The sequence below is a fragment of the Felis catus genome, chromosome B2 (assembly GCF_018350175.1).
Source record: "Felis catus isolate Fca126 chromosome B2, F.catus_Fca126_mat1.0, whole genome shotgun sequence".
In the NCBI taxonomy this organism is placed as follows: Eukaryota; Metazoa; Chordata; class Mammalia; order Carnivora; family Felidae; genus Felis; species Felis catus.
The window spans coordinates 61,478,564-61,766,921 of NC_058372.1; the positions used below are offsets into that span (position 1 = coordinate 61,478,564).

Sequence of the window (288,358 nt, forward strand, 5' to 3'; positions counted from 1 at the left end):
TCCTCTGTGACATCCCTCACCTCTATGTGTGCATTCAAGGCTAGCCTCTTCAGCTTACATTTGCATGCTACTAGCTCGACATAGTCAGTGTTCTCCAATGAAGTGTGCAAACTCGGGAGGCAGTGAGCACTTTGTCAGCCAGGGCCACCAAAGTTCTTGTGGGTCTGGGTCAGGCCATTTTACAGCTGCGGGGCCAAGGCCCAACCCCCATCACCAGGCTTCATGGCTGTGTCACCCCTCCTGGGGAGATGGTGCAGCCACAAACAAGCACACCAACAACCAGGGACCACACAGAAGCCAGTGAGCCAATAGCCCTAGCCCTTGCTGCTTATTCTGGCCCTAACCACTAAAGTGTGTCTGTCTGCAATTGACCCCGACCACTAATAAGCACCTGCAGCTGGCCCCTGTAATCAAGTCTGTGCACACCACTGGGTCCAGACACTACCGCTGCCTGTCTTGGTCCCATGTTACTAGACCTGGAAGTGCTGCTAAGGACCCCAACAGCCTTTGAAGCCACTTCAGACACCTGCAGAACTCACCAAGAACCACAGGTTATTTGGTACTGTGGACTGCAGTAGTCTGAGCCAGGGACGTCATGTTTTCCTGAACCTGTTTCTGCCACACGCCTCCACACTTGGTGCCCTGTACCAGGGTCACAGTATGCTCTGGCAAGCCCCAACCTTCAAATTAAGATTTCCCTTGCTAAAAACAGTACACAAAGTCTGCAAGAGGTCTGTTGCTTGAAATGTACAAACATCTATGCAAGGCTACAGATATGAAGAATCAGAGAAAAGTTACTCCAACAAAGGAATACTATTAACTTCCGGTAACTATTCCTATAGAAATGGAAATCCAAATATTGTCTTAAAAGACTTGAAAATAATTGTACTGAAGATGTTCAGAGGGCCATATAAGAATACAAATAAACAATTTAGCCATATAAAAGAACAGTACAGGAACGGAAGGAGAAGTTCAATGCAGAAAAGGAAACCAAACAAGAACCAAACAAAAGCTTTGGAGCAGATGTACATGATGCCTGAATTGAAGAAAACAGTAGAAAGCTTCAAAGGCAGACTTGACCATGATTAAGAAAGAATAAATTAGGAGACCTTTCAACTGCAATTAATGAGAAGAACAAAGAGAAAAATAATGAAAAACAAATCAATAAAGCCTGCATGACTTATGAAGCACCATTAAGAAAAACAATGTATGTGGGGCGCCTGGGTGGCTCAGTCGGTTAAGCATCCGACTTTGGCTCAGGTCATGATCTCACCGTCTGTGAGTTCGAGCCCCGCGTCAGGCTCTGTGCTGACCGCTCAGAGTCTGGAGCCTGTTTCAGATTCTGTGTCTCCCTCTCTCTCTCTGCCCCTCCCCTGTTCATGCTCTGTCTCTCTCTGTCTCAAAAATAAATAATAAAAAACGTTAAAGAAATTTAAAAAAAATAAAAAAAAAAAATAAATAAATAAATAAAAAGAAAAACAATGTATGTAATGTTGGTGTCCCAGAAGGGAAAGAGAGGGAGAATGTTTAGAGTGCTTATTTAAAAGAAAGAATAGCTGAAAACTTTCAAATATGGGGAGAGACTTGGACATCCAAGTTCATGGAGCTAATACATGACAACAAACTTTTAATCCAAAAAAATTCAACAATATTATAAATAAAAATGTTTAAAATCAAAGATAATTTTCAAAGCAGTAAGAGAAAATAAAATAATTTTCTCTTACTTAAGGAAGTCTCTCATAAGAAAATTAGCAAATTTTTCAGCAGAAATCTTGAAGAACAAGAGAAAGTGGGATGATATAATTGAGGTACTAAAAACAGACAAATAAAAAACCCAAAAACCCCGCCAACCGGTAAAGTTTTTTCTACAGAAATGGAGAGGTAAATACGTTCCCTAACAAACAAAACTCATCACCACTAAATCTGCCTTAAAGAAATAAATGCATACCTCAGAGATATTGTGGGTTCAGTTCCAGAGCACTGGGTAAAACATACATTTCGATAAAACAAGTTAATGAATATTTTAGTATTCCAGTACCTACAAAAGTACTCTTGTCACATACTGTATTTAATGTAACTGGCAATAAGGCATCAAAGGAAAGGGTCTATATCTGCAGGTAGCCTGACCTAGAATGAAGTAAAGCATTCCTAAGCTTACTCGTGTATGGAAAAGCAAAGGACTGTCCATAGGTGCTTTGAAGTGACAAAAAAAAAAAAAAAAAATACACTAGTGCCAGTTGTGGGCACCTTCCAACCTTCTGAAAAATCATAGATTTCTTCCAAACACCACCACCTGGGACTGAGTATCCAAGCATGGGAGACATCACCCACAATCTTGCAGCGAGAGAGCGAGACAGCGAGAGAACGAGAGAGAGGAGAACCATTAGCTTAGTTGTGATCATGAGATGTTCAGTGTCATGTACTACTCATATTGCAAGACATCACAATTTATCAAGTTAAAATTTATTAGCAGTGTTTTCTCATCTTGTATGCAGTCACAGAACAAGTTACTTGCCATCCAAGGTTTTACTGTACATTAAAATGATCATTCACTAAAATCAATTGGGTTTTATTCCTGATGTTCAAGGGTGGTTCAACATATGCAAATGAATAAATGCAATTTACCACATTAATAGAATGCAATAAAAATTATGTGATCTCAAGAGTTGCAGAAAAAGCAATTGACAAATACATTATTTCAGGTTTAAACCTTTAATAAAATGGATAGAGGAGGAACATATCTCAACAAAATAAAGATCATATATTAACAAAGCAGGTAACATTGTACTAAATCATGAAAAATTGAAAGGAACAAGACAAGGATGTCGAGTCCCACCACTCTTCTTTAACATACTATAAGAGGTCTGAGTTAGAGCAATTAGGCAAGATAAAAAAAATGCACCCAAATCAAAAAAGAGTTAAAATTGTTATTTTCACATGATTGATGTGATTTTATATATGAAAATGCTAACCTCAACCAAAAAGCTGTTGGAACTGATTCATGAAATTGATAAATTTCAGGATATAAAATCAATATATAGAAATTACTTGTGTTTGTATACAATAACAATAAAACATCTGAAAAAGTCCCAGTGTGAATAAAATAAAATAACATAAAATAAACCTCAGGAATAAATTTAATCAAGGAAATGATGTACAATAAAAAGTACAAGACTTTGATGAAACCGAAGAAAACTCAAGCAAATTGAAAGATATCCCATGTTCATGAATCAGAATAACTAATATTTTTGAATGTTCATACTACCTAAAGCCACCTATAAATTAAATATCAAAATTCTAATTGCATTCTTCACAGAAATGGCAAAAACAATCCTAAAATTCGTAGAGAATCACAAAAAAATTCTTAACAGCCAAAGCAAACATGAAAAAAAGCCAGAAGGATCATGGTTTCTGTTTCCAAACTATTTTACAAGCTATAGTGATTAAAATAATATGGTACTTCTACAGAAACAGAGACAAATAGAAGAGATTAGAGAGCCCAGAAATAATCCCCCACATTTGTGGACAAGTAATACTTGATAAGAGAGCCAAGAACTCTCAATGGGGAAAGGATAGCTTCTTCAACAAATGGTGTTGGGAAAATTGGAAAACTACCAAAAAAAAAAAAAAAAAAGAAATTGGACCTCTATCTTCAATCATGCACAAAAATTAACTCAAAATGGATTAAAAACCTTACACATAAGATATGATACTGTAGAACTCCTAGGGGAAAAAATAGGAAAAAAGTTCCTTGACACTGGTTTTGGGCATGATGTTTTTAACATATGATACCAAAAGCTCAAATAACAGAAGCAAAATCAATACATGGGACTACATTAAACCAAAAAGCTTCTGCACAGAAAAAGAAACCATTTACAAAAATGAAAATGGAACCTATGTGATGGGAAAAATATTTGAAAACCACATATGAGATAAGTAATATTCAAAATGCATAAAGAATTTAATAACATAATAATAAATACGACTAAAAAATTAGAACTAAATAGACATTTTCCCAAAGACATTTATATGACCAATGGGTACCTGAAAAGATAACATAATCATCAGGAAAATGCAAATACAAACCACAATGAGATATTGCCTCATATCTGTTAGAATAGTTATCATCTAGAAGACAGGAGAAAACATACATTGGCAAGGAAGTGGAGGAAATGGAACCATTGTGCACTGTTGGCAGAAATGCAACAGTGGTTTAGGCACTATGGAAAGAGTTTAGAGGTTTCTCAAAAGAATTAAAAATAAAGCTACCATATGATTCATAATTACAGTCCTAGGTATATATATCCAAAGAAAATGAAAACACATCCAAGAAAATACAGGCACTTTCATGTTTATTGCAACATTATAATACCTAAGATATAGAAACAAAGTGTCAAGGCATGAAGGCATAAAGAAGACATCATGTGTGTATATATACCCAGTGAAATATTATTCAGCCATGAGAAAGAAGAAAATCCTGCTTTTTGTTACAATACAGAGGGATCTTGAAGGCATTATGATAAGTGAGATAAGTCAAAGAAAGACAATGTGGTATGATACCACTTGTATGTAACATGCTAAAAAAGCCAAACTCAATAAAAGAGAGTAGAACGGTAGTTGCCAAGGGCTGAGGTTTCAGGGAAATGCGGAGTTGTTTCAGAGTACAAATTGCAACCAGTAGGTAAATAAATAATGCAGAAGTCACGCACAGCATAGTGACCATAGAAAATAATATTGCATTATAGAGTTCAAACTTGCTGAAACTAAACATTCCCTCTTTATTCAAGCATAATTAACATGCAGTATTATGTTTCAGGTGTACACTTGATGCGCTTTAATTTACCTCTCTACCCACCCACCTCCTTTCTGGCAACCACCTAATTGTTCTCCGTATTTGAGTCTGTTTTTATGTTGTTATTGCTGTTGTTTCTTTCTTCCTTTGTTTATTTTGTTCCTAAATTCCACATGAGTAAAACCATATGGTTTTTGTCTTTCTCTGATTGATTTATTTCAGTTAGCATTATAACATGTAGGTCTTCCATGTTGCAAATGGCAAGGTCTCATCATTTTTTGTGGCTGAGTAGTATCCAATTGTATACACATACTACATCTTATTTATACATTTTATCTATGAACAGACATTGGGGTTACTTCCACATCTTGGCTATAGTAAATAATGCTACAAAAATATAAGGGTGCATATACCTTCTCAAACTTGTGTATTCATATTCCAGTTGTAAAATTTCTGGATCAAATACCCTTTAGGGAACTACTGTATCATAGTTCTATTTTTAATTTTTGAGGAAATTCCACACTGTTTTCCACAGTGGCTATACAAATTTGCATTCCCACAAGCAGTGCACAAGCATTCCTTTTTCTTCATATCCTCGGCAAAATTTATTATTTCTTGTCTTTTTGATTGTACTCATCCTGACCGGTGTAAAGTGATAGCTTAATGTGCTTTTTAATTGCATTTTCCTGATGGTTAGTGATATTGCCCAATCTTTCATGTGTCTGTTGGTCGTTAGTATGTTTTCCTTGGAAAACAATGTCTATTTGTTCCCCTGTCCATTTTTAGTTGGATTATTTTAGGGGCATTGAGTTATAGAAGACTATATATTTTATAAATTGGCCCCTTATTAAGTATATAATTTGCAAATATCTTCTTCCATTCAGTGTGTTTCCTTGTCATTTTATTGCTGGTTTCCTTCACTGTGCAAACGATTTTTTGTTTTGGTGTACTCCAAATAGTTTAATTGCATTTTTCTCTTCCTGGAGGAGAACTACTGAGAAAAATGTTTCTATGGCTAATGTCAAATAAATTATAATCTCTAGGAATTTGGGGATTTCTAGGAGTTTTATGGAATTAGATCTCACATAAATTTAGGTCTTTAATCTCTTTTGAGTTAATTTTTGCCTATGATGTTAGAAAGTAAATGGTCCAATTTCATTCTTTTGCATGAAGCTGCATAGTTTTCTCAGCACTATTTTTCTTTTCACTATTACTTTGCCTCCTTTTTCATACATTAATTGACCATATAAGTGTTATATTTCTGAGCTCTCTCTTCTTGTTCCAGTGATCTGTGTGTCTATTTTTGGCCAACACCATACTGTTTTGATTGCTATAGCCTGGTAGTATATTTTGAAATGTGGGGTTGTGATATCTCCTGCTTTGTTATTTTTCAAGATTTACTTGGCTCTTCAGGGTCTTTTGTGTTCCCATACAGCTTTTAGTATTGTTTGTTCTAGTTGTGTGTATAATGTTGTTAATATTTTTGTAGAGATTGAATTAAATATGTAGATTGGTTTGGGTAGTATGGACATTTTAACATTTGTTCTCCCAAGCCATGAGCATGGGATATCTTTCCATTTATTTGTGTCATCTTTAATTTCTTGCCTCAATGTTTAATAGTGTTCAGTGTAAGGGAATTCACCTCCTTGGTTGATTTCATTTTTAAAAATATATTTTGGAAAATATTTTTAATCAGCTGACATAAGAACCATGTATGATAAATAAGCATGTAAAATATGGAAAGGAAAGTTTATTATTGGGTCCCTCAAATTTGACTGTTACTGTGACTATCTCTAGAATATGTCCCACCTAAAATATTATAGTCTTTTTATAACTTCCTTATTTATGGAAATATTTTTTAACATTTGAAATTTTTATATTAATAGTGAAGTCATATCTATGAATGCATTGAAATTCTTGGAGAAAGGGACCATGTAAATGCAAAGTATCACTATTATTACTCTGCAATAAATTCTACTCCTGAAATCAAAAATACATTATATGTTAACTAAGTAGAATTTATATAAAAACCAGAAGAAATAGTAAAATTAAAAAAAGGGAACATGACAGATTTCTTTAAGAATTATTTATCTTTTGTACTTGATACAACTTTGAAGGTATTGAGCAAAAATAGCACCTTGCAAGGATAGTAAGATGGCAATTATTTTTAATTACTCCCCACCTCTCTCCCTCAGTTCTAGTAGTCTTTTGGTGGAGTCATCATGATTTTAGACATATAATAGCATGTCATCTGCAAATAGTGAAAGTTTTACTTCTTCCTTACCAATTTAGATGCCTTTTATTTCTTTCTGTTTTCTGATTGCTTCAGATAGGACTTCAGTACTAAGTTGAATAAAAGTGGAAAGAGTAGACACCTAGGTCTGTTTCTGACCTTAGAGGGAAAGCTGTTTTTCACCATTGAATATGATGTCAGCTGTGTGTTCTTCATATCTGGCATTTATTGTGTTGAGGTATGTTCCCTGTAAACATATTTTGTTGAGAGTTTTATAAAAGGATGTACTGTGTCAAATTCTGTTTTTTTAATGATCATACACTTTTTATACTTTCTCCCGTTAATGTGATGTATCATGTTGATTGATTTGTGAATATTAAACCATCCTTGTATCCCTGGAATATCTTACTTGATCGTGGTGAATTATTTTTTTTGAATGTATTATGAGATTTGCTTTGCTAAAATTTTATTGAGGCTTTTTGCATCTGTGTTCATCAAAGATAATGAAAAAATAAAACACATTGGCCTGTAACTAATTTTCTTTCTTTCTTTCTTTCTTTCTTTCTTTCTTTCTTTCTTTCTTTCTTTCTTTCTTTCTTTCTTTTCTTTTCTTTTCTTTTCTTTTCTTTTCTTTTCTTTTCTTTTCTTTCACAATGTCTCTATGTAGTTTTGTCATCGGGGTAATAATACTGGTCACAGCAAATGGATTTGGAAGCTTTCCTTCCTCTTCTATGTTTTGGAATAGTTTAAGAAGAATAGGTATTAACTCCTCTTTAACACTTCATAGAATTTTCCTGAGAAGGTATCTGTTCCTGGACTTTGTTTATTGGGGTTTTTGTTTGTCTGTTTGTTTTTGATTACTGGTTCAACTTCTTTGCTGGTAATTGGCCTATTCAAATTTTCTTTTCTTTTTTTTTAAATTTCTGTATATTTTTTGAGAGAGAGAGAGAGCACACGAGTGGAACAGGGACAGAGAGGGAAAGAGAGAATTCCAAGCAGGTTCTGCCCTCCACCCCCCCATGTGAGGATTGAACTCATGAAACATGGGATCATGACCTGAGCTGAAGTTGGACACTCAACCAACTGAGCCACCCGGGCACCCCTATTCAAATTTTCTGTATTTTCTTGATTCAATTTTAGAAGGTTGTATGTTTTTAGTAATGTATCCCTTTCTTCTAGGTTGTCCAATTTGTTGGTATATAATTTTTCACAGTATTCTCTTACAGTTTTTTACATTTCCAAGTTATCAGTTGTTATTTCTCCTTCACTCCAGATTTTATTCATTTGAATCCTCTCTCTTTTTTTTTTTCTGGATGAGACGGGATAAAGTTTGGATGATATCATTTTCATGTGTCTCCGTGTATTTTTTAATTTCCTCATTGATTTAGTGCTTAACAATTTATTGTTTGGTAATATTTATTTAGCCTCCATGTATCTTTCCAGATTTTTTCATGTGTTTGATTTCTATTTTTCTACCATTGTGGTAAGAAAGGAAGATACATGATATGATTTCAATCTTTTTGAAGATTGAGACATTTTTCTTCTTTAATATAAGTGGGGTGTTTAAGTCCCCTACTATTATTGCATTACCATCTGTTTCTCCTTTTAGTATATTAAAGAATTCTCCCATGTTAGGTATACAGATATTTACAATTGTTATAGCCTCTTGTTGGATCATTCCCTTTATCATTATGAAGTATCCTTTATTGCCACTTGTTACAGTCTTTGTTTTAATGTCTGTTTTTCCTGATATTGGTATTGCTATCCCAGCTTTATTTTCACTTCTGTTTGCATGGTAAATGTTTCTCCATCCCTTCATTTTCAATGTGCATATGTATTTAAGCCTGAAGTGAGTCTCTTGTAGGCATAATATACATGGGTCTAGCTTTTCTTTACCCATTCAGTCACCCTATGCCTTTTGGTTGGTGCATTTAGTCCATCTGCATTTAAAGTAGTTAGTGATGGCTATGTACTTACTGCCATTTTCTATCTTGTTCTATGGTTATTTTTGTAGTTCTTTTCTGCTTTCTTTTTCTCGTGCTCTTTTTCCTTGTAGTTTGATGCCTTTCTTAGAGTTATACCTGCGTTCTTTTCTCTTCATTTTCTGTATATCTATTACTGGTATTTGATTTGTGGTTACCATTAGGTTCATATAAAATATCTTATGAATATAGCAGTCTATATTAAATTGATGGTTGCTTAAGTTTGAACCCATTCTTAAAGCACTACATTTTTACACTCCCATGTTTTATATATGTGGTATAATACGTTTCATCCTTTTGTTTTATAAATGCTTTGATTTGTATAGACATAACTGATTTTTATTTTTTTAAATGTAACCTCTATACTGGTTTTGTAGATGATTAATCTACTTTTATTATGTTTTCATTTACCTGTGAAATATTTTTCCTTTCATAATTTTCTTACTCCTGATTAGGGCCTTTTATTTCTACTCAAAAAATTCCCTTTAATGTTTCTTATGAGGTTAGTTTATTCATGGTAAACCTTTGTTTGGGAAATTCTTTATCTCTTCTATTCTGAATGATAATCCTGCTGGGTAGAGTATTCCTGGTCCAGGTTTTATTTTCCTTTCAGTACTTTGAATATATCCTGTCATTCCCTTCTGGCCTGCACAGTTTCTGCTAAAAAATCAACTAATAGCTTTATAATGTTTCCCTTGAATATAACCATTTTCTTTTCTCTTGCTGCTAAAATTCTCTCTTTATCTCTACTTTTGCCATTTCAATTAATGCATCTTGGAGTGAATCTCTGTGGTTTAATTTGCTGGGGGGACGGACTGGGGGAAGCAGGGAATAACTGTGGTTTTCAAAGCCAAATGTTAATGGAGACTCCTCTTCCCAATGCAGGTTCCCTGTGTCTTTGGTTCCTGGGATGTTGTCTGCTCCTCTCTCTTCTCCATGCTTACGGTGGTCTTCTGGTTTATGGTTAGTCTTGCCAAGGGTTTGGTTCCCAATCATGTCTTTGCCTCTTCAACACTTTTGGATGTGGTCTCCTCTTTATGAGTCACTATGGAAAATGTCCTGTCAGTCTTCAGGTCATTTTCTAGTTAGTTGCACTGATGTGTCTGTTATCTCATTCTTTCAGTGGAACTAGGTGAGCTCCTACTCCACCAGTGTCCCAGAACTCTCAGTAATTGTTCCCAACAGAAAAAAGAAATGATACTTATGGGACCTGACATAGGTGGTAGCTAATGCTGCAGTGGTAACCACATTGTGATATATAAAAGTGTCCAATCAATAATTGTACACTTAAACTCATACAATATTGTATATAAATCATATCTCAATGAAAAATAAATTTTAAAAAATGAATAAAACAATATACAATGGATAATAAGATTTATGTTATCTTTATATGTGACTGTAAGAGCTTCTAAAGAAAAATTTTATAACACTTATTAATTGATAAACTATGGAAATTCCAATCATGTTAAAATTGTCTTCTAGTAGTTATTGTATGGATTTTATGCTGGATGTCAACTCAGAGAAACTAAAAAGTACACATTCTTTGGAAACAATGTAACACACACATTTAGTTTTGATAGTCTGAAAGGAAACTAATGTTTTCTAAAGTAAAGAAGAGAAAAAGATGTGTTTTAGAATTCTTTAAAGTGCTTAAGTTTTCTATTATTTCAAACTATGGCCTATAATTTTAGAACTAAAAACTTAATATGCTAACAAAGATTCCTTCAGTATAGTTAAGTAGGTCACATTGTACCTACTATAGTATCTATATTTTATGGTTGACATTTTAACATCATAATATCTATCTGTATCAAGGGACTTAACTGTAGTACCAAGACTCTAAGAGAGAAAGAAAATTTAATTTCCACTGGCATTGTATTCAATCCAGGTAAACTCATATCACAGAGAACAGGGAGTAATCAAGAAAACTTAGAAACTGGGGGTATTGGAGATTTCTTTAGCTATTTATATCCTAGTTTTGTTAAGCACTTTGTCATTTTTTTGAATCCAGGATTAGCAATATATTATAAATCAAAGAGAAAAAGTAAAGACTAATATATTTATTTTTTAAAATAGAGAATCAAAGAAGTATTATAAATACTTTTAGAAAATTAAATTAAAAATTATTACATCATAAATGTTTACTAATTATTATTTTTTATATTTGTGATTTGTACATGAATTTCATGTGCTATATGTAAATTTCTACATACAATCACATCAGTTTTCTTTGTTTTATTTAGATGAAAATACACTAATTTGAAATGGCATTACCTTTAAAGAAACATTCATATCAATGAAGAGTACTATTTTAATTATTTGATATTTATTTTAATCATCCCTCTATGTGATTCAGTGCCTCAAATTATACTTCCATTCTTCATTACGAAAACATATATTAAGAACTAACAAAATGCTACACACTGTGTTAGACAGTAAAGACACACCAGAAATATCATTCATGTCATTTTGCAAATTAGAATCAAGAATTTTACAAACTAATGAGAAATTTTTCATAGTGGTCATATTTACCATACCATAATATTTAGGCTCTGTCAAATGTCACCCTGGGAGTAACAGTGTAATAAATATTCAGAGAGCCTGTAAAAACTGACAGTGTTCTTAACTGCTATATCATAAATTAGGCATTGTGTAATTAACCATTACTAGCTTATGCAGAAAATCTATATAACATAAACATGAAAGCAATGGATCTGGGATGTAAGCCCCCAAACTAATACATAGTAAGTTAGACCACCTGTAGTTAGATGCTACACACAGGAAAATGTACCATTGTGATCTGACTTGAATGTGGTAGGAGGTAAAAATGGAGGACAACTAAAAAGGTTGCTAGTACTTTAGTGAGGAACTTAGGAGTCATATGCCTAATTTTCCAAAGAGTATTGAAACTTTTTTTGTTTGTTTCCATTGGAAAATATTAAATATCTTTTTACTCAGAAGTTTAATAAATTGACTAGACATTGAGCTACTTTGATATTGAGCTATTTCTTAAAATCATTCTTTCATAAATAAAGTAAGCATGTATAAATATATTTCTGTTTTGTAACCCTGGAGGCTCAGTTTTTGGGTAGTTTTATAATCACATAGAGTTTTAAAAATAAAATGTCAAACTACAAGTTTAATTGTATCTTTGTGAATTAAGAAGTTAAATAATGATTTCTGATGTCAAGGAAAATTACGATAAAGATTGATATTTAAAGTGGCTCTCAGTATTTCTGATAGTTCATGTAGTGTATTTAAAAATATATTTTAGGGGCGCCTGGGTGGCGCAGTCGGTTAAGCGTCCGACTTCAGCCAGGTCACGATCTCGCGGTCCGCGAGTTCGAGCCCCGCGTCGGGCTCTGGGCTGATGGCTCAGAGCCTGGAGCCTGCTTCCGATTCTGTGTTTCCCTCTCTCTCTGCCCCTCCCCCATTCATGCTGTGTCTCTCTCTGTCTCAAAAATAAATAAACGTTAAAAATTTTTTTTTAAAAATATATTTTAGATAAAGATATATAATCTTAAATTCCTCATTATAAAAAATTAGAATTTAAAGATCTAATTGTTATAGTTTCATTTTAGAGGAATAAAGCCTTGAGATAAACCTGTGTATAGTCATATGTGTAAAACAGAAAAGAAAATGGAGTTATACAATTTTTTTAATAAAATAGATATTTAGTTTATAAATTAAATTAAAACAGTAGAAACCAAGACAGTTTATCTCATAGAAGTTATCTTGATTCTTTCATTTAATAGGTGAGGATCACACTGAATTCTCACCATTTAAGTAAAAAGTTGTAGGTTGATTCTCAGTTGTTTAGAAAATTGTTAATTGCACAAGGTTATGGATCTAATCGTATGAAACAATTAGCTTTGCATGAAAAAAAAATCAACAGCAACAGCAACAAAGCTGTTCTACCAACACAAATCGCTCCATTAAGTGCGGTCAGCCATCCCAAGAAAGCAAGGCAATGGTCCCAAAGGGATGGGTGCAACATATTTGCTCCCCTGGAAAAACAATTAAATACACATTTCCAGCTGTTGGCAGTTCAGCAGTAGCATCTTAATTTAGGAAGACATCTTTGAAAGAATGGTAGCAAAAGGGGAATACACTGTGATGAAACAGCAGGCCTGGAAGCCAAATTGAACATGACAAAAAGGCAGAGTCATAACTATCCACTATTTACAGACCTCAAGCCATGTGGAAGTTCTGGACTTTCAGTCAATCCCAGAGTTTTATTGACTCTCAGAAGTGTTTTAGAATTCAGAAAGCATTGCATTAGTTTAGTCCTGCTGCTTATAGCAAGCAAACCAAGTAAGTATACCAAGAAATACCATTGTCTTTATTTGTAATTGTAGGTATACCAAGAATCTTGCAACAGGACATTTCACTAGTTGCCCAGTTCCCCTTTATGGTTATTTTTTATTTGCCCTTCCAGACCTATTATTTACATTTGCATTTACCTGAAAGGCTGACTATGAAATACAAAACTCAAGCTCCTTTCCAACTAGCTTCCTATTGAGTATGGCACATGGATATCAGAGGGGAGAAGGAGAGTCAGGTTTTGGAATTTCTGTTCTTCCCTCTGTGCTCTGAGCCATAAAATATGTATAAATAACATTCAAGTTTGCCACACTCTGGAGGCACTGCATTCCTTGTCCAGGTGGACCTCAGAGATCAGACCCAGAAGATGAGTGAAGTTGTTCCATGTCCTTTCTTCCATAATGCAATGTCTAATGTCATCTTCATTAGTCTCCTGTTCTTGCCTCCTGTTTAGAGATATATTCATTCATGTTCTTTTTTCTCCTGTTCTTGCCTCCTGTTTAGAGACATATTCATTCGTATTCTTTTTTCATTCTGGTATACTTACATAGTTATAAATTTAAAAATATATTTCAGCCATCTCTCAAAATAAATAAACTTTTAAAAAGCCAATAAAAATAAAAATATATTTCATTAAGCTTTACATTGAAGAAATTTGCATATATATAAAATTGCACAAATTAAATATTCAACCAGATGAATTTTCATAAAATAAACACATCCATGTAACTATTACCCAGAATGGAAACTAGAACATCCCCTAGCATCACAGAGGCCTCCATGTATCCCCACCATGTCATTATCCCCAAGGGTAAAGAGCATCCTGTTTTCAAATGCCAGATATGTGTTTTATTCTTATTGAATTTATATAAAAGGAATCATATAGTGTATATATATCCTTTTGTATCTGGCTTCTTGAACTCAATATTGTGTCTCTGACATTCATCATCTTCCCTCATCCTATTTCATTGCTTCCTTCCCTCTTGTAAAAAGAAAAAGATCACTAAAAATGTAGACATTTTTTTTATCCTCTTTCTGCTAAGTGGTCACAGCATAGAACACTCTTCCTTGTTGGATTTTATTAAAGTGACTTTTCCAAAATTTTCAGCCAGTTACTTGTAGACACATATACCCATTTTTCTTTCACTCTAAGCACTACCTCAAGACCACTTTCTCCGAGCGATGAATCTTATCTGAGTGACTTCATTATTATGGACTTTCTGTACTCTGTTCAATTCAGAGTTCAAAATTTTCCTCCCTGGCATGAGTTTTGTACCTCTATGCTTCACTCAGCTCCACTAAAAATCATGCCATTTTTTAAAAAAACTTAAGTATGGTTGACATACCATATTATATTAGTTTTAGGCATACAACATAGTGATTTGACATTTATATACCTTATGAGATGTTGACCAGAATAAGTCTAGTCACCACTACCAAATAAATTGCTACAATATTATTGACTGTATCCCCTTGACTGTACTTTACATCCATATGACTTATTCATTTTATAACTGGAAGTATATACATATTAATCCCATTCAACTGTTGCACCTATTCCCAAACCCACCTTCCTCTGGCAACCACCAGTTTTCTGCATTTATGACTCTGTTTTGTTTGTTCACTTGTTTTGTTTCTTCAGTTGTACACATAAGTGAATTATGATACTGTCTTTCTTTGTCTTACTTATTTCATTTAGCCTAATACCCTCTAGGTCCATGCATGTTTGACAAATGGCAAGCTTTCATTCTTTTTTTTTCTTTTAATTCAAGTTAGTTAACATACAGTGTAGTCTTGGCTTCTGAAGTAGAACCCAGTGATTCATCTCTTACATATGACACCCAGTGCTTATCTGGAAAAGTGTTATGGCTGAGTAATAGTCCACCGTGTGTGTGTGTGTGTGTGTGTGTGTGTGTGTGTGTGTGTATACATATACACCAATTGTATAGGTTACATGTATTGCATGGGATATAATATTTCACAGCGTGTATCTTCTTGATGTATTCATCTAACAACGGACACTTAGGTTGTTTCTGTATCTTGGCTATTGTAAATAATGCTATATTAAATACAAGAGTTCATTTATCGTTTTAAGTTAGTGTTTATGTTTTCTTCAGATAAATACCAAGAAGTGGAATTGCTGGAACAAATGGTATTTCTATTTTTAATTTTTTGAGGAACTTGTATACTGCTTTCCATAGTAGCTAAACCAATTTATACTCTCAACATCTGTGCACAGAGGTTTCCTTTTTTTCCACATCCTTGCTGATATGTTATTTCTCATCTTTTGATATTAACCATTTTGATAGATGTGAGGTGAAATCTCATTATGGTTTTGATTTGCATTCCTTTGATTATTATAGTGATGTTGAGCATCTTTTCATGTGTGTTGGTCATCTGTATATCTTCTTTAGAAAAATAGCAATGGATCCATCTGTATATTTTCAAATAATGTTTGTTTTTTGGTATTGAGTTATATGAATTCTTTACATATTTTTTATTTAACCCTGTATCAAAAACATTATTTGCAAATATCTTCTCCCATACATTAGAGTGCCCTTTTATTTTGTTGATGGTTTCCTTCACTGTGAAAAAGTTTTTTAGTTTGATGTAGTCCCATTTGCTTATTTATGTTTTTGTTGCCCTTGCCTAAAGAAACAGATCCAAAACAATTAATGGTAGGACAAACATCCAAGTGTTTACTGCCTATGTTTTCCTTTAGGAGTCTTATGGTTTCAGGTGTTACATTTAGATCTTTCATCCATTTTCATTTTATTTTCATGTATGGTTTAAGAAAGTAGTTTTAATCTTTTGCATGCTGCTGTCCAATATTACTAACACCATTTACTTAAGTGGCTCTCTTTTCCTTATTGTATATTTTACCTCATTTGTTGTAGATTGACCTTGTAAGGGTGGACTATTTCTGGGTACCTTATTCTGTCCCATTGATCTATGTGTCTGTTTCTATGCCAGTGCCATACTGCTTTGATTAATATAGCTTTGTAGTATATTTAGAAAGCAGGGAGCATGTTACCTCTAGCTTTGTTCTTTTTTTCTCAAGATTGCTTTGGATATTTGGGGTCTTTTGTGGTTTTCTGCAAATTTTAGGTTTATTTTTTCTTGTTATGTGAACAATTCCATTGGTATTTGATAGGGATTGCAATGAATCTGAAGATTCCTTGGGTAGTATGGACATTTTACCAATAGTAATTCTTCCAATCAGTGAGCATATTATGTCTTTCCATTTATTTGTGTCATCTTCAATTTCTTTCATTAATGTCATATAGTTTTCAGAAAACTGTTTTTTCACCTCCTTGGTTAAATTTTTTCCTAAGTGTTTTACTATTTTTGTTGCAATTTTAAATTGAATTATTTTTTTTTAATTTCTCTTTCTGATAGTTTGTTATCAGTATACAGAAAAGTAACAATTTTCTATATATTGATTGTGTTTATTTGATTGTTCTAATAGTTTTCTGGGGGGATTCTTTAGGATTTTCCATATATAGTATCATGCCATGTGCAGACAGTTACAGTTTTGTTTCTTCCTAAAATTTTGATGTCTTTATTTCTTTTCCTTTTTTTTAAGTTTAATTTTTTTTCAGAGGGGGGGGGAGAGAGAGAGAGAGAGAGGGCAAGTTGGGAAGGCAGAGAGAGGAAGAGAGAGAGAATCCCAAGCAAGCTCCCCACTGTCAGCACAGAGGCCAATGCAGGGCTCAAACTCACGAACTACTAGATCATGAACTGAGCCAAAATCAAGAGTCAGACACTGAACTGACTAAGCCACTCAGGCACCTCAATCTTTTTTTTTCTCTTATCAAATTGTTGCATTTGGGGTTTTTAGTACTGTGTTGAATAAAAGGAGAGCAAATGGGCATCCTTGTCTCTTTACTGATGTTAGAGAAAAAAATTTCAGGTTTTCACCAATGTGCATAATATGAACTGTGTGCTTATAATATGTGGCCTTTATAATGTTGGGCTGTTTTCCCTGCATTTATTTTTTGGGAAGTGTTTATCACAAATGGGTGTTGAATTTTATCAAATGCTTTTTCTGCATGTACTGAGATCATAAAATTTGTATCTTTCATTTCATTCATGTAATGTTATGTTAATTGATTTGCAGATATTGAACTATCTTTGAAATACCTGAAATAAGTTCCACTTTATCATGGTGTACAGGTTTTTTTTTTTTTTTAATGTATTGTTGAATTTGGTTTGCTAATGTTTTGTTGAGGAGTTTGCATCAATGTTCATCAGGGATGTTGCCTGTAATTCTTTTGTTGCTGTGTCTTTGTCTGGTTTTAGCGTTATGATAATGCTGGCCTTGTAGAATGAATTTGGAAGTGTTTATCCTTTTCAGGTTTTTTGGAATAGTTTTGAAGGATAAGAGGTATTGACTCTCCTTTACATGTTAGTTAGAATTCACCTGTGAAGCCATCTGGCCCTGGACTTTTGTTTTCTGGGGTTTTTTCATTACTAACTTAATTTTATTACTACTAATTAGTCTGTTCAGATTTTATATGTCTTCTAGATTCAGTCATAGAAGATTTTAAGTTTCTAGAAATGTATCCATTTCTTCTTGGTTGTCCAATTTGGTGATGTATCATTTTTAATAGTATTCTTTTAAATATTTTATATTTCTGTGGTATTGGTTATAATTATCCTTCATAATAGAGCTTATTTATATGAGTGCTCTCTCTTGATTGACGAGACTTGCTTAAAGGTAGCAGTTTTGTTTATATTTCAAAGAATCAACTCTTGGTTTAATGATCTTACCTAAATTTTTTTAGTCCTTTATTTATTTGAACTCTGATATTTTTTATCTCCTTTACTCTAAATTTGGGGTTTCTTTTTTCTTTTTCACATTTATTTTGGTGTAATAATAGATTTTTTATTTATATTTTCCTTGTTTGTTGAAGTAGCCCTATATCACTATAAACTGTCCTCTTAGAACTGCTTTTGCTGCATTCTATAGATTTTGGAACATTGTGTTTCCATTTTATTTGTCTCCATGTAAATTTTTATTTCATTTTTCATGTTTTTGTGACCCATTGTTCATCTATTAGTATGATTTTAGCTTTCATGTGTTCATGTTCTTTTTCTGATTTTTTTTCTCAGAATTGATTTCTGATTTCATATTGTTATGGTCAGAAATGCTTGGTATGTTTCAATCTTGTTAAATTTATTCAGGCATGTTATTTGGCCTAACATGTGTTGTCTCTTGGACAGTGTTTGTGCACTGATAAGCATGTGTATTCCTTATTTCTGGATGGAATGTTCTGTATATATCTATTAAGTCCATCTGGTCTAATGTGTCATTCAAATCCCTGGTTTTCTTATTTATTTTCTGTCTGGATGAACTATTCATTGATGTGTAAGTAGAATGTTAAAGTCCCCTAACATTATTGTATTCCTATCCTCTTGTTGGGTTGACTTTTTATCTTTATGTAATGTCCTTCTTTGTCTCTTGTTACACATTTTGTTTTAAAGTCTATTTGGTTGATATAAGTGCTGTTAGTCAAGCTTTCCTTTAATTTCTATTTGCATAGAATATGTTTTTCCATCACTTTACTTTCAATCTGTATTTGTCTTTGGTCTGAAATGAGTCATTTGTAGACAACATAGTGGTGGATCTTTTTAAAAATCTGTTCAACTACCCTATGTCTTTAATCAGAGTATTTAGTGAATTTACACAAAATATTGGTAGATAAATACTTATTGCCATTTCATTGTTGTTTCTTCTTTTGTGATTTGATTGTTTCCTTTGGTGTTATGTTTGGATTCTTTCTCTTTGTTTTTTGTGGATCTATTATAAGTTTTTGGTTTGTGATTACCATAAGCTTCATGTAATACACTGTATGTATGTAGCAGTCTATTTTAAGTTGATGGTTGCTTAAATTGAAACACATACTAAAGGTGTTATATTTTTATTTTCCCTTGCCACACACTATGTTTTTGATGTTATATTTTATATCCTTTTTAGTTTGTGTAATACTTAATAATCATTGTAGAAATAGTTTATTTTTGCTACTTTGGTCTTAACCTCCATACTAGCTTTACATGTGTTTTATCTACTGCCTTTACTATGTGTTTGATTTTACCAGTGAGATTTTTACTTTCATTATTTTCTTCTAAATATAGCCTCTTTTTTGTTGATTTAAGTCTCTTTAACTTTTCTTGTAAGGTGGGTTAGTGATGATGACTCATTCAAGTTTAATTTGTCTGGAAAATTATCTTTCTTTCAATTCTGAGAAATAAACCTACCAGTTAAGTATTTTTGGTTGTAGGATTTTTTTTTCCTTTTAGCTCTTTGAATACATACATGCCATCCCCTTCTGGCCAGCAGTTTCTGCTGAAAATTCATCTTCTAGTATTATAAGGATTACCTTGTATGTATCTAGCTCCTTTTCCCTTGTTGATTTTGGTAATATCTCTATCTTTAGCTTTTTACTTTTTAATTATTTTGTGAGTTGGTGTAAACCTCTTGGGTGCATCTTGTTTGTGATTTTTCTTCCTGGATGCATACGTTTGTTTCCTTGTCTAGGTTAGGGAATTTTTCAGCCTTTATTTCTTTAAATAATTTTTTTGCTCCTCTCTCTTTTTATACTCCTTCTGGGACCCCTTTAATGGAAATATTACTACATTTGATATTGTCATAGAGGTTTCTTAAACTATCCTCATTTAAAACGTTTCTTTTTTTTCTTTTTGCCATTCACTTTAGGTGATTTTTCCCACCCTGTTTTCCAAATTGCTGATCCATGTTTTAATATGCTATTGATTCTCTCGATGTGTTATTCATTTCAGTTATTGTATTCTTGAGCTCTGATTGATTCTTTATTTTCTCAATTCCTTAAGTTCTCTTTTCATCGATTCTTCTTTGAACATCTTTATGAGCATAACTTTGAACTCTTTGTTAGATTGCTTACCTCAATTTCATTTAATTTTTTATGCGAGGTTTTATGTTGTTTTTCATTTGGAACATACTCCTCTGTCTTCTTATTTTCTCTGACTCTCTGTGTTTGCTTTTATGTAGAGAAAAACTCAGCTATGTCTCCTGGTCTTGAAGGTAGTGGCTATATATAGAAAGTCTGCTGTGGGAACCAGAAACACAAACCTTCTTGGTCACTAGACCAAGGTGCTCCAGGGGTGTCCCCTATGTGAGCTACATGCACCCTCCTTTTGCAGCTAGACCATAAACTGGTGTGGGTGTGCTGGTGGGTCGGGCTGGTCTCCAGTGCAGCTGGCTGTGAGGCCAAACCACAACTGTTAGGGTAATGCTGGTGGATGGGTCTGCCCCTTGTGGGACAGGAGCCACTTTGGTGGAGTGCAGGTCCTATTTGGAGCCAACCCCCAGGTATGGCAGACTGTGAACCACTTTGGGGGTATGATCATCCTGGCAGGGCTACCCACTGGATTCACAGGTGAGTCTTTTGGATGACACTTGTCTCAGCTGGGGCTTCCCACTAGGTGTAGTGGAGCAGGGGCTGCTTTGGAGGTTTACCTGCCTGGGTAGGTGAACTGGGCATAGCAGGTTCACAGGAAATACTGGGGTGGGTGAAAAATGCTAGAAAGGTAGATGAAGAGTGTTAGGGTGATTGGCAGTGTCAGGCCCACCAGGTAGAGTAAAAAATTGGTGTCTGCCAGCACTTCTATTCCTGGAGACAATTCCTACACATCTCTGCCTGTCAAGCATATACCTTAAAATTAGCCAATAAGTTTCCTTCATGTATGGCAGGAGCTTTTCAAAATGCTGCCTCTCTGCTGGGTCTTGGAGTGAGTGAATTGGGGTGCAAGCCTGTCAAAAGTGGAGTCGTGGTTTCCTACTGCCTCCAGGATCCCCTGGAATTAAGTCCTACTGACTTTCAAAGCTAACATTATGGGGTCTTTTCTTCTTGTACAGATTCCCCATGCAGGGGTGTCTGATGTGAGGCTTGGACCCCTCTTTATCAAGGAGGACCTCTGAGTTTATGATATCCCTACCACTTGTGGGTTGATGTGACAGGGATGTTGGCTCTGACTACACTGCATCTTTTCCCCTCCGACATGATGTGTTTTATACATACATATATACATACATACATTTATTTATATATTTATATTTAATTGTGGAAGAGCTGTTCTGCTAGTCTCCTTTGCTCTCAGAAAGAGTTGTTCTAGGAGCACCTGGGTGGCTCAGTCAGCTAAGCTTCCAACTTCAGCTCAGTTCAGCCTCATATTTTGCAGTTGATGGATTTGAGCCCCGTGTCGGGCTCTGGGCTGACAGCTCAGAGCCTGGAGCCCGCTTTGGATTCTTTGTCTCCCTCTCTCTGCTCCTCTCCCACTCAGGCATGCTCGCTCTCTCTCTCTCTCTCTCTCTCTCTCTCTCTCTCTCTCTCTCAAAAATAAACAAACATAAAAAAATAAAAAAAAAGAGTTGTTCTTTATGTAGTAGTTTTGGTGTGTCTGAGGGAGGACGTAAGCCCAGGATCCTATTCTGTCATTGTGATCTCTCAAGATTATGGTGATGTTTTAATACCTTTTTGCATCCCACAGAACTTGAACTACTTTTTCTATTACTTACTACAGTTTCAATTCAGAGTCCCCATGTCATAATATGCCTGGGTCCTTCTACCATTTCAGTCATAATGAAAATCTTTACTCCCTTTTCAGAAACCATATAACTTTCTCTAAAAATCAACAGATTTTTTTAGTAAGCAAGTATGGCAGTCAAACTCCATTGATCCCTGTCTGGGTAACTACTACAAAAATTTGTGGTGATCAGCATAAAAAACCAACAGTAGAATATAGTCTGATTTCCTTATTGAACTACTCACTCTTGGACTTTACACTACCTAGAGGCTCTGATACTATCACAGTGTTAGCCATAACCTAATCTCTCTCCACCATTACCGCTCATGTGAGGTTAAGGCCCATTTCTCTCTACCAGTTTAAATACCACAGTGGTGCTTTCCTAGTTAAAACCAGTAAAATAGGCAGACACATGGAACTAGAACTAAAAATTCCCACACTGAATTCTCTACTCCTAATGCAATTCCTTAGTCTTGATTTCAAAGCCTGGGGAAGCATAAAAATATAGTTCCTTACAACAAAGTGAGACTTGCTATTATCAGATCAGGAATACATAAGGAGTATTATAATTACCCAAAACATTAATTAAAAAGTCAGTGTAAGGTCATTCAAAGCCCACATCAAACTAGTAATTGAATTTTCCTTTATTTTTCCAGTATCCCATCTTCTTTCTTCTTTTTATATTCCCATATAACCCCTGTACCCGTTCTTAACTTGATCATCCTTACCATAGCCCTAGATCTAATTTGGAGTTGTAATCTTTTCAGGTTCCATTTTCTTTCCAAGTTCCACCCATGAAAGAAATTATCAACTTTCAAACTTGAATGTTGAATAAGGCACCTTAGAATCTTCAGAGAGAAAGATGTAGAACCAAAAAAAAAATCATTTTGCAAACTTTGCTTCCCATGTCCTAACACTGTTGATTTATCATGATAACAGTTTATTTCTTTACTCATTTTAACCAAGAATTAAGAGAACAAATGTGTGAAAGAGACCTAAAGTAACATCCTGCTATATCTGTAAGCATAATGAAAGATGAAATGGTTTACAAATGTGACTTATTTAATAATCATAATGCCTTTTAAAATAAGTTTGAGAATGGAAATTTTAAGATCATTTTTGTACAATGCTTTTCCTATGCCAATTTGGAAGGCTAGTCTTGAAATAGCAGATGGTACAATTAGATGGATCACTTAAGAGTTGATATGAGGAGAATAAGTATACTTGGGTGAACTATTAAAAAATCATCAACAGTGAAAAAGAGATACAAACAACACGTTCTTTCTCGGGAGTATTGTCAATCACATATTTGCTCTGCTCCCACACAAAGTAAGTAACAGAATTAAGAATAGCACCATACAGGATAAGTAAAAATGTTATTCAAAAGGTTATTTAATGCATGTATTATGTAATTCATGAGGGAACTGTGTGGTCCAAACAAGAGTTGTGAAGAGCAGTTTATAGTTGAGTAGTGGGATGAATAAAAACTAGCACACAGTGTAAAGAAGGTGTAGATAAAATAACAACAACAGCAAAAAAAAAAACAGTGAAGTACATGGATATATTTGAAAAGGTGTTTGTTCATCTCAATGTTTCATGCCTAAAACATATGTAAAGATAAATAAACAATTTTGTAATAATGTGAACATGGATCTGATATATTTTTTACGACATTTGCTTCAAACACATAATTTTTTAAAGATAAAAATAACCCTGTGTATCATGAAGACATTCTTATGTGACTTATAAATCCACCTAATAAATGTTTGGACATACCTGAATGTATTCCTTTCTCTCTCAAGTAGGATTCTTTTATTCTTTTTAAAATCTATTTCCAAAATATACATTTTAGAACTTCAAAAGGTTATGCAAATACAGGTTGAAAATTATTCATGAAAACTCAAGGAGAAACGGTTGCCTTCTATTTGATTTTGAGATTTCTAAAAGAAACAAGGCAGTGTAAATTCCAAGAACATTTTTTAATCGACTTCAATAAGGTAGTTGGAAGATCTTCAGTGAGATAAAGAAATATATACAGGATACTTTTGTATTCATATGTAAAAAATTAAGGTATGACAACAGAGAATACATAGAATTATGAATGGTATTAAATTTTGTTAGCCAATATAATATTTCAATTGTCCAGAAACCATTATTTGAATTCCACTATTATCTTCAAGAGCATGTTCTTTATGCAACAGTGATATAAATATGTACATTACCCAAAATACTTTGGAAGAAAACACAAAAGTTCATCTCTTTTAACATACAAGGTACTGAACACTGAAAAAAACTCTTTTCAAAATCCAGTAAGACAGGAGGATAGGAAGATGGCGGCATAGGAGGACGCTGGGCTCACCGCATCCTGCTGATCACTTAGATTCCACCTACACCTGCCTAAATAACCCAGAAAACCACCAGAAGACTAGCAGAATGGAGTCTCCGGAGCCAAGCGCAGACGAGAGGCCCACGGAAGAGGGTAGGAAGGGCTGAGAGGCGGTGCGCACTGCACGGACTGGCGGAGGGAGCTGGGGTGGAGGGGTGGCCCACCAGCCAAGCAGAGCCCCCGAGTCTGGCTTGCAAAAGCGAAGAGGCCAGATGGAGTGTATTGCGACAGCAAGAGTGACTTAGCATCTGGGAGGTCATAAGTTAACAGCTCTGCTAGGAAAGCGGGAAGGCTGGAGGACAAAGGGAGGGAGAGTTGCTGAGCCCCAGGAAGACAGAGCTCAGTTTGGCAGGGAACAAAGGTGCTCGCCAGTGCCATCTCCCTCGCCCATCCCCCAGCCAAAATCCCAAAGGGAACCAGTTCCTGCCAGGGAACTTGCTTGCTCCCCGCACAACGCTGTGCTTCTGCTGAGCCACCCCTCCGGCATTGGGTCTGACTCCCTCCTGCTGCCACAGGGCCACTCCTGAAGAGGATCACCTAAGGAGAAGCGATCTAAGCCTGCCCCTCCTGCCCCCGTGCACCTTGCCTACCCACCCCAGCTAATACGCCAGATCCCCAGCATCACAAGCCTGGCAGTGTGTAAGTAGCCCAAACGGGCCACGCCACCCCACAGTGAATCCAGCCCCTAGGAGAGGGGAAGAGAAGGCACACACCAGTCTGACTGTGGCCCCAGCGGTGGGCTGGGGGCAGACATCAGGTCGGACTGCGGCCCCGCCCACCAACTCCAGTTATACACCACAGCACAGGGGAAGTGCCCTGCAGGTCTGCACCAAGCCAGGGACTATCCAAAATGACCAAACGGAAGAATTCCCCTCAAAAGAATCTCCAGGAAATAACAACAGCTAATGAGCTGATCAAAAAGGATTTAAATAATATAACAGAAAGTGAATTTAGGATAATAGTCATAAAATTAATCACTGGGCTTGAAAACAGTATAGAGGACAGCAGAGAATCTCTTGCTACAGAGATCAAGGGACTAAGGAACAGTCAGGAGGAGCTGAAAAACGCTTTAAACAAGATGCAAAATAAAATGGAAATGACCATGGCTCAGATTGAAGAGGCAGAGGAGAGAATAGGTGAACTAGAAGATGAAGTTATGGAAAAAGAGGAAGCTGAGAAAAAGAGAGATAAAAAAATCCAGGAGTATAAGGGGAAAATTAGAGAACTCAGTGATACACTAAAAAGAAATAATATATGCATAATTGGTATCCTAGAGGAGGAAAAGAGAGGGAAAGGTGCTGAAGGTGTACTTGAAGAAATAATAGCTGAGAACTTCCCTGAACTGGGGAAGGAAAAGGCATTGAAATCCAAGAGGCACAGAGAACTCCCTTCAGACGTAACTTGAATCGATCTTCTGCACAACATATCATAGTGAAACTGGCAAAATACAAGGATAAAGAGAAAATTCTGAAAGCAGCAAGGGGTAAACGTGCCCTCACATATAAAGGGAGACCTATAAGACTCATGACTGATCTCTCTTTTGAAACTTGGCAGGCCAGAAAGGATTGGCACAAGATCTTCAATGTGTTGAACAGAAAAAAATATGCAGCCGAGAATCCTTTATCCAGCAAGTCTGTCATTTAGAATAGAAGGAGAGATAAAGGTCTTCCCAAACAAACAAAAACTGAAGGAATTCGTCACCATTAAACCAACCCTACAAGAGATCCTAAGGGGGATCCTAGAGACAAAGACCAGAGACATCGCTACAAGCATAAAACATACAGACATCACAATGACTAAAACCCGTATCTTTCTATAATAACACTGAATGTAAATGGATTAAATGCGCCAACCAAAAGACATAGGGTATCAGAATGGATAAAAAAACAAGACCCATCTATTTGCTGTCTACAAGAGACTTATTTTAGACCTGAGGACACCTTCAGATTGAGAGTGAGGGGATGGAGAACTATTTATCATGCTACTGGAAGCCAAAAGAAAGCTGGAGTAGCCATACTTATATCAGACAAACTAGACTTTAAATTAAAGGCTGTAACAAGAGATGAAGAAGGGCATTATATAATAATTACAGGGTCTATCCATCAGGAAGAGCTAACAATTATAAATGTCTATGCGCCGAATATGGGAGCCCCCAAATATATAAAACAATTACTCATAAACATAAGCAACCTTATTGATAAGAATGTGGTAATTGCAGGGGACTTTAACACTCCACTTACAGAAATGGACAGATCATCTAGACACACGGTCAATAAAGAAACAAGGGCCCTGAATGAAACATTGGATCAGATGGACTTGACAGATATATTTAGAACTCTGCATCCCAAAGCAACAGAATATACTTTCTTCTCGAGTGCACATGGAACATTCTCCAAGATAGATCATATACTGGGTCACAAACAGCCCTTCATAAGTATACAAGAATTGAAATCATACTATGCATACTTTCAGACCACAATGCTATGAAGCTTGAAATCAACCACAGGAAAAAGTCTGGAAAACCTCCAAAAGCATGGAGGTTAAAGAACACCCTACTAAAGAATGAGTGGGTCAACCAGGCAATTAGAGAAGAAATTAAAAAATATATGGAAACAAACGAAAATGAAAACACAACAATCCAAACGCTTTGGGATGTAGCGAAGGCAGTCCTGAGTGGAAAATACATTCAATCGAGGCCTATCTCAAGAAACAAGAAAAATCCCAAATAAAAAATCTAACAGCACACCTAAAGGAACTAGAAGCAGAACAGCAAAGGCAGCCTAAACCCAGCAGAAGAAGAGAAATATAAAGATCGGAGCAGAAATAAACAATATAGAATCTAAAAAAAACTGTAGAGCAGACCAACAAAACCAAGAGTTGGTTTTTTGAAAAAATAAACAAAATTGACAAACCTCTAGCCAGGCTTCTCAAAAAGAAAAGGGAGATGACCCAAATAGATAAAATCATGAATGAAAATGGAATTATTACAACCAATCCCTCAGAGATACAAACAATTATCAGGGAATACTATGAAAAATTATATGCCAACAAACTGGACAACCTGGAAGAAATGGACAAATTCCTAAACACCCACACTCTTCCAAAACTCAATCAGGAGGAAATAGAAAGCTTGAACAGACCTATAACCAGGAAGAAATTGAATCGGTTATCAAAAATCTCCCAACAAATAAGAGTCCAGGACCAGATGGCTTCCCAGGGGAGTTCTACCAGACGTTTAAAGCAGAGATAATACCTATCCTTCTCAAGCTATTCCAAGAAATAGAAAGGGAAGGAAAACTTCCAGACTCATTCTATGAAGCCAGAATTACTTTGATTCCTAAACCAGACAGAGACCCAGTAAAAAAAGAGAACTACAGGCCAATATCCCTGATGAATATGGATGCAAAAATTCTCAATAAGATACTAGCCAATCGAATTCAACACCATAGAATAAGGATTATTCACCATGATCAAATGGGATTCATGCCTGGGATGCAGGGCTGGTTCAACATTCGCAAATCAATCAATGTGATACATCACATGAATAAAAGAAAGGATAAAACCATATGATCCTGTCAATCGATGCAGAAAAGGCCTTTGACAAAATCCAGCACCCTTTCTTAATAAAAACCCTTGAGAAAGTCGGGGTAGAAGGAACATACTTAAAGATCGTAAAAGCCATTTATGAAAAGCCCACAGCTAACATCATCCTCAATGGGGAAAAACTGAGAGCTTTTTCCCTGAGATCAGGAACACGACAGGGATGTCCACTCTCACCGCTGTTGTTTAACATAGTGTTGGAAGTTCTAGCATCAGCAATCAGACAACAAAAGGAAATCAAAGGCATCCAAATTGGCAAAGATGAAGTCAAGCTTTCACTTTTTGCAGATGACATACTATACATGGAAAATCCGATAGACTCCACCAAAAGTCTGCTAGAACTGATACATGAATTCAGCAAAGTTGCAGGATACAAAATCAATGTACAGAAATCAGTTGCATTCTTATACACTAACAATGAAGCAACAGAAAAAGAAACTGATCCCGTTCATAATTGCACCAAGAAGCATAAAATACCTAGGAATAAATCTAACCAAAGATGTAAAAGATCTGTATGCTGAAAACTATAGAAAGCTTATGAAGGTAATTGAAGAAGATATATAGAAATGGAAAGACATTCCCTGCTCATGGATTGGAAAAATAAATATTGTCAAAATGTCAATACTACCCAAAGCTATCTACACATTCAATGCAATCCCAATCAGAATTGCACCAGCATTCTTCTCGAAACTAGAACAAGCAATCCTAAAATTCATATGGAACCACAAAAGGCCCCGAATAGCCAAAGTAATTTTGAAGAAGAAGACCAAAGCAGGAGGCATCACAATCCCAGACTTTAGCCTCTACTACAAACCTGTAATCATCAAGACAGTATGGTATTGGCACAAAAACAGACACACAGACCAATGGAATAGAATAGACCCCAGAACTGGACCCACAAACGTATGGCCAAGTAATCTTTGACAAAGCAGGAAAGAACATCCAATGGAAAAAAGACATTCTCTTTAACAAATGATGCTGGGAGACCTGGACAGCAATATGCAGAAGGTTGAAACTAGACCACTTTCTCACACCAATCACAAAAATAAACTCAAAATGGATGAAGGGCCTGAATGTGAGACAGGAAACTATCAAAACCCTAGAGGAGAAAGCAGGAAAAGACCTCTCTGACCTCAGCCGTAGCAATCTCTTACTCGACACATCCCCAAAGTCAAGGGGATTAAAAGCAAAAATGAATTACTGGGACCTTATGAAGATAAAAAGCTTCTGCACAGCAAAGGAAACAGCCAACAAAACTAAAAGGCAACCAATGGAATGGGAAAAGATATTCGCAAATGACATATCGGACAAAGGGCTAGTATCCAAAATCTATAAAGAGCTCACCAAACTCCACACCCGAAAAACAAGTAACCCAGTGAAGAAATGGGCAGAAAACATGAATAGACACTTCTCTAAAGAAGACATCCGGATGGTCAACAGGCACATGAAAAGATGTTCAGCGTCGCTCCTTATCAGGGAAATACAAATCAAAACCACACTCAGATATCACCTCACGCCAGTCAGAGTGGCCAAAATGAACAAATCAGGAGACTCTAGATGCTGGAGAGGATGTGGAGAAACGGGAACCCTCTTGCACTGTTGGTGGGAATGCAAATTGGTGCAGCCGCTCTGGAAAGCAGTGTGGAGGTTCCTCAGAAAATTAAAAATAGACCTACCCTATGACCCAGCAATAGCACTGCTAGGAATTGACCCAAGGGATACAGGAGTACTGATGCATAGGGGCACTTGTACCCCAATGTTTATAGCAGCACAATAGCCAAATTATGGAAAGAGCCTAAATGTCCATCAACGGATGAATGGATAAAGAAATTGTGATTTATATACACAATGGAGTACTACATGGCAATGAGAAAGAACGAAATATGGCCCTTTGTAGCATCGTGGATGGAACTGGAGAGTGTGATGCTAAGTGAAATAAGCCATACAGAGAAAGACAGATACCATATGTTTTCACTCTTATGTGGATCCTGAGAAACTTAACAGAAACCCATGGGGGAGGGGAAGGAAAAAAAAAGAGGTTAGAGTGGGAGAGAGCCAAAGCATAAGAGACTCTTAAAAACTGAGAACAAACTGAGGGTTGATGGGGGGTGGGAGGGAGGGGAGGGTGGGTGATGGGTATTGAGGAGGGCACCTTTTGGGATGAGCACTGGGTGTTGTATGGAAACCGATTTGACAACAAATTTTATATATTGAAAAAAAAAATAAAGCAGTACTTGATTTACCTTCAAAAAAAAAAAACAAACAACAAAAAGAAAAAAACAAAATCCAGTAAGACAGAGATAATATTCAGAGCAAGTTAGTGCATTGCCAAGACTACAAACTCAGACTGTATATGTGTACAGTCAAGGAGGCAGAATCTTAGGCAGGCAATAGGAGTATCAGCTGTAATATTGTCATTTAGAAAATGGGGGTAAAAGGGTGCCTGGGTGGCTTAGTCAGTTTAGTGTCAAACTTCGGCTCAGGTCATGATCTCAGATTTCATGGGTTCGAGCCCCACATCAGGCTCTGTGCTGACAGCTCAGAGCCTGGAACCTGCTTCAGATCCTGTCTCTCCTTCTCTTTCTGTCACTCCCCTACTCATGCTTTGTCTCTCAAAAATAAATAAACGTTAAAAATTTTTTTTAAAATGGAGTAAGAATAGCTATCCCATCTGATACTAAAAATCAAATGTCTATGGCTATGGCCAAAATAAAATGCACATTTAAGTATCAGTCAGAGGCAGATTTTGCTTCACACAGATAACTAATGAATTTCAGTGGACATTTATGACTGGCCTTAAGGTATCTAAGGTGTTGCTTGGATTCTGTCAGTAATGATCAAAGATAGTGATCACAGGTTCAACCCAATTTTCAAGCAAGTGCCTATAATTTCTTTTTTGTACAAGGGAAGAAATAACCAACTCTCTTCAGAAACGTTTTTATTATATTCAGGTAATCCTGGCTCCTCTAAATCTTATAATCCTCATAATTCTGATCTGTTCAATTACTTTGTTTTATATTTCTACAAAAATAATTTCTCCAACCTTAATCTCAATAAATATAGCAATAGCAGAAAAAATTGTATTTTGTCAGTCCAAAGAAAAATCAACAATGAGCTCAGTTGTATTATGATTAAAAGTTCCATGTACATATATGTATTTTATGGCTACATAGTGCTTCCAAATGCTATATTCCATGTCCCCATATTTTAACTACTGCCAACATAAATATTTTTTTAAATACTGCTAAAGAAATATCATTATCAATCTTACAAAAATAAAAAAATTCTTATAAAGGAATGACATAAATATATGGCAACAAACTAGATAACTTACATGTAATGGACAGATTCCTATCAAGACACAAATATTACACCAAAACAAAAACAAGTCAAAATAGAAAATCTGAATAGACCTATAGCAAGTAAAGAAATTGTGTTCAGAGTTTTAAAAACTGCCAACAAAGAAAAGTTCAGGTAGATGGCCTGAACTAATGAATTATACCAAAAATTTAAAGAATTGATGCCAACTTTTCAGAAACTCCACCAAAAAATGGAAGAAAAGGAAATAAATTCCTATTCATTCTATAAGGTCAGTATTATAATACTAGAGCCAGAAAAACAAATCACAGGAAATTATAGGCTGATATTTCTTTTGAATATAGTCTCAAAAATCAATACAACACTAGCAAACTAAAAATATCAACATATAAAAGGGATTACCCACTCTGACCAAGTGGAATTTATCCCAGTCTTGTAAAGTTGGCTTAACATCCAAAAATGAGGAGCATCTGGGTGGTGCAGTCATTTGAGCACCTGACCCTTGATTTCAGATCAGGTCATGATCTCAGGATCATTGAATCAAGCCCATTGTATGGCTCTGTGCTGAGTGTGGAGCCTTCTTAAAATTCTCTCTTCTCTCAGGAAACAACAGATGTTGACAAGGATGCAGAGAAAAGGGAACCCTTTTGCACTGTTGGTGGGAATGCAAACTGGTGCAGCCATTCTAGAAAACAGTATGGAGATTCCTCAAAAAATTAAAAAGAGAACTACCCTATGACCCAGTAATTGCAATTTATCCAAAGGATACAAAATTCTTATTTGAGGGGGCACACGTACCCCAATATTTATAGCAGCACTATCAACAATAGCTAAATTATGGAAAGGGTCCAAATGTCCATCAACTGATGAATGGATAAAGAAGATGTGGTATATATATATGCAATGAAATAATACTCCGTGATGGAAAAGAATGAAATCTTGCCATTTGCAACAATGTGGATATAACAAGAGTGTATTATGCTAAGCGAAATAATTCAGTCAGAGAAAGACAAATATGATTTCACTCATATGTGGAATTTGAAAAGCACAACAGATGAACATAGGGTAAGGGAAAGAAAAATATAAACATAGAAGGATGCAAACCATAAGAGACTCTTAAATACAGAGAACAAACAGGGTTGATGGAGGAGAGGTGGGGAGGATGGTTAAATGGCTGATGGGCATTAAGGAGGTAATTTTTGGGGATGAGCACTGGGTGTCATATGTAAGAGACGAATCACTGGTTTCTACTCCTGAAGCCAAGACTGCACTGTATGTTAACTAAGTTGAATTTAAATAAAACAAAATTCCTATGAAAATCTCAGTGTATTTGCATAAATTAACAAGCTGATCCTAGAGTTCATATGGAAATATGAGGCACCCAAAATGGCCAAAATTATCTTGAAAAGGGAAGACATAGTTTGGGGGGGGTGCACATACTTCATGATATCAGAATTTACTATAAAGCTGTAGTAATAAAGACAATACAATAAACATAAATCAATGGAATATACTTGTAATTCCAGACATAAATACTTACATCTATGGTAAATTAATTTTGAATAAAGGTGCTTAAAATAAAATGGAAAATAGTCTGTAAAAAAAAATGGTGCAGGACAACAAAATATTCACATTCAAAGGAAAGAAGTTCAAACCCTTCCTCACACCATACACAAAAAATTAACTCAAAATGGACTATAGATTTAAATGTAAGTACTAAAGCTTATAAAGCTCTTAGAAGAAAATTTAAGTCTGCCTATTGGATTAGCAAAGCTGTTGTAGATATAACAACAAAAGCACAAGATAAATTGAGCATAAAAATTAGTTTACGTACTTCAAAGTCACATTTAAGATACTTCCAAGTGAAAAGACAACTCAAATGGAGACAATATTTTCAAATCATGTCTTATAAGAAATTAACATCTATAATATATAAAGAACTCTTAAAAGTCAATAATAAAAAGATTCTTGTTTTATTATTAGGAGTAAAAAATAAGTGAAAAAGCAGGAGAATGAGTCAAATGTTTAAATTTGGATTTTAAACTCATTACAATCAGTGAAAAGATACAGGGTATATCTAGGAAGTGGGTGGGTGCAAATGTAGGATAGAGGGAAAGGTAGTTAATGCTCAGAAGGTAAAGAAGCAAAAGACCAAAGCAGTCATCCATATGGGTGGTCAAGACACAGGGATATGAGTAGAGAGAAGTGCAGTGAACCAGAAACCCAAGTTGTTCAGTGAATAAGTGGAAGCAACAAACAGAATTTTAAGAGAATTCCAGAAAGATGAGGTAGTAGTTCTATCAATATTACATAAATAATTAAGCACTTGGATTTAAATCATTGCTTTGTCATTATTTGATTGTGTAGTCTATGACAAATTATTTAAAATCCCTATTCCTCTTTTTATTTATTTATTTATTTGTAAAAGTGGGAATAATAGCACTTATTTATAAAGTTATTAGGAGAATTAAATGAAATAATGAATATGAAGTACTTGGCACATACTGGATTCTTAAGACGTGTTAGCTACTTATTGATTAATATGTGATTAATGTATTGATCTAAATAATTTTTGCAATAGAAATTCCTGAACAGCGCTTAGGTAGGAAAGGAAAACTAATTGAAAGACTAAGTATTGGACATTTATTTTGTCTGCTAGCTTCTGAACTTTTTATTGTTGGGCATCTGCCATTGTGTGACTTGTGGTGAGAGGTAGGATTTACCTCTGAAATTAAAAAAAAAAAAATCCCCTCCTCAAGTCTTGGTAACCAGCATGCATATGCAGGCCCTATATTAGGAAATCAGATATATAATCAAATAATCTCACTTGGGGCTTTAATCTGGGTAAGAAAGACAGATTGACAGTTGAGAAACCATTCTAGTGGGTACAGCAACAACATTAGGTGATAGAAGTGTTAGAGGTGGCATCTAGTGTCCACATGCATCTTTTTCAGACTCTTTGTGGTTTGGTTGGGCTTCTCTTGACAGTCTTCCCAATTTCACTTCCCAATATTTACTTTACTCTCTTGGCTTTATTTACTCACACTGTCTCTATATAAATGGCAGAAAATATAACCATTGCTCCTTATATCTCCACATTTGTCAATGGGGACAGTTTAATATTTCCTTCTTTGGTTACAAGACCAAAATTGGGGAAAGAGTGTAATTTTCCTAGGTTGTGACAAGGTCCATCCTTTGATTAATTAACTGTAACCATAGTGATGAAGAAAACCAATTGACTTAGATCAGACCAGATATTAAACTCCTGACCAATGAGCACAAAGCCAAGGATGGTGACTGTCTCTAAAAAATACACAGAATGTGCTATAAGAAAGATGGTTAGAATCGGGGGTCAGGGAGAACACAGGGAATAAAAAGAAAAGTGGTAGGAGAGTTAGAAACATCCACTATAATTTACGTATGTACAAAGAAGCAAGACAATAACATATCTGAGATAGGACTTTGTAAGTGGAAGAGAACTATTAAATAATTTTTATCACAACTTACGTATCTACACAATGTTTGGGAACACCATATGATCACAGGGTATCAAATAAGTGATGAGAGAGAATGAGGAAGGATGTTAGGAAGGAAGATATTTTGATAGTTTATCTGAGGGCCTAAACTAAGGGAAAATCAATAGAATATAAAGGAAGGGCTAAATTAAAGGCTATTTTGAAAACCATAAGTAAAAACTTCATGGATAATTGATTCAAATTGGTAAAGGTGATTTCAAAGCTGATAACAAATACATTTATAATATTTATCAGAAACTTGTAACAGAAATAGAGAATCTGATATTGTATATGTGGGTTTGGGAGGTTCATCTAATGGGGTTTGGGGGAGCAAATGCACAATATTTTTAATAAATTTCTCAAGAATTTCTACTAATACAAAGATTTTACTTTATTATCTCCTGTTTTCATTTCTACTTCTTCAAAAGAATGTAAGTGGAAATATCAATACATGAATTAATATATAAATATACGGCAACATTTCTATTTTACTGACTTTCCTCTGATACATCAGGTAAGTATAACCTATAATTTGGGGAATTCTTGCCTAATGCAAAAAAAATATATTTGAAATAGAACACCCTCATTTTTCCAGTGAGCAAGCTGCTACCTGCAGGCAAATTATGCACTTTTAGACATTGCATCAAACAATAAGACCATGGGAATAAAGTAATGCTTCTGATACTAAATGTATTCTCGTATTCTGTAAAATTGATTTGCCTTTCCAAAGTAGCTGACAACTTGGCAATAGTTTACTTACTGTAAATATCAGGTACTGAGTATATCTCCATGCTACTGACCTTCTATTCAAGATGCCTAGCTTCTTGGGGCACCTGGATGGCTCAGTTGGTAAGCGTCCCACTTCAGCTCAGGTCATGATCTCACGGTTGGTGAGTTCGAGCCCCGCATCGGGCTCTGTACTGACAGCTCGGAGGCTGCAGCCTGCATCGGATTCTGCGTCTCCCTCTCTGCTCCTCCCCCACTCACACTCTGTCTCTCTCTCAAAAATGAACATTAAAAAAAATTTTTAAAAAGTTGCCTAGCTTCTTAAGATTCTTACTAGCACCGATAAGAAATCAGAGATATGTGGAGAAATTTTTAGCTTTTTCTATTGAAATACATAGATATAGAAACTACTTAATGCATTTGTTCCCTTTTAGGGAAATATATTTAAAATGATTGCAAACAAGGGTTCAAATAGATTAAAAAGATTTTTAGTATAATTTATTGTCAAGTTAGCTAACATACAATGTATACAGTGTGCTCTTGGCTTCAGGAGTAGATTCCCATGATCCATCACTTATATACAACACCCAGTGTTCATCCCAACATGTGCCCTCATCAATGCCCATCACCCATTTTCCCCTCCCCCCCGCTCCTCTCCCATCAACCCTCAGTTTGTTCTCTGTATTTAATAGTCTCTTATGGCTTGCCTCCCTCTAAGTTTGAAACTATTTTTCCCCTTCCTTCCCCCATGGTCTTCTGTTAAGTTTCTCAAGTTACACATATGGGTGAAATAATATGGTATCTGTCTTTCTCTGGCTTATTTTGCTTAGCATAATACCCTCCAGTTCCATCTATGGTGGAGATGGCAAGATTTCATTCTCTCACATTGCCAAGTAGTATTCCACTGTATATATAAACATCCATTCATCAGTTGATGGACATTTGGGCTCTTTCCATGAATGGGCTATCGTTGATAGTGCTGCTATAAACATAGGGGTACATGTGCCCTTCTGAACCAGCACTCCTTTGGATATATTGCTAGTAGTGCTATTGCTGGATCGAAGGGTAATTCTATTTTTAATTATTTGAGGAACCTCCATTCTGTTTTCCAGAGCGGCACCAGGTTGCATTCCCACCAACAGTATAAGAGACTTCCCATTTTTCCACATCCTTGCCAACATCTATTGTTTCCTGAGTTGTGGATTTTAGCTACTCTGACTGGTGTGAGGTGATATGTCATTGTGGTTTTTATTTGTATTTCCCTGATGATGAGCTATAGTGAGCATCTTTCCATGTATCTATTGGCCATCTGGATGTCTTTGGAGAAATGTCTACTCATGTCTTCTGCCCATTTCTTCACTGGATTATTTGTTTTTTGAGTGTTGAGTTTGTAAGTTCTTGATAGATTTTGGATACTAACCCTTTATCCTATATGTCATTTACAGATAACTTCTCCCATTCTGTTGGTTGCCTTTTAGTTTTGTTGATTATTTCCTTTGCCATGCAGAAGATTTTTATCTTGATAAGGTCCCAGTAGTTCATTTTTGCTTTTATTTCCCTTGCCTTTGGGGATGTATCAAGAAGATTTCGACTTAATAAGTAAAGGTTTTGTAATCATGTTTTTAGAATCACTTAAGATATGTCTGTCATATTAGTTTGTAGGGTATGCAGTGATCCGGACTCAGTGACTTGCTTCTAAGGAATATAGTATAGAAAGGGAAAAGTAATAACTATACAGTGAAGAAACCTGAAAAACACTACCTTATCCTAGTTTCATATATCCTATAGTTTCATAATTTATGAAAAAAACATGATACCCAAATAGAAGTACATTGTATAAGATCCTATAAAATACTTGATTAGTACTCTTCAGAAGTGCAAAGTTCTGAGAAACACGGAAAAACTAAAAAAAAAAAAAAAAAAAAAAAAAAACAACCAAACAAAACTGAAGAAACAATGAGAAGGATGATAAAAATACACCAGTCTAGATTGGAGCCTGGAACATGAAAGAAAATATTAATGAAAAAGTTATGAAATATAAATAAAGTATATAGTTAGTTAATAGTATTTTCCCTATGTTAATTTCTTAGTTTTGATAAATATAAAACAGTTATATATGATGATAGCTTTGGCAAATTTGGATGAAAAACATATAGGAAACCTTCATTATCTTTATATTTTCTATAAATCTAAAATTATTTAAATATTTATTAAATATCAAAAACTTTAAATTATTTTTCATATCCTATTTATGTCAGAAAGTGGATAAATAACTGTGTGTGTAACCTCTTCTAATCCAATTTCAAGTATCAACAATTCCTTTGGGGCAGAAATTCATATAATTCATATAATTAATACACATATGTATTTTAATGACATGCAGTTTGTCATGGGCAGAACAGTTTCTTTTACATTCTTGCTTATTTTAATATGAGATCCAAATGACAATTCACAAAGACTCAATATGTTTTGTATCTGGAAGAGACCGTGGAGACTGATGTTACACCATGGTATTATGAAGCTCTGGGAAAGATCTTGAGATCTTTTCAATATCACAGTTAACAGGAGTGATAGACAAGAACCCAAATTTCCTGGCTCATGGTGTGGCATTCTTTCTTTTTATGCACTCTAATAAATGTTTGCATAGCTTAGTATTATCCTGTGTTTTTGTGTTTGTTTGTACTTGGTCTGATTTTTTAAAGACCCACACACTTAAATTTTAACTTTATATACAGGGTTTCTCAAGTGTGGTACATGGACCCCTAGTGAATACAAACATAGTATAGCATCCTCTAAGTATTTGAGTTTGAAACACTAGATTTTATAATAAATTTTATTAATCAATCATCATTATTAATTTTTTTAATATTCCACTTACCATTATGAGCTACAGCATATATCCATCATCTTGGGTAATAAATTTGCTAATGAATAAAGTTTATATGCATCTGGGATTCTGATGGATCTCTGGCTGATTGAACTTTACCTACCCATGCATAATGATGAGTTTATATTGTACTCCTATCAAATATTTTCTAAAAATACTTTCTAGGGGCGCCTGGGTGGCGCAGTCGGTTAAGCGTCCGACTTCAGCCAGGTCATGATCTCGCGGTCCGTGAGTTCGAGCCCCGCGTCAGGCTCTGGGCTGATGGCTCGGAGCCTGGAGCCTATTTCCGATTCTGTGTCTCCCTCTCTCTCTGCCCCTCCCCCGTTCATGCTCTGTCTCTCTCTGTCCCAAAAATAAATAAAAAAACGCTGAAAAAAAAAATTAAAAAAAAAATACTTTCTAGAAATAAAAATGAATAAAAGAAGTGTTGATGATAAATACTAAGTAGTCATTAAGAATAATTTAATATAATTTGAGTATTTAAGGACTTTTCTAACCTATAAAAATTATATTTATTTTAATTCCAGTATAATTAACATATATTATTATATTAGTTTCAGGTGTACAATATCATTCAACAACACCATGCTAAGAGCTCATCATGATAGGTACACCCTTAATCCCCTTCACCTATTTTACCCATCCCCCACCTATCTCTCCTCTGGTAATCATCAATTCTCTATCACAAAGAATCCAGGGTTTTTGAGGAGATTTTCTTTCTTTTTTTTTTTGTAGATTTTTGTGTTTTTTTTATTTAAGTTCCAGTTAGCATACAGTGTAATATTAGTTTCAAGTGTGCAATTCAGTGATTCATCACTCATATATAATCCCTGGTGCTCATCACAAGTGTACTCCTTAATCCCCATCACCTATTTAACCTATACCCCCACCCACCTCCCATCTGGTATCATCAGTTCTATATAGTTAAGAGTCTCCTGTTTGGTTTGCTTCTCTCTCTCTCCTTCCCTCTCTCTTTTCCCCCTCCAGGCTCATTTTGTTTCTTAAATTGCACATATGAGTGAAATCATATGGTATTTGTCTTTCTCTGGTTGTCTTGTTTGACTTTATATTATACTCTCCAGATCTATCCATGTTGTTGAAAATGGCAAGATTTCATTCTTTTTTATGGCTGAATAACAACTCATTGTGTGTGTGTGTGTGTACACACACACACACAACTCATTGTGTATGTGTGTATACACACACACACACACACACACACACACACACACACCATCTTCTTTATCCATTCATCTATCAGTGGATACTTGAGTTGTTTCAGTAACTTGGCTAAGGTAAATAATGCTGCAATAAACATATAGGTGCATGTATCTTTTCAAATTAGTGTTTTCATATTCTGTGGGTAAATAGCCAGTAGTGGAATTATTGGATCATATGGTAATTCTGTTTTTAATTTTTTTGAGAAACCTCCATACTGTTTTTCACAGTGGCTGCACCAGTTTGCATTCCCACCAATAGTGTACAAGTGTTCCTGTTTCTCCACATCCTTGCCTACACTTATTTCTTGTATTGTTGACTTTAGCTATTCTAAAGGGTGTGAGATAATATCTCATTGTGATTTTGATTTGGTCTTCCTTGATAATAAGTAATGTTGATCTCTTTTCATGTATCTTTTGGCCATCTATATATCTTCACTGGAGAAATATCTGTTCATGTTTTCTACCTATGTTTTAAATTGAATTATTTGAGGATTTTTTTTGGTGTTGAGTTATATAAGTTCTTTATGTATGTGGAATACTAACCCTTTCTCAGATATGTAATTTGTAAATATCTTCTCCCATTCAATAGGTTGTCTTTTAGTTGTGTTGTTTGTTTCCTTTGTTGTGCAGAAGCTTCTTATTCTGGTGTGGTCCCAAAAATTTATTTTTGCTTTTTTTTTTCTTGCCTCAGGAGGCATATCCAGAAAAAGTATTGTTATGGCCATTATCAGAGAAATTACTGCCTGTGCGTTCCTCTAAGATTTTTATGGTTTTAGGTCTCACATTTAGGTCCCTAATCCATTTGGAGTTTATTTTTGTGCGGTGTAAGAAAGAGGTCTAGTTTCATTCCTTTGCATGTGGCTATCCAGTTTTCCCAGCACCATTTGTTGAAGAGACTGTCTTTCCCATAGTATATTCCTGCCTTTTTTGTAGAAGATTAATTGAGCATATAGTCATGGGTTTATTTCTGCGTTCTCCATTCTGTTCTATTGGTCTATGTATCAGTTTTTGTGCCAGTACCATATTATCTTCATTACTATAGCTTTGTAGTATATCTTGAAATCTGGAATTGTGATACCTCCAGCTTTGTTGTTTCTCAACATTGCTTTGGCTATTTAGGATTCTTATGTGTTTCCATACAAATTTTAGTAGTATTTGTTCTAGTTGTGTGAAAAGTGTTGTTGGTATTTTGATACAGATTGCACTAAATCTGTAGATTGTTCTGCATAGTATGGAGATTTTAACAGTATTGGTTCTTCCACCTCATTAGCATGGAATATATTCCATTTTCTTGTGTTTTCTTCAATTTCTCTCATCAATGTTTTATAGTTTTTAAATACAGGTCCTTCACCTCCTTGGTTAATTTTATTCTTATGTATTTTCTTTTTGTGAAATTGTAAATGAGACTGCTTCTTAATTTATCTTTCTGCTACTGTATTATTAGTGTAAAAAATATAACAGGTTATTGTATCCTGTGTCTTTACTGAATTCAGTGTTAAATTCTGTTAGGTTTTTAGTGGGATGTTTAGGGTTTTCTATATATAGTATCATGTCATCTGCAAGTAGTAAAAGTTTTATTTCTTGATTACTAATATGGATATCTATTATTTCTTTTTCTTGTCTGATTGCTGTGACTAGGACTTCCAACACTGTTTAATAGAAGGGGTGAGAGTGAACACCCTTCTCTTGTTCCTGATCTTAGAGGAAAATCTTTCATTTTTTTTTTTTTACCAGTTAGTATGATGTTAGCTGTGGGTTTTTTTTTTTATTATATTGAGGTATGTTCCCTCCAAACCTCCTATGTTGAGTGGTTTTATTATGAATGAATGTTGTACTTTGTCAAATACTTTTTTTCTTTTTCTGCATCTATTGAGATGATATGGTTTTTGTCCTTTCTTATTAATGTGATATATATCATGTTGGTTAGAGTAGCATTTTTTATTTTTTAAACATTTATTTATTTTCAAAGAGAGAGACAGAGCACTAGTGAAGGAGGGGCAGAGAAACAGAGAGAGACACAGAATCCAAAGCAGGCTCCAGGGTCTGAGTCATCAGCACACAGCCTGATGTGGGGCTCGAACCCACAAACCATGAGATCATAACCTGAGCCAAAGTGTGACACTTAACTGACTGAGAAACCCAGGCCCCCCTACAGTAGTATTTTTAAAGGCAAATTTTTCTGCAATATATCTACAAACTACAGAAGCATATTCAATTAAAAGTTCAAATATTTGCCTGCAGGTCTGTAGTATCTATTTTTTCATTGTTACTGTTGCTGTTTTTTCTTATCATGGATAGAATTTTTTTATTATATGGCTTTCTATATATAATGTATTTCTTGGCTGAATCACACATTGTCAAATTTTAAATAGGGAAACTTTATTTTTTTTTTAGTTTTTTTTTTTTTTTAGCGTTTATTTATTTTTGAGACAGAGAGAGACAGAGCATGAATGGGGGAGGATCAGAGAGAGAGGGAGACACAGAATCTGAAACAGGCTCCAGGCTCTGAACTGTCAGCACAGAGCCAGACCTGGGGCTCAAACTCACGGACTGTGAGATCATGACCTGAACTGAAGTCAGATGCTTAACCGACTGAGCCACCCAGGCACCCAAAATAGGGCAACTTCAATAATTATAGTTCATCAGGTTAGCCATGAAAGCAAATCAATGCATGCTATGAAACAAAACTGAAGTTTTGGTATCAGATAACCTGAATGACCTCAAGAGATACTTCATTCTGTTTCAAAGATTCACATCTTTTAGTTCTATTTTGCAGGCGTTTATAATCTAGTTCACTATGTAACATAAAAAGATATTCAAAAATAGTAAACTGCCTAACATCCTGTACATAAATTTTGTTACCTACAGAGAAATACAGAATTGAGAAATTCTAAACATACTCATATTTTCTACAGAGAAAGGGCAATGTGAAAGTCTGCATCCATTTACTAAGAAATATGCAGAAAATGAAGCTTCCTTTCCATTTTCATATGATTTGTGTATAAAAGGAGATGATCTCGATGAAAAAGATAAGGCTAACCTATATTTTACATAAATATGTTCACATTCTCCTAAGGTCTCCCCTCTGAGATTTAATTTAAAAAGAAATATCTATATAGACACTTGTTAAATGTATTCCAATTTGTATGTAAGCATTTTCTCCATGCATACAACAACAATGCAGACAAAAGGATATTTTAAAAAAAATCTGAACTATAAAAACAAATACTTTAATAGCAAATACACACAGTCAATAAATGGAATTAATAGGTTAAGTGTAAGAATACAAACTTATAAGTTACTTTTATACCATTAAGAAAATAATAGTCAGGAAATTATACTTATTCTGCAATATATTTGAGATGCTAAAAAAAGAAACTTCTTATAGCGAAAGGTTTAGACATTTTCAACAGTTTAATGGTTTAATAATTATCTACATTTCCTATCAGTAATCTTTTAGAAATAATTCCAAAAACTTCTAAGCAATGAAATTCATCCAAAAACTAAATAGGAATAGATAATTGTATTATACTGTCAATAAAATGATTATTTTAATAAAACATTGTAAGCAAAAACTTAATAATAGAGGAATTTTTTAGCAGTGAAAATAATCTTTTATATACATGAAGGCATTAGATATAAACTGACACTGTAATTTCTTAGCAATTAAATGCCACCCAAGGAAATAAAAAGCTATTGGGCAATTGCCTAAATATACCAATTGACTAGGCTGACATACTTAGATGCCTTATGCCTGTTTGCATGAGGCAAAGTAAATGCTACACCAGTAAAATAAGGAATAATTGCATTACTCACACTGCCATATTGCTCATTTAATGTGCAAAGATACTGGTTACAGAACAACAGCATGTTGGAAGAGGCAATCCAGAAAGTTAATTGGGCATGTATGAGGTAGAGAAAATGACATTTGAGGGAAAGTTACAGGATATTTAAGTAACATGTACTCTGAAAATTATAAAACATTGATGGCAGAATTTGAAGTTGACACAAATGAAAAGATATTTCATGTTCATGGATTCATGCTCATGATGCTGGAAAAACTGGACAGCTACATACAAAAGAATGAAATTGGACTACTTTCTTACATCATACAAAACAAAAATAAATGCAAAATGAATTAAAGACCTTAATGTGAGACCTGATACAATAAAACTTCTAGAAGAAAACATAGGCAGTATTTGTTTTTTATATCAGCCCTAGCCACACTTTCCTAGATGTGTTTCTTTGGGCAATGGAAACCAAAGCAAAATTAAATTATTTGGACTACATCAAAATAGAAAGCTTTTGCAAAGAAACTATCAATAAAAGGATAAGGCAACCTAATAAATTGGAAAAGATATTTGCAAAGGAAATATCCAATAATGGATTAATATCTAAATATATAAAGAGTATATACAATTCACCATTAATAAAATCCCATTTAAAAATTATCAGAGGACCTGAATAGACATTTCTCCAAAGATATACAGATGGCCAACAGACACGTGAAAAGATGCTAAATGTCAGTAAACATGAGGAAAATGCAAATCAAAACCACAATGAGACATTACCTCATAGTTGCCAGAATGGCTAGTATTAAAAAGAAGAAATAACAAATGTTGGCAAGGAGGTAGAAAAAGAAACCCTCATGCACTGTGGGTATAAATGCAAATGAGTGCAGCAATTGTGGAAAACTGTATGGAGGTTTCTAAAAAAATTAAAAACTAGAATTTCCATATGATCCAGTATTTCCACTACTAGGTATTTACTCAAAGAGTACAAAAATACTAATTCATTTGGCTATTATTTACAATAGCCAAATTACAGAAGCAACCCATGTCCATTGATAGATGAATGGATTAAGACAACATAGTATGCACATACAATGGAATAATCATAAAAAAATGAAATCCTGACATCTGTAACAACATGGATAGACCTAGAGGATATAGTGCTAAATGAAATAAGTTAAAGATAAATACCATATGATTTCACTCATATATAGAATTTAAGAAACAAAATAAATGAACAAAGAAAAAAGTAAAATAAAACAACAACAGACTCTTAAATATAGAAACAAAATAGTGGTTGCCAGAAAAGAGTGTCTCAGGGACCAGTGAAATAGATAAAGGGGATTAAGCATACACTTAGCATAATAAGCACTGCGTAATATATAAAATTGTTGAATCTTTATATTGTACCCTTGAAACTAATATAATACTTTGTTAATTATATAAAAAATAGCTCTAGCAGTAAAAGTATTATGTTAGTAGAGATAAAGATTTTCATTTCAGATCTATCCCAGTGGGATTCTAGCTTAACAAAGGTGACCTACATTGGAAATCAATCTGTCAACACACAATAAATAAGACATTTAAGATAAATACAAGCAAGTTTAAATTAACTTGATTTTCAAAAAAAAATTTATTGGCCCTAAAAATTAAATATATTTCCAATATTAATTTAATAAATTCAGTACTTGTATAAATGTCCAAATTACCAATTAAAGTTTATTTTATTATAAAAGTATAATTATGAATATGGTTTAGCTGTTATTTTACTAAATATAGGAAATATTGGTTTTCAAGGCTAATCACATACAAGATGATATTAAATGATGATACAGATTACAAGATACAAGATACTGATTACAGATACAAGATACTAAAATGATACAAGATTTTGAGAATAAAATGGATAACCAAGGACCTGCATTTTCTGATTCTTCTTCCCATAATCTCATTAAAATAAAAAAAAGATACTAAGAAAAGAAGAATAACTTTATAGCCATTTCATCCCCCAAATTATGAACCTTAAAATTATGAAGAATTTTAGAAGATATAAAGTGTATGGAATCATAGTGAGGGCAAATTGAAATAGAACTAAAGAATTTACAAACCTATTTATCAAAATACAGAATCTTCAAAATGTTCTTATAATGTTACAGGTATTACTGGATGGTAGAGGGAGAAGGCATAAGTCAGGTGGCTCGGTAATTAGAATATTACTTAAAGGGATATAGAAATTGGTATTTGCCTCCAGGATAAAATAGCAAATAGAGCTTTTAAACCATAGTTAAATAATATTACACTACACAGAGTTGAAAGCATCGTGCACTGATAAAAGGAGAGGTAAGTGTGTAAATGTCTAGGTTTCTCTCCCCATCAATGTACTCATTCAGAGTGCTTGAAATTAGAAGTGTTATCATCAGAAGACACTTCGACAGTGACTTCAGAAAGGTAAAATTAAAGTCCAGGAAAAATGAAGAACAAATCTGCATTACAATCATCACATAGATAAATTACATTGGTGGGGAGAAACCTTGAAATATAAACTATGATAAAACAAATTAAATTTACACCGAATTTAAAAACAAATCATGACCATCATGAAATTATTTGGAACCAGAGAGACCGAATTGCATCCCCCTCCTTATCCCTGCTTAGGAGAAAATGAAGGGGTGTTCTGTGGAGAGATGATGCCTGCTATTTAAAATAAAGACCTCCTCCTTTTTAAATATTTGGCACATATGTAGTAGCTGTCATTGCTGGTGCTCTGCTCTCATTTGTTTACGTAACTAGTACACAGATCTCCCCGTTGCTCTGTCAGCTGTTGGTAGCTCGTAGCTTAACCTAGTCTCCTGCTTCCTCACTCTGTTTGAGAACATTCCTTTAATAAATCTGGTTTCAGGAAACCTGACCTAAGACAGTATCTATGTGTACCAATTATTTCCTTACATTTGTATGTGGTCTTGTTTTAGAGATGAGGAATCAAGTGATCCCTGTGAACTTGGTATAAAATTATGTATTTGAAGGCAATATATTTGAGAAATTCTCAATACATTTGAGTAATAATTTTAATATTCAATCACACACCCTAATTGTTAGAACTAATATATAGTAAAAAGTCCAATGAGGGTTTAGCTAGAGAAGGAAATTATTCTCCTAATTTTACCCAGATATCCAAGTCTTTTTTATTCATCTCTAAGTTCAAACATAGTGTCCCATATTTTGTAAAGTGATATTTTCTGAATATTTCTAAAACCTAAAAGACTGCCCTGCGTGGGGTTCAAAATAGATAAGGCAGTGCCTGTCATGACAACATTACTTCCATTTCTTCTTATTCTAGTCCTAATATCATGCCCCATAGTAAACCATTTCTATTAAAAATTTAGAATTAGCTGTCATCATCAAGACAGCATGGTATTGGCACAAAAACAGACACATAGACCAATGGAATAGAATAGAAACCCCAGAACTAGACCCACAAACGTATGGCCAACTCATCTTTGACAAAGCAGGAAAGAACATCCAATGGAAAAAAGACAGCCTCTTTAACAAATGGTTAAACATGCAACCATGCAGACAGCAACATGCAGAAGGTTGAAACTAGACCACTTTCTCACACCATTCACAAAAATAAACTCAAAATGGATAAAGGACCTAAATGTGAGACAGGAAACCATCAAAACCTTAGAGGAGAAAGCAGGAAAAGACCTCTCTGACCTCAGCCGTAGCAATCTCTTACTCGACACATCCCCAAAGGCAAGGGAATTAAAAGCAAAAGTGAATTACTGGGACCTTATGAAGATAAAAAGCTTCTGCACAGCAAAGGAAACAACCAACAAAACGAAAAGGCAACCAACGGAATGGGAAAAGATATTTGCAAATGACATATCGGACAAAGGGCTAGTATCCAAAATCTATAAAGAGCTCACCAAACTCCACACCCGAAAAACAAATAACCCAGTGAAGAAATGGGCAGAAAACATGAATAGACACTTCTCTAAAGAAGACATCCGAATGGCCAACAGGCACATGAAAAGATGTTCATCGTCGCTCCTTATCAGGGAAATACAAGTCAAAACCACACTCAGATATCACCTCACGCCAGTCAGAGTGGCCAAAATGAACAAATCAGGAGACTCTAGATGCTGGAGAGGATGTGGAGAAACGGGAACCCTCTTGCACTGTTGGTGGGAATGCAAATTGGTGCAGCCGCTCTGGAAAGCAGTGTGGAGGTTCCTCAGAAAATTAAAAATAGACCTACCCTATGACCCAGCAATAGCACTGCTAGGAATTGACCCAAGGGATACAGGAGTACTGATGCATAGGGCCACTTGTACCCCAATGTTCATAGCAGCACTCTCAACAATAGCCAAATTATGGAAAGAGCCTAAATGTCCATCAACTGATGAATGGATAAAGAAATTGTGGTTTATATACACAGTGGAATATTACGTGGCAATGAGAAAAAATGAAATATGGCCTTTTGTAGCAACGTGGATGGAACTGGAGAGTGTGATGCTAAGTGAAATAAGCCATACAGAGAAAGACAGATACCATATGTTTTCACTCTTATGTGGATCCTGAGAAACTTAACAGAAACCCATGGGGGAGGGGAAGGAAAAAAAAAAGAGGTTAGAGTGGGAGAGAGCCAAAGCATAAGAGACTGTTAAAAACTGAGAACAAACTGAGGGTTGATGGGGGGTGGGAGGGAGGAGAGGGTGGGTGATGGGTATTGAGGAGGGCACCTTTTGGGATGAGCACTGGGTGTTGTATGGAAACCAATTTGTCAATAAATTTCATATAAAAAAATAAAAAAAATAAAAATTTAGAATTATGTGAGTTTATGTAGGAGTAGAATCTCTATTATAAAAAGGGAAAGTGAGTTATTTTTCATTTGCATTCATGAAAAAATAATACTATGTTCCCTGCACTGCAGCCTATGTCAGAATATTTTGAGACATCTCTGCTAAAATAGAATATGATTTTTTTTTGCTTGAATCTACCTTGATATACACAGTATAAACGTGTGTCTCCCTGCTCTAAGTCTTTCAAGAATCCATTAAAGTAATAAAAGTCCATTAAAGAAAAGGAAAGTGTTTAAGTCATTCAAATACATGATAAAACAGATAAAAGGAGATTAAGTCTAAAGGTGTGATGGTCCGACAATAGATAGAGTAGGGAAAGAGCCCAAATGTCCATTGACTGATGAATGGATAAAGAAGAGGTAGCATATATATACAATGAAATATTACTTGGCAATCAAAGACAATGAAATCTTGCCATTTGCAACAATGTGGATGGAACTAGAGTGTATTATTCTAAGAAAAATTAGAGAATGACAAATATCATAAGACTTCACTCATATAGGAATTTAAGATACAAAACAGATGAAGATATGGGAAGGGAAGCAAAGTAATATAAAACAGGGAGGGGGCAAAATAGACTCCTAAACACAGGGAACAAACTGAGGGTTACTGGAGGGGTTTTGGATGGGGATATGGGCTAAGTGGGCAAAGGGCATTAAGGAAGACACTTGGTGGGATGAGCACTGGGTGTTATATGTAAGGGATGAATCACTGGATTGTATTCTTGAAATCATTGCACTATATGCTAACTAACTTAGATGTATATTTAAAAATAAATAAAAAATACATACATACATACATACAAAATAAATGTGTAATGGTCTTTGGCTATTTTTAAAATAAAATCTGTAGTGGGCATGCAAAGGCAAATATAAAGTTTTTAAATATGGAAAACTTAGTAAAAAGAGAAAACTTACATTCTAGGTATAAAGGGACTATGGTGCAAAGGCATGAATGTAAGGCTGACCAAAGGAAACAGACACAGCAAATAAGCATGTATTGCAGATAAAAGACAAGAGATACATAGGTGTCAAATAGAAAATAATCAGAGAATATTGACAAGAGCCAATGGAAAATAGGAGATGACTTTGGAAGATTAATATAAGAGATTTTAAGTAATACATTAGTAATTTTAGGCTAGGCAGAGAAGTACAGTGTCTATGTTTAATTATTCAAGATCTTTGTTACTATTTCTGACTTTAAAATGGTAGTATTTTAAATTAAACAAAATGTAGTTTTTTTTAAGTTTAAATAAAATGTACTCTATTATACCTTTATTTTTTTAATAAGAATGTCTTATGCCTTATGAAACACTGATTTGAAGATACACTTGAGTAGTTATTTTAAGTCAAGGGCTTTTATTTTATTTTTTTAAATGTAGAAATATTTAATTTGAAGATGAAATTAGAAAAAAAAAGATTACCAACAGAATAAAAAATACTTAGAAGAAAAGTAACCTTATCTTGGAACATATACCTATTAAAAATTTCTTTTTTTTAATATATGAAATTTATTGTCAAATTGGTTTCCGTACAGCACCCAGTGCTCATCCCAAAAGATGCCCTCCTCAATGCCCATCACCCCCCCTCCCCTCCCTCCCACCCCCCATCAACCCTCAGTTAGTCAAGGACTTTTAAACATACATAAAATTATTCTAATGATTTATGATCTCAAAAGTACTTAATAATGGCTTCCTCCCCTTCTAAGCAGGAATATTAATTTTGTTAAAGAATAGCTTTGCTATGTGTGCACTTACTGGTTTAGTAATCTTAGGGAACAGTTGAGCAAAGTTACTATTAGTTATACTGTTTTTGAAATCAATGATTATTTTGTAAGAGCCCATATTTTTTTAGAGGAATTACTGAAGATTTTAAAAGTCCAAGAAATAACAACCATGAAAAAAAAGAGAAAAATATGACTGAATAGGGGATATAAATAGCATTAAAAAATCAGATTGGGCAAGTAAGTTGTCTGTTATTAACATTAGAAAATGGAAAGATGGAACTGGAAAGGTAGGAGAAATACTGAATTGAAGGACAAAACACTATGCTCTTCCACTTGAAAAAATCTGATATTAATTGTAGTGTCTAATCATAGAAGGATAAAATATCAATACAAATGGCCATTGCCCCACAGCTTTGCAGTGATGAGTTCTGTAAAGTGACAGCAACAGTCAAAGTAAAAAAAACATTTTACCAGTATGGCTTAAATAAACAAACAAAAAGACTTTAAGGCCATCATTTTGAGAGTGAATCAGCGAATGAAATTATGGCGGTGAACATGGTAAATAGGATGTGAGTGGAATAGAAGAAGAGCATAAAATTAACATGACTTTTAAAATTGTGCAGGATAAAAATAGTGACAAATATTTGTACTGATAAACTAAAGCATTTCTGCTTATAGTCTTCTTAGATTGTGTCATTGAAGAGAAGACAAAAAGTGTATTTTTTAGTTAATATTTTTATCAGGAAAAACTGTGTTTTTTTGGCCAAGCTGCAATTTTTCCCTGTGTAGCATAAGATGAACACAATTTGATATGACTTTTCTAAAACATTTAAATTATTATAAAAATGTACAGGACTTGACATTTTACATATGTTTTTGTCTTCTAGGATAATATTAATTTGTCTCAAGTAGAAGGAAATTAATTCTAAAATGTAATTAAACTAAATGATAGAAATCTACTTCTTTTATTTTTCTCAAAGCATATTCCCTTTAAGTGAACCCAAGTATTTATGTAATTACCCACTTCCATTATGTTACTATTTATATACCTAGTCTCTACATTGAAAAGTATGTGTTTCTGAATGAAAGAAAAAACATAGTAACATGAATCTGTTAGCTCAAAATAGATTTTTCTATTGAAGTGCAATTGGCATATAATATCGTATTAAGTTCAGGTGTACATCACAGTGATTTAACATTACCTTACATTACAAAATGATTTCTATAAGTCTAGTTAACATTTCCCACCATAAAAAGTTATTATTTCAATATTAATGACTGTGTTCTCTATGCTGTACATTAGATCCCTGTGATTTACTATTTTTTATAATGAAGTTCATAACTCTTAATCACCTTTAACTATTTCACCTCCCCCCAAACACTCCCCACTCAGGTAATCAACAGTTTGTTTCCTATATCTATGAGTCTGTTTCTGTTTTGTTGGTTTTGTTTTTTAGATTTTAGACATCAGTGAAATTAACTGGTGTTTGACTTATTTCACCTAGCATAATACCTCCTAGGTCCATTCATGTTGTTACAAATGGCAAGATTTCATTTTTTTATGTCTAGTAATATTTTATATATATATATATATATATATGTGTGTGTGTGTGTGTGTATGATGTATACATATACATATATATATATACATATATACATATACTTATATGTATCTTCTTTATCCATTAATCCGATGATGTACAACTAGATTGTTTCATCTTGACTGTTGTAAATACTGCAACGAACACAGAGTCATATATATCTTTTCAGATTGGTGTTTTTGTGTACTTCAGATAAATATCAAGTAGAATTGTTTTATTGTATGGCATATCTGTTTTTAATTTTTTAAGGACTCTACAATGTCTTTGGTACTGGCTGCACCAATTTATATCCCCATTCTTTTCTTGACATCCTAGCCAATTCTTTTTTTTTTCTTTTTGATAATTGCTAGTATGACAGATGTGAGATGATACATCTTTGTGATTTTTATTTGCATTTAGAACATAGTTTAATTTCAGGGAGTACAATACCTCCAGCTTTATTTTTTTTCTCAAGATTCTTTAGCTATTTGGGATCTTTTGTGCATCCATACATATTATAGGATTATTTGTTCTAGTTTTGTGAAAAATCCCATTGGAATTTTGATAGGAATTGCATGGAATTTGTAGATACTTTGAGTAGTATGAAAATTGTAACAATATTCTTCCAACCCATGAGCATGATATACTTTTCCATTTATTTGTGTCTTCTTCAATTTCTTTTATCAGTGTCTTATAGTTTTCAGAGCACAGGTTTTTCACCTCCTTGATTAAATGTATTCCATAGGTATTTTTATGCAGTTGTAAATGGGATTGTTGTCTTAATTTCTCTTTCTGATAGCTCATTATTAGTATATAGGAACAACCAATTTATGTTAACTTTTTGTCCTGCTATTTTACTGAATTTATTTATTCTAATAGTTTTTTAGCAGGTTTTTAAGGGACATTATATATAGTATCATGTCTTCTGCAAATAGTGACAGTTTTACTTCTTCCTTTCCAGTGTGGATGTCTTTTATTTCTTTACTAATTGCTACGGATAGAACTTCCAATACTAGGTTGAATGAAAGTGACAAGAGTGTACATTCCTGTTTTGTTCCTGATCTTACAGGCAAAGCTTTCAGCTTTTTATCACTGAGTACATTGTTGGCTATGGGTTTGTCATGTATGGCCTTTTTATGTCAAGGCACATTCCTTCTAAACCTACTTTGTTGAGTTTTATTATAAATGAATGTTGAATTTTGTCAAATGCTTTTTCTGCATCTTTTGAGGTAATCATATGATTTTTATCTTTCATTTTATTAATGTGGTTTATCACATTGACTTTCTGTTGAGACATCTTGGAATCCCTGGAATAAATCCCACTTGCTAAGTGCATGATTCTTTTATTTTATTGTTGAATTTTGTTCGCCAATATTCAGGAGTTTTGCATCTATGTTTATTGAGGATAGTCGCCTCTAAATTTCTTTTTTTTTTTTTTTTTTTTTTGGCGTATCTTTGTCTGGTTTCAGTATCAGAGCGTTGCTGTCTTAGTAAAATGGATTTAAAAGCCTTTCTTCGGGGCGCCTGGGTGGTGCAGTCGGTTAAGCGTCCGACTTCAGCCAGGTCACGATCTCGCGGTCTGTGAGTTCGAGCCCCATGTCGGGCTCTGGGCTGATGGCTCAGAGCCTGGAGCCTGTTTCCGATTCTGTGTCTCCCTCTCTCTCTGCCCCTCCCCTGTTCATGCTCTGTTTCTCTCTGTCCCAAAAATAAATAAACGTTGAAAAAAAAATTAAAAAAAAAAAGCCTTTCTTCCCCTTAACTTTTGGAGTAATTTGAGGATAGGTACTAAATCTTCCCTAAATGTGTGGTAGAATTCATCTGTGAAACCATCCAGTCCTGGACTTTGTTTAGGGGGAGTTTTTAAATCACTGTTTCTATTTCATTAATTATAATTGGCATATTCAGATTTCCTATTTCTTCATGATTTAGGCAAAGAAGTTTGTGTGTTTATAGGAATTTACATTTTTCTTTCTTTCTTGTCCAATTTGTTGGTATAATTTCTCGTCCAATTTGTTGGTGTAATTCTTTGTAGTAATATCTTATGATTCTTTGTATTTGTATGGTGTCAGTTACAAATTCTCTCTCATTTTGGATTTTATTTATTTGGTCACTCTCACTCACACATGTGCTTTCTCTTTTTCTTAATAAGTCTATCTAGAGGTTTAATTTTGTTTATCTTGCTTTGAAAAAAACAGCTTTTGTTTTCATAGATTTTTTTATTGTATTTTAAATCTTTATTTCTGCTCTGATCTTTTTTAGTTCCTTTTGTCTACTACTTTTGAACTTTGTTTATTCTTTTATTTTTATTTTTTTAATTCTTTTGTTTATTCTTTTAAATTACTTTAGGTATAATGTTGGGTTGTTTATTTGGAATTTTTCCTTGTTTCTTGTGGTAGGTCTATATTGTTATGAACTTCCCTCTTAGAACTGCTTTTGCTGCATCATGTAGATTTTGGACCATTGTGTTTCAATTTTCACTTGTCTCAAGGTATTATTTAATTTCCTTTTATTTCTTCATTGACCCATAGGTTGTTTATTTCAGTTTAGTCTTAACATGTTTAGTTTCCATATTTGTGTTTTTTCTAGATTGCTTCTTGTAATAGATTTCTAGTTTCACACAATTGTGGTTGTTAAAGGTATCTGTTATAATTTCAATTTTCTAGAATTTATTGAGACTTATTTTGTTGCCTAATATGTGATCCATCCTGGAGAATGTTCTATGTGTACTTGAAAACGATGTCTATTCTGTTGCTTTTTGATGGAATGTTCTGTATATATTTATCCATCTGGTGTAATGTATTACATAAGGCCAATGTTTCCTTATTGATTTTCTGGATTGACCAGTTTATCATTACATAATGTCTTTATTTGGATTTTTGTGATTTTTTTTACAGTCTTTGTTTTAAAGACTATTTTGTGTGATATGAATATTATTACTCCACCTTTCTTTTTGTTCCCATATGCATGCAATATTTATTTTCAGTCTCTGTGTGTCTTTGGATCTGAGGTGAGTCACTTACTTGTAGGGAGCATATCCATCCAGGCTCCATATGTCTTTGGATTGGAGCATTTAGTCCATTCATATTTAAAGTAATTATTGATAAATATGCACTTATTGCTATTTTGTTCACTGTTTTCTGGTTGTTTTGTAGATCTCTATTCTTTTATTCTTTTCTTGATCTCTTCCCTCATGGTTTGACGGTTGTCTTTAGTGTTATTTTTGGGTTCTTTTCTTTTTGTGTATCTACTGTATGTCTTTGCTATTTGGGTGCCATTTAGTTCATCTGTATGGATCTCTATATATACCAGTCTATTTTAAGCTTATAGTTGTTTAAGTTGGAACACATCCTAAAAGCACTACAACTTTTTTTCTCTGCTCACATTTTATGTTTTAGGTGTGTTAGTGGCATCTTTGAATTTTGTGTATGCCTTAACTATTTATCATAGTTGTAGTTGATATTACTATTTTGTCTTTTAATCTCATTCTAAATTTTAAGTGGGTAATTTACTGTCTTTCCTATGTATTTTCCTCTACTAGTTATATTTTTTCTTTCATTAATTTTATTATTTCTAATTATGGCATTTTCTTTTCCACTTAAAGAAGACTAACATTTCTTTTAAAGCTAGTTTAGTAGTGATAAAATCTGGCTTTTACTTATCTGAGAAACTGAGAATTATACTTATCTGAGAAATCTGAGAATTATAATTTAATTCTAAATTATAAACTTGCTATGTATATTACTTTTGGTTGTAAGATTTCCATCTTTAGCATTTTAAATCTATTTTTCTATTCCCTTCTGACATGAAAAGTTTCTACTGAAAAATCAGCCAGGAGTCATAGGGTTTCCCTTTTATGCAACTCTCTTTCTCTTGTTGCCTTTAAGATTTTCTCTTCATCCTTAACTCTTGCCATTTTAAGTATATAATATGGCTTGGAGTTGGATCTTTTAGGGTACATCTTGCTTCTATCAGTGCCTCTTAGACCGGGATGTTTGTTTCTTTCCCCATGTTAATAAAGTTTTCTTCTATTTTTTCAAACAAATTTTCTGCCACTTTCTATCTACTCTTTGTGGAATCCCTGTAATGCAAATGTTAGTATGCTTGGTATTGTCCCAGAGAACCCTTAACCTTTCCTTATTTTTTTAAATTCTTTTTTTTTTCCCTGTTCATCTTAGGTGTTTTCCAGTAGCCTGTCTTTCAGATTGATGATTCATCTGCATTTTCTAAGGTGCTGCTGATTCCCTCTAGTGTGTTTTTTTTTTCAGTTATTGTATTCTTCAACTCTGATTGGTTCTTTTTATATTTTCAATGTCTTTGTTGAAGTTCTGAGTTCATTCATTCTCTCAAGTCCAATGAGTACTTTATGATCATTATTTTGAACGTTTTTTTCTTTTTCTGAATGTTCTTTTATTTTATTTTTTTAATTTACATCCAAATTAGCATATAGTACAAAGATTATTTCAGGAGTAGATTCCTTAATGTCCCTTGCCCTCTTAGCCCATCCTGCCCCACAACCCCTCCAGTAACCCTCTGTTCTCCATATTTAAAAGTCTCACATTTTGTCTTCCTCCCTTTTTTTAATATTATATTTGCTTCCCTTCCCTTAGGTTCATCTGTTTTCTATTTTAAAGTCCTCATATGAGTGAAGTCATATGATATTTGACCTTCTCTGACTAATTTCGCTTAGCATAATACCCTCTAGTCCCATCAATGTAGTTGCAAATGACAAGATTTTATTCTTTTTGATTCCTGAGTAATACTCCATTGTGTTTGTGTGTGTGTGTGTGTGTGTGTGTGTGTGTGTGTGTGTGTGTGTGTGTGTATATCACATCATCTTTATCCATTCATCGATCAATGGACATTTGGGCTCTTTCTATACTTTGGCTATTGTTGATAGTGCCGCTATCAACATTGGGGTGCATGTGTCTCTTCGAAACAGCATACCTGTATCCCTTGGATAAATACCTAGTAGTGCAATTGCTGGGTCATAGGGTAGTTCTATTTTGAATTTTTTGAGGAGCCTCCATACTGTTTTCCAAGGTGGCTGAACTAGCTTGCATTCCCACCAGCAATGCAAAAGAGATCTTCTCTCTCCACATCCTCGCCAACATCTGTTGTTGCCTGAGTTGTTAATGCTAGCCATTCCGACAGCAGTGAGGTGGTATCTCATTGTGGTTTTGATTTGTATTTCACTGATGATGAGTGATGTTGAACATTTTTTCATGTGTCAGTTGGCCATCTGGATGTCTTTGGAGAAGTGTCTATTCATGTCTTTTGCCCATTTCTTCACTGGATGGTTTTTTGGCTGTTGAGTTTGATAAATTCTTTATACATTTTAGATACTAATCCTTTATCTGATATGTCGTTTGCAAACATCTTATCCCACTTTGTCAGTTGCCTTTTAGTTTTTCTGATTGTTTCCTTTCCTGTGCACAAGTTTTTATTTTGATGAGGTACCAATAGTTCATTTTTGCTTTTGTTTCCCTTGCTTCCAGAGACATGTTGAGTAAGAAGTTGCCATGGCCAAGGTCAAAGAGGTTTTTGCCTGCTTTCTCCACTAGGGTTTTGATGGCCTCCTCTCTTTCGTTTAGATCTTTAATGCATTTGGGGTTTATTTTTCTGTATGGTGTAAGAAAGTGGTCCAGGTTCATTCTTCTGCATTTCTCTGCCCAGTTTTCCCAGCACCACTTGCTAAAGAGACTGTCTTTATTCCATTGGGTATTCTTTCCTGCTTTGTCAAAGATTAGTTGGCAATACATTTGTGGGTCCATTTCTGGGTTCTCTATTCTATTCCATTGATCTGAGTGTCTGTTTCTGTGCCAGTACCATACTGTATTAATGATTACAGCTTTGTAGTATAGCTTGAAGTCTGGGATTGTGATGCCTCCTGCTTTGGTTTTCTTTTTCAAAATTGCTTTGGCTATTCGGGGTCTTTTCTGCTTGCATACAAATTTTAGGATTATTTGTTTGAGCTCTGTGAAGAATGCTGGTGTTATTTTGATAAGGATTGCATTGAATATGTAGATTGCTTTGGGTAGTATTGACATTTTAGCAATATTTGTTCTTCTTATCCAGGATCATGGAATCTTTTTCCATTTTTTTTTGTGTGTGTCTTCTTCCATTTCTTTCATAAGCTTTCTATAGTTTTCAGTGTATAGATTTTTCATCTCTTTGGTTAGATTTATTCCTAGCTATTTTATGGTTTTTGGTGCAATTGTAAATGGGATTGATTCCTTGATTTTTCTTTCTGTTGCTTCATTTTTGGTGTATAGGAATGCAACTGATTTCTTTGCATTGATTTTATATCCTGCAATTTTGTTGAATTCATGAATCAGTGCTAGCAGTTTTTTGGTGGAACCTTTTGGGTTTTCCATATAGAGTATCATGTAATCTGCAAAGAGTGAAAGTTTGACCACCTTCTGGCCAATTTGGATGCCTTTTATTTCTTTGTGTTGTCTGACAGCTGAGGCTAAGACTTCCAGTATTATGTTGAATAACAGTGGTGAGAGTGGACATCCCTGTCATGTTCCTGACCTTAGGGGGAAAGCTGTCAGTTTTCCCCATTGAGGAGGATATTAGTATTGGGTCTTTTGTATATGGATTTTATGATCTTGAGGTATGATGTTTCTATTCCTACTTTCTTGAGGGTTTTTATCAAGAAAGGATGCTGTATTTTGTCAAATGATTTCTCTGCATCTATTGAGAGTATCATATGGTTCATGGTCTTTCTTTTATTGATGTGATGAATCACATTGATGTTTTGCAGATATTGAGCCAGCCCTGCATCCCAGGTGTAAATTCCACTTGGTCGTGGTGAAAAATTTTTTCATGTATTGTTGGATCCACTTGGCTAATATGTTATTGAGGACTTTTGCATCCATGTTCATTAGGGGAATTGGTATATAGTTCTCCTTTTTATTGGGGTCTTTGTCTGTTTTGGAATCAATGTAATTCTAGCTTCATAGAAAGAGTTTGGAAGTTTTCTTTCCATTTCTATTTTTTTGAACAGCTTCAAGAGAATAGGTGCTAACTCTTCCTTAAATGTTTGGTAGAATTCTTCTGGAAAGTTATCTGGCCCTGGACTCTTGTGTTTTGGGAGATTTTTGATTACTCATTCTATTTCTGTACTGGTTATGGGTCTGTTCAAATTTTCTATTTCTTCCTGTTTCAGTTTTGGTAGTTTATATGTATCTAGGATTTGTCCATTTCTTCTAGATTTCCCATTTTATTGGCATATAATTGCTCAAAATATTCTCTTATTATTGTTTTTATTTCTGCTGTGTTGGTTGTGATTCTCCTCTTTCATTCTTGATTTTATTAATTTTGGTCCTTTCCTTTTTCTTTTTTATCAAAGTGGCTAGTGGTTTATCAATTTTGTGAGTTCTTTCAAAGAACCAGCTTCTGGTTTCATTGATCTGTTCAACTGGTTGCTTCGGTTTTGGTAGCATTTATTTCTGCTCTAATCATTCTTATTTCCTGTCTTCGGCTGGTTTTGGTTTTATTTGGTGTTCTTTTTCCAGCTCTTTAAGGTGTATTGTTAGGTTGTGTATCTGAGACCTTTCTTCCTTCTGTAGGAAGGCCTGGATTCCTATATACTTTCCTTCTATGAATGCCTTTGCTGCATCCCAGAGGTTTTGGTTTGTGGTGTTATCATTTTCATTGGCTTCCGTGCACTTTTTAATTTTCTCTTTAACTTCTTGGTTAGCCCATTCATTCTTTAGTAGGATGTTCTTTAGTCTCCAAGTATTTGTTATCTTTCCAAATTTTTTCTTGTGGTTGATTTTGAGTTTCATAGTGTTGTGGTCTGAAAATATGCACACTATGATCTTGATCTTTCTGTACTTGTTGAAGGCTAATTTGTGTCCCAGTATATGGTCTATTCTGAAGAACATTCCATGTGCACTGGAGAAGAATGTATATTCTGCTGCTTTAGGATAAAATGTTCTGAATATATCTGTTAAGTCCATCTGGGCCAGTGTGTCATTCAAAGCCATTGTTTCCTTGTTGATTTTCTGTTTTTATGATCTGTCCATTGCTGCAAGTGGGGTGTTGAAGTCCCCTACTATTATGGTATTATTATCAATGAGTTTCTTTATGCTTGTGATTAATTGATTTATATATTTGTGTTCTTCCACATTTGGAGGAAAAATGTGTACAATTGTTAGGTTTTCTTGGTGGATAGATCCCTGAATTATGATATAATGCCCTTCTTCTTCTCTTGATACAATCTTTATTTTAAAGTCTAGATTGTCTGATAGAAGTATGGCCACTCCAGCTTTCTTTGGTCGACAATTAGCATGATATATGATTCTCCATCCCCTTAAATTCAATCTGAAGGTGTCTTTAGGTCTAAAGTGGGTCTCTTGTAAACAGCACATATGAATCTTGTTTTCTTATCTATTCTGTTACCCCATGTCTTTTGATTAGAGCATTTAGTCCATTGACACTTAGAGTGAGTACTGAAAGATATAAATTTATGAATCAGTCCTAGCAGTTTCTTGGTGGAGTTTTTTGGGTTTTCCATATAAAGTGTCATGTCATCTGTAAAGAGTGAAAGTTTGATCTTCTCCTGGCCGATTTGGATGCATTTTATTTCTTTGTGTTGTCTGATGGCTGAGGCTAAGACTTCCAGTATTATGTTGAATAACAGTGGCGAGAGTGGACATCCCTGTCTTGTCCAAACTCTCTCTATGAAGCCAGAATTACATTGATTCCAAAACCAAAGACCCCACTAAAAAGGAGAACTATCTACCAATTCCCCTGATGAACATGGATGCAAAAATCCTCAACAAGATATTAGCCAAGTGGATCCAACAATACATTAAAAAAATTTTCACCACAACCGAGTGGGATTTATACCTGGGATGCAGGGCTTGTTCAATATCTGCAAAACATCAATGTGATTCATCACATCAATAAAAGAAAAGCCACAAACCATATGATCCTCTCAATAGATGCAGAGAAAGCATTTGACAAAATACAGCATCCTTTCTTGATAAAAAACACTCAAGAAAGTAGATAGAAGGATCATATCTCAAGATCATAAAAGCCATATATGAAAGACCCAATGCTAATATTATCCTCAATGGGAAAAACTGAGAGCTTTCCCCCTAAGGTCAGGAACTTTCAACTCTTAATGACTTTGATTGCTTATCTCTGTTAATTTATTTCCCCCCTGATATTTTGTCTTATTATTTTATTTAAAGCACTTTCCTCTATCTCCTCATTTTCTTTGACCTTCTGTGTTTGTTCATATGAATTTGATGGAACAATGACCTCTCCCACAGTTGAAGGAGTGGTTTAGTCTAATAAAATCACCTGTGTTTATGGTATGTTCCTAGAATCTTTGGCTGTCTGATGCTGTGTGGGCTTCAGCCATGTAGTCCCAGGACATTCTGCTCTGGGACCACCCTTACTGGATGGCTGAGGATGGAACAGGTGTGGCTGGGGGTCCCAGGGCACTCTGTGCCAAAGCCCCCTGATGGAATAGCTGGAGCTACAGCAGTCACAGGGATGGAACTCTGCACAGAGGAATCCTGGTAGGACAGGTGGAGCTAGAGTGAGCACGAACCAGGGGTTCCCATGGTGCTTTGTGCTGGAATTGCCCTGGAGCTGCAGTGGACTTGGGCTGGGTGGGTGCTCTTCATTGGTACCACCTTGACAGGACAGCCAGGGCTCAAGCAAACATTTTCCAGAGTGCCTTGGGTGCTCCTCACCAGCTCTGCCTTGGCACAACTGCTAGAACCAGAATGGGCTCATTCTGGGAGTTCTCAGGCACTCTATGCCCGGGTTACCCTAGCTAGATGGGCTGGAACTAGAGCAAGAGCAAGTACATACCAGCCCTCCTAGGGCATTTTATATTACAGCTGTCATACTTAGGCCACCTTGATGAAATGACTGGCTTCAGTGAGCATGGGCTGGGGGTGTTCCAAGTCACACTGTGCTGGCACCACGTTTGTGGGACAGCTAGAACTGGAGCAGTAATGGGGAGTGGGCTGCCTTTGGGGATGACTAGAGCTGGTGGTGGCTAGGGGCCTAGGGCTTGCTGAAGTGGCCCTAGCAGGCCACCTAGAGAGCCTGGATCCTGCTCTCATCTGTACAATCTAGGTGGAGAGGGAACATAAACATTGCTTGTCAATGCCTCTGACTCCAGAGGGAGTTGCAGCAGTTCTCCCACAGTTTTGTAGATGCTCTGAGGTTGTAAATGAATTTCCTTTACTTATAATCTAGTGACCCTTTAAACTGCTGGAATTTCTCTTTTTTTTCTGGGGGTGGGGGTGTTCTTTGCTGTGCCCCAGGGCTGCATACTCCTCATTAATATCCATCCCTACTGCAGACCCTAGCATTGGAGGGTGTGGCTCCCATCTTTGTCATATGTCCATCTCCCATACACTTCTCTGTTTGATCTTTCTATTTTTATTGTACAGAAGCTATTTAATTAGCCCTTAGCTATTCTTCATGAAGAATCACTCTGTCTGTAGTGTAGATGCAGTGGGTCCACAGGAGGAGGTGAGTTAGGGTCTTTCTATACCACCATCTTTGACCACCTCCTCTGTCAAAGCAGAAGATTTCTGTCAGCACGAAGAAAAGGCTATCTGTAATTTTGCAGTCTTGCCATAAAATGACCACAAAATTTATATTTTTCATAAACTTCATATTTATTTTTTAAACTTCATAAACATTTAGAAGGTTCAGAAATAAGATTCACAAGGGAACTTCATCAAGAATTAAAAACCTGTTTTTCAACAAAGAGGACCATATACATGTGAATAACTCTGTGTGGTCTGCATACCACTGAGGAAAAGTATCATTGAAACTTCCTTTATTACCTCAACTTTTGGCAGTTATTTTTTTTTCTAATTTGACAGTTTCAATAAATGTAAAGATGGTCACTGTACATATCCTAAATATGCAACTATAAAGCAGGAATTATGTATGGATTATAAATAATTGAACATTAAAACTTGGGTAAGAAGTCTATCTTGTAGGGACCATCTGATAATATGACCAATAATTTTGTGCATTTGCTCTCATCATTAAAGTCTCTCCACCTTCTCTTTAGGTTCCCAGGGAAGGCAAAAAATGATCACTGGAGAGGGACATAGACTCTTTATAAGAACTTAAAAATTGACTTAAAATTTGAAATTTGGTAGCCTGCAAGTTCCAGTCAGATTGTTCATTACATAGTTGGAATAGTTTAGTGGTTTTATACACAATTTTAATATACTTAAGTAAATTAAGTCATTTAACAAAACACTTATTGACTACTTAATTGGATGACAACTTTCTTATAGACATTAGAAGTACTGTGGGGATGAAGATATCTACTGTTACAGAACCTAATAGTCTAGAAGAGCGCAGTCAATTTTAACAAATAATTCATCATATAATTTCAGAGAGTAATGAGTAATGAAGAAAATTTAAAAGAATAAGTTACATGGAGAGAAGTATATTAGAAGCTAATTTCAATTGGCTCGTCGGTAGTCTTTTCTGAGGAGATATTTCTAAAACAAGGCCTGGAGAGGCTAGCCATGTGAAGCAACATGGCACTACAGGCCAAGAGAGGGTCAAGGGCAAAGGCCCAAATGCATGAATGAACTCATTGTGTTCTTTTAATGAAAAGAAAGACAATAGATTTACAGTATGCTTAGCTAATGGCAAGGTGTTACCAAAGAAAGAGAGAAAAGTCGAGAGGGGAACATGTTTGTTGTTTGTTTTGCTAAAAATCATCTTTAAATGCCTATGAAGTATAGTAGATCTTGTACAAGAATTATTTCATCAGCATATGATTTTTAATCTAGATGTTTGTGACTGTCATCACAGCTTAAATCTTGGACCCACTAAGTCATTTATAAGACTCTTTCCTTCGATTCTTCTTCTCATAAAACAAAAACATCATGTTCAGTCCAGGGATTTTCAGCACTCCAGAAGCTCCAAGTGGCCTAAGAACATGATGCCACAATGTTAAGGCAGGGTGAAGAGAAAGCAGCATTACCAAAAGATCACAACAAAAGGATGAGAACATTATTAAAGTAAATAATATTTACAATTATCATTTTTGAAAACAGTTTCCAAGGTTTGTCACCCTATCTCACTTAGAACATATGGAGTATTTTTCATTTTAAATCTAGTTTGTATGGACTCAACAGATAAAAATAGCCACATTAAAATTATAGTGCATATAGACATATATTTCCCACTTGTGCAAACATTTATAACATTTTCTATCCACTGAGGAGATACATTTAAATCCTTAAACTTATGTCCAAATATATGTATCAACCTATAAATTACATGTTTGTATGTGCCTTTAAATTTTTTAATACATTGAAGAAGTTAAAATTATTATAAATCCTGTACTTAATGTTTTAAATTTAATTTTGTGCAAATGAAATAATGTAAATTAACATATACCACAAAGAATTGACAATAAGTGCCATGTTCTTTTATTTAAGCTTATTTATTTGAGAGAGAGAGAGAGAGAAGGAGAAAGCATGTGCAGGGCAGGGGCAGAGAGAGAGAGAGAGAGAGAGAGAGAGAGAGAGAGAATCCCAAGTAGGCTTCATGCTGTCAGCACAGAGCCTCACACAGGGCTCAAAATTACAAACCATGAGATCATGACCTGAGCCAAAATCAAGAGTCAGATGCTCAACTGACTGAGCCACCCAGGCACCCCTAAGTGCTATGTTCTAAAACACAGGCACAGTCCTTGACATTGTGGAATTTCTAGTATATTCTTACTAAATCATTCAGCTGAGGAAAAAAAAAAACTAAAAAAAAAGATCAAGTGAAACTACAATGTCCATATGATATTGAGGCAAATCCCTGGTGACTTTTAGGGGAACCTTAGTATTTTACATTCTCCTGTGAGAAAACAGTAAGAAGTGGTTTAAAATCATTGGGAATCCTGCCTAGTGGCCTAGCATCCTGGAAATTCACTGGAATTATTTTACTGAACTAGATAAACCCTAAAAAGGCATTTGGAATGGCAAGTCCAGATCCAAGAGCTCGTCACAAAGCAACTAAACATGTGCTATTAGAACACACAGTCTACAGAATCAAATGCTTAGGTAGGGCACTCTAACATAGCATTTGTAGATATATGAACTAATTTCATTTTCAAATTATTTAAAATTTTGTTCCATTGGATAATTGATTGAATTTATAAATACATATATTTAGTATGAATAGACATATTAATCAAAAGCAGAATCACTAAGAAACAGCATTTTATAAGCAGGTAAGAGTAAATGCTAGTCATGATTTCAATTTATAATACACAGACATGTTTGCTCTAATTCTAGAAGGACCATTCAGAATGCCATTTGGGGAGCATTAGTGTGAAATACAAAATAGATGAAGAAAACAAAACATCCAAGATATATATTTTAGAATATGCCTAATGTTACACCTAATTTAATTTAAAAAACAAAAGTTATGGAGAACTTATACACAAAGGAAAAGTAATTTGTTGCACAAATCATGTTAAGGCAAAGGTTATCTGTAGGAGTATGTGGGTATTCTGTGAGATGCCATATATTCCAGAAAATGTACATATTATAATTTATTTAACAACTTTATAGCAATCCAGTATTGTTTACATTAGGCATTTTTAAGAAATATTTTATATACTACTCTTCTTTCAAAATGAACAGAAAAGCAATTAATAATTCGTGCTTAACATTTGCACATATTTCTTTTCCAAGAAATGCATTGTTTAGTGAAAAAACAATATGAAAAAAGCATGTTCTTGTATCATTAAAACAAATTACATAGAATGCCTGGGCATGACTTTCAGTGACTTTTTTATTTCTAGAAGCCCTAGTGGAATATTTTTTTTCCTTCTCATTTATTACTATAATTAATAATATTTGAAGTCTTTATAAAGTATTTCTCCAGGGGAATACAAAACATGTTAGTATTTTTCATATCTACTCCTTGAAGCAGAAACATTCCTTAATAATTTAAAAAATTAATCATATACAACATATACTTTATTCAAGGTCACTAGGGTGAATTAGTGTTAAAAAACCAGGATTAGAACCAAGCTTTTCCATGAAGTGTCTCTTCATAATACAACCATATGACATTTTCCTCTCATTGAACTCTGTAAAGGAATGTAGCAAATCTTGTGAATGAAAGAATTGACACTATAATATTGTGACCTTGAAAACATTATTTTACTATCAGAAAAGTAAAGTCAAATCAAACTCTTGTCACATATCAGAGGTTCACTATGAAATATAGAAGTAAAATGAATTGAAAACACTAAATATATTGAAAATGTTTTATCTTAGTTTCTATACCTGGTGCCAATGAGCAGTCAGGCTTTGAATTGGAATCAGTCTAGCAAGAGGGACTACAGGCAGACACAAATCACCACTCTCTTTCCATGTGTTCAATTTCCAGTTAAATCAGGAATTTCTGGTAACACCAAAGGAACAAGAACAATTAATGCAGAAATCAGTCTCTGTTACCTGTATTACTAGTATGAACACTGAAACTGAATTTGTGGGTAGGCAAAGGGAATACTGATTCTTAAACTTAATTGTCCCCAGATAAAAAGCAACTAGAGGCTAGATACTAACCTTTTAGTTGATAAATCGAGGCTGAGAAACATGAACAATTGTTCATAAATTGCCGACCATGATCATCAGTATAATTCACAACTGATATATTCAAATAATTTTATGTCTGTTTTTGCCTTTAGCAATTTGTAAATGGCCCATTGAAATTTCTCAAATTACTTGATTTTGCAACCTAAATTAATTAAAAAAAACAGGCATGTATGGTTAATTTATTATAGTGTTAACAGCGTTAAAGAATTTAAAGTGCTAGTGAAGGGTGAAACATTTTTAATTAGGATGACTTTATATCAACTTACATGGAAACAACATATAAGTAACAGAGTAAGTTAAAAATACAGAATTCTATTGAATCAAAGGAGCTACTCCCATCACAAGTGCTGGTAAAGATATAGTTCTCAGAAGTAAATTTCACAATTAAAACTCAAGGGAATAATTATATTTTTATATCTACACTAATCTGCAGGATTTTAGACAAATAAGTATAGTAAGAGAATGGCTTGTGAAAAATTAAGTGCAATGAAAGAGTGAAATACATTGCTCTAAACAATTTAGACAACAAAAAAGTAAATTTGCTCCTCTGGTGATCACAAAGTTTCAAAGCACCATAATTTTCAAAGTGCTTTTGTCAGCTGAATCATATGCTTGTCTTTTCATTGTTGAATGAAAAATCCATGTCCCCCAGTTCTCTCTTATCCCATTATTATGTTTTTAGAAATTAGAATCATGTGGATTTCAGATTATAATATCATAATGGAATAGACATTTGCATTTCTAAATTTGCACTCTCAAAGTTTGAGCAGCTGATCACCATTTGACAAAGCATGCACCATCCCTGATTATTTCACCATAAATCTAATGCCAGGCAAACAGATGTATGAGGCTATTTTGTTGCATAACCAGACATACGTTGTTATAACAGATGACCCGCATACACAGTTTTGTTTATATGTAGGACATGCCCTAACCACAGCATTTGCAAATTTTCTATGCACTTACATCAACAAAAGAAATGTTTAAAAAGAAGTTTTACTCATAGCATGGAAAAGGGAAAGAGCTATTGACCTTATAAAATTGCAGTGTCTAGACAATGTCATATTTTTGAGAATGAATTTCCTATATTAAAAATTTTACCTAATATTTAAAGAACGTTATATGATACATTGATAACAAAAATATGTTGTTTGAAATCTCTTCCTACACACACACACACACACACACACACACACGTGTGTGTGTGTGTGTGTGTGTATTTGGGTTGCATAATGAAGTAATTTGAGAAGTTCCCATGAAAAATTCTATGGGGCCACTTATAAATAAATAAAACAAAAACATTACTTAAATTCTTATTTTTAAGTTAATTTTGAGACAGTAAAAGCATAGGAGGGGCAGAGAGAGAGAAGAGAGAATCCCAAGCAAACCCAGCTCTGTCAGTGCAGAATCAGACTTGGAGCTTAATCTCATAAGATCATGAACTGAGCCAAAATAGAGTCAAAGATTTAACCAATTGTGCCAGCTGGCCATGCCTAACATTATTTAATTCTTATGATACTTCAAAGATTTTTAAAAATAAGACCACCTGTAAATATCGCTTTTAATACAATTTCAAAAGGAAGGTGCACACAATACTTTCAGTGTGTGTGTTTGTGTGCGTAGTGACAAATTATATTTATTTTTGTATCTTTTGTGTTTTAGTTTCCATTTCCTTTTTTGTTTCTTTTTTCAATATAATTTATTATCAAATTGGCTAACATACGGTGTGTAAAGTGTGCTCCTAGTTTTGGGAGTAAATTCCCATGATTCATCACCTACTTAGAACACTCAGTGCTCATCCCAACAAATGCTCTCCTCAATGTCCATCACCCATTTTCCCATTCCCTCACCCCCCATCCACCCTGAGTTTGTTCTCTGTATTTAAGAGTCTCTGATGGTTTCCCTCCCTCCCTCCCTCCCTCTCTGTTTGTAACCATTTTTCCCTTTCCTTCACCCATGGTCTCCTGCTGTTTCTCAAGTTCCACACATGAGTGAAAATATATGTCTGTCTTTCTCTGACTTTTTTTCACTCAGCGTAATACCCACCAGTTCCATCCACATTGCTGCAAATGGCATGATTTCATTCTTTCTCATTGCCAAGTAGTATTCCATTGTATATATAAACCACACCTTTTTTATCCATTCATCAGTTGATAGATATTTGGGCTCTTTCCATAATTTGGCTATTGTTGATAGTGCTGCTATTAACATTGGGGTGTTTCATGGGAGTGCCCCTATGAATCAGCACTCCTGTATCCTTTGGATAAAGTCCGAGTAGTGCTATTGCTGGGTCCTATGGTAGTTCTATTTTTAATTCTTTGAGGAACCTCCACACACTTTCCAGAGCAGCTGCACCAGTTTGCATTCCCACAACAGTGCAAGAGGGTACCTGTTTCTTCACATCCACGCCAGCATCTGTTGTTTCCTGGGTTGTTACTTTTAGCCACACTGGCCAGTATAAGGTGGTATCTCAATGTGGCTTTGATTTGTATTTCCTCATAATGAGTGACACTGAACATCTTTTCATGTGTCTGTTGGCCATCTGGATGTCTTCTTTGGAAAAGTATCTATTCATGTCTTCTGCCCATTTCTTCAAAGGATTATTTGTTTTTTGGGTATTGAGTTTGGTAAGTTCTTTATAGATTTTGGTTACTAACCCTTTGTCTGATGTCATTTGCAAATATCTTTCCCATTCCATTGGTTGCCTTTTAGTTTTTTTTGATTGCTTCCTTTGCAGTGCAGAAGCTTTTTATCTTTATGAGGTCCCAAAAGTTCATTTTTGCTTTTAATTTCCTTGCCTTTGGAGATGTGTTGAGCAAGAAATTGCTGTGGCTGAGGTCAAAAAGGTTTTTGCCTCCTTTCTCCTCTAGGATTTTGATGGGTTCCTGTCTCACATGGAGGTCTTTCATTCATTTCAGTTTATTTTTGTGTATGGTGTAAGAAAATGGTCTAGTTGCATTCTTCCACATGTTGCTGTGTAGCTCTCCCAGCACCATTTGCTAAAGAGACTGTCTTCTTTCCACTGGATACTTTTTCATGCTTTGTCAAAGATTAGTTGGCCATATATTTGTGGGTCTAATTCTGGGTTCTCTATTCTCTTCTATTCCATTGGTCTATGTGTCTACAGCTTTGTAGTAGGGGCTAAGGTCTGGGATTGTGATGCCTCCCACTTTGGTTTTCTTTTTCAACATTACTTTGGCTATTCAGGGTCTTCTGTGGTTCCATACAAATGTTAAGATTGTTCTAGCTTTGGGAAGAACGTTGGTGCAATTTTAATTAGGATTGCATTGAATGTGTAGATTGCTTTGGATATTATTGACATTTTAATGATATTTATCCTTCCAATCCATGAGCATGGAATGTTTTCCATTTCTTTGTCTCTTCTTCAGTGTCTTTCATAAGTTTGTTACAGTTTTCAGCATATAGATCTTTTATATCCTTGGTTAGGTTTATTCCTACGTATTTTATGGTTCTTGGTGCAATTGGAAATGGGATCAATTTCTTGTTTCTCTTTCTGTTGCTTCATTATTGGTGTATAGAAATGTAACTGATTTCTGTACATTGATTTGTATCCTGTGACTTTGCTGAATTCATGTATCAGTTCTAGCAGCCTTTTAGTTGAGACTTTAGGGTTTTCCATGTAGCGTATCATGTCTTCTGCAAAAAGTGAAAGTTTGAGCTCTTCTTTCCCAATTTTCATGCCTTTTATTTCATTTTGTTGTCTTATTACTGATTCTAGGACTTCCAACTTTCAGTTAAACAACACTGTGAGAGTGGACATCCCTGTCGTGTTCCTGATCTCAGGGTGAAAGCTCTGTTTTTCCCCATTTAGGATGACATTGACTGTGGGCTTTTCATATATGCCTTTTATGATGTTTAGATATGTTCCTTCTATCCTGACTTTCTTGAGGGTTTTTATTATTAAAGGATGCTCTATAAGAGCACCTGGATGGCTCAGTTGGTTAAATGGCCAACCTCAGCTCAGGTCATGATCTTGCAGTCTGTGAGTTTGAGCCTCATGGCCCAGAGCCTGGAGCCTGCTTCAGATTCTGTGTCTCCCTCTCTCTGCCTTTCCCCCACTTGCAGTCTCTCTCTCTTTCTCTCTCTCTCTCTCTCTCTCTCAAAAATAAATAAACATTAAAATTAAAAAAATAAAAAGATGCTGTATTTTGTCAAATGTTTTTTTCTGCATCTATTGACAGGATCATATGGTTATTATCCTTTCTTTTATTAATGTAATGTATCACATTGATAGATATGAAATACTGAACCAGCCCTGCAGCCCAGGAATGAGTCCCATTTGATCATGGTGAATAATTCTTTTAATATGCTGTTGAATTCAATTTGCTAGTATGTTATTGAGAATTTTTGCATCCTTGTTCATCAGGGATATTGGCCTGTAATTCTTTTTTTTGCGATCTCCATCTGGTTTGGGAATCAAGGTAATGCTGTCTTCATAGAATGAGTCTGGAAGTTTTCCTTCCACTTGTATTTTTTGGACAAACTTGAGAGGATAAGAATTAATTCTGTTTTAAATATCTGGTAGAATTCCCTGAGAAGGCATCTGGCCCAGGACTCTTATTTGTTGGGAGATTTTGATAACTGATTCAATTTCTTCATTAGTTATGCATCTGTTCAAACTTTCTATTTTTTCCTGTTTGAGTTTTGGTAGTCTGTGGGTGTCTAGGAATTTTTCCCTTTCGTCCAGATTGCCCAGTTTGTTAGCATCTAATTTTTCATAGTATTCTCTGATAATTGCTTCTATTTCTGAGGGATTGGTTGTGATAAATCCATTTTCATTTGTGAGATTACCTATTTACTTCCTTTCTCTTTTTTTTTTCGAGAAGTCTGGGTAGGGGGTTATCAATTTTGCACACTTTTTCAAAAATCCAGCTCTTAGTTTCATTGATCTCTCCTACTGTTTTTTTTTTTTTTTGGATTCTATATTGTTGATGTCTGCTCTGATCATTATTATTTCTCTTCTACTAGCGTTGGGGTTTCTTTGTTGTTCTGCTTCTAGTTCCTTTAGGTGTGCTGTTTGATTTTGTATTTCTTGAGATAGGCCTTGCAATATGATTTCCTCTTAGGACTGTCTTTGCTGAATCCTGAAGGGTTTGGACAGCCGTGTTTTCATTTTCATTTGTTTCTGTATATTTTTTAATTTTTTTTCTTTAATTGCCAGGTTGACCCATTCATTCTTTAGTAGGATGTTTTTTAACCTCCATGCACTTGGAGGTTTTCCAAAAATTTTCCTGTGGTTGACTTCACGTCTCATAACATTGTGATCTGAAAATGTGCATGGTAGGATCTCAATTCTTTTATATTTATAGAGGGTGTTTTGTGACCCAGTATATGATCTTCTTGGAGAATGTTCCATGCGCACTCAAGAAGAGTGTGTATTCTGTTGCTTTAGAATGAAAAGTTCTGAGTATACCTTCAAGTCCATCTCATCCAGTGTATCATTCATGGCCATTGTTTCTTTATTGATTTTCTGTTTTGATGATCTGTCCATTACTGTAGGTGGAGTATTAAAGTTCCCTGCAATTACAACCTTCTTATCAATAAGATTGTTTATGTTTGCGATAATTGTTTTATATATTTGGGTGTCTCCAAATTGGTGCATAAACATTTATTAACCTTAGCTCTTCTTGATGGACAGACCCCATAAGTTATGACATAATGCCCTTCTTCATCTTTTTTACAGACTTTCGTTTAAAATCTAGTTTATCTGCTATAATAAGACTACTTCAGGTTTCTTTTGACTTCCAGTAGCATGATAGATGATTTTCCATCCCCTCACTTTGAATCTGAAGGTGTCCTCAGGTCTAAAATGGGTCTCTTGTGAATAGCAAATAGATGGGTCTTGTTTTTTATCCATTCTGATGCCCTATGTCTTTTGATTGGAGCAGTTAGTCCATCTACATTGTGTTATTATTTAAACACATGGATTTAGAGTCATTGTATTATCTGTAGGTTTCATACTTGTAGTGATGTCTCTGGTCCTTTGTGGTCTTTGCAACATTCCACTCACAGAATACCCCTTAGGATCTCTTGTAGGGCTGGTTTAGTTTTTATTTGTCTGGGAATACCTTTATTGCTCCTTCTATTCTGAATGATAGCCTTGCTGGATAATGGATTCTTGGCTGCATATTTTTCCTATTCAGCACATTGAATATTTCCTGCCACTCCTGGCTTGCCAAGTTTCAGTAGATAGGTCTGCTACCACCCTCATGTGTCCACCCTTGCAGGTTAAGGCCTGTTTGTCCCTAGATGCTTTCAGAATTGTCTCTTTATGTTTGTATTTTTCCAGTTTCACTATGATATATCATGCAGAGGATTGATTCAAGTTATGTCTGAAGGGAGTTCTCTGTGACTCCTGGATTTCAATGTCTGTTTCCTTCCCCAGATTGGGGAAGTTCTCAGCTATGATTTGTTCAAGTACACCTTCCACCCCTTTCTCTCTCTTCTTCTTCTAGAACTCCTATGACACATATTATTGCGTTTCATTGAATCACTTAGTTCTCTAATTCTCCCCTCATGGTCCAGATTTTTTTCATCTTTTTTCTCAGCTTCATCTTTTCCATAATTTTATGTTCTATTTCACTTATTTTCCCCTCTGCCTCTTCAATCCTTGCTGTCACCACCTCTAGTTTATTTTGTGCCTCCTTTATAGCATTTTTTAATTCATCATGACTATGTTTTAGTTCCTTCATCTCTGCAGCAATAGATTGTCTGCTGTCTTCTATGCTTTTTTTAAGACCAGCAATCAATCTTATGATCATTATACTAAATTATTCTTCATTTATATTGTTTATATATGTTTTGATCAATTCTTTAGCTGTCATTTTTTCCTGTAATTTCTTTTGAGGAGAATTCTTCTGTTTCATCATTGTGGCTAGTTTTCTGTCCCTCATGTGTTTTTAAAGCTTGTCATGTGCCCTGCACTTGAGAGCACAACTATATTAAAGAGGGGTCATACATGGTCCAGGGCCTGGCCCTTCAGGAGGTGTTTCTGGAGTGTGTTACTTTCTCTCTGTTGTTGTGACTTTGGTTGCTTCATCTCCCTACTTGTAATGATGTTTTGGACCCTCCACCAGGTGTGCTTTTATTTGTTCATTGAAGTACCCATGGAAAAGAAAACAAACCAACTGACAGAAAAACAACAAAACACCCACTACAGCAAACAATCGGGTTTGGGAATCGCTGATGGAATAGTTCTTATCCCATACAAAGAGAAATGTGACAGCATTGGTAAAAAAGAAAGGGAGGGGAAGGGAAGGGAAGGGAAGGGAAGGGAAGGGAAGGGAAGGGAAGGGAATTGACAAGACAAACTCTATGGTTTATCGGGGGGGGGGATAAACAAGGAAATATAGAACAGGTATAAGGAGAGTAGATTAAATATGTCTGCTTAAACAAACCAACAACCAGAATAACTAGGCTAGAGGAGGGAAGAAATAAGAAAGAAAAAAGGAAGAGAAAAAAAACAACATACATACATACATATATATGTGCGCACACGTGCGCGTGTGTGTGTGTGTGTGCGTGTGTATATATATATATATATATATATATATATATATATATAAAATAAGAATTGTTCAACAATTAAATCAGCAAATGCAAAACCACTGGGCGCCTTGGAACCAGGGTGGAAGCACTGGTCTGGAGGAGGGGCTGTCTGGTTCTTCAATGTCAATCCCACTCCAGTAGATAGGCAGTTACCAGGCACGGAGGCATGTGGTTTGGTGTAGGCAAGTCCCACCTCCACTGTGGGCCTGCTGTCCCTTCCCTGAGGCCTCACCTTGTTGGTGATGGGGAGAAAAATGGCAACACCCCGGGTCTCCTCCACAGACCAGGTGTCCCAAAACACTGTTCCGCCTGTCCTCACAGTGCTGCAGGCACGAATGAGGCAGTTTTTTCCCCACTCCACAAAATCCCACACCTCCCTGGTGCTTGGCTGGAATTTAAACCCCAATTTCTTAAAGGGTCCCGCTCTGGTTGCCCCAGTTCCAGGAAGAGCCACCCTCCTTCACAGTGCATGCTGGCTGTTTGTCTTGCTCCACTGACTTTTCCACTCCCTAGCACTCAGATGGGATTTAAGCCCGATGTCTTGAAGGGTCTCGCTCCATGTGCCCCAGTACCGGGGGTGCTGTTCCCTGCCACTGATATCCCTGCCTCTGGCTGGCAGATGCAGGCAGTCTTTGTCCTTCGAAAGGTTATATACCTTCCTCCCACAGCCCTCCAGGGAAGGGATTGCTTTCTCCCACTGCAGACTGCACCTCTTAACAACTTACCAGCCCAGGACTGGCTCCCCTCCTTCCCAGGAGCACAAACTAGGCAGCCGACCCCAGTCTGGAGGAAGCCCTGCTGTTAGAGACTGGATCTTTGTCCATCCCCGTTGGTCCATGGTTTTTCTCTTGTCCTGATAAAGTCCTATGCTTGCCCAGCCTCTCTTTCTCTTCCTCTTGTCTCTCCGAAGAAGATGATCCCTCCCCTCCATGCCTACATGACCCATTTTATCTATCCCAGTTTGCAATCACGCACCTATGGCCTGTAGGTTGTCCCTGTGGGTCCCTAGAGATGTCTTTGTCACTCTGTTGCCTGGACTCTTGGAATTCAAAGTCCTTTAGCCTCAACACTGCTGTGTTTGAGGGACAAGGGAACTTCGGGTCTTCTCCAGCATGTTGGATTTCTGATATTTACAATTTTTATATCCTCTTGTTGTGATGATCCTTTTTCCCTTAAATAATACCATTTTTTTCTCTACACTTTTTCTTTTAATATCTATCTTTTCTGATAGAAGTGTTGCTACCCCAGCTTTTTTCACTTCTATTTGCATGGGATATCTTTTCCCATCCCTTCTCTATTAGTCTGTATATGTTGTTAGTTCTGAAGTGAGTCTCCAGTAGGCAACATATAGATATTTTTTTTTAATCCAGTCACCAGTGTCTTTTTTACTAGACCACTTAGTCCATTTACATTTAAGTAATTATTGATAAGTATGTACTTATTTTCTTAATTGTTTTCTGGATATTTTTATATTTGTCCTCTGTTCCTCTATTATCTTGATCTTTCCTTGTGATTAATGACTTGTGTAATGTTACATTGAATACTTTTATTTTTTGTATATATTTTTTTAAATATAATTTATTGTCAAATTGGCTAACATACAGTGTATACAGTGTGCTCTTGGTTTTGGGCATAGTTTCCCGTGGTTTATCATTTACATACAACACCCAGTGCTCATCCCAACAAGTGCCCAACTCAATGCCCATCACCCATTTTCCCCTCTCCCCTGCCCCCCCATCAACCCTCAGTTTGTTCTCTGTGTTTAAGACTCTCTTATGGTTTGCCTCTCTCCCTCCCTCTGTTTGTAATTACTTTTGTCCCCTTCCCTTCCCCCATGGTCTTCAGTTGTTTCTCAAGTTCCACATATGAGTGAAAATACATGATATCTATATTTCTCTGACTGACTTATTTCACTCAGCATAATACCCTCCAGATCCATCCCCGTTCCTACAAATGGCATGGTTTCATTCTTTTTCATTGCCAAGTAGTATTCCATTGTATATATAAACCACATCTTAATCCATTCATCAGTTGATGAACATTTAGGCTCTTTACATAATTTGGCTTTTGTTGAAAATGCTTCTGTAAGCATTGGGGCACATGTGCCCCTATGAGTCAGCACTCCTGTATCCTTTGGATAAATTCCTAGTAATGCTGTTGCTGGGTCATAGGGTAGATCTATTTTTCATTTTGTGAGGAACCTCCACAGGTTTCCAGAGTGGCTGCACCAGTTTGCATTCCCACCAGCAGTGCAAGACGGTTCCCATTTCTTCGTTTCTGGTTACCTTGATTTCATCAATAATATCCTATGTTCATCATAGTGTATATTAAATTTATGATCATTTATGTTGAAAATATTCTAAAAGCACTGCATTTGTATTCCTCTCATGTCATACTTTACATATTTTTATTTTGCATATTCTTTGATAATTTTTGTAGACATAATTAATTTTACTACTTTTTTCTCTTAAACCTCATACTGGCTTTGTAAGGCTTTATAAGTGACTGAGCTACTACCTTTACTGTATATTTGCTTTTACCAGTGAAATTTTTCTTTTAATAATATTCTTCTAATTATGGCCTTTACTTTTCCACTTGAAGTCCCCTTAACATTTCTTATAAGGCCTGTTTAGTGGTGATGAACTCTTAGCATTAGTTTGGGAAACTTTTTATCTCTTCAATTCTAAATGATAACTTGCCATGCAGAATATTCTTATTGTAAGGTTTTTTGTTTTCCTTTTAGCATTTAGAATATATCATGTCAGTCCCCTCTATTCTGCAAAGTTTCTGTTGAAATATCAGCTGATAATGGGAACTTGGGTGGCTCAATCAGTTAAGCAGCTGACTTTGGCTCAGGTCATGATCTCGCAGTTTGTGGGTTTGAGCCCCGCGTCGGGCTCTATACTGACAGCTCAGAGCCGAGAGCCTGCCTCAGATTCTGTGTCTCCTCTCTCTGCCACTCCCTGTTCACACTCTCTTTCTCTCTCAAAAATAAACTTTTTTTTTAAAGAAGTATCAACTGATAGCCTTATGGGATTTCCTTGTATGTAACCATTTGCTTTTCTCCTGCTGCTTTTAATACTCTCCTTTTATCTTTTTTTTTTAATTTTTTCAATGTTTTTTTTTATTTTTGAGAGAGAGAGAGAGAGATAACAAGTGGGGATCACCAAAGAGAGAGGGAAACACAGAATCTGAAGCAGGTTCCAGGCTCTGAGCTGTCAACACAGAGACAGATGCAGGGCTTAATTCACAAGCTGGAAGATAATGACCTGAGCCAAAGTCAGACACTCAACTGAGCCACCCAGGCAGCTCAACCCTTTATCTTCAATTTTTGTCATTTTAATCATGTGTCTTGCTGTGGCCCACCTTGGATTCATCTTGTTTGGGACTCTCTGTTCATTTCAAACCTATGTCTGTTTCCTTCTCCATGTTAGGAAAGTTTTCAGCTATTATTTCTTTAAATGTGTTTTCCTCCCCTTTTTCTTCTCCTTCTGGGACCCCTATAATGTAAATGTTATTACCATTAATGTTGTTGCAGAGGTACCTTAACCTAACCTTTTTTTTTCTTTTTTGCCATTCAGCTTGGTTGCTTTCCACTACCTTTACAGATTGCTGATACATTCTTCTTTTTCCTCTAATCTGCTTTTGATTCTCTCTAGTGTATTTTTATTTCATTGATTTTATTCTTCACCTGTGACTGGGTGTTTTTTATATTTTCTATTTCTTTGTTGAATTTCTCAGATCATCCACTCTTCTCTCAAGTCCTGTAAGTATCTTTATGACCATTACTTTGAACTCTTTATCAGGTAGATGGTTTGTCTCAATTTAAGTTAGCTTCTTCTGGGGGTTTAATTGTTGTTGTTGTTTTAATGTATTCTTCTATCTCTTCTTTTTGTTTAAGTCTTTGTATTTGTTTTATATGTTAGATAGGTCAGCTATGTCTCATTGTGTCAAAAGTAGTGGCCTTATGAAGTAGGTATTCTGTGGTGCTCAGTAGTGCAACTCCCATCCCCCACTATATGTTACCAGAACTAGGTGTTCCAGTGGTGTCCTCTTTATGGGCTGCATGTGCCCTCCTTTTGTGGATGGGCCAAAACTGTTGTAGTTGCATCAATAGGCAGAGCCTTCCCTCAGCCTGGCTGTCTGCAATGACTATCCATGACTTTTGTTGATGTACTGGCTGAGACGTCCAGTTGCAGCCACTGCAAGCATGCTGATGAGTGGGGTTATCTCCCCACTCTTTGGGGTAAAATTCACTCTGAAGAATGAGTGGTCCTGACTAAGGGTGTCTGCCATGTGTGGAAGAGTGGGAGCTGCTTTGGAAGGGAACCTACTTAGTAGAATGGATTGGGTGGGGCCAGTCTACAAAAGAATGCCAGTGTAGGGCAACATGCTAGCAAAGTAGACCGAGGATGTCAGACCTGGCTTCTGCTAGTTTCTGGCCAGCCAGGGCAAGAAAAATGGCTCTTTCCAGCACTTCTGTTCCCGGAGAAATCTCCTGTAGATCCTATCCTACAATTAATCAACAAATCTTCATATGCAATTCTGATGCTTTTCAAACTATAGCTTCTGTGCTAAGTCTCAGATTGAGGAATATAGCATGTTGGCCTTTAAAAGGAGATTTCATTCCCTCTGTGTCCCTGAAGTTAAGTATCAAAGATTTTCAAAGCCAGTTGTTATGGGGGCTCATCTGTCTGGTATATGTTCTTAGGGTTAGTGATGGCTTGGGACACAGTTTGATCCCCTTCTTTTCCATTCCTGTGATATCCCTCCCAGCTGTGTGGTCACTGCCCAAGATTTTGGTGCCTGAGTGCATTTCTGACCCCTCTACCTTTCTTGATGTTGGTTTCTCTTTACATCTTTACCTGTGAAAGATTTGTTCTCTTAGTCTTCAGGTTGTTTTCAGAGTGAGTTGCAATACATTGTAGTTGTTACCTCTGTATCTTTGAGAAGAGGTAAGCTCAGGATCCTCTTACTCTTCCAGTTTTCTGTCTCTCCCTAGCCTTTTGTGTGTGTGAGTTTGTGTATATTGAAACTTGTGACTGATTCTTCTTTACTCAACCTAAAAATTTAAATGTTAATCTCATTCAGAAACACCTTCACAGAAGCACCCAGAATAATATTTGACTGAATATCTGGTCCTGCCATCGCCCAACCGAATTTACACGTAAAATTAACCATTAAAATATGTTTACATAATGTGCTATAAATATTGAAAATATGAGACAATGGTTTCTATTTGTACACAAGAATGTAATGGCAGGTTGTGGATATGATTGTAAGCTAAGATGACTTTCTAACTCTGGGCCTACCTCCTCTCCCGTCAGTCCTTTCTGTGGACAAAACCACCACCTTTAATTCTGCAGGTATTTTGTTTTGTCAACATCTATATGATGCACTAACTCTTCAGTTACCTGTATGTTTGTGGATATGCTGCACAAATTTTCTGGCCTGAATGGCTTCATTTGTAGGGAGATCATTCCATAAACCCCAAATTCTGTGCTCTTTATAATCTCTAAAGGAAGATGCAGATGTCACCTTTTATTATTATGAGAGCTATTATGGATAGAATATAAAAACCACACTAAAAAGATAATGAATTTTTACTCTACCTTTACTAATTTATTGCTCATGAGAATAATACTTGGCCAAGTTACTTAATATCTCTATTTCCCATGTACAAAGAGTAGAAGAAAAGAACCTACTTTACAGTGTTAGCATAGAGATTAATTAATGTATATAACAGTTCTAGCACAGGGCCTGACATTTAGTAAAAGGATTGATTATGTAAATATATTTTAATAGGAGACTCTAGGAAGACTGTCTTTTTAACTATAGGTTCCTATCTCCAGAGCTTTCTCATTTTAATACACACACACACACACACACACACACACGTATGAAAATATAGACCCCATAATAATATAAATTGTTTCCTAATGAAACCAAATGAGGAAAAAAAACAATATTTTTATTTCATTTTCTTTTTAGATGCATGTGAGCTCTCACATAATGTTCCCATTCAATACCACCAATTGTTTTCAAACTTAGAAGATGATGACTAAAGTTTCAGGTTATAATAATATCTCAGCTCTCACGGAATAGTACAGGCTTTGCACATATTTCAAATGTCTTGGTTTCTTGGGCAAACAGATACTAAATCTGTCACTAGACTCAAAATCAAGTCGTCAGCTGTTGGCCCCACTCCAGTATATAATGGAACAAATTCCAGACCTCTCCCAGAGTAATTCTTATTTGCAGTCCAGAGACATAAGGCTGCTGTAGTTAGATGTTAATAAAAGATCTCCATGCAGTAGAGCAAAGTACAGTAGGAGCAAATCTTTTATAAGCCAAATGGGCCAGTGATCTGTCGTCTGGCAGCAGCTATAAGGAGAAAAGGAGAGAATAGAATTATAAAGCGTAGTTATATTTACATGTTACAGAAAATATTTTCATATTTTCAGAGGATTTTAGGCAAACTGTAGTTAGATACAATTATAAAGTATACAATATATAAAAATGAAAAAATTGAATTCAAGAATACGGTGAAAACTCTGTTCTCTCAATCCAATTAAGCCAATTTTTCTCTTCTGTAATGAACTTACAACTTCCATCATTTATTATTTCCATTAAAAGAGGAGTCTGATCTCATTAGGTCAACATATAATTTAGAATTTAAGTCTTCTAAATTGAATCCTTATATTACATGTTTACTTAAGCCAGGTGTATGTTGATGTGAGCAATAGCATGTAGAAGATAATAGTCATCATTACTTGAACGAATTCCCCCAGGGTAACTGTACTGGTGACCACATGGTTGAGGTAATGTTTATGGTTGGCAGTGGTCAGTTAAATTAACTAAATACAATTATTTTCTAACTTGAACAATTTCACTCAGGGTTAAAGTTAATTTTTTTCTATATTAAACTGTTGTATCAGGAAAATACAGATAAAATATCAACCTTCATTAAATTAAAAAAGCTGCTAAGAAGACAGCCCAAATCTATGTGCATTATCTTAGAAAATGTTTGCATATTTTATTTTCATAGTTGTATATATATGCATAGTCCCAATTTTCTATCTACAAAAACTGACTTTTGTTTAAAATATATACGTGTGTGTGTGTGTGTGTATATATATATATATATTTTTTTCTTGGAGTCCTAATGGGCACAAGATTGTATCACTGTCATTCTCCATAGTGCTTGAATATTTATGGATGGCTCAAATTGTTATTACCCATTCAAAAAGTGCAGATCATTGTTGAAATGATTGATATCTAGGGGGTCTATACCAGGATATTTAACATATTATCAATGAAAAAATAAGCAGTTAATTATGGAAAGCATGAACAATATAAAGGAATTTGATGTCAAAAATAATACTTCATGAAAATACAAACATTAATGTAAAAAAAGAAATATAATCAGAACTGAATTTCTCTTTAAGATCTAGAGCTCAATATACGTTGGTTAACATTAACATATAAACAATAAAGAAATGTAGAGATAGAAATATTTTCTACAGAAATGATATCATGAACTATGGCAGACTAGGGCATTCAAGGAACCAGTCTCTCCACTGAAACAATTAAAAGTGACAAACACTGACATTTAATTTTTTGGAACTCTATAATATAATCCAAAACTTTCATCAACCAAAGGATTGCTTAATGAAGTAAAGGACAGCTGATTTTTGAAAGAGATTGTTGTCACATTTTGCTCATCTGCCTACCATCTCCCATAGCCCAGCATGGTCATGCATGGTAGCCAGTGTTTCTGATGCAGCCCTTGGTTCCAGAGGGCTAATATGGACCTTGTTGTTAAATACTATCATTGTTCATTTTGATATGCTTGTAGTTCCCTCAGGAACTAGCACAGAGACTGGTGTTTTTTGCCTCCTCCTCCCACCCATTCCAGATTGGAGTGACTTTCCGGGGAGCCACATATGTTGTAACATTTAAAGATACATACTATCCATGCCCACATGGAACAGGAGACAGCAAACAGTAAATGTGGAAGAAAACCTCAAAGATAACTGAACATATATTTAACATGCATGGTTTTATTTACATAAAAAGTTCTTATGAGGTAGGGACTATCTTACATCAAAATCACCTCCATTTGAAGGATGAGGAAATCAAGGTAAAGAGATTAAATAAATTGCCTAGAGAACTGGAATTTGACCTCATTCACTTTGACCACAAAACATGTGTTCGTATAAATATTGACATAAACAGTGCACTTCAATGGTTGTTGAGAAAACATTTGTAGGCCAAGAAATAAATGACAAGCAGGTTGATTCAGAAAAAACCCCAAATTTCGAAAAAGGGATCTCAAAGTATTGTACAATGATCAAAAACAAAAGCCTCACAAGAGAAGCAAAATTTCACCAATATTCAAATAAGAAATTAAGGAAATAATATCTTAATAGCACTTATTTTCTAACATTTTCTATTTATAATTTATAAATTTATAACTTATAAATTTATATAAAGTGTTGTTTTATTGAATATAAACACCAGGAGGGCATAGACTATTCTGTTTTGTTCCCTGATATTTCCAATTGTAAAGAATGCTGATGCCTGGCATATGGTAGACATTACAGTGTAGTCTGGATTGAGTTTAAAATATTGTCTTTGTGCCTGTACAAGGGCTAATATGAAATGTAAAATTATAACCAGGGAAAAAGTGTTTCATATAACAAATGTTAGCACAAGTAAGAAATTTCAAGCAAAATATGAAGTCATCTCTGATTAGAAAGGGCACTCTTAGTTTTTGCCTTGTATTATAAGCTTGAGAAATTGTGAAAATTATTTTGAATAAAGTGACCAAGTTTAAAGGTTGAGTTTACTCTGCAATATTCAGTTTTTATATGAATCTGAACATCTGGTGTTATATAAATATATACAATATAGATCATATATAGAATATTTATCAGATGAGACTGTTAAATAAAATTATTACCAAAATTAAAGATAGGTCAACTTAGCAAATTTTGTAAGATAAATATTAAAGAAAGTTACTAAACATCTGTGATTATAGATGATAAAAGAATAACTATTCTGAACAATTACATGCAAGCATATAGGCTAACATAGAAAAAATGGATACACTCCTAGAAACATACAGTCTTCCAAGACTCAATCAAAAAGAAAGAAAATCTGAACAGACCAATTATTAGAAAGGAGATTGTATCAGTAATCAAAAACTCTCTAATAAACAAAAATGCAAGACCAGATGGCTTCATTGGTGAAAATACCAAACATTCAAAGAATATCAATTCTATTCAAACTTTTCCAAAAAAATAGGTGACAACACCTTCAAACTCACTTTGCAAGGCCAGCCTTACTCTAATAGTTAAGACAACAATACCCAAAAGAAATTATAGGCCAATATCCTTGAGGAACATAAATGCAAAAATATTCACAAAATATCAACAAACTGAATTCAATACATTAAAAGGCTCACACATCATGAAGTAGGATTTATTCCAGTGTTTTAAGGATGGTTCAACAACCATCTATCAATGTGTGTCACCACAGTAATAAAATGAAGAATAAAAATCTTATGATCATCTCAATAGATGCAGAAAAAGCATAGACAAAATTTAACATCCATTTATAATATTTTAAAAAATCCTCCAAAGTGAGTATAAAATGTATCTCAAAATAAAAAGGCCATATATGATAAACTCACAGCTAATATCACACTCAACAGTACAAAGCTGAAAGCTTTTCCTCTAAGATTAAGAACAGGACAGGTACCTATTCTCATCACTTTTATTCAACATTGTCTTGGAAGTCCCAACCAGAAAATTAGGCAAGAAAAAGAAAGAAAAGTCATAAAAAAATCATAACTGAAGACATAAAACTTTCACTATTTGTATATGATGTATTATATATAAAAAGCTCATTCTAACAACTTTTTTGGTAGCATCTTTAAACAAATTTAGTAAACTTTCAGGATACAAGATTAATATACAAAAATCTGTTGCATTTCTATATACCAGTAATCATAGAAACTAAGAAAATAATTCCATTTATAATTTCATCAAAAATAAAATAATAAACTTAAGGAAGTGAAAAACCTGTTCACTGAAAACTAAGATATTAACAAAAGAAATTTTAAAAAATCAAAAAATAGCCCATGTTCATAGACTGGAAGTAATGTTGTTAAAATGTCCATACAACACAAAGTAACCTACCACTTCAATGCAATCACTGTCCAAACTCCAAAGGCATTCATCAAAGAAAAAGACAAACAATCTTAAATTTGCATGGAACCATAACAGACCCCAAATAGTCAAACAATCTTGAGAAGGAAGAAAAGCTAGAGGCATCACGCTCTCTGATTTCAAAATATATTACAAAGTTACATTAATCGGAACAGTATGGGATTGGCCTAAAAACAGATAAAGAGATTAATGGAACAGAATAGAGAACCCAGAAATAAATCCATGCATATATGGTCAATTGATTTCTGACAAAGGAACAAAGAATATACAATGGAGAAAAGACAGTCTCTCTTTATTTTTTTTTTAATTTTAAGCTTTAATTTTAAAGAACATGAGCAGGGGAAAGGAGCAGAGGGGGAGAGAGAGAAACAAGGAGAATCTTAAAGAGTTTCTATGCTCAGTGCAGAGCCTGATGTGGGGTTCAATCCCACAACCCTAGGATCCTGACTTGAGCCAAAATCCAGACTCAGATGCTCAACTGACTGAGCCACCCAGGCACCCCTTTCTTAAATTAACTTTTTTTAAATTTTATTTTAGAGACTTCACCAGCAGGGGTGAGAAGCAGAGGAGAGAGAATGAGGATAAGATAGTCTCTTTAATAAATAATGTTGGGAAAACCAGAGAGTCATATTCAAAAGAGTGACACTGGACCACTATCTTACACCACACAAAAAAATTAACTGAAAATTAATTTAAAACCTGAACATAAGACCTGAAACCCTAAAACTGCTAGAAAAAAAAACAGGTGATAATCTCCTTGACATTGGTCTTGGCAATTATTTTTAGATTTGATACCAAAATCAAAGGCAACAAAAGTAAAAATAAATAAGTGGGATTATATCGCACAAAAACTTCTTTACAGCAAAGTAAACCATCCTCAAAATGAAAAGGCAACATGCTGAATAGCAGAAAACATGCAAATCACATATCAGGTAAGGGCTTAGTATCCAAAATATATAAGGAATTTCTACAATAACATAACAAAATAAAAGAACAAAATAATCTGATTAAAATATGGACAGAAGATCTGAATAGACATTTTCCAAAGAAAACAAATAGATAGCCAACAAATAAAGAATATTCAAATGTCTAGTCATCATGGAAATGCAAACCAAAACCACAATGAGATATTACCCACACCTGTTTATGGCTATTATCAAAGAGACAAGAAATAACAAGTGTTTGTAAGGATATGGAGAAAAGGACCCCTGGTGGCCTATTTGTGGGAATATAGATAGTTGCAGCCACTATGGAAAACAGTATGGAGTTCCTCAGAGGATTGAAAATAGAACCACCATATGATTCATCAATTCTACTTATGGATTTTTATACAAATAAATAAATACTAAAGCAAAAGATACTGCATGGCCATATTCATTGCACCATTGTTTACAGTAGCCAAGGCATGGAAACAACATAAGTGTCTATTGATGGAGGAATGATAAAGAAATTTTGTGTGTGTGTGTGCAATATTATTCAACCATGAAAAAGAAGGTAATCTCGTCATTTGTCATAAAATAGATGAACCTTGAGGGCATTATGCTAAGTGAAATAAAGAAATAGCATATGATCTCACTTATATGGAGAATCTTAAAACTGAGCTTCTAGATACAGAAAACAGATTATTGATTCTCAGAGGTGGTAAGCAAGGGGGGACAAAATGTGTGAAAGGGGTTAAAAGTTACAAAATTCCAGTTACAAAATGAATAAGTCATGGGGATGTGACATACAACATGGTGACTATAGATAATAATATTGTACTACATATTTCAAAAATCATAAAAGTTGCTAAGAGAGTAAATCTTAAAAGTTCTCACCACAGAAAAAAGTTTTATCTATGTATGATAACAAATGTTAACTGGAGTTATTGTGGTTATTTTACAGTATATACAGCTACAAATAATATAATGTATGTTAATTCACCTCAATTTAACAAAAAGTCCCCTAACACAGTTGTCATATATATATATATATATATATATATATATATATATATATATGTATATACACACATACACACACACACACACACACACACACATATATATATATACATACACACACATATATGTAGATATGTGTGCATGTAAGTATATATTTGCTTTGGGTGTATTATACACATATGCCAGGCACCCCTGAAGTATATTTTTCTTGATGGAGTAATACAAATAGAATTTCAAATGGAGAGAACATTGGAATTGATGCTAAGCAGATGTGATAATGTATGGTATATTCAATAAAATAAAAGTTTTATTATCCAAATTAGCAATATTTAATACATCCTTTCACCCAATATTTATAGACACCCAAGGAGGTGTGACAGGTCATACTGTAGTGACACAATTAAGACAATACTTCTCCATTTATATCTACTAGTGACTGCTATATATTCCTATGAGTAGAAATGAATTTATTTTCCTAATGTTGATAACCTGTTTTTATTATATATGAAAATACAATTAATATCTTTATATATTCAAACATTCCACTCTGGAAAAATAATAGTCTGCTTAGGCATTCATTTAATTATTCCATTAAAGTGAAAGCATTAAGCATTTAGATACACAGTATGGTCTAAATACAAGCGATCTACAAAAAAGAAAAATATGACTCTTCCTCTCAGAATAAGTTGTTAGTCTCTATGTTCAAGTATTTTTCCAACTGTAAAAACTAATGAACATTCATATTCTACATCATTTGGTTCCTTCTAATTCATCAGGAGCAAAATGGTGGCATTACACAATTTTGCTTTTAACCATACTCTCAAAAGGACATTTCAAATATAATTGAAAATGTATTCAAAACCTGAAGGCTTAATTTTTGTAAAAAAAAAAAAATGGATATACTTAGAGATTTTAACTGAATTAATTTGGTAATAGGAATGAGGTCCATGGCTCTGATATTTAGTAGTTGTGTGAATTTAGGCAAGTTATTAAGCCTCTCTAAGCTCAATTTACCCATTTTAAACAAGGGAAATAATTCCTAACTCTCAGGACTGTGGTAAGATTCAGTATGGTGATCAGGTACAATCCTCAGACTGAAGCATAACTGCTGGTCTCCACAAATGCCAACTATTATTAGTATTTTCTTAGTCTGTTTTTAGCGGAAGATATCTTTCAAATAGTAGTAGTAAGACCTCAATTATTGAAATGGTAATTATATGTCATACTTACAAAACATACTTGCTTTCAAAAATTGACTCTCCAAAACATTATTAAAAGCAAAACAATTACTCCATGTACCCACAACCAAGTAAACATGGAGGTTTAAGGAAAATTAAAAAAAAAAAAAAATTAAGGGGCAGTTGTCACCAAGATGGTGAAGTAAGAGACCCATCCTTGGTGTCCCTGGGTGGCTCCATTGGTTAAGTGTCCAACTCTTGATTTCAGCTCAGGTCATGACCTTAAGGTTCATGAGTTCAAGCCCCGTGGCAGGCTCTATGCTGACAGAATGGAGCCTGCTGGAAATTCTTTTTCCCTCTCTGGCCCTCCCCTGCTCATTCTCTCTCTCTCAAAACAAATAAATATTAAAAAAAGAGAGAGAGACCCGTCCTTCATTTCCCCACAAACATCAATCGTTCCCACGAACATCAATAGTTAGCAATCCATAAACCAAAACAGCTCTGGGAGACATGAGAAATCTACTTTAAAATCTTCAACACAGTGGAACAAAAACCCTAAGAATAACTGCATAAAAAAGTAAGAACTCCTTTATTTTGCCTGAATTATCTCACTCTGAGGCCAGCATAGCTGAGTATGAAGACAGGATTCTTAGGTTTCAAAGAGTGTCTCTCACCTAGAAAGGGAGAATGGGGTTTCCTCAGCCTTTTAGGGCACCACATTTCATGTAAATCTCAGTAAAGCTGAGATTCAGAGATATAGGAACAAGGAAAAAGAAGGTGGGGATACCAGTATCAGCCATGCAGTGGGAGTGACTGTAATTCTCAATGACCTGTTATGCAAAGAACCCCAAAGCCGCCAACACTAAAGGCACCAATGGTTACCATAACTGGTCCAACACCCCCATACAGAGTTCATGGGGTTTTACCCCACAGGTATTCACATTCCAGACATTAGCCACCTGCATCCCTCCTCCTGCCAGTGATCTACACTTAAAGCCAGACAAGGCCTCTGTAGCTGTATGAGAGCAAGACTGCAGCCTATACCCCCACAGCTTCCCCCTATCACTGTGCTTGGAGCTAGCCTTTCCAGCTGTGCACTTGCATGCCCTTAACCTCATTCATCATTAGCTACTACTGCCGTGTGCATGCTGCTGACAAGATGTTATAGCCATGGAAGTGCATGCTGACAGCCAAATCCCCACAGCCGCTTGTGAGCCTGGATTTGGCCCTTTCCCTAGCTTGCACCTCTGGGCTTGTATACAACTAGCACTCCCAACCATGCACCTGCCCAACTGTAGCCCAACCATGCACCTGCCCAACTGTAGCCCAAACCCCAACAGTAGCTTTCAGTGCTGTGTGCTCAGGGCCAGATCATGGAGTCACAATAGTAGATGCCAACAGCCAGAGCACCCACAGCTGCTTGTAGGCCAGGCCCTGGTCCTGACTCCTGTCCTAGGCCTTTTCCACTGAGCTTACCTGCAGCTAGTCCCTCCAGCTGTGCATATCCCTGGTCCTTTTACTAGTCTCCACTGGTGTGCATGCACCCATGGGGAGACCTTGTAGCAATAACAGAACATGCGATTAGCCAGCATCCCTGCAGCTGCTTGTGGTCCTGGCTCTGGTCCAGTCACCTGTCAGTGGCCTGTACTGCTGGGCTTTCAATTAGCCCCTCTTAGCTGTCCAGGTACACCCCACTGGCCTTATTCCTATCAGTGGCTTCCACTGCTATGTGCACCTAGGATGAGACCCTGCAGCCACAAGAATGCATACAACATCCTGGGCCCCTGCATCTGACAGTGCATTTTTAGTTGGCTCTGACCCTTGCTTCTGGCTTCAGCCCACACCACTGTGTGTGCATCCGCAACTGGCCCCTGCCACTATACAGATACCTTCCAGTGGCCTGTGCAGTTGAGTGTTGTATACACCACCCACTCTAACACTATGACTGCCTGCTGTGCTCTCTAGCCATTAGACCTAGAAGTGCCACCCAGGATCCCAACAGCTCTAGCAGCCACTGAAGATCCCTTACAGTGCTCACCAAAGACCATGAGGTTGTTGATTTTGTAGACTTCAATGGTCTGAACTAATGATATATCAAGCTCCTCTGGACCTGGAGCCACCACACACCCCTGTACTTGGCATTCTGTACCACTAGGCCTGCTTTCAAAACATGCTCCGGTGTTTCCCTACTATATGTGAAGGTATTTCCTTACCAAACTCAGTCCACACTGTCTGGAAGAGGGGACTCCTTCATATGTGCATAAATCTATGCAAGGCTGTATGGATCACAAAGAATCAGAAAAACATGATACCATCAAATCAATGCACACTTCCAGTAAATAACCCCAAAGAAATGGAGATACAGGAATTATCTGATGAAGAATTCAAATTGTTCTAAAGATACTCAGAAAGTTACAAGAGAACATAGATAAATTAATGAAATCAGGAAAACAATACAAAATTTTTTTAATAAAGAGGAAAAAAAAACCCACAAACTGGACCTGAAGAATACAGTGACTGAATTGAAGAATTCAACAGAAAACTTCAACATCATACTGGACCAAGTAGAAATATCTATCAGTGGGTTCAAACACAAATCATTTGAAATTATCCAGCAGTAGAGCAAAAAGAAAATGAATGAAAGGAAAAGAAGGAAGTCTATGGGACTTACACCATTAAAAGAAGCAATCTAAAAAAGGAAGCAATCTGTATATTTTTAGAGTCCTAGAAAGAGAAGAAAGGGAGAAAGTCGCATAAAACCTATTTAAGTAAATAACAGATGAGAACTTATCAAACTCCTGGAGAGATTTGGATATCCAAGTTCATGAAGCTAATAACTCCATGATTTCAATCCAAAATTCTCTCCATAAACATCATAATAAAAATCAAAGACATTGGGGAACCTGGGTGGCTCAGTCAGTTAAGCATCTGACTCTGTTTCAGCTCAGGTCAGTATCTCATGGTTTCGTGAGTTTGAGCCCAGCATCAGGCTCTGTGCTGACAGTGCAGAGCCTGCTTGGGATTCTCTACCTCCCTCCCTCTCTCTGCCCCTCCCCTGCTCACACTTTCTCTGTCTCTCTCAAAATAAACTTAATTTTTTTTTGAAAAACAAGAGTTTTAAAAACATCAAGAAAAAAACCACTCTCTCACTTAAAAAAAATTGTTTTTTTTCAACGTTTATTTATTTTTGGGACAGAGAGAGACAGAGCATGAGCGGGGGAGGGGCAGAGAGAGAGGGAGACACAGAATCGGAAACAGGCTCCAGGCTCTGAGCCATCAGCCCAGGGCCTGATGCGGGGCTCGAACTCACGGACCACGAGATCGTGACCTGGCTGAAGTCGGACGCCTAACCGACTGCGCCACCCAGGCGTCCCCACTGTCTCACTTAAGGAAACCCCTAGAAAGCTATCAGCAGTTTTCTCAGCACTGACTTTGCCAGCCAACTGAGAATGGGTTGATATATTCAAGTGCTGAAAGAATACTGTCAACCAAGAATATTTTACCCAGGAAAGATGTCCTTCAGATGAAGGCAGATAGACTTTCAAAACTACGGTTGAAGGAGTTCAGCAATATATCTACCTCACAAGAAGTGCTGAAAGAAGTCCTTCAAGCTGAAACAAAAGGGCACTAAATAGTAACATGAAAACACATGAAAATATACAACCCAAAAGTAAAAATAACTGTGTAGTCAGATATAGAATACTCTAATATCATAATGTGGTATGTTAACCACTTAAATATAGCTACAATTATTCATCAATAGATACACACTATAAAAATATGTAAATTGTGATATCAAAACCATTTTTGTATGCAAAGTTAAGTAGATATGAGCTTAATGTTGACTGTTCTATCAAGAAGCTTTAGGTTAACCACAAAACAAAAACCCTTAGTAAATACAAACATGATTAAAAAAAAGAACAAAACACAGCTACAGAAAAGCATCAATTTACAAAGAAAGATTGTAACAAATGAACTACAAAATAGCCAAAAAATAATTACAAGATGGAATTAGTAAGTCCTTACCTATTGATAATTACCTTAAATGGTTTAATTCTCTAATCAAAAGACAAAAAGTGTCTGGATTAAACAAACAAACAAACAAAAAAACAAAAAACAAAAAAAAAACAGGAACCACTTTATGCTGTCTAAAAGAGACTCATTTCATCTTCAATGACACACACAGGCTCCAAGTAAAGAAATGGAAAAGTATACTCCATACAAATTGATATCAAAAGAGCAGGGGATACTATATTAATATTAGAAAAGATAGACTGTAATCTAAAATTTGTAATGAGACACAAGGTCATTATATAATGACAAAGAAGTCAGTTCATCAAAAGATACAACAACTGTATATGCACCCTACATTGGAACACCTAAATATATTGAGCAAATATTAACAGGTCTGAAGGGAGTAATGGAAAACAGGATGCATCAGTAGGGGACTTCAGTATCCCACTTTCAACAATGGGTAGATTGGACAGAAATAAAACATTGGACTTGAACTATAATTTAGGTCAAATGGGCTTAACAGAAATGTACAACACATGCCATCCAACAGCAGAATACATGATCCTTTGTGAACATGAAATATTCTCTAGGTTTGATCATACGTTAGGCCACAAAATAAGTGTTCTCAAATATCAAAGATTGAATCCTATAGCAGATATCTTTTTTTTCTCTGATCACCATAATACAAAAGTAAATATCAATAGCAGGGGAAGGCTGGGAAATTCACAAATACATGAAATTAAGCAACACATTCCTGAACAACCAAAGAATCAAGGATATCAAAAGAGAAAGTTTTTAAAAATCTAGAAAGAGGAATGCCTGGGTGCCTCAGTTAGTTAAGTGTCCAACTCTTGATTTCAGCTCAGGTCATGATCTCGCCATTTGTGAGATAGAGCTCACATGTCAGCTACTGACAGCACAGAGGGGATTCTCTCCTGCCCCCTCTCTCTCAAAATAAACATTTGAAAAAATCTAGAAAGAAAAAAGATGGACAACGTACCAAAATGCAGCAAGCAGTGCTGAGAGGGAAGTCTATAAAGGCCTCCACTAAGAAAGAAACATCTCAAATAACAACCAAATTTTACAACCCAAGGAATTAGAAAAACAAGACCAGGCTAAGCCCAAAGTTAGCAGAAGAGTTGAACAGACATTTCCCTAAAGAAGACAGACATACAGATGGCCAACAAGTACATTAAAAAATACTCAACATTGCTAATCACTTTATTACTGTTAGCATAGCCATTATCAAAAAGATAAGAGATAATAATTGCTGATGTGGAGAAAAAGGAATCCTTGTACACTCCTAGTAGGAATGTAAATTGATACAGCCACTATGGAATACAGTATAGAGATTCCTAAAAATTAAAAAAAAAAAAAAAAAAACTAAAAATAGAACTACCATGATAAAACAATCCTACTTTTAGGTATATATCCAAAGAAGATAAAATGATTTCTTGAAGGCATCTGTGTATTCCCATATACATTGCCATATTATTCACCATAGCCAAGACGTGGAAATTAAAATAAAATAAATTAATTAAAATAAATTAAGCCAGTAAAATAAAATATAAAATCATGAAAAATCTGGTTTAGTTGATTTGGTTCAATTTTAAAGACTTTAAAAAAGTAATTAGAGCTTGAATTCCCCCACTAAAACATATCATGTAATTTTAAAATAAGATATGCAAGAACTATCAGCACTATTATTTAATAATATTACTTACATTCTCATCATATTCTACTATAACATTATGTATGCTTTTATATTGAGAGGAAAACTAAATTTATCATTGTTGGTGGTCTACTCTAAACTATTTTACAGTTCTTGCAACAGAGGTTAAAAAATCAATGTGACATGAAGAACTTAAACATTTGTCTCCTACTGGGCTGTGAAAGAAAGACCTTTGCTATATGTTTATATTTATTTTTATCTCACCCTTTTGAAACTTCTGCTTTTATTTGTTTTATATTGTGAAACTTTTTTTTTAACTTTTTTTATTTATTTTTGGGACAGAGAGAGACAGAGCATGAACAGGGGAGGGGCAGAGAGAGAGGGAGACACAGAATCGGAAACAGGCTCCAGGCTCCGAGCCATCAGCCCAGAGCCTGACGCGGGGCTCGAACTCACAGACCGTGAGATCGTGACCTGGCTGAAGTCGGAGGCTTAACCGACTGCGCCACCCAGGCGCCCCATATTGTGAAACTTTTTAAAACAGAGTACATTGATGTAATTCATAAATATGCATACATTTAGAAAGATGAATACTGAAAAAAATTAACTGATAGGAATGCATTCTTTAAAAATTTAGAACTCTGGACTAAATAATTGTACATTTATTTCTAGAAAAAAAAATTTTTAAAGTGGATGGTTATGTTTTGTTCCCTCTTTATCTCAGTTTTATTGCCGTTTTTCTCTAGCTCCCAGCTAAGGTTTATATTCTACACCACAGAGGACTGAGAAAATCTCTTTAGTGGAGAGACCGAGCATTACTTTATTGAGCTATGGTCTACAGTTCAAACGGACTCGTCAAACTTTCGACGTCCCAATCTATAGTTTTAGTACACTTTTTGTTTAGAGACTTCATCCATTTTAGATTAGAAACTAACCTGCATATCTATGTTTTGGTTCAATAACTTACTCTTTGTAGAAGCAAAGCTGTTTTCAACAAGAGGAGATTCTGGAGAATCAACGCCTTCATCTTTGTTTCTCCAATTTATGAAGAGATATTCAGCAGGTATGTTTAGGGAGAAGGAGGTACAGTGGCAAGGAGGCACTCCTATTTCCTGCTAAAATTTTTTTTTAAATTTTTTTTCAATGTTTATTTATTTTTGGGACAGAGAGAGACAGAGCATGAACGGGGGAGGGGCAGAGAGAGAGAGAGACACAGAATCGGAAACAGGCTCCAGGCTCTGAGCCATCAGCCCAGAGCCGGACGCGGGGCTCGAACTCACGGACGGCGAGATCGTGACCTGGCTGAAGTCGGACGCTTAACCGACTGCGCCACCCAGGCGCCCCCCTCCTAAAATTTTTAAACAAAGAAGATCCACTTTTATTTAATATTAGGAACTCCATATAAGATTTTGTTTTTAAAAATGATGTCACCCTAGAAAATGATATAACACTTGCCCTAGTTTTATAAAATAGAGCTTTACCTCAATAGGCAACTCTAACTTGACTCTATATTTATTATTTTTTTTCTATTTCATATAAGTAATAAATTTTCTAAATTTATATATTCTTCATTTAACATTAAAATACTTTATTATACATTCTAAAAAGTGTATTCCCTGAGTTCAAAAATTGTTAATATGTACAAATCTAGCCCACATTTTGGATAGTTTATGTGGAACAAATCTAGCCAAATGTTTTACTTGTCTACAGTAAACCGAAACTATTTTCTTATATCCATGGCTGATAACCACAGAAGTAATAAATGCACATAATACATTTCTTCATACAAAAAAAATTAGTATATAATGCTAAATGTTTTTTGAGTGTCATAAATTTATTTTCAAAGTTCTCTAGAAAATGTTTTTTTTTTTTTTCTTGAACATGATAGGTTTAAATTCAAGGCCAAACATATAGGGTAAATTCTAGAGACAAAAGACATACTTTTCAGTTTTTTTATATTATGAAAATTTTAAAATATATCTAATTATCACAGAAATTATCCACCTTCAGAAACTATGTTTTCAATATTTATATGTATTTTCTCTGCGTCATCTTGCTGCTACTGAACATTGGCCACCTCTTCTAAGAGGGAAAACTACATAGCCTTGTGGGACTCCTCTTGTTATCCCCAGTTTATACATTAGCAAACTCAGGAAACAAGAATGAGAAGAAGTTCACTAAGAATATAACAACCAGAAACTATAATAACTGATATGCTGCAAAGCCAGACTGTCCAGTTCAATGATAAAAATTTTCTATTATAGCAAAATGACTCTTATATTGCTAGTTCAATAAAATGTTTGTATTCGTAAATATCTAGTAGGTATTTTCCTACCTTATACCTACAACTAAATAGTATTTTCAGACAGAAAATAATATTCAGTAAAAATATTACAATGTTTGAAAATATTAGTGGGGAAAAAAAAGAAAATATTAGTGGGTGATATGTGTAATTCTGAAGTCTGAGTCACCAGAAAAGATGATAATATTTTATACAGTAAAGGTGTCAGGTTTCTGAAAAATTACACTGGACAATACCAGGCTTATGGATATATTCTACATTTCTCTATTCATTGTCTTTAAAAAATTACTTCTATGAAATATATCATACCTACAAAGAATATACAAAATAAAGATATAATTAAAAGAATATCAAGTAAAAAAGACCCAGGCATATATCATAGAGATTAAGAAATCAAACAATATCTATGAGATATAAATCTATAGATTTATAGATATCTATAAATATCTCTATTTATGTTCCATCCTATGAAAATTCTATTTCTCTCCACATAGTTGATTGTTATTCTAAAGATTCTTATTTCTTTGAATATTTTTTAGGTTTGCCAACTATGTATGTACTCCTAAATAATGGTTTTTATTTATGTATAACTTGGCACTTCTATAAACTGAATATTACTGTATATTTTTTCTAATTCCTTTATTAATTCAACATGACTTTTCTGAGATTAAGACCTGTTCATGTATTGCTGTACTTCACATTGTATTCTATTATGCCTTTATTTAATGTTCCCCTCCTAGTAGACATTTACATTGCTTTCATTATATTTGTGATTTAAAACAATGCATTATTTATGTTTCTTAATATATATTTTTCAGAAGTACACCAGGAGATATCTTTAGGTGTACTTTTGAAAAATGTATATCTTTATAAATATATATCGATTATATATCTTTACTTGATATTCTAGAATTTCTAGGTGGTTGGTATGTACATCTCTAAATTTGTCAGTTTTCTAAAGGAATTGTGTCAGTTTATCCTCACATTAGTAGCAGTTGAGCATTCATGTTGTTCCAATATTCATTTAAATTTGGTAATATCAGACTTTTAAACTTTTGTTACTCTTGCAGGTTTATATATTATCTTATTATGACTTTAATTTGAATTTTCCTGAGTATTAAAGATATTCAACAGCTTTTCATATATTCATGGGTCATTAATGTTTTATCTACTGTGAAATACCTACTTATATATGTTTTTTTCCTTATTTTCCATTTGCTTCTTTATCCAATTCTTAATGATTGATTTTTAAAGAAATTCTTATAATATTTTAGATAAGAAGCTCTTACCAGACATAAGAGTTGAAAATATCTTCTCACAATCGTCTTATGGTATCCTTCAACAGAAATTCTTATTTCTTATGAACATGTTACTTTCTTTAGTTTTTTTTTTTTTTCTTGAATTAAAGACTGTCTAGCTTATGTTTGGTATAATAGTGTGTGATACAAATCTTCATATCCCTCCAAGTGCTCCAGCTTTGTCTAAAAGTTTTTTCACCTCTCTCTGAAGTTACAAATTAATAAATGTATAAAGTAGATGCCATAGTAATATATTTCTGAGTCATTCCTAATAAATAAATTTCTTACCCTCTTCTCACTAACCTCCTTCTCATAAACTACTGTCACCATTCTCCTTTTCTTCTTTGCTAATATCTTCATGGCATAGTTTATTCTCAGTTCCCACCGGTCACCATGCTTTTTTTTTTTTTTTAAGCTTATTTATTTTGGTGGGGGGAGGTCAGAGAAGGAGGGAGAGAGAATCCTAGGTAGGCTCTGTACCACCAGCACAGACCCTGATGTGGGGCATGAAATCATGACTTGAGCAGAAACCAGGAGTTGCATGCTCAATTGACTGAGCCACCCAGGTGCTCCACCATGCTTTCTTTAAAATCTGAAAGTTTGCTTCAGCTCTCAGTACTTTACTAGATTTGTAAAACTCACTAATCAACTACTAGAATTTAAGAAATATATTAGCCTTTTCTTGGAACCCCAACTTTTTCAGGCACTATTAAGACCTTCCTCCATGGAGGAATCACAGCTTAAGGTGTCCATTATGAGGAGTCTTTCTTCATTGTTCCTGTTTTATCTCTATGTCTTTAAAACTGTCCTGTACCTATATCTATGGTCCTTTCCCCTCTATTCAAATCTTAGATGTAGTTATTTTGCAGGGATCAGTCTTTGTCCTTTTTTTCTCTCATTGAACATTGCAATTTCTTTGGAAATTTTCTTTACTTATTTGATTTCATCTGTCAACTTTTGTGGTTAGAGCATATGGAGAAGCTCTTGGCACATACCAAGCCATAAAAAAGTACTTAATAAATAAATGAATAAATATTGAATATATCTATCTCCAGCCCAGACTACCCTCTTTCACTAAAAGCAAACATTTCTACCTTCCCAGTTGAATTTCCAAAAAGATACTACACAAAACTGTCAAACAAGTTCGTCAACAACTGGATGTCATAACCCCCTACCTCCTTTTCTCATATCTTAGCTGCTGTAACGACAATTATTATATTTGGTCACATGAAATCAGAACTTAGAAATCAGTACTAGAATACACTAGTACTTATGACAGCTATACATTAGACTATTTTATATTAAAATAATTTAATTCTCCAAAGAGCCCATTATTTAATTTCCTGAACTTCAAGAAAGCTGAAAAAGTAGCCAGCTTGAAAAGTTTTTAACATTCTTTATCAAGATTAAACACTGGCCTATATGACTCTAGCATATAAATAATTACCATGAAATATTTACATGAATTTACAATTTAACCATTACATTATTTTAAAGAATACACTTTATTGCACATATTTTTTACTAAAAGACCAAAACAGGATATAAATATTTTCAACTTTGAGGAGTTGCAACACTTACTCTATATTTTAATAACAGAAAAACATTTTCAAAGTAACCATTTTAAGAGTTTTGTTACAATTTCTCAGTTATTGTAGATGTATTTTTCTAATAGTCTGGAATCAAGAGTACTAGAGATAAGCACTTAGTAAATATGTTTATTGAATTGTCTCCTACAAGAAGCGTTCATTCACATTTTTTTTCTTTACCTACTAAGAAACAATATGTATACAAGCAATTTTCATTAATATATAAAATTACCCCACACATTTAATTAAGATATTCTTTTCCAACAAAAATATTTTTGCAGAAACGAATTTCCTAACAATTATTTTTTGCAGAACTTGTTATTCATCAGCATGTGTAACAATTTATTTTAGAAGCATGCTAGTTAGAATTTTTTATTTGGCCTAGAGACCTTCTCAAACATCTTTTATGTGATTAATTTCTATTAATGCAATAGGTCGTTGGATTATCTCTCAGATCAAACATGTTCCTAAATGAAAATTGTTATAAGGTTTTTATTCATCATTTCCACATCATATTATTAACATCCTAAATTTATTCTTATCTCTAGTCTGAACCTTCTTTGATTTCTCAGCTTTGAGTGTACTGTATAGCACATAATATGTTCCCAATAAAATTGTAATAATTTAAACTGAAACCACTAAATCTGGCTTTTCTCTTTTCTATGTTTCTAACCTTTCTGGCACAACATTAACAAAATGAAAGACACAAACATACAATCATCTCTTAGATTCTGAAAAAGAATTGACAAAATTGAACACCTTTCATAATAAAAACTCTCAACAAAGTGACTAATATACCTAATAAAGGTCATATATGAAAACCCACAGCTAATATAATAAAAGTGAAAAACTGAACACTTTTCAGTATGTACACATTGCGACTTTTATTCAACATACTAGAAGTTTTAGCCAAAGCCATAAGGCAAAATAAATTAAAGAAAGCAAGCAAGCAAGCAAGCAAGGAGAGGAGCTCAGATAGCAGAGTAGTAGGACGACCCTAGGCTTGTCTCATCCCTTTGACACAGCTAGATAAATGTCAAATCATTTGAATACCCAAGAAATCAACCTGAGGACTGAGAGAACAAACTGCACAACTAGAGGGAGACAGGAGGCCACATCATGGGAAGTAGAAGGTGTGGAGACGTGGTTTGCAGGAGGAACTGATTGTGGGTGCTTTGGAGGGGAGCGAGCTCTGGACATGGAGCACAGAGGGAATCACACAGGGAAAACACTTCCCCACTGCCACTGACTGGGAAAATGAGAGGGGCTGATTTCTGTGAGTTTTTATAACCAACAGAGCTGAAAAACTGGAGTTTTATAGGTCCACGACATGGCCTTTATAGAGCCCTGAGGGCACTGGAGTGCTACTGTAGAGAAGGTAGGCAGGTAACCTGAGGGCAGAAGGTGCCACCTGAGGAGCAGCTGAGAAGCGATGGGAGAGAGCTTTTAGAGCACATCTAAAAGAGGTAGCATTGCCTTTCTGGCGACAAAGGAGCTTGCAGGCACCACTTTCCTCCCCAGCCCTTCAGCATAGGTGAAAAGACACCTGGGCACTGGCTCTTTGGTGCACTTTGTTCTAACACCCACACTCCTGCACTGTGGAGTGACTTCCCTTCTGGGTCAAACCTGCATCAATCCCAGTACAGCAAAACCTTTCCCAGAAGACCAGAGGGTCCCTGCCATACTAGGTCCCTAAAGTTTGGAGTTTTAAAACACAGCTGGCCTGGTTAGGTCAGAGCCTAAAGTCCACTGTGCTCCTCCAGCAGGAAAGCAACCTGGACACAGTGTGAAAATCAACAATCTGAAAAAAAAAAAAAACAACAAAAACCAAAAAACTAGAGTGTTCAAGGGAAATTGCTCTTCTGGGAAGTCTTCTCTGACAGTAGCAAGAAGGAAATCCCCTCTCCAGGGACAAGGGAGCTGTCTAGCACCATTTCCCTCCCCTGCCCTCAGCAGAAACTAACTTTAGTAAACATCACAGCACCAAGACTGGCTGCCTAATCTGCTTTCACAAAGCCCTGCCCCTGTGCTCTCAACTGGAACTGCTTTTCGTAAGCAAGTGTGGTGGAGAGCAAGTTCAGTGGTCCCCTCCCCCAGAAGACCAGCACAAACTCCTGCACATACCATGTCTACTACCACAGAGATCTGCAAAGCTTCTGATTCAGTGGAAAAAGCATCAGACTCTTATCAAGCAGACCAGAGCAAAGCTAGTTAAAACTCACCACCCTCTGGCCAAGGTCTCAACACTCCCCACTGCAGGCAAAGAGAAATTCTTCAGAGGACTGACCTGAGGGATAGAGCAGCATTAACACAGCAGCAAAGTCCATGTAGCACACACCGGAGACACTTCCAGAAGTGCCCAGCCTTGGACATTATATGTCCTTTTTTTCATAAAGCCATTACTCTTAGGAGCAGGAAACGTAACAAGCTTTCCTAACACACAGAAGAGACCTACACGAAATGCCAAGATGGAGGAATTCATCCCAAAAGAAAAAGACAAGAAAGGGTCATGGCCAGGGATCTAATCAAAACAAATATAAGTATTATGCCTGATCTAGAATTTAAAGCAACAATCATAAGGATACTAGCTGGGTTTGAGAAAAGCATAGATGACATCAGAGATACTCTTACTACAGGCAATAAAAGACTTGAAATCAATCAGACCAAAATAAAAGGGCAATAACTAAGATTCAAAAGTGATTGATTGTAGTGACCACAAGAATGGGAGAATCAGAAGAACAAATATGGAATATAGAAGATAGAATTATGGAAAGAAATGAAGCTGGTCAAAAGAGGGAAAGAAAAATCTTGGATCGTAAAAGTAGACTTAGGGAACTCAGTGACTCCATAAAACATAATAAAATTTGTATCATAGGAGTCCCAGAAGAGGCCAAAAAGGGGGTGGAAGGTTTATTTGAGAACATTCTAGCTGAAATATTCCCTAATCTGGGGAAGGAAATAGCCTTCCAAATCCAAGAGACAGAGAGAACTCCCGTTAAAATCAGCAAAAACAGGCCAACACCAAGACACGCTGTATTTAAATTTGCAAAATAGAGTTAAAGAAAAAGTCTTAAAAGCAGCAAGACAAAAGAAATCCCTAACTTACCAGGAAAGACAAATAAGGTTAGCAGAAAATCTCTCCAGAAAGGAGTGGCATGATATAATCAATGTACAGAATGGGAAAAATCTGCAGCCAAGAATACTCTATCCAACAAGGCTGTCATTCAGAACAGAAGGAGAGAAAAACAGTTTCTCAAACAAAAATTAAAGAAGTTTGTGACCACTAAGCCCACCCTGCAAGAAATATTAAAGGTGACTCTTTGGGAAAGAAAGACCAGAAGTGACAACAATTGGAAAAGAACACAGAAAAAATGACAAGTAATAAAAATGGCACTAAATTCATGACTATCAGTAATTATTCTGAATGTAAATGGACTAAATGCTCTAATCAAAAGATATAGGGTGTCAGGATGGATTAAATAAAAACACCCATCTGTATGCTGCCTACGAGAGGCTCATTTTAGACCTAAAGACACCTGCAGATTGAAAGTGAGAAGACTGAGAAACATTTACCATGCAAATGGACATCAAAAGAAAGTCCAAGTAGCAATACTTATATCAGACAAGCTAGATTTTAACCAAAAACTGTCACAAAAGATGAAGAAGGGTACTATGTCATAATAAAGAATTCTATCCAACAAGATCTAACTACTATAAATATTATGCCACTGAATTGGGAGCATCCAAATATATAAAATAATAACAAACATATAGAAACTCATTTATTATGATAAAATAATAGTAGGGGATCTTAACACCCCACTTTTGACAATGGACAGATCATCTAAGCATAAAATCAACAAGGAGACAGTGGCTTTGAGCAACACACTGGACCAGATAGACTTAACAGGTATATTCAAGCATTTCATCCTAAGGCAGCAGAATACACATTCTATTCAAGTGCACGTGAGACATTCTCCAGAACAGATCACATACTAGGTTGCAAATCTGGCCTCAACAAGTATAAAATGGTTGAGATAATACTATGAATATCTTTCTGACCACAACGTTATAAGACTTGAAGTCAATGACAAGAAAAAAATTAGATCACAAATACATGGAGGTTAAAGAACATCCTATTAAAGAATGAATGAGTCAACCAAGATATTAAAGAAGAAATCAAAATATACATGGAAACAAATGAAAACAAAAAATCAATTGGACAAACAATGGTCCAAAACCTTTAGAAAGCTTCAAATGTGGTCATAAGAGGGAAGTATATAACACTACAGGCCTATATCAAGAAACAAAAAAAATCTCAAATACGTTGCATATTTGGGATAGAAAAAGAATAAAAAATGAAACCTAAACCCAGCGGAGGAAGGAGAATAATAAAGGTGAGAGAGGAAGGGTGCCTGGGTAGCTCAGTCAGTTAAGCATCTGACTCTTGATTTCGGCTCAGGTCATAATCTTGTGATCTTGAGATTGAGCCCCACATTGGGCTCTGCGTTGAGCATGGAGCTTGCTTGGAATTCTCTCTCCCTCTGCCTCTTTCCTTCACTCGCTCTTGCACATTCTCTCTCTCTCTCTCTCTCAAAATAAATAAACATTTATTAAAAAAGATGAGAATATGGTGTAGAATAAAAAACATTAAAAAATAGATCAATGAAACCATGAGTTGACTCTGAAAAATTAACAATAATTAGTTAATTAATAATTATGATAAACCTATAGCCAGACTTATAAAAAAAGAAGAGAAAGGAACCAAATAGACAAAATCATGAATGAAAGAGGAGAGATCATAACCAACACCACAAAAATACAATTATAAGAGAATATTATGAAAAATTATATGCCAACAAATTGAGCAATATGGAATAAATGGATAAATTCCTAGAAACATATAAATTACCAAAACTGAAACAGGAAGAAATAGAAAACTTGAACAGACACATAACAAGCAAATAAATTGAATCAAAAATAAAAATTAAAAAATGTCCCAAAATACCAAAGTCCAGGGCCAGATGGCTTCTAGGGAATTCTGCCAAACATTTAAAGAAGAGTTAAAACCTATTCTTCTCAAGTTATTCCATAAAGTAGAAATGGAAGGAAAAGTTCCAAACTCACTCTATGAGGTTAGAAGTACCCTGATACTAAAACCAAAGACTCCAATCAAAAAGAGAACTATGGGCCAATATCCCAGATAAAGGTAGATGTGAAAATGCTCAACAAAATACGTTCAAATTGATCCCACAGTACATTAAAAAATTGTTCACCACAATCAAGTTGGATTTATTCCTGGGTTGTAACGGTGGTCCAATATTTGCAAATAAATCAACATGATACACTAAATTCAGAAAACAAAAGATAAGATTATATGATCATCTTAATAGATGCAGGAAAACATTTTACAAAGTACACCATTCATTCTTGATAAAAACTCTCAACAAAGTAGGGATAGAGGGAGCATACCTCACCATCATAAAGGCCATATATGAAAAAACCATAGCTAATATCATCCATAATGGGGGAAAACAGATCTTTTCTTCTATGGTCAGGAACAATACAGGGATTTCTACCCTCACCATTACTATTTAACACAGTACTAGAAGTCTTAGCCTCAGCTATCAGAAAACCAAAAGAAATAAGAGGAACTCAACTTGGCAAAGAAGTCAAACTTTCACTATTTGCAGATGACATGATACTCTATGTAGAAAACCCAAAAGACTCCACCAAAAAAATTGCCAGAACTAATACATGAATTTAGCAAAGCCACAGGATATAACATCAAGGTACAGAAATCAGTTTTCAATTGTATACACTGATAATGAAGCTGCAGAAAGAGAAATCAAGAAATCAATCCCATTTACAATTGCACCAAAAACCTTAAGATACCTAATAAACCTAACAAAAGAGGCAGAAAACCAATACTATGAAAGCTATAAAACACTAATGAAATTGAATACTACACAAAGAAATGGAAAGATATTTCACGTTCATATATTGGAAGAAATATTGTTAAAATATCTTTACTACCCAAAGCAATCTACACATTCAATGAAATCCCTATCAAAATACCACCAGCATTTTTCACAGAGTCAGAACAAAAAATTCTAACATTTATATGGAACCACACAAGACCCTGAATAACCAAAGAAATCTTTAAAAAGAAAAAAACTGGAGATACAACAATTACAGACTTCAAGTTATATTACAAATTGTAGTAATCAAAACAGTATTGTAGTAACACAAAAATAGATACAATGATCAATGGAACACACTAGAAAACCCAGAAATAAATCCACAATTATATGGTCAATTAATCTTCAACAAAGGAGGAAAGAAGCCAATGAGAAAAAGTCTCTTCAACAAATAGTGTTGGGAAAATTGGACAACTACATGTAAAGAATGAAACAGAACCACTTTCTTACGCCATACACAAAAATAAACTCAAAATAGACTGCAGACTTAAATGTGAGACTTGAAACCATAAAAATATTAGAAGAAAGCAAAAGCAGTAATTTCTCTGACATTAGCCATCACACTATCTTTCTAGATATGTCTTCTGAATCAAGGAAAAAACAAGCAAAATAAACTATAGATGCTGCATCCAAACAAAAAGTTTCTGCACAGCAAATAAAACAACCAACAAAACTAAAATACAACCTACTGAATGGGAGAAGATATTTGCAAATATTATGTCCAATAAAGGGTTAGCATCCAAAATACATAAAGAATTCATAAAACTCAACACCAAAAAAAAAAAAACACTCCACAAATAATCCAATTTACAAACTAGCAGAAGACATGAACACACATTTCTCTAAAGACTACAGATAACCAACAAGCACATGAAAAGATGCTCAACTTCGTAGATCATCAGGGAAATGCAAATCAAAACCACAATGAGCTGTCACCTCACTTCAGAATGGCTAAACTCAAAAACACAAGAAATAACTAGTGTTGGAAGGATGTAAAGAAAAAAAAAACTGTCTGCACTGTTTGTGGGAGTGCAAACTGATGCAGCCACTGTGGAACACAGAATGGAGGTTTCTCAAAAAAATTAAAATAGAACTATCCTATTATCTAGTAGTCACATAGGGTACTTATCCAAAAAATACAAAAATGCTAATTTGAAAGGATACATGCAGCACTTTTTTTTATTGTATAATTATTTACAAAGTCTAATTATGGAAGCAACCTAAGTGTCCATCAATAGATGAATGGCTAAAGTAGAAGTGTTATATTTTTTCAGCCATAAAAAAAGAATGCAATCTTTCCACTTGCAATAACATGGATGAATCTGGAGAGTGTGATGCTAAGTGAAATAAGGCAGAGAAAGACAAATACCATATGATTTCACTTATATGTGGAATTTAAGAAACAAAGCAGATTAACCAGGAAAATAAAAAAAAGAAAGAAAGACAAACCAAAAAGCAGACTCTTAACTGTAGAGAACAGATGGTTGCCAGAGGGGAGGTGGGTGGAGGGATGGATGAAATAGGTGGAGGGGATTATGAGTACACTTATCTTGATGAGCACTGAGTGATGTACAGAATTTTTGAATCACAATATTGTACACCTAAAATATAACGCTATATGCTAACTACACTGGAATTCAAATTTTAAAAAATAAATAATAAAAAGATAGCACAGCATACTAGATTTTGTAGGATGCTGATAATAATATTAGGGTAATATTTATAATTTCTTCGTAAAAAACATATCTTAATTCAATTAGCTCAGTCTCTACCTTAAGAAACTTAAAAAAAATGGAGAGATAGTCAACTACACTAAACAGCAAAAATAATAATAATGATCAAAGAGAAAAAATTCTAAAAAATCAAAAATAATAGAAATAATATGGAAATCACAGTGTGCTTTTTTGTGGAAAGAACGAAAACTTAATGAACCTTGGTTCATATCTGAACCAAAAAATAAAAGATGAAACACAAATTATTTCAGGAATAGGAGAGGTGATATTACTACATATTCAATTGATAGTAAATGGAAGGTAAGTACAACTATGCCTATGAAATTAAATCACACAGATGAATGAACAAATGTCTTATAACACAAACATTCAAAGCTCATTCTAGAAAGTTAAACAAAGAAATGACAAAACACTGCTGAAAAAAATTAAAGATGACCTAAATAAAAATATACACCTCAATGATGGATTAGAAGACTTATTAATATTAAGATATAAATTCTTTCCAAATTTATCTATTGATTCAGTGCATTCCAGTGAAAATGCAAGTAAACTTATTGGTAAAATTTGATAACCTGTTTCTAAAATCCATATGAAATGAAAAGGATTTAGAATAGTCAAAAAATTTTTGATAAAAAACAAAAAAGTTAAAGCACTAATAGTAATCAAGACAATGTATTGCATTAAAAATGACAAATAAAACAATGAAATATATAATAGAGCCTAGAAAAAGACCTTCATATTTATACACAACTTATTTCTACAAAGATTCAGAGGTAATTCAGTGAAGGGCTGTCTTTTCAACAAACTTTCCTGAAACAAATACCCAAATCCAAGAATGAATAAATAAATCACCAAATAGTAAAAATAACTCAAAATGGAGCATAGACCTAACTGTAAAACCTATAAAACTATAAAACTTTTAGAAGAAACATAGGAGAAATTCTTTGCAAAATTGAGTAGGCAAAATTTTTTTAAATATTACACTGAAAACACCACAAAAGAACAAATTGGTAAATCTGAATTTCTCAAAATTAAAAATTTCTGTTCTTCAGAAGACTAATAAAAGAATGAAATGATGAGCCACATACTAAAAGAAAATATTTTAAAATCAGAAAAAGCACTCCCTGGAAAGTAGCTGGAGAGAAAGAGAAAGAGTGAAAACACTCACAAGGGAGTGAATAAGAAATCTATTTCCGAAAACCACTGACGGGGGGAAAAATCCTAATATCATTAGGATTCTATAAACAGTGGAGTTCAGAGTCAGAAACTCCAGAGCTCAGTACCTGGCGCTGCAATGGTGAGGGAAAAGGGTAAATTCCCACGCAGGGAGCAGAGGCTGAGGGGTCCATGTGCCACATGGGGAGAAGTGGTTTCCCTGCTTGGAGAGCATTTGGTAGAGCCCATACAACCTCCCCACAGGCAAAAGTCCTAGCAGACCCCGGAGAAGTGCCAAATTTGCTGGTATTGGGACAAAGAGGCCAGAGTGTGGTGAAACCTGGCACCAACTGTGTGTTGTGATTTGCCATAATCTCTGAACCTTGGCTGCTGCACCATCGCATGAACGATTTCTGGGGCAAGTCAGTACCTGGCCACTGCTCAGTGAGACCCTCGCCTAGAGAGTCAGCAGGGGTCCAAGCCACAGGCTTCTCTTAAGTCAGGGGTTTTGAAACACAGCCCCATCTGAGATAAAACTCTGGAGGGAGGTGCCACCTGGCAGGCTGATGCCTTGGACACAGACAGGGTAGATGCAGGGAGTTGAATGAAGCCTGAAACAAGGGATGGGTGCTTGATTGTGGGTTAGTAAGAGGGCAAAGTTCCTCTGCCAGAGAGCCTAGAAAGCTGGGTGAAGCCATTTCTGTCTCTCCCACACACATACATACTCATGAGCAGTGTGCCACCTATCCACCTCAGTAAGCTAAGCAGTGCCACCTAGTGGAGAACGGAGCCATCACACAAAGTTCTGCCCAACTGTACCCTCCAAGCACATCCCCTAGAAGAGGAGCACAAGTCTCTCTGCCTGCTTAGTGTATGGACTATAGAGTGCTTCATAGTTTGAGTTCCAGGGGAACCTGGATATAAATTCACTTTGTTTGCATTCTGTTAGCTGGTTCATCTATTCGGTTTTTGTTTTTGTTTTTGTTTGTTTAAGTTTTTGTTTTTTGTTTTTGGCTTCTGTCTTTGAATTGTTTTTTTTTTCTTTTTGTTTTCCTTCTTTCTTTTCTTTTTCTCGGATATAGAAAGAAAAAAATTTATTTTACTTTTTTTTAATTTAAAAAAATTACTATGTATTTAATTTGTAAAATTTTTATTCTATTTCACTTTCTTCATTTTATTCTATTATATACTTTTTTATTTTTAAAATTTTTAGTACCTCTCTTTTCCTTCCCTTTTTGTTCTTTTCTTTCCCTGTTTTCTCTATTCTATCAAGTTTGTTTCAAGCAAGCATATCAAAAACACACCTAGGATCTAGCTTACTTTGATTTTGTTGTTTTTAATTCTTAATTTTTAATATTTTTCTTCCTCCAAAATTACAAAACAAAGGAATTTATACCAAATGAAAGAATAGGAAGATATGACAGCCACAGGAATAACCATAGGATCCTCTCAATAGATGCTGAAAAAGCATTTGACAAAATACAGAATCTTTTCCTGATAAAAAACCCTCAAGAAAGTAGAAATAAGGATCATACCTCAAGATCACAAAGGCCATATATGAAAGACTCACTGCTAATATCATCTTCAATGGAGAAAAATTCAGAGCTTTCCCTCTAAGGTCAGGAACACGATAAGGATGTCCACTCTCACCACTGTTACTCAACATAGTGTTGGAAGTCCTAGCCTCAACAATCAGACAACACAAAGAAATAAAGGCATCCAAATCAGCAAGGAGGAAGTTAAACTTTCACTCTTCTCAGATGACATAACACTCTATGTGGAAAACCCAAAAGACTCTACCAAAAAACTGCTAGAACTGATCAATGAATTCAGCAAAGTCGCACAATATAAAATCAATGTACAGAAATTGGTTGCATTTCTATACACCAATAATGAAACAACAGAAAGAGAAATCAAGGAACCAATCCAATTTACAATTGCACCAAAAACCATTAAATACCTAGAAATAAACCTAACCAAAGGGGTGAAAAATCTACACACTGAAAACTATAGAAAGCTTATGAAAGAAATTGAAGAATACACAAAAAAATGGAAAAATTTTGTTAAAATGTTGATACTACCAAAACAAATCTACATATTCAATGCAATCCCTATCAAAACGATATCAGCATTCTTTGCAGAGCTAAAACCAACAATCCTTAAATTTGTATGGAACCATAAAAGATGCTGAATAGCCAAAGCAATCCTGAGGAAGAAAACCAAAGCTGGAGGCATTGCAATTCCGGACTTCAAGATGTATCATAAAGGGGTAATCACTAAGACAGTATGGTACTGGCACAAGAACAGATACATAGATCCATGGAACAGAATAGAGAACCCAGAAATGGAACCACAAACTTATAGCCAACTAACCTTTGGCAAAGAAGGAAAGAGTATCCAATGGAAAAAAAGAAAGTCTCTTTAGCAAATGGTGCTGGGAGAAGTGGACAGAAACATACAGAAGAATGAACCTGGACCACTTTCTTACACCATACACAAAATAAGCTCAAAATGGATGAAAGACCTAAATGTAAGATAGGAAGCCATCAAAATCCTAGAGGAGAAAACTGACAGCAACCTCTTTGACCTCAGCCACAGCAACTTGTTACTTGACATGTCTCCAGAAGCAAGGGAAACAAAAGCAAGAATAAACTATTGGGACCTCAACAAGATAAAGACTTTTCTGCACTGCAAAGGAAACAATCAACAAAACTAAAAGGCAAATGACAGAATATGAGAAGATATTTGCAAATGACATATTAAAGTGTTAGTATCCAAAATCTGTAAAGAACTTATTAAACTCGACACCCAAAAAACAAATAATCTAGTGAGAAATAATGTGAAGCAGGCTCCAGGCTCTGAGCTGTCAGCACAGAGCCCGACGCAAGGCTCGAACTCACAAACTGTGAGATCATGACCTGAACTGACGTCAGATGCTTAACTGACTGAGCCACCCAGGCGCTCCCACAAGAGACTCTTAAATACAGAGAACAAACTGAGGGTTGCTGGAGGGGCTTGGGGTGGGGAGATAGGCTAAATGGGTGATGGGCATTAAGGAGGACACGTGTTGGGATGAGCACTGGGTATTTATTATGTGTAAGTGATGAATCACTAAATTCTATTCCTGAAATCATTATTATACTATATGTTAACTAACTTGTATGTAAATTAAAATAATAATAATAATAGTAAATTAAAAATATATATAAAGTCACATAAAATAAAATACAGGGTATCAAATTGAAGTGAAAAAAAAAAGAATTGTCAAACTCAATAACAGGAAATCAACCCAATTTTTAAAATAGACAATATATTTAAACACTTTACCAAAGGTAAAGTTTATATACATATATATATATACATATATATATATATATATACACATATATATAATATAAACATATGTATGTGTGTGTACATATGTATATATGAAGATGCCCAACTTAGTCATTAGAGAACTAAAAATTACAACCATGAGATACATACGTATTAGAATTGCTAAAATTAAAAAGACAGACCATACCAGTTTTCCAGTTTTGTTAAGAAGGTAAAAGAATTCAAATTCTCATACACTTTTGTGGGAATAAGTTATTACAACAAGTTTGGAAACAAATTTCCTGAAATGTTAAACATACATCTATTATATGATGCAACTATTATACTCCTAAGTATTTACCTAAGAGGAAAAAAACCTGTATGTCCATGCAAAGAGCCAAGCACAAGTGTTCATAAGATCTTCACAAAATGGCCAAAGCCAAAATTTCACTGCAAAATGGGCAGCTGCTTCTATTATTCTTCTCTTATCTGTATTACATCTACAATTACTTTTTACTCTTGAAAGTGATTCTAGATTCTAGAAAATGTAGGATATGTTATCATTTTACATTTATGCTTTCAAATGGTTACTACTCTACACTAATAGAGGTTGAATTTTATGTTCTTTTAATTTTTTATGACTGGAAAAAATATACTACATTAAGAAATTGCCTTCAGCTTTTCAAAATACAGTTCAAATATATTTATACATAACTCTTTTTCCATTTAACATTCCCTACTTAGTGCCCCTTTGTCTTCCCCCTCCAGTGTTTCCTGTCCTCCAGAAGGATATTAGTTTGTGAAGAGTGAGTAAAGAAGTTGTCTAATGCTTTCAGCTATTTTAATAAAAACTAGCTTTTAAACTTTTTTGTATTTATTACCAGTTGTTGAGTTGTCCCATCATTTTAGTGTAGTATAATTGCATATCATAGGGGGCATCACTTATTTTAAGGGCAAATGCTAAAATGGAGTGTCTGTGGCCGACAATGTAACAGAAATAACAGTGTGAATATTACCTTATAAGCAGTGCCTGCACTCAACTTTCAAGTGAACTGAAAGAAAAGAGTAAAGATCTATTTTATTAGCTTTGGCTTCTCCCAACAATTTTGTGTTTTATTTTATATAAAATCATAATTTTAGCCAGTATGATGTCCACATTTTGGGACCAAAGAGTTATTTTAAGGTTTCTAATATGCCTTGTTCTGATTTCTGCCAATTATGAGCCTTAAGAGTATTATTATGGAAAGGATAAAGAAAGCTGAGAAATGGGGATTGTGTAAAAATTCAGTGTAGTATTATTTACCTCTATACTGAAATATACGCTTTTTAAAAATTATATGCATGTGTGCATTTGCTTATTTTAAGTAAAAAACAAAGCATCTTAAAATTTAAGTTAGTGAAAAGTTACTAGGGTGAATTTATAACTGATGCGGGACACTGTTGATAAATTGAGAAAAATGTTTCCAATTTTTCCCTTTCTCTTTATTCTATTTATTTCTGCCAAACACACACAAATTAGATCCTGAAGTACATTTAGCAGATTTGTCTTTGATCATAAACTCTGAAAATCTATATAACTTTTCTCTTTGAATTAAAACTAAACTTTGATTGATTGAAGACGGCTAACTAGGTTCATTAGCATTTCAGACAAAGCAGTTTAAATGCCACCAAAGTAATCTGTGTTATTCTAAATACTACCACTGAACTTTGCAAAATCACACGTGATCCCAGATTAAGGAATTGCTGTAAGAGTGCTGATTAAATGAGAATTTCAAAGAAGATTATCAAAAGCTTCCTCATTCCCATGTTTACTATTTTTAGGGAAGATATCAAATAAAAAACCAGACTTATTAATTTTCATTTTTTATTATATGTTTTATACGCCATAAGAACTTAGGTCCATTATCATAAAATGCACTGATGTAACTTATACATTTTCTTCCCAAATTCTAATGACTGAAGTAGTCACTTTTTTTGTTTTTACATTTTTCTCAGAATGAATAAAAGATAAATATAAAGAACATAAAAATTTCTCTGTAATTTATTGATAGTATAATATTATAGATTATCATCTATTAGCCACTTATTGGTTATTGATTCTGCAGCATGCAGTGGAAACAATTTTTCTAGTTAAGTTAAATGAAAATGAAGAGCTAAAAATAAAGCAAATACTTCACACGTAAGTCATATTAACTTTAAATGAGTTGAAGAAAATAAGCTAAACTAATTTAATATCTGTTTCTTTCCAATATAGAATATGTATATTTCCTCCAATTCTCTTCGCTTGGGATTTAACAGACATATTTAATACATGGGGCTCTTATTAACAGAACATCATATTATGGCATTGGGAAAACCTGAATATATATTTCCCATAATTTTTCTTTCAGTTGCGACTTAACTTCAGCAAGCTTCACTTTGCACATGAGTCAAAACTGGTTCACATACATTATCTCTGACAGATTTCTAATGATTTTGATATTGCCCAAAGTTTATTGGCCTATTATTTAGGAGGCTGGTGGCTAGTATCAGAAATACAAGAGGAATAATATAAGTCACAGAAGGGGAGGAGTTGTATAACTCATTCAGTTTAAAAAAAATGGTCAGATAGCCACAGCTGAGGCTGAGGAAAACTGACTCAATTTATAAATCCTCCTAAGACTATCTTTTACTTCCCCGTATTTATCATTCCCTAAGCCTCATACTCATTAAATACAAAGAGGCTTTATTCATCTAATAGGCATCAGGCCTGCCAATAACTCCAACTTTTTAACAGTAGACCTTCACCTATCACAAAAGATTGTCATAAATTTGTTAGTAAGATAATTTATTCAGAATAATGTATCTCCCAGGTTCTTCATGTTGGAAGTTTTTATTGTAGGTGATGATTTCCAGAATTAGTTAATTTGATGCCCAAATCAAAGAGGCATATTGTTTCCATCTTTATTATTTTCCACTTCAACCCTATTGGCTTGTCTACTCAGTCTGACATGAGCTTTTATTAGATGATGTCTCCTACAGCTCCAGGTATCCTTTCTTAGGCAGCAATATCTAAGGGAAAAGCCATTTCTTCTCATGTATTTCTTTTAATCCCAGAAACAAACCATTCCCAGAAACTTTCAGCGGCTTTCACCTCAGGTTTAACTGGACAAAATTGAGTCCATATAACTTACCTACCAATGTGAGAAGGTGAAGTTTTGGGCACCAAGTTAACTAATTCTGGATAAAAAATATGTGGTATACGCATAGAATGAAATATTGGCCATAGGAACAAATGAAATCTTGCCATTAATGACAGCACAGATGAACACAGAGGGTATTATGCTAAGTGAAATAAGTTAGAAAAAGACAAATACAATACAATTTCACTTATGAGGAATCTAAGAAACAAAACAAAAAAGCAGAATCAGATGCATAAATATTGAGAACAAATTGGTGTTTGCTAGAGAGGAGGGGAATGAAGGGACAGGCAGAATGAGTGAAGGGGAGTGGGAGATATAGGTTTCCAGTTACGGAATTAATAAGTCATGGGGATAAAAATGTACAGCATAGGGGATATAGTCAATGGTATTGCAAAAGACATTTATGGTAATAGTAGCTATACTTGTGGTTAGAATCATATAACATATAGAGTTGTTGAATCACTGTGTTGTACACCTGAAACTAATGTAACATTGTGTGTCAACTACACTTCAGTGAAAAAGAATATTTATAGCAGTTTTATTCTAATAGCCCAAATCAGAAACAACACTACACCCTATTAACATGTGAGTGGATGAACAATTTGTAGTATTTTTCAAAAAGGACAAACTAATGTAATAAGCAACAACATGGATGAATCTCAAAAACATTAACCTGTGTGAAAGAAGCTAGATTCAAAAAGCACACCATGTTATTCTACTTATGGAAAATTCTAGGAAAGGCAAAAATTAATTTATAATGACAAAAGAGATCAGATTTGCTTGGGGCTGTGCATGAATTTAACCACAAAGGACTGGAAAGAACTTTGGGGGATAGTGGAAATATTTTATATCTTGACTGCACTGATGATGTATATATCTGTCAAAACCCATTGAAATACACACTTAAAATTGGCAAATTTATAATTTTTAATAAAGTTCATTTCTGAGAAACTTAATAAACTTAATAAAGTTCATTTCCAAGAAAAATCTATATACTTGTGCTGAAGTTCTATATAACTTTTCAGATGGTACTGTAAGTTGTTTCAATCTTATAACCCTTTGCTGAAGGCTACAATTACTCCAATGTATTGATATTTTCTTATCAAGTCTGAAGCTAGCTACTTCTTAGAGCTCAAGCCATGTGCTCAGTATCTGATTAAATCAAGTACTTTTCTCTTTTATAATAAGTGCTAAGTTTTCAGTCTAGCTAATGGGGTACTCACTGCCTTCCCAAAACCTGCATCATACAGATGCTTTCTCTCAGTAGTAAGTGACATAGACTTAACTGACATAGACTTAAATGAAATATTTTGGCTTAGGAGACATTAAGAAGTTTAAAAACTGGGGGCACCTATATGACTCAGTAGGTTAAGTGTCTGACTCAACTTTGGCTCAGGTTATGATCTCATATTTTATGGGTTCGAGCCCTGCATCAGACTCTGTGCTGATGGTGCAGAACCTCTTTGAAATTTTCTCTTCTTCTCCCCCTTTCTCTGCCATTCCTTTGCTCACTCTCTCACTTTCTCTGCCTCTCAAAATAAATAAATAAACATTAAAAAAAGAAGTTTAAAAAATAAAACCCTGTGATGGATAGAGACACAATAGGCATTCAGGAATGCCTAGAAGTTAGTGAAATTTACAGAGCTCCTTCATCAATGACTGTGTGTGTGTGTGTGTGTGTGTGTGTGAGCTGGAGTATTTTTTAGTTGTTGTTGTTTTCTTTCCTGAACTTGAACACTGCAGACTGACTATCTCTGCTTTTTAAGACACATGGCTGCTAAATTTGTCAAAACAAATGGCAAATCTTATTGTCACTGTTATTGAGAGTTAGTATTGATGCTCTCTTTGTAATAACACTCCAACGTTCATAAAGGTTAACTTGTTAACAAGTTAATTCGCTGCTTACTTGCTGATCTAAGTCCCTGGATCCATGGCAGAAAAACTACTGGCCTTGAGGAATAAAGGACCAGAACTTTACCAGCCCACAGAGGCCATCAAGTCTGTTTGAAGATGACTTGGCTTTCTAATTAGCCTAGCAAATTTTTTAGCAAAACATTTTTTTTCAGGTCACACAAATGATTTTACTCACCTTTCTTTGTGTATTATAGACCTTGACCTCCTTTGTAGAAAGAACAGAGTACTCCTGCACATCACAAAACACAAACTGGACCCCCCTCATACAATCCCCAAGCACTGAGATAACATTTGTAGCTGGCATAAAATCAACAAATGTTGCACTCCCTTTGCTGATTAACTTCACTAAGCCCCTTTAAAAATCCATAGGCCAGGCAGCAAACTCTGAGTTGTTTTTTGGAAAAGAGATCATGTACTTCGCTGGCCTCCACGATAAAGCTCAAATTCCTTTCTAGTCAAAACTGAGCTCTTGAGCATTGTCCTTTCTAGTGACAAGTTGCTGAACTTGGGGTTGGTAACATCTTCAGCCCTAATTGAAAAAATCTCAAGGAAGGACCTCTGTGGCCTAGCATAATTCACATAACCACCTATGGTCCTATTTACTCTGGCTAGGGACCATGAGGTCTTGACTTATACGGTATCCCCAGTGATAGTTTTGAGGATACCAGGGTTGAAAAATTAAAAAGAGTATGCTACAAAAGAAGTAAAAACTACTGGGGAAACTTTTATATAGGCTCATGGCAATAAGTATATTGCCATATATTAATATTTATCCAAGTAAGTCTTTAGGTAAGACAAAAAAGATGGGCCCCTTATTCAATTTTGCCAAAATAATAGGAAAATATTTATAAACCTATGCTCAGAAAATTACAAGCATAACAATGAAATAATATTTAAATACATTTTACATATTTAATATAAAATTAATATTTCTAAGTAAAATTTTAAAATAAAAACATTCAGATTTTAATCATATTAGAAATGAAATAGTGAACAACATAAAATAAAACTAACAGTCTGGGGGCGCCTGGGTGGCGCAGTCGGTTAAGCGCCCGACTTCAGCCAGGTCACCATCTCGCGGTCCGGGAGTTCGAGCCCCGCGTCGGGCTCTGGGCTGATGGCTCAGAGCCTGGAGCCTGTTTCCGATTCTGTGTCTCCCTCTCTCTCTGCCCCTCTCCCATTCATGCTCTGTCTCTCTCTGTCCCAAAAATAAATAAACGTTGAAAAAAAAATAAAAAAAATAAAAACAAAAACTAACAGTCTGGGAAAGCTGTAGAGTAAGTAAAAATACCTGAAGGAAATGTTCCAGTATGAATATTGGATTGGGAAAAATAGAATTAGGATCCATTTTCAACTAAACCACTGGTTTACTTGTTCTTCCACACTTTCAATCTCTGGCAATGCTTCGTATTCCAAATACTAAAGGACTTGGAGTGCATAATCTTCAGGATCCCTATTATTGAGATGCTGTGGTTGTCCCCATGCCCCATGATACTTTCTTCACACAAGTAAGGTTACAAAATAGAATGTACTCAGAGTTATTTCTGAAGATTCCTACTAATGTGTTGAAACAGGTTAAAAACATAATATTTTGATTAGATACTCTCTTATAAACAGAAAGAGGCAAGATCAAATTTCTATTCTAAAATACTGTTCAAGGTCCACATTACTACAACTTACTTTTCCATATTCCCCACATCACTTACTATGCTGAGTGATAGATAGATTTGGTCTATCACTATCATAGAGTATAATTCTACACAATTTGAACAATCAAAAAATCCCTCATCAATAAACCTTTATTATTTTTTAATATTCCAGCAATATTTGGGATTGGTTAGATTAAAGGACTTGTATCACTTAACTAACTTCTGCATACCATTATTCTTTTATTAAGCAGTGAATATGAGAAACGTACCTTTATTGGAACTATAATAGCAATATGAGATGTTGAAAATTTTTGCTAAAAATTGCATAATGTCATGATTTTAAACACTATACCTTTAGGCAAAAAAAAAACCCATTAGAGACATGTTTCTATAAGTTTTGGGTTTCATTTTTCCCCAAGTATCTCTATGAAAACATAATACAGGGGTTTTTGGATGGCTCAGTTGGTTAAGCCTCTGACTCTTGATTTGGCTCAGGTCATGATCTCAGTTGTGAGATCAAGCCCCACATCGGGCTCTGCTTGGGCATGGACATGCAGCCTACTTAAGATGCTTTCTCTTTCTGTCTCCCTCTGCCCCTCCACCTCTCAACTCTCCCTCTCTGAAAGAAAGAAAGAAAGAAAGAAAGAAAGAAAGAAAGAAAGAAAGAAAGAAAGAAAGAAAGAAAGAAGGAAAGAAAGAAAACAAGAAAACATAACCCAAAGAAATTTAAAACAAGTGTGTTTTTTTAGTAGCAATGTGTTTTTGGTATGTTAAATATTCATATCCTTTCTGGAATGTGCAAAGATATAGTAAATATATGCTAACTATATACAAATCATATATTTTGGCATTTATGGAGAAGTTATTTTCTAAACATATATGTAAATTCAAAATATTTTCTGATTCTAATTTAAAGAATGGAAACCCCATAGTTTTAAATAAATGCATTATGAGCTTTATTTTAATTGTACTTTTCAGTCTTGATCATATACCAACTAAAATAAAGCTTATGATTGTATTTTTAAAACACATTAAGGTATAAAGTACCTGTCACTTTAAAATCTTCCATCAAATCCATGAATACAATTCTGATTTCATATATTTAATTCTACATTATATTTGGGTTAAACATAGAGAAAATTATCAACTTTAATATCCATTAATTTATTCTCCATCACCTAGTATTGGCTTTTGTCGTTCAATCTTTACCCAATTATTTCAAACAGAATTCCCCTGAGTTAAGCATTTTTATAAAGAATAGTGATTTTTAAAATAATCAACATTAAAAATACTATTTGTTGACCCTAAATGAATCATTATAGTAGATATCAAATTTTCAATCTGCTTCCCTCAAATGTTTCCAGCATAACATAGCATTTTTAAAAAATGTCAGAGGGGCACCTGGGTGGCTCAGTCAGTTGAGCGACCGACTTTGCTTCAGGTCATGATCTCACAGTTTGTGAGTTCCAGCCCCGCATTGGGCTCTGTGCTGACAGCTCAGAGCCTGGAGCCTGCTTCTGATTCTGTGTCTCCCTCTCTCTGCCCCTCCCCCACTCATGCTCCGTCTCTCTCTGTCTCAGAAATAAACATTAAAAAAAAAAAAGATGTCAGTGAAAAATCAATAGATCAAAACTTTGTTTACAAACAACTCCCCAGTAAGCAACTTATAATCAGGAAAACACAACAATCTTTAAATGAATGACTAAAGGCAGTATTTCTAACCTGTTACGTTGCTATTTGAGGGGCATATTCCTCCTACTGGTCTAAGTCAAAAAGTTTGCTCTTAGCTAATATGACTCATTTCCTCATAGTTGGAAGGAAACCTTTTAAATTGCAGGGCAATTTTCTTTGGTAGTTGGTATTTATGGTGTTTACGGATGATACTTTTTTTTTTTTTTTACAGATGGTACTTTAACATTTAATTTTAAATGTTCTGATTACCCAGAAATTACTACTACCTATAAAAAGCAAAGCATAGGGGTGCCTGGGTGGCTCAGTCAGTTAAGCATCCGACTCTTGATTTCAGTTCAGATCATGATCTCACAAGCACGCACATGCTTTTTCTCTCAAAATAAGTAAATCAACTTAAAAAAAAAGAAAAACACAGCCTACAAAAGTTCATGTAAATAATTAGATGTTTGGATCAGTGTTCTATGAGACAGGGGTTTAGAGGATAGCACCCTAGTGTTTAAGCATGAGTGTTGTAATCGGGGAAAATCCAGGACTCTTTGATCTTCCAATAACCAATAATTTGCATAGCAATTTACATAGCTAAATTGTGAAAATCTTTCTTTGAAGTTGGTAACCAAATACTTGAACAAAATTTTGTTTCCCTATTATATCCAGTTTTACAAGTTAGCAGGTTTGACTGTGTATTGTAAAATATATATACAGAAATATAGTGAGTTAAAGAAATTTAATTCTGTCTTACATAAAGGAAAACTAGAAGGATGTAGTCCAAGGGAAACTCTGTTGAGTAATTATCTCTCTGCTCTATAGCCAAAGGCCTGACTTCCATTCCAAAGATCACTACACAATTCAAGATAAATTCTGAAGATCCAGTCAAGTAACAAGTCTACAGGCCAGAAGAAAGAAGTTACAAGTGGAGATACTCCAAGTTGAGCTGTAGAACTTGGTTGAAACCAGCAAAATGTTTCTTATTAATGATAATATAATGACCTACAACATCCCCTAGTACTACAGAATTGATGGTCATACATCTGAAGATTGTTTTCTCTGCAATGATATAAAAATGACAATCTTTATGTATCGAATAATTACAACACAACTTGACTCATTATCTTATGATATCTTGTATTAGAGACTAAAATCTAAATAAAGTCTTTACTTCTTTCATAGCTAAATTGTTTTGGTTGTCTCCCAGGTCATTTGACAAAATGTTATCTTTACCATTATGAAATAAATGTCTGTGGAATGACTATATCTTGGCTGCCATGTAATGAGCCATTTTGATCTGTAACTTCAAGACTTACCTCTTTACAAAAATTTTCAAGTCTTATAAATTATAATATGTAGTTTATATTTTTTTTTAATTTTTTTTCAACGTTTATTTATTTTTGGGACAGAGAGAGACAGAGCATGAACGGGGGAGGGGCAGAGAGAGAGGGAGACACAGAATCGGAAACAGGCTCCAGGCTCTGAGCCATCAGCCCAGAGCCCGAAGCGGGGCTCGAACCCACGAACCGCGAGATCGTGACCTGGCTGAAGTCGGACGCTTAACCGACTGCGCCACCCAGGCACCCATATATTTTGTGTTTACACACTTGATTTTGGTGGACTAAGATTATTAGTTTGGAACTTTCTTGGAACACTAAAATTAACTCAATCTCAGCAGTAGTGAATTCAGTTCAAATGAAGAGATTTTCGTTGTCTACCTTATACTTTTTGTCACCTACAGCAAGTTTATTGTGCCTCCCAAGATGGGTAATGAGATTCTGACACTATTTCTTCTATTTACCTGACATGACACCATTATTATTAAAAGAAAGATTTTCTGAAATTTCCTTCTTTATTGTGCTTAAATTTTGTTCTATTTGCCCTCAGGTTGTCAGAAATACCTGGAACTTTTGGCCTTTAGATTCTTCATAATGTCTTTCATTTATGGTGAAATTATGAGAATCCTGTGTTTATATTTTTCTTTTCCTTTTTTTAAAATTTATTTTTGACAGAAAGAGTGGGGGGGAGGGGAAGAGAGAGAGGGAGACACAGAATCTGAAGAAGGTTCTGAGTTTTCAGATCTCTGAGTTGTCAGCACAGAGGCCTGATGCAGGGCTCGAACTCATGAACCATGAGATCATGATCTGAGCTAAAGTTGGACACTTAACTGACTGATCCACCCAAATGCCCTGCTATGTTTATATTTTTAAATAATCTTTTCAGGTAGGTTTTCAAAATGACATCATTAAACACTTGTGCTTGAGTTTTACCTTGCTGGAAAAACCATATGATCCAGTAATTCTATAATAGTATTTCATGTAAAACAAGAATGAATTTCTCAATTTTATTATCTGATATGTTTATTGACAGAATGTGAAGAAGCTACACTACTTCATTTTTAAATTATTTTCTCATGATATATGTGGATCTATTTCTGGATTCAATACTGTTCATTTGACTTATTTTTCTACTCTTATTCCAAAATCATACCTAAATTGATTATTACAGCTTTATAGTAAGTTTCAACAAGTAGCATATGCATTTCAAATTTGTTTTTATTTTTTCGAAATGGCTTTACTACACTAGATCCTTGCATTCTCATATACATTTTAGAATTATCTTATCAATTTCTGTCAAAAAATCTTGCTGGTATTAGTTTTATTTTAAATCCAGTATAGTTAACATAAAGTTTTATGTTAACTTTAGGTATACAATATCGTGATTCAAAAATTCTGTACATCACTCAGTGATCATCATGATAAGTGTACTCTTAATCCCCTTCACCTATTTCACCCTTCCCCCCACCCCTCCACCCTCTGGTAACTATCAGTTTGTTCTTCAGAGTGGAGTCTGATTTTTTATTTGTATCTTTTTTTTAATTTGTTTGTTTTGCTTCTTAAATTCCATATATGAGTGAAATCATATGGCATTTTACTCTGAATGACTTATTTCACTTAGCATTGTACTCTCGATCCATCCATGTTGTTGTAAATGGCAAGATTTTATTCTTTTTTGTGGCTGAGTAATATTCCATTGTGTATATATACTACAACTTTATCCATTCATCAGTTGGTGGACATTTGGGCTTCTTCCATAATTTGGCTATTATAAAAATGCTGAAAAAAACATAAGGGTGCATATATCTTTTTGAATAATATTTTCATATTCTTTAGGTAAATATCCAATAGTGGAATTACTGGATTATATGGTAATTCTATTTTTAAGTTTTTGAGGAAACTTCATACTATTTTCCATAATTGCTGTACCAGTTTGCATTCCCACCAACTGTGCAAGAGGGTGTCTTCTCCAAATTCTCACCAACACTTGCTGTTTCTTGTGTTTTTGAGTTGGGCATTATGACAGGTATGAAATGATATCTCATTGTGGTTTTGTTTTGCCTTTCCCTGATAACCAATGATGTTGAGCATCTTTTCATGTGTCTGTTGGCCATCTGTTTGTCTTCTTTGGAAAAATATCTGTTGATGTGTTCTGCTCACTTTTATTTAATTATTTTTTGTTTTGCCTATTTTTAAACTGGATTATTTGGTGTTTTTTGGTGTTGAGTTGTATAACCTATACATTTTGGATAATAACTCTTTATTGGATATGTCATTTGCAAATATATTCTCTCCTTCAGTAGATTGTCTTTTAGTTTTGTTAATTTTGATCTCATCCCAATAGTTTGTTTGTGTTTTTTTCCCCCCAAGCCTGGGGAAATATATCTAGAAAAATTTTGCTATGACAAATGTCAGAGAAATTACTGCCTGTGCTCTTTTCTAGGATATTTATGTTTTCAAGTCTCACATTTGAGTCTCTAATCCTTTTTGAGTTTATTCTTGTGAATGGTGTAAGGAAGTGGTCCTGTCATTCCTTTGCATGTTGGTCTCCATTTTTCCCAACATCAATTTGTTGAACAGTCTTTTTCCCATTGCATATTTCTGCCTCCTTTATCAAAGATTAATTGACCATAAATCATGGGTTTATTTCTGGGTTCTATATTCTATTCCATTCATCTAATGTGTCTGTTTTTGTTCCAGTACCATACTGGTTTGATTACTGAAGCTTTGCAGTATCTCTTCCTATCTGGGATTATGATACCTCCAGTTTTGTTCTTCTTTTTCAAGACTGCCTTGGTTATTAGGAGTCTTCCATGGTTCCATACAAATTTGAGGATTATTTGTTCCAGTTCTGTGAAAAGTGCTCTTGGTGTTTGGGCAGAAAGTGCATTAAATCTGTAGGTAATTTGGTTCATATAGATATTTTGACAATATTTGTACTTTCAACCCATGAGCATAGCATATCTTTCCATTTGTTTGTGTCATCTTCAATTTAGTTCATCAATATTTTATTCTTTTCAGAGCACAGGTTTTTCACCTTATCAGTTCAGTTTATTCCTAAGCATTTTATTATTTTTAATGCAATTATAGTTGGGATTGTTTCTTAATTTCTATTTATGATGTTTTATTATTAGTATATAGAAATGCAATGAATTTCTGTACATTGATTTTGTATCCTGTAACTTTACTCAGTTCACTTATCAGCAGTCTGTGGGTAGATTGAATTTAAGGTTTTTAATATACATATTGTGTCATCTGCAAATAGTGAAAGTTTAACTTCTTCCTTATTAATTTGGAAGTGTTTCACTTCCTATCTGATAGCTGTCGAGAGGATTTGCACATTAATAAACGTGGTGTAAGTGGACATCCTTGTTTTCATCCTGATCCTAGAGGAAAATATCTCAGTTTTCCCCCATTGAGTATAATGTTAGCTATGGGTTTTTCATACATGGTCTTTACTATGTTAAGGTATGTTCCCTCTAAACATACTTTGTTGAGGGTTATTATCATGAATGGATGTTGTACTTTGTAAAATGCTTTTTCTGCATCATTAAAATGATCATATGGTTTTTATCCTTTCTCTTACTGATGTGATATATTACAGTTGAATTGCAACTATGTTTTTTAAATGTTTATTCTTGAGAGAGAGAAAGAGAGAGAGAACAGGAGCAGAGGAAGGGGAGAGAGAGAGGGAGACAGAATTCAGCAGGCTCCATGCTGTCAGCAGAGAGCCCAACACAGGGCTTGAACTCATTAACTGTGAGATTATGACCTGAGCTGAAATCAAGAGTCTGATGCTTAACCCAGTTGCCCCTGAATTGTAAATATTAAATCACCCTGGGATTTATCAGGAATAAATCCCAATTGACTGGTAAATTATTTTTTTTCAATATTGTTAAATATTGGTTATTATTGTTGGATTCGGTTTGCTAGTATTTTGTTGAGAATTTTTGCATCTACATTCATAAGAGATATTGGCCTCTACTATCCATCTATCTCTCTATCTATCTATCTATCTATCTATTTATGTAGTGTCTTTATTTGGTTTGGGTATCAGGGTAATGCTGGCCTCATAGAATGAATTTTGAAACTTTCCTTCTTTCTCTAATATTTGGAATAGTTTGAGAAGAAAGTGTATTAATTCTTTAAATGTTTGGAAGAATTTATTTGTAAAGCCATCTGGCCCTGGACTTTTATTTGTTGGGAGACTTCATTTGATTCAGTTTCTTTGCTGGTAATCGGTATGTTCAAATTTTCCATTTCTTCCTGATCTAGTCTGAAAAGATTATGTTTCTTGGAATTTATCCAGATCTTCTAGGTGGTCCAATTTGTTGGCATATATTTTTTTTAATAATATCCCTCTCTCTCCCTCCCTCCTTTTTCTTTTTTTATATGATTCTGGCTAAGTTGTATCTATTTTGTTGATCTTTTCAAAGAACCAGATTCTGGTGTCATCGATCTATTCTATTGTTTTTTCATTTCCTCTTTTATTTATTTCTGTTGAAATCTTTATTCCTTCTTCTTGTTTGGGGTTTTGTTTGTTTTTCTTTTTTCTAGCTCCCCTAGTTGTAAGGTTGGGTTTTTCCTGATATATTTCATGTTTCTTGAGATATGCCTGTATTGTTATAAAATTCCCCCTTAAAACACCTTTAGCTGCATCCCAAAGGATATGGACAATTATTTTTTTCATTTTCATTTGTTTCCATTTGTTTTTTATTTCTTCCTTGATTTCTTGATAGATCTATTCATTGTTTAGTAGAATGTTACTGAACTCACATGTATTTGTGTTCTTTCCAGATTTTTTTCTGTGTTGATTTTAGTTTCATAGTATTGTGGTCAGAAGAGATGCATGGTATAACTTCCATCTTTATGAAATTGTTGAGACTTGTTTTATGATGTTATATGTGATCTATTCTGGAGAGTGTTCCCTGTGCACTTGAAAAGAATATGTATTCTACTCTTTTAGGATGGCATTTTCTGGATATATCTGTTATATCCATCTGGTCCAGTGTGTAATTCATTGATATAAGTGGAGGCCTCCTATTATTGTACTCCTATCAATTACTTCCTTTATGTTTGTTATTAGCTGCTTTGTGTATTTAGGTGCTTTCATATTGGGTGGATAAATATTTATAATTGTTATACCTTCTAGTTTAATTGCTCCCTTTATAATTATATGGTGTTCTTTGTCTCTTGTTACAAAAAAAGTCTATTTTGTCTAATGTAAGTACTGCTACCCGAGCTTTCTTTTCATTCCATTTGCATGATAAATGCTTTTCCATCCCTCCACTTTCAGTCTGCATGTTTCTTTAGGGCAGAAATGTGTCTTTTGTAGGCAGCATATAGATGAGTCTTGATTTTTTATCCATTCTATCACCAGACGTCTTGACTGATGTTTTGTTCATTTACATTCTAAGTATTTATTTATTGGTATGTCCATCCTTTTGCCATTTTGTTACTTTTTTGTGGTTTTTTTTTTTTTTGGTAGTTCTCTGTTCCCTTCTGCTCTTGTTCCCTTTCTCCCCTATGTTTCAGGTTTATGATGTCACACTTGACATCTTTCTATTTTGTGAATCTCTTGACTAGTTTTTATAGATATACTTAATTTTACTGCTTTTGTGTCTCCTTTTCTGCTTCTGCTTATGGCCTTTCCTCTCCACTCAGAGTCCCCTTTACCATTTCTTGTAGAGCTCATTTAGTGTTCATGGATTCCTTTAAATTTATTTGTCTAGGAAACTATCTCTCCTTCTTATCTGAAGATAGCCTTGCTGGATAAGTTATTCATGGATGCTTTTTTTTTTCTTTCATCACTTTGAATATGTCATGCTAGTCTTTTCTAGACTGCATAGTTTCTGCTGAAAAATCAGCCAATAGCTTTATGGGTTTCCCTTGTATATAACAGTTTTCTCTTGCTGCTTTTAAAATTCTGTCTTTATTTCTACCTTTTCCCATTTAATTACTACATATTTTGGTGTGTACTTCCTTAGATTGATTTTGTGTGACTCTCTGGGCCTCCTGGATCTATATTTCTGATTCCCTTTCTAGACTTTGTACAATTTTCAGCTATTATTTTATCAAATAAATCCTCTTCTGTCATTATGTCCTTCTATTCCCTGAGAAGCTTTTGTTGGTAGCCCTGCAGTTAGACCAGATATCTGCCCCCAGCCCACTTCTGGGGCCACAGTTGGATTGGTGTGTGTGTGTGTTATCATTCCCTCTTCCTTAGGCAGGTGTCACTTTGGAGTAGTGGTGGACCCTGTCAGGGCTGCTTTCACACTAACTGGTTTGTGACACCACTTTGCCCAGGGCATATTGGAGGTGGCATGGCCACAGCAGAACACAGGGGCAGGGTCACAGTGTTAGCAAGATTTTTGTTGGTCTGCTTTGGGAGGGAACATAGAGGCCTGGCTGGAGGAGGTACAATGCAGGGGTGGGGTACGCTATTAGCAACTTAGGTAGAGAGTGTTGTTACTGTACTGGTTCCTGCAGGTGTCCCTGTGTCGGCGGGGGGGGGGGGGGGGGGGCGGTGAACAGAGGAAGGAAATAGTGCCCAGCAGCTCCTTTGTTCTTGGAGAAGTTTCCCAAGGATCCCTCCCCATTCAGACAAAGCTCTGAGATTAGTAAATGACTCTCCTTCCAGGCATTTTTCAAACTGCTACTTCTATGTTGTACCTCAGTAGGGTTGTTTGCTGTGCTGTCTCTTTAAGGGCAGGGACTCCACCCTCCTGGCTATTCTAGACCAGATGCCTGCTGATTTTTTTAAAAATCCCAAGTGTTAAGCCCCACTAATTATTGGGCCCATCTGGTTTCCAAAACTAAATGTATTGATGTATTGGGATGCAACTTCTCTGTGCAGGTTCCTGTGCCTGGGGTGCCTGGGGTGAGAGTCTGTTTCTTTCCCGTCTTTACACCTTCATAGTTCCTCCCTCCAGGATAGTCCCAAGGTTTGTTTAACTTTGGACCACATAGCCATCCTTCTTACCCTCTTTGATGTGGCCTCTTCTCTACATTTAGCTGTGTGGAGTCCAGCCAGCCTTTGTATAACTTTCTGGGTTATTTACACTGTGTGGGTGTTCGATTCTAGTTGTATCCATGGGATCAGGTGAAGCTTAGGGTCCTTCTACTCTTCCATCTACCCTGAAACTCTCTTGCTGGTATTTTAAATGTGATAATTATGTTAAATCTATAGATCCTTTTAGATATAATTAAAATTGTAAACATTATTGACCATCCCAATCTATGAAAGTGTATTGCAATTTTACTTGTTTATTACTAATGTAGAAATACAAATTTGACATTTATATTGAATATGCATTTTTAAATCGTTAAATGAATTTATTGTTTTTAAAAATATTTATGCATCTTTATATACATAAATCATGTTTCTGTGAATAAAAATGGTGTTAAGATTTCCTTTTCAAGGTTTATTCCTTTTATTTTATTATGTGTATTTTTCTTGCCTTCTTGCACTATTGTACTGACTAGGACCTGCAGTATAGTATGCAATACAAAATATGAAAGTAGACATTGTTGCCTTAGTATGAATCTTGTGGGAAAGCAATCAATAGATCAGAATTAAGTATACTGTTACCTGTGGGAGTTTAGTATGTCTTATCTGATTGTAAAAATTCTTTTCTATATTTTTGAGATTATTTTTAAATCAATAATCATAGTTAAATTTTGTCAAATGTTTTCTTCCTTGTCTATTGAGGTGGCAATATAGTTTTCCTCTTCATCATTTTAGTGAAGTAAATTATATTGTTTTATTATAGAAGGTTAGACTAACCACTCATTCTTGTGATAAACCACACACAAACACCATTTGTCTGCCATTATCATTCTTTTATAATCTTATAAGCTTGGAGTATCAATGTTACACTTTTTTCATAAAATAGTCATAAAGCTTCTCTCTTCCTTTATTTTTTAAAGGATTGTTATTATATCATTATTTATCCTTTTGATGTTTGGAAAGATTTTTCAATGAAGCAATCTGTTGCTTGAGTTCTCTTTGTGGAAAGAAATTTTTTCTTTTAATTTTGAAATAATTACACATTCACAGAAAGTAGCAAAAATAGTAGGGGGGGGTCTCATATACTTTTTAATCTAATTTCCCCCAGTGGATAGAATTTTCATAACTATAATGCAACATAAAAACCAGAAAATTGGAACAATGTGGATATATGGTTCTATGACATTTTATCATATCTGTGTATGTGTATACATATAATGACAATCCTATTTCATTATACAACATAGAAACCTATTTGATTACCACAAAGATCTCCCCCGTGCTACCCCTTTATTATTACACCTACCCAATTGCTCCCCACCACCATTAATAACCTCTGTAAACCACTAATCTATCTTGCAACTCTATAATTTTGTTATTTCAATAATATTATGTAAATAGAATCATATAGTATATGACGTTTTCAGATTGACTTTACTTTAATCCACATAATGCCTTTGAGGTTATTGAAAATTATTGTATGGATCAGTAGTTTTTTTCTTTTTGTTATTGAGCAGTGTTTCATGCAAGAGAAACAAACAAAGTGAGCCCATGATTACCCCAAATATTTTCCCAGGGTCAATTCAGGCTATACTGCTCAGAGTAGAAATCCAAAGACTGGAGTCTCACTGAATAGGGGAAATGATATTGGAGTTCAGAGAGGCTGAGGTGGGCAGAATTTGCAGCAAAGCACAAAATCAGCACAGAAGTCATGTCTAGTCTTTGGATGAGTGATAAATGTACATGCCTGATTTAACATTCTCTATGTGTGGAGAAATAAATAGGCCAAAAAATTCCAAGAGTCTACAAATTTCTAATTGTAGTTTGGTTCCCATTACATGGAATGTAGAGATGTCATTATACAGGACATCACATAAAGTTCCAAAAGGGTTACACCTTAGTAAAGTAAAAAGGTAAAATTAGAGCCTGAACAATAGTAATATGAATTCAGATTAACAAACAAAACTAAAACTCAAGCTTTAAAAAGATGAAACTGATTCTCAAAAGGTGTCTTAAAAGTTAAGAGTTTTGGGGTGCCTGGGTGGCTCAGTCAGTTAAGCGTCCGACTTTGGCTCAGGTCATGATCTCGCAGTCCGTGAGTTCGAGCCCCGTGTCAGGCTCTGTGCTGACCGCTCAGAGCCTGGAGCCTGTTTCAGATTCTGTGTCTCCCTCTCTCTGACCCTCCCCTGTTCATGCTCTGTCTCTCTCTGTCTCAAAAATAAATACAGGTTAAAAAAATTAAAAAACAAAATATTTTTGATTCTCAAAAAATTCAAATGTCCTTTTAAAAATACAAAAATAAACCTCTAGTTTTCATATGTAAAAAATTAATACAGAACTCAAATCATATATGAAAGAAACATTACAGCTCATATCAATAGAACATAAAGGACTGTAAGAGAATATTATGAACAAACATACACAAATTTGAAAGACTAGAATAAAAAATTTCCTAGAAACATACAACCTATAAAGACTAAATTATAAAGAAATAAAAAATCTCAATGAACAAATTACTAGAAAGGGAGATTAAATCAGTATACAAAAGTCTCCCTACAAACGAAAGTCCAGAATCAGACAGATTCACCAGAGAATTCTAACAGCCACTTAGGAAAATTAATGCTAATCTTTATCAATCTCTTCTAAAAATAAAAAGAGGAAACCCACTTCAAAAATTGTTTTAAGAGGCCAGCATTACCTTGATACCAAAACCAGACAAGGATATCACAAGAAAAGAAAATACAGGCCAATATCCCTAATGAACACAGAAGCAAAATATTCAACAAAATGTTAGCAAACCTTAAGATTCAAAGCAATCTAAAAATTTAATGCAAAATACCAAGAACATTTTTTATAGAACTGCAACAATTAAAACTTAAAAAAAAATTTTAAATATTTATTTTTGAGAGAGAGTGAGTGTGAATGGGGAAGTGTCATAGCGGGGCAAGACACAGAATCTGAAGGAACTCTGGGCTCTGAGCTGTCAGCACAGAGCCTGATGGGGGCTTGAACTCATGAGCCATGAGATCATGACCTGAGCTTAAGTCAGACTGAGCCACCCAGGTGTCCCTATAACTAGAACAATTAAACCTAAAATTTGTATGAAACAACATGAGCAGGGGTGGCAATATTTATATCAGACAAAATAGACTTTAAAACAAAGATTGTAACAAGAGACAAAAAAAGGATGCTACATACGGATAAAGGGAATACTCCAAGAAGACATAACATTGCAAATATATATTCACCCCAAATGAGAACACCCAAATACATAAAGCAACTATTAACATACATTAAGAACAAAATTAGTACTAATACAGTAATAGTAGAGTAATTGAATACCTCACTTACATCAAGGGAAAAATCATCGAAACAGAAAATTAAAAAGGTACCAGAGGCTTTGAATGGCACATTGGACCAGATGGATCTAATATATATATATATATATATATATATATATATATATATATATACTCAGGACATTCCATCTGAAAACAGTGGAATACACATTTTCCAGTGCACATGGAATGTTTTCCAGATTAGATCATATGTTAGGCTATAAATATTTTTTTAAAACAAAATATAAAATTTGAAATCACACAAACAACTTTTCCAACCATGATGCTATGAAACTAGAAATCAACCACAAGAAAAAATATGAAAAGAACACAAATATATGAAAGTTCAGTAGCATGCTACTACATAATGAATAGGCCAACCAGGAAATCAAAGAAGAAATTTAAAAATACATGGAGACAAATGAAAATGAATACACTACAGTCCAAAATCTTTGGGATAGAAAAAGCTATTCTAAAAGATAAGTTTATAGCAATACAGGCCTGTTTCAAAAAGCAAGAGAATTCTCAAACAACCTAACCTTACCACTAAAGGAGCTAGAAAAAGAACAAACAAAACCTGAGAGCTTTTCCTCTAAAGTCATGATGAAGATGGAGCTATCTTCTCTCATCATTTTTATTCAATACAGTGTGGAAAGTCCTAGCCACAGCAAACACACAAGAAAATGAAATAAGAAGAAAAGTAAAACACACAGAAAACACATAAGCATGTTGGTATGGGAGAAGTATAATTTTCACTATTTGCAAACTAACATGATAGTGTCATGGACCCTAAAGACTCCACCAAAAAACACTAGAACTGATAAATTCAGTAAAGTCACAGGATACAAAATCAATACATAGAAATATGTTGCATTTTTATGCCCAAATAATGAAGTAGCTGAAGGAGAAATTAATAAAAAATCCTATTTATAAATGCACCAAAAATAATACAATACTTAGGTATAAACTCAACCAAGAAGATGAAAGACCTGTATTCCAAAAATGATAAAAATTGATGAAATAAATTGAAGACACTACAAGGAGATGGAAAGAAATTCAATGCTCATGATTGGGAGAACAAATATTATTAAAATATACTACCCAGAGTCCGTTAAGCTGCTGAACAGGATCCTGGCTGAGTAGCCTCCCAGAACCCAGCACCCTACAGCCAGGCCAGCCCTCTCAATGGGCCTCTTGCCTTTCCCACTGCCTTTGGTGGCTACAAAGGCAATGCCCCGTATGGCGGCAAGGGTGGTCTGCCAGATGCTGGGGCAGGGACAACAATCTAAAAATCATTATTAGCTTCACACCCAGCATGGAGCCCAATGTGGAGCTTGAACTCATGACCATGAGATCAAGACCTGAGCTGATATCAAGAGTTCTATGCTTAACCCACTGAGCTACCCAGGCATCCCAAGGGCCCTCTAAGACCCATGGGGACAACCTGGCAGACCATAGGTGCATGACTACCAACGAACTGGGAGAGATAAAATGGCTGCATAGACACAAAGGGGAGGGATCCCCTTCTGTGGATAGACACAGGGAAGAGAAAAAGAAGCTGGGGAAGCATATGACTCTATTTGGACAAGAGAAAAACCTAAGACCAGTACAGAGAAAGACCCAATCTCTAACTGTGGGGCTTTCTCCGGACTGGGACCAGCTGCCTCGTTTGCACACCTGGGGAGGAGGAGAGCCAGCCCCTGGCTTGGGAACTAGTTCAGAGGTGTAGTCCACAGTGGGAGAAAGTGATCCTTTCCTTTGAGTGCTGTGGGAAAAAGGTATATAACCATTCAAAAGCCAAAGACTGCCTGCTCCAGCCAGCCAGAGACCATATATGGGCAGCACCAAGGAACACTTTCTCAGAACCCGAGCGCACTAAGTGGGACCCTTTAAGACATCAGGGTTTATATTCCAGCCCAGCACCAAGGAGGCACGGGAGTCTGTGGATCATGAAAAACTGCCTCATTCACACCCTCAGCACTGAGGGAACACTGCAAGGACACTGTGAGGAACAGAGTGGTTTGAGACACCCAGTCCGTGGAGGAGAGAATGGGGTATCACCATTTTTCTCCCCCTCACCAACAAGGTGGGGTCTCTGGGGACAGAGAGCATGCCCGCAGTGGAGGTGGGACCCACCTACACCAAACCATGCCTCTCAGTGCCTAGTAACTGTAACTGTATATCCACCACAGATTGACGCTGACCAACCAGACAGCACCTCCTCCAGACCAGAGCTGTCATTGGTTCCAAGACACCTAGTGGTTTGCATTTTCTGATTTAATACATGGACAATTCTTATTATATATATTTTTTCTTCCTTTTCAACTTCTTATTTTTTCCCTCCTCTCGTCTGGTTATTCTGGTTGTTGGTTCGTTTAAGCAGACATATTTAATCTATTCTCTTTATACCTGGTCTATATCTCCTTCTTTATTTTCCTCACTCTATCTCTGGATTAAGACCTATAATTTCTCTGCCTGGTCAATTTTCTTTTATTTTCTTTCCCCTGCCCTGTTGTTTTGTTGTAGGTGGTGTTTTTAGTGTTTTGTTTTTGTTTTTGTTTTTTGTTTTTCTTTTCCAGGGCTACTTCAATGAACAAATCAAAGCATACCTGGTTGAGGATCCAAAACATCACTAAAAGTAGGGAAATAAGCAACCAGAATCACAACAAGAGAGACCAAGTAACACACTCCAAAAAACACCTCTTGAAGGGCCAGGCCCTGGGAAGTGTATGACCCCTCTTTAATATAGTAGTGCTCACAGGTTCAGGACACAAAACAAGCTATTAAAACACATACGGGACAGAAAAATAGCCAAAATGACGAAATGAAAGAATTCTCCTCAAAAGAAATTCCATGAGGAAGTAACAGCTAAAGAATTGATCAAAACAGACATAAACAACACAACTGAACAAGGATTTAAAATAAAAGTCATAAGATTAATCATGAGGTTTGAAAAAAGCAAAGAAGACAACAGAGAATCTATTGCTGCAGAGATCAAGGAATGAAAAAATAGTCATGAGTTAAAAAACGGCTGTGAGGAGTTTCAAATTAAACTAGAGGTGGTGACAGCAAGGATTGAAGAGGTGAGGGGAGAATAAGTGAAATAGAAGATAAAATTATGGAAAAAGATGAAGCTGAGAAAAAGAGAGATAAAAAAAATTCTAGACCATGAGGGGGGAATTAGAGAACTAAGTGATTCAGTTGACAGAATAATATCTGTATTATAGGAGTTCCAGAAGAAGAGAGAGATAAAGGGGTGGAAGGTTTCTTGAACAATTCATAGCTGAGAACTTCCACAATCTAGGGAAGGAAACAGACATTGAAATCTAGGAGGCACAGAGAACTCCCTTAAGATGGAACTTGAATCAATCTTCTGCACGACATATCATAGCAAAACTGGAAAAATACAAACATAAAGAGACAATTCTGAAAGCAGCTAGGGACAAACGGGCCTTAACCTACAAGGGTCGACATATCATGGTGGTAGCAAACCTATCTACTGAAACTTGGCAAGCCAGAAGGGAGTGGCAGGAAATATTCAAAGTGCTGAATAGGAAAAATATGCAGCCAAGAATCCTTTATCCAGCAAGGCTGTCATTCAGAATTGAAGGAGCGATAAAGGTTTTCCCAGAAAAATAAAAACTGAAGGAATTCATCACCACTAAACCAGCCCTAAAAGCGATCCTAAGAGGGACACTGCGAGTGGAATGTTGCAAAGACCACAAAGGACCAGAGACATCATTACAAGCATGAAACCTACAGATAACACAATGACTCTAAATCCATATCTTTCAATAATAACACTGAATGTAAATGGACTAAATGCTACAATCAAAACACACAGGGCATCAGAATGGATAAAAAATAAGACCCATCAATTTGCTATCTACAGCAAACCCATTTTTGATCTGAAGACACCTTCAGATTGAAAATGAGGGGATGGAGAACCATCTGTCATGCTACTGGAAGTCTAAAGAAAGCTGGAGCTGCCATACTTGTATCAGACAAATGAGATTTTAAACTAAAGTCTGTAAAAGAGATGAAGAAGGGCATTATATCATAACTTACAGGGTCCTTCCATCAAGGAGAGCTAACATTAATAAATGTTTATGCACCCAATCCGGAGAAACACAAATATATTAAACAATTAATCACAAACATAAGCAATCTTATTGGTAAGAAGGTGATAAATGCAGGGGACTTTAATACTCCACTTACAACAATGGACAGGTCATCAATACAGAAAATCAATAAAGAAACAATGGCCCTGAATGATACGCCAGACCAGATGGACTTGATAGATAATATTTAGAACTTTTCATCCTAAAGCAGCAGAATACACATTCTTCTCGAGTGCACATGGAACATTCTCTAAGATACATCACATACTGGGTCACAAAACAGCCCTCAATAAATATAAAAGAATTAAGATCATCCCATGCACATTTTCAGATCACAATGCTTTGAAACTTTAAATCAACCACAGGAGAAAGTTCAGAAAACCTCCAAGAGCTGCAGGTTAAAGAACATCCTACTAAAGAATGAATGGGTCAACCAGGCAATTAAAGAAGAATTTAAAAAAAATATATGGAAACAAATGGAAATGAAAACACAACGATCCAAACACTTTGGGATGTAGCAAAGGCAGTTCTAAGAGGAAAATGCATTGCAATCTAGGTCTATCTGAAGAAACAAGAAAAATCCCAAATACAAAATCTAACAAGCACACCTAAAGGAATTAGAAGCAGGGCAGCAAAGAAACCCCAACACTAGCAGAAGAAGAGAAATAATAAAGATTAGAGCAGAAACAACCAATATAGAATCCAAAAAAGAAAAACAGATCAATGAAACTAAGAGCTGATTTTTTTTTGAAAAATAAACAAAATTGATAAACCCCTAGCCATATTTCTCGAAAAGAAAAGAGGACCCAAATACATAAAATCATGAATGAAATTGTACTTATCACAACCAATCCCTCAGAGATACAAACAATTATCAGAGAATACTATGAAATTATATGCCAAAAAACTGGACAACCTGTAAGAAATGGACAAATTCTTAGACACCCACACACTACAAAAACTCAAACAGGAAGAAATAGAAAATTTGAACAGACCCATAACCAGTGAAGAAATTGAATCAGTTATCAAAAATTTCCCAACAAATAAGAGTCCTGGGCCAGATGGCTACCCAGTTAATACCTATCCTTCTCAAGCTGTTCCACAAATAGAAACTGAAGGAAAGCTTCTGAACTCATTCTAGGGAGCCAGCATTACCTTGATTCCCAAACCAGACAGAGACCTCACAAAAAAAAAGAATTAGAGGGTAATATCCCTTATTAACATGAATGCAAACATTCTCAACAAGATACTAGCAAATTGAATTCAACAGCATATTAAAAGAATTTTCAACCATTATCATGTGGGATTCATTCCTGGGCTGCAGGGCTGGCTCAATATTTGCAAATCAATCAATGTGATATATCACATTAATAAAAGAAAGGATAAGAACCATATGATCCTGTCAATAGATGCAGAAAAAGCATTTGACAAAATATAGCATTGTGTCTTAACAAAAACTCTCAAGAAAGTCTGGATAGAAGAAACATACCTAAACATCATAAAAGCCATATATGAAAAGCCCACAGCTAATATTATCCTCAATGGGGAAAAACTGAGAGCTTTCCCCTGAAATCAGGAACATGTCAGGGATGTCCACTCTCTCACCACTGTTGTTTAACATAGTGTTGGAAGTCCTAGCGTCAGCAATCAGACAATAAAATGAAATCAATTGCGGGGCGCCTGGGTGGCGCAGTCGGTTAAGCGTCCGACTTCAGCCAGGTCACGATCTCGCGGTCCGTGAGTTTGAGCCCCACGTCAGGCTCTGGGCTGATGGCTCAGAGCCTGGAGCCTGTTTCTGATTCTGTGTCTCCCTCTCTCTCTGCCCCTCCCCCGTTCATGCTCTGTCTCTCTCTGTCCCAAAAATAAATAAACGTTGAAAAAAAATTTTAAAAAAAATGAAATCAAAGGCATCAAAACTGGCAAAGAAGAAGTTGAGCTTTCACTTCTCACAGATGACATGATACTCTACATGGAAAACCCAAAAGACTCCACCAAAAAGATGCTAGAACTGATACATGAATTCAGCAAAGTCACAGGATACAAAATCAATGTACAGAAATAGGTTCCATTTCTATATACCAATAATGAAGCAACAGAAAGAGAAATAAAGAAATTGATCCCATTGCACCCAGAACCATAAAATACCTGGGAATAAACCTAATCAAAGTTGTAAAATATCTGTATGCTGAAACCTATAGAAAACTTACGAAGGAAATTGAAGAAGACACAAAGAAATGGAAAAACATTCCATACTCATGGATTGGAAGAATAAATACTATTAAAATGTCAATACTACCCAATGCAATCTATACATGCAATGCAATCCCAATAAAAATTGCACCAGCATTCTTCTCAACGCTAGAACAAACAATCTAAACTTCATATGGAACCACAAAAGACCTCAGATAGCCAAAGTAATATTGAAAAAGAAAACCAAAGTGGGAGACATCACAATCTCAGACTTTAGCCTCTACTACAAAGCTGTAATCATCAGAACAATATGGTATCGGCATAAAAACAGACACATAGACCAATCGAATAGAATAGAAGACCCAGAATTGGACCCACTAATGTATGGCCAACTAATCTTTGACAAAGCAGGAAAGAGCATCCAATGGAAAAGACAGTCTCTTTAGCAAATGGTGCTGAGAGAACTGGGCAGCAACATGCAGAAGAATTAAACTAGATCGCTTTCTTACACCATACAAAAAATACTTAAAATGGATGAAAGACCTAAATTTGAGACCATCAAACCCTAGAGGAAAAAGCAGGCAAAAACCTCTTTGATCTCAGCCACAGCAATTTCTTGCTCAACACATCTACAAAAGCAAAGGAATTAAAAGCAAAAATGAGCTATTGGGACCTCATCACGATAAAAAGCTTATGCACTGCAATGAAAGCAATCAACAAAATTAAAAGGCAACCAATGGAATGGGAAAGATATTTGCATATGACATATCAGATAAAGGGTTAGTAACCAAAATCTATAAAGAACTTACCAAACTAAACACCCAAAAGCAAATAATCCAGTGAAGAAATGGGCAGAAGGCATGAATAGACACTTTCCAAAGAAGACATCCAGATGGCCAAGAGACACATGAAAAGATGCTCAATATCACTCATCATCAGGGAAATAAAAATCAAAGCCACACTGAGATATCACCTCACACTGGTCAGTGTGGCTAAAATTAACAACCCAGGAAACGATAGATGCTCATGAAGATGTGGAGAGACAGAAACCCTCATGCACTGTTGGTGGGAATGCAAACTGGTGCAGCCACTCTGTAAAACAGTGTGGAGGTTTCCCAAAAATTTAAAAAGTAGAATGACCCTATGACCCAGCAATAGCACTCCCGGGAATTTATCCAAAGGTTACAGGAGTGCTGATTCATAGGGGCACATGTACCCCAATGTTTACAGCAGCACTTTCAACAATAACCAAATTATGGAAAGAGCTTAAATGTTCATTAACTGATGAATAGATAAAGAGGATGTGGTTTATATATACAATGGAATACTACCTGGCAATAAGAAAGAATGAAATCATGACATTTGCAACAGCATGGATGGAAGTGGAAGGTATTATGCTAAGTGAAATAAGTCAGAGAAAGATATCATATGTTTTCACTCATATGTGGAACTTGAGAAACTTAACAGAAGACCTTGGGGGAAGGCAAAAAATGGTTACAAACAGACAGGGTGAGAGGCAAACCATAAGAGTCTTAAATACAGAGAACAGACTGAGGGATGATGGGGTGATGGGAGAGAGGAGAAAATGGGTGATGGAAATTGAGGAGGGCACTTGTTGGGATGAGCACTGGATGTTGTATGTAAGTGATGAACCACAGGAGTCTACCCCCAGAACCAAGAGCACATTGTATGCACTGTATGTTAGCCAATTTGACAATAAATTATATTTTAAAAAATAATAAAATAAATAAATAAATGAATAAATAATAAAATAAAATATACTATACAAAGTCATCTTCATATTTAGTGCAATCCCTATCAAAACACCAAGATCATTTTCTACAGAATTAGTACAAATAATCCTAAAATTTGTGTGGATCCACAAAAGACTGAATCACTACCTAATCTTGTAAAAGAAGAACAAAACTGGAGGTATCACAATCCCAGATTTCAACATATACCACGAAGCTATAGTAATGAAAACAGTGTGGTACTGGCACAAAACCAACATGTAGATAAATTCAACAGAATTGAGAGACAAGAAATAAACCCATGATTTTATGGCCAAATAATCTATGACAAAGGAGGCAAGATTATGCAATGGGAAAAAGACAGTATCTTTAAGAAATGATACTGGGAATACTGGACAGCCATATTCAGAAGAATTAAACTGGACCACATTCTTGCATGATACACAAAAATAAACTCAAAATGGATTAAAGCCCTAAGTGGGATACCTGAAACCATAAAATTTCTAGAAGAACACATGGGCAGTATTCTCTTTGACATCAGCCATAAAAACATTTTTCTAGATATGCCTCCTTTGGCAAGGAAAACAAAAGCAAAATTAAGTTATTGGGACTATAGCAAAATAAAAGCCTTTTGCATTATGAAGAAAACTATAAAAAAAAAAAAAAGACAACCTACCAAATGGGAGAAGATAATTGCAAATGATACATCTGGTAAGAGGTTAATATCCAAAATATATAAGAATTTATACAACTCAACACCCAAAAAACAAATACTCCAATTAAAAAATAGACATGGGACATGAATATTCTCCAAAGACAATTCTCCAAAGACATATAAATGGCCAACAGACACATGAAAAGACATATAAATGGCCAATACTCAATGTCACCATTTACCAGAGAAATGAAAACTAAACCTCACTAATGTCACCTCACAGCCATCAGAATTGTTAAAATCTAAAAGACAACAAAATAAAAAGTGTTGGCATGGATGGTGAGGGGGAACCCTTGTGCACTATTGGTGGGAATGTAGGCTGATGTAAGCACTGTGGAAAACAGTATGGAGGTTCCCCTAAAAATTAAAAATAGAATCATATGACCCATCTATTCCACTATCAGTTATTTACACAAAGAAAACAAAAACACTAACTTGAAAAGATGTATCCACCCCTATATTTATTGAAGCATTAATTACAACAGACAAATTATGGAAGCAAACTAAGTGTCTATTGACAGATGAATAGAAAAAGAAGTGGTGGGTGTATGTACAATGGAGTATTACTCAGCCATAAAAAAGAATAAAATCTTGATATTTGCAACAACATTGATAGAGTTAGAGGATATAGACTGAATAAGTCTGACAGAGAAAAATAAATACCATGATTTTACTCTTTTGAGGAATTTAAGAAACAAAACAAACTAACAAAGAAAAAAAGACAAGCAAAAAACCAGACTTAATTATAGAGAACAAATTGGTGGTTGCTGATGGGAAGTTTTGAAGAGATGGGTGAAATAGGTGAAGAATACACATATGATGATGAACATTAAGTAATGTATAGAATTGCTGAATCATTTTATTGTGCACCTAAAAACTAATATAGCAATGTATGTTAATTATACTTCAATAAAGAAGTTAGCAAATAAAACTCAACAATATATTAAAAAAGGTCATACACAATGATCAAATAAAAACTATTTCAGAGATATAGGAATGGTTCAACTTCCCAAAATCAATCAGTGGGATACACCACATTAACAAAATGAAGGATAATAATCATATGGCCATCTCAATAGATACAGAAAAGTTATGGACAAAATTCAATATCCATTTATGATAGAAAGTGGTCCTAGGGGGAATATAATAATAATGGCTATAATGACAATCTCACAGCTAACATCACACTCTAAGAAAAGAGAAGGCAAGGATGTATACTTCTGCCTCTTTATTCAACATAGCATTAGACACCCTAGCCAGAGCATTTAAGCAAGAGAAAAAAAGACATCCTAATTGGAAAGGTAGAGGTAAAACCATCACTCTTTGCTAAACACGTTATACACCCAAAAACCCACAAGATTTCACTAAAAAAAAGTTAAAACTAGTAAATAAATTCATTAAAATGCAGGATACAAAATAAATATACAAAAATATGTTGTGTTTATGCACACCAATACTAATCTAATTATCTAATTATCTAAGAGATAATATGAAACAATTATACTTACAATTCCATCAAAAATAACAAAATGTCTAGGAACAAATTTAGCTAAGCAGATGAAAGACCTATATGCTAGAAATCATAAGACATTAGGGAAAGAAATGGAAGAAGACATGAATAGAAAGATATTCCATACTCATGATTGAAATAATTACTATTGTTAAAATTTCCATATTATATATAAAATGTCCATATAATCTACAGTCCGCATCAAAACACCATCAACATTTTTCACAGAAATAGCATCTGAAATTGTGAGGAACCACAAAATCCTCCAAATAGCAAAATAATTTTGAGAATAAAGACAAAGCAGGATGATCATGCTGCCAGATTTCAAACTATATTACAAAGCTGTAATAACCAAAAGAGTATGGTATTGGCATAAAAACAGATGCACAGATCAACAGAACAAAATAGAGACCCCAGATGATGCAAACATGTTTGATTAATGTACAACAAAGTTGCCATTATACAGTATTTTACACCATACATAAAAATTCACTCAAAATGGATTAAAAACTTGAACATAAGACCTGAAACCATAAAACTCCAAGAAGAAAACAGGTAAGAAGCTACTTGACATCACTCTTGATGATGATTTTTTGGATCTGACATGTAAAGGAAAAACAACAATGGCAAAAATAAACAAGTAAGACTATATCAAAATAAAAAGTTTCTGCACAGCAGAGGAAACAAACAAATTGAAAGGCAATCCAATGAATGGGAGAAAATATTTGAAATCAGGTATTTTATAATGGTTTATATTCAAAAGATATAAAGAACTTACACAACTCAACAGAAAAGAAATAATTCCATTAAAAATGGGTAGAATATTTGAAAGACATTTTTCCAAAGAAAATATATGGCAAACAGACATGTGAAAAGATATTTAAAGTCTCTAATCTGATCAGAGAAGTACAAATCAAAACTACAACAGGATATGACATCACACCTGTTAAAATGGCCTTATTAAAAAGACAACAAATAAGTGTTGACAAAAATGTGGAGAAAAGGGAGCACTTGCGCACTTTTGGTGGAAATGTAAATTAATGCAAGTCACTGTGAAAAACAGAATGGAATTTCCAAAAATTTTAGAAATGGAACTACCATATGATCCAGCAATTCCATTTATGGGTGTTTGAAGAAAATGAAAACACTAACTCAAAAAGATGCACAACTCACATGTTAACTGCAACAATACTTACAATAGCCAAGATATGGAAACTATCTAAGTGTCCGTCAATATATGAATGGGGGAAAACGTTTTGCATGTGACACAACTTTTTTTGTATATATACACACACACAGACACATGTATACACACACACACACACACATAATAGAATATTATTTAAGCATAACAAATGAAATATTGCCATTTGTGACACCACAGTTGGAACTTGAGGACATTATGCTTAGTGAGATAAATCAGAAAAAGATAAATGCTCTAGGATTTCACTTCCATGTGTAATCTAGAAAATTAAAACCAGGCTCATAGATAGAATGAGCTTATTGGTGGTTGCTAGAGACAGGGGATGGGAGTGAGTAAAATGGGTAAAGGGTTTAAAAAGAAAAAAAACCTTCCAGGTATAAAATAAATTAAGTCATAAGGTTGTTATATAAAGCACAATGTCTATAGTTAATAATACTGTATTGCATATTTGAAAATTGCTAGTAGAGTAAATCCTAAAAGTTCCAGTCACATGAAAAAATAGTGTACCTCTGTATGGTGATGGATACTAACTAGACTTATTGCGGTGATCATATTACAATATATGCAAATACCAAATTATTATGATTTACATCTAAAACAATTATAATGCTATATGTGAATTATACCTCCATAAAATGTTAACAACAATGTCTGGTATCTAGCCAAAATGTAAGAAGCATAAAAAAGTCAAGAAAATATGATTCATAACTACAGGAAAAACCTATCAATATTAGTAGAAACAAATTATAGAAATGATAAAATTAGCAGATAAGGAGTATAAGACCACTATTATAAACTTTATAAATATGCTCGAGGAGAAATGAACCTGAAAAACAATTAAAAATTATGAGAAAAGGGGTACCTGAGTGGCTCAGTCCATTAAGAATCTGACTCTTGATTTTGGCCCAGGTCATGATCTCATGGTAGGTAGGATTGAGCCCTGCATCCGGGTCTGCATTGTGCAGTGCAGAGCCTGCTTGGGATTCTCTGTCTCCCTATCTCTCTGCCCCTCCCCCACTTGTTCTCAAAGAAATTTTTTTTAATGATTAGAAAACATTCTTAAAAATCAATATCAGACTTGGATTTACAGAACAGACATAGAAGAAAAGACCAGAGACCTTGAAGACATAGCAATGACTTAAAAAATAAAAAGGAAAGACAAAATTGATAGAATAAAGTAACAAATGAAGCAATATTAAGTGGTATAATATACATTTAATTGAAATATGAAAAAGAGGAGTGGGAGAAACAAAAACTTATAGAAACAATGGCAAATATTTTCCAAATTTGATAAAAATGATAAACTCACAGATCCAAGAAATTCTTATGTATTTAAACAGAAGAAATGTAAAGAAAAACACACGAAGACACAATAACCAAATTGTCAAAATCCAACAATAAAGATGAAAATCTCAAAAGAACATAGGAGAAAAAGATATATACAGAACAATAAAAAAAAAATGACAATAGATTCTCATCTAAAATTCTCCTGACCAAGACACAAGGGAAAAAAACCTATGGAGTGTGCACATCCATCCATAGTTAGCAAAAATTTGTTTCAAAAAGCTTAATAAAATCAAGATACTTTTCAGACCAGTAGAAACTCAAAGAATTCATCACTAGGAGGAATAAATTATAAAATATTTTAAAGAAAGTTATTTAGCTAGAGGAATAATTATACTAGGTAAAAACAATTTATGCAAAAGATTACATACTGACCAAAAATAGTACTATGAGCAATTTTTTACTCAGCTAATATATTTTAAAAATAAGCTTATATTTTAATAATAAGTTTAGCATAACATATAGAGTTGGCAAACCAGTACTTTGTACACCTGAAACTAAGGTAATATTCTGTATCAACTATATTTCAATTAAATACATAATAATCAATAGTGGAGATAAAATGGAATCTTAAACAAAATGAAATTTATCCAAACGAAGACAAGCAAAGAGAGAAGGGGAAACAAAATATAAAATACATAGCAAAATGTGGACTGAAATTAATCATAGTAGTTATATTAATGTAAATTGACTAAACATTACATTAACAGAAAGATATTATCAGGTAGGAAATCTACTTCAAATATAAAGAAACTTTAAAAATAAAAAGATAATAAAAAGTATACAAAAACTAAACATAAGACAACCAGAATGACATCATTCATTTCAGAAATTTACTTTAAGTTAAAGAATATTAACAGTCATAAAGAGAATGTTTCCATAATGATATAATGGTTGTTTTATAAAGAAGACATAATAATTATAAATATGAATGCATGTAATAACAGAGCTATAAAATGTATAAATTATAAATACTATATAACTGAAAGGGGAAATCCAGCAATGCAGAATCATAGTTGGAGGTTTTAATACTCCTCTCTCCATGAGGTAGAGAAAAAGTAGACTTAAAAAAAAAATTAAGTAATGAGACCAAAAATTACTTAAAAACCTTATCAACTGACTTGACCTTAGTGACATTTATATAGTACATGTTCCTTTCTAGAGCACATATATTCAACAAGATAGACAGTATTATAATCCATAAAATGAGTCTCAATATATTTAAATGATTTAAATGATACAAAACACAGGCATACCTTGGGGGATGTTATGGGTTTGATTCAGACCATCATAAACAAGCCAATATCTCAAAAAAGCAAGTCAAATGATTTTTTGTGTTTTCCCAATGAATATAAGAGCTATTTTTACACTGTATTGCAGTCAAATAAGTGTGAAACTTTATTATTCTGAAAATACAATGTACATACCTTAATTAGAAATTGCTCTATTGCTAAACAATGCTAACCATCATCTGTGCTTTTAGCGAGTCATAGTCTTCATACTGATGGAAGGTTTTGCCTCAATGTTGATGGCTGCTGGCTGATTAGAGTTGAGTTGCTCAAGTTGGGGTGGCTGTGACAATTTATTAAAATAAGACAACAATGTAGTTTGTTGAATTAATTAACTCTTCCTTTCATGAATGATTCTCTGTAGCATGCAATGCCAATTAATGGTGTTTTATCCATAGTAGAACTTCTCTAAATATTGGAGGCAATCCTCTCAAACCCTGCTTCTATTTTATCAGCTAAGTTTATGTAATATTCTAAATCTTTTGTCATTTCAACAATCTTCACAAAATCTTCACCGGGAATAGATTCCATCTCAAGAAACTGCTGTCTTTGCCCGTCCATAAATAGGAACTCCTTGTTCATTCAAGTTTTATTATGATATTGCAACAACTCAGTCCCATTTTCAGGCTCCATGTCTATCTAATTCTAGTTCTCTTGCCATTTATACAATACCTGAGTTACTTCAGTACTGAAGTATTAAATCCCTCACAGTCATCCATGAGGGTTGGAATCAACTTTTTCCAAATTCTTATTAATGTTTATATTTGGACTTCTTCCCATGAAAAACACATGTACTTCTTCTTTTTTTTTTTTTTTTTTTTTTGAGAGAGGTAGAGAGAGAGCACAAGCAGGAAAGAGACAGAGAGAGGAGAGAAAGGATACACAGCAGGCTCCACGCTGCCAGCACAGAGCCCAACATGGGGCTCAAACCCACAAACCATGAGATCATGACCTGAACTGAAATCAAGAGTCAGATACTTAACCAAATGAGCCACCCAGGCACCCTAAGTCACACATGTTCTGAATGGTCTCTAGAATGGTGAATCCTTTCTAGAAGTTTTCCAATGTGCTTTGCCCAGATCCATCAGAGGAATCATCTATGGCAGCTAGAGCCTTACAAAATGTGTTTCTTTTTTTTTTTAATTTTTTAATATTTATTTTTGAGACAGAGAGAGACAGAGCATGGACGGGGGAGGGGCAGAGAGAGAGGGAGACACAGAATCTGAAACAGGCTCCAGGCTCTGAGCCATCAGTCCATAGCCCAACGCGGGGCTCGAACTCATGGACTGCGAGATCGTGACCTGAGCTGAAGTCGGACACTTAACCAACTCAGCCACCCAGGCGCCCCAAAACATGTTTCTTAAATAATGACTTGAGATTTGAAATTACCTCTTGATCCATGGCTGCAGATTGAATGTTGTGCTAGCAGGCATGAAAACAACATTCATCTCATTATATCTCTAACAGAGCTCTTGGGTACTAGGTTCATGGTCAATGAACAATAGAATTTTGAAATAAATCTTTTTTTTCTGAGTAGTAGATCTCAATTGTGGGCTTAAAATATTCAGTAAACCATATTGTAAATGGATGTGCTGTCATCCAGACTTTATAGTTCCATTTATTGAGCACAGGCAGAGTAGATTTAGCATAATTCTTAAGAGCCCTACGATTTTCAGAATGGTAAATGATCAGTCTTCAACTTAAAGTCACCAGCCGCATTATCCTCTAACAAGAAAATCAGCCTGTCCCTTGAAGCTCTGAAGCCAGGCAGTGAATTTTCCTCCCTAGCTATGAAAGCCCTAGATGGCATCTCCTTCTAAGGAAAACTGTTTCATCTACATTGAAAATATGTTGTTTAGTGTAGCCATTTTCATTAATTATCTTAACTAGGTCTGGATAACTTACTGCAGCTTCTACATCCGTACTCGCTGCTTCACTTTGAACTTCTGTATTATGGAGATGGCTTTTTTTTTTCTTAAACTTCATGAACAAACCTCTGCCAGTTGCAAACATTTCTTCTACACCTACCTTACCTCTTTCAAGTTTTGCAGAACTGAAGAGAATTACGTTGTTATCTGGATTAGACCATGACTTAAAGGAGTTTTGTGGCTGGTCTGATCTTCTATCCAATCTTCTAAAAGTTTCTTCCTATCAATAAGGCTATTTTGCTTTCTTGTCACTTATTTGTTCACTGGAGTAACACTTTTAATTTACTTCAAGAACTTTTTCTTTGCATTTCCAATTTGGCTAACTGGTGCAAGAGGACTGGCTTTTGGATGACCCTCCTTACTAAGCTTAATTATTTCTAGCTTTGGCTTGAAGTGAGAGATGTGAGACTCATCTTTTCACTTGAACACTGAGAGTCCATTGTAGACTTATTAATGGGCGTAATTCCAATACTGATATGTATCATGGAATAGAGAGGCCCAAAGAGAAGAGAAATCGGGGAAAGGCTGGTCGGTGGAATATTCAGAACACACACATTTATCAACTAAGCTAACTGTCTCATAAGGGTAAAGTTGTGGATCCTCAAAACACAATAATCACATCCAGGATCACCAATTGTAAGTCAGCATAATAAATATAATAATAATGAAAAGTAAACTATTGCATAATTTACCAAAATGTGATACAGAGACACAAAGTGATCAACTACTTTTGGAAAAATGATGCTAATAGACTTGCTTGACACACAGTTGCCATAAACTTTCAATTTTTAAAAAATTAGTATCTTCAAAGTTCAATAAAGTGAAATAGAATAAAATGAAGTAACCCCGCATTAAAGTATAAATCAAAACCAGAAATATATGTGGAAAATATATATGGAAAACAAATATTTGGAATTTAAATAACATACCTCTAAATAATTTGTTTCCAAAAAAGTCTAAGGAAATTTAGAAAATATTTTAAAATAAAATAAAGATAGAACATATCAAAAGGTGGGTGAAAAAATAGTCATGCTTAGAGAGAAATCTATACCAATTAATACTTATATTAAAAAACAAGAAAGCTAAAACTCAATGATCTCAATATCTACCTTGAAAAACTAGAAAAAGAAGAGCAATTATACAAAAAGTGAACAGATGGAAGGAAATAATAAAATGAGCAGAAATTAGTGGAATAGAGAAAAATCAATGAAACCGAAAGCTATTTGTTTGAAAAGATTAGTAAAATTGATAAGCTTCTAGACAGTCTTATCAAACATACAAAAGTTTTCCCAGTAGTGTCACCTGAATGTAGTTAGTTGACTGAAGGTCATATATGTTATTTGATTTTACATAAATTGACAAGGTAACTTATTAAGTCTATCTTTCATCCAGCATATCACATTTTGTGAAAGAAATGTCAAGAACAGGTTTGAGGAGATATAAAATCCAGCAACAACCAAATAGTTGCTGAAATTGGTGGTTTTGAGCATTACAAACAACAGGTGTTGGGTGGAAATAGTAGTTCTCCCTAGACACATTCAAGCTGGCTGAGTTGCAGATGTATTAGACCTGCTACATGACTAGTGAGAGCATGAATAATACAAGTGCATGAAAACTGGGTGTTGTATGTAAGTGATGAATCACTGAACTCTACTCCTGAGACCAATATTGTACAGTATGTTAACTAATTAAATAAATTTAAATTAAAAAAACAAGTGCATAAAAACTAGAAAGAACAAATATGAGCCCCCAAATAAGAGAATTCAGAGTTTTCTGAATTCTTATTGCACACTCTTTGATAGTCTTTTGTGGTAGTATTGCACTTACAGTACAATAGCTTGTATACAGAACATCACCGTGAGGGGAGAACAATTTTTTTATTTTATATTTCCCAGAGCATCCATATCTAACAAAGGTTTACAGTTTGTTACTAAAGATTTATTAAACAATGAATCATTATTAGAAGGAAAAAAAGAGAGGTAAGAAGAGAAATAACGAGAACAGGAGAAAGGGAAGGAAGAAAAAAATAGGATAATTTGACAGTTAGTTATCCTCAACAGAAAAGCTCAGGCAAAGCTGGATGATGTTTCTTTTGATTTGTCATTAAGGTCATAGAAGAGGTGAATGGAATGTTACAAGACTATGGTTCACAAATTGTACTGTGGAAAGCGTTGCTACTTAAAAACTGACCCTTGCAACATTGCCAGTCGACACCTGTGTGTTTTTGGAATATGATGAGATGAAGTTCAAAAAAGGAGAGTAAGCATGTAGGAATATTGATATTAATTGAGTAGGTTAATTTTATGTCTTTTGAATCTAAATATAAAAACTGGGAACCAGGTTCCTGGGTGGCTAAGTCTGTTAAGCGTCCAACTTGACTCTAGCTGAAGTTAAGACCTCACGGTTATTGACATTGAGCCCCATGTGGAGCTCTGCACTGACAGTGCAGAGCCTACTTGGAATTTTTTCTTTCTCCCTCTCTCTCTGCCCCTCCCCCTGCTCTCTCTCTGTCTCTGTCTTTCTCTCTCTCAAAATAAATAAACTTTTAAACGAATTCTGAACTCATATTCTGTATGTCTTTATTTATATTGTATTTTATGAAAGTATCAGTTTATACAAAATAGATTTTTTTCTGTTATTATAGAAATAATAGTCTCCCCAAAATATTTTGTCCTGCAAGTATTCCATGATAAAATGAGTTCAGGAAATATTTCGTTGTATTTTTCTTACATTTTTACAGGGCACTTTGAAAGGTTAAAACCTATAAAAAATAAAGCTGCCTCTTTAGTTTTGTCAACCCATTAGTTTTTAAGCCTTTTTGAACTCAGAATTATTTTCATAATAGTACTATTGAGGTCCTGGGGAAAGAGGGCTTTGAGAAAGACACTGAGAATTATATGATATGAGAGCTATGAGGAAGTTGTGACATTTTAATGATCATGTCAAAAGGTTAACTTCCAAATTTCTAACCACAATGAAAAAAGTTTCAGTTATTTATGAGAACTCAGTTGATATGTAATTAACTGGTGATTTTATCAAATTTTCTATTGCCAGAAATCAAGTGATTCTCCTTTCAAACAATAAAGTTGCATATCATATATAGTTAAATTACATGCCATACATTTTGAATGACAAGTGTAAAGTGAAGTAATAGGTTTAAATAATAATCACCTTAAAAATTAAAAATTGAAAATGAAGTTGATGCCTGAATAGCACCAGAGTTTGGAGTGTCTAACATTAATTCATGTGTAACATTTGACTCCCCAAAAATTTAACTGCTAATAGCCTACTGTGGACTGGAATCCTTACCAATAACATAAACAGTCATTTTAACATGTCTTGTGTCTTACTTGTATTAAATACTATATTCTACAATAAAGTAAGCTAGAGAAAAGTAAATGTTATTAGGAAAATCATAAAGAAGAGAAAATACATTTACAGTACTATACTGTATTTATTGAAAAAAATCCACATTTATGTGGATCTGTGTAGTTCAAACCCATGTTGTTCAAGGATCAGCTATAGCTTATTGACTTTTTTTTTCTCTTTTTGAGAGAGAGAAAGAGAGAGAGAGAGCAAGGGAGTATGAATAGGGGAGGAACAGAGAGAGAGGGAGAGAGAGAATCTTACACAGGCTCCATGCCTAGTGGGGAGCTTGATGTAGCGCTCAATCTCAGGAGATCATGACCTGAGCTGAAATCAAGAGTCAGACGCTTAACCAACTGAGCAATGCAGGTGCCCCAGTTATTGCTTCTTAAATAAATTTTTATCTGGATAATAAGTTAAAAATACAAACTTTCTAGTAATAATCTGTATTCTATCATTTATAATTTAAAATATAATTTTATTTATTCATATTTAAATATTTTATTATATTTTATATTTTAAAATAATTTTAAATAGTCATCACTCAGCTTTCATATGAAATAATTTTTCTAATTTCCTTTGAACAAACCATTTTAAGATCCTTAATACCTACACTAGCAATAATTAACATCCCTGAGGATAGCATCTTTATTTATTTGATGATTTTTACCCTATATGTTCTGGACAGTTAATCACTAGAAAATCATTTCAATGCCCATTTTTTTAGATCAAATATATATACAGTTAGAGAAGAATAAATTTAATCAAAGGTATAACATAATCTTCCATAACTTCTGAAACATCCAAAATGTAGAACTATCAGAAATCTTTTTTACCCTCACAATTTTCTTTTCTTTCATGAGATAAACTTTAAATTAAGAGTTATAACGCCTGTTGGAAAATTGCCAAATACAATTAATTAGCAATGGTAGATGTCACATAATTGAAAACAATATTTTAATTTGACCCCCTAACCAAACAAAAATCAGTTTCTTCCTCTCATTTTTTTATTTTATCCATAAGATTATTATCCTTTGTGGAGAGATTTTATTTCTTTTCATATTTGCTTGAATTTGGTAATGGCATTAGAAAAGAGAACTCACTCTCATCGTAAAATGTGTTATGTTTATAAAATATTCTGTGGTCATTTATGAATTTTAAGATTCATTAAAGTCAGCTTAGGTTCCTGTATATGATATTCCAATTTCAGAAACAACGACTTATGCCTAAATGGATTAAGCAATCTTGGTAAAATTTGAAATTTGCCCAAGGAAAGGAAAGATTTCAGAAACTTGGGAGTAAAAATAGCTTTAACATTATCAATTCAGTCTTTTGAAGAAGAAAAGGTAAAAATAAGAATTATTCTCCTTACTACCTTCTTTGGCCACCCTTGAAAGAGGATACTGACAAATAGGCAGATGTCTATGTAATATCCAAGTGCAAGAACAAGAAAAAGCATATACAATTGTTTTCAAATATTTTAAGTGTTAGATTCATCCTATATAGTTATAAATCTAAGACCAATGAATACATACTAAAGAATAGATCCCATGATTTTATTAAATACTGTCAAAGCTCTAATAAATGCTTGAGAATTGGAAGTCTTTTTCACATCATAATAGAAAATGTAACATCTAAGTAAATTGATACCTACAGTCAATCTGGCAACAAATAACTCAAATGTACATTTTATGTTCTTAATTTATTAAAAGCAAAATTTTCTTACAAACCTATAGTGAAAAAAAAAAGAATTTTTGTAACTACTTCCAGTTCTTAAGGAGCTGTTTATTTAAGTCATTATTCTTTGGCCTCTGGATTTGATAGAAGAGATGCTATCAGAGATTTGATATTCTGAAAGACTGATTGACTATAATGTATACATTATTGCTTCATAATTGAAGGAAAGGTTTTTTTTTTTTTCCTTTTCCCTGGGATCCAAATTACCAAAAGGAGTGTTTTCCCCCACCTCTGCAGTAGAAACATAGTTTTGCCTGTGAGAAATACAAGATGTGAATACATTTTTTTTCTTTTTCAAATCTCAGAAAACAAATCCCATTTTATATAATTATGCCATGAGCCACAATTTGCATTAATATGTATTTAGAAACTGTAGGCCATAATGATGACATGTGCAGAATTTGGACTCAGACTTAATCAAATCCTGGTTCCATGAGCCATTATTAAAAGTGTTGAAGTCATATATAATAATTATACATAGAAATTACAAAGTTCATACCAGTTACAGATATTTGACATCTTTATTGACAGTCCTAATATGGAGATCAAGTGAGATAATGTATAACAAAACTGTACAAATCGTAGTGTATTATATGAAGTTTGTTGTACTATTGTTTTGCCATTAATATTGCCAATATTTATCAATGTTGTGCTAAAGACCTTATATGTGCTTATCATTTCAGCACCCTGTTATTTTACACAGAATCTCCATATTATGTGATATATATACATACATATGTAATCTTGTTATCTCATGTAGAAGAATGCATTTGAGGATTGAGGGCCTGGTGCGTTTTAATATTAATTATTTTGCTTTATTTGCATTTCCCATAGTTGTATACTGCTGGGCTTGAAGTAGAGTTAATTCAATATTAGCTATTGTTTCAATAAAGAATTGTTTTAATAAAGAATATTTAATAAAGTATTGAGTATAAAGTATAAGTATGTAAGTATTGAGTATAATGTGACAACTATCAAGTTGATTAACACATCCATCACTTCAAATAGTTACCGTGTGTGTTTACATGTGTATGCTGAGAAAGATCTACTTTTACCAAGTTTCTTGTATACAGTATTATTAACTATAATCACCACTCTGCTCTAATAGAGCCCCAGAAGTTATTCATTTTACAGCTGAAATTTGTACCCTTTGGCAAACATATCCTCAACACCAACTCTGGGCAACTACTATTCTATTATCTGATTCTATGAATTTTACTTTTTTAGATTCTACATATAAATGGCCATTTACATATGAGTATTTGTTTTTCTCTGTTTGGTATATTTCACTTAATATAATAACCTCTAGGTTCAATGGAAATGGCAGAATTTCCTTCCTTTTTAACACTGAATAATATTCCATCATATATGACATTGTCTTATCCATTCATTTATCAATGAACATTTAGGTTGTTTCCATAGCTTGGCTACTGTGAATAATGCTGTAAGGTATATGGGAATACAGACTTTTTTGATACTGATTTCACTTTCTTTGTATATACCCGCAAGTGGGATTGTTGGAAATATATGGGAGTTTTATTTTTAATTTTTTGATGAATCTCCATACATTTCCATAATGGCTGTACCCATTTACATTTCCACCAATAGCGTACAAGAGTTTTCTTTTTCAGTGGAGAAGCTTTTTAGTTTATGCGTTCCCACTTGTTTATTTTTATTTTTGTTGCTTTATGCTTTGGGTGTCAAATTCAATAACTGCCAAAACTAATGTCAAGGAGCTTTTCCCCTATGTTTTCTTCTAGAAGTTTTAGGGCTTCGGGTCTTACATTTAAGTCTTTAATCCATTTTGAGCATGGTATAATACATTTTTTGTATGGAATACGGTATTTAATTTCATTCTCTGCACGTGGATATTCAGTTATCCTTGAACCATTTATTGAAGAGACTATCATTGCTTTATTGGGTATTCTTAGCATCCTTTTCAAAGATCAACTGAATATGAATAGATTTATTTCTGGGTTCTTAATTCTGTTTCCCTGATCTCTATGTGTCTGTTTTTATGCCAGTACCATGCAGTTTTGACTACTATAACTTTGTAATAGTTTGAAAATCAGGAAGTATGATGCCTCCAGTTTTCTTCATGTTTATCAAGATTGCTTTGGCTACTTGAGATTTTTTTGTGTGTGTGGTTCCATATTAATTTTAGGATTCTTTTCTATTTACATGAAAAATGTCATTTAAATTTTGATAGGGATTGCATTGAATGTGTAGATTGCTTTGGGTCGTGTGAATGTTTTACCAACACTTTCAATCCATGAACACAGAATATTTTTTCATTTGTTTGAGTCTTTCAACTTCTTTCATCAATATTTAAAAATTTTCAGTGAAGAGATCTTTCACATTCTTGGTTAAATCTCTCCCTCCGTATTTTATTATTTTTAGTGCAATTGTAAAAGGGGTTATTTTCCTAATTTCTTTTTTAATTGTTCATTGTGTATAGAAATGCAACTGATTTTATATATTGATTTTATATCCTGAAACTTTGACAAATTTATTTTCATTTTGACCATTCTTTAGTGGTGCCTTTAGTGATTTTTATATATAAGAACATATCATCTACAAAAGAGACAAATTTAACTTCTTCCTTTCTAATTAGATACCTTTTATTTCTTGTGAAATTTCTCTGGCTATGACTTCTAAACTTCTATTGAATAGAAATGGTGAAATTAGGCACCTTTGTCTTTTCTTGATCTTACAGGAAAAACTTTCAGCTTTTTACCATTGATTATGATGTTAGCTGTGGGTTCATCATGTATAGAATTTATTATGTTGAGGTACATCCCTTATATACTAATTTGTTTACAGTTTTTATCATGAGTGGATATTGATTTTTGTGAAATGTTTTTTTTTCTGTATCTATTGAGATGACTATATGTTTTTTTCCTTTATTCTGTTAATGTGGCACATCATGTTTATTGTTTTGTATATATTTAACCATCCTTGCATCCCAGGGATAAATCCTATTTGATCACTGTGTATGATTCTTTTAATATGCTGTTGAATTTGATTTAATAGCATTTTGTTGAGAATTTTTTTATCTACGTTCACCAGTGATACTAGCCTGTAATGTTTTTGTTTTTTGTTTTTTTTACAATACCCTTCTCTGGCTTTCATATGAGGGTAATGCTGGCCTGATAAAATGAATTTTTGAGTATTTATACATCTTCAATTTTTTGGAAAAGTTTGAAAAGGATAGACAAATTTTCTTTAAGTGATTAGGGGAGCTCACTCAAGAAGGCAACTTGTTCTGGGTTTTTCTTTGTTGGGAGGTTTTTGATTACTGCTTCAATATTCTTCTCATTACTGGTCTGTTAAGGTTTTCTATTTCTTCATGATTCAGTCATAGAAGGTTGTAGGTTTCTGGGAATGCATCAATACCTTTTAGGTTTTCTAATTTGTTGGCATATAATTGTCATAGTAGTCTCTTATAATCCTTTGTATTTCTGTAGTTTCAGTTACAATATCTCCTCTCTCATTTATCATCCTGTCCTTTTATTTGTTTAAGTCTTGCTAAAGATCTGTTGATACGTTTTTCTTTTCAAGCAACCAACTCTGAATTTTGTTCATCTTTTCTACTGTCTTGCTAGTATCTATTTCATATATTTATGCTCTAATTTTTGCATTTCTTCCTTCTGCTAAGTTTGGGCTTATTAGTGTGTTATTCTTTTCTAGATCCTTGGGATGAGTTAGTTTTTTTTATTTGAGCTTTTTCAGTTTTGTTAATATAGGCATTTATCACTATAAAGTTCCTTCATAAATCTGCTTTTTTCTGAATCATAAGATCTGGTATTTGTATTTTTATTTTTGTTTACTTCAAAATGTTTTATTTCCCTTTGGATTTCTTCCTTGATACATTGGTTATTTAGAACTGTGGTGTTTAATTTGCCCTTATTTGTGAATTTTCCTGTTACTGACTTATAGCTTTATACCATAGTGGACAGAGAAGATACTTGTATGATTTCCAACTTAAATTTGTTAAGACTTTTTCTATGGCCCAATATATAGTCTATCTTGCAGGATGTTTGGTATGTACTTGAGAAGAATGTGTAGTCCACTGTGTTGAATAGACTTTCTGTATATGTCTGATAGGTCCATTTGGTCTGTAGGGTCATTGAAGTCCAATGTTTCCTTACTGATTTTCTGTTGGGAAGATCCAATCATTTATGCAAGTGGGATATTGAAGGCACCTCTTATTGTACTGCAATATATTTCTCTCTTTAGTTCTCATAATGGTTTAATATATTTAGGTGCTTTAATGGTGTATGCATCTATATTTATAATTGTTCTATCCCCTTGATAAATTAATCTATTTATCATTATATAGTTACTTTCTTTGTCTTATTTATTTTGACTGAACATCTATTTAATTTGATATAAGTGTAGCCACCCTTGCTCTCTTTTCATTGCCATATTCATCCCTTGATTTTCAGCCTATACATGTTCTTAAAGTTTATATGAGTCTCTTGTATTGTTGTAACAAAAATAAATTGTAACAAAAAATATTGTTATATACTTTTTTTTTATCCATTAATCCAATCTGTGGATTTTAATAGCATGCATGTAACCAGATTTGCCAGTTAGGTGTGGCTCTCCCTAGGTCCCTAGAAGAGCTCAAAACTGGGGGAAAACTAGATAGGCAGCATTAATCCCAGACTGCAGTTTAGAGGGGCTGGAACCAAGTCACAGGGCTGCTTTATAATCTGCATTCAGACCAAAGCCAGCAGTCCTACTTCCAAAGGCTCAGATGAGTGTGTCTCCTTGTGAATTTCTGAGTAGGCAAGACCACTTCAGAACTACAACTGGGTGGGAATAGAGCTGAGTTACAGGCCCATTTCAGAATCTGCAATTGGATTGAACCAAGGTCAGAGGCTTGCCTCAGAGCTTGGATAGGTGTGTCTCCTGCCTGGACTTGGACTGGCAGAACCAGAAGTTAAGAAGGGTTGGAGCTGGGTAACAGGTCAGCTTAGGGTCCACAGCCAAGAACCAGATCTTGGCCTGTTACCCAGGGCATGGGTGGACTCTTCAGTCCCTTGGTGAATGGCACCAGTGGCAGGACCAAAGCCAAATGGGGCTGTAGCCTAGTCCACAGAGTGACAGAGCTGTGTCTGTATCTGGGCCTACAGTCAGTGTGTCTGTCACCTGGGCACAGGTCTCCTTCCTCAAAATACTGCCACTTCACTGTTGTCACTGTCTCAAATGTTTTCTAAGTGTTTGTCTTCAAGCTTATAATAAAAACTAGAAAAGTTACAGTGTAATCTAAGCCAATATGTAATAAGTTCCAAATGTCTGCAGTTATAATTAATTAGGTTTTAGGGTTATTTTTTAATTCTTTAAATGTTTATTTTTGAGACAGAGAGAGACAGACTCGAGCTGGGAGGGGCAGACAAAGAGGGAGACATGAATCTGAAGCAGGCTCCAGGCTGTGAGCTGTCAGCACAGAGCCCCATGTCAGGCTCAAACTCACAAACCACGAGATCATGACCTGAGCTGATGTTGGCTACTCAACTGACTGAACCATCCAGGTGCCCTAGTTTTAAGTAAGTAAAATATTCATGGACAAAATGGAACTTTACTCTCTGAATGAAATATTTAGTTTGTATAATGAAATTCCTTTTCTTTTTTATTTCTCATCTTATAGTCTCTTTAGATAACTAAAATTATGTCAGCAGCAGATATAAATTTTAGCCATAAAATCAGATTTTTTTTTGCAAAAGGTAAACAGATATTTCAAATTTGTGGCTTTAGCAGCCACACATAGCATTCAAAAAATCTGTGTTCCTTAGATGTGAACAGATTCAAGTAAGCATATGCTTCCCTGAATAGCCCTGCGAGGGAGTCTGGGTCTTCTACTAAAATGGGATTACCATTTGGAGCAGGTGGAGACTGCTATCATTTTAGGCTCCTTTCCTTTCCAGCACCTTTCAGTAATAAGAAATAGGTGAGACCAATATACCTTCCTTATATAAGCGTCTCAATTCTTATTTGAAGGTCCTTGACCAAGTAAGACAAACCATCTTAATATGTGCTCATTTCTTAGAGAACAATGTCCTTAATCTGCATTTTCAATGAAATGAAAACATCTACTAAAAAATAACCAGCCATGGAGGGAGGGGTCTAAGATGGTGGAGTAGGTAGACCCTGAACTTACCTCCTTCTATGGACATACCAAATCTATACCTACACACAGAGCAATTCCTCCTGAAGAAGAACTGGGGGATGAGTGAATGCCTTCTGTTTAACAAAGGATACAGGGACCACACAGAACAGCAGGAGAGATGGAGACACAGTAACAATAGAAACCCCAACCCAATGCTGCAAATGCAGTAGGGAGAGTTATCACTGAGTGTTATCTAGGCAGATTTGCCTGCCTTGAGGCACAGGAAAGGGGGGAAAAAAAAGGAGCCAGAGTTTAAAAGGAAACTAAACTATAAGTGAACTAACCCTAAAGCATCCACCAAACAGTTTCATGTTTGACACCTGGAACTCTCTCCAAAGTCAAAAGTGTTGGTGAATATTATTGTTTACATATCCTCTGTACCTTGATAGTACAGATGGAAGCAGGATCTGGTGCTCTAGCTGGTCTGTTGCCTCAGCAAGCCTTGGGTCCCTAGCCTACACTAGCTTCAGCTATCCACCCAAAGAAGCACACCTGTCCACACCCACCTTAGCTGGAGCCATCCCACCAGGCAGCCCAAATGTGGTGCACACAAGGACACACCAAAGCCTATGCCAACTACAAATCCAGCCATCCAACCAAGGTTACTGAGGCCAAAAGCACCCATGACACCCCCGCTGTACCCACTTCTGCTCCAGCTGTCTTGCTAGGGAACCCCTGCACAGAGAGCCCCAGGAGCACCTGGCCAGGTCCTGCCACTCTACCATGGTGCTACCTGTGTGAAGTGCCCCAGAACCCTAATCCCATGTAAGCAAGCCTCAGGTGGCCAACTAAATCTATCAGGCATACACAGTCTACACAGGGGATGTTCATACAAAAATGCTACTTCTCCTTCAAGACTAGGACAATACTCACGGAAACAGACACAGAAATCAAACAAAGTGAGAAGACAAGAATATGCTCTAAATAAAAGAACAAAACAAACATCAGAAAAGGAACTAAATAACATGGAGATAAGCATTATACCTGATAAAGAGTTCAAAGTAATGTGAAAAAGATGCCCAATGGACTAGAAAGAAAAATGAATAAAATAAGTGAGGACTTCAAAAAAAACACAAAGCATAAAAAAGAGCCAATCAGTTTTGAATAATACAATAGCTGGAAAAGAAGAATACACTACAGGGAATCAACAGCAGATTAGAGGATATAGAAGGAAAGATAACCAATCTAGAAGATAGGGTAATGGAAATCACCTAACTGAACAGCAAAATAATAATAACAATAATAATAATAAATAATTTTTTTAAATATGAAGATAGATTAAGGAAACACTGATAAATAAAGAATACAAACATTTGAACTGTGGGGGTCCCAGAAGGAAAAGAGATAAAGGGTAGAAAAGTTATTTGAGGAAATAACAGCTGAAAACTTCCCTAGCCTTAGGAAAGAAGCAGACAACTGGGTCCAGGAATCACAGAGATACCCAAACAAGATAAAGCCAAGGTCTACACAAAGACAAATAGTAATTAAAATGTCAAAATTAAAGGTAAAGGGAGAAACTCAAAAGTAGCAAGTGAAAAGCGACTAAATTGCAAGACCAGTAGCTGAGTTTTCAGCAAAATTTTCAGGCCACAAAGGAGTAAAATGATATATCCAAAGTATTAAAAAGAAAAAATTGCAACCAAGAATACTCTACCCAGCAAAGTTATCGTGCAGAATTGAAGAAGAGAGAGTTCATCTGACAAAATATAAAGCAGTTTATCACCCCTAAACTGGCCATATAAAAAATACAACAGGGACTTACTGAAATAGAAAAATAAAAGGCCATACCAGAAGTAAGAAAATTATGAAAGAAAAATATTTCATGGGTAAAAGCAAACATATAGTAAAGGTAATATATCAATCACTTTAAAAGATAATATGAAGGTTAAAAGACAAAAGTAAAATAAAAAATGTTAAAAATTAGAGAACTTACAAATAAAGAGACTACAACACATTACATCATATATATATACGTATAACTTAGGCAGGGGAGTAAAAATGTAGCGCTTTTAGAATGTATCTGAACTTAAGTGACTATCAACTTAATATAGACTCCTATATTCTTAGGATGTTTTATGTGAACCTCATGGCAACCACAAACCAAAGAGCTTTAATAGATACACACACAAAAATAAATAAATAAAGAGAAAAGAATCCAAGAATAACACTAAATAAAATTATCAAACCACATAGGAAAAGAACAAGAAAAGAATAAACCAAGACAAACCACAAAAACAACCAGGAAACAACAAAATGGCAAGAAGTACATACCTATCAATAATTAATTTAAATATAAGTAATCTATGTTCCAATGAAAAGACATGAATGGATGACTCAATGGATAAAAAGAAGACCCATTTTTACAACCTAACAGAGACCTAACTTCAGACATAAAGATACATACGGATTAGAAAATGAAGTGATAAAATATTATTCCATGCAAATAGAAATGGAAAATAAAAGCTGGCAAAGAATTACTTATATCAAACAACATAGATGTTAAAACAAAGATTATAGTGAGAGCCAAAAAAAGTGCACAATATAATGATCAAAGTATCAATTCAGTACGAGGATAAAGCAATTTCAAATATCTATGCACCCAACAGGGCAGTACTTAGATATATAAAGCAAATATTAAGAGACATAAAGGGAGAAAATGACTTTGATACAATAATAGTAGGGGATTTTAACACTCCACTGATATCAATCAAATGATTCTCCAGACAAAAAATTCAATAAGGAAACATTGACCTTAAATGACACATTAAACCAGATGAACATAACAGATATATACAGAACTTTCCATGCAAAACAGAAGAACCCACATTCTTCTCAAGTACACATGGAACATTCTCTAGGATAGATCACATGTTAATTCGCAAAACAAATCTCACCAAATTTAAGAAGACTGAAATCATATCAAGCATAATTCCTTACCACAACAGTATGGAACTAAGAAAGAAAGAAAGAAAGAAAGAAAGAAAGAAAGAAAGAGAACATACACAAATATGTGGAGGTTAAACAATATGTTACTAAATGACTAAAGTGTCAATGAAGAAGGCAAAGAGGAAATCAAAATACTTGGAGAAATATGAAAGTGGAAAAACATTGGCTTAAAATTGGGAGGACACAGGAAAAAAGTTCTAAGAGTGAAGTTTATAGTGATACACACGTACCTCAAGAGACAAAAAAATTCAGGTAAATAATCTAATTCTAAACCTAAAGGAAGTAGATAAGAACAATCAAAGCCCAAAGCTAATAGAGAAGGATAATAGTAAAAGTCAGAGTGCAACTAAATGAAATAGAGAAAGAATAAGAGAAAAAAAATTCAATGAAACCAAAAACTGCCTCTCTGAAGAAAAACAAAATTGGTAAATCTTTACCTAGACTCATGAAGGGAAAAAAAATACACAAATAAATAAGGTCAGAAATAAAACAGAAGTAATAACTGACATCACAGAAATACAAAGAATTATGAGACTCACATGAATAATTATATGCCAACAAATTAGACAACCTAAAAGAATGGATAAACTCTCAGAAACACAATTTTCCAAAACTTAGTCAGGAAGAAATAGAAAATTTGAATGGATGGGTTACTAGTAATTAAACTGAATTGACAATCAAAAAATTCCCAGCAATCAAAAGTCCAGGCCCACATGGCTTCACAGGTGAATTATATAAAACATTTAAGAAGAACAAGTATCTACCCTTCTCAATTTATTCTTATAATAAAAGAGGAAAGAAGGCTTTCAAACTCATTCTACAAACCCAGTATTACCCTGTTACCAAAGTCAGAAAAAGGCACTACAAAAAGAAAATTACCAGCCAATATCTCTACTGATTATAGACAGTAAAAATCCTCAACAAAATATTAGCAAACTAATTTAACAATATATTAAATGTTCATTCATTATAATCAAGTGGGATTTATTCCAGGATGCAAAGATAGTTCAAGAACCACAAATCAGTCAATGTGATAAGCCACATTGAAAAATGAATGTTAAAAACCATATGTTCATTTCAATAGTTTCAGAAAAAGCATTTGACAAAATACAACATCTATTTATGATTTTAAAAATTTCAACAAGAAACAGACACCTTCTTGTACTGTTGGTGGGAATGCCAACTGGTGCAGCTGCTCTGGAAAACAGTGTGGAGTTTCCTCAAAAAATTAAAAATAGAACTACCCTATGACCAAGCAATACACCACTAGGAATTTATCCAATGGATACAGGAGTGCTGATTCATAGGGGCATATGTACCCCAATGTTTATAACAGCACTATCAATAATAACCAAATTATGGAAAGCCCAAATGTCCATCAACTGATAAATGGAAAAAGAAGACATTGTTTATATATACAATGAAAAACTACTTGGCAATGAGAAAGAATGAAATCTTGCCATTTGCAACAACATGGATGGAACTGGAGCATATTATGCTAAGTGAAGTAAGTCAGTCAGAGAAAGACAGATTTCCTATGTTTTCACTCATAGTTGGAACTAGAGAAACTTAACAGAAGACAATGGGGGAAGGGAAGGAGAAAAAAAAGTTTCAAACAGAGAGAGAGACAAACCATAAGAAACTCTTAAATATAGAGAACTGATGGTTAAAGCAAGGGAGGGGGGGGAGGGGGAGGGGAAAATGGGTGATGAGCATTGAGGAGGGCACTAGTTGGGACGAGCATATGTTGTATGTAAGTGATGAATCACGGGAATCTACTCCTGAAGCCAAGAGCACACTGTATACACTGTATGTTAGCTAACTTAACAACAAATTATATAATAAATAAATAAATAAATAAATAAATAAATAAATAAATAAATAAATAAATAACAGAGAATATTGGGCATGGGGAAAATTAATAAAATATAATAAAATAAAATAAAAATCTCAAAGTGAATTTAGAGAAATCATACCTAAGAAAAATAAAGGCCAAATATGAGAAACCCACAACTAATATCAGACTCAATAGTGAAAAACTGAAAGCTCCTCCTCTAAATTCAGGAAAAAGACAAGGATGTCCACTTGAGCCACTTTTATTCGACATAATTCCAGAAGTTCCAGCTTCAGCAACCAGACAAGATAAAAAAGGCATCCATATTGGTAAATAAGAAGTAAAACTGTCACTATTTGAAGGTTACATAATAAAAAACCTGTTAGAACTAATAAATGAGTTCAGTAAAGTTGGAGGATACAAAATTAACATACAGAAATCCATTGCATTTGTACATTAATAAAATAGCAGAAAAAGAAATTAAGAAAATCTCATTAACAATTGCATCAAAAGGAGGCATAAGTCTTATACTCTGAAACTGTTAAACTTTAAGAAATTGAAGATAACACAAACAAATGGAAAGATATACCATACTCATTGAAGAATATTGTTAAAATATGCATACTTTCCAAAACAACCTACAGATTCAGTGTAACTCTTATGAAAATACCAATGGCATTTTTCATAGAATTAGAGCAAATAAGCCTAAAATTTGTATGGAACTACGAAAGACCCCAAATAGCCAAAGCAATCTTGAGAAAGAAAAAGAAAGGTTGAGGTATTGCAATCCCCAATTTCAAATATATTACAAAGCTATAGTAATGAAAACTATATGGTACTGCTACAAAAATAGACTCATAGATCATTAGAACAGGATAGAGAGCCAAGAAATAAACTTAAACACCTACATGGTTAATTAATCTATGACAAAGGAGGCAAGAATGTACAATAAGGAAAATACAATCTCTTCAACAAACAGTGCTGGGAAAATTGGACAGTTACATGTATGAGAACAAAATTGGACCACTTTCTTATGTCATAGACAAAAATAAGTTTAAATTGGATTAAAGACCTAAGTTTGAGACCTGAAACCGCAAAATTCCTAGAAGAAAACATAGGCAGTAATCTCTTAGATACTAACTTTAGCAATACTTCTGGTATGTCTACTCAGGCAAAGGCAACAAAAGCAAAAATAAACAACTGGAACTATATCAGATTGAAAAGCTTTTGCATAGTAAAGAAAATCATCAACAAAACAAAAAGACAACCTGCTAAATGGGAGAAGATATTTGCAAATGATAACAGATAAAGAATTAATATCCAAAGTATATAAAGAACTCATACAACCCAACACTCAAAAAAACTCAAGTAATCTAATTAAAAACGGGCAGAGGACCTGAATAGATATTTTTCCAAAGAAGGCATACAGATGACCAACAGACACATGAAAAGATGCTCATCATCGCTTATCAGTGAGGAAATGCAAATCAATACCATAGTGAAATATCACCTCACATCAGTTATAATGGCTAGTGTCAAAAGAAAAGAAATAACAAGAATTTTTTTAAAAAAAGAAATAAGATTTAGCGATGATGTGGAGAAAAGGGAACCTTCATATGCTGTTGGTAAAATGTAAATTGGTACAGCCACTATGGAAAAGAACATGAAAGCACCACAAAGAATTAAAAAATGGAAATACTATATTAATCGGTCATTTTACTGCTGGGTTCTTTTCTGAAGAAAATAAAAAAAATAATTCTAAACTATATGTGGACTCCTATGATTATTGCAACATAATTGACAATAGCCAAGATACACTGGTGACCTAAGTGTCTATTGATAGATGAATGGATAAGTCAGGATGTGTATGCATGATAAATTTTACTCAGCCACAAAGAAAAGAATGAACTTTGCCATTTATGACAATTTGGATGGACCTACAGATTATTATGCTAAGTGAAATAAGTCAGAGAAGGACAAATATCACATGATTTTACTTACTTTTTGGATAAAAACAACCAAACAGAAACAGACTAATAAATACAGAGATCAAAACTAGTAGTGGTGGTTGGGATCTGTGAAACAGATGAAGGGTATTAAGAGATGCAAACTTTCAGTTATAAAATAAGTAAGTCATGCCGATGAATATATAGCATAGGAAATATAGTTAGTAATATGTTAATAAGAGTACAGAGTGACAGAGAGTAACTACACTTATCATGGTGAGCATGCCTAATGTGCAGAATTATCAAATCACTATCTTGTACTCCTGAAACAAACACTTTATATCAATGATTCATCAATAAAATAAAAATTAAAAATCATGCAAACAGTATTTAAAAATAAAAAAACAGCCACAGCTAAAATAAAAACTGGAATAGAACTCTGCACAGACAGAAAACATCTTAAATATCTGCTTATTCTTAGAACAAACTGTTCATTTTTTCTTAAGAGGGATGCTAGTAATGCAGATAACTAGCTAGATAAGTTATGGGTTGTCTGTAGCATTTGTCAGTGGCCCCTTTAATGGTCACTGTAGATGAATTCAGTCACATGGATACAGAACACAACATTAATTTCTGCTGCCTTGAGGGTCAGCTTCAGATAAAGTTATAAAATTGGTAGTTTATCTTTAGCCCCTGTGCATGTAAGTGCCTCTTTTTTCCCTTCCGTTATTCTGGAAGATCTCCCTATTCCTTTCCTATGTACTCTTACACATAATTTTCAGTAACTACTAAAAAGTAAACAAAACAAATAATTTCTGCCAACGTGATCATCGATGAGGCTTATGTTCCTATCCCTTTCAAAGTGTATTTGTTTATTACTTGTAAAATGTAAGTAAAATACTTTTTAAGACTAAAGTCTATTTCTTTCAAATAAATATATTAATAACATTTTTATTATCAATTTCTGAGATTTGAGGAAACAGTTTTGGGCACAAAAACATTCTGAATATGCACAAAACCACACTCCATATTTCTTCTATTCATAAATCAAGGCCTAACTATAAATTGCTCTCTATGTCTCCAAACAGACTATTTATAGTTTAAAAAAAATTCAAATTCAGAGGATATGGAATCCCCTATATGGTAAACATCTTTTTTTTTTAATTTTTTTTTCAACGTTTATTTATTTTTGGGACAGAGAGAGACAGAGCATGAACGGGGGAGGGGCAGAAGGAGAGGGAGACACAGAATCGGAAACAGGCTCCAGGCTCTGAGCCATCAGCCCAGAGCCTGACGCGGGGCTCGAACTCACGAACCGCGAGATCGTGACCTGGCTGAAGTCGGACGCCCAACCGACTGCGCCACCCAGGCGCCCCGGTAAACATCTTTTAAAATTGGTATCTTTGCGAACAAATTATTTTCCTTTGTAATTTGTATTTCGTAATACACACCTCATACAACTGGAGGAGATTAGGGTGACTTACAGACTGAGCTAAATCCATGAGCTGACGTGAGAAAGGAATGATACCGGGAAATTGACATATGTTAGTGAAGTCCAAGAGGCATTTTGCTTTCAGAGCATTCTGGAAGTGGTTAGCAGAGACTGAGCATAGGACCATCTACTAGACAAAAAGCAGTCTCCTTCCTATCTCTGAAGTAGCTAGAGTACAAAGGAGGAACTTTGGCCTGAAGGGACAGAAGTGAAATTAGCTGAGGGATAGAGTATGGGCTTGTTCATAAGAAATAAGGTAAAAGCCAAATGCTAAGAACTTTGGTCAGAATCAATAGGTTCTAAATTTCCACTCCTGTCCATGATATAATGCTGGGGAGCCAGATTTACGTTTCAGTCTTAAACAATAATATATAGGACGAATATAGGAAGCAACAGCTTTCAGATATTGGACAAGTAGCACAAGAAAATTGTCCCTGAGAGAAGCTGCAGGGCTTGATGTCTCATGATTCACTAATTTCTGTTCACTTATATGTGTGCTTTAATATATTTATGTTTTACGTTTAAAGTCTGTTGTTTGGTAATCTCTTTTGTGGTATTTTAGCTGCTGATAGTCCCACCCAGTATATTTTACATCTAATGCAGTGTACTGGGCATCTCTAGAAGTTTAATTTGAGCCTTTATTCTATCTTTCATATATATTTGTCATGCTTAAGATTTATGCTTCCTTCTTGATATAAGGATATTCATACATATTTAACATCCATGTGTACTAATCCTATCAAGTGTGTTATTCTGGGTCTGTTTTTATTATATATCTTCCTCTTCATTGTGTGTTATATTTTCCTCCTTTCTTGAACGTCTATAATTTTGTATTGCCTGTCAGACATCGCAATTATTATACTTCTGAGTGATAGACTATTTAATTTTGGAAAAAAATAAGTTGGAGGAATTATAATAACTAATTTTAAGATTATATAAAAGTACAATATTCAACAGAATACAGTATTTGTTTAAAAATAGACATATAGAGGGGCTCCTGGGTGGCTCAGTAGGTTAAGCATCTGACTTCAGGTCATGATCTTGTGGTTTGTGAGTTCAAGCCCATCATCAGGTTCTGCGCTCACAGCTGAGAGCCTGAAGCCTGCTTTGTGTTCTGTGTCTCCCTCTCTCTCTACTCCTCCCCCACTCGTGCTCTGTCACTCTCTCGCTCAAAAATAAATAAACCTCAAAAAAATAGACATACAGAAAAATGGGACAAAATCATGAGTCTGAAAATTGATACATAGACAGCTGGTACAATAACTTTATAAAGGTAGCAAAGACAAATTTTAATAAATTATGTCCAAAAAGGACCATATTATAAGAAAAAGAGAGAAATTGGAAATCTAATGTTAAACAAAGAACCTCAACTCTTTACTTACATATTGTGTAATAATTAACTTCTTATGTATCACAGACTTAATATAAGTGCTAAAACTATTAAACTTCTAAAAGAAAACATGAAAAAACTTGGTGATTTTAGGCAAACATTTCTTTTTTCTTAAATTTTTTAATGTTTATTCATTTTGAGAGAGAGAGAGAGAAACAGAGTATGAGTGGAGGAGGGGCACAGAGAGGGAGACACAGAATATAAAGCAGGCCCCAGCCTCTCTACTGTCAGCACAGAGCCTGACGCAGGCCCAAACTCATGAACCACAAGATCATGACCTGAGCTGAAGTTGGATGCTCAACCAACTGAGCCTCCTAGGTGCCCCTAGGCAAAACATTTCTGATACAATAGTACATATATAAAGTGTAAAAGGAAATTTTATGAACTGATCTTGATCAAAATTAAAAATTTCTGCTCTTCAAATGCTAAGTTAATGAAAAATAAAAGTTAAAACATAAAACTAGACAAAATATTTTCAAGACATATCTATCTGATAAACAACTTATATTCTGAATATAAAGAAGGCTTATAACTCAGTTATCAAATGACAGACTAATTTCAAAATGAACAAAAGATTTGAAAAAAAAATTCCCAAAGATCTGAGGATGGCAAATATGCAAATGGAGAGAGCTACTCACCATTTGTCATTAGGGAAATACAAATAAAATGCAAATGAGGACTACAATGAAAAGCCACCGTATACCCACCAGAATGCATAAATTTCAAAGCTTGACCATGCAAAGTGCTGACAAAGAGGTGGAGGAACTGAAACTGCCATAGAGGAAATATAATATGTTACAATCCCTTTGAAAAAATTTAATAGTTTCTTTAAACATTACCACATGAGGAAAAAAGTAACTGTGTAGTACAGGAACCTGACAAACACTGCCTCAGTCATTTGACCAAACTTAACATTATTAGTGCTAAAGTGAATTGAGAGCATATATCATTGATGTGAATATGATGAGAATGGACCTTTAGTGATGTGGTATTTTACCCAAGCCATAGCTCCTTTGTAATCACAAGCAAAACACTAGACAAATCCAAATTAAAAGACATTCTACAAAATACCTGACCAATAAGCCTCAAGACTGTGAAGAACATGAAAAACAAAAAGTCCAAAAAACTGTCACATTCTAGAAAAGATTAAGGAGAGTGATAACTAAATGTAATGTGGTAGCCTGGATAGAATTCTGGAACAGAATAAGACATTAGACAAAAACCAAGGAAATTAGAATAAAGCCTTTACTTTAGTAAATAACAACATATATTCCTTTTCTTTCTTTGTGACAAGTGTACCATAGTTATGCATTACATGAGCAATAAAGAAAACTAAATGAAGTGAACACAGGAATCCTCTCTACTCTGTCATATTTTCCAGAAATCTAAACTATTCTAAAATAAAAACTATTAAATATAAAAGTTAGTATATGACCTAGCATATGACTCTTAGGTAGTTACCCAAGAGAAATAAAAGCATATATCTAAGGAATGCCATTAGGTGAATATTCATAGCATCCTTACTTCCAATAGGCAAAAATTGGAAACAAACCAAATATTAATTTAAAAATGAAATATAAAAATATTGTTTTATGTTTATATAATGGAATACTACTCAGTGATACAAAGGAATGAAACATTGATATACACAACATGAATCCAGATCTCCCAAAAAAGAACATGCATTGCATAATTCCATTTTTTAAAATTCTGGAAAATTCAAAATAATCTATAATGACATCAAACTATTCAGTTTGAACAGGGCATGTCAGATACATTACACAGGGAAAACAACAAAACTTTTCAGGGTGATGCAAATGTTTATTACCTTGATAGTGGTAATGTTTTCATTGATGTATAAATATGTCAAAACTCATCAAACTATATACAATATATGAGCGGATTATATTTCAATTATACCTCCATAAAGCTATGAACAATAAAAGACACAGTAAGTGTTCATTATTTTATCCAGGTCTTTTACACTCATTCTTTGGCCATTTGTGGCAAACTAATGACTCCCCAAATGATATTAAGTCCTGGAAATGTTAGTTTATTTGTAAAAGTGTCTTTGCAGATGTTAAGGTCTACTATCTTAAGATGGGAAGTTATCTTGTTTTATTATTTTGAGCCCTAAATACAATCATATATACCCATCCGTAAGGGAGGCAGAGGGAGATTTGAGAGAGACAAAAAAAAGATGAGGCAATGTGACCATGGAGGCAGACATCTAAATGATAGAGCCTCAGGCAAAGCATGAGAAGCTGAAAGAAACAAGGAACGAAGCATCCACCAGCCTCCAGAGAGAGAGCTTGCCTTGATATAGATTCAGAAACTGATGTTGGAATTCTGGTATCCAGAACTGTGAGAGAATAATTTTCTGTTATTTAAAGCCATCAAGTTTGTGATAATATATTACAGCAGCCACAGGAAACACAAATAGTTAAACATTTTCCAAGATTTCAATACGCTTTATGTTCAGAAATGTTTATTTGCTTCTGTGATTTTTTGTTGTGGGTTCTTTTTAAAAAGTCACCTTCCTAGCCTTCTCTTTTGAATTTAAACTTTGAATTTTTTTTTTATTTATTTTTGGGACAGAGAGAGACAGAGCATGAACGGGGGAGGGGCAGAGAGAGAGGGAGACACAGAATCTGCAACAGGCTCCAGGCTCCGAGCCATCAGCCCAGAGCCTGACGCGGGGCTCGAACTCACGGACCGCGAGATCGTGACCTGGCTGAAGTCGGACGCTTAACCAACTGCGCCACCCAGGTGCCCCTAAACTTTGAAATTTAAACTATGAAGCCTACTGCCCCACAGTTTTCCCATCTCAGTTGATACCAAATCCGTCGATACAATTACTTATGCCAAAATTTTACCAGCATCCTACGCTCTTCTCTTCTCCTCACAACCAACACCCAGTGTGTAGGGGAATCTAGTTAGCTCTACCTTCAAAGTATAACCACAATCCAACCACATATTACTATATCTACCACTACTATAGATAGAACTATATAACTATAGATAGAACTAGATCTACTGTATCTACTGAAACTAATTCTGGTCTCAGTAGAATTAGTAAAATAACCTCCAGCTTTTCTTTCTTCTATCCTTACTCTTTAGTAAGACAGAAATAATTATTATCTTCTTAAAACATGAGCAAGATCAGGGGCACCTGGGTGGCTCAGTCGGTTAAGCATCCAATTTCAGCTCAGGTCATGATCTCACAGTTTGTGGGTTCAAGCCCCACGTTGGGCTCTGTGCTGACAGCTCAGAGCCTGGAGCCTGCTTCAGATTCTGGGTCTCCCTCTCTCTCCGCCCCTTCCCCACTCATGCTCTGTCTCTCTCTGTGTCAAAAATAAATGAAACATTAAAAAATAAAAAATACAAAACCATGAACAAGATCAAGTCAGTCATTTGCTTAAAATGTTTCTCAATTTCCCTTAAAGTAAAAGCAATGTCTTTAACATGGCTTACCTAGAAGGCCCTATTTGATCTGGCTTTCCTTTCTTTTTTCTAACCTCCTCCCTATTGTTCTTCCATCCCTCCTTTATTAAATCCCAGCCACAACGATCACCTAGCTGAACTAAAATACCCTGCTTGATGCTTTTGCTCTATTTTGTTGTTGCTGTTTTTTAAATTTTTTAAATTTTTATTCATTTTTGAGAGACAGAGCATGAGCAGGGGAGGGGCAAAGAGATACAGAATCCAAAGCAGGCTCAAGTCTCCAAGTTGTTGGGGAGACACAGAATCCAAAGCAGGCTTAAGGCTCCAGGCTGTCAGTACAGAGCCCAACACGGGGATAGAACCCACGATCCACGAGATCATGACCTGAGCCAAAGTTGGGCGCTTAACTGACTGAGCCATCCAGGCACTACTCTATTTGTTTTACCTGGAATGCTCTGGGCCTTCATGGAGTTCCAAGTTTGTGCTAAAGTTTCAAATTTACAATGCAATCTATCCAGACCACTCTATTTAATAAAATAAACATCCCCACAGCTGCCATGCCTTATTCCCCTTACCTTACTCTTCTTGTTATTTTCCCATAACACTTAGAACCTTTTTATAAGTTTCCTAATTTTACTTATTCAGTACATGTATTGCTCATTCTCAGTGATACTGGAAGGTAAGATCCTTGAATACAATATTTTTTGGTCTCTTTTTCACTGATGTATCTCAAGTGTGCAGAACAATGAATGCATCAGAATGGGCACTCAAATACTTATTGGATGAGTAACTTAACAAATACGTTAATTACCATTAAAGTTAAACTGGTTTTCTGTAATTTATTCTCCTTTGAATAAAGTATTATGACAAATGAAGGATCTGACAATATTTCTTGAGTGTGAATTTGTAAAAAATTAATTTTCCTATAGTTCTGGTCAATTTATACACAAATGAACTATCTTATTACTGAACACAATGCTATTTGTATGGATGTCACTTCAAATTATGTGAAAGAAGAAAAGATTTCGTTATTCTGTTGTTTGAATATTTGAACCCAAATTCTCTTCAAACTTTCTAAAATATGTCACATTAGCAAAATTGTTCATACTTTCAAGTCAAAGGACTAGAGCAGCAACTTGCTAAATAGTGTGAAGATGTGAAACAACCAATAAACTTCCAAAAAGTTTTTCTTCACTAAAAGAAATATCCTAAAATATTGGAAAACCTGCTGACCTCACTTTCTTACACCATTTACAAAAATGAATTCAAAGTGGATTAAGGACCCAAATGTGAAACCTGAAACCACAAAAAATCCAGAAGAAAGCACAGAAAGTAAATAATTTCTCTGATACTGGCCATTGTAATATTTTTCTTGATGTGTCTTCTGAGGCAAGAGAAACAAAGGAAAAATAAACTATTGGGACTACATCAAAATTAAAAGTTGCTGCACAGAAAAGCAAATAATCAACAAAAAAAGGCAACCGACAGAATGGCAGAAGATATTTACAAATGACACATCACATGGACATCTATAAAGAACTTGTAAAACTCAACACACAAAAACAAACCATTCAGTTAAGAAATGGGCAGAAGACATGAATAGACATTTTTCCAAAGAAGACACACAGATGACTAATGAACACATGAAAGATTCTCAACACCACTCATCATCAGGGAGATACAAATCAAAACCATGATGAGATACCAACTCACACCTGTCAGAATGGCTAAAATTAATAATATAGGAAACAACAGATGTTGGCAAGGATGCTTACACTTTTGGTGGGAATAAAAACTGGTACAGCCACTCCAAAAAACAGTAGGGTGGTTACTCAAAAGGTAAAAATAGAACTACTCTAAACCAGCAATTGCACTGCTAGGCATTTACCCAAAGGATACAAAAATATTGACTAAAAAGAATACAAGCACCCTGATATTTATAACAGCATTACCAACAATAGCCATATTATAAAAAGAGCCAAAACATCCATGGACTGATGAATGGATAAATAAGACGTGGTGTATATATCTACTATGGAATATTTTTCAGCCATCAAAAAGAACAAAATCTTGCCATTTGCAACAACATAGATTGAGCTAGACTGTATTATGATAAAATAAGTCAGAGAAAGACAAATACCTGATGGTTTCACTCATGTGGAATTTAAGAAACAAAACAGATGAACACAGGGGGAGGGAAACAAAAGAGAGGGAAGAAAACCATAAGAGACTTTTAACTATAGAGAATAAACTAAGGGTTCCTGGAGAGGAGATGGACATTAAGGAGGGCACTGGTTGTGGTAAGCAGTGGGTGTTAACTGTAAGTGATGAATCACTAAATTCTACTCTTGAAACCAATATTACACTGTATGTTAATTAACTAGGATTTAAATAAAAAGGTAATATATATATATGTATATATATATATATATATATATATATATACATATATAAAGAACTTATATAAATAAACACCAAAAAAATAATCCAATTAAAAAATGGGCAGAAGACATAAACATACATTTCTCTAAAGACAGATGGTCAATAACACATGGAAAGATTCTTAACAATACTAATCTTCATGGGAAAGCAAATTAAAAACACAATAAGATATCACCTCACACCTGTCAGAATGGCTAAAATAAAAAACACAAGAAACAATAGGTGTTGGCACGATATGGAGAAAACGGAACTCTCGTGCACTGTTGGTGGGAATGCAAACTGGTGCAACCACTGTGGAAAACAAGTATAGAGTTTCCTCAAAAAGTTAAAAATAGAGGGGCACCTGGGTGGCTCAGTCAGTTAAGTGTTCGACTTTGGCTCAGGTCATGATCTCATGGTTTGTGAGTTGGAGCCCTGCATCAGGCTCTGTGCTGACAGCTCGGATTTTGTGTCTCCTTTACTCTCTGCCCCTCCCCCATGCATTCTCTCTCTCTATCTCTCTCTCTTTCTCTCTCTCTCTCTCTCTCTCCCTCTCTCTCAAAAATAAACATTTATTTTTTTTAAAAGTTAAAAATAGAATTACCATTGCCCTACTGAGTATTTCCCCAAAGAATACAAAAACACTAATTCAAAAAATATATGCAGCCCTATGTTTAGGCAGCATTAATTACAATAGCCAAATTCTGGAAGCATCCCAAGTATCCATCAATAGATGAATGGCTAAAGAAGATGTGATGCACACACACACACACACACACACACACACACACACACAATGAAACATTTCTTGGCCATAAAAAAATAATGAAATTTTGCCATTTGCAACAACATAGATGGATCTAGATAGTATAATGCTAAGTGAAAAAAGTTAATCATAGAAAGAAAAATACAATATGATTTAACTCATATGTGGCATTTAAAAAACAAATGAACAAAGAAGAAAAGAGACAAACCTACAACAGACTCTTAACTCTAGAGATCAAACTGATGGTTACCAGAGGAAGGTCAGTGGAGGAATGGATGAAGTAAGTGATGGAGACTACACTTATGACGATGAGCACTGAGTAACCTATAGAATTGCTGAATCACTATATTGTATACCTTAAGCTAATATAACACTGTAGGTTAACTACACTGGAATTAACATAAAACAAAAATTTTTAATTAAAAAAATAAAATAAAGGAAATCTGCTGACCTCTTAAACAATTGCATGACCACTTAGTTGACACAAATACAGACTGAAATTTAAACTCCCCCAGGGAGAACTATTGGAATTAAATAGCAAGTGTATTTTCATGACAGTGAGAAATTGTTCTCAACGTTCTGACAAGTATATTTGGAACAAAGACAGAAGAACAGTACAGTGCACTTCAAAGTTTTATAGTAATTCAATATGAAATTATTAGGCATTTATAAATATTATTCTGCTTGTGAACTAACAGACCTAATTAAAAGTTGTGGGACTGAATAACATGCTACTTTCCATTGAGTTTTTATATTTTAGGTTTTCATATACAATTCATAAGGTATGATTTTAAAATGTTTCAAAAAGGACTATGGAGGCATTATAATCCTTTATAAGTTAGGTTGCTATCACTGGAAATTCCAGGCTACAAAAGTTTCTTCAAGGTTTTGGACTGGAAATATAAATCATATTTTTACTTCCTTCTGTACTGCATAGTACCTATATGGAGCCAAATACATAGTTGATACTTAATAAATATTTATTAAATAATGAAAGAGTAATGATAGTTACCTTGACATATAACTGAATTTCTTAACCTTAATAATACCTTGCATGAATTCTTGAAAAATGAGATTTTTTTTTTCCAAATAGCTGCTTTTTAAGTGCCTATTGCTTTAGGGCAGTTCTACTTAAGCTACCATTCACATCAGCACACTGATTAATCCCATTAACACTCCATCTATCCTTTTGCTGAAATGGTATTTCTCTTTTATCAAACATGTAAAGGCAATTACAGTAAATGGCTCTATCCATTTATATCAGTGATTTTACACATTGTTCAAACCGTATTAAATAAGGTGCCATCTCAATATTTAACATTTCAATAAATTTTAGGACAAATAGACTTACTGTAACTTGCAAGTAGAGGTGAAATCTCTTGATATTTAATCTTCAATGTCTTTTTCCTAAGAATGAGAGTTATAAAAAAAAATGATAAACATTGTTTAGTGCTGGATTGAGCCATATGCACCAAAACTTCCTATTTTTCCTGGAATCTCAGAATAAAAACTTATTGGAAATAAAGCCATTGCATATGTAATTATTTCAGTTAACATGAGGTTTCTACTGGAGTAAGGTGGGCCCTTACCAATATGACTGCTGTCTGCTATCTTTCTAAGGGGAAAAAAGACACAAAGACACATGCACAATGGAGACAACTATGTGAAGACAGAGGGAGTGTGGAGTGATGCATCTACAAGCCAAAAAAAGAGCAAGAATTGCCTGCAACTACCAGAAGGTAGGATGAGACAAGAAATCATCCTCCTCTAAAGCTTCAGAAAGTGACAGCACCTTCATTCTGGACTTCCAGCCTCCAGAACCAAGAGAATAAATTTCCTTTGTTCTAAACAAACCCAGTTTGTGGTACTTTGTTAGGGAAACCCCAGAAGACTAACACACTTAGTTTTTGCTTAATCAATTTATGTGCAATATAAAAATCTATAATTTACGTGGCCACCTCACCCCCTTCTACAACCCCCAAGTCAATGAGAAACTGGATGTTTTAACACTTTCTATTTCAAGAAACATGGCATACATTTTGGAAATGTCTGTGACTACATTTCAGTGATTAGTCACTTCAAATCTGTGACACTAAGGAAATTTATTTTATTTAAGAAAACAGGTATATCTTTAAATGTTTATATAGAAATGCTTCCATATAAGAATATTCATATATATAAAACAATTCAAATTTTAATTAAAAAAATATTTTAAAAACTTTTCCTTTTAGCATTTACTAGTCACAGAGACTGAGACACTCTGAAGGTAATGAATTGTCAATAAGTGGCTTAAAAATTGAAAATTCCAATTCTGGATTTAGGGTTTTAATGCAATATTTTACACAATAGGCTCTTATGTTAAGAAGTGGGCATATATCTGTACACTATTTTCATATTTTTCCAATATTTATTTCATCCTTCCCCAAATAATGCAGTCATCCCACCTATAAGTCACTTTCCTCCCCTCAAAAACTATGTTTCAGCCTAGACAGCTAGCTTTGAAAAAATGGGTCAAATATGTTGCCAGACATTATCCTAGTCATGAAAATGTCTTTTTTAATATACTCAGTCCATAAAAATAGAGAGAAAATGAGTTCTACTTTAATAAGATAAACTGGTTGTGTGTGTGTGTGTGTGTGTGTAAGAAACACTGAACAAAAGAGTTTGCTCTCTGCTCTGAACAGAACAGAAATATTGATTTTCCATCACTCAATCCAGAAGATCCAACAGTGCTGGAGAATTTATAGGCCATAGAGGGGAAACTAGATGATTATAGCTATACTACAACTTGCATTGTGTTATTAACTAATAATTACTAATTTCCCAGCATTACCTCTAGTTATTCAGGAAATCGTGTTTTTATTGTCCTTCCTTAGCTAATAACTAGGTATTTTGAAATGCTCTGTGATTTGTACATTAAAAAATCATCTATGTGTCCTTATGTTTATTTTTGTCCTATCAATACACATCTCTGCTACTTCTCAAATTCTGGACAAAAGAGGCAGTACAATATGCTAAGAAATATGATGAGAGAGTGAATTAGTGAGGACTGGAACTAGAATCCCTGTGGGCTTAAAGACGAAAAACATCCAGGTTGTCATATAGTAATTTTTCCTTTTTATATTTTATCCATGGATAGTATTCATCCAATACTCCAAAAAGTTAAAAAAAATTTATTATAGTGTTTAAAAAACACTATAATACATTATTTCTGTTCACAATCTTATATCCTTAACTCATTTTTAAGCAATTTTAAATCAGGTTGAATAACAAGTTATACTTAGCTACATATTTGGTTGTTCGTATTTGGCACAATGACTTTAGACAAGTAGTGAGGAACTCAGAGTCACATAATTCATGCTTTTCTAGTTTATCTCTGATTATGACTTGTACTTTTCTTGGATCTCTTTTAAAATAACACTGAAATTAAACTAATGCTGTGTACAATTCCTTCCCTTAGGATAATATCTATAACCAGAACCAAAAACATTGAGCTGAATTAAGATTTTATTTTAGGTACAAAATTGAAATTAGATATAAGTTAAGTAATATATGAGAAAGTGCTATGTGTAAAATTATAGAGTGGTATTTTAGAATTCCCCTGGAAAGCCATCCGGCCCTGGACTCTTGTTTGTTGGGAGAGTTTTGATTACTAATTCAATGTATTTACTGGTTATGGGTTTGTTCAAATTTTCTATTTCTTCATAAGGTGCTAACTGTAAAAGTTCATTTTAGTAATGATTTCAAATACAAAATATATTAAACCTGTAGTTAAAAAAATATTCTTTGGAATGTGTTGGTTTATCAGCAATTTTCAGGATCTGATATTCATAACCATTAATTAATGAGTTTGTTGATATATGTTATAATTGTCAAATTAATAAAACCTTGTCTATTAAATATGTATGTGCTTTTCTAAACTTTTATTTTAGTCGATGCAAAACACTTCATTGGATATACTCTCTTGGTAAAGCCTACTAGAATATGAACCAATTCTTTCTACAGAAATGTTTGCTTTTGTTTTTAATCTTGAACCAATATCTCTCCTGTACAATAGAACTTAAGTCTCTACATATTAAGAAAATTTTACAGAGGAAATTTGTAAAGTGGTAATATAGTATTCTGTATTTTGATTCTGTTGCTATTAAACACATATTTGCTTTAACAGTGCCTTTCTTTTATGCTGGACGCATAGAATAAATATAGGTTGAAGTTTTTACCTAGTGAAAAGTCACACTTCTCCCAATGCAATTGTCTCTATAGAGTGCAAGTGTACCTCAGTCTAGGAGTCTTAAAACTCAGTGACTTGAGGAAGGGGCCAAGATGGCAGAGCAGCATGGAAGGTTTTTTTGCCTCTCTCTTTCCTGAAATGCAGCTAGATCAACACCAAACCATCTTGCACACCTAGGAAACTTACCTGAGGATTAACACAATAATCTGCACAACCTGAACCACAGAACTCGGCAGGTACGTGGCACGGAGAGGTGAATTGGGAGTGAGAAAAGCCGTGGAGAGAGAAAAGAGAGAGGGCGGAGAGCACAGGAAAAGCACTCCCCATTGAAAGCAGCTGGAGAGAAAGAGATAGAGTGGAAACACATGAGTGGAAACACATGAAAGGGATTGAATGAAAAAGGGAGAAAGGAGAGGGTTTAAATTCCATTAAGATTCTAAATAACAGGGGAGCACAGCTCAGTACCTGGTGGTGCTCTGCTGGGAAGGGCGAATCTCTAGGAGCAGACAGAAAGGTCCGAAGTGTCCCCAGGCCACATGGGGAGTGGCAGTTACCCTTCTCCACAGGCAAAGGTCCCAGCAGACCCCCGGAGAAGAGCCACTTTCACTGGTGTTGAAACAAGGACATTAAGGGTGAAGCCTCGTGCCAGATGTGTGTCGTGATTTACCATAATCTCTGAAACAATGCTGCTACACGATCACACAACTTTTTAGGGGTGGGTTGGCACCCGACCTGCAGTCTCCGGGCATCCACAGCAGCAGAGTCACAGGAACATTCCTGGGGGCAGACAAGCACCCAGCCACTGCTCAGCGAGACCCTCCCCCAGGAGGGTCTGAGTGGGTCAAAGCTGCAGAGCCCTCAGAAGAGAGGGGTTTGGAAACACAATCTCATGTGAGATAAAACTCGGGAAGAAGGTGCCACCTGGCAGGCTGATAGCTTGGTCAGAGACAGTTTGGTAGCAGGAAATGGACGGAAGTTGGAGACAAAGGAGGGGTGCTTGATTGCCGGTCTTCAAGAGCACAGAGTTCTGATACCAGGGAGGAAGTAGTTGGTGACGCCATTTCACTTCTCCGGCCCAAGAGCATACACCACAAAAGATCCACCGCAGTGAGCTAAGCAACGCCATCTAGTGGAGAATAGAGCCATTACACCAAGCCCTGCCCAACTGAGCGGACTGCACTCTAGATGAGCACCATGAGTCTCTCCACCTGCTTAGTTTACGAACTATAAAGTGCTTCACAGTTTGACTCCTAGGGGAAACTGGATGTAATTTCAATCATATTTCATTCTCTTCACTGGTCTATCTAATCAACTTTTTTCTTTTTCTTTCCTTTTCTTATTATTGAATACAGAAAGAGAAAAAATTATTTTTACTTTCTGTTTATATAAAAAAGATTTTTCTTTAATTTTTTCTACTCTATTTTTTACTTTTTTGTATTTTTTTCAATTTTACTTTACTTTCATCATTTCATTTCATCCTATTTTGTTGCATTCATTTTTTTAATTTGCAAACATTTCCCTTACTCCCCCCCCCCTTTTTTTCTTTTTGTTTCTTTCCCTTTTTTTCTCTATTCTGTCAAGCTTCTTTCAACAACCAGACCAAAACACACCCAGGATCTAGCATCCTTTACTTGATTTTTTTGTGTTGTTTTTAATTTTTTTAATTTTTACTATTTTTTTATTTTATTAAGTATATTTTCCCTTCAAATGAAATGAAGGAATTCATCCTAAAATAAAGAATAGGAAGAAATGACAGTCAGGGCTTACTCAACACAGACACAAGCAGGATATCTGGACAAGAATATAGAATCATGATAATAAAAATCCTAGCTGGGGTTGAGAAAAGCAGAGAATCCTTTTCTGCAGAGTTAAAAGAAGAAAAATCTAGTCAGGACAAAATTAAAAATGCTATAACTGTGATGCAATCTTGAATGGATGCTATGGAAGTAAGGATGGATGTAGCAGAGCAGTAAAGCAGATATAGAGGACAAATTTATGGAGAATAATGAAGCAGGAAAAAAGAGGGACCCTAAGGCAAAAGAGCTTGATATAAGAATTAGAGAACTCAGTGACTCAGTAAAAGGGAATAACATCTGAATCATAGAGGTCCCAGAAAAGGAAGAGAGAACAAGGGGTAGAAGGGTTATGTGAGCAAATCATAGCTGAAAACTTTCCTAACCTGGGGAAAGACACAGACATCAAAATTCAGAAAGCACAGAGAACCTCCATTATATTCAACAAAAACAGACTATCAACAAGGTAAATATCATAGTCAAATCCACAAAAGACACAAGCCCACGAGGAAAGGATCATGAAAGCAACCAAGGAAAAAAAAAAAAAAGTCCTTAATCTACAAGGGAAGACAGATCAGGTTCGCAGCAGACCTGTCCACAGAAACTTGGCAGCCAGAAAGGAATGGCAGGATATATTCAGTGTGCTACATCAGAAAAATATGCAGCTAAGAATTCTTTATCCAGCAAGGCTGTCATTCAAAATAAAAAGAGAGAGAAAAAGTTTCCCAGACAAATAGAAATTAAAGGAGTTCATGACTACTAAACCAGCAATCCAAGAAATTTTAAGTGGGACTCTCTGAGAGGAGAAAAGATGAAACAAAACAAAAAGACTAAAAACAACAATGACTAGAAAGTACCAGAGAATGCCACCAGAAATTCCAACTCTACAGGCAACATAATGGCAATAAATTCATATATTTCAGTGCTCACTCTAAATATCAATGGACTAAATGCTCCAAATCAAAAGACGTAGGGTAACAGAATGCATAAGAAAACAAAATCCATCTATATGCTATTGACAGGAGACCCATTTTAGACCTAAAGACACCTTCAGATTGAAAGTAAGGGGATGGAGAACCATCTATCATACTAATGGTTGCCAAAAGAAAGATAGAGTAGCCATACTTATATCAGACAATCTAGATTTTAAAATAAAGACTGTAACAAGAGATAAAGAAGAGCATTATATCATAATTTAGAGGTCTATCCACCAAGAAGATCTAACTATTGTAAAATTTGTGCTCCCAAAGTGGAAGCACAAAAATATGTAAATCAATTAATCACAAACATAAATAAACTCATTGATAATAATACCACGACAGTAGGAAACTTCAATACCCACTTATAGCAATAGACATATCATTTAAACAGAAAATCAATAAGGAAACAAAGGCTTCGAATGGCACACTGGACCAGATGGACTTAACAGATACATTCAGAAAATTTCATCATAAAACAGCAGCATACACATTGTTCTCGACTGCACATAGAAAATTCTCCAGAATAGATCACATACTGGGACACAAATCAGCTCTCAACAAGTACAGAAAGATGGAGATCATACCGTGCCTATTTTCAGACCACAACACTATGTAACTCGAAATCAACTACAAGAAAAAATTTGGAAAGACAACAAACACTTGGAGACTAAAGAACATCCAACTGAAGAATGAATGGGCTAACTAAGAAAGTAAAGAGTAAATTAAAAAGTATGTGGAAGCCAATGAAAATGAAAACACAACCCAAAACCTCTGGTGTGCAGCAAAGACATCATAAGAGGGAAGTAGATAGTAACCAAGGCCTTCCTAAATAAGGAAGAAAGATCTCAGATACAGAACCTAACCTTACACCTTAAAGAGCTGGGAAAAGTGAAGTAAATAAAACCAAAACCAGAATAAGAGGGGAAATAATAAAGATTAGAGCAGAAATCAATGCTATAAACAACAACAACAACAACAACAACAAAACAGTAGAACAGATCCATGAAACCAGGAGCTGGTTCTTTGAAAGAGTTAACAAAACTGATAAACTCCTAGCCAATTTGATCAAAAAGAAAATGGAAAGGACACAAATAAATAAAATCAAGAATTAAAGAGAGGAGATCAGAAACAACACTGCATAAATAAAAACAATAATAAGAGAATGTTAGGAGCAATTATATGCCAATAAATTGGGCAATCTGGAAGAAATGGACAAATTCCTAGAAATATATAAATGACCAAAACTGAAACAGGAAGAAATAGAAAATTTGAACAGATCCATAACCAGTAAAGAAATCAAATTAAAATAAAAAGTCTGCCAACAAACAAGAGTCCAGAGTCGGGATGGCTTTCCAGGGGAATTCTACCAAACATATAAAGAAGAGTAAACACCTATTCTTTTGAAGCTGTTACAAAAAATAGAAAGAGAAGGAAAACTTCCAAACTCATTCTATGAAGCCAGCATTACCTTGATTCCAAAACCAGATAAAGATCACAATAAAAGGAGAAATACAGATCAATTTCCCTGATGAACAAGGACGCAAAAATCCAAAACAAGATATTAGCCAATTGGATCCAAAAATGCATTTAAAGAATATTCACCACAACCAAGTGGGTTTATACCTGGGATTCAGGGCTGGTTCAATGTCTGCAAAAAAATCAGTGTGATACATAACACCAATGAAAGAAAGGACAAGAACCATATGATCCTCTCAATAGATGCAGAGAAAGCATTTGACAAAATATAGCATCCTTTCTTGAAAAAAAAACCCTCAAGAAAGTAGGGATAGAAGGATCACATCTCAAGATAACAAAGGCCATATATGAAAGACCCAGCACTCATATCATCCTCAATGGGGAAAAACTGAGAGCTTTCCTCCTAAGGTCAGGAACATGACAGGAACATGACAGGGATGTCCACTGTCACCACCTTTATTCAACATAGTATTGGAAGTCCTAGCCTCAGCAATCAGACAACACAAAGGAAGAAAAGGAATCAGCAAGGAGGAAATCAAACTTTCACTCTTCGCAGATGACATGATACTCTACATGGAAAACCCAAAAGGTTCCACCAAATAACTGCTAGAACTGATTCATGAATTCAGCAAAGTCAGAGGATATAAAATAAATGCACATAAATTTGTTGCATTCCTATACACCAATAATGAAGCAACAAAAAGAGAAATCAAGGAATCTATTCCATTTACAATTACACCAAAAACCATAAAATACCTAGGATAAACCCAACCAAAGAGGTAAAAAATCTACACACTGAAAACTATAGAAAGCTTGTAAAAGAAATTGAAGAAGACACAAAAAGATGGAAAAACATTACATGCCCATGGCTTGGAAGAACAAATATTGTTAAAATGTTTATACTACCCAAAGCAATCTACATATTCAATGCAAACCCTATCAAAATAACACCAGCATTCTTCACAGAGCTAGAACAAACAATCCTAAAAGTTGTATGGAACCAGAAAAGACCCTGAATAGTCAAAGTAATCCTGAAAAAGAAAACCAAAGCTGGCGGTATCACAATCCCAGACTTCAAGCTATGCTACAAAGCTGTAACTATCAAGACAGTATGGTACTGGCACAAGAACAGACACTCAGATCAAGGGAACAGAATAGAGAGCCCAGAAATGGACCCACAAACGTATGGCCAACTAATCTTTGAAAAAAGCAGGAAAGAATATCCAATGGAATAAAGACAGTCTCTTTAGCAAATGGTGGGAGAACTGGTCAGCGACATGTGGCAAAATGAACCTGGACCACTTTCTTACACCATACACAAAAGTAAACTCAAAATGGATGAAAGACCTAGAGAAGAAAGCAGGTAAAAACCTCTTTGACCTCAGTTGCAGCAACTTCTTACTCAACACATCTCTGGAGGCAAGGGAAACAAAAGCAAAAATGAACTAGTGGGACCTCATCAAAATGAAAAACTTCTGACAGCAAAGGAAACAATCAGAAAAACTAAAAGGCAACCGGCGGAATGGGAGAAGATATTTGCAAAGGTCATATCAGATAAAGGGTTAATATCCAAGATCTATAAAGAACTTATCAAACTCAACACCCAAAAAACAAACAATCCAGTGAAGAAATGGGCAAAAGACATGAATAGACACTTCAAAGAATACATCCAGATGGCTAACAGACACATGAGAAAATGCTCAACATCACCCATCATCTGGGAAATACAAATCAAAAGCATAATGAATTACCACTTCACACCAGTCAGAAGGGCTAAACTGAACAACTCAGGCAACAACAGATGTTGGCAAAGATGCAGAGAGACAGGATCTCTTTTACACCACTGGTGGGAATGCAAACTGGTGCAGCCACTCTGAAAAACAGTGTGGAGTTCCTCAAAAAATTAAAAATAGAACTACCCTACAAGCCAGCAACGGCACTGCTAGGTATGTGTCCAAGAAACACAAGTGTGCTGTGTTGAAGGGGCACATGTACCCCAATGTTTATAGAAGTGCTATCAACGATAGCCAAAATATGAAAAGAGCCCAGATGTCCATCAACAGATGAATGGATATAGAAGATGTGGTATATATACAATGGAGTATTACTTGGCAATCAAAAAAAAAATGAAATCTTGCCATTTGCAACTATGTGGAAGGAACTAGAGGGTATTATGCTAAGTGAAATTAGTTAGACAGAGAAAGACAAATATCATGTGATTTCACTCATATGTGGAATTTAAGATCCAAACAGATGCATGTAATGGAAGAAAAGCAAAAATTATATAAAAACAAGGAGAGCAAGAAAACATAAGAGACTCTTAAATACAATGAACAAACTGAGGGTTGCTGGAGAAGTGTTGGGTGGTGGTATTGGCCAAATGGATGAGGTGCATTAAGGAAGACATTTGTTTGGATGAGCAATAGTGTTACACATAGGGGACAAATCACTGGAATCTACTCCTGAAATCATTGCACTATATGCTAACTTGCATGTGAATTAAAAAATAAATAAATAAATAAATAAATAATAATTGTTTTAAATTGGTGATATATATATTATATGTAATATGACAATACATTTCTAACCATTTCCAGTTGTTCATAACTTTAGAATACAAAAGGATAGTATATTATTGAAGAAATATCCAATTATGTTATAACTGGAAGTCCCAAACATATTATTTACTTATCCATGTGGTTTCTAAAAGATGTAAATATACTTTCAGTAGCCATGGTCAGTACTAGAGTAACCATGAGAAGTTCGATTATTCCATTTTAAGTAAGGAATCTTCAAAGGATGTTTCAGGAGATAAACTTTATGTGCTTAAAATTTTAGCCTTTGAAGGAGACTTGATCCCTGTCCTTGGAAAGGATAACACAGTATTTTGTAAAGTGTGCAGTAAAATTTCTCTTGATTTAACAGATCACTTTTTGCCTCAAACAGTCCATGAATTAACCCTTTTAGAATACCCATCATGTTTGTTTAGATAGAATCAAACTCAATAGATTATTTTTTGGCAATGGTAAACATGAAGCAAGCAACTATCATAAAATTAGAAACTTCCAGGCAATAGTTTTAAAATTTTGAGAAAAATATATTTATGCAAATTTGATTACTAAAGAATATGTTTTAAGTACATATATATATTTACTTCAAGACCATACAATTTAGGACTTAATTAGGACATAATTGGATTCAGTTTGTTTGCAGGTTTATTTGATAGAAAACTCAGTGTTATAAACTTTTTTAGTTTTCACAAACTAAGAGATTTGACTATTTAGTAAGAAGTTGGGATTCCTTCAAGGAAAAAGTAGTGTCTAGAACAAGCCCATTTTTATACATTAGGTTCTAGCCGTTAATCTCCTACAAAGCTGACTGTAGCAATTCTCATTAGATTTCCTCCCTATCCCATGGACTTGATAATTTGCAAAGGTTAAATTGAATCACAATCCCTTGCCCATAGTTTCATCCAATCTACTCTTTTTCTGTCATAACAGTGCTTTGCAACTAATTAGGTCATTACTCTGCTTCCTATTTTTAATTTGTGGATAATATTCTGCCTTTCCTTGGCAAGTTACACCTGTTTCCCATTATCAATGCCTTCTCTCCCTATACCTAGAGTAATGTTACCTCCACTGGCTGACCCAGAATCCTCCATGGATTTCTTACCTGATGTCAACTCTATATTTAGACATGGACTTACTCTATACCTTTATACTTGCTCTTGCTCTACATTTTAAATATCAGTGCTTATACCTCAGAACTCTAAAGTTGCTTTGCATTGGACCAATGACATCCCTACCGAATTTTCATTTACCAGGGCATGTCCAACATAGTGCTGACATAAGATCTGCAAGATCTTGAATGAGAGGCTATTCTTATTGCTGTCTATAAATTGATATTTCTTTAAATTTATCTGTCATTAACGTTGATCATAAACCAACTCTACCTATTGTATCAGGAACTTTGCAGGAGAATGATTTTTTATTAATATTGTGTTCCCAGAAATGCCTACTACAGGGGTTATAAACATTCAAACCAGCAAAATATAGAAAGTGACTACTGTATGTTAGATGTCTGGGGAGCTGACCTATGGACTGAGACTACCGGGTGGATACAGGAGTCTATTAAATTGTTAAGGTTCTTAATCATATGACAATGTAACAACATAAAGATTTTTAAAATATATGAATAATGTCACAGAGTTTATGATTTAGAAATTATCTGTGAAGAATGGATTGGAAATGGAAGAATGAAATAGAAGAGGCTCTTGGAGAAAAGGCTGGAAAACACCTAAGAAGGTTGACAATAATAGATGACCACTTTTATAGACCAAGACCAACAGACAGGGATTAACAGAAAATCATAAGTATAGGGATGACTATGTCACTAAATCACAGATTTGAGAAATCAACTTAATTTGGACTTCCTAAATATGTTTCCTGAGGCTACTGATTGTTTCCTTGCCTTAATTAGAATTAGTTTACAAAGAAGAATATGGCTGAATTTGCAGGTGGGAGGAGACAGTAACTCTAGTTCTAGCAAGAGAGGACTGGGAAGGGCAATGAACCAGGCAGAGGCTAACAAATTTTATCTTTAAATGCAGAAGAATATAAAAGGTGGAAAAGATGTAAGGGTGAGAAATTATGATGGAAACAGGCTATCATATAGTTGTTTTGATATTCTGTTGAATTTAAAATATTCTAAGACTTTCAGTTAAAGGGCTAGTGGAAAATTGACATCTTGAATATGGAACCTTGAATAAAAGTGTGGATTAGAGACAATGTGTCACTAATACAACAGAGAATTTCAATAAGAGAGAGGCACCATTATCTCTTGAGCTGGAAAGATTAAATAAGATGAATACTGAAAATATGCCACTGATTTGGCAATTAGGAGGGCATTAGTGATCTTAAATGCTATTTCAATGATGTGCTAGGGTAGATAGTAGACTGCATTGAATAATGGTAAGTGATGAAGTGGGTATAGTTGACTCATTCAAGTAGTTTGGCAATGAATACATAGAAAATAGTTTTATACCTGCTTCCCCAAAGAAATAAAGTTTGCAGATTTTTTAAACTGTCTTTTAAACTTAGGAAACTCAAGAAAGTTAATGTGCTAATATAAAAAGTAAGTGAAAAGCAGTTTATTTTCACATTTAATGAGCTTGGAAGTTGCCCCTCTATCATAAGAAAAAGTAAAAAGCTGAACAGACAAAAATCAGCAACTCTTCTTGCAACAATAAGACAGGGAAGGACACAGGGCAAACCACTGAACCCCACAAAACTGGAGAGACAAGCAAATACAAGGAGTTGTGGCTTGCCAGAGCAGAGACTCATGAGACTACTGTGGAATTCAGTGGTATTGTAGGAAAACCTGAACTGTAATTGACAAAGTGCTGGAGATTCAGTATGGAGAATGCTTGAGAGTTAAAAAAAAAAAAAAGCAAACAAGCAACAACATCAACAACAACAACAACAAAATTAGAGAATCCAGTCATATGGTTGCTCTATAATACTGAGATATACTTTTAGGAGGTCAACCAGATTCCTGCAGCATATGTTAGATTTAAAAAATTCCCTCATTCTTCTAGCAGGAGGAGGGGGAAAGGAATCATTTTGAAATATGCCAGAGCACTCTGTTCTTGACAAGCCTATTCTCAATGGAAACTAGTTAACCAGAGCCTAACCTGTTGGGGTATTATCAGAATCTAACTGACCTGTGGAAAGGAAATACTCAACTTCAGCCAGTTCAGGTCATCTCACTCACCTAAGTGGGAAGGGAAAAACTGAGAAACACTTGTGAAGTTTACAAACCAGAGGCATAGGACACTAAAAGACTGAAACCATAATAGAGAACTAAGGAATGCTTCACCTCTCTTCACATCTCACATCTACATTACTAGAGACCCACTTATAACAATTCCTTTCACCCACTAGATCATGTCTGACTATCAAGAAAAAATGATAAGGCATACCAAAAGGCAAAAAAAAAAATTAAAAGACAGAACAATTATCAGAATGAGACATGGCAGGGATGCTGTGCTGGGTTTGATCCACAAACACTCGGGTGGCGGATGACCGATTACTCACAGAAAGGAGAGGGCGAGGGGGCCAAGTGGTGATGGCCCCGAGCAAAACTCATCTCCAGTTTTTATTGAGGATCTTATCAGTACATTTCAAGGGGTGCAGAGGAAAGGAATGTGTGGTTTCAAATACAGGAACGAAGCACCCTCATAGATTATCAGGGGAACAATACAATCAGGGTAGTGATGCACAGGCATACATGACAGGGGCAGTGTATATGTCATAGGAAGGGGATTGTTTTACTACTTTAAATTAAGCATTTACATAGGGGAAAAACATGCTGATCCACAGGCAAGTTCAGGCTGTCTTCAGTCTTGACATTTCAAAGGAGACCTGGTTTTCCTGATCTGTTTTGCTGCTTCTCAACCAAAACATTTCTTTCTTAAATCTCAGCCACCCAAGCTCTATGAGCTCCCACAATGTTGGAATTTAAAACACCTATGATTAATACACTAAGGCTCTAAAGGAGAAAGTAGTCAGCATGTAAGAACAGATTTACAAGGTAAGCAGAGAGATGAAAATCCCAAAGTAGGAGGGGGGACTGTTGGAGAGAAAGAAAACACTATAACCTAACAAAAAAAAATGCCTTTGATAGATCCATTAGTAGACTGGACACACCTGAAGAAAGAATCTCTAAAGTACAGAACAGATCATTAGAATCCTTGAAAATTAAAAATCAAAGAGAACAAAAAATAGAAAAAAAAGAAGAAAAGAATATCCAGGGACTATGGCACAACTAATAAAGATATAATATACATGGATGTGAATGCCAAAGGAGAAGAGATAATGAAGCAATTATGACTGAGAATTTTCCCAAACGAACGTCCAACACCAAATCTCAGACTCAGGAATCTCAAAGAACACCAAACAGGATAAATACAAAAACACTGTACTGAGGCATCTCATCTTTACTATATAAAATCAAAAATAAAGAAAATTCTTGAAAGAGGCCAGAGGGAAAAAAATACCTTACTTGTGTAGGAACAAAGATAAGAATTACACCTTACTTTTCCTCGGAAACCAAACAAGCAAAAAAAGAGTAAAGAGAAATATTTAAAGTCTTGAAAGAAAAAAATAAGAACACCAACCTAGTATTATGTCCCCTGTAAAATTATACTTCAAAATGAAGGAGAAACAAAAACTTTCTCAAACAAAAATTGAGGGACATTATTCCCAGTAGATCTGCCTTGCAAGAAACAGAAGTTCTTCAGAGAAATAATATATAATAATGATACAGATCAGAAACTTACATTTTAACAAAGAACATTGAAGAAGGAATAAGTAAAGGTAAATTAAAAACTTGTATTTTTCTTATTCATAATTGAACAAGAAAGTATTCAAAACAATAATAGCAACATTTTTATCAGGTATGCTTATGTATGTATCTTGTATATTTGTGTTTACTAACAGGCTTATGCATGTTTACACATAAGTGAAATGAATGATAGCAATTACACAAGAGATAGGAGACAGGAATTAGGATCATTTTGTTATTATAAGAGACTCAAACTACACATGAAGTGGTACAAGGTAGAAAAAATAGCAGAAGACAAAAATAGTAACAAAGAACAAAAGCAACAAAAATAAAGCACTAATAAATATGGTACATATTAACCCAGCTATATCAGTAATCACGTTGAATGTCAGTGGTTTAAATGCACCAATTAAAAGACAGGGATAGAGTGGATCAGAAATACCCCAACTATATGTTATTTACAAAAAAAATAATAATTTAAATATAAAAGCCCATATAGAGTAAAGTAAATAAATTGAGAAAAACATATCATGCTAACATTATTCAAAAGAAAACAGGAGTAGCTTTATTGATTTCAGACAGAGCAGACCTCAAAGTAAAGAAAGTTATCAGGGATAATGTAGGGCATTACAAAATGATAAAGACGTTAATTCTCCAAGAAGATATAATAATTTTAACATGTAAACACCAAACAGCAGAGCATCAAATAATGTGACAAAAATACTGATAGAACCACAAAGATAAATAGATGAATGAACAATCATAGATGGAGACTTCAACACCTCTCTATCAGAAATGGATAGATCCAGCAGGCAGAAAACCAGTAAACACATAATTGGACTCAACATCACCATCAATTAACTGGATTGAATTGACATCTATAGACTATTTTATCCCAGAAAAGCAGAATACACATTCTTTTGAAGCTCTCATGAAATATTCAAAATAGACCACAGACTGAAATATTCCTTAACAAATTTAAAATAATATAAATCCTATAATGTCTGTTCTCAGACCACAATGGAATTACTAGAAATCAATAGCAGAATGTTAAATGGAAAATCTCCAAACACATAAGGATTAAACGGTATAATTCTAAAAACAAATGAATTGAAGAAGAAATCCCAAGTTAAATTTTAAAATGTTTTTAACTAAATGAAAATGAAAACAAGTTATCAAAATGTGTGGAATGTAGTGAATACAGGACTTAGAGGAAAATGTATAGGATTGAATGCAAATATTAGAAGTGAACTTCTAAAATCAATATTTTACTTTTACACCTTAGGAAACTAGAAAATGAAAGGCAAAGAAACAATAAGAATTAAAATAGAAATCAATGAAATTGAAAACAGGAAATCAATAGAGAGAAATCAACAAAACCAAGAGCTAGTTCTTTGAAAAGATCAATAAAATGAGTAAGCCTCTATCCAGGTTAAATAAGAAAAAAAAAGAGAAAACACAAATTAGCAATATCCAAAATGAAAGAGAAAACAACTGAAAACTCCATGGAAATTAAAAGAACAGAAAAGGAATACTATGAACAACTCTATGCCCACAGATTTGATACCCTAAGTAAAACAGACCAATTTCTTAAAAAAACCAAAACTGCCAAAACTCAGAAAAGAAGAGATGATCTTAATAGTCCTATATATGTTAAAGCATTTAATCGATAATTAAAACCCTTTTAAAAGAGAAAGTACCATCCACTGATGGGTTCACTAATTCTACCAAATATTTAAGGAAGAATTGTACCAATTCTCTACATAATCTTTTTTGAAGATAGAAACTGAGGGAATGCTTCCTAACCCAATTTTTGAGGCCAGCATTACCTTCTATGAAAACTAGATAAAGATAAGAAAACTATATACCAATATCTCACGATTATAGAAAAAAATCTCAATAAAATATTAGCAAATCAAATCTCAGCAAGTATAAAAACAATTATGCACCATGGCCAAGTGGGACTTATCTCAGATACGCAAGACTGGTTTCACATGAGAAAGCAATTAATGTAACTCATAATATTAACAGACTAAAAAAGAAAACTTATATGACTCTATCATTGGATGCAGGAAAGTCATTTGACAATATCCATCACAGAACTTTCATGACAAAAGCTCTCAGGATACTCAAAATAGAGGGGAACCTCCTTGAATTGATAAAGCATATCTACAAAACCCTACAGCTAACATTATATTTAATGGTGAGAAACTTGAAGATTTCCCAGTAAGATCAGGAACAAAACAAGAACATCCCCTCTCACCACTCCTTTTCAACGTCATACTGTAAGTCCTTGTTAATGCAATAAGACATTAAAATGAATTAGAAAAGGAATTAAAAGGAATACAAAGTGGGAAAAAAGACATAAAGCTGTTTTTGTTCACAGAAGACATGAACATCTACAGAAAAATCTGAAAGAAAAAAACAGCTAAAACTGAGGAGACATTATAGCAAGGTTTCAGGAAACAAGGTTAATATACAGGAGTTAACTGCTTTCCTATTTACCAGCAATTAATAAGTGAAATATGAAAATAAAAGCAAAATACAATTTACAATTGCATCGAAAAACCTGAAGTACCTAGGCATAAATCTACCAACATATGTAGAGAGCTACGCAAAGAAAATTACGAAACTCTGGTGAATGAAATCAAAGAACTGAATAAATGGAGAGAAAAATCCATGTTTATGGATTGGAAGACCATATATTGTCAAGATATCGGTTCCTCCCAACTTAATCTATAGATTTAATGTAATCCCAATTAAATCACAGCAAGCAGTTTGTGGTTATAAGCAAACTGATCTAGAAGTTTATGATGAGAGGCAAAAGACCCAGAATAGCCAACACAATATTGAGGAAGCACAGAATTGGAAGACTGACACCACCTGACTTCAAGGTTTAGTATAAACTACAGCAATAGAGTTATTATGGTATTGGTGAAATACCATATCAGTGGAATCCAGAAATGGACCTCGATAAGCATAGTCAACTGATCTTTGACAAGAAGCAGAAACGAAACAATAAAAATAGTCTCTTCTACAAATGGTGCTAGAACAACTGGACATCCACATGCAAGAAAATAAGTCTAGACATACATCTTTGATCCTTCATAAAAATTATCTGTAAGTAGATCAGAGATATAGATGTAAAAGGCAAACTATAAAAATCCTAGAAAATAACAGGAGAAAGTGTAGATAATATTGGGTATGGTGATGCCTTTTTAGATATAATACTAAAGACATAACCCATGAAGAAACAATTAATAATATGGACTTGATTAATTAAAAACTTCTGCTCTGTGAATAATGACACCAATATAATTAACAGACAAACCACATAGTGGAAGAAAATATTTCCAGAGACACATTTGATGAAAACTGTTATCCAAAAATACAAAGACCTTTTAAAGAACTCAATAATAAGAAAACAAATAACCCAAATACAAAATGAGCCAAAGACCTTAGCAGATACCAAAAAAACCATTTTTGGGTGGCAAATAAGCATACACAAATTGTTCCACATAATATGTTTTTAGGGAAATAAAAATTAAAACAATGACATACCACTGTACATTTTAGTAGAATGGCAAAAATTCAGAACACTGACAATACCAAAAGAGGGAAGCAATTAAAATGTCCTCCAGTAGGTGAATAGATAAAGAAAATAACACATCCAGACAATGGAATATTAATAAGAACTAAAAAGAAATGAACTATCAAGTCATGAAAATACATGAAGGAAACTTCAATTTATATTACTAAGTGAAGGAAATCAAGATGACAATTCTATATACTGTATTTTAGCTATACAACTTTTTACACTAGGGAAACATGGAGACAGTAAAAAGATCAGTGGTTTCCTGAAGTTATGGGTGAGATAATAAATAAATAATAATAGCAACAACAACAACAACAATAATAATAATAATAATAATAATAGGTGGAGCACAGAGGCTTGTTACATAGCAGAGAAAATACTCTATGATTATATAATGGTGGATATATATCCTTACACATAGTCCAAATCCACAGAATATACAAACCTAGAATAAATCCTAAGGTAAACTATGGACTTGAGTCAATGCAGGTTCCTGGTAAAAAATGTACCATTATGGTGAATGATGTTAATAATGTCTATGCAGGTATGGAGACAGGAAGTATATGGGACATCACTATACGTCCCTCTGAATTTTGTTGTAAGTCTACAATTGGTCTTAAAAAATAAAGGCTTATTTAGAAAAATAGTGAAAAAATGAGACTAAAGAAAATCAAAATATAATGGGCAAGGTTTAAAATATAGGAGAGAAAAATCAAGAGTACAGAAGATACCTATACATTGTAGGTGGGGATACAAACTGGTACAATTTTTCAAAAAAGAAATTATCAATAAGAATCAGAAATATGTTCTTAACCGAGGTAGAAATCATGAAATTTATATTATACTCTACTAAGCAAATTTTATATAAGTTATAGGATTTTCTCATATATATATAATCAGATATGATAAAAGAAATATATATATATATATAAACATATATGTATACTCATTTTGCAAATGTTGATAAATTGGTAACAATTTAAGAGTATCATAATTAAATAAGTATATATGTAGTATATAAATATATATGGTGTGATAAGTATATATCAGAAGAAAGAAAAGATGGTGGTGCAGTAGAAGGTCTCTAGCCTCCCCTTGTCCTATGAATACAACTAGATAACTACCAAAATTATCCTAAATACCCCCAAAGTCTATGTGAAGACTTTCAGAACAAACTCCACAACTAAAGGTAGAGAAGAGGCCACATAGAAGAAGATAGGAAGTGCAGAGATGTGGTTTGAGAGAGAAATCGATCATGGCCACTGTGGTGGGAAAGGACTCATGGTCACAGAGACGTGCAGGAAAAATACTAGCACGCAGGGGATCACACAGGGAAGACATTCCCCATAGAAATTGGGTTGTAAAGCAAGAGTGGCTGAATTTCATGAGTTCTTGCAACCAGTGGGGCTTAAAGCCTGGAATTCTAAAGGTTGCTGAGTGTGGCTCAGGAAGAGTCCAAAGGCATTGTGACTACTCTAAGAGAGAAGGTAGTGCAAACATGCCACAGACATATAGTGTGGAAACAACAATATGAAAAGCATCTGAGGTAAAAAGTGGGAGGTTATTTTCTCATCTTGGAGCATGTCCTGGAGAGGCAGCATTCATGGAGAGACACCTCTAGGAACATAGAAACTGGCAGGTGCCATTTCCCCTCCCCTGCCCCTCAGTGTAAACACAGGACCATCTGTGGGAAACAGTGCCGCACTGACACTCATTACCTAATTTGCTTACAGCAAGCCCTGTCCCCTCTTCCCAGTCACACTTGCCTCAGTCCCAGTGCAGTGCACACCCTCCCACAGAAGACTGGCCCACATCCCTGCTCACACCACATCTCCAATCCAAGAGTTTAGTAGTAAGTTGCAGCGCCAATGGCAAGAAGCCTCATTTCACAAGCAGACCAGTGCACACCTAGTTAAAACTCACCACATTCACGGGGCAGCTGGTGGCTCAGTTGGTTAAGCGTCCAACTTTGGCTCAGGTCATGATCTCATGGTTCGTGAGTTTGAGCCCCATGTTGGGCTCTGTGCTGACAGTACAGAGCCTGGAACCTGCTTTGAATTCTATATCTCCAGCTTTCTCTGCCCCTCTCCTGCTTGTGCGCTCTCTCTCTCTCTCTCAAAAATAAGTAAACATTTTTAAAAAATTTTAAAAAACTCACCACATTCAGGCCAGGGACCAAACACTGCCCACAACTGGCAAAGAGAGTCTCAGCATACAAGTAACCTGAAAGAAAAAATGGCCAGGACCTCAATAGCAGAACAGCAGCAGGCCCTAGGGAAGAGGGACACTACACTGTAGGACTTCTGTTTCATAAGGCCATTACCCTCATGAACAGGAGAAATAGCTGACTTTCCTAACACAGAGAAGCAGGCATAGAGACTTAGAAAAAATTAAAGACAAAGGAATTTTTCCCAGATAAAAGAATAGGACAAGGACAATGCCAGATATCTAAAGGAAACAAATATAAGTACAATTCCTAACAGAGAATTTAAAGTAATGATCGTAATGATCATAAAGATACTTGCTGGACTTGAAAAAAGAGTGAAAGACATGAGTGAGACAAATAACACAAAGATGAGGTATAAAATAGCATAGAAAAGGGCTCAGTAAACAAACTAAGAAATACACTAAGTGAAATGATCAGTAGGCTGGAAGAAGCAGAATGAATTAATGACCTGGAAGACAGAGTAATGAAAAGATGGGGCACCCGGATAGCTCAGTTGGTTAAGTGTCCGACTTTGGCTCAGGTCATGATCTCACAGTTCTTGAGTTTGAGACCCTAATCAGACTCTGTGCTGACAGCTCAGAGCCTGGAGCCTGCTTGAATTCTGTGTGTGTGTGTGTGTGTGTGTGTGTGTGTGTGTGTGTGTGTGTCTGCCCCTTCCCTGCTCATGCTCTCTCTCTCTCTCTCTCAAAAATAAACAAAAATTTAAAAAAATTTAAAAGACACAGTGATGGAAAGAAATAAAGCTAAACAAAAGAAAGAAAAAAGAACTATAAAAAAGGATTAGACTTAGAGAACTCAGTAACTTCATCAAACATGATAACATATATAATACAAGAGTTCCAAAAGAAAAAAAGAGAAAAAGGAAAGAAAATTTACTTGAAGAAAAAAATTGCAGCACTTCCCAAATCTAGAGAAGGAAACAAAATATCCAGACAACTGCAAACAAAATCAACAAAAGCAGAGCCACACCTAGACATACAGTAATTAAAATGGCAAAATATAACAATAAAGGAAAATTTTTTAAAGCAAAACCACAAAAGAAGACAGATACATAAAAGGGAAACCCCTTAAGGTTATCAGGGTACTTTTTAGCAGAAACTTTCCAAGCCAGAAAAGATGGGCATAACATATTCAAAGTGCTAAATGGGAAAAAAATCTGCAGCCAAGAATAATCTATCCAGCAAGACTATCATTCAGAATAGAAGGAGAAATAAAGAGTGTCCCAGACAAAGAAAAACTAAAGGAGTTCATGACCAATAAACTAGCTCTGCAAGAAATACTAAAGGGCAATCTGTGTGCTAAGGAGAGACCAAAAGTGACAGTATGAAGGCAGAAAATGCAAAAACAGTAACAATGAGTAATTTTGGGAAAGTGTAAATCAAGTAACTCACAAAATAGAAGGACGTAAAATATGACACCATATATGTAATATGTGGGGAGGAGAGGAGTAAATAATGGATTCAAACTGAAATGAACAACTTAACATAGACTGCCATATACAGAAGATGGTATATACAAACTTAATGGTAGCCACAAATCAAAAAACACTAATAAATATGCAAACAATAAAGAGAAAGAAATCCAAATATATCAATAAAAAAAAAACAAGAAAAACATGAAAGAGTGAAAGACATGAAAGAAGCAGCAAAAATCTTGAGAAACAACTACAAAACAGGTAATAAAATGGCAATATCTATCTATAATTACTTTGAATGTAAATGCACTAAACATTATAATCAAAAGACATATAGTGAAAGAATGAATAAAAAACAAGACCCATCTATATGCTGCCTACAAGAGACTCATTTTACATCTAAAGACACCTGCAGATTGAAAGTGAGGGAATGGTTAAGCATTTATCATGTAAATGGATGTCAAAAGAAAGCCAGAGTAGCAATACTTATATTGGACAAAATAGACCTTAACACAAAGACTGTAACAAGAGACAAAGAGGGATAGTATATAATAAAGGACAATCCAACAAGAAGATATAACCATAGCAAATATTTATGCACCCAACATGGTAGTACCCAAATACATAAAAGAGTTAATAACAAACATAAAGGAACTGATCAATTATAATACAATAATAGTAGGGGACTTCAACACCTTACTTACATCAAGAGACAGATCATCCAAACAGAAAAACAATAAGGACACAACGGCTTTGAATGACACACTGGACCAGATGGAGTTAACAGTTATATTCAGAACATTCTATCCTAAAACAGCAGAATATACATTCTTTTCAAGTGCACATGGGACATTCTGCAGAATAGATGACATATTAGACCTTAAAACGAGCCTCAACAATTTCAAAAATATTGAGACCATATACCATGCATCTTTTCTGACCACAACACTATGAAAGTAGAAGTCAACCACCAGAAAAAGTCTGGAAACATCATAAATGCATAGAGGTTAAATAGCATGCTACTAAACAATGAATGGGTCATTTAGGAAATAAAATAAGAAATAAAAAAGTTCATGGAATATAGTGAAAATGAAAACGCAATGGTCCAAAACCTTTGGGATGCAGAGAAAGCAGTTCTAGGAGGGAAGTTTATACCAATTCAGGCCTACATCAAGAAGCAAGAAAAATCTCAAATAAGCAAACTAACTTTACACCTAAAGGAGCTAGAAAAATAACAACAAAACCTAAAATCAGCAGAGAAAGGAAATAATAAAGATTGGAGAAGAAAAAAATGATATCAAAACTAAAAAAGACAGATCAATAAAACCAGATTATCAATGGAATAGATAGCCTCTAGACAAACATATGAAGTAAAAAAGAGAAATGACTGAAATAAAATTACAAATAACAAAAATAACAACCACCATCACAGAAATGCAAACAATTATAAAAGAATACTGTGAAAAACTATATGCCAACAAATTGGACAGCCTAGAAGAAATAGAAAAATTCCTCAAAACATAACCAATGAAACTGAAACAGGAAGAAATAGAAAATGTGAAGAAACTGATTACCACCAAAGAAATTGAATCAGTAATTTAAAAACTCCCAACAAAGAAAAGTCTAGGGCCAGATGGCTTTATAGATGATTTATACTAAACATTTAAGAAAGAGCTAATGCCTATTCTTCTCAAACTATTCCAAAAATATAGAAAAGGAAAACCTCCAATTCATTCCATGAGGACAACATTATACAGACTCCAAAAACAGATAAAGACAGCACCAAAAAAGAAAACTACAGGCCAATATCTCTAATGAATATACATCCAAAAATTCTTAAAATATTAGCAAACTGAATCCAACAATGCATTAAAAAAATCATTCACCATGATCAAGTCGACTTATTCCTGGATTGCAAGTGCAGTTCAATATTCACAAATCAATTAATGTGATATTTCTCTCACATCAGTAAGAGAAAGGATAAAACCATATGATAATTTCAATAGGTGCAGAAAAAGCATTAGACAAGGTACAACATTAATTCATGATTAAAATCCTCAACAAAGTAGGTTTATAGGTAACATATCTCAATGTAATGAAGTCCATTTATGAAAATACACAGCTAACATCATTCTCAATGGGGAAAAACTGAGACCTCTTCCCCTAAGGTCAGGAATAAGACAAGGATGACACTCTCACCACTTTTATTCAAACTAGTACTGGAAGTCGTAGCCATAGGAGGCAGACAAGAAGTAATAAAAGGCATCCAAGTCAGTAAAGAAGAAGCAAAACTTTCAATATTTGAAGACGACATGATATGATATGTGGAAAACCCTAAAGACTCCACCCAGAAACTACTAGAATGTATAAATGAATTCAGTAAAGTCACAGAATACAAAATTAATATACAGAAATCTGTTGCATTCCTATATACTAATAATGAAGCAGAAGAAAAATAAATTAAGAAAGCAATTCCATTTATAATTGCATCAAAAATAATAAAGGAATAAATCTAATCAAAGAGGTAGAAGACCTGTCCTCTGAAAACTTAAATGCTGATGAAAGAAATTAAAGGTAACACAAAGAAATGGAAAGATATTCCTTGCTCATGGAATGGAAGAACAAATATTAAAATGTCTATAGTATCCAAAGCAATCTGTATATCCAATGCAACCCCTATCAAAACACAAGCAGCAGTTTTCGCAGACATAGAACAAATAATCCTAAAATTTGTATGGAAACACAAAGGATCCTGAATAGCCATAGCACTCCTGTAAAAGAAGAACAAAACTGGAGGTATCACAATCCCAGATTTCAAGATACACTACACAACTGTAGTAATGAAAACAGCATGGTGCTGACACAAAAATAGACACATACACAATGGAACAGAATAAGAGCACAGAAATAAAACATGGTTATATGGTCAATTAATATTCTAAGAAGGAGGCACAAATATGCAATGGGAAAAAGACCATCTCTTTGACAAATGGTGTTTGGAAAACTGGACAGCTACATGGAAAAGAAGCATACTGGACGATTTTATTACCGCATTCACAAAATAAACTCAAAATGGATTAAAGACCTAAATGTGATACCTGAAACCATAAAAGCCCTAGAAGAAAGCACAGGCAGTAATTTCTGACATTAACCATAGCAACCCTTTTTAGACATGTCTTCTGAGGCAAGGAATACAAAAGTAAAAATAAACTATTGAGACTACGCCATAATAAAAAGCTTCTGTGTAGCTAAGGGAAGAATCAACAAAACTAAAAGGCAACCTACTGAATGCGAGAAGATTTTTGCAAATAATATATCTGATAAAGGACAAGCATCCAAAAAATATAAAGAAGTTATGTAATTTATATAATCCCAAAACAAATAATCCAGTTTAAAAAAAAGGCATAAGACATGAACAGACTGCTCTAAAGAAAACCTACAGATGGCCAACAGATACATGAAAGTATGCTCAATGTCACAAACCATGAGGGTAATGCAAATAAAAACTGCAATGAGATATCACTTCATACCTGTTAGAATGACTAAAATCAAAAGCACAGTAAACAAGTTTTGGCAAGTATGTGGATTAAAGGAATACTCGTGAATTGTTGGTGGTAATGGAAACTGGTGCAGCAACTGTGGAAAACAGTATTGAGGTTCCTCAGAAAATAATAAACAGAATTAACATATGATCCAATAATTCCACTATGGGGTATTCACCCAAAGAATATGGAAATACTAATTTGAAGATATATGCACCCCTGTGTTTACTGCAGCATTATTTACAATAATATGAAAGCAGCCCAAGCATCCATCAATAAATGGATAAAGAAATATATACATATAACTGAGCCATAATAAAACTGAAATCTTGCCATTTACAACAACATAAATGGATCTGGAGAGTTTAATGCTAAGTGAAATAAATCAGTCAGTGAAAGACAAATACCATATGATTTCACTCATATGTGGAATTTAAGAAACATAACACAGGAATGAAGAAAAAAGAGACAAACCAAAAAAAAAAAAAAACGGGCTCAAGTATAAAAGAACAAATTAATGGTTACCAGAGGGGAGGTGGGGGGGGGGTGAAATTGGTGAAGGGGATTAAGAATACACTTGTCTTGAGCACTGAGTAATGCATAGAATTGCTGAATCACTGTATTATGTATCTGGAACTAACATACCACTGTATCTTAATTCTACTGGAATCAAAATATTTTAAAAATCAATATTCAAAAAAATCTATGCAAAAAATATATGAAAAAATCTGGAAGTTTGGTATAATTTTAAAAACATAAATAAAAAATAGAATATAAAATTCTAGAAGGCTATTTCTATAATTTTGTAAAAGGGAAATATTTAGAATAATTATAACCATGCAGATAATTTACAAATGCAAATATGACTGGAAAGCAACATATCAGAATTATTACACTGAATCAACCTGGGAGTAGTAAGTGAATAAAATGTGCATTTGATTTTGAAAGGATTACTTTGGATGTAGCATGGATAGAGCTTAAAAAGATATAACCACATACACAAATAGAATAGTTAAGATGCTATTACACAAATATTGTAGGTTGCTAGGAATAGTATGCTGGTCGTGATAATGGAGAAAAGTGGAAAGATCCTCAAAATATTTGAAAGTTAAATCAGTGGGATTTTAAGTGGGGGTGAGTGAGTTCAGGCTGTCAATTTCAACTCATAAGCATTTTTCTCCCTTGAATAACAAGAACATTGGAGCCAGTAGTGATTGCTTCCCCCCGTGCCACCCACCTTTTTTAACCCATGTGTCTGTCTTAAGCACTCAGCATTGGTCAAAATGTTTGCCACGTTGTCCATGGTAGGACTTGAGGACAGCACCTCTTCAATATCTGCTTTTCTTCTCCATCAGTCTGACTGGCTTTTCTCTTGCTGAACTTATAAATATTGCAGTTTTTATTATCATAACGCTAAGCCTCCCTCTTTTTATGCAATACACTCTAATCAACAGCTTTAAAAGTTTTTGACTGTGGTTCAATGTAAATACTAAATTTTGCATTGTGACTTAGCATACATGTATGATTTATATTAAATTGAAACAAAAGTATTTTTGAAATGTTTACCTGAACTACGTGCAATGCTGATATTTTGCATTTTGTACTATTTTATTTCATTGTTTTCAAATGAAGTTTTGATTCCTCTAAATTTATTCGTGGACCACAAAGAGGTCTTTGCCCATGATTCCATATCACTATTTGACATGTGCTTATCCACAACAATGACTTCAGTTTTATCTATTAGCTGATTAAACACATATGAATCTATTGTAAAAATCTCTTTTCAAAATACAAAATCATAAATTATTTTTTTAAATTCCCTGGAACATTTTTAATTATCCTAAAACATACATTTCAAACTCAAAGTGACTGAAATTGAGCCTGTGAAATTTCCCTTCAGATCTACTCCACTTCCAGAAATTCTTATCTGTGAAAATGCAGTAACATATACACATTGTGCAAGCCAGGAACTGAGGTACATTCTTATGGCATCTCTCTCACTCTTCTCTATATTCAACCAATTTCCAGTCCCTGTCTATTCTATTCAATATTTCTGAAGTCATGTTCAAGAAGGATATCCACTGAAGATAACTTTAGCCCTATAAATTTTCTCTGAATTACTGCTATGATATCTTGTCTTCTTGATTAGACCAGAGCAATCTTTTTACCATACCACATCTAGACGCATTTTTTGAAACGTAAAATATTTTTGGTGTTTTCCCATTTTTATAAATCTTAAATAGTTCCATATTCCTAGTAGAATTTCATTAAAATGGGGATAATACGCTTTGTGATCCTATATATATATTTGTCTTTCCTGACACTTACACTTTGCCTTAAATTATTCTTCCATCCATGGCAGAATTCTAAAGATGTTAATGTCTCACTTAAAATGCTATGTCTTCCAATCCTCAAATACTGATCCTTTAGATTTAGGGTAAAAGCAACTGGTTTTAAAAGACTTTCCCATTCCCTGTAGAGTGGGTGAGAGATAATTCTAAAAGTTGCCATTTTGCACTTAGTTCTAACATAAAATTAATTATATAGAAAATTAATTTCTTGTTTAATCATCTCGTACTTAATACATAGGCCCATTGAAGTAAGGGATATTTCTTGTTCATCACTGAAACTTCAGTACATGGCAATGAATTGCTGGCACAAAAAGAAGAAAACAATCTTTAAAAGTTTGATGATTGAGGGGTGCCTGGGTGGCTCAGTTGGTTGGGTGTCCGACTTGAGCTCAGGTCATGATCTCACAGAACATGAGTTTGAGCCCCACCTCAGGCTCCTTGCTGACAGCTCAGAGCCTGGAGCCTGCTTCGGACTCTGTGTCTCCTTCCCTTTCTTCCCCACCCCCCCGGCCATACTCTGTCTCTCTGAAAAATAAATAAACATTAAAAAAATTTAAGGTTTGATGATTGAATGAATTAACACATATTCAAATTTAAGATGCAGATGGAATCAGTGCCTACTTTTTTTCCCTACTTTTCATTAAAATACTCATGGTGGAGTGATTCAGTATGGCGTCTAATTGAAATATCATTTAGATACCCACTTACACAATCAAAGGATGCAAAAACAAGGAAATACATGTACATTAAGTATGTATATATAGAGGTATATAGCTATACTCACACATATAATAAAATTGATCAGTTCATATAAGATACAGTGCAAATGAGATTGCATTTTAAAAAATAATAAGAACACCAGGGGTCAGCTCACAAAAGATTATGTACATGAAAATAAAGATAGAATTTACTATAATCATAGAACATTACCCCATCTGAGAGGGCACATATTGGAGGGTGGGTCAAGCATCCATATTAAAGACATCATGTTCTTTCTTAATTTTGGTTATTGTGGTTTTCAGTTATAGAATTTCTATTTGGTTCTTATTATACTCTAATTATCTGCTGAAAATCTCAATGTTGCTTGTATTTCATTGTGCATATTAAGCACAATTATTTTAATGTCTTTCTGAAAACTTCATTATCTGGATCCCCTGTGGTTCTGTTTCAATTATCTATTGTTTGCTATGGTTTAGAATCACATTGCCTTATCTCTTGATGTGTCTGGTTAGTTTTGATTGAGTGGTGGCTATTGTACATAAAAATTGCAGAAATAATTTCAGGCCTTGGATAATGTTATTTTCTTTCACAGAGAATTTGCTTTGCATTTGCCAGGTGCCTGGGGAGAATCAATCTGAGGAAAATACAATCCAATTCAGGGATTCAGATGATCTTAAATTGAGCTATAGTCTCTGTTAGATTATTTTTACTTCTGATTTATCCTTACTCGTAGGGTGCAACTTCTGTCTCCACTCACAGAAAGTATGTTCATTCACATATATTACTTGACAGGTCTTAAACTTTAATAACATCTGACCACTAGCAATTTGGGATTGTCAGAACTGTTCCCCAAATTTTCAGATTGTCAGTACAGTCCCTTTCAAAATGGACAAACGTCTCCAGAGTAAAAGACCCAAATGATGTGTTCATGTCCCTGGGTCTCTAACATCTCCTAGATTTTGATCCAGTATTTCTTCACTATCTTGGTATCTTCCCGTACTTTCATGCAGCTATGGCCATAGTCTAAGTCTTGGTTTAGATCTATATTTATGCCACTTTGTCACTTATGCTGAGAAAATGAGTAGTCTACTTATTATAGTTAACCAATACTTGGAATACAGTTACCAATACAAGGTATTGTATATACCAATTGTATATACCAATACAAGGTATTACAGTTAACCAATACAAGGTATAGTAATCCTTGATCTAAACTTAAGTAAAAATTTCCTATGGACATCCTCTAAGAATTGAGTTGACCCTACTTTCCTATAGAGCATTTTTACATTTGTTTTTACCAGATGCTTCTTGACTTGGGATATATTTTCATCTTAACTTCTCAGCTTGGGGCTTTCTGTCTCACTCAGATAAATTTGCAATCTAAACATATTTAAGATTTAGGCTCTTGGTTACAAATCCATAGGTAAAATATTTTTTTCTGACCTAGAGTCTAAACAGAAATATAGAAAAGTCTTACTTCTCTACCAGTGGTAAATTCCTACTGTTTTAAGGTTTTGGTTCCCTTCCATTACCTTCTATACAACCAAACAAGGTCTTGTTTTGTCTCTCAAAGATGTTATAAACCAAACTCCTTAGATATCAAACTGAAAACCCTCTGGAATGGCCTTAGGATCACTTTAGGTATTCAACCACTCATACTTTGATTTCACCTATTATTATTATTATTTGTTTTTAGACTCAGAGTTTTGTTTAGTTTCTGGGATGCTCAAGTGGTCACTTAAAATACATGAGATAAATTTTATTCAGAGTCTATCTATATTTTGTAACAGCAGCCTTTTCATATTAATTTGTCTGATTCATTGTTAGAACTAGAAGTCTATTAAAAATGTTTATGTATAATACCAGTTTTAGTATAAAATAGAAGTCAACTGTTAATATGAATAGCCACAAAGAACCACAAGTTAAAAAAATCAAAATAGCACTGAAATATCAGAACATAAGACAACAGTCTTTCAATGAGAAATTATATTGAAAAGTTTGTATTGATCAATGGATGCTATGATTGATCAACAATATTAACAGGGTCAAACATGAAACCTGTTATAATAGATTGACCCCAACTCTCTTAAGATTCACCACTATAAAATCTTAGAGTTTATCAATTTAGAAACTTCATATTCATTCTTTTGTGGAAATTTCTGAGAGGAGTCCATTATTCTGCCCCCTAATCCCACACTGTTGCTGCTAGTTCTCACACTATCCAATTATCATAGGTACATTTATCCCTCCATCCATTTAGAGGTACATCTCCAGGGTTTTTACTAACCCATCACTAAGTAAGCCTATCAGACAAGTACCCTTTTTCTTTAGTTTCTCAGAATAAAAAGGTGGTATTAGAAGTGAAGTCTGAGAGTGTCCTTGACACTGTCTACTTAAAGTGTGGTGTTTTAATGCATTCCTCCTGATCATAGAAGGACCAATTGCATTTTATTATACAGGAATACATTTTTCTCCACAGAGATAACCAGTCAATGGGAGCAGGAAAAAGTTTCTTCTTAGCCACTAAAGTTTTTTTATGCAAATGCTGTAAGGTCATGAGAATTTGTTGTTGTTTGTGTATATACATCTAGGCAGTACAGTTGTAAACTACAAAGAAGGACTCTGCCCATGCCCATCTAAGCATTAACATGAATGAAAAATAATTCATATCTCTCTGTTAGTAAACATCAATCTTATATAGAACCACTCTAATTTAAGATGAATAAATCATTACCAATAACAGAGAAAAGGAGAGAACGTTCTGTAATGTAATAATAAAAAGGGAGAATTTCTTTAAAGATTGACAGACAAATTATACACTTTTAAGTTTTTTTCTAGGAAGCTAAATATTTGGAATGCATCTACTTTGTACAGCTATAATACAAATACAAGATGTAGCTGCTGTGAAACATGAGATTAAAGATTAGATTAAAAGACAATGGACTGAGTGACTCAGGGTACAGAAGTAAAAAAGGATTCCAATAAAGACAGAAAACAAAATAAAAACTATCTAAAATATTAGAATAAAATTCCCCAGTAAGAGTCCCTAGAAAGGAGATTCAACATTGCAGAGAAATGAGTGACAAAAGCTTCCTCAGAATCCGGAGAAAATGAAATATAGATGAAAGTAAAATAGATGATAAATAAGAAGGGCTGAGAATGGAGACCCAACCCATAATTTATAGGTACTGCTGGGGAAGATAGGCAAACAAACAGAAGTAATGAGCATGAGTATAATCATTAAACACACACACACACACACACACACACACACACGCACACACACACACACTGTTCCTGTGAAAGAAAATCTGTCTGCAGATCTTTTTGCTCTTAATATTATGAGAGAGAAACAAATTTAACCAATGATTAAATGATAGGTTTACATAAAAATAGAGATGTTTTAGGAGTGATAATTGGATTAAGATTCCAACTCTTGATTTGGGCTCAGGTCATAATCTCATGGTTTTTGAGATCAAGACCCACACCAGGCTCTAAGCTGACAGAAGGAAGCCTGCTTGGTATTCTCTCCCTCTCTCTCTGCCCCTCACCCCACACTCTCTCAAAATGAATATATATGCTTTAAATAAAATAAATAGAAATGTCATTAGTATATTTTTAAAGAGAAAAAAGATCTCTTTATCATGGAAAATATGCATACTTAATTCATTGATAAAGAAAATTAAAATAGAATTTCAAACCTTAGCTAACATGTATATTATATGTCTCATTGTTTTCTAAGCACTTTGTAGTTATCAATTCTTATTAAGGTTACATACAAAGCTGACCCTTGAACAACATGGGTTTGATCTCCATGAGTCTATTTAAATGAGTATTTATTTTTTATTCTAATTCAGTATACTTAGTATACAGTGTTATATTAGTCTCAGGTGTGCAATGTAGTAATTCAACAATTCTATGCCTTACTCAGTGCTCATCATGATAAATGTACTCTTAATCTCCCTTACCTATGTCACCCATTCCCCCCACCCACCTTTCCTCTGGTAACCACCAGTTTGTTCTTAAGAGTCTGTTCTTTGGTTTGGGTCTTTTTTTGTTGTTTCTTTGTTTTATTTCTTAAAATCCACATATGAGTTAAATCATATGTTACCTGTCTTTCTTGGACTAATTTTACTTAGCACTTACCATTATACTCTCTACATCCATCCATGCTGCTGTACATGGTAAGATTTATTCCTTTTTTATGGCTCAGTAATATTCCATTGTATATAAATATCACTTCTTATCTATTTATGCATCAGTGGCTACTGGGGCTGCTTCCATATTTTGGCTACTGTAAATAATGCTGCAGTAAACAAAGTGGTACATATATCCTTTTGAACTAGCATTTTGTATTCTTTACGTAAATGGTCAGTGATTGAATACTGGATCATATAGTAATTCTATTTTTAATTTTTTGAGGAATGTCCATACTGTTTTTCACAGAGGCTGCACCAGTTTCCATTGCCACCAATAGTGCACAAGGGTTCCTTTTAATTCATATCCTCACCACACTTGTTTCTTTCATTTTTTTATTTTAGCCATTCTGATAGGTATGAGGTGATATCTCATTGTGGTTTTGATTGCGCTTCCCTAATCATGAGTGATACTGAGCATCTTTTGATGTGTCTGTTGGCTATCTGTATGTCTTTTTTAGAGAAATGTCTGTTTGTTCATGCCTTCTGCCATTTTTAACTTGGATTATTTGATTTTTGTGGTATTGTAGAAGTTCTTTATATATTTTGGATGCTAACACTTTATTGGATATGTCACTTGCAAATATGTTCTCTCATTCAGTGGCTGTCTTTTAGTTTTATGATTCTTTCCTTTGCTATGCAGAAGTATTTTTTGTTATGATGTTGTCCCAATAGTTTATTTTTGCTTTTGTTTCCTTTGCCTCAGAATACATATCTAACAACAGGTTGCTATGGTCAATGTCAGAGAAATTACTGCCTGTGTTTTCTTCTAGGATTTTTATGTTTCAGGTCTCACATTTAGGTCTTTAATCCACTTTGAGTTTATTTTTATGAATGGTGTCATAAAGTTGTCCAGTATGCTTCTTTTGCATGTAGCTGTCCAGATTTCCAAACACCACTTGTTGAAGAGATGGTCTTTTTCCCATTGCATATTCTTGCCTCTTTTGTTAAAGATTAAAATTGACCATACAATCATGGGTTTATTTTTGGGCTTTCTATCCTGTTCCATTAATCTGTGTGTGTATTTTGTACCAGCACCATGTTGTTTTCATTACTACAGCTTTGTAGTATTTGTTGAAATCGGGGATTGTGATACCTCCAGTTTTGTTCTTTTTCAAGATTGCTTTGGCTATTTGGGGTCTCTGGTGTTTCCATACAAATTTTAGGATTATTTTAGGATAATTTTAGGATTATTTTAGATCTGTGAAAAATGCTGTTGGCATTTTGATAGGGATTGCATTAAATCTGTATATTACTTTGGGTAGGTGGACATTTTAACAATATTTGTTTTTCCAATCCATGAGCATGGAGTATCTTTCTATTTGTTTGTGTCATCTTCGATTTCTGTCATCAATGTTTTATAGTTTTCAGAATACAGGTCTTTAACCTGCTTGGTTAAGATTATTCTTGGAGCGCCTGGGTGGCTCAGTTGGTTGAGCGTCCAACTTCAGCTCGGGTCATGATCTCACAGTCTGTGAGTTTGAGCTCCGCGTCAGGCTCTGTGCTGACAGCCCAGAGCCTGGGGCCTGTTTCAGATTCTGTGTCTTCCTCTCTCTCTGACCCTCCCCCGTTCATGCTCTGTCTCTCTCTGTCTCAAAAATAAATAAAACATTTAAAAAATTTAAAAAAAAAGATTATTCTTGGGTATTTTATTATTTTTGGTGAAATTATAAATGGGATTTCTTTCTTAATTTCTCCTTCTGCTTCTTCATTATTAGTGTGTAGAAATTCAATGGAGTTCTCTATTGATTTTGTATCCTGAAACCTTACTGAATCCATTAATCAGTTCTACTAGTTTCTTGGTGGAATACTATCTTTATGGTTTTCTATATACAATATATATCATTTGAGAATAGTTAAAATTTTACTTCTTCCTTACCAATGCTTTTTATTGTTTTTTTTTCTTGTCAGATTGCCATGGCTATGACTTCCATTACCCTGTTGAACAAAAATGGTGAGAGTGGATATTCCTGTCTGCTCTTGATCTTGGAGGAAAAGCTCTCAATTTTTCCTGATTGAGAATAATGTTAGCTGTGGGTTTTTCACATATGGTCTTTATCACATTGAGGTATGTTCCTTGTAAATCTACTTTGTTGACAGCTTTTATTATGAATGAATGTTGTACTTTGTCAAATACTTTTTCTGCATCTACTGAAATAATCACATAGTTTTTATCTTTCTCTTGTTGATGTGATATATCACATTGATAGATTTCTCAGTATTGAACCACTTGTGCATCCCAGTGAATTTTTTTAAGAGAGAGAGCATGAGCAGGGGAGAGATGCAGAGAGAGAGAGAGAGAGAGAGAGAGAGAGAGAGAGAATCTCAATCAGGGTCCATGGTTGGTGCAGAACCCAGTGCTGGGCTTAATCCAACGGTTCTGGGAGCTGAAATTAAAAGTCCCATGGGCAATGAACTGAGCCACTCAGGTATCCCATGGTGAATAGTTTTTTTTTAAGATAACCTCAGATTTGGTTTGCTACTATTTTGTTAAGGATTTTTGCATCTAAATTTAGGGATAGTGGCCTGTAGTTCTCTTGTTTGTAGTGTCTTTTTCTGGTTTTGGAATCAGAGTAATGCTGGCCTGATAGAATAAATTTGGAAGCTTTCCTTCATCTTCTATTTTTTGGACTAGTTTGTGAAGAATAGGTTTTAAATGCTTATTTTTTTAAGTGAAAGTATTGGAAATATTTGAAGTTTCGTAACAATGTAAAAAAACCTGACAGATGTACTAATAGACTGGAAATACTGAGAAATTTAAGAAAAAGGTATGTCATGAATGTATATTGTACATAAATACTAGTCTATTTTATCATTTATTTTCCTGAAACATACACAAATCCATTACAAAAAGTTAAAATATATCAAAACTTATGTACACAAACACAAACTGTACACAGCACCACTTGCAGTCAAGAGAAATATAAACAAACACGCAGTATTAAATAACTGCATAAAATTAACTGTAGTACATAGTGTACTACTATAATAATTCCATAGCTACATCTTGTTGCTATTACAGTAAGCTCAAGTGTTGCAAGTTTCTGCTTAAAACACCGTGTGATGCTAATCATTTCCATGTGAGCAGTTCATCTCCTCCACAAATTGCATGTCACAGTAAAAAGTTATCTCTCCTGGTTCTTGTGTATTTTTCATCACGTTTAGTGCAATGCCTTAAAACTTGGAAAATACCATGAGACCCATACAAAGCATCACTAGTGATGTTGGAAGTGCTCCCACGAAACAGAGAAAAGTCATGTCACTACAAGAAAAAGCTGAATTGCTTCTTATGTACTGTAGACTGAAGTCTGTCACTGTGGTTGCCCACCATTTCAAGATAAATGAATCCAGCATAAGGACAACTGTATAAAACAAAAAGAAAATTTATGAAGCCATCATTGGAGCTACACCAGCAGGCCTGAAAACCTTGCACTTTTTGCAAGATACATTTTTATGTCATATTTTAAAAAGCAGAGTTTATGTAAGCACAAGACTGTTATAAGAAAGACATACCTATAGATTCTAAATGATTCAAAAAAAATAAAGAAAGCAAGATGAAGGTAAAAGATCTAAACTGGAGAACTGAATGCCAACAAAGGATGTTTTGATAATTTTAGAAAGAGGGTTGGCTTAAAAAAAAGTCAAAATAACAGAAGAAGCAACTTCTGCCCACCAAGAGGCAACAGATGTTAGTTCCCAGACACCATTAAGAAAATCATTGAGAAGAAAGGATATATCTGCCTAAACAATTTTTAATGCCGATAAAAGTGCACTATTCTGGAAAGAAAATGCCACAAAGAACATTTATTAGTAAGAAAAAGCAGCAAGCACCAAGATTTAAGGCAGTAAGGGATAGGCTAACTCCACTGAAAAGTGCAAATGTGATGAAGTTTATGATTAGGACTGCCCTTATCTATAAAGTTGCTAACCTCCAGTCTTGAAACGAAAAGATAAATACCACCTGCCAGTGTTTGGTTGTACAAGGCCTGAACAATAAAAACACTTTTTCTGAGTTGGTTCCATCAGTGCTTTGTCCTTGAAGTCAGGAAGTACTTTGTCATTAAGGGACTGTCTTTGGAACTTCTTTTGACATTGAGCAGTGTCCCTGGCCACCCAGAACCCCATGAGTTTAATATCAAAGGTACCAACGTGGCCTCCTTGCCAACAAACACAAGGTCTCTAATTCAGTCTATAAACTAGGGAGTCATAAGGACTTTTAATGCTCATTAGACATGGTATTCTATGGTAAGGAAGATCAATGCTATGAAGGAACCCTGATGGAGAAAACATTGTGAAAGTCAGGAAAGATTATACCATCACAGATACCATCATTGTTATAGAAAAAGCCATAATAGCCATTACACCTAAAACAAGAAATTCCTACTGGAGAAAATCCGTGTCTAGATATTGTACATGATTTCACAGGATTTACAACAGAGTCAATCAGGGAAATCATGAAAGAGATTGTGTATATGTCAAAAAAAAAGTTAGGGGGTGAGGGTTTCAAGATATTGATCTTGAAGAAAGTCAAGAGCTAAAAGATACCATACCAGAGGAATTAACCGAAGACAACTTGCTGGAGTTGAGTGCTTTTGAGCCAATGCCAGATGATGGATGAAGAAGAAGACCTAGAAGTGGTGTCAGAAAACAAATTGATATTATTCAAGCAGAAGGTTCTGATTATTTAAGCCTTATGAGGTGAACCATTCTATGGGACAGACACTGAAACTAAAGCAAACAGCAGAAGAATTGGTATTGTACAGAAACATTTTAGAGAAATGAAAAAGCAAAAAAGCCAGATAGAAATTACAATGTTTTTTTTTGTTTGTTTGTTTGTTTGTTTTTTCAGAAAGTTACACAGAGTGTGTCTTCCTTTCCTGCCTGCCCTTCCACCTCCTTTATGACTTCGGTCTCTGTGCTCCTGCCACCCCTGAGACAGTAAAACCGACCCCTCCTTTTCTTCCTCCTCAACCTATGAGGAGGTCAATGTGAAGATGCCAAGGATGAAGACCTTTATGATGATCCACTTGCAAGTAATGAACAGTAATTTTCCTACGGATTCGTCGTGTGGAATCATGGCAGAACTTTTATGGAAGTGGGTAGCCTATCCTTATGTAGGCATATTTAATATGAAGGTATAGTATATTCATCTTCTTACCATTTTATAACTTTGCTTTCAAAGAATTACCTTATACAGTTTGTCTGTCATGTAACTAGAGAATCTGCCTATCTGACTCTCAACACAGTCGAGTGATTTGTTTAATGTAATAACGTTTCCAACACTGTATTATGAATATGACTAGTACTACATGCCATAAAACTTTTTTAACAATTCATGTATTAGGCTAGACTACCGTGATGCAAGAATATTGATTACGCTAAGGTATAATAAAGCAATTATATTCCTGTTTCTTCATTATCAATGCATGAGTCATTATGCCTGAAAATAAATACGAATTTCTTTTTCACATTACATTTTCATTTTTGGTGTCTGTTTTTAGTAATACATATAACATCTACAGTGCTTTATATCCTATAACACAATATTCATATAGGTACTGACAATGTATCTTATAACCAGATGATGTAAATTTAGTTTTGATCAATACAATACAGTATTATAAGTGTATTTCCTCTTCCTTATGAGTTCTTAATATTTTATTTTCTCTAGATTGCTTTATTTTAAGAATACAGTATATAGTACATGTAACATACATAGTATGTATCAGTTGACTATGTTATTGGTAAGGCTTATCGTCAATGATAGCTATTAATAGTTAAGTTTTGGGGGAGTCAAAAGTTGTATGTGGATTTTATACTGTCCAATATGTTTGCATTCTTATTCCCTGAAGTGTTCAAGAGTCAGCTATAATTTTATTTCTCACAAGAACCCTACAAAGTGGGTGTTATTATTCCCTTATTGTACAGAAATGTATTAACTAAGTATCCATTTTCACACAGCCAGGAAGCCAGAATTGGAAGTAGGCAAAATATTTCCAGAAACTGTGTACTTAACTACTGTTGTATATCATCTAAATTTTTTAAATATGTTGAGATATATATAAAATAAATTTTAACGACAAGATATTAAAACGAATATGTTTGTTTAAAGAGTAAACATAAAAAAGATTTTAGTTTCCTAATAAGCAGACCCAGATTGAGATAAATATACAGGTAGATAAATATATATATAATAGATAGATAGATAGATAGATAGATAGATGATATAGATATAGATATAGATATAGATATAAATGATATAGATATAGGTATAGGTATAGATATAGATATAAAACTTCCTATTTATATTTTCGTAAGGTCTCTTATTTCTAAAGCAAAAATATAACTCGGCATATGAAATTTATTGGCATATTAATAATGTATTCATTCTTCACAATGCTTTATCACTTGTCTTTCAAAGAATTATTTTACCATACTTAATGTCTCTCATGTAATTGGAAAATCTGCATATCAGCCTACCATCACAGGTAAGTGATTTTTAATGTGATGATGTTACATTTTTTAATGTTTATTTATTTTTGAGAGAGAGAGAGAGTGTGTGTACGGGGCAGGAGCAGAGAGAGAGGGAGACAGAGGATCTGAAGAGGGCTCTGTGCTAGGAGTGGAGAGCCCAATGCAGGGCTTCAACCCATGAACTGTGAGATCATGATCTGAGCGGAAATCAAGAGTCAGACGCTGAACCAACTGAGCCACCAAGGCGCCTCCTTTTTAAGTCTATAGTTATGACTTGTTTACATCTTGGTCACAACATGGAGAGAGCTTTTTAGTGGATGGAGTCAGAACTAGAAAATGAAGTGAAAGATGGAGAGCCCTGGAGTCCCAAGGCTGCTTTTGAAACACTGGATTCTGTCATATGTGAAATCAGTTGCATCTTTGTACTTCCAAGTTGATACATTTAAAATGTAACATAGTTGGGCACCTGAGTGGCTCAGTTCGTTAAGCACCTGACTTTAGCTCAGGTCATGATCTCACAGTCATGGGATCAAGTAGGCTCTGTGCTGATAGCTGGAGCCTGCTTGAGATTCTCTCTCTCTCTCTCTCTCAATAAATATGTAAACATTAAAAAAATACTAGTAATGAGTGGTTCACAGAGAAAGAGATGACTCTGGCCCACCTACAGCTACAAATACTTTTCTGAACCAATCACTATCCTGGTGTGTGGGAATCACAGAGCCACCCCTGTGGCAGCGAAGATAGACTATATAGTAAGCCCCACAAGTAAAGCAGGAAGCTTTCACAAAGAGAAGGAAAGAACAGCAAACAGAAACAGTAAAAGATGTCCAAAACTGCTCATAAGTACCAAACTGATATAAAAGTTTTTAAATAGAAATAATGAGCAAAACTCATGAAAAAATAAAGTAAAATTGGAACATTAACATGAGAAAGGAATTCAAATAAAAAGCACAAATGTAAGTAACATTTATTCCGATGAAGGTTAAATTTATAATGAAAACATAAACTGTATAGGCCTCGGTTAAATAATATAGCAAGAAATATAGACTGGACTATTAAAAAAAATGGATAGAAATGCAATTAGAATGTAAAAACTAGGAGTGCCTGGGTAGCTCAGTCAGTTAAGTATCCAATTTTGGCTCAGGTCACAATTTCAAGGTTCTTCAGTTTGAGATCCATATCCGACTCTGTGCTGACAGTATGGAGCCTGTTTGGGATTCTCTCTCTCTCCCTTTCTCTTTCCACCCCTCCCCCATTTGTGCACACTATCTCTCTCTCGGGGACTCTCAAAATAAATAAATACTTAAAAAAATAAAAGAATGTAAAAACAAAAACACAGTAATCACTTTATGGCACATCATGTACAAACATAAAGACCAGGAGGATTGTATAAAATAAACAATAAGGAAACATGTTAATATGTATTTTGAGCTTCTTTACCTAACATACAATATATGTTTTTAATTTTCCATAAGACATTTTTAGAAATTGGTCATAACCTGAAACACACAAAAGCAATCTCCAAATTTCCAAAACAAATTTTACTGGCTAGAATTACACATTAATGACAAATATTTACATTTGAAAAGTTTCAAACACTTGAAAATGTAAAAATCCTCCCAAATTAATTAGTGGGCAAAATAAGATACTAAGGTTACTTCTAACTCCTGGTTTCTAGGCTTTGATGGTTTGAAAAATAGTCATATAGGTATATTAAGTGAATAAGGCACATTATTTTTAAATTAAGTGAAAGCATTGTTTATTCATGTTTAAAACTGATGGCCAAATCAGTAGATAAAAATGTTAAACAATTGTTTTAAACTTAATCTACTCTAATGAACTTAATTGTGCATTTTTAAAGCTCCAACTCATTTTATTCCATATCATGACTTCCAATATGTAAAATAACCTACTTCTTCATATTTAGGTCTTTCAAAAAATTGATGTTCATTAAAAAGTATCATGTGTAATGAAAAGGTCAGTAAAGCTTGATTCAAAAGGATGTATTCATTAGGACTATATTCTAATTGAATTTTATGGTAACAACATAAAAATGGAAAAATTTTTATCTTACCCTATTTCTAATTTTAACAAGTTAATCTTTACTCTTAGATACTGATACTATTTTTCTCTCAGATAGCTCTAACTTCCTAAATACACTTGATTTCCCAAATGAATTTGACAAACTCTGTAACTACTAGAGGGCAGTAAAGTCTTTTATATGCCCAGGAGATTACCAGTACAATTAGTCCCTTGGGAAACCACATGGGGTAAGTGTATGATGCAACTTGCAGCTTTATTTATGCTTAGTAGTAAAATCTATTCAAGGAATCAATTTGGTTCTAATATTTGCACTTTAAACAAAACCCAATCACTTGATCCATCCAATCAATAAACACTAATTAGCAAGCCAACCATTGTAATTAGGTTACAAATTATTTAAAGTAGTGTATTCCTTTTTAAGTATCAGATATTAACTCTCTTCCTGTGACACTCTACTCAAATTGTTTTAGGACTTTCTTTGAAATGGTCATTGGAAAGTAAACAATTGCCTCATTTAAGATGACATGACAAATATTTACTATAAAATTATGTATCTAGCAAACTTTTTAACATTTAATTACTCATGGGAGAGAAATACCAAAAATAGAATTTTAGTGCTCTGAGGAATATATGTAAAAATGATTTAGTTGCCTAGCAACAACGCCCCCCCCCAAAAAAAAAAAATAGAAGAGGAGAAACTTTGTATACTGTTTAGCTATTTTTTTTTAAATGTTATTCCTGTCGTGCAGCGTATTAGATCAGCGTGCCTTGTGAACAGGATTTTAACAGTCAGGAGATGTGACTGTGTTTAAGATTCCTTTTTCCAGTCACTAGTTCATTGTCAGCGGCAGCTACAGAGCAGCTTTATGTGCATTCAGAGACCGCCAGGAAATTAGTTCTGCATGACTGAGTCAGCACTGTAGCTCAGAGAACGGAGATCACCCATTTCCTTAAGCAATTGTTTATTCCTTGTTGTGATAACAATATTAAATATTATAATTCCTGTGAAAAAAATAGTTATTCCATTATAAATCATGTACAAACCAAGTCACCCCTAAAAAAGTGACCCACACTATAGACCAAAGGTTTAAATGTAATTTGCTGGGCTTTTCTTTGCTTTTTGTTGCATTCCAAAGTGCTTGATAGCTGTTGATAGCTCATTTAGTGTCTTCAAACCTTCTTCTAAACTACATGAGGCAATGAAGTAAAATGTCAGTGAAATAAATTCAGAGAAAATGAACATTTAGAACAAGCAGTAGCTAAAATTAAATTGATCTTTAAAATTAAGACAAATGTTTTTGTTTCTATGGTTTTCAAAGAAAAAAAATAGCATGGCATTAAAATTTTCCTCTCTGTACTAATTAGTCAGTAGGCTATATCCCAGAGTAAGTTCACTTCTTCCACTGTGCTTCACTACTAGCCCATTCCTGTCCACATGTACCCTGCACATTTCCAAATCACTCATTTTTGTCCGCTCTGTAACAATGCAAGATAAAATATTCCTATACTCAGTCCTGTAGATTACATCCTGTTTCCAGATGAAACTCCAATTTATGTATCTAAAGAATGCTTTTGCATATTCTTTCAGATTGAGAAGGATTCTTTTTCCCGTTACCACACACTATACATGCAAATGAAAGCCTGCAAATAGTTTTACGGCTTTTAAACTACATTTCTTAATCCCATATCAAAATATTATATATATATATATATAAAATATGTATATAAGTGTAATTATATTCTACATAATATATATACTTATAATATATATATAACCCCAAAATATTATACACTTCTGCTTGTGCACACACATGACTTTGAATTTGGATAAAATATCCTTGCTTGAACCCAAAGGTGTAGCTCATTTAGAATTTAAGGCCTAAGAGTTTTCTGGGGGGGAATTTCTAGGTATTGTAAAGCAGGATTCCTATTTTAGCTTCCTCAGTGTACACTAAATATATATTTATGTTTCTTTTAGAATTTCAACAAAATTATTAGCTGTCACTTTTCAGACCTAGGAAACTAGTCTGAAACTATAATCTAGAAAATGGCCAAGAAATTCAATTCAACAGAAACTTATTAAGCACTTACTCAATGGCTAGAACTTTGCAATGGTAAAAATACAGAAGTGCATGACACAGTTCTTATCCTGAACCTTGTTCCTTTAACAACATGAAAGATACCAATTTTCCCATCTGTCATAATTTTTTAGTTGAAAAATATAAGAACATGTCAAGCAAAACCAATTTGAAAAATTTTGTAATAGCATGAAGAATAGAACAGACTTCTGCATAACCATATTTTTCAAATTGATCCAATTCTATCTTTTTTTTTATTTTTTTTTAGTCAAGTTCTATTTTATAATGGAACAACAGGTTCCTAAATCAGGGGAATCAAGAGATGTAATATACTGATTTTGTCTAGTCATGAGTACTCACAAGTAACGGGGAATATGGTTTACTGCAAACTGTTTGCTCTAATGTTAGAAATAAAGTACTTTAAGAAATAAATTTTAAATAATATATGAGCCCAAGGAAGAGAGAAAAATCCTGGTAAGACCAGCTGTTTAATTTGAGCTTGATAAGTGACAAAGTTGCACGAAGCTACTAGGTAGCGATCACAAGACAAGTTGCAGCCAATACCCAACTAATGAACTGGAAGAGATTAGTGAGTAATAATCAAAATCAGAAAAGGAGATATGGTTATGTAATAAAGGAGTAAAATTCAGAGCCAATAGAGTTTTGCAATTTGTGCCACTTGGTAAAGAGCTGAGTCCTAATTTTTGGTTCATGCTCTGAGAGCATCTAAAGGACGCCCCCCTGAATATATCAGAAATGAAGTTAAATTTTGAACAACTAAAGGACATCACAATTCACTTAGTGAAAAATATTGCACTTTTTCAAAAATATTAGGGCCAGGCCACAAAAGAATGCAAAAAAAAAAAAACCTGACAAGTCAAATTACCCAAGTTTGTAATAATAGTGTTGGGATGTGCAAAAAGAAATGATACCATCAAGCTTGTTCCACATTTTACCTAGAATACCTGCTTATACATATAAAGCCTGAATGTGAAGGTAGGAAGGGAATACTTCTGATATTCTTTAACTCCTAACACATGCACAGTGGGGATCTACAAATATCATCAGGGATGTCCTTAGTAGGTATGCAGGTCATGTCCTGCACGAGGACACTTGTCTGAGGTGGTGATTGTGGGCTGAAATCCGCCTTTATTCTGCTCTTGAAGGTATAGGTCCTGGCACTGGGCTAGATCGGCCTGGAAAGAAAGGGTACCTTTTTTAGACCTATTTTGTTTCACTCTATGATCAGGGAGGATGGCAAAAGCCTGTGCTCACTCATAAAAATTTTTCTATTCACTTGTGTTTTCTTGACCCCTCCTGCCATTATGTAATAAACAGATATTAGCACACTGTACTAGAGAATTTTTTTGGTATTTATTATAAGAAGAGGCATTGATACATAATCTGTCCTTTCATAACTTGTTCAATTTTATATTTTTTACACTGAAATTATTTTAAAAAATTTTTAAAGCAAAACCTCTGTTTAGGTAGCTCTAACATAATAATTTATACATAAAAATAATTGTTTTTTTCTAATAATAAAAAGTTGGTTCTACTTTATATCTTTAATAGATATGAAAATAAATACTTTTATTTTTGCTTTGTTTTAAAGTTAATATTTTATTTGTTTAAAAAAACTAGTCAAATTGTAAGAATGAGGATTTCCATATTAGCTACAAAGTTTTATTTTCTGGGGAAGACTTGCATAAGTCTTAGAAAAGGGAAAGAAAAATATCAATTAATGCATATGCAATGTAATGCAGTGTTATTTCATATCACCAACCAGTTGATGTACTGAATAGAGGCATTATGCTAAGAACTGCTCACAATTTCAACTTTAAAATGGCTCTAAGCTCATTAGAAACTGACAATCTGTTGTCATAAGTAATCTCTGCAAGGCAACTGTGTGACAAGACTTGCAAACATATTTACTTCCAAAAACATAATCCAAATTCTAAGATTTTAGAGCTCTGCCTGACAATGTAAAGATTCTAGGGATAATAAGATGGGAATTTTATTGAAAGAAAGGTAAAATAATGGGTCAGGGTGTCTGCAGCAAGTGGAGGTTGACTAAGAGTTGGATTATTAAAGAAATAGGAGACAATAAAAGATGGAAAAATAAAGAAAAAAGGTGTCTTCACCTACAGGAGTGGACCAAAAAAAAAGCCCCCTTTTCTCACTTGAGTGCTATCTTAATTGTGTTTCATCTCTAGTCATTACTCTCCACCAACATCTGTTACAAGAAAGCTCAGCAGATAATGATGACTTACAATTCTACCCTGATCTTTTGCTATGCTTTGGTTGTTAACAAAAATACAACCCATACTTAGGGACTCACTCATGTACCTCTTGTCTCTCTAGGAGTGAGAATTGTTAATAAGATAATCCCTTGTTAGGTGTTACTCCCTGATTCCTACCACAGTCATTCTAGTCTTCTGATGACTTATTTTAGAGAATGGGATCAGGAAGTTCACAAAAGATAGTGAAAGCAATGAAAATTCAGTGACCAAGCTCAAATGTGCTAAGATCTCCAGGAAACTTACTATCTGTAGGAGCCTATGTTTTGGCCCAGAATCATTCCTATGGCCATTTGAGTTTATTACAATATTGCACAAAGCAACAACTGCTACATAGTAACGACACATGCATTTCATTTACAGCAAAGGGAACACATAACACCTTGGGAGAACATACACAAATACAGCAAGTAGAAAATGAACACAATATTGAAGTTATGAAAAAAGGAAGGACGCCTTCATCTCTGACTCCAAAAAAGAAAATATGGAATATACTGATGTTACTATGCTTATTCATGAAAGAAAAAACTAAATGGACATTTGTCATTGAAGGCATGTTGGACGTGTTTGGAAGTATTGTTTGAATTTGGTCAAATAGAAATCAGTGGATTCAGTTATATAATTTGCATATCTGTAGGATTACACTTTTCGTAGATCAGCTATGTAATGGGGTGCTTCATGGGTGGATATTTACTTGCTTGATTTATACTTGTAAAGATCTACTGTTATTCCAAATTAGAGATTTGGTTTTACAGATGTGTAATCGTGGAAGTCAATACAATAGTATTAAACAAATGAAGTGAGACTTGCAATAGACCTTCAAGTGTATAAGATTCTTAAAGTTTTTTGGTAACCATCTCCATTTTGAAAGACCATATCTCATATAGTTTGTTCATATTTTTTAGAACTAAAAATACTAACAGAATCATATATTACCCAGTTATTTTGCTGTCCATTAGGTTCCTAGATGTTCAAAATCAAAAATTTTTCTTCCCCTAGCAGATTCTTAATACTCCATCTGGAAATTCTTGTAAGTTTTCATCCACTATCTGACTGAACTGTGGAAATAATTCCTTGTTTTGTCTTTGGTAGGTGCAATAATGGACATGTGATAGACTCATAACCCTTGAAGGTAATAGTGTGAAACTGCTCCAAAACTGGCTAGAGAAATAGAGACCCCATTTCAGCTCTGATCTCTTGATGGTTGCAAATCATATACTTTCCCTATCAGAGTGAAACAGACCCGCAAAGAATATTCCTTAGTTTTTACTCTAAGGAAAATTTTGAAATATATTTAAACAGTAACTTTCTAGCCAAATAAATATTTTTTGCATGCAAAACTGCTTAAATCTAAATAATGAATGATCATGAACACATCAGAATTTTTATTCGAATCATAAAACTTATAATAGCAATAGCTTACCTAACTCTCTCTCTCTCTCTCTCTCTCTCTCTCTCTCTAAATCTCACTAAGCACTATGCAATGTGTTTTACATATATATTTCAAGGCCCTGCCAGACAAGCCAGCAAGGTTGGTGTCCCTATTGTATCTCTATTTTAGATACATATAAAATTACTATCTTGCTAAGTAGCTTGCTCAGATTCAGTCAGAGTATATGTATGCTCCATCTTGAGGAAACCTTATTTTTTGAATTGCATAGTGACTTCATATTATATTTTTGCCTTAGTTGAAATTTTATAGAGTTTAAAGTAAGTCTGATTGTTAGCATGGACTGATTCTTAGAAAACAATAATAAATTGCTGTCATTCAATCACAAAATTCTTAGATATATGAACATTTGAATCATTTTTCCTTTGTGAGAGGTTAGTTGAAGAAAACTTATATGGCAGATTCCAGTGTATGTTGTCTGCATATGCAGGGAAAATCTGATTCCTTTCTCACCCTAGCAATTATAACTTAATGTTTTATTTTCAAGTTATTATATGCAGTAACTGCTACATTTCTTGTTTTCAAACAGCCACATTTCACTTTTATTTATTTTTTTTTTCAATGTTTATTTATTTTTGGGACAGAGAGAGACAGAGCATGAACGGGGGAGGGGCAGAGAGAGAGGGAGACACAGAATCGGAAACAGGCTCCAGGCTCTGAGCCATCAGCCCAGAGCCCGATGCGGGGCTCGAACTCACGGACCGTGAGATCGTGACCTGGCTGAAGTCAGACGCTTAACCGACTGCGCCACCCAGGCGCCCCCCACATTTCACTTTTAAATATTTGTTTTCTAAGGGCCATGCAGGAAGTTACAATTTCTGTGATCTAACTACTTTTTCACTCTCTTCATGAGATGGACTGAAGGAACACATATACATCAAAAAACTGCCAACCAACAGAACATAAGAGTAGTATTTTTCTACATGCCCGAAAGATTTCAAGTGAGTGAAGATATTATAGTGCATCTCTATTTTCTTAGAAGCACTCTCATTTATCCTCATAACACTAACCTTTACAGAGTTAAAAATATGAAGGCATTGAAAAATTATTGGAATAAATGATAAAAAAGATGATTTAGAAAGCCCATTGGAGAAACAAAATTTTATACTGTGCATAAGAAACAGAAATATGAATTGAAAAGTGGAGAGGGCCGTGAATAAGTCTGCAGAAGAATAGGTGCACGAGACAAGATAAAAACTCTTGGAAGTGGATAAATTATTAGGAAGAGCTTTCATAGCACATCTCCAACTCCACATGAAGATCCCCGAAAAAAAAAGTGGAGAAAAAGACTCATGAGATATTGTTGGGATACCTAAGGACCCTTTGTATGAAACCTGTATTTTTCAGCTATTAATTTCAGCTATGTCAGGAGAATAAGCAACTCAAAATTTTGAATCAGAAACATTTAGGAAATAAATTATATAATAATAAATTGTTTCTATGTATAATGGTTAAAAGGGCCTGTTTTTGAGTGACACAAATATGGGTTTGAATCTTGGTAACACTCTTAAATTACTTAAGCCTTCTGAACCCAGTTTTCTTATCTCAACACGGAGGCAATAACATTTACCTCATGAATGATGTTACAGATTGAATAATTAACTAGAAAATGCCAAGGGAATTATTGCACAAAAGAATAATGAAGAGCAAAGCTAGCATCCCACACCATTTTGGCTCCATGTGGCACAGCCAATCCATCCTTTTTTCAATATTTTTCTTCCTTGTGAAGTCCTATGATAAGACATCAACTGTGATTCATGCTGCCTTCTCATGAGGACTTCATGGGCAACCAGTATCCATGAATATGCACAGATTGACTAAAAGTAGGTAGGGAAGAGGTTTTGGAGAGAAAAAGTAGGCCTGATAGACCGGTCATTTGTAGCTATTTGGCACCCAGAGAAATCTACTAACATGACACGCAATGATGGCACAAGTAGGTGGCCAAAGGGAGTGAAGCAAAGGTGCCAGACAAGAGTTTTGAGACACTGCTGAGTGGATAACTTGGTGAAAAGTTGAGGAGCTACAGAAGTGAAGGCAGAACAGGAAGGATTGTCACAAGTAGTCTGAAATTTTAGAAATAAATCTAGGAATGAACATTTTATTTTTTACGGTTAAATATATAGCAACACTGCAATTACAAAACTATATATAACACTACCCCCCTCCAAAAATGGATATTGTTTGTTGTGGGGATTTATTAGCAAAGACTATGGTGCCAGACAAATGTCCATCATCGCTCCCATTCCAAAAAAATGGAATATATTCATATATGAATTATTTCTACACTCAGAACAAGGTCATTCACATCTATAGTTACAGACACCAGAGCATAAAAATGACAAGTTGGGCAGAAATGAAAAAATGTATATACAGGAGAATAAAAGTTAAATTATAATTTTAAAAGGGAGAGAAGTGAAAACAGAAATTCTGCATTAAAACTAAAGTGGTTATTTAAGAGACTTGAGTAACCCATCATTTCTATAATATTAATATAAAGATGAATTTTCATCTCAGCAACACAACTTGGAACTCTTTATCCTGCTTTAGACTATGCAAAATTATGAAGTGAACAAACCGACTTTTCACTCCAACTTAGAGTCTTCACCTTCATCTGGGTAATCAGTGTTTTTACTTCCTACCAAAGTTTCTAATCAGTATTGAAAACCACCTAAAATGTCACTTCTTATAAGCTTTAAATTAAGTAACAGAAATCAAAGTCTGTTTTAGGTCAAGTTCCCTAGAAGAGCCTGAAACAGAGATTTTTACACCTGTGATGTATAGAAGGCTTATTCTCAGAAACAGTCCGTGAGAGAGTGAATGGTGCTGCATCAGGAAAGGGGAGACGTGAAGGAAGGATGTAGTTTTGGTGGAAGTCTAGCCTCAGCCTGATCCCATGGGAGCTCTAGAATATAAATTGCATTACAGAGTCTTTCCCATGAGGCAAGGGCTTTTGTAGCCTAGTGCCAGTCAGTCATTTTCTGGCCTCCCAGTGAGTGAGGCAGCTCCAAAAACTAAAGGGAATGCCCCAGGGAAGGCTGCTGAAAGTTAAACTCTGACCAAAGCCTGCAGCTGCATTAAAAAGGATCTGCAGGAATCTGGGTGAGAATCCAATAGTGTCAGCTAGAGCCATTACCAAAATAATCTTAAAAATGATCAAAAGTGATTCTTTTAAAATTAAAATGAAATAATTTTTGTGTGGCTTAGAAAGGGAGGGGCAATTGGTGGGGGGAAAGAAGCAGCTTTTCAGGATCCTTAACGTTATTTTTCCAGGTTCTAACCTTGACTTCTCAATAGTATGACTTGACACTGTTTGATAAACATTTGGTAATCCAAGCAAAGACAAGGGGTCTAGTCTTCAGATTTTCTGGCTTATCTGGCCCTTGTCTATGTGAATTATTTTTCAGGTTTCTGCACATAGACATAGATGTTATATCTTTTAATAATACATATTATTCTTGGGGCGCCTGGGTGGCGCAGTCGGTTAAGCGTCCGACTTCAGCCAGGTCACGATCTCGCGGTCCGTGAGTTCGAGCCCCGCGACGGGCTCTGGGCTGATGGCTCAGAGCCTGGAGCCTGTTTCCGATTCTGTGTCTCCCTCTCTCTCTGCCCCTCCCCCGTTCATGCTCTGTCTCTCTCTGTCCCAAAAATAAATAAAACGTTGAAAAAAAATTAAAAAAAAATAATAATACATATTATTCTTGAATCTTCTAACTATCCTGAAGAATATGTGGGGCAAGTATTTATTATTATTTTACAAACACACAAACCAAGATCTAGGAAAGCTATTGTGTAATGGTATTCACACAAGTCCCACATGGAAATTCCAAAACCTGAAGCCAGATCCTTGCATTGTAATTAATTCAATACTCTTCTTGCATTGCTACAACCTCCATTTCAAAGATGTTTCGACTTTCCAAACCAAGTATTTTTTAAGAAACTTCTGTTGTCTGGGGCGCCTGGGTGGCGCAGTCGGTTAAGTGTCTGACTTCAGCCAGGTCACGATCTCGCGGTCCGTGAGTTCGAGCCCCGCGTCGGGCTCTGGGCTGATGGCTCCGAGCCTGGAGCCTGTTTCCGATTCTGTGTCTCCCTCTCTCTCTCTGCCCCTCCCCCGTTCATACTCTGTCTCTCTCTGTCCCAAAAATAAATAAAAACGCTGAAAAAAAAATTTTTAAAAGAAACTTCTGTTGTCTAAATATGTCAAAAACTGATCCTTTTAGCAGAGAGAGTTAAAATGGTGGAGTAGTCTTGTCCTGAGCTTGTCTTGTCCATCGAACATAACTACATAGGCATCAAATCATTTTGAACGCCTAGGAAATCCATATGAGATTTCAGAGAACAATCTGCATAATTAGAGAGAGAGAATGCAGCAGGTACAAGATGCAGAGATGAGAATTGGGGGAGAGAAACACCACAGGGCCACAGAGGGGAGCGAGCCCTTTTCATGTAGAGAGGACAAAGAGAGAAAGAAAGAAGGGGAGAGAGTGTACTCACCGGGTTCCTGCAATAAAAGCACTACCCCAAAACCATTGACTGGAGAATCTAGAGAAACTATCACAAATTTTTACAAACAGAGAAGCTCAAATTCTGAGGTTTTAGAAGTCCATGACATTCTTTGGAGTCAAGCCAGACAGGCAGTGGTGCTCCTGTGGAAAAGGAGGTTGCAGCTGACAGCGTGGTGTAGGGATCCGCTGGGTTGCACTTAGAGAGAACATCACCCTTCTTGTGGTACATTTGGAAGAAAGTATATTGCCTCTCCAAGGACAAAAGACCTGGTGGGGTCATTGAGCAGCCCTTCAACAACAAGAGATGGAAGCATGCCCAGAGGGCAGATAACCTGGTCTCAACTTTTCTCTGTGCCTCAACTTAAACTCCAAGTACCTTCAAGACTGTGCAACTGCTTTTCTGGGACAACATGGCACCAGACACAGCACTGCAAGCCTCTCTGGAGATGGGGAACAGGTCCACATTGTGCAGGGTCCTTTAAGATTTGGAGCTTTGAATCCCAGCTGTGCACCAGAGATACAACACAGGAGAACTGTGGTGTCAGGCAGGTTGAGGGGAGGAATCTGATGGAAGCCTGGGACATAAGAGGGGAGATTGTTTGCTTTTCTATGAGGATTTTGCGAACAGCAGCAGTGCAAACTCCCCGTCCCAGGGAGGAGAGAGTGGAATGATGCCATCTTCCCCCACCCACCAGCACAGTAAGAGTTCAGTGAGCAACATAGCGCCCCAGTGAAGGCTCAAACAGCTTACACCAAACCACCTGCACCCTTCAGGGGCATCTTTACTAGGGAGGTTTGACTGTAAGCTAGCACAGAGGATCTCTCTCCCAAAGGATCAGCACAGGCCCCCTGCATGCACCAAGTCCACTAATCATAGAGTGGTCCTAAACATCAACTTCAGTTCTGGTAGAAATAGGCCCAGGCTTTCCTTTTTTTCCCCTTAGAATCAAGCTTATGGATTTTTTTCTTTGTTTTTTTTTCATTTTCTTTTCTGTTTTTTTTAGATCCATCTTCTTTTTTTCTTTCTTTTTCTTTGGAATCAAGCTTTTATACTTTTTTGTTTGTCTGTTATGTTGTTTTGTTCCTTTTTCTCTTACTGGGATCAAGCTATTTTTTTAATCAGGCTTATTTTAACAAATGTATCAAAGCATACTAGTTAAAAAGGTCAAACACTCCCCACTGCAAACAAGGAGAAACTCTGCAGAACACTGACCTGTGGAAAGAACAGCCAAAACCCAACAGCAGATTCACACAGCATACACCAACAACACTTCCTGAAGTGCCAGGCCCTGCACAGTGTATCACCTCTTATTGTTTTTTTCCTTTATAAGTTTTATGTATTTATTTGAGAAAGGAGGGAGGGGCAGAGACAGACTTCCAAGAGACTTCCCAATGTGGGGAACTCATGAACCATGAGATCAAGACTTGAGCCAAAACCAAAAGTAAGTAAGTAAACCCAACCAACTGAGCCACCTAGGCACTCCTGACTTCTTCTTAATATAGCTATTATTCTCAGGAGCAAGAAACATGATAAGGCTTCATAAGATGCAAAAGACAGATACCTAGACAAAATGATAAATGGAGGAATTCTCCCCAGAAGAATGATCAAGAAGAAATCACATCCAGGGATGTACTCAAAAGATATATAAGCAATATATCAGTACAAGAATTTATAACTACAGTCATAAAAATACTACCCGAGCTTGAATAAAGCATAAAAAACAACAGAGAAACCCTTGCTGCAGAGATAAAAGACCTAAAAATGAATTAGGCTAAAACAAAAAATTTTGTAACTGAGATGCAAAACTGACTGGATGTAATCACAGTGAGGATGGAGGAGCAGAGTAATGAATAGGTGATATAGAAAATGAAATTATGGAAAATAATGAAATTTAAGAGTGAAAGAAAACTATTAGATCATGAATATACACTTGGGTAACTCAGTTATTCCATTAAGCGAAACAATATCCATATCATAGGAGTCCCAGAAGAAGAAGAGCAGGAAAAAGGTGCAGAAGGCTTATTTGAATAAATTATAGCTGAACATCCCTAATATGGGGAAGGAAACAGGCATTCAAGTCCAAAAGGCACAGAGAACTCACCTCAAAATCAACAAAAACAGGTCAACACCAAGACATGAGATGGTGAAACTGGGAAAAAACAAGGTAGAGAGAATTCCGAAAGCACTAGGGACAAAAGTCCTTAACCTGCAAGGGTACACATATAGGTTTAGCAACAGACCTGTCCAAAGAAACTTGGCAGGCCAGAAGGGAGAGGCATGATATATTCAATGTGCTAAATGGGAAAAATATGCAGCCAAGAATCTTATATCCAACAAAGATGTCATACAGAATAAAAGGAGAGATAAAGAATTTTTAGTGAAAACTAAAAGGAGTTTGAAACCATCAAACAAGCCCTGCAAGAAATATTAAAGGGGGCTTTTACAGCAGGAAAGAGAGACAAAATGCAACAAATACTAGAAAGGAATACAGACAATCTGCAGGAACAGTGACTTTACATGTAATACAATGGCATCAAATTCAGATCCCTCCCTAATCACTCTGAATGTAATTGGACTAATTGCTCCAATCAAAATACATAGGGAATCAGAATGGATATTTAAAAAAAAGGCAAGACCCATCTCTTGCCTACAGGAGACTCTTTTTAGATCTAAAGATACCTGCAGATTGAAAGTGATGAACATCTATCAGGTTCAGGGATTCCAGAAGAAAGCTGGAGTATCCATGCTTATGCCAGACAAACTAGCTTTTAAACCAAAGACTGTAACAAGACATGAAAAGGGCATTAAATTACAATTAAGGGGTCTATACATCAAAAATATCTTGGGGTGCCTGAGTGGCTCAGTTGGTTGACCATTCAATTTTGGCTCAGGTCATGATCTTGCAGTCTCTGAGTTTGAGCCCCACATCCGGTTCTGTTCTGACAGCTCAGAGCCTGGAGCCTGCTTCAGATTCTGTGACTCCCCGTCTCTCTGCCCCTCCCCTGCCACTTTCTCTCTAAGAAATAAATAAACATTATATATATATGTATATATATATATATATATATATATATATATATATATATATGGAGCACCTGGGTGGCTCAGTCAGATGAGCATCTTTCTCTTTCTCTCTAATAAATAAACATTATATATATATGGGGCACCTGGGTGGCTCAGTCAGTTGAGCATCAGACTTTGGCTCAGGTCATGATCTCACAGTTCGTGAGTTCCAGTCCCAACTCTGTGCTGACAGCTCAGAGCCTGGAGCTGCTTTGGATTCTGTGTCTCCCTCTCTTCCTGCCCCTCCCCTGCTCTCTCTCTCTCAAAAATAAATAAATGATAAAAAAATTTTAAAAAGAAGATCTAACAACTGTAAATATTTATTCCCCAACTGGAGAGAGCACTTAAATATATACATCATTAAAAATAGAAAAAGAAACTCATTAATAATAATACAATAATAGTAGGGGACTTTACCATCCCACTTACATCAATGGACAGATCATTCAGGCAGAAAATCAATAAGGAAGCAAGGTTTTGAAAGATACACTAGACAAGATGGATTTAAAAGATACCTTCAGAACATCTCATCCTAAAGCAGCAGAATATACATTATTCTCAAGTGCACATTGAACATTCTCCAAAATAGATCACATACTGGGTCACAAATCAGGCCTCAACAAGTACAAAAAAACCGAGATCATACAATGCATATTTTTGGACCACAACACTATGAAACTTGAAGTCAACTAATGGAAAAAAAATGGAAACACCACAAATACATGGAAAATAAAGAACATCCCATGAAAGAATGAATGGCTTAACCAGGAAATTAAAGAGGAAAGAAAAAAATTACATGGAAACAAATGAAAATGAAAACAAGACAGTCTAAAACTTTTGGGAAGCACCAACACCAGTCCTAAGAAATAAGTATGTAGGAATACAGGTCCTCCTCAAGAAGCAAGAAAAGTCTCAAATACACAACCTAAGTTCACGCCTAAAGGATCTGGAAAATTAATAGCAAATAAAGCCTAAAGCCAGCTGAAAAGGGGAAATAATAAATATTAGAGAAGAAATAAATGATATAGAATTTAAAAAAAACCAGAACAACAGATCAATGATACTAGGAGCTCATTATTTGAAAGAATGAATAAAATTGATAACCCCCTAGCCAGACTTATCAAAAAGGAAAGAGAGGATGCAAATAGATAAAACCATGAATGAAAGAGGAGAGATCTCAACCAACTCCACAGAAATACAAAAAATTATAATAGAATACTATGAAAAGTTATATGAAACAAATTGGGCAACCTGGAAGAAATAGATAAATTACTAGAAACATACAACCTACCAAAACTGAAACTTGAAGAAATAGAAAATGTGAACTGATCCATAATCAACAAAAGTCTGGACAAAAGTCCAGAGCCAGATGGCTTCCCAGGGGAATTCTACCAAACATTTAAAGAAGAGTTAATACTTATACTTCTCAAACTGTTCCAAAAACTAGAAGTAGAAACAACTTCCAAACGCATTCCATGTGGCCAGCATTACCCTGATTCCAAAACCAGTCAAAGATCCCACCAAAAAGGGTAATTACAGACCAATACTCCTGATGAATATGGATGCAAAGACTCTCAATAAGATTCTAGCAAATCGGCTCCCACAGTACCTTAATAGAATTATTCACCACAATTAAGTGGGATTATTTCTAGACTTCAGAGGTGGCTCAATATTTGCAAATCAATCAATGTGATACATGACATAATGAAAGGAAGGTTAACCATAATATCCTTTTAATAGATGCAAAAAAACCATTTTGACAACATATAGTATTCTTTCTTGATATAAACCTTCAAGAAAGTAGGGATAGAAGGAACATACCTCAATATCATAAAGACCGTATATGAAAGACTCACAGCTAATATCATCCACAATGGGGAAAGTTGGAGAGCTTTTCCCCCAAGGTCAGGAAAATGACAAGGATGTCAACTCTAAACACTGTTGTTCAACATAGTACTGGAAGTACTGGAAGTCCTAGCTTCATAAATCAGAAAACAAAAAATAATAAATAAATAAATAAATAAATAAATAAATAAATAAGATAAAAGGCATCCAAATTGTCAAGAAGTCAAACCTTCACTATTTGCAGATGACATGATACTCCATGTAGAAAACCAGAAACTCTCCACCAAAAAATTACAAAAACTGATACATGAATTTAACAAAGTCACAGAATATAAAATCAATGTACAGAAATCATTGCATTTCTATACACCAATACTAAAGCAGCAGAAAAAGAAATCAAAGAATTAATCCCATTTACAATTCCACCAAAAACTATAAGATACCAAGAAATAAATCTAACCAAAAAGGAAAAGATCTATACTCTGAAAATTATAGATCACTTATGAAAGAAATTGAAGAGGACACAAAGAAATGGAAAAACATTCCACGCTCATGGATTGGAAAAGCATATATTTTTAAAATGTTGATAGACCCAAAGCAAACTGCACATTCAGTTCAATCCCTACCAAAATAGCACCACCATTTTTCACAGAGCCAGAACAAACAATCCTAAAATTTGTATGGAACCAGAAAAGACCCAGAACAGTCAAAGTAATGTTGAAAAGAAAACCAAAGCTAGAGGCATCACAATTCCCAACTTCAAACTGTATCCCAAAGCTCTAATCATCAGGAAAGTATGATGATGGCACAAAAACAGACGCATAGATCAATGGAAGAGAATAGAGACCCCAGAAATAGACCCACAGCTATATGGTCAACTCATCCTTAACAAAGTAGGAAAGAATATCCAAGGGAACAAAGACAGTCGCTTCAACAAATGGTGTCAGGAAAATTGGACAGAAGAATGAATCTGGAAGACTTTATTAAACAATAACAAAAATAAATTCAAAAAGGATGAAGACCTAAATGTGAGATATGAAATTGTCAAAATCCTAGAGGAGAATACAGTCAACAACTTCTTTGACCCCAGCTAGATCAACTTCTTAACTGCATGCATTATCAAAGGTAAGGGAAGCAAAAGCAAAAATGAACTATTGGGACTTCATCACGATAAAAACCTCCTGCACAGCAAAAGGAATAATCAGCAAAACTAAAAGCAACCTATTTAATGGCAGAAGATATTTGCAAGTGACATATGGTATGGATAAAAGGGCTAGTATCCAAAATCTATAAAGAACTTATTAAACTCAATTCCCCAAAAATAAATAATCCACTTAAGAAATGGGGAGAAGAAATGAGTAGACATTTTTCCAAAGAAGACATACAAATGGATAACAGACACATGAAAAATGCTCAACATTACTCATCATCAGGGAAATGGAAATCAAAACCATGATGAGATACCGTATCACACCTGTCAGGATGGCTAAAATTAACAACTCAGGATTCAACAGATGTTGGTATGGATGTGGAGAAAGAGGAAAATACTTACACTGTTAATGAGAATACAAACTGGTGCAAACACTCTGGAAAACAGTATGAGTTTCCTCAAAAAGTTAAAAATAGAACTACTCTATGAGTTAGCAATTGCACTACTAGGTATTTACCCAAAGGATATAAAAATATTGATTCGAAGGGGCACATGCACACCGATGTTTATAGCAGTACTATCAACAACAAAAGCCAAACTATAGAAAGAGTCCAAATGCTCATCAACTGACAAATGAATAAATATATGGTAACAATATATACAATGGAATATTACTCAGCCATAAAAACAAGGAAATCTTGCCATTTGCAATGACATGGATGGAATTAGAGTGTGTTATGCTAAGTGAAATAAGTCAGTCAGAGAGACAAATATCATATTATTTTACTCATATGTGGAATGTTTTTTAAATTTTTAATGTTTACTTATTTTCAGAGAGTGAGAGAGAGAGAGAGAGAGCACCAGCAGAGGAAGGGCAGAGAGAGAGGGAGACACAGAATCTGAAGCAGGCTCTAGGCTCTGAGCTGTCAGCACAGAGCCCGAGGTAGAGCTCAAATTCATGAAGCACGAGATCATGACCTGAGCTGAAGTTGCTTAACCAACTGAGCCACTCAGGCACCCTTCATATGTGGAATTTAAGAAACAAAACAGATGAACACAGGATAAGGGAAGGAAAAATAAAATAAGATAAAAACTGACAGAGAGGCAAACCATAAGGGACTCTTAACAATAGAAAACAAATCGAGGGCTGCTGGAGGGGAGTTGGTTGGGGCATGGGTTAAATGGGTGATGGGAATTAAGGAGGGCACTTGTTGTAATGAGCACTGGGTGTTATATGTAAGTGATGAATCAATAAATTCTATTACTGAAATGAATTTTTAAAAATAATGATTGTTTTAAATAACACCTAGATAACTCTAGATAGATAACTCTAGTGAAATAAAAAGACAAAGTACCTAGAATCAAATCAACATTTAAAATCTGCATTTATTATCTGTTATCTACATGACCATTAGTTAATGCTCAGCTTTAGTTTTTCCACTGAAAAATTAGAGGTAGAAATAACATCTACACCCTAAGGTTGGTTGAAGTATATTGGCAAGAGATAAAATACTTGCATATTGTAAAATACTATAAGGTACTATCATTATCATCAACATTATATGCAAAAGACTAGATATTCTTGTCAGACACAGTTATTTCCAGATAACCATTACACCGAGCCTTTAGATCTTGCATTATTCAGAACATTTTAAGATTCAAGATAATAATACTCCAGATCTAGGTTTATCATCAGACAATGTCTTGTTCTTCTTAATTATAGCCAAACAGGACTCTTCTTTCATCATCTGGGGCTTAAGGCCACTTTGATGCCACTCAACCTACTGAGACTCAAAGTATGTGCTGAACTTTCTTGATGAATTTTCCTCCTTATTTATTTATTTATTTATTTATTTATTTATTTATTTATTTATTGAGGTAGGTGCATCATTTGCTGCCTAACGAGCATAGTTTGGTGGTGCCATTTAACTCCATTTTTTCTGAAGAAAATGTTCACATTCTGGTGTTTCATTTTTCCTGTGACCTCAATTAAAACTGAAAATAGAACTCATAACCATAGTTTTTGGTCATAAAGTATGGAGATCTATAAGAATTTTTCTTCAAATCAAAGCAATACATTTTGAGGTTTTTAAAATGCAAACACCACCATATTTGCAATGCAAGCCTAGTATAAATTATTTTCCCCCATGATAGTGAGTTAGAGGTTTTAAAAACTAGATTAGATAGTGCGACATTTCTGCCCTTAATCTCTCCACCAGCAGCTCTAGAGATTAGTAAATAGTTATTCTAGCATTCTGAACTGTTTCTAATCATTATCACAGGCCATTATTGGCTCTAAAAATCCTTAAGTGTGGTAATATATTTAAAATACAGAAATATAGGGGTGCCTGGGTAGCAGTCAGTCAAGCCACCAACTCTTGATTTCAGCTCAGGTCATGATCTCATGGTTCGTGAGTATGAGCCCCACACCGGGCTGTACGCTGTCAGCACAGAGTCTGCTTCAGATCTGTCTTCCTCTCTCTCTGCCCCTTCCCCACTGGCGCTCTCTCTCTCTCTCTCTCTCTCTCTCTCTCTCTCTCTCTCTGTCAAAAATAAACAAACATTAAAAGATAATAATATAATAGAATACAGAAATATATTTTGACAAATTGTCATATTCATAAAGTATTTGAATTCAAACACAGTATTAAAAAGTAATCTAAAGCAATCAATCTCAAATTATTTTAACCAAAATAAAATGTACATTTTGGCTTAAAGAAAGTAACTAGAATAGTCAAATATCTGAATATAATAAAATTGATAGTAGAGGAAATATTTTACCCCCACATATATAAAAATAGCCATTTGAAATAGACACAATCTCTCTATTGTTTCCCTATTTGTCTGAAGTGGACTCAGCAGTGGGTGGCTGTGTAATAATGTAAATGACTAAAGATGGCTTAAGTGCCTGCCATCTTAAATGTTATGATTGATAATTCAAACTGCAGTGTAACACATAACTCAGCTTTAGTGAAACAGAGACACAGAGAGAGAGATGGAGAAACGGAGCAGGACACACACACACACACACACACACACACACACAGAAGGAGATGTGCAGGCAGACACCGAGACATAGGCTCCCATGCACGTTCTCACACACATGGCAGAGAGAGACAGAGAGAGAGAGAGAGAGAGAGAGAGAGAGACAGAGACAGAGACAGAGACAGAGACTTTCAATGAGATCAAATAATCATTTTGTCATAATATTTTAGTCACTTGAATTTCTGCTGGAATAATTCTAAATATTGCAGCAAAGAGACTAATTCTGTGCAGGATAACTCTGTAAGAACTTTTAAATATTTCAAGTTGATGCTTAGAATCTAGCTTTTATCTGCCTTCCTCATCCATACTCAAGGAGATGATTTAAGAGTGCATTTATATTAGTTTGTTAAATCCTAAGAACAACACAAAGATATCCTAGTGATCTTAGAATCTCCTCTTCTGCTACTAGTTTTTCAGGCTTCCATGATTATCGTATCTTGAGGGGAAGAATATTACTTCCCCTATAGCCTAAACTAAGTCCTTTGTTTTAGTTTGAAATCAGCAAACACAAAACAAGAATCTATATGAGATTAGGCTTATACTGGTATAGTAGCATTTTTTTAAGTATCATGTCAAACCATAAGATAAAAAATAGTACATTAGGTCAAGCAGAGAATTTTCCTCTCTATCCAATTATTTGCAGTGCAGACTCTTATCAACCTATAGTCACAGAATAGGGTAATTATTCTTTTTGTTTTTCTAACATGCGATGATCACACATTCAGGTGTATTTTGGACTTGCTAAAGTCCAAATTGACTCTTAATAAGGACAGTATACTAGAACAACTATTTAATGATGTAGTTGTTTCCATCATTAAGACATGCTATTAAACCTATAAAATCCCTAGTGGATATTTCTAATTGGTTTGCAGGTCTCAAATGAATACCATTGTATATTTTGATTATTTCCATAAATCAGTAGAAAGAAAAGTTTCAAATGAGGTGACAACTATTAACTCCTCTGGTTTCCTGGAATAAAATAACCAAAACATTAATTCTTCTAAATTAAAAGCTAAATGAATATGAATACAATGGCATCACAGGTGCAATACCTAGACAGGAAGAGACAAGCTTCTTGGTACTCAGTTATTTTCTATGGGTCCAAGAAATTATTACTAACATTCCCCCACCCTAATCTCTTCAATCAGTGTTTATCCAATAAAGGAAAATTTTCTTATCTATTAGTGGATATTGTATATTCTGGGAGGTAGTCCCCCCTTTACTTAGGCAATAATACTACTAGTCATACAAATGGCACATGAAAGTTAAAAAGAATATTTTCACTACAGTGTGCTCAACATGGAGATACCACTCCATTTTGTTCAGACTTCTATTTGGAGAAATGCACTTTCATGTCAATTATAATCCCATGCTTTATCTTCCAATGGGAGATCAAATCCCACACCCAGAAAGTGTATCTCAATTGGCTTTGGGCAACGCATTTTCCACCATGAATTTTGGAGACTTATGTTACATTTGTAGTATTGTTTGTGTCTTTTTAAAGCATAGATTATAAACATTTTGACAGATCATGGCTTCGTTTACAATTCTACCAAACAGAATAACTCAGTTCCTCTTTTTTTTATTAATTCCTCATATTTAAGTCTCCATTCTGTTTTATAAAATCTATAAGATAATCACCTATTCAGAGTCATTTAAGGATTGCATTTATACCACATTTTGTTATTGAAACATCAAAGGAGTTATCTCTTACTTGGTGGTTCTTGATCAATCATTAAGTTTCAATGTATATCACACAGTTGATATAGAGGTTTGTTACTTTCCCTTTTTATTTTTTTAAGTTTTTTTTTTTTTTTTTGAGAAAGAGAGAGAGGGAGTGGAAGAGAGAGACAGAAGAAAAGAGAGACTCTCATGCAGGCTCCACACTGTTAGCATAGAGCCCAACGCAGCACTTGAACCCACAAACCATGAGATCATGACCTGAGCTTAAATCAAGAGTTGGACACTTAACTGACCAAGCCACCCAAGTGCCCCAATTTTCTCTTAATTTTTTAAAAATTATTTATAACATTCTATCCTTTGTTCTTCTTCAAATTCTCTGCATTGGCAAACATTTAATCTTATGTCTACATGTGGTTTTTCAAAACATGAATTATTGTTTTGTATGTTTGTATTTTTAATTTTCATAAAGACTAGTGTGTTATATAGTTAATTCTCAGATTTTTCATGAAGCACTATGTTTTTAAGATCTGCCTATGTTCCCACATGGACTTCAAATCAGTTGCTTCTAACTGTAGTACAATATGGCATGCACATTTATTATTTATTCCTGTGTAATGGACATCCAAAATGCTTCCAACTTCTCACTTCTACAAATAACTTCCTGAAAGTAACAGACACATACATAATTCCCTATGGATCTGTATAAAAGTTAATCTGGGACTTATATTGAGGAAGGCAATCTACAGTTCCACCAGAGACACCTCACCATTCTCGAATCCAATACAATCACCAATTCTTTCCACTTTGGGTTAGGTTAAGAGAGGTATAGTGCAATCATAAGGTTTTTTAAAGTTTTTATTTAAATTCCAGTTAGTTAACATACAGTGTAATATTAGTTTCAGGTGTAAAATATAGTGATTCAACACTTCCATACAACACCCATTGCTCATCACAAGTACCTTAATCTTCATCACTTATTGACCCCATCCCAAATTACTCAAATTACCATAAACTTGGCAGATTTGACAGCACAAATCTATTACTTTACCTTTCTGGAGGTCAGAACTCTGACAGATGTCTTACTGAGCTACAATCAAGTCATCATCAGGACTGTGAGCAGGGCTGAATTCCTTTTTAAAGGCTTTTGATAGGTATGTTTCCTTACCTTTTCTAGCTTCTAGAGGCTGCCTACATTCCTTGGTCCATGGTCCCCCTTCCACTATTTTCAAAGCCCACAAAGGTGAATAGAGTTCTTGTCACATGCAATCACTCCAACCTCCTTCAGAGTCACATCTTCTCTGACTTGGCTGCCTCCTTCTTCCACTTTCAAGTACCCTTCTGCTGCATTGGGCAAATGTGATAATTGAAGCTAATCTTTCCATTGCAAATTCATCTGATGAGTATCCTTAATTCCACTGTAGCCTAAAATATTCATGGGGTCTTGGGATTAGGACATGGGCATCTTTAGGATGTCATTATTCTGACTATCATACCTGTTACATACCCGAAGCTGATATTTCACAGTTTATAGCATGTGTTGCAAAATATTGTTGATCCCCATCAATATTCATTAATTCAGCAAGTTTCATTTTAGACTATTACATGATGAGTACTTGATATGCAGCACAAAGCAAAATAAACATGTTATTTTCCCACCCTCTTGAATCTATTGCCTACAACAATTCTCTGCTAAAACAAAACAAAACAACAAAATTGTATAAATGATTAATTATTGACTGATTATTCTCTATTATAAAGAGTCTCTTAAGGTCTGTTTCCCTCTCTTTTTTCCCCCTTCCCATATGTCCATCTGTTTTCTTTCTTAAATTCCACATATGAATGAAATCATATGGTATTTGTCTTTCTCCTACTGACATCTTTCACTTAGCATAATACACTCTAGCTACCACCATGTAGTTGCAAATGGCAAGATTTCATTCCTTTTGATGGCTGAGTAATATTTCATCGTAACTATATACCACATCTTCTTTATCCATTAATCAGCCAATGGACATTTGGTCTCTTTCCATACTTCGGCTATTATTGAGATGCTGCTATCAACAGCAGGGTACATGTGTCCCTTGAACTCTGTATTTTTGTATCCTTTGGGTAAATACCTAGTAGTGCAATTCCTGGTTCATAGGGTAGTTCTATTTTTAATTTTTTGAGGAACCTCATACTGTTTTCCAGAATGGCTGCACTAGTTTGCATTCCCACCAAAAGTGTAAGAGGGTTCCTCTTTCTCTGCATCATCACCAACACCTGTTGTTTCTTGTGTTGTTAATTTTAGCCAGTCTGACAGCTGTGAGGTAGTATCTGATCATGGTTTTGATTTGTATTTCCCTGATGATGAGTAATGTTGAACATTTTTTTTCATGTGTCTGTTAGCCATCTTGATGTCTTCTTTGGAAAAATGTCTACTCTTCTGTCCATTCCTTTTTTTTTAATGTTTATTTATTTTTGAGAGACAGAGAGACAAAGTGTGAGCATCGGAGGGGCAGAAAGAGAGGGAGACACAGAATCCGAGGCAGGCTCCAGGCTCTGAGCTGTCAGCATGGAGCCTGACACGAGGCTCAAACCCACAAAGAGCGAGATCATGACTTGAGCTGAAGTCGAATGCTTAACCGGCTGAGCCACCCAGGCGCCCCTATTCTGTCCATTTCTTAACTGGATTATTTATTTTTGAACTGTTGAGTGTGGTAAGTTCTTTATACATTTTGGATACTAGCCCTTTATCCATCCAATAGGTCATTTTCAAATATCTTCTGCCATACTTTACGTTGCCTTTTAGTTTTGCTGATTGTTTCCTTCACTCTGCAGAAGGTTTTTATCTTGATGAAGCTCCAATACTTCATTTTTGCTTTTTCTTCCCTTGCTTCTGGTGACATGTCTGGTAAGAAGTTGCTTTGGCCAAGATCAAAGAGATTGCTGCCTGTGTTCTCCTGCAGGAGAGTTCTTGAGAGTTTTTATCAAGAAAGGATGCTGTGTGTTGTTAAATGATTTTTCTGTATCTGTTGAGAGAATCATATGGTTCTTATCCTTTCTTTATTAATGTGGTGTATCAGATTGATTGCTTTGCTAATATTGAACAAACCTTGCAGCCTAGGAGTAATCCCACTTGATTGTGGTCAATAATTCTTTTAATGTACTGTGGTATTCGATTTGCTAGTATCTTGTTCAGAATATTTGCATTCATGTTCATCAGGAATACTGGCCTGTAATTTTTCTTTTTAGTGAGATCTTTGTTTGCTTTTGGAATCAAAGTAATACTGGACACATAGAATGAGTTTGGGAGTTTTCCTTCCATTTCCACTTTTTGAAACAGTTTGAGAAGTATAGGTATTAGCTCTTCTTTAAATGTTTGGTAGAATTCCCCTGGGAAGGCATCTGGCCATGGACTTTTGTTTTTTGGGAGATTTTTGATTACTGCTTCAATCTGTTTGCTGGTTATGGGTCTGTTTAAATTTTCTAATTCTTTCCGTTTTGGTAATTTATGTGTTTCTAGAAATTTTTCCATTTCTTCCAGATTGCCCCATTTGTTGAATATAATTTTTCATAATATTCTCTTATAATTGTATTTCTATGGTGTTGGTTGTTATGTCTCCTCTTTCATTCATGATTTTATTTATTTACTTGCTTTCTTTTTTCTTTTTGATACATCTGGCTAGGGGGTTGTCAATTTTATTAATATTTTCAAAGAACCAGCTCCTAGTTTTGTTGATCTGTTCTGATTTTTTTGTTTCTATATTGCTTACTTATTCTCTAATCTTTCTTATTTCCCTTATTCTGCTGGCTTTAGGCTTTATTTGCTTTTCCTTTTCTAACTCCTTTAGGTTTAAGGTTACGTTGCAGATTTGAGACTTTTCTTGCTTCGTGAGGAACACCTGTATTCTTGTATGCTTTCTTCTTAGGACTGGCTTTGCTGCATCTAAAGTTTTGGACTGATGGGGTGCCTGGGTGGCGCAGTCGGTTAAGCCTCCGACTTCAGCCAGGTCACGATCTCGCAGTCCATGAGTTCGAGCCCCGCGTCAGGCTCTGGGCTGATGGCTCAGAGCCTGGAGCCTGTTTCCGATTCTGTGTCTCCCTCTCTCTCTGCCCCTCCCCTGTTCATGTTCTGTCTCTCTCTGTCCCAAAAATAAATAAAAACGTTGAAAAAAAAATTAAAAAAAAAGTTTTGGACTGTTATGTTTTCATTTTCTTTAACTTAATGTACTTTCTTAGTTTTTCTTTAATTTCCTGGCTAAACCATTCATTCTTTAGGAGGATGTTCTTTAACCTCCATGTATTTGTGATCTTTCCAAAATTTTTCTTGTGGGTTGACTTCAAGTTTCATGGTGTTGTGGTCTGAAGATAGGCATGGTGTTATCTCAATTTTTACATACTTGCTGAGGGTGATTTGCAACCCGGTATGTGACCTAGTCTGGAGAATGTTCCATGTGCACTAAAGAAGAATGTTTAATTCTGCTGCTTTAGGATAAAATGTTCTGAATATATCTGTTAAGTCCATCTAGCCCAGTGTGTCATTCAAAGCCATCGTTTCCTGGTTGATTTTTTGCTTAGCTGATCTGTCCATTGATGTAAATGCGATGTTAAAGTCTTTGACTATTATTGTATTATTATCAGTGAGTTTCTGTTTGTTATTAATGATTTATATTTGGGTGCTCCCTTCCAGTTGGGGGCATAAATATTTACAATTGTTAGATCTTATTGATGGATAGACCACTTAATTTTAATTTAATGCCCTTTTTCATGTCCTGTCATCATCTTTGGTTTAAAATCTAGTTTGTTTGCATAAGCATGGATACTCCGGCTTTCTTCTGGAATCCCTTTGCATGCTAGATGGTTCTCCACCCCCTCACTTTCAATCTGCGGGCGTCTTTAGGCCTATAATGAGTCTATCATAAGCAGCATATTGATGGGTCTTTTTTTTATCCATTCTGATACCTTTTGTCCTTTGATTGGAGTATTTAGTCGCTTTACATTCATAGTGATTATTGATAAATATGAATTTAATGCTTTTGTGTTGCCTATAGAGTTGGTATTTCTTGTGATTCTCTCTATTCTTTTCTAGTCTTTGTTGCTTTTGGTCCTTTTTTCCCCACTCAAAGAGTCTCCTTTAGTATTTCATGTATGGAAGGTTTAGTGGTCATTAACCCCTTTAGTATTTGTTTGTCTGAGAAACGATTTCTCCTTTTATTCTGAATGACAGCATTTCTGGATAAAGTTTTCTTACCTGCATATTTTTTCCCATTCAGCACATTGAATATATAATGCCACTACCTCCTGGCTTGCCAACTTTCTGTGTACAGTTTTTCTGCAAACCTGATGTCTTTTCTTTTAGGTTAAAGACTTTTCTCCCCAGCTGCTTTCATGATTCTTTCCTTGTCGTGTATTTTGTGATTTTGATGATGATGTATTTTGTTGATGGCCAGCTTTTATTGAATTTAATGGGAATTCTCTTTGCTTCTTGGAATTTGACATCTGTTTCCTTCCCCAGATTAGGAAAATTTTCAGCTACAATTTTCTCAGATAAACTTTCTGCCCCTTTTTCTCTCTCTTCATCTTCTGGGACTCCTATGATATAAATGTTATTATGCTTTAAAGGGTCATTGAGTTCCCTATGTCTACATTTATGATCAATCAATACCTTTCACTCTTCTTTTCAGCTTCATTATTTTCCATAATTTTATCTTCTATATCATTGATTTGCTTCTCTGCTTCAAACATCCTCTTTGTCCTGGTATCCATTTGGTTTAACATCTCGGTTATAGTTTTTTAATTTTAGCCTATTTTATAGTTCTCTTATCTCTACAATAAGGGATTCTTTACTGTCTTCTATGTTTCTTTTTCAAGACCAGCTAGTATCCTTATAGTTGTTGTTTTAAATTCTAGTTCAGACATGTTACTTATATCTGTATTGATTAAATCCATGGCCATTACTTCTTTCTATTCTTTTATTCAGGGTGAATTCCTCCATTTTGTCATATTGTTAAGATCAAAATAAAAAGGAAACTACATCCTAGGTATGTTTTGGCCTGCTTTTTAAATGAAGCCATGTATATATAATAAAAAAATCCCTTTTCTGTATCATAAGAAGAAAAAAAAAAAAAGAAAGCTAGATCCTATTTCCCCTAGCGCTGAAGCTTTGAAGTACTCTATGATTAGTAGACTTTGTGTGCATAAGGGGTTTGTACTGGTCTTCTTGGGGTGGGGCCTGTTGCACTGATTCTCAGGACTGACTTGCCTAATGGAGATGGACCTACAGGTCACAGGGCAGCATGACTTGGTATAAGTGGCTCTGGCCTCCACTGGTTGGCACTGTTTTGCTCACTAAAGTGTGTCAGTGCTGATGGGAAGGGCAAAAACGGCATCACCCCACTCTCTCTTTCCAGGATGTTGGAGTTCGTGCCCACCACTCTTCAGGAAGCCCTCACAGAAAAGCAAGCAATCACCTCTCCTGTGTGCCCAGCTTCCACCATATCCTTGCCTTCATCCTGCGTACATCTGAGCTGTCTGCTTGCCAGGGCACAGCACTCTTGTGTTTTATCTCAGGCATGGGCTGGGTTTCAAAACTCCAAATTTTAGAGATCCACATGGCACGCTCCACACTGATCCTCTGGTAGAGAATCTCACTGTGCTGTGGCTGGAGCCATGTTGTCCCAGAAATTAGTTGTGCAATCATGCAGCAGTTCATAGTTTATGGTAAAGTGCAGCAGAAAGCCAGTACCAAGGTTCACTGCCCTCAGCAAGCATCCTCATTTCTACGTTAATGAATGGGGCAACTCAATGGTACCCACTGGGTCTTTTGCCCCCAGAGAAGCCACGCCACCTCTCCCCAATTCACTCTTAGAAGAACTGTTTCTCCCCATACAAGCCAGGGGATCTTCAGACCACACTGACAGCTCCCAGGTCTTCACTCTCTTTCCTCCCTGGAGCATCACTAAGCCTGCTAGGTGTGACCCTAGTGATGGGGCAGACCTCTGAAATGTCAGAGTCTGTGCTCTGCAGTTTATAAAAGCTTGCAGTATTCATTCCCTCTCCTTTACCTAGTCAATGGTTTGGGGGAAGAGTTTTTCTTGTACAATTTCCCATGTGCACTTTCACTCTCTCTCTCTTTCTTTCTCTCTTGCTCTTCTCTCTGCGATCAGGGTTCCCTCCCCATTGCAGCACCCACAGGTTTTCTTATCCCAAATCAACTCTCAGCGGCTCCTACCTTCCATGATGTGGCAGTTTGTTCACCTGTAGTTGTGCATTTTTGCTAAGTTCTCAAATCGATTTCTTGGGTGTTCAGAGTGATTTGATGTTTATCTAGCTGTGTTTGAGAGACAAGGCAAGCCTAGAGTCTCCTTATTCCTCCACCACCTTAAATCCTCCTCCCTTATGTTTTTTTTAAATTTTACCCAAAGAAAACAAAACACTAATTTGAAAAGATATATGCACCCCTATATTTATTGAAGCATTATTTATAACAGCCAATATATGGAATCAACCCAAATGGCTATCCATAGATGAATGGATAAAGAAGATGTGATAAACAGGGACACCTGACTGGTTCAATCAGTAAAGTATACCATTCTTGATTTCAGGGTTTTAAGTTCAAACCCCATGTTGGATGTAGAGATTACTTAAAAATAAAAATATTTGTAAAAAGGAAGATGTGGGGCATCTGTGTGGCTCACTCCGTTAAGCATCAGACTATTAGTTTTGGTTTAGACCATTATCTCACAGTTTGTGAGTTAGAGCCCCATATCAGGATCCATGCTGCCAGTGCAGAGCCTGCTTAGGATTATCTCTCCCTCTTTCTCTGCCCCTCCTCCACTCACTCTCTCTGTCTCTCAAAAATAAATAAACTTAAAAATTTTTTAAAAAGGAAGATGTGATATACAGATATAGATATATAATGGAATATTACTCAACCATTAAAAAGAACGAGATCTTGTCATTTGCAACATAGATGGACTTAGAGAATATAATGCCAAGTGCAATAAATCAGTCAGAGAAAGACAAACCTATTTTACCCATATGCAGATTTTAAGACTCAAAACAAATACAGAAGAAGAAGGAAGAAACTAAAAAATGGACTCTTAAAATCAGAGAACTGATGGTTGCAGAAAGAAGGTGAGTTAGGGGATGGGTGAAATAGATAAAGGGGATTTAGGGTACACTTGTATTGATCACTGAGTAATGTATAGAATTCCTGTATCATATTGTACATCTGAAACTAATATAACACTGTGTGTTAATTATACTTCAATTAAAAAAAGAGTGAAAAATTATGTGTCATAAGCTGGGTTGCTTAAACAACAGAAATTTATTTTCTCACAGTTCTGCAGCCTGGAAGTCTGAGAACAGAACCCAGAATGGCCAGGTTCTGGTGACGGGTCTCTCCCTGCTTTGCAGATGGCTATTTTCTTGCTGTGTCCTCACATGAAGGAGAAAACCAAGCTCTGGTTTCCTTCTCTCCTTAAAAGGACACTAATTTGATTATGAGGAGCCCAAGGTCATTTCTTCATCCAAATCTAGTTATTCTCAGGGTGCCTGGGTGGCTCAGTAGATTAAGTGTCTGACTTTGGCTCAGGTCATGATCTCATGGTTCGTGGGTTCGAGCCCCACATCAGGCTTTTTGCTGACAGCTCAGAGCCTGAAGCCTGCTTCGGACTCTGTGTCTCCCTCTCTCTCTGCTCCTCCCCTACTCATGCTCTCTCTCTCTCTCTCTCTCTCTCTCTCTCTTTCAAAAATAAACATTAAAAAAATTTAACCTAGTTATTCTCAAAGTCTTCATTCCAAATACTGTCACATTGGGGTTAGGGATTCAAAATATAAATCTGGTGGAGGGGAATATAAATATGGTGGAGGGGACACAAAGATTCAGTCTATAGCAATCCCTTAGAGAAATCTAGAGAAATAGGTATCCCCTGCTTTCCAAAAGTTGATATTAGGCCATTCCACTGTTAAGAAAGATTTTCATTAGTTTTTTGCTAGCAAAAATAAATATGCAGAGGATTTTCACCTATATGAAAAAAAAGTTACCACACTAATGTAGGTCTTTTGTAAAAGCAAAATGTCATAATGAAGAAAACTGTACTTATGAAAACTACATATGCCTTACTCCTTTGACCCAGCAATCCCACTTCTAACCATTTTTCCATGGAAATATATCTCTACCTATGGTATGAAAAGTCACAACAGAAGATTATTTATTGTGGCATTATTTGTGTTACCAATATTGGAAATAATCTCAATGCCTACACATAGCTAATTAATTAAATAAACTGATATTCATGCAACCAGGTACTATGTAGGTAGATGTTTTAAAAAAGAATGAGTAATAGTCCATTGTATGTGTGTGTATATATCACATCTTTTTTAATCTATTTACAAAAAAGAAAGCAAGGACATGGATGGAGCTAGAAAGTATTATGCTAAGCAAAAGAAGTCAGTCAAAGAAAGACAAATACCGTATGATTTCACTCATATGTGAAATTTAAGAAACAAAACAGATAAATATAGGGGGAAAGAGAGAAAAGAGGGGCAAACCAGAAAACAGACTCTTAACTCTAAAGAACAAACTGAGGGTTACAGGAAGGTGGGGGCAATGGGTTAAATGGGTGATGGGTATTAAGGAGGGCACTTACTGTGATGAGCACTGGGTTTTTTATGTAAGTGATGAATCACTAAATTCTACCCCTGAAGCTAACATTATCCTATATGTTAACTAACTGGAATTTAAATAAAAACTTGAAAAAGGAAAACAAAGAATGAGCAAGAGCTCTATGAAGTGATGTGGAATGATATCCAGGATACATCACTAATTTAAAAAAAAAACAAATTCAAAAAAGTTTACATGACATGTCACTTTTTGTGTAACAAAGAAAGAGAAATTAGATTATATGTGCACATTTGCTTAATTTTGAAAAAGGAAATACAGGAAGAATAAATCAGAAATTAGTGTAATTGGTTATGATGTAGGCAGTTTGTGAGAATGAAATGGAAGGGACGGGAAAAAGGATGAAATATCTTTGATTCATTCATTATATAGTGAATTTATAACCATGTTGAAATTTTATATGTCAAAAACATTAAATCAACAAAGAATTTGGGTAAAAGGGTAAACATTTAAAATGTAATAGAAACAAAGCCAAATAAACCTAACTACATATAAATTGACATCATACATAGAAGTAACTTTGTACACAAGTACAGATTTTTTTCAATTTTCAATGGGGTTACATCCTGATAAACCCATTGTAAATTGAAGATTCATTTAGTATACCTAGCCTACTGCATATCACCGTTTAGCACAACCTACCTTAAATGTGCTCAGAACATTTACATTAGCCTACAGTTGGGAAAAATAATCTAACGCAAAACCCATTTTATAATAAAGTGTTGAATAATTAATGTAATTTATTAAGTGCTATAATGAAAGTGAAAAACAGAGGATTGTATGGACACAGAATGGTTCTAATTGTATTGGTTGTTTACCCTTATGGTCACATGCCTGACTGGGAGTTGTGGGTCACTGCTGCTGAACCCCATCATGAAAAATATCTCACTGTATGTTACTAACCTTGGAAGAGTTCAAAGCTGAAAATTCAACATGAAGCTCCTATTGAATATATATTGTTTTTGCAGCATCATTATGTTGAAAACTTGTAAGTTTAACCATCATAAGTCAGGTACCATCTGTAATGTGCACAAATACTTTTGGCCACATTTCTCTTACTATACAAGTTTAAGGAAACTAGTCTAAGGGCAAAATGAACTACAGAAATATTTGAACCATACTTAGTGGGCAGTTGTGTTTTAATTCTAAAACCACTTTGTAAAGAAACTAGAGTGAACAAATAAATATATAATATTGTTTAGAAAAAAAGGTTCTCAATATGAAAGAAGAGAGATATAAAAATGAAAAGTAGTAAGGAGAGAAAGAACAAAGTAAATGGCCTTGGACTTGGAAATATCAACATGAATAATGACTTTGCCCACTCTGATCACTAAAATGGTATATAAGTAATGATATGTCAATAGCAATAAACACATTTAGCGCTCATATTTTGCTCACGAAATGCCTTTCACCAAAAAAAGGGGTGTAGGGACAGAGAAGAATTACTGGATCAATGGCAGATTTCAGCACTGGGTTGTGAAAACTGCAAGGTAAGTTAAGCCTGGAATAACTTGTTGCTATGAAAAGAGTAAGGAAGTACTCAAAACTTGAAGAGGATATATCACAAGATAGAAGCTTGTTTGGAAGTGTTTCTGTTTGGAATACTTTGAGCATCAAAAATAATAATGTCAGTAATGGAATATCACACACCAAATGTGTGTGTGTGTGTGTGTGTGTGTGTGTGTGTGTGTGTGTGTGTTGAGTTTTCAGAGATACTCAAAAATACAATGGAGGGGGTAAGAAGAAGCTGTTCTTTTAAAAAAATTTTTGTAAATGTTTATTTATTTTTGAGAGACAAAGAGACAGAGCATCAGTGTGGGAGAGGCAGAGAGAGAGGAAGACACAGAATCTGAAGCAGGCTCCAGGCTCCGAGCCATCAGCACAGAGCCCGATGTGGGGCTTGAACCCGTGAACCATGAGATCACGACCTGAGCCAAAGTCAGATGCTTAACTGACTGAGCCACTCAGGTACCCTGAGAAGCTGTTTTTTACAGAAAAATGATGAAAATTAGAAGGAATGACAGATTAAAATTACCTTTAGAAACATTAAAATAATAAATGATATAGAAAGGAGTCACCAGTTGATACTAAAACCATTAGGTGAATGATTGTTGGGAAATAGGATATTCACATCATTTCAAAGATTTAATATTAACATATAACTTATTAATTAAAAAGAGAAAAGGATACCTTAGCAATAGAAAAATCTGTCAGACACCTCAATCAAGCCTTTGAAATTAAAACTTCCAATAATAGAACCTCCTGACCTTATGTGCCTCCTGCTGTGACCTACTGAAAAGAACACATTACCTATTTAATGTTATTTCCAGAGAATATTTAATCTGAATATCATAAGGTATTCATTAGACAAATTCATATTGAGAGACATTCTGTAAAACAGTTTGTCTGTTGTGTGTGTGTTTTTTTTAATACCAACATCATGAAAGGCACAAAAGGAAAGGAATGGCTCTTCTAGATAAAAAGAGATTTTACAACTAAACTCAGTGCTTTCAATTGCCTAAAATTCTGGATATTTTTTAATTATTAGAAATATGGAATTATTAAAAAATAGAACATATGTTAGATTTCTGTATCTCTGTTTAATATTTCTTCTGGCAATGAGGTGATATTATATGACTATATATCCCATCATTATTAAGCATTGTATATTACATATAATACAATATTTATAAATAACGGAAGTCTTAATAATGTCTGCATGTGATCAATAAAAGGCATTTATTTAGGGTCTATTATATACTAAGTCAATAATTGCCACAAGGGAATTTGGTGGCATGTGAAAACCTCTATGCTTGAAAGTTAAGAAATTAGCTCATCAGGAAACAGCAGGTAATAATATAGATAATATTTTAAAATGTCAAAATCCATGGTACAAATCAGTGCTTCTTAAAAAACATTATATACCTGGGGTGCTTGGGTGGGCTCAGTCGGTTAAGCGTCTGACTTCAGCCCAGCTCATGATCCTGTCATTTGTGGGTTCGAGCCCTGCGTCAGGCTCTGTGCTGACAGCTTGGAACCTGGAGCCTGCTTCGGATTCTGTGTGTCTTTCTCTGTCCCTCCCCTGCTTGCACTCTGTCTCTCTTGTCTCCACAAAATAAATAAATATTAAAACAATTTTTATGTATCTATGAATCACCAAAAATCTTATCAAAAGGCAGCCTCCAATTAGTTAGGTCTAGAGTGGGATCTGAGGTCTCTAATAAACTCTGGTCTTTGGATCACAATTTAGGAAGTGAGTATACACTGTAAGAGCTATAGAAGACAGAAAGCATTAAGAATTGGAGAAATTAAGAGAAATAAATTTTGATATCTTAACTCTTTATCAAGAAATGAAGGGTGAAGAGAAATAAAGTTGTTTATAATAGCACTATTCATTTGTTCACTTCTTACCCTGGGTATGTTCTCAGCATCTAGCATATAAAAGACAGTGTGCAACAGTGAGGGCAGTGTTTGGATCATTTAACATACAGTTTCTTATATAGAGGAGGAGCCCAGTGAATATATTTGCTAAACTCATTTTAATTTATGGCTAGAAAAGACCCTGAAAAAAGAATTATAGAGAGAAATTATCATGATCATGATGAAGTTGTGGGTTGGTAAAATAAGTAGTCCTGACTCAAGAGACGCATAACTGTACCCGGATGATACAGTGAAGAAATATTATGGATCATCTTAAAAGACCAGCAAAAAAGGGTACATTTGATATAGTTAAAATTTCCTGAATAAGAAAATGACATTCTAAAACTAATGTTTTACAACAATTACTTTGGCAACAAAAAGTACTCTTGATTGGAGAAGGGCAACGTGGAAGCCAGTTGAAAGCTGTTGCATAATCCGAAGCAATCATTTCTCCTTCTAATTTCTCAATCTTCTCCTGACTTCAATCATTTTCCTTGCCATTTTCTCTTTTGTCTATATCATAAGTTCTGGAAACAAAGTTATTCTAACTCCAGGACAGTAGGGCATTGGTAAATGTGAGAACCTGGTTATCTTTTAATTTCCCATGTCAAAGTTCTTATATTCGCAAGTGAGTTTTTTTAACCTTTAAGAAGATTTCTTTTCAAGTTGACTTTTAGAAAACTTTATCTAAGCTAAGGCACTATGTTAATCATTTTAATCTAGTTCTTTCTTGAATCATTGATAAACTTTAATTAGCTAGACAATTATTGATGTTAGCTTGCTAGGCACAAACATTTAAAAGTCTCTGTGTACTACATTTAAAACTATTAGTAAATATTCACATGCATATCGTGAATAATTTCTCTCTGTCCATGCCTTTCATTTTCATTTTCTTACTGCTATCTTTTGATAAATAAAATTTATCATTTTTTATGAATGATGATTCACTTTTTATCTATATCTAATAAACTTGAAAGTTGCCTAGAAAAGTTTGGAAAATAAATGAAAAAGGTGAAATTTTAATTACCAGATAAAAACTATATTATAAAGTTAAACAATTTAAACACATTGGTTTCTCCAAGAGATTCAAGAATATACAAATATTTAGAAATAGAAATGTAGCATTTTAGATATCTTTTCAGAATAGACACACAGTCCTGGAAATAAGTAATAAGGGATATTAGTTATTTATTACTATATAACAAATTATCACAAATTTGGCACTTTAAAAAACACAAATAAATTATTTCATAGTTTCTATGAGTAAAGAGGCTGGGTACGTGTTATTGGGTTCTGTGTTCAGGGTTTCAAAAAAGCTAACTCAAACTGTAGCCTGCTGCATTAACTATCTTACTGTTAATGGCCATCTTCCGAGTTCACTGGTTGTTGTAGAATTCAATGCCTTGCAGTTACTGGACTGAGGTTGTTCAGTTGTTGTTCCTGATATATGGTCCTCTTCACAAGATGGCAAATTGTTAACTCAAGGACAATAGGATAATATTTCTCCTCTTTGAGTCTTTCTGCCTTCTTCTACTTCTCACCTCTAGACTTTTTCAAAGGGCTCACTTGAGTCACAAACATCCAGAATGATCTTTTTGATTAACTTAGTTGATTAGGAACCCTAATTATGGCCACAAAATACCATCACCTGCTTATGACCTACCATAATCATTGGAGTATTTTCTCATCATATTCATAGAGGTCACTCACAATCAAGGGTTGGGATTGTATAGGACATGTATATGAGGAAGTTGTGTGGGGAGGAGGGGAAATCAAATAATTAAAGAGTTAGAAGAAAATAATGGTGAATATTTAGTCCACCTTATTCTGGGGGGGAAAAAATGAAAAATCATTTAAAAAGAGGACAATATATTTGTTTACAAAATACTTCTTAATTATCTTAATTTAAATGATAAAAATATTTTTACATTTATCATCTAAATTGTTCATATGCAAATATCCCTAAGAAAAATAATTTCAATGGGAAAATGGAATGATTATATGTATAAGAATCTTAAAACATCAGACAAGCCCATATTCATATTGATTTAATTCTGCTATATTCTGTGCTAAATACATGCTATCAATTAATATCCATAATGAGTTTGTGATGAGATAATATTATACCAGCTATGAATTGAATTGTGTCCCCTCCAAAAAGGTATGTTGGAGTTCTAACCCCCCAGTACTTCAGAATGTACACTTGTTTGGAGATAGTGTCTTTATATAGTTAATCAAGCTAAAATTAAATCATTAGAGTGGGCCTTAATCCAATGTGACCAGTAGACTTATAAAAAGGAGAAATTTGACACAGATACACACACACACACACACACACACACACACACACACACAGAAGATGTGAATAGACACAGTGAAAACAACCATCTATAAACCAAAGAGAGAGGTTTCAAACAGATCCTTCCCTCTTGGCCCCTTGAAAGGAACCAATTCTGCTGGCATCTAGATTTCAAATTTCTAGACTTCAAAACTATAAGAAGATAAACTTCTGTTTGTAAGCTAACCATTTGTAGTGTTTTGCCACAACACTCATAGCAAATAAATAAGATACCTTTTATGCATAAAGCAAAATGATGCCTTAGATTAATCAACTTGTCCAAGGGAATACATCCAATGATACCAGAGCTTGTTCTCAAACTCAGCTTTCTGTGATGAAGGCCATGTCCTCAACCATTCTACTACACTAAAGGTATATAAAGAGTCAATGCATGAAAATAGTTCTACATAGAAATCAAAAGAAACAGTACTTAAATAAGCAATATATCTTGATGAGGGAACATAAGGCAGGCTGAAGTCAAAGTACAAGCTGGCACCCCTCCCAACTCCCAGGTGGGATATGTGTAATATTCCTCAGACACTCCTCACTACCCAAAAACAAGGGAAAAGAAAGAAACAAATGGTTAACTGATGGAGATCACAGTCATGCAGGACATTAGTCTACATTGGTTTACAAATGTCTTGGTAAATTACAAGAAAAAGGCAATCTTATCAATAGCCTAATATCCAGAAACCTGTAGACTCAGTTTCCTGGAGCCTCAACATCACCCCTCCATAGTGATATGGGGAACAAAGGCAAGAAGAAAATGGCAGGTAAAATTAAATTTCCTTGTAACCTGCTGCCCATTGACAGCTACTTGAGACTGGCAGGAACTCCCTATTGTCTTACTCTTAATGCTTTGCTAGAGGGGAAAAACAACATTAGCTTGACAATAGCTTGGACTCAAGTACCCTATTAGTCTTCTTTAGTATATGAAAATCTCTTTGAAAATTTCCCCTTGAATTTACCTCCCCCAACGCCCAAGTCTATAACCAGTCTCTCCACAGGGTCCAGGGTAGCTCTTCCTGACCATGGGTCCTATCCCTGTGCTTTAATAAAATCACCTTTTTGCACCAAAGTATTCTTTCTTGGCCATTGGCTATGGACACCACCCCACCATCACCCCAAAACTTCATTATATCTTACTTGCTTATCAATACAAAAATATTTTTAATAATAAGTACTGCAGTGGGAGATGGTTTACTGAGTTTCTCACTCTTGCCTGTTGTTATTTGGTGTGTGAATTAACACAAACTCATTCATGACCTTTGATAACTTGGCAAAATAAATATACAGAAATTCGTAAAAATTGTTATCATTTTTACTAATAAATGATTTATCCACAATTTAATTAGAAATGTTATCCACAATTTAATTAGAATTGCAGAAAGTTTGATCCTTACAATATGTCTTATAGTACAAAAATATTAGAAACATTCAAAATGATGAATAGGAGAATGTTTAAATAGACTATAAAACTTTCATATGATGGATTTTACATAGTCATTAAAAGTAATGATGGAAAAAAGTGATGATTAATAAAATGTTTTTTAAACATTTTTAAAAGTTTTTGTTGAAAAGTTTCAAATATCATGGCAAAGATTGAGAAAGGGACATCAGCAAGAAGGCAGAATAAGAGTTTTCTATGGACATCCCACCACCACCAGGGCATCAATTTTAACAATCACCACAGATGATATATGGGAGTCCAGGAATCTAGCAAAGTAGTTCTAGCATATCATTAGAGCAAAATTTGAGAATTTATACATTGAATAGAGTAAGAATAGTTTCAGTTTACTCACATCATGTCATCCAAGGTAGCAGAGCTAAGTTCCAGGAGAGATTTTTCCCTGCCCATGATTTTTCTCATGGGTAAAAAATGAGACTGAGTGTATGGCCAGCTTCCTCACCTGTGCAGGATGTTGCCCACAGGCCTACACATTCCTCATCCCACCCAGAATACTGAGATGACCTACAAAGATAAGTCTCATGGCTCCCATGCTTACACAACTCATCCACAATCCTCTACCCCATCATGGCCAGATCCCAGCATATACTTCTACAGACAGAAAGTATGAGCCCTTGCAGTCGACTATCAAGTAAACACAGAAAGCTTCCCAATTCTGTGGGATTGAGAAAAGATGCACAAACTTGAGGACTTCAAGGAACTCTCCTAGGGAAAACAAATGGAAGGTTTTCACACTCATTTGTTTAACAGGATTGAGGGAAAGCATACAATAGTAAAAATCACCCCCCCATACAAGAGGAAACAAGAAGTACAGAGAAAGCACAGCGATAGGAAATGTCTGAAAATGCCTAAGAATCCCTAACTAAACTAACTGGTGAAAATATTTCTCCCCTAAGCCAGTCAGTAAAATTTGAAGGAAATGAATGCTTCTTTAAATGTAAAGACAACAATGCAAAACTTCAACAAATATTAAAAACCAAGGAAATATGGTACCACCAAAGGAACAAAATAATTTTCAGGTAATTAACACACAAACATTGGAGATCTACTAATTGCCTGACAAAGAATTAAAAATAATTGTTTTAGGGGCACCTGGGTGGCTCAGTCAGTTATGTGTCTGACTGAGGCTCAGGTCATGATCTCACAGTTCATGAGTTCAAGCCCATCATCAGGCTTTGTTCTGACAGCTCAGAGCCGGGAGCCTACTTCAGATTCTGTATCTTCCTCTCTCTCTGCCCCTCCCCCATTCGTGTTTTGTCTCTCTCTCTCTCTCTCAAAAATAAATAAAACTATTAATTTTTTTAAAACCTAAAATAATAGTTTTTAAGATCAGTGAGCTTTGAGAGGACAAAGGCAACTCAATAAATTTAGAAAAATAATACATAAACAATGAGTTTCAACAGAGAGATAGAAATCATAAAAAATAACCAAACAGAAATTCTAGAGCTAAAGGATATAGTGTAACTAATACAAAATGCAATAGATAATCATAGAAAACTTTATCAGGCAGAAGAAAGACTATGTAGACTCAATGACAGATTATTTGAAATAATCCAATCAAAGGAGAAAAAAGTGAAGAACTACATGAGTCATGTGAACAAGCAAGTGAACAATATACACATTATGAGAGTCCCAGGAGGAGGAGAGAAAGAGAGAGAGAAAAGGGGGCAGAAAACTCATTTAAGAAAATGATGGCTGAGAAGACTCCTGGGGAAGAGGACAGAGTAGGAGGATCCTAAGCTCACTCATCCCATAGATGCAACTAGATAATACCCACATCAGTATAAATAACCCAGAAAATGAAGATTGGCAGAACAGACTCTCCACAGCTAAATGTAGAGAAGCCACATTGAATAGGGTAGGAAAGGTGACATACAATTGGGAGCACAACAGACCTATGTGACTATCCATGGGAGGGAGGAATGCCACAGGCACAGAGAGGACAGAGGAGCAGACGCACCCAAGCCAGACACCGCAGACAGAAGCGACCTGCACAGGGAAAATGAATCCCAACAATGTTTGGCTTTGAAAACCAGAACAGCCCAACAGCCAGCCCAACTTTAATAATCAGCAGTTCCATGAGGCGCCTGGGTGGCTCAGTCAGATGAGCGTCCGACTTCGACTCAGGTCATGATCTCACTGGGTTTGTGAGTTCGAGCCCCGCATCAGGCTCTGTGCTGACAGCTCGGAGCCTGGAGCCTGTTTCAGATTCTGTGTCTCCTTCTCTCTCTGACCCTCCCCATTCATGCTCTGTCTCTCTCTGTCCCCAAAATAAATAAACTTAAAAAAAATAAAAATAAAAATCAGCAGTTCCAGCTCTGGGAGAGCCAGGAGATATTAGTCCTAGCCCTTGCAGAGACCGCTGTATCAGTCTCATTGAGAAATAACATAGAAGCAGCAGATTGAAAAAACACCCAGGGTACACTAGAAAGACATTTATTTACTAATTTCAGAGCATATGCTAGAAGGGCAGGGATCTTTGAGAAACATCTCCAAGAACAAAAGAGTTGGTTTTGGCAGATACCATTTCCCTCCCCCCAGCCCCCAGCCTAGATACACAGACAACTTCTGGAACCAACTCAGGACAACACTCTCCACCTAGCTAACTAACCATTTGTGCCACACCCTCATGCTTCTGCACATCAGCCCTGTACAACCCAGCAGGCCTCCCCAGGACTTTTGGGCCACTGTAGCTCTCCTCCCAGTGACCTTCACAGATCAGGCTGGCACTGAGTGCCCACCCCTACATTTTACTATGGATCCACTCCCCGCAAAACAACAGGCCTCTGAAGGATTTTTCCAGACATCTGCAAGTCCTCTTCCATAGCAGACCAGCAGAGACCCTGCCAGCACTACACACCCTGCCCCAATGTTTCCTGCAGACCTGCCCACTCCAATCGGTTCTTGGAGTATTGGATACATCCAAAGCTGTGCCACAAGGTTGGCAGCGTACAAACAGCCCTGACAGGGGTCAACACCACTCCAAAGTGACCCCTTCCTTGGAGAGGAGAAGATAACCACACTTACCAGTGCAATTGCTGCATCACCAATGGGCTGGAGTCAGACAACTGGTCTGACTGCAGGCCCTGCCCACCAAGGAAAGATGCTCAGGGGAGAACACAGGGAAAGTGCCCTGGAACTCAGTGCTACTGCATTTCTGGTAAATGCCCAGTCTGACTCAACTCAAGCCAAAGGAGGCCCAAGACAGGCCCACTAATACCACAGGGAACAAATCCTGCCCACAACAAGCAGAGGGTCATTGCAGATGATGGGACTGAGGGAAAGAAGCAGCCCAGCCACAATAGCAGGCTACACATAAAAACATAAGACATCCCTGAAGGGTCAGTTTCTGGTGAACAGGGGATACTGCACTGCAGGGCACTACAGGACCCGTTTGTTGTAAGACCACTACTTTCAAGTGCAGGAGATGTAGAAGTCTTTATTACCACATAGAAACAGACACATAGAATTACACAAAATGACGAGACACAAAAATATGTCCCAAACGAAAGAACAGGACAAACCACAGAAAAGACACAAATGAAATGGAGATAAGTAATATGCCTGATAAATAACTTAAAATAACGGACATAAAGATCCTCACTGGACTTGAGAAAAGAGTGGAGAACCTTAGTGAGACCCTTAACAAAGAGATAGAAAATATAAAAAAAAAAAGAAAGAAAACAAATCACATATAAAAACTAAGTGACTGAAATTAAAAAATGTGCTAGATGGAATAAATAATAGAGAAGAAAAGAAAAACAAAAGAATGGATCTGAAGAGGACAAAGGGGCTGAATTTCATGAGTTGTAACAACTAGCAGGACTTAAAATCTATAAATAAAAAAAAAATCAATGGGCTCTTCTCTGGGAGAGTCAGAGGAAACTGAGTCCCTTTCTTTAAAGAGATAGCACAACAAACAGCCAGTGGAGATACAGCATAGGGGCAGCAATTTGAAAGGCACGTGGGGCATATGGGAGGGAGAGTTATTTACTAATCTCAGAGTTGCCCATCTGGAAAGAAATTGCTGGGTAACTCCTCCAGGAAAAAGGAACTGAAAAGCACCATTTCCCTCTTTCATAGTCCTCCTGCCCTCCAGCTTAAACACAGGGCCATCTGTGGGACTGAATACCTAACTTGCTAGCACTGCCCCTCTGCTGTCCATGCTGTGCTTTTGCCAATACACCCCTTTGGACAACCTGTCTCCGTTCAGGCACTGCAGGGCCCCTCTGGCAGAGGAACCATGGTACAAATCTTGCTAGCATTACCACCACACTACACCATACCCATCAATTCCCCCAGCTCTGCTTCTCTAATATACTATTGACCAAGAGTCCATACTGGTCCATGCCATAGGCCTGGCAGTGTGCAAGGAGACCCTACAGTGTTCATATCCACTCCAAAGTGACTCTTGTCCTGGAGAGAGGGAAGGATAACCACACACACACCAGTCCAACTGCTCCATCAGCAGTGGGCTGGGGACAGAAAACTGGTATGACTACAGGTCCTTCCCACTAAGGAAAGCTACTCAGGGGAAAACACAGGGAAAGTTTTCTGCAGTTTAGTGCTACTGCATTTCTGGCAAATACCTGGTCTGACTCAACTCAGGCCCAAGTTACCCTAGACTGACCAATTAACATCACAGGGAACAAATCCTACCACAAAAGGCAAAGAGAGCCATTGAAGATGACTGGACTGAGGGAAAAAGCAGGTCAGCCATAATACCAGGGCACATGGACCACACATAGGAGGCACCCCTGAAAGGCCAGGTTCTGATGACCAGGGTATGGTATACTACAGGGCACTATAGGCTCCTTTTGTCATATGACCACTACTTTTAAGTGCAGGAGATGTCTTTCCTACCACATAGAAAGAGACCTATAGAGTTACACAAGATGAGACATAGAAATATGTCCCAAATGAAAGAATAACACAAAATCACAGCAAAGACATAAGTGAAATGGAGGTAAGTAATATGCCTGATAGAGAATTTAAAGTAATGGTGATAAAGACACTGGACTTGACAAAAAAGTGGAGGTCATTAGTAATATCCTTAATAATAAAATAAAGAAAAACCAATCAGAGACAAAGAACACAATAAATAAAAATATACTACATGGAATAAGTAGTAGACTGGACAAAGTAGAAGAAAAAAATCAGTGACCTGGAGGATGAGCAATGGAAAGAAATCAATCTGAAGAGGTGAGAGAAAAAAAATATGAAAAATGTGACTCCACTTAGGGAAAGCAGCAACACCATGAAGTGTAATAACATTTACATTGTAGGGATCCCAGATGGAGAAGAAAGAGAAAAGGGGGCAGAAAATTTATTTCATGAGATAATAGCTGAAGATTTCCTGAATCTGGGGAAGGAAACAAAAATCCAGATCCAGGAGACAGAGATCCCCCAACAAAATCAAGCAGAGGAGGTTCACACCAAAATGCCTAGTAATAAAGATGTGAAAAGTAGTGATAGCAACAGAATTTTAAAAGCAGCAAGAGAAAAGAAAGCAGTTACATATAAGGGAAATCTCATAATGCTATGACCAGATTTTTCAGCAGAAATTTTGCAGGCCAGAAGGAAGTGGCATGATATATTCAAAGTGATGAAAGAAAAAAAAAAAAACATAGCAGCAAATACTCTATTGATTCAAACTAGAAGGAGAGATGAAGAGTTTCCCAGACAAACAAAAGGTAAAGGAATTCATGATCACTAAACTAGACCTACAGATATGTTAAAGTGGACTACTTGAGTTGAAAGACTTTAAACAATAGTAATGAAAGAAGGAGGCACAAAGTAGTACAAACATGTATATCTGTAAAATCAGTCAAGGGACTCTCAAAATAAAAGAATGCAAAGTATGATACCATATACCTAAAACATGGAAAGGAGAGGAGTAAAAAACAGGTTCAAACTTAAGTGACCATCAACTTAATATAGATGCCTATATACAGAAGATGTTATATACAAACCTAATTGTAGCCACAAATCAACAACCAATAATATATATGCAAATAGAAAGAAAAAGGAGTCTAAATATGTCACTATAGAAAGCCAATTGTTGATAAGAAAGGAGAGAAACATAAAGATCAAAGAAAAACTACAAAAGAAACTATAAAACAAGTGACAAAATGACAATAAGTTCATAACTATCAACAACTACTTTGCATGTAAATGGACTAAACATCCCAATCAAAAGACATAGGGTGACAAAATGGACTTAAAAAAAGGCAAGACCCACCTATATGTTACCTACAAGAGACTCATTTCAAACCTAAAGTCACATGAAGATTGAAAGTGAAGGAATGGAGAAGCATTTATCATGCAAATGTATGTAAAAAGAAATCTGGGGTAGCACCACTTATATTGGACAAAACAGACTTAACAACAGACAAGGAAGGATGTAATATAATCATAAAGAGGACAATCCAACAAGAAGACGCAACAATTGTGAAAACTTAAACACTCAACGTCGTGGCTTAAATACCTAAATACTTATAGGTGTTAGTAACAAACATAAAGAAAGTAATCAGTAGTAATACAGTAATAGTAGAGGAATTTATCATCCTGCTTATATATCAACAGACAGATCATCCAAACAGAAAATCAATAAGGAAGTAGTGGCTTTGAATGACATATTGGATCAGATGGATTTAACAGATCTATTCAGAACACTCCATCCTAAAACAGCAGAATATACATTCTTTACAAGTGCACACGGAACATTGTCCACAAAAGATCACATGTTGGGCCACAAGTCTCAACAAGTCTCAACAAGTTCAAAAATAATGAAACCATCCTATGCATATTTTCTGACCCCAATGCTATGAAACTAGAAATCAATCACAAGAAAAAATCTGGAAACAGCACAAATACATGGAAGTTAGATAACATGCTACTAAACAATAAATGGGTCAATCACAAAAGAGGAAATCAAAAAAATACATGGAGATAGGGGCACCTATATGGCACAGCTGGTTAAGCATCTGACTCTTGGTTTTGGCTCAGGTCATGATATCATGGTTCATGAGTTCAAGCCCTGCATCAGGCTCTGTGCTGACAGTGCAGAGCCTGCTTGTGATTCTCTCTCTTGTTGTCTCTCTCTCTCTCTCTCTCTCTCTCTCTCTCTCTCTCTCTGCCCCTCCCTGGCTCTCTGTCTCAAAATAAAGAAATAAACTAATACATGGAGATAAATGAAAATGAACACACAATAGTCCAGTATTTTGGGGATGCAGAAAAAAGTGGTTCTAAGAGGAAAGTTTATAGCAATACAGCCTACATCAAGAAGCAAGAAAAATTTCAAAAAAATAACCTAACCTTACACATAAAGAACTAGAAAAAAAAAAAAAGAACAAACAAAGATCAATGAAACCAGGAGCTGGCTCATTGAAAAGATCAATAAAATTGATAACCTTTAGCCAGACTTGTCAAAAAAAAAAAAAAGTAAAAGGGTAAAATATACAAAAGCAGAAGTGAAAGAAGAGAAAAAACAACTGACACAACAGAAATATAAAAGATTATAAGATAGTACTATGAAAAATTATATCTAACAAATTGAACAACCTAGAAGAAATTGATAAATTACTAGAAACACAACCTTCCAAAACTGAACCAGGAAGAAATACAAAATGTGAACATTCTGTCCAATAAGGTTGCATCAGTAATCAAAAACCTCACAACAAAGAAAAGTCCAAGAGCAGATGGCTTCACAAGTAAATTCTAACAAACACTTAGAGAGGAATTAAAACATATTTTCAAACTATTCCAAAACAACAGTATAAGAAGTAAAACTTCCAAATTTATTCTATGAGGCCTGCATTCCTTGATACTCAAACTGGATAATAACACTACAAAAAAAAGAGAGAGAGAAAAATGGGCCAATATCTCTCATGAACATAGATGTAAAAATCCTCAAAAAAATATTAGCAAACCAAATCCAACATTACATTAAAAATCATCAAGGCATCTGTGTGGTTCAGTCAGTTAAGCATCTGACTCCGGCTCAGGTCATGATCCTGTGGTTTGTGGATTCGAGCCCCACATTGGCCTCTGTGCTGAAAGCTCAGAGCCTTGAGCCTGCTTCAGAATCTGTGTCTTCCTCACTCTCTGCCCCTCCCTCACTAATGCTATGTCTCTCTCAAAAATAAACACTAAAAATTTTTTAAAAACTTCACCACAATAAAGTGAGATTTGCTCTTAAGATGCCAGACAGGGTAGTTCAATATTTGTAAATCAATCACGGTGATAGTTCACATCAATAAGAAAAAGCATAAAAGGCATATGATCATTTCACAAGGTGCAGAAAAATCTTTTGATAAAGGACATTCGTTCATGATAAAAAAAAAAACCCTCAACAAAGTAGGTTTACAAGGAACATACCTCAACATAATGAAGGCCATATATGAAAAACCCACAGATAACATCATACTCAATGAGAAAAAACTGAGAGCTTACCCTCTAAGATCAGGAACAGGACAAGGATGTCCACTCTCATGACTTTTATTCACCATAGTCCTGAAGTCCTAGTCACAGAAATCAGACATAAAAAATGAATAAAAAGCATCCAAATGGGTAAAAGAAGAATAAAATTTCACTATTTGCAAATAACATGATACTATTTGTAGAAAATACTTAAACATTGCAAGAAAAACACAACTGCTAGAGCTGATCAAATGAACTCTGTAATGTTGCAGGATACAAAAATCAATCTACAGAAATCTGTTGCATTAAGCATAGGAGACTGTTAAAAACTTAGAACAAACTGAGGGTTGATGGGGGGTGGGAGGGAGGGGAGGGTGGGTGATGGGTATTGAGGAGGGCACCTTTTGGGATGAGCACTGGGTGTTGTATAGGAAACCAATTTGACAATAAATTTCATATATTGAAAAAAAATAAAATAAAATAAAATAAATCTGTTGCATTTATACACACTATTAATAAAGCATCAGGAGAAATTAAGAATCTCATTTATAACTATACCAAAAATAATAAAATATCTAGGAATAAACTTAAGCAAGAAGGTGAAAGACTTGTATTCTAAAAACTATAAAGCATTGATAAAAAGAAACTGAAGATTACAAAAACAAATAGAAAGATATTCCATGCTTATGGACTGGAAGAACCAAATGTACATACTACCCAAAACAATCTACAGATTTAATGCAATTTCTATCAAAATACCAACAGCATTTTTCACACAATTAGAATAAAAATCCTGACATTCGGGAGAGTTGAGTTAAGATGGCAGAGAGGCATGGAGACCTCGAGTTTGTCTAGTCCCTGAAACACAGCTAGATCAGCACCAAACAATTTTGAACACCTAGGAAACTGACCTGAGGATTAACACAACAATCTGCCATAACTTAAGCCACAGAACTCAGCAGGTACATGGTGCGGAGAGGTGAACTCGGGGAGAGAAAAGTCACATTAGGCAGGGAGCTGTTTTTGCAGAGAGAGGACAGAGAAAGAGAAAGGGTGAGATTGCAGTGTAGCGGGATCATGAAAGAAAAGCACCCCTCCCCCACAAAGTAGCTAGAGAGAAAGAGAGAGAAAAAGTGAAAAAAACTTTCAGGGGACAGAACAAGAAATCTGTTTCCTCAAACCACTGACTGGAAGAAAGGAGAGGGTTTCAATACCACCAAGATTCTATAAACAGTGGAGCGCACAGTCTGAAGTTTCAGAGCTCAGTGACTGGCGGTGCTCTGGTGAGGAAGTAGGGTGAATCCCCAGAAGCAGACAGCAGCGTCTCAGGGGTGCATGTGACAAGGGGAGAAGTGGTTCCCCTTCTTGGAGTGCATTTGGTAGAGGTCATAGGCTTCCCCACAGGCAAAGTTCCCAGCAGACCCCAGAGAGCAGCCATATTTGCTGTTATTGGGACGAAGATGCCAGAGAGTGCTAAAACCTGGCTCTGCTTGTGTTGTGTGTTGTGGTTTGCCATAACCTCTGAACCTCTGCCACTATGTGATTGCATGAACATTTTCTGGGGCAAGCTGGCACCCAGCCATTGCTCTGTGAGACCCTTCCCCAGAGAGTCTGGGGTTGTGAAACACAATCCATCTGAGATAAAACTCTGGAGGGAGGTGCCGCCTGGCAGGTGGACAGCTTGGACATGGACATAGTAGAGGTGGTGAGTGAATAGAGGCCTGAGACAAAGGAGGAGTGCTTGATCGTGGGTCGGGGAGAGTGCAAGTTTCCTATGACAAAGACTCAGAAGCTGGGTGAAGTCATTTCCACCTCTCATAAGCACCACACTGATCCACCCCAGTAAGATAAGTAGTGTCACCTAGTGGAGAATGGAGCCATTACAGTAAGCCCTGCCCAACTGCACCCTACAAGCACATCCCCTATAAGACAAACACAAGTCACCCCACCTGCTTAGTGTCCAAGCTATAGAAAGCTTCACAGTTTCAGTTCAAGGGGAAGCTGGATATAACTTCATTCAGGTTTCATTGTTTGCTGGTTCACTTATTAGTTCATCTTCTTCACTTCTGTTTTTGTTTAAACTGTTTTTTTTTCTTTCTTTCTTTTCTCCCTCATTCTTGGATACAGAAAGAGAAAAATTTGTTTTTATGTTTTCACTTTATTTTTTATTTTTAAAATTTTTAATTCTATTTAATTTTATTTATTTCACTTTATTCTATTTTATTACATAAATATTTTTTTTAATTTTAAAATTTTTCTTACCTTTTTTTTCCCTTCCCCCCCCCCCTCTTTTTTCTCTGTCAAACTCCTTTCAACAAGCTGACCAAAACACACCTAGGATATAGCTTCCTTTATTTGATTTCTTGTTTTGTTTTTAATTTTTTTAATTTTTATTCTTTATTATTTTTTCTGCCTACAAAATGAAAAATGAAGGAATTCACCCCAAAAGAAAAAACAGGAAGAAATGAAAGCCTGGGGCTTAATCAACACAGACATAAGCAAGATGCCTGCACTAGCATTTAGAACCATGATAATAAGAATACTAACTGGGGTTGAAAAAAGGTCAAGGAAATAAAATCTAGTCAGGATGAAATTAAAAATGCTATAACCTAAATGCAATGTTGAATGGATGCCATGACAGCAAGGTTGGATGAAGCAGAAAAGCAAATCAGCAATTTAGAAGATAAAATTATGGAAAATAATGAAACAGAAAAAAAAGAGGAAAACAAAGACAAAAGATCATGATACAAGACTTAGAGAACTAATTGACTTATAAAAAGGAATTGCATATGAATCATAGGAGTCCCAGAAGATGAAGAGAGAGAAAAAGGGAAGAAGGTTTATGTGAGCAAATTATAGTGGAAAACTTTCCTAATCTGGGGAAGGACACAGACTTTCAAATCCAAGAAGCATAGAGAACTCCCATTATATTCAACAAAACTCAATTACCAACAGGCATATCATAGTCAAATTCACAAAATATGCAGACAAGGAAAGAATTACAAAAGCTTCAAGGAAAAAAATCCTTAACCTATAAGGGAAGACAGACCAGGTTTGCAGCAGACCTATCCACAGAAAATTGGCAGGACGGAAAGGAATGGCAGGATATATTCAACATGCTAAACGGGAAACATATGCCACAAAGAATTCTTTATCTAGCAAGGCTGTCATTTTAAAAAGAAGGAGAGTTAAAGTTTCCCAGACAAACAAAGACTAAAGGAATTCCTCACCACTAAACCAGCACTACAAGTAATTTTAAGGCGGAATCCTTTGAGTTGAGAAAAGACAAAGCAAACGAAAAGACCAAAAGCAACAAAGACTACAAAGGACCAGAGAGCATCATCAGAAACAGCAATGCAACAGGCAACACAATGGCGCTAAATTCATATCTTTTGGTACTCACTCTAAATGTCAATGGACTAAATGCTCCAATCAAGAGACATAGGGTATTAGAATGGATAAGAAAACAAGACCCACCTATATGTTGCTTACAAGAGACTCATTTTAGACCTAAACATACCTGTACATTGAAAGTAAAGGGATGGAGAACAATCTGTCATGTTAATGGTCATCAAAAGAAAGTTGGTGTAGCCATACTTATATCACACAATCTATTTTTTAAAATAAAGACTGTAACAAGAGGAGCACATGGATGGTTCAGTCAGTTGAGCATCAGACTTCAGCTCAGGTCATGATCTCATGGTTCATGAGTTCCAGCCCCACATTGGGCTCACTGCTTTCAGCCTGTCAGCACGGAGCCCACTTCAGATCCTCTCTCCCCCTCTCTCTGCCCCTCCCCTGCTTGTGCTCTCCCAAAAATAAATAAATATTTAAAAAAGAAAAAAATACTGTAACAAGAGATGAAGAAGGGCATTATATCATCATTAAGGGGTCTATCTACCAAGATCTAACAATTATAACTATAGATTATAACTATTGTTGTTAGATAACTAACAATTATAACTATTAGATTGACGAAAGATCTAATTGTAAGACAGGAAGCCATCCAAATCCTAGAGGATAAAACAGACAACAACCTCTTTGACCTCAGCCACAGCAACTTCTTCCTTGACATGTCTCCGGAGACAAGGGAAGCAAAAGCAAAAATGAACTCCTGGGACCTCATCAAGATAAAAAGTTTCTGCACAGTGAAAGAACAATCAGCAAAACTAAAAGGCAACTTACAGAATGGGAGAAGATATTTGCAAATGACATATCAGATAAAGGGTTAGTATCCAAAATCTATAACGAACTTATCAAACTCAACACCCGAAAAACAAATAATCTAGTGAAGAAATGGGCAGAAGACATACATACACACTTTCCCCAAAAAGATACCCAGAACAGACACATGAAAATGCTCAACCTCACTCATCATCAGGGTAATACAAATCAAAACCACAATGAGATACCACCTCACACCTGTCAGAATGACTAACATTAATAACTCAGGAAATGTCAGATGTTGGCGAGGATATGAAGAAAGAGGATCTCTTTTGCACTGCTGGTGGGAATGCAAACTGGTGCAGCTATTCTGGAAAACCTATGGAGGTTCCTCAAAAAATTAAAAATTAAAAATTAAAATAGAACTACCCTACAACCCATCAGTTGCACTACTAGGTATTTATCCAAAGGATACAGGAGTGCTGTTTTAAAGAAGCACATGTACCCCAATGTTTATAGCAGTGCTATTGGCAATAGCCAAACTATGGAAAGAGCCCAATGTCTACTGACTGATGAATGGAAAAATAAGTGGTAATATAGATATAAATGTACATAATAAATATATATATAGGTAAATGTATTTATATATATATGTATATGTGTGTGTATATATACAGGAATATTACTCAGCCATCAAAAAGAATGAAATCTTGCCATTTGCAACAACATGGATGGAACTAGAATGTATTATACTAAGCTAAATAAGTCAGCTAGAGAAAGGCAAATACCACATGATTTCATTCAGGTAGAATTTAAGATACAAAACAGATGAACATAAAGGAAGGGAGAAGGAAGCAAAAATAATATAAAAACAGAGAGGGAGGCAAACCATATGAGAACAAAAAACAAACCAAGAGTTGCTGGCTGGTGTTGGGTGGGGGGATGGGCTAAAGGGGTGAGCGGCATTAAGGAGGACATTTGTTTGGATGAGCACACTTATATGTAAGTGATGAATCGACAAATTTTATTCTGAAATTATTATTACACTATATGTTAACTAACTTGGATTTTAACAAAAGAAAAGAAAGAAATAAAGAGGAAAAAGAAAAAAACAAATAATCCTAATATTTGTATGGAATCACAAAAGACATCTGAATAGTCAAAGCAGTCTAGGAAAGGAAAAATGAAACTGGAGGTATCACAGACCCAAATATCAAGATATACTACAAGCTGTAGCAATGAAAACAGTTATGGTACTGTCAGAAAAATAGACAGATCAATAGGACAGAATAGAGGCCAGAAATAAACTCACAATTATATGGTCAATTAATATCTGGAAAAGGGGGCAAGTATATGCAATGGGAAAGAGTTTCTTCAACAAATGGTTTTGGGAAAACTGAAAAAAAGAATAAAATTGGACCACTTTCTTAAACCATACACAAAAATAAACTCAAAATTGATTGAGGATCTAAATATGAGACCTGAAACCATAAAAATCCTAGAGGAGAGCACAGGCAGTAATTTCTCTGTTATTGACCAAAGAAACATTTTTCTAGATATGTCCCCTGAGGCAAGAGAAATAAAAGCAGAAATTAATTATTGAGGCTACAGCCAAATAAAAAGCTTCTGCACAGAAAAAAACCAACAAAAAACAAAAAAAACATCAACAAAATGAATAGACAACATACTCAATGGGAGAAGATACTTGCAAATGGGATATCTGATAAAGAGTTGGTATGCAAAATATATAACAAATTTATATAACTCAACATCCCCCCAAACCCAAATAATTCAATTTAAAAATGAGCAGAAGACATGAACAGACATTTCTCAAAAGAAACATACAGATGGCCAGCACACACATGAAAAGATGTTCAACATCAACCAATACCTGGGAAATGAAAATCAAAATACAATGAGATATCACCTCACATCTGTCAGAATGGCTAAAATCAAAAATACAGTAAACAACAGGTATTGGCGAGAATATGGAGAAAAAGGAACTCTTATGTACTGTTTGTGGAAATGCAAACTTGTACAGGCACTGTGAAAAACAGTAGGGAATTTCCTTAAATACTAAATAGAGAATTACTATATGATGTAGTAATCCACTACTGGGTATTTATCCAAAGAGTATGAAAACATTAGTTCACAAAGATATGTGCACCCCTATGTTTATTGAAGCATTATTTACAATAGCCAAATTATGGAAGCAAACAATGTGCCTTTCTATAGGTGAATGGATAAAGAAATGGTATATATATATTCAATTGCCTCTTAGCCATAAGAAAGAATATCCCAGACAAACAAAAGCCGAGGGGTTTGTCACCACTAGACCTACCTTACAAAGGTGCTAAAGGGAATTCTTCAAGGTGAAATAAAAGGGCACTAGTTTCATGAAAGTGTGAAAACATAAAATTCACTAGTAAAAGTAAATGTATGTTGAAAATAGATCCCTCTAATGATGTAATGGTAGTATCTAAACTCTAAACTCTTGGCTAAAGGTTAAAAGGTAAAAGTATTACAAATAATTATAGTTACATTAATTTCTTAATTGATGCATAATATAAAACTGTAAATGTGACATCAACACCAAAATGGAATAGGGTAAGTAAAACAGTAGAGATTTTGTATACAATTAAAATGAAATAATTATCTTAAAATAAACTACTATAACTATAAGATGCTTTATGTAGGCCTCATTGTGACCACAAAGAAAAAGCTAATAGTAGATTTACAAGTAGAAAAAAGTCAACACACACCACTATAGAAAATTATCAAATCACAAAGAAAGGCAGCAAAAGAGGAAAAAAGAAACTAAAAAACAACTAGAAAACAATTAACAAGAGAGCAGTAGGAAGTCCTTATCTTTCAATAATGCTTTAAAATAAATGCATTAAATTCTCCAAAAACAACAACAACAACAACAGTGACTGGGGCATCTGAGTGGCTCAGTCAGTTGAGCATCTGGCTCTTGATTTCGGCTCAGGTCATGATCTCAGGGTTGTGGGACGGATCCCTGTGTGGGCTCCATGCTGAGTGTAGAGCCCACTTAGGATTCTCTATCTCCCTCTCCCCCTCTCCCCCACTCAAATGCTCTCTCTCTCTTTCTAAAGAAAAAAGATTAAGTGACTGAATGACATGTAAAAAAATAAATAAATAAAAAACATGATCCAACAGTATGCTGCCTACAAGAAACTTATTTTAGCTTTAAGACACACAAACTGAAAGTGAAGAGATGGAAAAAGATATTCCATGCAAATGGAAACCAAAAGAGGGCAGCTGTAACTACTTATATCAAACTGAATAAACTTCGAGTTTAAAGCTCTAACAAGACACACATAAGGTCATTATACAATAAAGGGTTTAATTCACCAAGAGGATATAACAATTATAAATACATGTGTACCCTACACTGCAACACTTAAATATATTAAAGATCATTAACATTTATGAAGGAAGAAATAGACAACAATGTAATCATAGTAGGGGACTTCAATACGCCATATTCAACAATTGATAGATAATCTAGACAGAAAATCAATTAGGAAACATTGGACTTGAATTATTCTTTTAAAAAAACTTTTTTACATTTATTTATTTTTGAGAGACAGAGTGAGACAGAGCATGAGCGGAGGAGGGTCAGAGAGAGGAGACACAGAATCTGAAGCAGGCTTCAGACTCTGAGCAGCTAGCGTTCAGCACAGAGCCCAATGCGGGGCTCGAGCCCACGAACAGTAAAATTATGACCTGAGTCAAAGTCAGACACTTAACTGACAGAGTCACCCAGGAGCCCTGGACCTGAATTATTATTTAGAACAAATGGACTTAACAGACAAATACAAAATATCGCATTCAACAACAGAAAAATACACATTTTTCTCAAGTGAACACAAAACATTCTCCAGGACAGACCATGTTAGGTCAAAACAAATCTTAATAAATTTAAGAAGACTGAATTCAGATCTTGCATCTTTTCCAACCACACTGATATAAAACTAGGCATTTCTATACCTAATGATGATGTGTCAGAATGAGAAATTAAGAACACGATCTCCTTTACAATAGCATTAAAAACAATAAAATACTGACTAATAAATTTGACCAATGAGCTGCAAGACCTGTACACTGAAAATTATAAAACATTAAGGAAGACAATTGAAGAAGACATTAATAAATTGAAAGATAGCCCATATTCATGTATTGAAAGAATTAAAATTGTTAAAATGTCTGTACTACCTAAAAGGATCTACAAATTCAATGTAATTCCTATGAAAATTCCAAAGATACATTTTTACAGAAATAGAAAAGGGAATCCTAAAATTCACATGCAACCAAATAGTCAAAACAATCTTGAGAAAGGATAAAGCTGGAGGCCTCACACTTCTTGACTTCAAACTATATTATAAAGCTATAGTAATCAAAGCATTATGGTACTAGTATAAAAACAGAATGATATAGTCAAATTTAGCAAATGTTACATTTTGCAACCTATTTCAGATTATTTTACAAAGAAATAAAACTTAACAGATGCAGTTTTAAAACACTTTTACCACTATCCTTTCTCCTTTACTCCTTATCCAAGTTAACCCCTATCTTGAAACTTTTTTGTTTGTTTTCTTATGTGTTGTTTTTTCTTATTATTCTGTGATTACTATATGATTTTTAATTTTTTAAAAGTTTACATAAATGGTTTCATACAGTAGCATTAGTTTTCCCTTGATTTAAAAAACCAGGGGCGCCTGGGTGGCCCAGTCGGTTAAGCGGCCGACTTCGGCTCAGGTCACGATCTCGCAGTCCGTGAGTTCGAACCCCGCGTCAGGCTCTGGGCTGACGGCTCAGAGCCTGGAGCCTGTTTCAGATTCTGTGTCTCCCTCTTTCTGACCCTCCCCCGTTCATGCTCTGTCTCTCTCTGTCTCAAAAATAACATTAAAAAAAAATTTAAAAAAAACATGCTAAAAATGTTATATACGTGATGACACAATTGTGTATACGTACTTAAATGGACTTATGCACATCAACAATGTGGATAATTTTAAATACAAATTTTATTGTGTTATGAGTATTTTCTTCCTCAACCTATTAACATTTTTAAAAAATACTATATTCCTTATGAAATTATATATATATATACATATATATATAATTGCATATTTACATGTAATCTGTAGGTGTCTTTAAGTCTAAAATGAGTCTTGTAGCAGCATATTGATGAGTCTTGCTTTTTTATCCATTCTGACACCCTATGTCTTTTGATTAAAGCATTTAGTCCATTTACATCCAAAGTAATTGTTGACAGATATGTATTTGTTGCCATTTTATTAGTTGTTGTTTCTGAAGATTTTCTCTGATCTTTTCTTGTCTCTGTCACTTTTGCTCTTTGCACTCAAAGAGTGCAAATAATTTCATATGCAAATAATGTGTATAATTTCATAAGAAGCATTCATAAATCAATGAAAATATATAAGCTGAGAGACTTATTCAACTATTAGTATTATGTAGGTGAGAGTGGGGTCTAAAACTTTTAGTCTCTACAAAGTGTTTAATATATAAGCCAAAGTTATTTAAACATGTATGCAATCTGTATGGACATATATTAGATCATAATTCATTTGAAGGAAAAAATTAAAATAAAGCACATTAGTCCACTAGAGATATAAAAAATTACAAAGAAAGAAAATATCAGCATAAATATAAAGAAGCAAAGGATGAACATAAAACAAAATTTATGTTCAGGAAAAAAATGACACTGAAATACCTGACCTTTGTTAATAAGGCAGTAAAATTCTTTGAAATTGTCAAGCCATGAACAGAGATTGGAATAATAAAGTAAAGTGTGCTTAATTATCATGGTATTTGTTAAAATGACATAGTGAGTCCTATGATAAAAATTCAGATGACTATTAGTAAAGTAAAACCTACAGCAATGACCAAGGACAGCTTCAAGAACTCAAGAAGTCCAGAAAGCAGCTATTAGAGCAGAGGACATGTCCTGGAATCCTGGATATTTTTGTTTCTTTGGAACCTCAAATTAGGTTCATATAGTTCCCACTGACTTTATATTTCATCAACAATCCCTCTCACCTAAACTTTCTTCTTTGTTCCTGAGTTTTGGCTTCCAAAACATTGCATATTTCTATGGCAAAAATTGATCAACCTTGTACTGCTGCTTCTCAGGATTGATATACAGGCTATGAAACATAATGCCTCATGCTTTAATTTTACTTGTAGATTTCAGGTAATTAAGTAGTTGTACACCGAAAGGGCATTGATACAATCATATCAAATAAAAATAGACTGTAAGGCTTTTCAGCATTGGAATAGGTGTTTGCTGCTAATATTTATGTGATGATAAAGAGAAAATAACCCTGGACTTAGATTCAAAAGATTGCAATTTGCTTTTGAGTGATTCTATTTGTGCATTGGATTAGACATATTAATATGGAATATTAGTCAAACTTTCTGCATTTCAGTTTAGGTACTTATTTAAAAAAAATAATATTTACTTATTTTTGACAGAAAAAGAGAGAGAGTGGGGGAGAGACAGAGAGAGAGGGAGACACAGAATCTGAAGCAGGTTTCAGGCTCCAAGCTATAAGCACAGAGCCCAACATGCGGCTCCAACCAGCGAACTACAAGATCATGACCTGAGCTGCAAAGTCAAATGCTTAACCTACTAAACCAGTCAGGCGCCCCTCAGTTTAGACATTTGTAACAGGGTTGGACAAACTTCTCTAAAGAATCAGATAGTAAATATTTTAGGTTTTCTGAGTTATACTTCTCTTTCAGAAACACTTAACTCTGTCCTTGTACTCCAAAGAAGCCATAAATAATACATAAATGACTGACATGGCTGTGATCCAATAAAATTTTATTTACACAAGCAAGTCGTTGGCCAGATTTAGCCCAGAGGCCATTGTTTGCCAAATCCAGACCTATGAAGCAGGCAGAATAACGCCAGTCCTAGCTCTTTCACAGGTTTGATATAAGTGATCAAATACACCACAATGGACTCCTTTGTAAACTATAAATTGCTATTCTCTTGCATGATGTTATTATTGGTAATTTTTTATAAACTTAGAATTCATGCTGTGAGATACTTTTATGTTAAAATATAATATGATCTTTCAATACCACAGCAAATAATTTCATTCACATCCATGAACAATTTGATTATAAAATCTGCTCTATATTATTGAAATACAAAATCCTAGAATTTTAAATATATCTTTATGTGTAAAATTTTGATTCTTCATCTATGAAAAGTGTATGGCATAAACACACTGCTATATTTTATTTGATTAATGAACATATATGAAAATGTAGCATTAAATTATAAAGGCAAATAATATTGATGATACCAAATTAAAAGTATATAACATGACACACTTTTTTATGGTGCTACCTTAAAAAGATAGAATATTCGGAACTGGATTTCCATCAAGAGTCCTAAGAAACGATGCTATACATTTAAATAGATTTTAATTCATTCTAAATTATAATTGAAATACAAAGCACATGAGATGACCACATTAAAGAGTCGTTGTTGAGCAAGACGGAGCTTGATGGCAGTTTTGCTGTCTGCTTGGGAATGCTGAGCAGAGACAATGGCACTTCTGCTAGGAAATCTGGAAGAGCACATTTTATGGACATCTCTGAGGAGCAATTAAATTAACTGAATTCAATTAAAAATTGGCTTGATATCAAGAGGATATGAACTTAGCCAGGAGAATAGAGATATGTAATAATTTTTTTTTAACCCTAGACTTTGAGGTAAGAGGTAGAGCATTGCACTGATTCTTTCAGATGCTATCTAGAATGAGATTTTGTTGTTACTATGATTGCAAATCATGTTAATAAGCAAGGATCTTTAGGGATTATTTCCAGGTCACTATTTCAAAGGCTACACTAAGGAACTGAGTATGAACCTAGTCAAAGTATTTAGTTAGAAATCTCTTAGACACCAGCGAAATTATTCTGATTACAATTTGTTTGACAGAAGCTGGATATGTCTTAAATTACCTATGTTATATGTTGAAAGCCACATATACGTTTGTAAGTCAATCATTTTGATCTAGTTTATTATCATGATTTATGTATTTTTTCATCTTTACTGCTCCCTGTATTAGCCTCATCAAAGAGCGTGCATGCGCGCGTGCGCGCGCGCGCGCGCGCGCACACACACACACACACACACACACACAGAAAACCATAATCTATGAAGACTTTGCCAAGAAGATTGTCATTCTATTATAAACATCTAAGTGAGTAGATTAAAAGGATTGCGGATTATCCATTTTTCTTAAATTGTTTAAACATTTTTTTTATTTTTTGAGAGACAGAGAGAGACAGAACGTTAGCAGGGGAGAGGCAGAGAAAGAGGGAGACACAAAATCCAAAGCAGGCTCCAGGCTCTGAGCAGTCAGCAGAGCCAGATGCTGGGCTCAAACACACAAACGCAAAATGGTGAACTGAGCTGCAGTTGGATGCTTAACTGACTGAGCCACCCATGTGCCCAGGATTATCTATTTTTCTAATGCAAATTTTACTACTAAATAATGGTTTGGACACCGAGGACTATCAAAGGGAGAGTATGTGTCTCTTCCTAGGCATTTTTATATTTATCTATTAAATACATGCTAATATTTGACTTTGATTTGTGGACTGAGTAGAAAGGCTTGCTTATAGTGTAGACAATAATAAACTATATGATTTAATAATATATATTAAATATTATTAAAATAATATAGATGGTAAATTATTATAATTCATTTCTGGATATATTAAATATATATTATGTATAGAAAAATGGTGTTGAGTTACCACTAAGACTGCAGCAACAAAATATATTTTTCACTACAGTTTGCCATGTGCTGTTTACTGTGCTAAGCATTTTAGTTGCATTTTTTCACTTACCGCATCACAATAACTTTATGAAACAGGTATTATTACTATCTCCATATATTTGAGGAACTGGGGATAATAATCAGTACTTAACACTCCTTACTATTAATGAACAAGTCTATAAGGTGAACATTATTCTCCTCATTTTACTTATAAAAAAATAGATTCAGAAGTTAAGAAACTCAAATAGGTGGTAGTATTACAAATTAAACCCAGTATTCTTATTTCAGAATTAGCTCCCTTAGCCAATACAATATGCAAAATATAATTATCAATATCAGTATCATAGTTAATAACGATTTAGCTATATAAGACTGAAATTATTTTTACAGCTGGTACTAGAACATTGCTTGGGAAGGAAATATCTTTTTTTGGAAAAACACATTGGTGAGCTGCTTGGAGGTAAGATTTGAATACATGGGTACGGGGAAGTGATTGCAAACAAGATAATTTTTCAGTCATTGTTTCTGGAAAGGAGGAAAAAAAGATGGAAGAGGAAGATGGCTATATAATTAAAAGGATTTTTTTAATACAAATGTCTAAAGTATAATGTCAGATTATGTATTGCGTAGTTTGTAATATAATGACTCCACAGATGTGAAATTAGGGTTTTAAAGCATTCTTATTAAGACTTGGGAGACAGAAAAGACTTCCAATAACATCAGAATGATCTATCTATCTATCTATCTATCTATCTATCTACTCTACCTAACTTACTAAGCAGATTGCCTACATTGACTGGCTCATTTTCATTACTAGGGGGTGCATTCAAATATTTCCTTATCATATATAGGTTTCGAATTTTTTTAAATCTTATCTGGTAACAGTATCTCTCATATAATTTTACAACTGAACAGGTTGAGAAAAGATGGAAATGAAATACCTGTGTTAAAAAGAAAGTAAATTAAAATACTAAAACTGTCAAATATAAGATGTAGGAATTTGATTAAAATTTAGATTTGTTAAATCTAAAATCTTGTTCCATTCCATATTCCAAAGGACATGAGGAGAATATACAAAGAATTAAAACTTCTTTTGATACATAATACCAGGTCTGATACACTTTGCAGGTCTCAACATCAATTTTCTTTACATAATGGGCGAGATAACCTGATTCTAAAAGTCTTATTGAATTTCAATGGAATTCTAAGATTTTGTGAACTCCATGGGTATTGATATGAGAATTTGATACCTTGGCTACACAGTGATTATTTCTGGAAGCTCAGAAGTGTAAGAAGAATTGCCTGACCATTTGTATAATGTTCTCTTCAAAAATTTCCATGAGTCCTTTTATTATTTTGCATTAAAGTAATTGATAAACTTAACAATTTTTTAAAAAATAGAAATATTGGTTATTGTATCAGACTCTTAGATCTAATAATTGCTTGGAAAGAGTAATGTAATTTAGTAGCACATAATAAGGACCACAAAACACCACTTAATACCTTTTAAAAGTGTCAATAACTGGGGCGCCTGGGTGGCGCAGTCGGTTAAGCGTCCGACTTCAGCCAGGTCACGATCTCGCGGTCCGTGAGTTCGAGCCCCGCGTCGGGCTCTGGGCTGATGGCTCGGAGCCTGGAGCCTGTTTCCGATTCTGTGTCTCCCTCTCTCTCTGCCCCTCCCCCGTTCATGCTCTGTCTCTCTCTGTCCCAAAAATAAATAAACGTTGAAAAAAAAAAATTTAAAAGTGTCAATAACTAATAACAGCCAGAATTTAATATTAAATTAATATTATTATTTATTTAATTTATTAAATATAAACTCCTATGAATTTTTTTCAATGATTATTTCAATCTGTTTTTTACTGTAAACACATGGCAGAAATTTAATTTTCCAATTACTACAGTTTTATTATGGAAGCATTCAATTATACTACCAAAGGCATATTCTTTGAGTGTTTTTCAGGAGGTTATGAGTAATTTGACATTAGCTAGAAATATTCATCTCAGAATAAAACTTTACATTCAAAGTTTCTTATAGCAAAGTTTTTAATCACATGGATTGAAAAACATAAAAATTAGTAACATATCTTGGATCCATTCTTGTGCAACCCTTGAAAATAAGATAATCATTAAATAATCAAAGATGAAAAATAAGTTTAAAGATTATAGTACCACTTTCTTAGATGTAGGAAAATTTAAACAGATATTTTGATAGTTTACTATTTCTTCCATTTTCACAGAAATAAGACTAAATTTAAGTTTAAAATGCCAACATTGTTCCTGAAAATTTTGATTATATAAAAAAATTTGATTATATAAAATTATTCAACATAATTAGGAATATATCTGCATGTGCATTACATCACTAATAAATACATGCTATAGTCACAAATAAAATTTACAAATTTAGGTATATTTACTGCTTAAAAACATAATTCATACCTTATCATGTCAGTAATTTTTTGAAATGAATTTACATATGTTTAGACTTTACTGATAATCAGACTCCAAAGATTATGACCTAAATGTTACTATCTCTAGAAAACTGTTTAATATAAATATTTTTCTATAGAAAGTTTTTTGTTTTTTGTTTGTATTTTTTGGCTCTTCATGGAAGGAAAAAAATATATAACCAAATAAGCTTAAATAATTATATCTTAGCAGTTAAACCATAACATAGTGTAGGTAGGTATATTAGCTCTTTTGAACTTTTCTCTGCAGACTGCTAGGAATATTTGATTGGTCAAAACTTTCCTTTGCCTTGACAGCAGGAAAGGCAAAACGGATTTGTACTCATCCTTATATCCCGAGTGCTTGGCTCATATTTATTACATAAATATGCTTGTAGAAGTGCCAAGAGTTACCATTCACCGAGGTCCTTCTCATTTTTTCCATCATATTTGGCACTTTTCATGTTACGCCTAATCTTCTGGACAATGATATAAAGTAAGTGGTATTGACTTAATAACTAATTTTTCAAAATATTAAGTCTGGGTGGCTCAGTCAGTTAAGCATCTGACTCTTGATTTTGGCTCAGGTCATGATCTCACTGTTCCTGGGTTTGAGCCCCACATCGGGCTCCGTTCTGTCAGTGCAGAGCCTGCTTGGGTTTCTCTCTCTCTCTCTCTCTCTCTCTCTCTCTCTCTCTGCCCCTCCTCTGCTCATATACATACTCTCTCTCAAAGTAAATAAACTTGAAAATTTTTTTAAAAATAAAATACTGAGACTCAGATGTGAAGTGATTTGTCCATGTCTACCCAATCATTAGGAGGCCAAGTCAGAATTCAAACTTTAGTCTGTCTCAAAATCTATGCTGCAGCACTAACACATTTTGGTTATCTTTGTACTGTGGGCCATGATAACCTTTGAATTATTTACAATACTTCATATTTGCTGTTGGAACAAAGATACAACAAACATTCTTCTTAAATAGATGCATTAATAAATTTTACTGGTTCTATGAATAGCCCTCCTTTACTTCCACGAATTTCCTCCAAAATTTTAATTAATTAATTTCAAAGTGCACCCATCAAAACCGTCAGCAGTTAAAGATGTTCAATATCTCTAAGCCTAGATAAGACAGGTCACCAGCATTAGTTCACATTGTGTGAAAGTTGCCCACTCTCAGCAGCTATAATGCCAGTCCCAGTGCAGAAAGATAAATAATTATCAAGCAAGAGAAGATAATGCTATATATTTTGTGTTGATGCGATCTAATACAATAATAACATGTACTCTGGAGAATTAGATGAATAACTATGTCACTCAGGAATTAAGGTAAAAAATATCAAAATAAAAATCATTTTGGGAATGGTAAGCCTTGACCATAAAAACCTAGCTTCTTATCTCAGCTCTGCCATCGCCCAGCTAGGTAACATTGGATAATTCACTGTTGATGCCTGTGTCTCAGTATCCTTATTTGTATAATGAGGACCTTGAACTACACCATTCTCTTCCAAACTTGTCTGATCATAACAATCACTTGTGGTCATGGTTACAAATATAGCCTGGAAAGCCAAGAGAATCAGAATCATTGAGGAATGGTCTCAGGAGTGTGTCTTTCAATGAACATCACCGTTGCCAATGATGACAGGGCAAGTTTCAGAAACGTAGGAGTGAAGTGTTTGTAGTGTTGCTTACAGTTACGAAGATCCGTAATTCTATTTTATAATTCTGTGACAAAGTTTTATGTGGAAAATGTAGAGTAAATAAAGCAAATGATTTATCATTGCCAATATTTGTGCTTAATCTAGATTTTTTCCAGTTTCTAAGTTACTTTCTTGAAGAAAATAAAATGTAGCTTCATTTATATTCTGTTGTTACTGGAGACTCTAAATGAGAACCCTGAGAAGAATGAAATTTTGAGTAAAAGAAAGTTGCATGTGTGAAGCATGAAATTCTTCATATGTTTAATGTCTTTGTTTATTCAGAAGGTAATCATTGTTCAGTAAGGATGCTTCATTTTTAGCTATGGGGAAACTGAATAAGCTGGTACGGATCCACATTTTTATATCTTAATGGTAGATTAACATTAAGTTTTTACTAGTTCTCATTCAGTTTGATTCAAAAGAGGCACAGAGGGAAAAGATTAATATAACCATGTTGAAGCTCCTCCTGCTTCCTATAAATAAACAATTTTCTCTTTCCTGTAAGGAAAATATGAAGATACATTGAGATAACTGATATCAAATTAGCAGTTTGTTTTTCTAAGTCACTCAATCATTTCTTTATAGTTGTAAGGATTACAATGTCACCTAAGTATTGTGACTACAATCTGGATAGCATCAACTCCAAAGCAATACAGGGATGCAGAGAAATTGTTTCAGATGTTGACACCGAAAGAGTCAATTAAGGTTGTTAGGAGGCTTTAAAAAAAAAGAATATTGTGAGAATTGTTTACCAATTTTTCCCTTAGTAGAGCAACTAAGATCATGGAAAGACTGTCGATATGAAAATGGCAAATTTGCCAGAGATTTAACCTCCATAGCAAAATTAAAAGATAACTTATTTTTTAAATGGCTTCTATATAAATTGGAACTGTCAAATTCTTCATGATATTAAAAATCAGGATATATAAAGATAGTTTATCAAATTGCTTTCCAAACAACTTTGAAGGTTTTTTATAGATCATCTTATCTTTAAGGAAATATATTTTTAAATTATTTAACAAGAATCACCCAAAATGGATAATCTACATAACTCCTCTTAATTAAGGCCAAAATTCTGAGAGACAGTCAGTTGCATCACTAGGAAACCTCAAATTTAGTTAAAATTTTGTAAGGACAAAGATTAAAAACAAAGATGCCCACATAAATAAAGATAAAACAAAAAGGTTTAAATATGTAATAATAACAGTAAGTGTGAAAAGAACTCTATGTTCATGGCACAGAGTGTTTAATGATAAAGAAGACAGAGGGAAAGCAACTTTATTCAATTCCTATTTTGATTTCATCTTCTACCAAAAAAAGAATGATCCTTCACCTTGAAAGTATGGTCCAGTGATGTTTGAGAGAAATGATACTCGAGAATCCTATCAAGAAAATAGTAAAAGGAATCTTAGATTCTTTATGTCAAATGTCCTGGTCTAGAAAAATTGCATCAGAGTATATGTAAGGAAAGTATAAAAGTTCTTATGAGACCATTTTCAATGATTTTTGGAAAATCTTGGAAAGGAAGTGGGCACAGGGAAGACGCAGTACTAGATGGTAGATTTTGACTTTATTTTAAAAGGGAGATAGAACTTATTTCTAGATATCATAGTTTAATGAATTCAATACTGATCCCTAGAAAAATTATTGAAGAAATCATTTAATAGGTGGTTTGTGAATATATAAAAAACAAAATGGTCATAAATAGAACCAGCTTGGATATACTAAGCTCTGCTAGGGACATTACAAGAGAAGAATGTTATAGACATAATACATATGCTTCTTATTCCAAAATACTTGGCATAATCTGGCATATTCCTGTTAAGGGAGGATTAGCATAGGCTGCTACTCTCTCTCTCTCTCACACACACAAATAAAGATTCAATTGTATGTATGTATAAATAAATAATAACTAACTAACTAAATCCATCTAAGTACTGTGACTGACTGTCACTTCAGCATGAGCCAGCAGTATGCAGATTCACTACTAGATGCCCTTATCCAAATCCAGTCATTTTTCCTATATCTAACCACTGATGAATTTTATTGATTTTGCCTCTAAATGTCTTTTGGATACTCTTTCTCCATTTCCACTAATGCCATAATTCTCACTTACATAGCCTCCTAATTTGTTTCTTCACATCCATTCTGTCGTCAAATCATTCCTCATACCGAAGTGAGAATTAACTGTTGAAAATGTAAGTCTGAGTGGGGCGCCTTGGTGTCTCAGCTGGTTAAGCATCAGCTCAGGTTGTGATCTCACAGTTTGTGGGCTGGAGACTCGCATCTGGCTCTCTGTTGTCAGTGCAGATCCCATTTTGGATCCTCTGTTCCCCTCTGTCTCTGCACCTCCTCCACTTGTGCTCTCTCTCAAAAATAAACATTTAAAAAACCACATAAATCTTAGTGACTTACTTCTTTGTGTGCAATCCTTTAATCAATACTGCTATTGAGATAAAGACTCACTGATTTTCATCCTAATCTTTACCAACAAATTCATCAATTGCCACTGACCCTTTCGTTCTTTTCATTCCACTCAGCTTTTCTTTCTTTTTCTAGAAGGTGTGCTGCTTCCTCCTGCCTCAGTATCTTTGCGTTCTCTATTCCCCTTGCCTAGAATGATTGCTAATCTCTTATTGTCCTGAAGATCTCTGCTCATATGTCACTTCTTAGGTAAACGTTCTCTGCCCTGTCACAGCAAGTTTCCTATCTCGCTTCTCCCACCACATACCTTCCGCACCTCTCATAACAGCATATCTTTATCCTCTGAGACATCTGACACATTTGCAGTTATAATTAAGTAGTGGCTAGCTGTTAATTTAGCTATCGCTACCAATAGAGGCAATCATCACAAGGGCGGGGATTATTCCTATTATTACTCTCTCAAATGTCTTACAATATGTCTTATATGGAGTATGTCCTTAGTAATTGTGTGTTAAATACATCAGTGATTAGTTCATTTCTGGGAGTTAAAAGCCTTTTGTTTTCATCCTTGTAACTACAGAGTTTGGCCAAGTAGATAGATATTCAATGAATGTTTATTCATTTGAAGTGAACAAATAGATTTTTTTTTGGTATGTACACTGGAAAGTTAAAGTATAGAATACTTTCAACAATTAAGGCAACAAAGGACTGTGACAAACTGAGGCAAACTCAGTGGAAAACAGATATAAAGATTGGAGATTCTGGAGACCATGTCACATGAGAAATGTCTGAAGGAAATAAGGTGTTTGGTCCAGAAAAGAGAGGATTCCAGCTGGGTTGTGATATAAATATATGTTACACAGCTATTAAAATATATATGACACAAGTGGGCATAATTAATATTAAAATGTGGAATTTATCATGTTGCAAGTTTCAACCAACTCCTTCACTAAATATCTATTAAGCACTTCCAATGTGCCTTGCACGATTTAGGCAAGGTTATATAGTAATGAAGTTATAGACCAACGAGAAAAGCAAATAAAGAGCAATTAAAAATTAAAAACTAGCAAGTACTATAAAACAGACAAATAATTATCTTGAAAGAGAATATAAGAGAAATGGCCATAGATTGGTGGTTTAAAAAAGAAAGCTTCCTTAGAGAATTTTCAAAATGTAATCTGAGGAATGAGAAAAGGACAGCCAATAAAAATTATCCCAATAGCAGGAGAAGGGAAGTCTATTCCTTGCATAGGTTGGTTGCAAGGAAGGAAAAAAACTGCTGTCTTTCAGACACAGAAAGAAGATTAATGTAGCTCGAGCATCATAAGTAAGCAGAAGGGTGATTCAGGATGAAAGGGAAAAAGGAATCAGATGATGTAGGACATTGCAAGCCATGATTAAGGGATTGGATTTATTATATGTGCCGTAATAACCAGGGTTTCAAAAAATGAAACAAAAACATTTTCAAAATTTTTGAAAGGACACATTTTTTGCCTTGAGCAAAACTGATTGGAAGTAAATTAACAAAGAATATTTGATATCAGGTAGGAGGTTATTACATTGGGCTAGGCAAAAAACACAGATTTTAGAAAAGAAAGACTGTGATGAAAAAGAAAAGAATGTTTGATTTGAGATATATATGTCTGAGGTGTGTTATCGGTTTAATTGTGCCACCCCCCAATTCATATGTTGCCTCTCTACCTTTAGTATATCAGAATGTGATTGTCTGTGGAGTTAAAGTCTTTAAAATTTTTTTTAATGTTTATTTATTTTTGAGACAGAGCATGAGCAGGGGAGGGTCAGAGCATGAGCAGGGGAGAGTCAGAGAGAGAGGAAGACACAGAATCTGAAATAGGATCCAGGCTCTGAGCTGTCAGCACAGAGCCCAACACGGGGCTCGAACTCACAGACTGAAAGATCATGACCTCAGCCGAAGTCAGTTGCTTAACCAACTGAGCCACCCAGGCACCCCAGAGTTAAAGTCTTTAAAAAGGTAATTAAGTTAAAATGAGGTGTGGCCCCCAATCCAATCTGACTGATGATGTCCTTATTAAAAAAATGGAGATTGGGACATACAGAGACACCAGAGGTAGAACAGGCATAGTGGGACCACCATGAGAAAAAATAGCAAGAGTGTGGCCATCTGCACAGAGAATCAGTCATTCTGTCATGTTGATCTTAGGCGTGCAGTCTCCAGAACTGTGAGAAAATAAATGTCTGTTGTTTAAGTTGCCCAGGCTGTGATATTTTGTCATGGTGGCCCTAGCAAATGAATACAAAGTGGAACAGACAACACTTACGAAAGGATTGAATGTGGGAGTGATTAAAAAAAAAATGAGGCAGCAAGCAAAATTCCCATGTTTGCAGTATAAATAACTGTGTGGAGAATGGTGCTATTTCCTGTGATGGGAAGACTAAGGAAGAATACATTTCTCTGGAATAGTCAGTTTTGTTTTGATTACTTAAAATCTGAGATGACTATGAGACATTTTTAGTAGAGATATCAATTAGACAATTGACTACATAAGAATCTAGAGGATCAAAAGAGATTTCCTAGCTAAATAAGTATATGTGTGTGTGCCTGTGTGTTTGTATGTAAGAATGCATGCACATATACATTCATTTTATTATTCATTATGAATTTATTTTTAATTTAACTCCAATATAGCTAATATAGAGTTATATCGTTTCAGGTGTACAATATAGTGATTCAACAATTCTATGCATTACTCAGTGCTCGTCATGATAAGTGTACTCTTTAATCCCCTTCAGTGAATCCCCCTATCTCCATTCTGGTAATTTGTTCTCCAGAGTTAAGAGTCTGTTTTTTGGTTTGTCTTTTTTTTTCCTTTGTTCATTTGTATTGTTTCTTAAATTCCATACATGAGTGAAATTATATGGTATTTGTCTTCCTCTGACTTATTTCACTTAGCATTATACTCTCTAGTGCCATTCATGTCATTGCAAATGGCAAGATCTCATTCCTTTTTATGGCTGAATAATATTCCATTTCCAAAGAAGACATAACAGATGGCCAACAGACACATGAAAAGGGGCTCAACATTACTCATCAGGAAAATGCAAATAAAAACTACAATGAGATATATCACCTCCCAACTGTCAGATTGGCTAAAATAAACACACACACACACACACACACACACACACACACACACACACACACAAGAAACAACTAGTATTGGCAAGTATGTGGAGAAAACAAATTCTTCTGCACTGTTGGTAACAAAACCAACTAGTGCATCCACTGTGGAAAACACTGTGGAGGATCTTCAAAAAATTAAAAATAGAATTACCATATGATCCAGTAAATACTACTGGGTATTTATCCAAAGAATATGAAAACACTAATTCAAAGAGATATATTCATCCTTATGTTTATTTTACGGCAGCATTATTTACAATTGCAAAATTATGGAAGCAACCCAAGTGTTCATGGATAGATGAATGAATAAAGATGTGGTATATATATATATATATATATATACACACACCATATATATATGTGATATATATATATATATACACACACCGTGTATATATGTGGTATATATATACACACCATATATATATATATATATATATATATATATATATATATACACCACATATATATATTATATATAATGTGTGTATAACATATACATTATATATATAATGGAATATTACTTACTCATATATACATTCTTCTAGTAACATATGGTATTAGAGGATGTATTAGATCACCAAAGGAGAGATGGGAGAGAAATTAGGGAATTAGACCTAACATTTATCTCTAAGTAACTGGCATTTCATATAGAAGAAAACCAGCAGGAGACTGGGAAGTCAGTGCTAGGAAGGTATGATAAAACAGAAATCAAGATGGAAAGAGTGGCTTTAAAAATGTAAGGCATAACAAGCAAAATAGTGCTAAAGTTGGAGTAAAATGAAAAAAAAAATATCTATCAACTTGGTAACATAAAAGCCTTTAGTGACCTTGTTCAGAAACTTTTCAGTGGAACACTGAGGGTGGAAGCCAAATTAGAATGAATTGAGAAATGAGAAGGAAGTGAGGAAACAAAGTGAAGTGATAGGCTGCTTTTTGAAGATTAGTTATGAAGAGGAAATGACAAATTGGGAATGTTATTAAAATTGTTTTAGGATGGCCACAGTGCTTTAAAATACCTTTTAAATACCATATTGATAAAAATGATCCAGAAGAGAGGGAAAAATTTTCATTGTGCAATAGAATCAATAGAAGTAAGACCTGAGATACTTATACATGGGGATGGCTTTTCAGATATGAGCAGTATCTCCTTAGAGGCTAGAAGAAAGGAGAAAATGGAAGAAGGCACAGGTTTAATGAATTTATTATGTAAGATGAGGGAGTTCCCATATGATCACATCTGTTTTATCAATGAAGAATAAAGAAAGCTATCAGAATTGAAGAATTGGAGGAAAGCTTTAAATATCAAGTAAAAATTATAAAATATTCGTAGGGTATAATAGGAGAGTGAGCTTATAATTGAAAGTTTTGAGTTACAGCCTGTGTGGTGAGACCATTTGAACCTGGTGATTATGAATGCATAGGGTGATTATGAATGCATCAGATTACCTAAGGGTGTGAATTTCTTCACCACTGTTCTGTTTCATGGGTGCTGGCTCAGAGACAGTATGTGTGGTAATTCAGCCATGAAAATGTGAAGAGAAAGCTGAAGGTAATAAGTAAATTATTTTAATAATGGGCATGGAATCCATGGGGGTATGCATTAGTTATCTATTGTATAACAAATTATCCCTAAACTTAGCAATGGGAAATGTAAATATTTGGTATCATATAGTTCCTATAGATCAGGAAGCCAGGAGCAGCTTAGCTGAGTGGTTCTCATTCAAGGTGTCTCCAAAGCTACTCCCAAGGTATTGGCCAGGAGATCTCAGACTTGACTGGGGAAACTTCTACTTCTGAGTTCACTCACATAGCTATTGTCAGGTCTTGGAAGATGTGCTTCTAATCAAACTCCCATGGGTTTGGTTGTGTCTCACAGCAGGACAAGTGACATATCTCAGAGTGAGTGCTATTTGGAGAGTGAAAGATGGAGGACAGTCATTTCATACCCTACACTTGGTAGTGACATCCTATCACTGCTGCCTACTCCCTGGAAGCAAGTTTCTAAATCTAGCTCACACTCAAGGGGAGATGGTTATACAAAGGCATGAATGACAGGAAGTAGGGATCACTGGGGGACATGTGAGAGGCTGCCTGCTACAGGGTAAGAGGAGGGAAGAAAAGGTAGGAGAAGAAATTAGTTGGAATGGATTAAAGATCTGAATATTGTGGAAGACTTGGCTCCTTATGGTTATCAAGAAGGTGAGTTTACAAAAGTAGAAGATTGTATGTACAAAATCGAAACAATACTGGAAGTGGAACAGTCATTATTTATGATCTCTTTAGTTGAAGACTAAAGGAAAATGTGGCTAAGTTGGTATAAAAGAAAATACAGAAACGGAACTGAAAAGACAGTGTGACATATAAGCCATCTACATGGATGCTGAAAACATGAGAAGACTGGAAATTGGATGGAGAGGGAAGCTTAGCCAGCAGCTAAAGGACTGTATGAATAAAAAGTAAAATTTGAAGTCATTAAAAAGATAGCAAGGAGGAAGAGGTGAGGCTGCCAAAGGAAAATTATAACCTCTAAGGAAAAAAAAAAAGGTATTAAAGTGAGATTAGAAGTAAATATTTGAACCCAGCAATGGAGATCAAGGACACTGATCCCATCTACCCATAATCCCTAGTTAATCAGAGTGTGGAAGAAGCATGCATGTAACTGGCTTCCTCTTGGCATGGTTGCAAGAGATGCCATGTCTTCACAAAAATAGTAGGTTTCAGTCAAGAGAAGGTACAAAAAGAACATTCTGCATAAAGGTGTGTTGGAATAGAAGAGCAAGGAGATCTAGATGGCAAAGAGGGAGAATCTGGCAGAAAGAAAAAGAGTGGGTCAGAAGTGGTAAGGAACAGAGGTGGAGAGACACAAGAGTTCAGAAATAATAGGTAATCAACTGACCTTAATCTCTAGTGTTGATTAAGGTCAACAGATATGCTGGTACTCACAACTTTAGTTCTTGTCATCAGTTTTAGTAGGGTTGGAACGCAATCTGAGGAAAAAAAATGATCACAGT

General features: G+C 34.9%; 3 long non-coding RNA genes across 3 annotated transcripts in view; all 3 read right to left on the reverse strand.

Moving 5' to 3' along the window:
- Window positions 1–79,645: 79,645 nt before the first annotated feature.
- Window positions 79,646–178,333, reverse strand: LOC109499723. The gene is made up of 3 exons (XR_006597884.1): window positions 178,203–178,333; window positions 175,137–175,192; window positions 79,646–80,079 (listed from the first exon to the last, which is right to left on the reverse strand). It is a non-coding gene; the product is annotated as an uncharacterized LOC109499723 (long non-coding RNA).
- A 147-nt stretch (window positions 178,334–178,480) lies between these two features.
- Window positions 178,481–195,429, reverse strand: LOC123385421. The gene is made up of 2 exons (XR_006597885.1): window positions 195,363–195,429; window positions 178,481–179,142 (listed from the first exon to the last, which is right to left on the reverse strand). It is a non-coding gene; the product is annotated as an uncharacterized LOC123385421 (long non-coding RNA).
- A 90,486-nt stretch (window positions 195,430–285,915) lies between these two features.
- Window positions 285,916–288,358, reverse strand: part of LOC111560476 — a 6,976-nt gene continuing 4,533 nt past the window's right edge. The window contains exon 3 of the long non-coding RNA XR_002742312.2: window positions 285,916–288,334. This is a non-coding gene — a long non-coding RNA (uncharacterized LOC111560476). The remainder of the gene's footprint in view (window positions 288,335–288,358) is intronic.